General features: G+C 40.9%; 7 protein-coding genes, 2 long non-coding RNA genes and 1 other non-coding gene across 22 annotated transcripts; 2 read left to right on the forward strand and 8 right to left on the reverse strand.

Annotated features, from left to right (window-relative positions):
• Positions 1–992: 992 nt before the first annotated feature.
• On the reverse strand, positions 993–63,873 carry FNDC1 (fibronectin type III domain containing 1). Of its 2 annotated transcripts, XM_068184557.1 has the most exons (21): positions 63,721–63,873; positions 40,446–40,655; positions 39,958–40,056; positions 38,201–38,315; positions 36,895–37,082; positions 36,129–36,236; positions 33,747–33,935; positions 30,597–32,966; positions 28,921–29,042; positions 27,062–27,173; positions 25,690–26,076; positions 22,001–22,042; positions 20,920–20,985; positions 18,864–19,025; positions 16,665–16,895; positions 16,169–16,277; positions 8,506–8,585; positions 6,764–6,793; positions 4,962–5,123; positions 4,139–4,261; positions 993–2,713 (listed from the first exon to the last, which is right to left on the reverse strand). In XM_068184557.1, the coding sequence occupies exons 1-21, from the start codon at positions 63,788–63,790 to the stop codon at positions 2,598–2,600; spliced, it is 5,091 nt and encodes a 1,696-aa protein (XP_068040658.1). In that variant the 5' UTR covers positions 63,791–63,873; the 3' UTR covers positions 993–2,597. The 2 variants fall into 2 exon arrangements, with proteins under 2 accessions (XP_068040658.1, XP_068040659.1); XM_068184558.1 differs by lacking the exon at positions 22,001–22,042 and having other exon boundaries at positions 63,721–63,872.
• A 19,374-nt stretch (positions 63,874–83,247) lies between these two features.
• On the reverse strand, positions 83,248–85,339 carry LOC137470842 (uncharacterized). Its single transcript, XR_010997269.1, has 2 exons — positions 83,535–85,339; positions 83,248–83,333 (listed from the first exon to the last, which is right to left on the reverse strand). It is a non-coding gene; the product is annotated as an uncharacterized lncRNA (long non-coding RNA).
• Positions 85,340–85,616: 277 nt separating this feature from the next.
• GINM1 (glycosylated integral membrane protein 1) lies at positions 85,617–104,543 on the forward strand. 2 transcript variants are annotated; one of them, XM_068184576.1, is made up of 8 exons: positions 85,617–85,777; positions 94,504–94,563; positions 94,741–94,837; positions 97,585–97,736; positions 99,905–100,061; positions 100,787–100,917; positions 101,632–101,795; positions 103,606–104,543. In XM_068184576.1, exons 1-8 carry the CDS (start codon positions 85,673–85,675, stop codon positions 103,712–103,714), a joined length of 975 nt encoding a protein of 324 aa, XP_068040677.1. In that variant the 5' UTR covers positions 85,617–85,672; the 3' UTR covers positions 103,715–104,543. The 2 variants fall into 2 exon arrangements, with proteins under 2 accessions (XP_068040677.1, XP_068040676.1); XM_068184575.1 differs by lacking the exon at positions 85,617–85,777 and adding an exon at positions 90,419–90,575.
• On the reverse strand, positions 100,241–100,789 carry LOC137470843 (uncharacterized). The gene is made up of 2 exons (XR_010997270.1): positions 100,556–100,789; positions 100,241–100,382 (listed from the first exon to the last, which is right to left on the reverse strand). It is a non-coding gene; the product is annotated as an uncharacterized lncRNA (long non-coding RNA).
• Positions 104,544–107,839: 3,296 nt separating the features above from the next.
• On the reverse strand, positions 107,840–126,100 carry KATNA1 (katanin catalytic subunit A1). 2 transcript variants are annotated; one of them, XR_010997268.1, is made up of 12 exons: positions 125,962–126,100; positions 120,965–121,139; positions 120,104–120,261; positions 119,141–119,324; positions 117,111–117,232; positions 115,626–115,731; positions 115,149–115,307; positions 113,907–114,033; positions 112,253–112,387; positions 111,851–111,977; positions 110,683–110,880; positions 108,045–108,181 (listed from the first exon to the last, which is right to left on the reverse strand). XR_010997268.1 is itself a non-coding variant. In XM_068184572.1 (11 exons), exons 2-11 carry the CDS (start codon positions 121,133–121,135, stop codon positions 107,983–107,985), a joined length of 1,488 nt encoding a protein of 495 aa, XP_068040673.1. In that variant the 5' UTR covers positions 121,136–121,139; positions 125,962–126,100; the 3' UTR covers positions 107,840–107,982. The 2 variants fall into 2 exon arrangements, 1 of the variants encoding a protein (XP_068040673.1); XM_068184572.1 differs by lacking the exon at positions 110,683–110,880 and having other exon boundaries at positions 107,840–108,181.
• A 244-nt stretch (positions 126,101–126,344) lies between these two features.
• On the reverse strand, positions 126,345–126,415 carry TRNAG-GCC (transfer RNA glycine (anticodon GCC)). Its single transcript has one exon. It is a non-coding gene; the product is annotated as a tRNA-Gly (tRNA).
• Positions 126,416–128,288: 1,873 nt separating this feature from the next.
• LATS1 (large tumor suppressor kinase 1) lies at positions 128,289–150,019 on the reverse strand. Of its 5 annotated transcripts, none has more exons than XM_068184571.1 (8): positions 149,744–150,019; positions 145,378–145,883; positions 143,211–143,346; positions 139,847–141,372; positions 134,593–135,175; positions 133,677–133,859; positions 133,320–133,426; positions 128,289–132,381 (listed from the first exon to the last, which is right to left on the reverse strand). In XM_068184571.1, the coding sequence occupies exons 2-8, from the start codon at positions 145,726–145,728 to the stop codon at positions 131,866–131,868; spliced, it is 3,402 nt and encodes a 1,133-aa protein (XP_068040672.1). In that variant the 5' UTR covers positions 145,729–145,883; positions 149,744–150,019; the 3' UTR covers positions 128,289–131,865. The 5 variants fall into 5 exon arrangements, with proteins under 5 accessions (XP_068040672.1, XP_068040671.1, XP_068040670.1 ...); XM_068184570.1 differs by having other exon boundaries at positions 139,847–141,375; XM_068184569.1 differs by having other exon boundaries at positions 143,196–143,346.
• Positions 150,020–150,731: 712 nt separating this feature from the next.
• On the reverse strand, positions 150,732–159,932 carry NUP43 (nucleoporin 43). Its single transcript, XM_068184574.1, has 8 exons — positions 159,771–159,932; positions 159,264–159,386; positions 158,936–159,013; positions 157,778–157,955; positions 156,087–156,222; positions 155,044–155,195; positions 153,082–153,204; positions 150,732–151,813 (listed from the first exon to the last, which is right to left on the reverse strand). The coding sequence occupies exons 1-8, from the start codon at positions 159,888–159,890 to the stop codon at positions 151,599–151,601; spliced, it is 1,125 nt and encodes a 374-aa protein (XP_068040675.1). The 5' UTR covers positions 159,891–159,932; the 3' UTR covers positions 150,732–151,598.
• A 6,298-nt stretch (positions 159,933–166,230) lies between these two features.
• PCMT1 (protein-L-isoaspartate (D-aspartate) O-methyltransferase) lies at positions 166,231–202,413 on the forward strand. Of its 4 annotated transcripts, none has more exons than XM_068184581.1 (8): positions 166,231–166,521; positions 178,646–178,750; positions 179,884–179,915; positions 181,654–181,758; positions 185,129–185,249; positions 189,862–189,947; positions 191,538–191,707; positions 200,186–202,413. In XM_068184581.1, exons 1-8 carry the CDS (start codon positions 166,263–166,265, stop codon positions 200,196–200,198), a joined length of 891 nt encoding a protein of 296 aa, XP_068040682.1. In that variant the 5' UTR covers positions 166,231–166,262; the 3' UTR covers positions 200,199–202,413. The 4 variants fall into 4 exon arrangements, with proteins under 4 accessions (XP_068040682.1, XP_068040683.1, XP_068040684.1 ...); XM_068184582.1 differs by having other exon boundaries at positions 166,232–166,521; positions 191,538–191,754; XM_068184583.1 differs by lacking the exon at positions 200,186–202,413 and having other exon boundaries at positions 166,232–166,521; positions 190,361–191,624.
• A 3,684-nt stretch (positions 202,414–206,097) lies between these two features.
• LRP11 (LDL receptor related protein 11) lies at positions 206,098–226,529 on the reverse strand. Of its 3 annotated transcripts, XM_068184578.1 has the most exons (8): positions 225,812–226,529; positions 220,820–220,983; positions 218,173–218,314; positions 215,986–216,111; positions 215,076–215,285; positions 209,602–209,703; positions 209,161–209,328; positions 206,098–207,819 (listed from the first exon to the last, which is right to left on the reverse strand). In XM_068184578.1, exons 1-7 carry the CDS (start codon positions 226,512–226,514, stop codon positions 209,174–209,176), a joined length of 1,602 nt encoding a protein of 533 aa, XP_068040679.1. In that variant the 5' UTR covers positions 226,515–226,529; the 3' UTR covers positions 206,098–207,819; positions 209,161–209,173. The 3 variants fall into 3 exon arrangements, with proteins under 3 accessions (XP_068040679.1, XP_068040680.1, XP_068040678.1); XM_068184579.1 differs by lacking the exon at positions 206,098–207,819 and having other exon boundaries at positions 207,854–209,328; positions 220,820–220,980; XM_068184577.1 differs by lacking the exon at positions 206,098–207,819 and having other exon boundaries at positions 207,854–209,328.
• Between the last annotated feature and the right edge of the window lie 47,314 nt (positions 226,530–273,843).

Here is a 273,843-nt window from a genome sequence, read left to right on the forward strand (position 1 = left end):
TCCCTGCTGTGCCCTACTGCTGACTTTGCCCTGTCTGGTTTAGCCTCAGAGATGATTTACACTGGAGGGGAAGAGTGCACAGTGCCCTCCACCCCTACCTCAGCCCCACCCAGTTCCTCCTCAGCTGAGGCTGCAGAAAAAAAACACTGTCTCAGATCTTCACCCCTAGTAACATCTCTGAATGGGACTGCCTCACGCCAAAGGTACTTCCAGCAGGGAATGAAAGAACCATGTCTCTTCAGATGAATAAATCAGAATTTACCTGTGTTCTCTGAAGGTATAATGCAACTCTTCTGCAAAGCTGCTCTCTGGACAGTCATCCCAGCCTGTATTGCCACAGGACCAACATGTGGGGTATTTCACTTCCCTTTTCTGAACTTCATGAATTTTCTGACATCTCATTTCTCCAGCCCATAGAAGTCACTATTTTGAGCATCTCTCTACACATAAACCACTCTCCAGCCCCAGTTTAGTATCAGTGGCAAGCTTGATACTGCATGCACTCCATCCATGCACTCCATCCCAGTGTCCAGGTCACTAGGCCGTACTGGACCCAGTACTGGCCTCTGGGGGTGGCGCTTGCAACCACCTGTCATTTGGACTTTGCAATAATATTTTTGATTACACCTTTTGAGCCTCACAACAAGATGGATCACCAACTCTTTAAGCCATATTCCACCAGTTTTGCTACAAGCAGAGAGTGGGAGACCATGCCAAGTCTTTTATGGAAGCCAGTGACATTCCCTTTTTTCCCCTGTGCACGGCGGCAGTCATTTCATCGAGGACGATGATCAGGCTGGTCAGGCATGATTTGCCCTTGGTAACTCCACACGAGCTGCTAACCATCTTCTAAAGAGAACAACACATTTACATGCTCCCAGTCCCTTACAAAAAGTTGACACTTAGTCCTGTCCCAAGGAGGACTTTTTGAAAGCTAACAATTTATCACATATATTACTTGACACAGATGACCAGAAAGGATGAAATAGAAATTCAACAATGTATCATAGGTTTATTAGGGAAAAAAGTTATACTTCAAGACCATATATTTGGCACTGTACTGAAGCAAAAATATGTGAGCAAAATTAAAATGTTAAAACCCAAATCACCATGAAAAAGAAAATGCTCTTTTAATCACTTTAATTCCCTTTTTTGCCCCCATACAATTCAAAATAACTACAGGAAGCAACTCAAGAAGTGTTAAACCTACACTACATGTAAGCTGGAACAAGAGTGAAAGATGGACCAGAGACTGGATCTGTACCCCGGGTTACTGCTACTCTCCCAGGCTGCCAGAACAGGTGAGTCTTACTAACATGGGCAAAGGTTCTTGAGATGTTACTATGAAACATTATTGCAAGCTTCCAAACGCCTTCTAAAAAAATATTCATTACACCTTTAATTCATGTCACTTCCTGCTTTCTGGTCTGCTTGGAAGAGATGTTGGTAGTATTTAAAAAGAAGTGTATCACAATTTGTCCCCATGGTCAAATGAGCTTCCTGCTAGTTGACTCCTGTATTGGTGGCTTGGGCTTCTTTTTGGAGAGCAAATAAGTTAAAAGCAGTTTCTAATTTCCAAATAACTCATCCTATGCCTCTGCACAGTAATGTGAAAGATACTGACAAGGAATAAATAACATACAAATTAAGATGAGAATAGATTGAAGGAAAGTTGCACTAAAACTTTTAAATAGTAAAGGATAGAAAGCTTAACTGATGATGATGAAATGCTGTGTATGTGTTTTTGCTGGACTATACAGTGCCACTCTAACATGGATAGAGGAGTAGAAACCCATTGAATGTCCAGTCCAAAGGCTGCCAAGGAAATGGGATACAGGTCTTGATCAAGAATTCAAATGTTACATCAACAGTACTCACAAGAAGAATACAGCTCTTTCCTTGGTTAATATATTTTGCATAGCAATATTTCAAAGAATTAACAGCACCTTTTACATAAAAATTCCAAACATATTTATCTAGTGAACAAGAAGATCTCAGCATCTCTAAGAAGTATTTCTGCAGATGTACAGTACTGTATTTATATAGATACAGATATATCTCAAAGTGAATTTACACTGTGACCTGGTGATTAGTCCAGCAGTGGATGAACCCACAGGGTAAGTCTTCAGGAGAATATACTGCCTTTGGTGGGTGGCCAGTTACATGGCATGATTGCATAGAGGAGCCCCATCGGGCAGCAAAAGACAGTTTAGCATCCCATTAAGCAAGCACAGCATGCTTAGGTCGTTCCTGTAAGATATAATAAACTTCCAAATTTTCATGGCTAATACAGTTCTAATTTTCACAGGTTGCACACATTGCAACCTTCTCTTTGTGCCTTAAAGACACAGAAGAGGAAGGAAAGAAGGAAACTTATATCCTATCCCTGCTTCCAAGCAGAAATCAAGTAGCACCACAGATTAAGGCTGGTAAAGGGTGTCCATGTTTGTCTTCACAATGGCTTCTTGAGCAGCTGGTCTTCACTGGTTTGCCCCACTTATCTTTTTATTTTTTCCTTTTCCAAATCAGTTGCTCACAGTCCTCTAGTAGAAATCATTTGAAAAGCATGGTCTACCTAAGACAGGAAAGACAGACTGCTACCATTTCCCTGGGATGGGCACACCACACTCATACCAGCCCACGTAGTAGTAGGGTGTTGTGTATCCAATGCGTCCAAATGATACAGGCTCCTGGCGGTACTGGCGGTAATACCCTGTCAAGAGAAAAACACCCATTTGTATTCCAGAACACAGACACAGCAGTTTAACAAAAGTAGCAGATGCATTGAGAGTCAATCCCACAGTGCAAACGAAAATTTATAAACTGTCTGGCAGGGAGTTGTATCAAAAGGGTACTGGCTAGCCCAGGTATTTGGCCAAGATCTTTCTTGAATGATCTAACTCTGGTCCTTCATATTTCTTGTAGTTTTGATTGGTTTTACTGCTCAAAATCTCTTTAACTATTGTGTAATGCTGTGGTCTGCCAACGATCTTCTGCATTTCACTCAAAGAGGTGGGCATATTTCAGCTGTGTTTATGAAGTTTCTAAGTCAGTTTAAATATATGAAGGACTCTGAGGCAAAAAATACCATCAAATCACATTATTTCACAGTGCTTAAGAGACTATCAGCAAAAGTCAGCTTTTCACAAAACAAAAAAGTATCATTTCATTCAGTAAATACTGAGTTAAACCCTACCTTCCCTTTTTAATTCATCTGCAGAAAGAATGTGACTGCTTAAAGCATTAGAAGAGGTGCAGCATTCTTGTCCGCATAGCTCGTGCATTGGAACATCTGAAACACCCATGGCTTGTGCCAATAATAAAACTTCTGTGTGCTCACTATCTCTTAGAGCTAGTATATACACATCTGGATTAATCATCTGTCTTCTGAGCTAAGAATGCAGTACTTCACCATGATATATAAATATCGTTGACTATTTCAGTTTCTTCCTGGTAACGCCACCATGCAAAGAATATCAACACATAATTTAACATGGAAACCACTAAAGCTAACTGAATAATTTAAACCAACAGACTTACTGAAAAGATTGGCTGACTTCTATGAAGTCAGGTTGGGAAGCAACTTGTCTTCTACCTGGTGATGTGAGGTGAGCAATTTGCTCAGACGAACTCCTTCAAGGTAAGAATTTTCCCTCTGAGACAGGTGTCTACCAGGCCAGAATAAAAGTACTGACCTTAAGTCACTAGACATAATCCTTTGTGTTTTGCATTGAATGAACTAATAGAAATCATTCACAAAAGCTGTATTTGCAAAGATGTAGCTGGTCCCTTTAGGCATATGGAAGAGGTTTTGCATCTCGATTCAATGAACCAGGTCTTATCAACAAGAGAAAGATTTCACAGACCTATAAAATTATTTTTTGTTTCGTTTTGCATTTTATCGCTGCATAGTATTTGCATCATATGCTCCTTTCTTTCTGTCTCTGTCTCTCTCTCTGCATCCACAAGTCCTCTGGGACTTGCATAGTCTGTTCTCAGCTACTGCATCAGCTGGACTCCTCGGAGGACTGCCAGCAGCTGTGGACAGAGCTCCACTCTGCGCTCTGCTCCTTACCCCTTAATCCTACAGATAGGCTAACAGGCTCCTGGCCAGCATCCCACTTCCCCACTGCTGTACCTTGGATCGTGGGCAGGGCTTCAATGTATGACTGAGGTCCCGTTCTTCCATCCAGGTGTGAATCCACAAATTGGCAGTGGTCCTCACCCCTTCCCCAGCTATCCCCAATGCTGTAGAAGGTATCTGAAGAGTGATACAGACAGATAACTTAACTCAGCAATACTTATGTCTGGGATACTCTTTACCACCAGGAAAGTAGGTGTGGAAGAAAGCAGGAAGAATGTTGCAGTGACACACACAGTATTACCAATGAACAAACAGGGACTGGAAAGAGAGAGAACACTACCTTCACAGTATGGAAGCAGAAATTATGGAAAATAAATGGGTTACAGCTCAGTAAGGAGTAGTCCCCATTTTGCAAATCCATGGGCAGTGCACTACAGGTGACAGGTGGAGAGAATTTCAACTGGATTAGTTGAAATACATCATGTGAAAGTAAAAAAACTCTCAATATGTCAATACCATTAGTTTGACTTCAGTCTCAAACGAAAATTAAGAACTGTGGAGCTCTCTTTTTCAAACAGACAGGGCCCTTTATCTCTTATTATCCAAACAGTATATTGAAACTATACCAAGCCACTACAATAGTCATTAATATAGTCTGAAAGACCATTGAGATGATCCCATTACCCCAGCTCAATAATATGGAAAGTTTTTTTAATTATCTCTCAGGCAATGCACCTGTGTAAGATCTACTACTAATTCTTCTTGAGAGAAGGACTGTCACATAGTGGTCACACAATTCTGACACATATGAAATAAAGAAAACCAGAAGATGGAGAGACAAGTAATAGTGTAGCAGGAAATTAATCTTGGTGCCTACCTTTCAGGTCATCACTGAGGTAAATTTTGTACCTTAAGGAGTTGCAAAGAACCACTCCTACAAACTTGCGGTACCAAGTTCGTTTCACGTACTGCTTGCCAGTGCAGTCTGAGTAGGTGGGGTCATATTTAAAAGTGAATGGGATCCAGATAGGCTCGCCACCTCGGAGAAAAAAATAAATTCCACATTAGGGACAGACATTAACACTTCAGTCCGAGTTTTGCAGAGTTTAACATCTAATAATATGTTTCAGAAGACATATTGCAACAGATTAATTTTTTTATATTCAGAAATAGTACTTCAAGAAAAAATACTATTAAAAATAAAGTTAGAGACTTTATTAAATCTCTCCTAGGCAGTAGACAAAAATAACTGTTAAAATGATTAAAATATGATTTCATGTACTGAACCACAGCTTTAAGTAAACAGTCTTAATTGTTTCAGTAAGATTTCTTCTCTATCTAGTATTACACAGTTTCTCTTCTTAACACAGCCTGATCTTAGGTCTGACAGTGACTTGCCTTTTAAGACTTTAAAACATAACCCTTTTACAGAAGAACAGATGTTAAGAACTCTGTGGTGAGCAACAGTCTGTGCAGTCTCTTCTCACTATTTGGTTTAAAAGACCATATCAAAAATGTACTTTTCTGTTTTGTTTTAATCTAAACAGATTAGTTTCCAATAATAGACAAGTGAGACCTTTCCTGGGAAACTCTGTTCAGAGCATTGCTGCAGATAAGACTGCTTAATTGTATTGCAAAAGAATAAATACTCCTATTGGCTTGCCTAAATATTTGTTTTGTACTACCTAGACAATGTAATTTATTTTGAAATTGCTGTTGTATTAATGTATACAGAATGATACAAAAAGCTTCCAATGTGATAATTGGCCCCAAGCCATATTTTTACTCTGCTATTTCTAGGCGGTTTACAAATGAGATTGGAAGTTTCTTCTGTTAGTCATTCTTCCTCTCACTGGGCACATGGACCAAATCCTGCAAACCCTTGCATGTGAGAAGCAATCACTGATGGGCAATCCTCAGAGACTTCCGAGGACATAAAGAAACCAGACTAGCAAGCACAATAAAACAGAGAAGGATGGGATATACTGGACACTGTTTTCATGAAAAGTGTAGCAAAAAATCCAGAACCAACCATTTTAACACCTTAGGAAAGCTGATGGAGCATAGTAACCATGAGGTCTTTTTTCCTGCATCTCTTCTAAGAGCACATACTGCCTGGGGTTACACTACCAATGCTCATGTCAGCAAGGTTAGTCCCAGCACCAGGAAATCAGATCTTCTGATTATGGGCTGAACTGGCTTATTGCAAATTTGGAAATACAAAGCATTTGTGGCATCTTATTCAGGTCAGTAACAAATCCTTGATTTTTTTTGCATTTATAAGGGCATGATGATTTGTACAGATGAGCACCAGGACTAGAGAGAGAGAGAAACCTGATCCTGCTATTCAAGCTATGCTTAGGCAACTGAAGGACACAGATACGGAAGTAACATTGTTTACTGCTTTTTACCAAGCAATTAACTCTGTTGTACCAGGGAAAAATATGGACCAAAAGCAAGTACTTATTTGAACACATCTTTACAAGGTTTATCTTCAGAAAATACAATAGAGGGTCCTAAAACAAAAAATGTTTTAGGAATTAGTCCCATTTGTTACTACCTGTTCCCACTTGAAACTGTACCTAAAACTGCATGTTTAAATGTTTCTAATTCCCATATTTGAACTGTTTTGCACAGGCTTTATGCACTTCATGAATGAAACAACAGAGTAAGACTTACCAGGTGGCCTAACAATGAGGAGAGGGTTGTCTAGAAGAAAAAAAAAAAACACATAGACAATTTAGTATTTTGCTCCAAACCTTGTTTTATAACATGCAACATACAGAGTCACTGACTGAACATTTTCAATAAGGTACTTCATCCTATGATTGCATTCTTTATTGAATATTCTCATCAGCTCAAACCTTACACTTACATTAGAAGAGCACTCTGAATTAGCAATTTCTTTCTCTTATGATCTATTCCATCACTGTAACTATACCACCTGGTCTTGCATTTACCAACTGGTTTTTGTAGTTGTGACAGCTGCAAAGCCACCTTTGGCCATGACAGATGAAGGATTAGTGCTGCAAACAAAACTTTAAATTTGGTGTATGTAACGTGTTAAATAAAGCTCCCAAAGGAGCTGATTTTGGATGGGAAAACTAGGCATTCAGGCCCATATGCTGGCAGCAGGAAAATTATCTGCAAGATACAGCACAGAATTATGGAATTGTTTAGGTTGGAAAAAGGCCTTTAACATCAGTGAGTCCACTGTCAACCCAGCATTGCCAAGTCTTCCACTAAACCATGTCCCTCAGTGCCACATCTACATGTTTTTTAAACACCTTCAGAGATGGGGACTCCGCTACTTCCCTGAGCAGCCTGCTCCAAACCTTGACAGTCCTTCTCTGGACAGTCTCCAGCACCTCAAAGTCTTCCTTGTAGTAAGGGGCTCAAAACTGAACACAGGACATGAGGTGCAACCTCACCAGCGCCAAGTATGGGCACAATCACAGCCCTGGTTCTGCTGGCCACACTATTGCTGATACAGGCCAAGATGCCATTGGCCTTCTTGGCCAGCTGAGCAATGTCAAATATTATGCTTGGATTTATACTTGAGCCTCTTATTCATTTATTGAAAATCTGAATATATTATCCAGGACCACTGACTTACCTCACATTTCTGTCTCCCTTCTGTGATGATTTACTTCCACAGTTCTTAGTGGAGCTTCTGAAGTAAGCACTATAGAGTGAAGGCAAATGAGCAATGGCAGAGACTGTGTAAACCTCATGCCATTGAAAGGGCAAAATTTGCAAGAAACAAGACCTTTCACTCAAGTAAAGACTGAAAAATTTGTTCTTTATTATTCAGTGGAATCACTGGCCTCTGGCTCAATGGAAGTAGAAGAAGAAACAGACAAAAACTAGCTCATTTAGCCTACTATTTTTAGAAGGGGGTGTTGTTCTTGAATGTACTTCTTGAATGTACTATTAACCCTTTGAAAGAGCAGCATTCCTTGCCAAAAAAAAAAACAAAAAAAAAAAAAACAAAACCAAAAAACAGAGAACTTTGCCTGTCTGATGGAACTATTGCTTTCTGTATTTCTTCCAGAGACAACTGCTTCCAACTGTTTAGCTGTTCACAATTAGGAAACTAATTTACTGAATGTTTGGTCAATCTATCAAAGACCTTGAATTTCACATTGCTTCTGTATTGTTGAACATTAGTAGCCTTTTGTATTTGAAATTCAACTTCCTGTTCCCCTGCAGCTGACTTTAACACCATTTACATGTTCATAGTGGCATTAGGAGTGTGTATTATTTTCCTAGCTTAACTGAAAATAAATAATTAAAGTTAAAAAATAATATGAAAGCAGCAAGTCCAGAATAATCACTGTTATTGGTATGCTGGTTTCAGTCACTGCCCTACCACGTCTGTTATTACAAGTTTTGAGATGAAAATAAAAAGAAAACCATACCAGATTCTGTGATAAATGAGACTGAAGAGCTAACAGGCCCATAACCAAAGGGATTCTTTGCTTGGACTTTAAAATAATACCTGAAACAAAAAGAGAGGGGAAATAATACTGAAACAGGTTCCATTGCAATAGCTAAATTATAAATAATACTAAAACAGGGTAAGAATGAAAGCAGAAGAATTCCAGAGTATCCTTTGCATTGAATGGATTTGGATACTGAGCCAGAGTATGAGTTGGCTGTTACAGACAAATGTCTCCTTTTTGCAATTGCTCCCATGCATATTTTTGGAACACTTACTTACGAATCATCTCCCTTCCAAAAACCACATACAACGACATCCACTTTCTACGAAACAACTAATAGCAAAAGACTAAAAGTTTGAAGAAAATCAAATTCTGATCTCAGGAACAGTTTTAAACCAGAATAACTCCTAAGGAAACAGTGGTGTAAACTGCAAACAGAAACTGTATCAGATTTACATGAGATCAGAAGCCAAGCTTTTGACCTTTCTGTAAAAACTCTAGCAGCATCAAGATCACAATACTTGAGTAAAAGAAGAAAGCATCACATGATGTCTTACTGATTCCTTCAAAGTATTTAAATCACATGCTTAACTCAAAGCACATGAATCACCACTAGAACTCCATTCTTTGCTCAATAGAAGCAAATTTATCCTCACCCTTAGAGAAGAATACATGTAAGTATGTTTTTAGTACATTTCCAAATACAACGATTTTTAGTTGATGCCTACCCTGACATTTTCCCCCAGATTAATGTTTTCTTCTATCCCTTTTATATTTGGATCAGTCCAACAGAAACCAACTAGAATGGAAGATAACTTAAAAATTTCCAGCACAGCATTTTTTAAATTCCTGAGTTTAGGTTTTCCTTTCTTGCCTTCTTGCTCAATTTCATTCTTGTAAAGAAATTAATTTAAAAAATTAAAATTACTGTGCCTTTGTAGTATCCATATAGCATTTGGATCTTGATTTAGCCTCTCATCCAAAAGCAGACATGTCCAAAAGCTCTACACACATAACAGGGCAAGTGATTACTTGCATGGATGGTTGCCACCAAGCACTGGATTACCTCACATGAGAGTGTCCCACCTGAATGGCAGGCCTGATGTATCACAGCTGGTGAAAGGCAATCTACTCCATCAAAAACATCAGGCTGCTCTTCCTGGTGAAGATCTCTCAGACTTAACCACATAGCAGGGCCTGGAGGTCCCTCCTGAAAGGCCCCTCTCTGGCCTAAGCACGTATGAAATTATGCACAATGAAAAACCAGAGGAAACATGGTTGAACCAGCCCTTTGGCAAAACAGATTTTTTTTTTCATTAAAAGGAATATATTTTGTCAAGAAAGGTGAACTGCTTTGCCTTAAAATCAACCTGATCTTTACGAAAAGGTAGGAGGAGATGTGCAAATCCTTCTTCTTTGGCTGAAGGGTGGTAGTCACATGAACACTGGGTTTTGCCAAGAAGGAAGGTGGTTATCTCCAGGGTATGGGCCCGGGCATCTCGTTTATTCCTTAAAAATTGTAGGTACATTGTCTAGGTGAAATCAATGCGGAAGCTACCAGAATTGAAATATTCTGGACTTCATCCATGGCAACATATTTACCTTGTATCTTCATTGGACCTGGAGCACACGCATGGTCAGACCCTCTGTGGGACATGTTCCCATGTCTGCATGAGGGACGTGTCCCCTGTCCCTGCTATGCCCTGCAGCTGATACCAGAAAACTACTCCTCTATTGCTTTCTGCAGCTAGTTCTGCCTTCAGTTAACAGGTATATGATGCTCACAAACAATTCAAGTTTTTTTTTTTTTTAAGACACATATGCTGTGGCAAAAAGAAAATATGATAAATGCAGAATTAAGCAAGGCTGTGCTTTTTGCTCATGCCCAGCACAATCCTTTTGCTGGCAGAAAAAATTTGTGCCTCTTTTTAACTACTGATCTAGATTTTTTGTATAAAGGAGTGTTTAGCATGTCTGGGGAAAGAAGAGAGGAAAGGCAAAAAGCCTCCCATGTGCTTCTCTGCTTCTGGCCACGCAAGCAGAGCATGGCAGCTCAAGGGCTGCTTTAATCTCAAGTTGCCAATGCTCTCATGGGGCATCTGCATTCATCCACACCTCCTTCACCAGCACTTTTGTCACATGGATTGGGACAGGGGTGAGCAGCACAAGCCTGTCCATAGGGACAGGACACAAGGCAGCAATTCCTCACGATGGTTCTCGAAAGAGCTGCAACACAGCACCAAGCTTAACTGACTTAACTCAGTGTTTGCTGCTTCAAAAAAGCAGCAGAAAAATGTTTTGTCCAGCCCACACCTTTCCCAAAATGCTTCAAAGCATAGTGGAAAGTATGGATGCCTGACTTCCCACTGTCTCCAAAGTATAATCAGATACCACCTTTCAACACAGTGGCACTCTCTGAGTAACTCTTTAAATACACTTCATACATGTGTATTAATGGTAGCCTCAAAACATTCCCATCAGACACATGAGTGCCATAATTCCCCTTGAAACGGGAGCGAGAGCAGCCCAAGAACCTTGTGCACCTCTTTAAGTGGGGAAAAATGCACAGATTTGTAGCCAGTGCATAATGCAGGAACTGGTTACCTATGCAATCAGGACAACTGTGCATTCAGCTGTCCTATTACATACATAGAAGCCCATCTAGGGCATATGATGGTTCATGTTGCCTGCTTGACTCTCTAAAAAAAAACAAACAGTGATGAAGTCATGAGTACATTTTTCTTTGCTAAATTGCAAAATTGTTTCCTAAGCCTTTATATACAGAAGAAAGCTTTAGTTGTACCAGAAAGAGAGCCAGATCTCATGATTTGCTGACCTGTGATTTAAACATAGACAATGCTATGACTGCTGTATTAAGAAGGTCAATAAAATAATGCAGTTGGGATATATTTCTTTCTCAGACATGACAAATAAAAAAAGAAATTGCCAAAGCTATTCTAGGTCCAGGAATCTGACATTTTCATTAGTCAGAACCCTTCAGCTGATGAATTTGCCAGGAAATCACAAATCAGTATAACTTGACTGGTTTTCATCACATAGATACATGAACAAAATTTGCAATATGTAATTTGATTTACACTTTGCTTAGGCAGAACTGTAAGAATTGCCACCATTAGGCACAGAAGAATCACAACAGATGCAGTACCATTTGTTTTTCATTTTCAATACAGACAACAAAAAGGCTTTTCCTCCTACAAATAACCTTCCTTTGAGATTTTATGTACCAATTCTAGTGATACGTCAAGAAAGGACATAGTGGACTGTAACAGGGCATTGAATATATAACATGTTTTTTCATTTAGGCTACATGACTTATTGTTCAACATACCTGTCATTTAGAGCAAAATTATTTTTTTGCTTAATTCAAGGTGTCTCTATTCTGTTGGAATTAAATAGCTGACACAGCGCAAAGTGAGATAATCACTCAGCATGATAATTAGGGAAGCAGCTTTAAAATAAAATAGTTAGCCACAAATTCCTTTTTCCACAATTGCCGAAGGTATTCCTGCACTCTGCTCAGTGGCAGGCTGAGATGTCAGGATGAACCCCCACAGCGAGGGCTAAAATCCTCTGCCTACAACTACACCATTCTTCCATAAAAAATGTGTAAATCAGTGCCTGCAGGTTCACAGGCTAATGCAAAGTGTCTCCCTCCATCTGAAATGGCCCACCACTACATCTCTCATCAATATTTACAACTAATATTATAATAAGATATTAGTGCCAAGCTGGCAGAGGAGCTTCCTACAGAGCTGGTATGAGGTAGGTATGTGCCACACAGGTCTACCACTTGCACAGGGCAATGGTTTCATGGACATCTTAGCTCTTTTGTGTGGCCCTGGTGGTACAAAGCAGCCACCTGTGGTTGATGATGCTTGTTAGACATACCATGGCTTTGTTTTAATGGAGCTATAAAAAGGAAATAGAAATTTTTGGTGCATATGACCCCCTGAAACAGAAGATCCAGGCTCTGTTTGCCATTATAAGCTCTGAGTACATGTTTAGGAACCTCCTATGAAATACTATGTACAACACTGGATTGGTAGCAGGCATTGTTCAGCCCCAGGCTGAACAAAACCCAGTGAACAGAGAGAAAGATTTCAGAAGACATGGAGATATGGGGGTGAAGGACAATGTTTTAAATCATGAGACTATCTAGCTACTCCCATCAGGCACTGACACAGCATTCCTGAAAAAGGCAGAAAAAAGTCTAACCATGCTCAGGAAGGGGACTGAAATGTTTATGGCAAGGATTATAATGTTTCTGACTGCATAAGACTGATTTAGTGGTTGAGCAGATGCTGTCCAGCCCTTTGCATCATCTTCTTTGACAGCTGAGAATTAAAGTTAGGAAAGGGACCTTGTCAAAACTACTGGTTTAAAGATTTAATAAAGTTTAAAGAAATTTTAGTGTTTACAATCACAAATCACAAGGAAGCAGCTCCTGTACCCACTGAAGCTGACCAGAGTTTCACTAATGGAAAAACTTCCACTTCTCAAAGGGAGGTCAGACCAGGCCTCAGGAGAAAATTTATGACATGGATTAAACATAGATTTCTGTTTTGTTTGTAAAACCTAAATAACAGGCAGATGTTTTCCAGGATATGTTGACAGCTTGAAATCTTCTCTGGTGCTGACTTCAGCCAGGATGCCAACCTGCTTCTCATACACTGTGCATGCTGCAAAACTGCACCACCCATAGCCCCTTGTGGGATGCCCAGTAGCCAACAGGACCTGCTCACCGTAAATGACTGAATCAGACATTTCTCAAAAATGCACTAACAATGCAGACACAACATTTTTAGATTAACTTCAGCTTTCATGCCATATTTTCTTAGGCATGGTATCTTTTCCTTGTGGTTAAGGAGTTATTTTTAAGACAAAAGATATGCAATCAATTCAGTCTGTGGGTTTGGAGAATGTAAATGAGAATGGCTGATACATAAAATTTCTCTGTTATAAAGATCCTTCGTTATCCACCATAGACCCCACATGAAGCCTTTATTGCCTTCACAGAGCATACAATAGGGGCAAATGGATTATATCATCTTCCGAAAGATGCTGGTGAAACAATGTGCTTAAATAAATAGCACTTGCTTGAATCTCCCTATCATGAAACAGAACCTTAATTCGACAAGACAGTCACTAGGCTCATGGAGATGCATGAATCCATAACCTTGCTGTTCCTATAAAACTCCATTCAGATACAGACAAATTGTGACCTTCTGAAGCCTGGAATTAATGTACATCTCAGACATGTTGGCAGCTCAACTCCCACCAATTCCCCTGCACTGAGTGCATGGACAGCAGCTGCAGAACTCCTGTGAGCTTTCACTGCAACCACTCCTTCCGGTGTTCTGGAGCCCTTTAGGTGTTGGGAATGAGAAGCAGAGAGTTATGTCTGGCTTTCAACACTGTCCTTTGGGCATCAGGAGAGGGAGACATGACTGAAAGACTGAAGAGGTGAAGAGCTTCAGCTGGAAGGTAGAAATGGCACAGAAGCAAGAAATGGAGGGCTGCAGCCAGGAGAAGCTGGGATGTAAAGGCAATGCCTCCCTGGCCTGCATGGAAGGCAAAGAAAGAGTGGAGGAATGCATACTGGTGAAAAAGAAAAGGGCTGGGCATACAGAGGAGGCTGGGATGTGGAGGCAGAAACGGGTTCTAGCAGCAAGAGGAGAGCTGTTTAGGGAAAGGGAGTCCTCAAGTCACAAGGATATAGATGTACAAAGGCAAAATGGTCTGCATTCCATAGCACTTCCATCACATCTTGCTGTAACAGGTGAAACCCACAGAGAGCTGTGCCACATACTGCCCTATATACATTCGTAACAACAATGTTTTGTAAGGAGAGCGCTAGCAGATGCAGAGTATACCACTGACGCTCTCCACTGTGAAGTAATTTTGCTTTAACACACCATGAACCAGCCTCAAAGACTCTCACTATGGTCTAGATTACCAATCTTCTGAATAAGTGGCCTTTTTTAAGCTCTTGGATATGTAAGAAAATGCCTCATGAAGTGTGTGATTGACAGTACTTTAGACAGAACAGGAGAGGATAAGATGGACCATGTTTTCCTGTAACATCTTATCTCTCTACTTTTAACTCTTTGGGTGCTCTGAATGTGCTTATCCTGCTTCTCCATAATTAGCATTCCCCTGCTAATTTTCCAGGTCTTTGACACTGCAGGTGTCCTCTGCTGAATATGGCCCTTGTGCAACTGCGTAAAGAACTGCTGCTGAAGTTGCTCAGGCTCTGGCTCTCCCAAGGAGATTTCATGTCCTCAGAACTCTTTGGCTGGAGGGAAGTCTCTGTGGAGGAGAGATGGAAGTGCACCCCCTTCTTTAAACATACAGTGATTTCTTGGTGCTTGGATATTTCCCAGACAGCAGGAGCAGCTGCAGGGGCAAACCCGTGTGAGTCTATGCTGAAGTCTGGAGAAGTGTCATGATGTGATCAGAAAAATATGCCTCATCATTTGCCCCCCAATTGGCTACACTGCACTGGCTTTTCAAAATTTATTTATCTTATTTTATCATTTTGTCTATTAAGGTTTTAGATGAAGGCCATGCTCAAACAATTCTGTTTTGTATGTTGAGGTTCTCAATCAACTACTATTAATGCTCAGAACCTTCCCTTTGCCTATGAATTGTCTTGGAAAAAAAAGATACTTTGGCTGACACACTGTTTCTTTCTTCTGTGCTGTCCTAGCACAAACCCTATGTGCCTGTCCAAGCAGTCAGTCCTCAGATCTGCAGCTCACCAGCAAGTCAGGCATGCTAATTCCAGCCCACAATCCCAGTGCATCTCTCCACTGTGTGAGCAACACCTTCCACCAGTGCCTAAGAGACTGCAGACAGCAGCATGTGAAGGGCTGAGCCCAAGGGAGCACCAAAAGAATTTCAGGCTCAGAATTTGAGACACAAGTATGTGAGACACTGAGCATCTCTCTAAAGGAGTAGTTTGAATGGGATCCCTCCGTAACTGTTTACTTTGCCCCCGGTCACCACAAATTATTCCAGTATCATGTGAAGCATGCATTCTTGTTCCACCATTTCAGTCAGATTTTTTGTTAAGATCAAGACCTAAAGTCCCTGCTAAACTGACTTCTGAGCAATTGCCACAGCCTGACTTTATAGCACCAAGCCTTCTCTTCCAGCGCCATTTATGTGAACAGAAAGCAAAAACAGACCTGTGGGCAGCACTTCCCCAGCAGCCTTTAGGCATCAAATCTTGGCCACATATATGTTGGAATGGCCCACATCATATCAAGTCACATCATGGGTATATTTTAGTATACTTCCCCCCCTCAACATTTGATTCAGTTTTCCAAAAGATTAGAAAATGCATTTTTAAACAATATTTTCTTTGTTATGGATATGTGTTTTCATACACACAAACATATATACATGTACACACTGCCATCTGCTCCAGGGTTAATACGGTAAAGATATCAGGTTGTTGTTGTGCAGTTTATAGAACAATTTGCTGTCCAACAGAATTAGTAGAATCTAAACCAGATGTAAAACATTTATACTAAGACCAAGAAAAAACCTGACAATTCTCAAAATTTGTTTTATTTCCTTAACAGAACTGAAAATGAGTGGATCAAATCCTTACCGTGTGTTGGGCTTCAGGTTCTCAATTGGCAAGTGAGTAGACCCAGCAGTCCTGGTTGACCACTTATTCTTTAAAAAGTCATCATAGGATGCACTGTAAACCAGATAGCCTGTAAACAAGAAAGAGAAATAGTTGTGAGGATTGTAATTAAAATTTAAATAAATTATATCCCTGAGTGTCATGGTAAATTTTAAGGATTAAAAGAAATTGAAACATCTTTGAATATGAAAGTGATTCCATGCCTAACTCTCCTGGAAAATCCTGGCCTATGAGAATTTCCTATCATTAGCTAATAATCATGGAGCATTACATCAGAGGACAGCACCCAGTTGTGAATTCTGATTTAAAAAACAGTGAAGGCAAAAAGATGACAGAGGTAACGCATTCACTGTTTTAAGAGATACATTGACTGTGCAGACACTAGTACAAATGGTCATTTAGGAAAACCTTCCCCTTCTGTATTGTCCCATCAGGGGAGAAACCCTCAGGAGAATACCTGTTACCATGTCTCCTTGAGCAGGTTTGGCCCAGTCCACAATGACAAAGGAGTGACAGCCTTCAACTGCCACAACTGTGATGTTGTGAGGGGCTTTCAGGGGACGCTGATCTTTCTCTCTGAAGTCATTGGGAATGATTTCATCAAGGCTCTCCACTTGGAAATGCTCCAGGGCCTCTGTCAAGGAGCAGGGGGCTGCTGGATCCTTGTTGAGATAGGTCACATAAGGAGCTACAAGAGACAGGCAAGGGCAGCATTTAGTAAGGAGTTTGAGGTATCTCACAGTAGCACACAGGCTAACAATTTCCTAAAGAGAGTCAAGTTTTGTGGTGAATTTTAAAATTCCTCATCTTCCAGTCCAGAGACCGCTGCCAACAAAGCATGGCTTAAAGCCAAATTGATTGATGAGCGGAGGAATGGGATGCCAGCATTCAGGTTTACCTACCCCACACTCACAACTGTACCAAATTATGCAAAGATGGAAGGACTGTCTTTGCTACAAGAGGCAGAAGAGAGCAGTCTGAATCCAGCACCCTCTGCTTACTACCTCCAGCTTCTCTGGAAGGTGGGATGAAAATGTCCTCCAAATTCTGCCTTTCCAACATGGGAACAGGTCCCTGCCAGGGCCTTCAATCATCTAAGACTTTACAGGTCTAAGTGGTTGGTTCTTACACAAACATCCTGAAGCTGGAGCAAAACAACAAAAGAAACATGAAGAGTAATTCCAAGGTGAAGTCCAACCAGTTTAAAGGGATTCTTGTGGTCCCCTGGGTAATAAGGGACCAGGAGCCAGGAGTCCCTACCTTCCAGGCATGTGCTCCCAACTTCTAACTTCTATTTTTAAGAGCTTTGTACTGACTGGAATTGCACTTCAGTTCAGGAAAAGTTTAAAACATCTTTTTATTGCCTTAAAAGTCACTGTAACATTCAAAGTAAGGACTATAAAACTTGCTTTGGAAATGTTTATTCAGTTGCAATAATACAATTCATTGAAATGGTAATATTATTTCTCTAGTGCCTTGAAATGTTCATAAACCAACGTTTCTTGGTTTATCTTATTGGATTTCATGCCCTAAATGAATTTTTTCCAGATCTTGCAATGAAGTTAATTTTAGCCTCTCCAGCTAAATGAATCAAGAAGCACCGTCAGTGAGAGAGCTGAATAGAAACACCATGAAATTGTTTGGACAGGGAAACTGAAGATGCACTGGAAAAAAGTTTTGGCATATATAAAAACAGATCTTTTACTCCAGCAGCAGAGTTTCACTCTAAGCCACATGATGCTTGTGGACATTAGAAGGAAAGCTAAGATATGTCAAAGATGATTCTCCACCCCTGAACTATTTTCTGAAATGCCAGGTGAGTCAGCAGCTGACCTGACCTCTGTTCAAGTGCCGGAAATATGCAAAGGGCTGCAGGAGGTGTCACCAGCCTGGGGTGGAGGCTGTAGTGCAGTGCCCTACAATCTCCAAATCCCTCTCTTCTGGCCCCCAGCTGCTTCTCTGACATAGAAGCAGAGCAGCTCTGAAGTCAGTGCTGCAACACCAACCTACACACTTGAATGGCTCATGTACACAGGAGACATGGCTCATGTAATGGGGGTTCCTTCACCAAATGCCTTCTACTGAGAGCACATTAAAATACCAAAATCATCTTTATCTCTACTGGATTTATTTTTTGGAAAGTTCATATCCAAACTACCATTCATTCCTTTTGACATACATGCTTGTGCAATGTGGATGAAATCACTGGGATTGAACAGATCATTGGAAAAGAATCAGGCCCCCCGAAGGAAGACTCACACCTGCGTGGAGACTTCCCCTGCTGGAACTACTGGTGTGAAGTTAGATACAGCTAAGCCGAACTAAGCACTGGTGTAGACACTCTTGCTCTCTTAGTAACTTCAGCTAGACCAAATACAATGCAGAACACAGAACAGAGCACTTACACTGAAAGAGTACAAAGAGGTTTTTAGTGGTTCAATAAAATCATTGTAGGCCTATGCATAGACATGCAAGCGTTGAAGCAAAGAAAAAAGTACTGCTTTTTGGGTTTCCAAGGTGGCAATCCTTAAAAGGATCACACACATGTCTACTGGATGTGTTTGTGCAATGATCTCAGCTGAAGGGCTGGCCTAGCTGGAACAAGACTTCTTTGCAGGACAAGTAGCAAGCTACACAAGCCAAAGGGCATCCTTACCAGTGAAGCGTTTCTTCCCAGCAATATCATATTCTGACACAGGGCCAGTGCCACCAACACCAGTCTCTGGATAGACAACCTCCAATTCTGTCGTCGTAGAAGTAGTGGTAGTGGTGACAGTGGTGGTGGTTGGTGGCAAAGTGCTCTCAAAAAACTCGTAGTCTTCAGAGGAAACACAAGATGAAAATGTTAGCATGCTTCATCTAATTTTGGCTTAACAATGAGTAGGGAAACAATTCTGTCACTGGCCGCAGTCCCAAAGAAGTGCTACACACCCCGCCTGGTGGGGCCACTGCACACTCCTTACAGAACTCTGTGTCGAGATTGGTCAAACTTCAGCCTTGCAATGGTTTCTACCAAACTGAGGGACAGGGAGAACAGTCTTTGCCCCAGAATACGCATGTCACTGCTGATTTAGACCTCACTCACACAGTTAAACAGGACAAAAATTATCAAATGTATTTGTACAACATTATCCCAAATGTGCATCTGCCACATCCTCTCACAAACCCCAAGAGAAGATGGTACAGTAATTGAAACGCCGGTCAAAGCCCTCAAATGCCAGAGGAAGTAGAGAAGAGAGACAAAAATTGGCTTTCTAAGAAAACTCTGTGTTACAATTCTAAAGCCCTAGAGGTGGTCCATACTGCTCTCAAACCCTCCTGTGACAGGAGGTGCGGAGTTCAGTACTTTCCATTTGTGGTCCCCTCAGGGCCATGAAGGAAGTCAAACTCTCCCACATGGGTCTCATTATGTTCAGTCCTATTTAACTCAGTGCTCTTTGAAAAGCTACTGTGCTACCTGACTGGTACACAAAATGAAGGGAAAGCAGCATTTGGCATCTCTGCCATGACCTTGTGCAGGATGGGGAGCTCTGCTCATGTCTTTGAGTGTTTTGTGCTTAAACTGCTATAGCATAAGTTTTCTGCATGTGATCTGTACCTAAGGGGAGGCCTGGCAAAAGACCTATGCACTGAGGATATTCTGCATCCATGGACATGTAAGGGAAATGGGATGTAGGTCTTGTGCAGTTTCTAATTCATCCCCTCCTCCCCACATTCTAAATGTCAGTTTCAGTATGAAGTGATCAGAATTAAAAGTACAAATGTCTATAATATATTCTGCTCAGCTGCTGCACTCTCTTTTTAAATGTTTTTCTGTTGTTGGTTAGACTTACAATCCAGCACTACAACCACAAATAAAAAAAACTTTCATTGTTCTAGAGCCATAAATTCTACTAAAAAACTTTGTTTAACTGAGGTCTGTACTAATCCACTTCCATATGTGGGGGCAGGAGCAGGAATTTGAGGACTAAAAAGGATAGAACATTAGATGTCACTGATGGCAGAAAGTGAATTTCAGTCCCAGTAATTGAGAATTTGCATTCCCTATGCAAGCTTTCAATTAAATGCTGTGACTTGATGCTTCCTCTTCAGCTAAGTTTTGTATGTCCTTGTATGTCCTTGATTACAATATCAAGATGGCATGAATATAACTCTAAAAAAATATTTACCTCTTTTCCTTTCATCTGATTTCAAATCTCTTTGATATAAATTCTATATGAATTAAGCAGATTAGCTACTTTATATGTAGGTGATCTTATTCAGTATGAGCATGCTTAATTGTCTAAATGCAGACTACACATTAAAGAAATAACTTGCTAAGGTATTTCAGTTGTTCAGTGCTTGAAAGTTATTTGGATTTTGTATTTTAGAGGAGGTAATTGACTTTGACTGGGCTGGAGTTAGAAGTTGTACCAGAGAAAGTAAATGTAGGATGGAAGCAGTGTCTGTATGACATAGCTCTGAAAAGTAACATATCTCCTCAATAGGTTCCTGGTTAGATTGCAGGACTGATAGAAAGGGACTTTTATGTCCAGAAACAGATGGTTTTGGACCCTCTCTTTTCACATATGATACAGAACCGTTTTCCAGCTCACCATCACTTGCTTAAGCTCCTATTTACCAATCTGCCTCCTTGAACCCAGTTCCAAAGAAAGAAGACAGAGAAAAAAGCAACATGCCACTTGCAATGGATTTCTACAGTTAAAGCATACCATCATCGTATATCACATAAGCTTCCGGAGTTGTTGTCACATCTGAATCCAGTCCTGAGAATGTATCTATTGACACAGAAAGAAAAAAATGCTGTAAGAATTCACTAAAATAATTCTGGAATCAAGTTTAATATAAAAGTATTTAGCAGTGGAATTGTAAAGAAAAATATACCTTCCTCGTTTCCAAATAATGCAGTGACAGTCTGCCCTGCACATTGAGAATAACAGATGAGAAGCTAAGTGCAGTAGTCAGGAGTTTTGCTGGGGGAAAATGGGTTCAGGGCTGCTACATAAAATTAAGAGTAATCACCTTCCACAAGCTCTGCCCCAGGCCCCAGCTGCTCTGGAGCAAAGGTAGGCTGCCAGCAACGATATAATGATCACATCTGGATTTTAATAGTCTCGGAAGCAGCAAATGTGAAAACATTATATGCCAAAAAAACCAACCAAGGAATTAAGTATTTCTACCCAAATATTTTTGTGGAGGTATAAAAACAAACAGCCCACAGAGCCATGACATTTATAGACCATTTCAATGGTCTTGCAAGGAATGCAGCCCAAAAAGAATGGATTTGTAAAATGAAGTAATTAGTACTGGATTTTCTGAGGTTTTACTCTGCACTAGCTCTATTCTGATCCTATGGAATGGCTGACCATTACAGGTTAGGCCACATGGGTGTAATCCTGAAGCACTGCTCTGCATTAGTTTCAACCAGCATGAATTCAGTTCAGGAAATCAGAGTGACATTGCTCCAGAATGCAAATGAAAGCATAGCAAGGACAGATGATTATGAGGTGCATATCAAAAACACTCTACTGATCCACCCCAAAACCCAATGCAGATGCACCAATAGACTTCCCAGCTGACTATTCCTTGATATTATCTCATTATCTCTTCAGGACATGAATCCAGCACCAAATACATCAACCTTCAAGCACCTCATGTGTTGAATCCCAAAGGCTTTCCTGCACACTCTGAAGAAAGCATTTCTCCACGTTATTTGGGGAAGCCAAAGAGTACACAAAGCTCAGCACAGTCATAGAAAGCCATGCAAACAAAGCAAAAGCACTGTGCTGTAACCCGCTGCAGGTACCATCAGAAGTCTCCAATGCAATGCTGGGGCTGGGGAGTGGCCAGCATGTGAACAAAGACAAGAGAAAGACGGCTTTGACCCCCAGACACTTCACATACATCGGTCACGTTCCTGTAACACTCAATATGGAAGCAATAGTGTTATTTTTACTAAACCAGAACTGCAAACAGGGCAAAGTTTCAACTGCCAATGTTAAAAAGCTCACAAATATAATCTGAATGATACATTTTCATTTTGCTGATTTTTTTTTTAGAACCAACAATTACTGTATAACTGCTTTTTTTCTCCTAAAAAATTTATTTTAAATACACCGCAGGATTTCAATGCCAAAATAAGCTTTAAAACACAGGAAATGGATTTATTCTTGTCAGACTTTCATATATTAGAATCTAACATTTCCTCATGGTAGACTTCTGCAGCCACTCTTCAGGAGATGATCCCCTTGGAAGTCACTTGACTTCTCTGAGGCTAGTCAGTCCCAAAGTAGATTCTTTGCTGAATTCTGCAGATCTACCCACAACTGGCCAACATCAACCAACATCTATAATGTATGCACTTACCTTTGCCTGCCTACATCCAAGTAATCAAGAGGATCCGATATGCAGAAATCTGAAATTTTTCATGGGCAGATTTCAACACATCCATGCTTATTAGCTAGTAAGTCCTTGACCTACCTACAGTCCAGCAAAGCCAAACTTCATTTTCTATTTCTGTACCCAATTTCAATGTCTGTCTTGTTTAGCATTAGCTGTGTCATGGTAACAATAAGAGTACTTCCCAACGGACCTCTTATTTTATTATTTTCTGTACATATTCCAGCTGCAGTTCTTCACCTTGCTTCATCACCCTTTGCTGAATCTCTTGAGTAAACCCTGCCTGTAACAAATGGGGCCAAATCTTCCTATGACCACTTGCCGCAGACTTTTGGCATCTGTAAGGACAGTCTTGTTGTCTTACTCATCTTACAAATTCCATCACTTCATTTTATCACATGTAACACGTGGTTAAGTCTCCACCTGTTTTTTCCTTTGTGAGTTCATGAATAAAGTTTAGTTGATTTCACTGACAAATCACGCTTGTGTGGCCAAACTCCTCCTTGAAAGTTAAAGACTGATGAATCTAGTAAAAAGCTGACAATAAATTGTGCTGGATCAAGAAAAATTCCTGCCAGAGATAAAAGAATTTGCCAAAGCTTAAGTGGAACATTTGGAGCTGGGTTTTGGCACTTGCAGACCCTGTCTGTTTGTGAGTAAAGCACTTAGCAACAAATATCAAGCTTTGGCAGAAAAAGTACTTCACTAAACAATGTGGAGTAATTTCTAGATTCAGATTAAAGGGAAAGACAAGAAAAAAATATAACTTAACATAATTTGGAAATAGTTAAGTGAAAATTGCATTGTTTTGATAATTCAAGTAGTGATTTACCCCTCTTGAAATATACACTTCCCTTGTTAAACAATAACAGCCATCATTAAATAAATACCACAAAGATCTTTACTTTTCTAGCAAGTTCCTTTGTGGAACAGACACACTGTTTTCCTGTGTTTATCTAATCCTGAAGCAGGTCACTAGGATTTAAAAAAACTGAAAAAGACTCTTCAGAGAAGCTTTCAAAATTCCCAGGTAGGGACTAATATTGCAAAAGCTATAAGGTAGAAAGCCTTAAGAACCAGGTAAGAAGCAGAAATCCAGCACCATCCTTTCAGTCTTCCACTGTGAAGCATTTGCAGACATACTGTCAAAATGCCAGGCAGTTTATGAGTTACTTCAAGGCCATTCTCATTGAACACACAGCCTGAATAAAAACTTAATTTTCATTTGTGCCTCTATCACGTTCAAAGATTCAGCAAGCCCATCTGGTAGAAGACAAAAAGCCCAAACAGAATTTTTTAAAAGTTCAGAAAATCATATGAAAATTCTCCAGCCCACAACTCTGCTAAACGTGACACCACAAAGGATTTTGTTGTTCAGCTTCTGGAGCCTAACTTCAGTTTAACCCCAGATATATGTATGAACTTCTACTGTTGTTAAAATGTGTATTCTCAGAAGGGGTCCTCCAGGTACCAAACAGCACAGGCCAAAAAGGAGGAAACATTAAAGGATATAATCAATATTAAGATAAGCAAAAGCAGCTGGGGCGTGTGGGAGGGATTCTAACTACCAAAAATCATGGCTCCCTTTAGGCAACTTTGAAAGTATGAGAGTGACTATATATAACACTATTTATAGCACTTTTGTAAATACAATTAAGAACTATGAACTTTCCATAGGGAAAAGCAAAACTCTTCATATTAATATTTAATGATGATATGATTTTTACATGCATATATGTGTGTGTGTACACATCTGCGCATATCTACACAGTGCAAGCATGCTTCTATAACTGCACACTGTCAAACGTGGCTAATTGTTAATAAATACTAACACTGTAACTCATTGTAATTCCACCTGCACAAGGAACTGACATCTCTGACTCATTAACTGTCATGAGCTGCTGGTAAGGAAATTTTGTTTTCTACTTCTGAGATCTTCTCCCAAGATGCCATCCTTAGACTCACTGTGAGTTGCAGGAGCCACACCTTTCTATATCACTGCCCTTTTCAAAGTGATAGTTCAGCTTCCTAGGCCATGGTTTCGTGACATACTTGTAAATCTACATTGACTTAAGAGATACAGGTGTATGGAAGAAAGGTAAAGGAGCTTCACTACTCATTAAAACTGTCTGCTGCAGCTGTCAGATGTCTGACTGCCAACATGCTGGTAAAGTTACAGCTGTGCTGCTATTGCCCATTAGTAGACTGAGTTGAGGATTACCTACAAATGGGAAGGGTAAGGGGCTAACATGGTGCTCCCTGATCTGGTTTGGCAAAATAAGCAGCTAACTTACTTGCAATGCAACATCCAGGTGCTGAAAGCATAAAACATGATAGGGAACAGGCTCAACACCAAAGACTCTAGTGCATTTATATGTGCTTACTTTGGATTTCAGTTTGGCACCACAACCTAAGGTTGTATAACAGCAACAGGGGAAAATGACATGCGCTGACACTGGTTCATATCTTCAGGTATTAAAGAAATCAGTGTACAACTCTCTGCCTTATCTGTGCAGAACCCGGGCTGCCTTTCACCAGCTTCATCTGTGCTGTGCTGCATTCCTGCTAGACAATCTATCTCCAAGGGCTGGCAAGAGAACAAGAATCTCACTTTGCAAATGGCAAAGTGCATGGTTTCCACCATGGCTCAAAAGAGAGGCTTTCCAGAATTCATTGTGATAAGTGAACACAAAATAAACAAAATGTATAACTCCTCCAGCTCCTACCCAGGCTTGAAATGGAATGAGAAAAATTTATATGTAAGTGCTTTGACCACAAAGCTACTGCCTATACTTGTAGCCCCGTGAGTGAACATATGTGATAAAAGTGGATCCAACACAATGTAAGAAACTTGCTGAAAACAACACAAGTTCACAAAAAACCTCAGCTTTGGTGAAAGTTGGCATTTTCCAGTAAAAATCCATTTAACACCAAACCCTTCTTCACATACTCTAATCTCAGCTCCTATCTTATCAAACAGATCAAAATCTTCAGAAGCAGATTCTCCACCATTCCACATCTGTGTAACTGTGCTGCACAAACAGCACAGCCATGGAAATTCAAACAGCACAAAAGTAAATTACCTTCTGCATTGCACTCTGGGAGGCCATCAAACCCCAGGAGCAAGTTGCCTTCATCATCATACTGTCCATAGGTGCCTGGAGGACAGGTTGGTGCGGGTTTCTCGATGGGTGGTTCAGTGGTGGTCGGTTCAGGAGTGGTGGTGGTGGTGGTGGTTGTAGCAACAGTTGTTGTAGTGGTTGTGGTGGTTGTTGTGGTAGTTGTTGTAGGTATTGTTGTAGTAGTAGTTGAGGGAGTGGTTGTTTTCTTAATCATTTCAAGACCAATCAGAGGCTTTCCTCCAAGGCTTATTATTGGTTTATCTTGTGCACTCGCTACAGGTTTACTAAATCTGCTATGTCCAAACAAAGGCAATCCATCAGGACTCACCATTGGAGCACCCTTTTCATCTAAGAGAGAAGAACAAAACCAAAAAATCTCATCATTAATCCACTTCGAGCTTATAGCATTAAGCATTACTGTGTTTTATCACAGTAGATGCCACAAAAGGTCTGAATAGAGTGAATATAGCCTTCTGTAAGTAAATTGACAGAGAGGAGGTTGTTACTTAGGAAAGAGCCATGGCTAAGGAACCTGGAAAATGGTTCAGAAGAACCTCAAAGAAACCACAGTAGTGTTCACATTTTTCAGCTGTTTGATAAACACTCCAGGGAGGTTTCATTTCAGAATAACTATATGCAGACAACGACAGCATAAGTCACTCTCAGAACTGTTGATGAAATGTATGATGAATCCATATTCTGCTTCTTAATGTCAAACATGTGCAAGGAAGATCTGGGATGAGCTGGCAAGATGCTGTCTCTGCAGATAAACTTGTGTGCCAAATTCTGTGTCCCATAAATATTCATGGTAGCCAGGTTAACAATAGGCACTGAATTTGTATTCAAGAGATCTGTACAGATGGACTGACATGCAAACAGCAGTGTCTTCAGAGAACACAAACGGGGTTTCTTACTATTTGTGGTCAGTTTTAGAAGAAAAAAAATGAAATAAACACATCCATATGGCTGGTACAGTGCTAGCAGTTGGGAATAATTATTTCTATGTATACAAAGATACAAACAATCACCGATCTTTATTCTACTCATCAGTCCTGGAGAACTGGCTCAGTTCTCAAGACCTTTCTAATTCTGATACAAGTGGGGTGGACCTGAGTGATTCTTGCTGCCTCGTACTCTTGAGTCTCACAGGGTGACTCAAAGCCTCCCCAGGTCCTGCAGTGTGCTGACTGTCTGGTGGAGACTTCAGGACAAGTAGCTCCAAATGGCTTGCATGGGACTTGGGGATGCCTGAAGCATTCAACAGTTCAAACATTTGTACCATGTGTACAAAAACTACAGAGCATCTTTCTGTAAGAAGGAAGTTGTAACTTACCAACAATTGTACGTCCATCCCCTCCTAATTTCACTCGGAGAGGGTTGCCTTGGGAGTCTTGGAGGTATTTGCCTTCAGCATTTAACACTAGCCCTCGGTCAAGATCTACAATCTAAAAGCAATAGATGGACTCAAGTTTAGCTAACCCAAGAGGAGGTGAAATGAAATTTCACAGCAACAGAAATTCTGGGGAAATTCAGACACTAAGTGTGATGCTCAGGAATAGCTACAACACACTTGAACTTTTAAAACTAAGTGCATAGTAATCACTGAAATATCACTGCTGAAGAAAGCAGATTCCCAGGAACTGGGGTCCAGAGCTGCACGGCCATATTCATATCACCTACTGTAGCTCTTGAATGTAAATGAGCAAATCCCTTGATTTTCTTGGGCTGCACAACTCCTAAGGTGAATTCCTGTAATACTGATTTCAGTATGACGCTGAGCCATTTTGAAGATGGGATTTAGAATTATGCCTAACTAAAAAAAAAAAAAATATTAGACTACTTACTTTATATTGAAACAGCAATGAAAACAAAGTAGCTAAGATTTTAATTGGGGTAGGAGACTGAAGAAAAGCTTCTGTCTCATAAAGCAAATATGTCTGAGAGCTTGGACTGAATTCCAGAGCTAACTGCAGTTAAAATTCAGTCCTTTTTGCTATTTCAACCCAAAATAGCTGAACTGTATGCTGTTTTAACCTGAGGTAACAGACACTGAGCCACAGAACACAAAAATGCAAAAGGTGTTAAGTACTGTACAGAAACTGGGAAGGGGACAGGAGCAGCAATTGACAAGAGAGACTTACATCTGGGTCTGAGGAAAAGACTGCAGAAGGAAGGACAGCAGATGATGAAATCAGTCTCTGAAGCCCTCCAGGTCCCATATTTGGCATAGATCCTCTTGCTTTGCAAGGTGTTCATCCTGCTAGCAGCAATGCCTTCCCCCCAAGAGGCAGAGAAATGCCCTATGGCATTCCAAGGACCTTCCTAACCAACTTTCTGGGGCCCATTTGAAGGACTTTGGGCATGCTTCTCAAAATACCTCCCTTGAATGTGACGCTTTTTAATGTTCCTCTAATGAAAATGGTAAGATTGAAGTGGCCAAAAAATAAATGTCTTTATGTGTCATGCCATGTGCAAGCAGCTCTGCTGATACCAGGGAGGCTGATCACAGACTCCTACTGCTCAGCACTTGAGAAAACATGCAGGAAGCACCAGTTCCTTCCCTTGCTTTCCTTAATTAAAAACTCATTGTAAAGGATGTTAAAAGACAAGGTGTGGGCATGTATGCAGCTTGTGGGGCTTTCCTATCAATGGCATCTGAGCTCTTCTGCGTATACCTCTGTAAACACGGGGAAACAAAAATCTACATAAGTGAATTTAAAGCATTGTGATAGTTCTGGAGGCTCTTTTTATTTCAGAAGCCTTGCTCAGGAGCTTCTACCTGGAGTGAGAGTCTGGGAGAAACATTGCTGAACACATCTTTCACAGCAGCTATTCTGGGCAGTCTCCACTCACACTGCACAGCAGACAAGAGCCCGCTGTGTCAAGAGTCCCTGAGTCACTGGGGAGCACAAATCTCACTGATTTGACAAAAAAAATGGTTCTCTCCATTTTATAGGAGTAATGTTATAGTTTAAAATTCAACCCATCAGGCTTTAAATTTAAAATGTTAAAATAACAAAACCCAGAATTTGTCATTAGATTTCAATGGAACAGTGGAAACTAAACCACTAAGTATAGCTTCATTGTAAAGCTGCATTGACTGAGGACACTGCTTGCCTGTCTTTTCTTAATCAAAATACAAGTAAAATAGAATGCCAAAACATCTTGAATTTAGAGAGAAGGTCACCCTACCCACTTTGCTCCTTGAGGGCCATTGATTACTTTCTGTCCACTTGGTTTTCCATTATTACCAGGGATTACTTTTCCATTTCCATTTCCATTTTTCGTTGTAAGATTTGGTCTGCCATTATAACCTGAAACAGGGAAGAAAACACACTATTCTGAAGAAAGTTGTGCAACCTATAAGCCATATTTTAAATTGCAAGTAAACACATTTTCTGGCTGATCTGATTATAAACAGTCATTAAAATGTTTGTGATTTTTGTAAGTGATCTTTCAGAAGTGGGATGAAGGAAGAAACCATTATTAAACACAACCACTTTTTCAATCCTATCCTTATACAAAGCTGTAGTGGCAAACTGAAAGGAGAGGGCATCGGAATTATCTCTACACCTATCTTTTTTAATGTGGAAAATGAAGGAATCTCCTTCTCTAGCTGAAAAACCACTGCTAAACAGAAGTACACTCATGTCAGAAGTGGAGAAGCAGTAGTACTGAGCTGTAGGCCCCCTAGCTCTAAAAGGGCAGAAACTTTCACATCTTATCTCAGAGACTTGCCTCCAGAAAAATATAATGGGAAAAAAATATAGACTGGAAAAAAAATTAACTAAACACTTGTTGGTTATAACTTCACAATTGCATTGCTAGTAGTAACCTTAAATAACCTCCATATAGAAATCTGGTTTTTTTTTTCATGCCATACATCTCATCCCCCCATGGTATTATTCAAGGTCTACTCCCATCTTAAAACTCTTTAAGCTGATGAATCTCTACACAACACTGAGTCTGACTAAAGCATATCAAATGAGCAGTCCAGCTGCACAGTCCTCATTGTATAACAGGGAGGCCACTTCGAACCAAACATGACTACCTACAGATAACACAGAAGGTATTTACTAAAACACTCAGGTCATTAAATGCTACTTTGGATGCCCATGCACTGGAGGGAGAAAAGGTATTTCTACCTAGCAAAGTCACCAAGGCTATCAGGGATTTTCCACAGTTGACATGAGGAATAAATAACTTGATGTGTAGTGGACCCTCTATTCAGGGTCTATACCCAGGTCCACAGATATTCTGTCAGAAAGCAAGTCTCTAACTTTTGGGATAAATCACAGCCATAAAGGTATTAGATGGCCTGTCTGTGATGGGCACAGTCCTCAACAGGTATGGGGCAACCCTGAGCTGTCACTTAGAAAAAAGTGAAAAGTGGCTTAAAAATTCATCAAAGAACACATGGAAATGCCAGGGCACCATGAGGAAACACCTCACTGTCTAGGCATGAGCAACATGGCACTATGGAACCTGCAAAGGTCTTTTAGCAATCTATGATGAAGAGCTATGTACCTGAAAGGCTGGCATATTCTGAGTACAAATGGGCTTTTGATGAGCATTTGGTGAAGTCATTGCTCAATAAGGAACTTTTCCAATTTAGCACCTAACTCTGTCACCCTCTTTGTGGATCACAGGATCCTGTGCAGATCAGACCACAGGAGAAAGGGTCTGGGGCACCACATTACACCAAATAGGCAATGTCCTCAAGAACTGGGCTTCCCAGCAACCACCAAAATAAAAAGCATCACATTATACTAAATAACTGAACCTGTATCCTGCTGGAGGACTTTTCATCTAACTGCTGATCTTAGGAAAACACAATTAGTGACATTAGTACAACAAAGGCAGGATACCTGGTCTATAAGGAGGTCTAACAAACTGGCGCTGAGAAGGGCTCCCTAGCCTGGAGTTCAATAGTCGCTGACGAGGAGATGAAGTGGAAGAAACTGCTGGAGAAATGGTGTGTGTGGTGGTAGATGTAGAAGAACGTGGCCAGACAAAGCTTGGTTTAGATGGTGTATGTTTGTTGGAGGACTGAGTAATCTGTGATGCTATGGCAGAGCTCCTTGGTGATTCAGAAGACATTTTTAATATTGAAGGTTTTTCCATGTCTTCTTCTTCAGAACTTACTTTGTGAGGTAGAAGAGTGTCCATAGATTTTCTTTTATTGCTAGCAGTGTCTTCATATATGTTTTTGTTACCTCTAGAAACAGAAGGGGACCGTTTTGCTGCCAAAGATGTGGGTTTCTCTTCCATTTCTTTCTGATCATATTCACTGTAATAATCATCCTCTTCATTAGAAACTGACTGATGAGATTTAGATAAAGAGAGGGAAGGAACTTTTTGAGGATGTTCAGTGTTAGACATTTTTGAGGGAAACGGGCCCTTTTTTTTCTCTGTTTGGGACGCTGTTCTTGTAGCAACTCCTGAGCGAATAGGTAATGAAGGACGAGTTTGTCTCAAAGTGGATGACAACCTTTGATTATACTGGTTGTCTTTTGCTGTATCACTCGCAGAACTGGAGTCTGGCTGAGTGTGTTTTGCTTTGTAGGAAGGTACCTGAGAACCTGGCTGCTGTTGCTTTGATTGAGATGAACTTGAGCTTCCCTGAGAGAAAGAAGCAGATAATCCCCTAGAAGAGGACACCTCTTTAAGAAACACAGAGTGCCTGCTTGCTCTGTCACTGCCCTCTGTTTCATCCTCATCATCATCTTCCTGCAACTCTTCATTACCTTGGGATGAGACGGCGCGGTGAGATGGGAGGCGCCGGCCCCTTGAATGCAGTATGGAAGGACTGGTTTGTGCCCTCTGTGGATGCTCTGAGTGGGAGGTCTTCTCCACTGGAAGACGAGAAGAGAGTGTCTTTCTAGGCAAAGACTCGCTTGGTTTTGGTCGAGCAAGCGTTTCTTTTACCTCTCGATTGCCCTGCTCTTCAGGTTTGTATTTGGAAAGAGAAGACTGTAAAAGAGAATGCTTTTCTGGAGCAGCTGTTTGACTTTGTTGTTCTTCTGAGTCAGAGTGGGGTGGTTTTTCACCATGTGTCTTTCTGGAGCGAGAATCAGCATCAATCTGAAGATTTCTTCTCTTTGAGTAGATTGCTGAAGAAGACTGCCTGGAAGAAGGCAAAGTAGGAAATAAGGGGTTTTCATTTTGTGAGCCCTCCTTATAATTCTTATCAACATCCTTTCCCTTGGATTTGGCACTGGTGGAGGAGCGAGAGTGAGGTGAAGTGTAACCAGGAGCAGCAGACCTTGATGAGACTGCCACTGCAGCAGATTTTGAATCCTTCCATGTGCGGGAACTGGAGCCTGAGGATAACCTTGTTTGCTGTGACCTAGAGCTTGGCTGTCCTGCTCTGTCCTCTGCTTCTTCACTGTCAAACTCATTGTGGCTATTATGAGTGTGGGAATCTGCTGATTTGGAAGCAGGTTGATGTGAACGACCCAGAGAGCCAGACCTACTGTGATGGCCTAAGACACCCTCATGAGAGAGAGCAGACTGCCGATTTGATGGCAAGGCCTGGCCACCAGGCTCTGAATCTTTAGAAGACACTTTCACCAGCATGGGGTCAGGCTTCCCTTCCACATTACTCGCAAGACCATTACTTTTGGCGGGCAGAGGATGGGAAGAGGTCTTAGAAGGCACATTGTTGTTGCTTTGCCTCAATTGCTTTGTTTCATTATCTGTGTATCTGGGAACGGACGAGGCAGAAGGGTGTTGTGCTGATGACGGTAACAGTGCTGATGGCTCACGTTTCTCTGTGCTCATATGGCTTGACACCTCAGATGTGTGGGTACGAACAGACATCTTCCCTGAGGCGAGGACAGGGTGGATTGGCCGACTAGAGGACAGGGGTTTAACATTCCTCCTCTGGTCTTGGGCTTTTGGCGTTGACGTTGTAGCTTCCTGGGAGGAATTGAGATCATCTGTCACCTCAGTAGACTGGAGGTCAGGTTCCAGCTCTCCTGTCTTTCTAGAAGATAACTGAGATTTACTTAGGACCCCCCGAGTCAAGATTTTGTTCTTATATTCAGAAAGAAGACTCTTTTTATCACTAACGCTAGGTGAATGAACAGACAGCTGCTTAGAAGAAGGTGAGAGCTGGGCTTTTGAAGAAACAGAAGAACTTTGAGAAGAAGATGAGCCAGCATTCCCAGTCTTTTTAGCCTCTGAATTATCTTGAATATTTGTCTTTTGCTGACCAACTGAATCCTCATGAGCAGCTAGGGGCAAAAAGAAAAGTGTTTATTCACAACAATAGAAGATTCACTAAAACTGACCAAAAGCAGAAAACACTCAGGTAGCAAGAACAAAACTTATGAGAATATAAGACAATAACTATTTCTGTATTAACCAGGCTGTGGAGTCCAGCCAAGATAAATTTTGGGTTGTAGGAAGGCACCTATGTGGAATTACTGTAGCTTGGGTAAAACTTAGACTAATTAAAATCAAATATCTTAAATCAGGGACTGCAACACCGTTTTGGGGGAACCAAATCTTCAGCAGAATTTAGTCCTGTTGATGGCATGGCGCTGCATTATCCCATGTAAGGCTGTGGCCCACCTTTTTAGCTAACCCAGCAAATATTCTGTCCCTATAATAGTAACTTTTTGGCAAGAGCCAAACACAAGGAGTAGTATCTGAGTAAGACACTAAGTGACTTTCAAGAGTGGGATCTGTCAGGAACAGAGCAGCCAAAAACCCAGAGCATTGCATTCCTTTCACCTTTGGATAACAAGAACACATAGTGTTGTCATAGATTATGACATGCATTTATTCAAGAGGCTAAAATGTCCATAAAAATGACCTTTTGCATGCTGCAGAGTGACAAAGACTTATTTGGACAATATAATGATGAAAAGAGCAAGCAAAAACAATATCAAGGAAGTCAAATCCCACAGATCAGACAGAGTGCCAAGGAGCTGAGTCAGTAAGAAGTAACACAAATGGGACTAAGGCAAGAGTGGGTGAATTACAGCACTGGTTCATGGCTTGATGCTCACCTGCTGGGATGGCGACACTGAAGGCTTTTGACTGAGGACCCGGTCCCCTCCTGTTTGCTGCACGAATTTTGAAAATATAGCGCTCCCCAGCCTGCAGACCATCTATTATGGCTGATGTTGTAGCTCCAGAGTAGGTGATGGACTTTGCTCCAAATGGCTTGAGAGCCGGGGCGTATGAAAGAATGTATTCTGAAATGATTTGGCAGACGGTTGGAAGGAGGAAACTGAAAACAGTCCTGTTTCCAGCGGACAGACTGTATGGGTAGGATGAATTAGAACGTGCATTACTAAAATTAATACACTGGCAATGCACGCCGAGTCAACAGCTGGAGTATAAAGACATGAGAGAGAGATACACGTATATATGTAGGTTAAGTTGAATATTTGTTCTTATTCAGAAGAGATGCTTCTACCAGAAAATAATCAGCACTGCAGATTTGCCAAATGGTAGCAACATCACTTCTGTCCAACAAAATCTAAATATGACACACTGTGCTTAGCCAGAGCTAGGGTCAAACACCACGGCAGAGAGAGCAAAGCAAGGCCTGGTTGCCACTTTGAAACTCACCCTGCTCTTACCTTCGAGTTTTGAATTACTGTGATACCTGTGCTCTGTCTTAGCTTTCTGTATTGAGAGAAATTTCACCCCTATAGGAATTTTGGGCACAAAGAGGAATCTTCCCATTATACTCCCAAGAAGCGCAGGTGTGATCTCAGATATGTGCAAGCTCTGTTTTCTTTTCAAATCCTCTTTAACAGGCACAGGTATCAGACAAAACCAGGATTTTATACTAAATTTCATGGGCTGCCAGCTTTCTCTCTCTATACAAAAACCCACAATAACACCTGAGAAGCCATAGTGCCACAATGAGAAAACTCTAGAATATAATGGCATCTCTTTTTTTTTCTGAAAGTGAGCCTATATTCATTGTGTTAAGAAATAAGCCATGCACAGTTCATCAAAATCAAGGGAAAAAAATTGATATTTTATATGCAGATACATTTAATGCTTCACTGAAAAACAAATCAAGGTATCAGAATGCATGAATCTTTTTCTTTGAATCTTTTTTCTTTGAATATTTTTCTTTTCCTTCTTTTTACACAGGACTTGCTTTCATGGCAGAGACAGTGGTGTAGCTTCTGATAACTCTCAAATGACTACTGGAGAGTATTTTTTTCCTGTTATTTTAATATGTGGTATAAATACATAAAAGGACAGGGTTGAAAAACAAAAAAGATCAAAAGACAAAAATTCCTGATTACCACATGCTATCAAAATAACCATGAAATGTTAATTCAGTGATTTTAGTTAGCCAGTAAAAATATCTTGTCATTTATTTAGTTTAAAAATAAGACCTCTCCTATAACACTTCATACTCAAGCAACAATTAGATGTGTATAAGCATTCAGACCTTGAATATTAGGTATCTTTAAAATAATTGCCTTGGATGAATCATCTAAGAACAATGCAAACAAAACTGCACAAAGGGCTATAGATTGGTCAAAATTAGGAGCACACTTGAAATGTCAGATAATGTCCCTGCATGACCCTTCCTACAGAAATAATGATTCTTGGACATAACTGCAGCTCCATTGAAGTAATTGGCAAGACTTATACTGACTTGGAATTCCACCACTGTCCTGAAGAACACATAAAGTAGGTCTTGCAGACATGGTGTTCCTCCCTCCAGGCCAATGATTTTTCAAATCTTGAGATGCTGTAGCCCTGATAAGGGACCTCCAGAAACTTGTGTAATTTGAGAACACAATCTTGGTAACCACTGAAGAACAGGAGGCTAAAAAAATCAGCCTCATTTTCAGAGGGAAACAGGAAAAAAAATCCCAGAAAGAGCTTTTTCCTTTATTCTATGCAAAAACTTAGCCAACTGGCAAGCTATCTTTATGACTATGTCCAGTAACACTATAGTACACAAGATTTATGCATGAGATCTTCTGAAATCAGACTTGTGTTTGCTTCTTAAGCTGAGGATTTCCTTCCATGACAAACTAGAAATAAAACACAACATAAACCTACTCACTTTCTTGGCAACTACCCAACTTTTTCCCCTTCAACTAATTCTTTAAAATCTTTCTGGAAACTTCTTTCTTGAGCCTCATTTTAACCTGCTTATTAATGGAAGAAGAGGTAAAATGTGCATGCATGGTACCCCAGGAACCTCTGAGACATCCCAGGCAGACAGTGACAGCGGCTTCTCATTGGCACTGTGGAGACACCGGGCTGAAAACATGAAAATCTTGCTTGGGTTTAATCAAATGAAAGAATCCTGGCACAGCCAAGGTTCCAGCCTACTGCAGGGCAGCAGTCTGCCTTTGAGATCAACAGCTCCTTGAGGGAGTTAGGAACCAACAGTGAAGACTCACCTTTGACTTTTCCTTCGCTCTCTGGAAGAGCATCCCAGGATGCTGCTACAGAAGTTGGTTTCCCCTTTAATGGCCAAACATCCAAATTTTCAGGTGCGCTGGCAGGAGCTGGGAAACAGCCATACACAGAAGAGGCAAGTAAGAATCAACACAGCATACACCTTTTGCTCCATAGTAGAGATTCCTATACAGCTACTTCAAAGATAAATATGAAGAGTACACTTGGCTCAGGTCCATGCTTGCCTCTGTCATATCTCTCTCTCAGACTGCCATAGTGAAAATTTATTCCATAATTTTAAGAACAGGAAGTCTGCACCAGACTGCTATTGTGGCTTAGCCAGAATGACATAGTAATTTGTTTGTTATGGACCACTTCCCTGTACCAAAGGGGCCTGACAGCTTCTCCATGGTGGAGGGAGAATTTAAATTTGCTGTTCACAAAGAGGAATGGAAGCCAGGTTGCTCTTCTCAAAGGAAGAGGTACATCTAGCTGCAGGGGTCCAAGGTGCTGAACCATCCCACAAAAATACCTAAGCCACTTCCCCTTGTTCTCCTTGCTCCACAAGAGCAGCTGGGTATGCTCCCCTGGTGTGCTTCACTACCACAGGGCAGGAGCAGGCAGCAGCACTGAGGCCCTTCCCATCCTCTCAACCCTCTGCTGCCCCAAGCAATCACTTGGCTCATTCTGGCTTTCCCTCACGTCAGCCCTATTCCACAGCTCAAACCCTATGACTTGTGTTACAGCAAGGACCCTTTGAGTGCATACCTGCCTCTGGGGTCCGCTGGTAAACAGACACACTCCATTTGCCTTCCTTTTCTCCCTCCAAGATTTGGATGGCAAACTCATACATAGTGTCTGGCACTAGGTTCTCCACCAGTGCCCGCCGGTTGGACACCTGCTTGTAATCCCACCTTGCCGATTCCCCCTTTTCCCGATAGCGAACATTATACTGCCTGGCACCAGAAACACAGGAAAATAAAAGTTAGCATGTGCAAGTGTAGCATTAGCAGAACCAGAGTGGGACAGGGATGCTTTGCCCTCAAGTAGCTTGCTGGGGATTAGGGAGGAACCTACCAAAGTGCAAACAACAAAGTACCAACAACAAAACCCAGCGTATTTTTTCCTTCCTCTAATGGAGTGTGATTACTTTTACCCCAAAGGATGGACTCTCCAAGATGGCTCTTTCAAGACTCTTACTCAAAACACCCTCTTCCCTGGGAGAAAGCTGCAGGATTTCCTGAACTGGGCCAGGCATCCTGGGGGTGTCCACACCACTATCTCACTACCCCATGGCCATGAGCATGGCTGGACTGCTGGCAGGCCCTTGCTCCCAGAGCAGGACCAGTGGCTCAGTTCCCACCTGTATGCCTAGGTAACTGCTTCTACAGAGAAATAGAGAACATCTAAAATTACTAGTTTTCCTGCTGTGATGCTCAGGGCATTTCAGCACCAGTTTCCACAGCTCTTCAGTGTTCCCAGGCTGAGCAACACAATCCAGTGCTTTCAGACCTTGGCAGTTTCCAACCCATTTCCTTGTTTGTTTTGGTCTCCAACTGCTGCAGCATGCTGCCACAAGCCAAGCTCCCATTCACAAGAACCCCAGCCTGCTCAGCCTCAGCTGCATGAGGTTTCTGGAGGGTCAGAGGATGCAGGGTGCAATGATGGGTGTCTTTCCCACTGCAGTGATGTGTCTTTCCCACTCCACCCACAGCATGGTCATCTCGAAGCTGTAGTCTGTTTTGACAACTCAGCTCAACACCTCACCTCTGTGGGCTGTGCCTTGTCCCCCACTCCTTTGCCCATGCATCTTTGGGGATTTGCTGACTGTGATGATATACCAACACTTGTACAACCAAATACCAGAGCTGGTGCTGGCAACATTTCAGAAGGGATGTAAACCCCTGTGTGAGTACAACACTCACACAGATCTCTAAATGCTAACGAGCAGGGTGCTAGGAGGCAAGCTGAATTATTCTCATAACCAACAGCAATTAAATGAATGCAAAAGCATTCAGTAGAGCATTGGCAGCAGTTCCCCTTCAGTACCACTTAAAAACCCAAGGCTAAGTACCTATTTGCTGCAACCTTCCGCTTTTCATACAGTGGGTCTGTCCAAGTAACAAGCACAGACTGAGAGGACATAACTCGAACAGTTATGTCTTGTGCCACCTCCACCTCTTCCTCCTCTGAAATGGCAAAACAGAACAGCATATCCTTAACACCATTGGAGTTCTCGTAAAAAACAGCAAATGTCTTCAACTGACACTATAATATTCACACAGCACAGTTGATTTAGAAATACAGGTAGAAGACTAATTACATTGGTTACTGATGGTATTTCATGGAAAGATAATTTCTTTTGTTAGCTGTGTGTCTGCAAGATCACAGTACTAATACATTCTACAGTCCTTCAATATTCTACTCGTCCTCAAACTGTTACTCACAGCAAATGTTTTATTAACATACTGATATTCACCATCTCTGGCAAATGCACTGCTAGAGGTACCTGGAGAGCAGAGATTTTGTCTTAAAGAAAATTCTGAGATTTTAAAATCGGGTTTCATTTTGAAGGGCAATAAAACCTTCTTCAAAATTTTTTTCGCAAGGGAGAATTAGTGTATATTTTATGGCTGTGAGTGCTTCAAACAGGTTGTTTGAATTCAGCTTTAATTTTTTATGGTATACAAGAAAAAATGAAAAAAAATCATTGAAATGGGCTGTTTTGACATATCAGAGTATTTTTTGCAAATAATTTACACAATTTTAAAATGAAGTGAAACTAATTTGATATTTTGTGATTTTTCATTTTGATTAGGCTTCCTTTTCTATCTGTCCATCAGAGTTGTTTTAGTCTAGTCTACCTACTGGCCAATGAGAGATTTATTACTTTTCCTTATTAGTGTAATGGCAACTATTTCCAAATCTCCCAAAGGCATAGAACATACAAGGCACAACCTTCCAGACAGTGTTTTATAGACAAGTAACATTGGAAAAAATATAGATGTCTCAGGAAAGGAAAGGAGCCAGTAAACTCTGGAGTATGATCTCATTCTCTAGGGATCTTACTCATATATGACTGAAATTCAGGGAGAGATTGCCCTTCTCTTCAGCAAGAGAAGGGCATTAGCTCAAAACCCAGCACTGTCTGCATAAATGGCAGCAAGGAGGCATATTTCCCCTCTTCCAAACATGTTTTTAACGCAGAGCATTTTCAGACAGTTCCAGATTTTCCAAGCCAAACAGCTACTCTACAAAAATGGCCAAGAGGACCTATCTGCTACCCACAACTAGCCTAGGGGGCCTATTTACAAAGTTTTGCAATGAGAGCACCTGAAGAAAGAAAATGAGCATGAGAAAGAGGTGAGCATCACCTCTCCAGAAAAGGTGTGAGATGGGATTTGAATACAGTTCAACCACAATTCTCAGTTCTGGCATAGGTGTTGATCACCATCAAAATCTCCTAAACACTTTGCCATTTCCATGCCATTCACATCACAGTGTGAGGGGGTGAAAAAGCACACCGGCATGGAGATGACTCAGAATCTCAGTTATCCTTTTTAACCGTGGCAGCAGCATGCAATGACTTCTTTCCAATGAAAGTGAAAACTTTTGCCAGGTTGACACTTCTGGTAATCAACCCTTCAGAAAAGGGGTTATAGATCTGAGAAAAAGAAGGCATATCATTTTGAGGGGCCTGGCTTTGCTCTTTACCCAAAATAGAAAAACCTAGTAGCTCCAGCACCAAGACTTCCAGTGTAAAAATCACAGAGCTATCTCTTTGCATCCAATTGTCTCCACTCATTAACAGTAGATGTGAAAGAAACTTACCTGTGACTTTTCTTTTAGTTAAAGATGACCTATAGACAGGTTGGCTCCGTCCTTGTGAGCTCCTTGATGGCAGCGAAACCACATGAACTGATTCAGAGGCTGTGCATGCAGGGAAAAAGCAGAAAGTTTCCTGTAACCTTTTTAATTTAAAAGAAAGGATGGATTTCAGAGTGGTCCCACCACATGTAAGCAGAATCTGAGCTATGGCTCTTCACCCTTTCCTTCTGCTCTTAATAAGACAAACTTGCACATGGTGTCTCTTTAACTTAGCATCAAGTTAAGTTCTCCTACTATTTCTACCCTATTCTCTACATAATACCCTCCCTCTGCTAAGATACAGAACACAATTATAACAAGTGTTGTCATTTTTAGGAAGAAGGTTTTTTGATACCTAGGACAGCATGTGATGTGTGCTCAGCAGCAGGGGACTACAGAAGTGTGCTAGCTAAGCCATCTAGAAATTTTGAAATCAGGGAAATTTGACTCACCTAGTTTTCTTGCTTCCTGGTTTTGTCGTTCTTGTGGCATCGGAGCATAGCTCATCCTTCGGTTGCTCTCTCCATATCCACGAGGATAGCCTTGGGATCTGCTGTGTGGACCCCTGAAGCCTGCTCCATAAGGTGGTTTCCACCGAAAAGGTAACTTGCCATCTGGAGACTGGGCTCGCACTCTCAGAGGTCTGCTTGGCGTGCCTTTCTCTTCACAAAATAAGCAAACACACACACAAACCCCATGATAGTTACTATGGAGCACATGATATCAGCAGTCCACATATATCTGTTGGAAGCACATCTATTAAGATCAGAATAAAGGGCATAATTTTACAGCTTTTAAATTTTTTTCTGTAAAACCAAATTGGAGTAACAACAAGCTTTCCAAGTGGGATGTACAATACTCAACAGTGCCTTTTCCCAGGCCCTTCAGACAGACTGGTGCAAGACCTTGAAAGTGAAAACACATCATAATACAAGGACTACTGCCAGAAACTGGGGATGTCTTGTAGCTTTCCTGTTTAAATCTTTTCCTTTTCCTTTTTTTAAACCCCCTTTCCCTACTTCAGGCACACCGGTACATTATTTTTTTTTTTGGGAAGAGCTAAAGTTCAGTGTAAAATGAAGCACAGAACAGTTTTACTATTAAAAGCAGGTTCTTTTCTCCTAAACCCATCTCTAATTGTTCTGTTCTCCAACAGACACATACCTAAAATGTCTGTTCTGCACATGTCTCCATTCCTGACTGCCCAAACTCCTATTATATGATCCCTTGAGCACTGTAAAAGGTACCTCATGCAAGCTGGGTATTTTTTAATATTTGCTGACAAGTTGGTAGCATTCTTTTAAGAAGTCACACTGGTTCAAGGCTTGACAGCTCTTTCAGTGAAAAAATTTTTCCTAGTATCCAATATAAACCTCCTTTTTGGCAACTTGAGACCATTTCCTCTTGTTCTATCGCTTGCAGCTTGGGAGAAGAGATTGAGTCCCCCCATGCTACAACCTCCTTTCAAGCAGTTGTAGAGCTTAACAAGGTCTGACCTGAAACCTTTTCTCCTTTTCTCCAGCTGAACAACTCCAGCTCCCACAACATTCCTTTATAAGACCTGTGCTCCAGAACTGTCCCAGCCTTGTTGCCCTTCTCTGGACTTCCTCCAGCACCTCAATGTCTTTCTTGTATTGAGGCGCCCAAAACTGGACACAGAACTCAAAGTAGTTGAGTATCACCAGTCCAGGTACAGGGGTATGATCCCTTCCCTGGTCTTGCTGCCATGCTATTTCTCATACATTTTCCTCATGTCCAACCCAAACATCCCAAAGAGCTACCTGCAGCTGCTGCCCAGCGTTACAACGCTACATGTGCCTTGGTCCTACCAAGGAGTGACTTTCTTGCAGCCTCCCACCAAGGAGCAGCTGGCTGCTGAGACATGTTTTTCTGTCCTCCTGTTTGGGCCAGCCCCACTCCCTTAGGCTCTCACTGGAGCCCATGTGTCATTGGTAGTCACCACATGCCCAGATCTCAACATTTTTTTGAGCATCCCAGACCTGGCTGAGGGGAGCAACATCTCCCCTCAACCAGGTCTCCCAGGCTGCAGTGGAAGCACACTGTACTGGTTTTCTTTCAACAGCCCTGTATGTCCCCAGTCAAAGCTGCATCTTCCATCTGCAATTAAAATAGAGATGCAAAGGATGAAGGATACAAAAGGAACGAGCCCAGCCAGAGAGCCATATGAAAAGTATTCCATGTGAAACAAATGTGGTTTTAGGCAAAGGGAATTGTATCGACTGTAAGGCTGAATGCAGGGGATCAGCTGAGATTTTAAAACCAGGGCTTTCCAAGGCTTCAATTACTTGCCTCAGGGTAGCACTACAATCTACTATCACTGTTCCCATTTCACTAGTTAGCTCCAGTTTCTATTTATCATTCCTTGTCACAATTTGACCAGCAGGAGTCTGAAGGCACCCAAGATGGAGTTATCAGCAATGGTTAAAATGGCATTGCTGATAACTGCTGATCCATCAAAACCAGAGTTTTTGTGTGAAGTCTGTTCCAAGCTTTACAAGAAAGGAACTTCTCATTAAAAATGAAGGGCAGCAGCAGGAGCTTACCACAGCCCAGAAGCCATCAGTCTGGTCTGGAATATGGCTGAAGGCCCTGACCTCAGACACACAGGGGAAGATGAAGCTGGGTTCACACCTCCCCATAGAAGTACCGACAAAGTTGCTGTCCCGCCAGGTTTAGCCATACCAAAGGGTCAGCACTTCCCAGTCAAAAGGACATTTTACACTCCTTAAGTTCCCAACAGAGTCACTGTCTCCTGCAGTCACAGCCCCTAAACCTCAGCATCCCCCTATCCTGGTGTCCTGCTCTCATCTTGGCTCTGGGAAAAAAAAATCTGAATTTCCACAAGGAGGATAACCCTGGGACTGTAGACAGTGAGCAACAAGAAAAACTCATTATATCCTAAAGACCAGAGTTTTGTCCTCCTGGGCAGGCTCATTAATGTTCAAAAAAAGCCCTCAGAACCACCACCACCACCAACAATAACAACAACAAAAATCACACCAAAAAATTAGAACTATCCTAAACAAGCTATACTCACTAGACAAGGGATGGGAGGAGGAAGTAATAAATCCCATGCATCATTTAAGTAATTCAACTCCCAGTGTAGCCCCTTCCTGTGGGGATACTGAACCCCCCAGGAACAACAGTCTGGAACAGTCTTAAAAGAATTAGTTACCAAGTACATGACTGAACTGAAGGTTGAGTCTTCCTCATCTGTCCATTATTTACCCCTGTAACCATCTCTCTTTTGTTCCAAAACTGATTTAACAGCTTTCTGGACTTCCATTCTGATCAAACAAAATCAACTGGAAATCATCTTCAGAACTCATCTAAGGATCTACCTGCAATGAAATGCTTTTCTATAGTCTCGAAAATGAGAATGATTCACTCCCTTTCACTCTTCAGTCTCAAAATCCAACATTACTTTAAATTGCAGGAATCTGTGTACAGTATCTTGGCCCCAGAAATTCAGGGCTGGTTAAAGCCTTGATATTGACTTTTCAGAGATTAAATGTCCACTAGTATTGCCAAAATGTCTCTGTACTGTATGAAAGCATTTTACAAATTATGTAAACCCAAAGCACAAGGTCTAAGCTGAGGGTAAAACATCCTCTGAACAACCACACAAGGAGGCAGCTTGGACTTGCCAAATCATACAGATTCTTCAGAGGGTCTCATCAATTATCTAGCAAAGGAAAACACAAAATAGTTCCAGAAGAAAAGGGAAGTACTGACCCCTAGCAATCAATCTATAACTGCAGGGGAAAACAAATCAAACAACTCAAACCTATTAAGATACAAGTACAAAAAGTCATTGAAATTTGAGGTCACAAAAAATCTGGCACTTCAATTTACCACCACAAGTCTAGGTACAGATTTTTCCTTTTGCCTTCCATATTCAACAAAAACTTTTCTACACTTGGTGCACCATAACTTTAGGACTGGAAAACTGGGCCTATAAAATGTGTTCTGCTACAGAGATGACACATAACTTGGCACAGTCAGTAGACAACATCCATATAGTTCATAAACAACTATCAGTCTCCTTTTCACTTCAGGCAGAAGTCTGGGAGACTGAGTACAGTGACCCAGCCATGGCCAAAGTAACAGCTTGGAGCAGAAATTGTAGCTGCAAGAAGATAAAAATTATCATCAGAAAAGACCAAAAATGGTAGCTGGCAAATGAAATCCTGCAATGGGCAACAACCAAAAATCATCAGAATCTGCAGTGCAACAGCAAACTGGCAGGATTTTTGCAGATTTTTTTTAGGGGAAAGGTGGTGTTTCAGTTCTTCTTATGATTTTAAATTAAGTTCCAAGCATCAAATGGTTCTGATTATGAACCCTGTACTTGAGACTACTGCTGCTTTACCAGACAAAACAGTATGAAAGGTTAAAGAAAGTACTGAGCTGCTCAGTTCATTCATCCTTCTCAAAAAGCAGATTCCTGTCTTAAGAAGTCTTTAACTGCTCCCTAAGCTCAACTAATTGTCCTTTGAGGTAAGAACCTTGCACCACTGACAATCCACAATCCAATTTCAGAGCTGAGCAACTCAGTTTACAGACTCCTGCACCTTTCCACTCAAAACTGCCACCAGGACTAGAAAAGTACCTTGGCCAGATGTGGTTCCTAGATCTCTGAGCTATTTCTTTGGGAAACAACACTCTGCATACTATGCATTTCCGTAAGTGTCCAAGCCCTACCTCCATAAAGATGGCAGCTGTACTTATAGCAAAAAAGGATAGTTAATTAAAGAACAGGGAAAAAAGAGATACTATATTTAAATTCCTTAGCTAGCAATTCTAAATTTAATTCCATTTGTGAGGTAAGATTCTTTGTAATACATTCACACTCATAAAACCTATTGTACTGGCCACTCCTAGATGCAACTGCTTGAGTGGTGACACTCAATTTCAGGACACACATGGCAAACACATCCTAAGGCAGCTCTACAGGTGCCCTTTTTGGGCAGCTTGTGAAACCAAGACAGGATTCTGCCCAGGGGTACAGAAAGACTGAGGAATGCCAGCCCTGCAGAAAGCACCAGGAAAGTCAAAGAGTAAGGCCCCACACTCACGTGGCAGTGTTCATGTCCTGGCTGTATCATGGCCTGACCTTCACCAGGAAAAAGTTTATTGTTTTCAAAAATCCTTTGCAACATGATCAGTTCTTTTTACTTCATGCCCCAACATGTGCTGTTTTCCATATGGTGCTTTACCATCTTCCAGTAGGTAAATCACTTTGTATATTGGCTTTAAGGGTTGGGGCAATTCAGATATACCATCTTATTTTTTCACCCAATTTGAAATAGGTTATGAAACAGAGTGTATTTGACAAGGTGAAAGCAGAGCTTTACCAGTGAATCCAGGCATCTAAGCTCTGCAGTCCTTTCTGCAACTTAAGGCTTTCAACCTTTGTTGATTTTCATGAACTGGAAAAGGAAAATGTCATTTTACCATAAATGAAAAGCAAAGGGGAAAGAAAACATCTCACGATTCTCATCCAGCAATCCACACAGGGGTGGCTGCTCTCCTCCTCACCTTCACATACTCTGACTGCTACCTGTCACCATATAGCTATCCCCAAGCCACATCAGCAGAAAAGAAAAGAAGAAAGCAGACAAACACAATATCACAGGAAGATAGTTGTTTTCCAAGCAAAAATTAATGTCCCATGTCACTTTGGCTAAGTGTTACTGGATTTTTTTTAAGTTGATAGGTTTTTTCCTAAATTGATGACCCAAGCTCGGTTAAGAAAATGTGAGCAATTCACCAGCTTCAATGAGGGCTGGACTGGGGCCATCCCAAGAAGAGTTCACTCTGCAAAGATATTTCCTGCAGTGGGTGAGCCAGTTCAAACAGTGCTGATGTGGCCCTCCGAACTGAGATGTGCTGACTGATCTAAATGCACAAGACTCTGGCCTCAATGATTTCCTTCAGACCTGCCCTGGCACAGAGCAGAACAAGAGCTCTTGTGGGGATCTTCAGAGTAGTGCAGCAGTTAACATGTGTAAAAGCCTAAGTATATGACCAGAGAAAAGTAGAACTGAAATGGAAAAACAAATCCACCCTGAGGCTTACTGGGTCAGTGGGTCCCCTAGCATTTTAAAATGCACTGTTAAACTTGTCCATGTGTGGGCTGATCAACTCTTGTAATGCCACTAATTTATACACTCAACCTCAGATCTCCTCCTGGAAATAAGATAATCAGTTAAAGCAGTAGAGACAAACGACATAAAAATCCTTTGTTTCTTGCAGAAAAAAAAAGAAAAAAAGAAAAAATCATTTAAATCATTTAGCACATTTCCACACACTTCTGCTTGGCGCAGAAAGCAGGGACTGGAATGCTTTAGTTCCTGCAAAGCACAATGGAATCTGTGCCATAATTCACTGGGTTCTGGTCAGGAGTTTTGGGCAGAGGACCAGTATCCAGCAGTAATGTCTGATTTAAGGAAAGTGATTAATTATAGATCTGTAAAGGAGTTACCTGGCATCCGGAGGACATTCTTTAAATTGACAATGTCAACAGAAGTTTCCAGCACTCCCTTTGAAGAGCCCTCTGAATGATAAGCACAGTGGATCAGGGCACTTTTCAAAGTCAGGAATGTAATTCTACATGATTAACACGTGTATTACGACTGAGGAAAAACCAACAGTGAGTTATTGAAGGCTTCACGTTCTCCCATTGACATCAACGCACAGGCTTCCTTCTGCATCAGTGACCTTTGAAGGGAGCCCTCTGAGGCTGGGCTATGTCTGTCTCTCACACCCACTGGTTTTGGATGCCTCACATCTGGGCTTCTCCAGTGATCAAACCACTGTGCAAAGGCCCCCAGGAACCTCACAAAGGCTGTCAGAGCACACTGCAGCCATGGCCTTGATCCGCAAGTGCCCTTTCAGGGTGTTGTCCAACACCTGCTTGTTCACTGAGTTGAAGGAAAGGTGGTACTGGAGTGACAACAGCTTAGGGGATTCCTTGTGGGGACAGAGCAGGTGAAACCAGCTGGCAAAGGCACGGGGTTGCCCTCACCATTACTGGCTTCACCCACAGGCTGAGCTTGGGGGACTCCTTTCCATTAACTTATTGGGCTATAATTGTCTGTTCTCCCTGAAGACTGCACACTTGGTATCTTGCCCTAATCATGAAGTTGCTCATCTACATTTGCTAGTGTATTTATACAGTCAAAACCTTTAAAATGCACTACATCATCGGTGACCATGTTGCTCACCAGGCAGGTATGGGCACTACAAAGAACTCCAGCATCAGAACAGATGAAGTGCACAGTCACTGCACCCTCATGTGAGGTATGGACAACAGGTATGTGGTTGTGCACATTCCTTGGCAGGACATCCTCCTCTTGCCAGTCACCATGAGGACAGAGCTGCCTTCTAACCCTTCTGCCTTGTAGGTGTGACTGGTTGGCTTGAACAGGCATCACAGGTGATGGAAAAGCGTCATCTGTATCAGTGCAACCATCCATAGCACATACCCAGGCAAGGGTCTGTCAGTTGAGGCTTCCAGAGAAAACCAACAATGTACCACATAGAGAAATGCAGGGATGAATTAGGGCCCACCTCTGGTTCCCTCGAAAATGACAACTACAAAGATATGGATAATATCTCCAGCCAGCATGAAAAGGGGGTAAAATCATGACACTTAGCAAGGGAGAACTGAGACTCAGTAAGCTGTGCTTTGCTGCATGCATTAACCAAGCAACAAAAATTTATGGAAACAGTTCCTCCATCTGGGCCCAGAGCTGCAACAGCAAAAGCCATCTATTCTGAGCCATACAGCTCCCAGAACACCACTGTTATAATTTTAAAACTTTCATTTTCCATCTTTCTCTTTCCACATTCTTCTCAAGAGATTCTGTGGATATCTATGCCTTATAAACAGACCCCTTGCTTTATTTTACATAGCTGCGCCACTACAGCATATGTTTTTCACTTATAATTGTCACTTGGAGACTGATATCAGTCTCATGAGCACTTAAATATATCCCTCACCATATGCCTTTGAGTTCTTTGATTCAAGACTGCATTCAAAACTCTTCACTCTCTCACACCTTAAACCTTCCTAGCTCCCAGCTGAAGCCTTGGTAGCACACTTGGTCTCCAACTTAATTTGAAATCTACCCCTGCTCCAGAGGTAGAGGGACCAAGCCATTGCTCCTTTAGGTCCAATGAGAAGATAGAAACCCCTGACAGTCCAGAAGAACTGAGCAAGTGGTCTTCAAGCTCTCCTGGCTGCAGAGCTCTGGCCCTGGGGCTCCTTCTTGCCACCCACACTAATGTGCATGGCCTGGGCTCCAAAACACATGGTTTACATCAGGCCACTGTTTCAGCTCCTGGAGAAATACAGCCCACTGCTCAACTACGCAGCCACTTCTGGGAGTGCAAAACATGAAACCTATTCCAGCAGCAGGCTTCCTGAAAGCTTCCAAACATCAGGCAGTGAGATGGATATGGATGAATATAGCACACTCTGTAAATCGGGAACAGTATGTAGGGGTGTGACCCTTCTAAAATAAAATCCTCAATCACTAACAGAAAAGGGAGCAGCATTTATGAAGAATGTACTTTGTATGTCATAAAAAACTTTAATTATTCCCAATTCCCTAATAAGTAAAATACGGAAAAAGTTGAACATTTGGCAGACCCATTTGGGAAGTGTTTTTAAAGCCAGCTACTCCAAAACCAGCACTGAAAGGTGGCTTTTAAACCTGTCACTCAAACTATCCCTTTGTCTAGATACATTTCCTCCACCTGGCTGTCTAATAGTAACTCACATTGATATTAATCTATTTTTGTTTTGGATTCTCATCAATGCATCTTTCAAGGTCCTGATAATATTAGCTTCCTTACATTTGAGGTCTTTGAAGTTCTTCATCTGGTGAAAATAATTTTGTTTCTGCTGGATTGTTCTCTTTTACATGGTTTAACCGTATCAGCCAGAGATACTGCCAAATTGACTGACAACATGAGGACATTTTTTTCCTATGTAGGACAGAGTAATAATTCTGACTCCAGCTCTTCCTTGAGAGTCCAGAAAACAGTCTGAGGATTAGGTGGTACCATTAGCAGAATTAGGCTTACAGCCTTTAAGTTTTTGATAGCAAATAAAAATCATATCTATGCTATTTGACTACATTTCAAATGTTAATACAGGTATCCTTTCACTCTTTGTTTACTGACTTCAAGTCTAACCTTTTCTAAACTTAAAAATGGAAGACTGTAAGGAGGGACTGGATGCCCTGTGGTACTCCAGTTTGACCCGAAGCTCCCTGTCTTCAGTGGAAACCTCTACTTCATCAGGCCTGTCACCAGAAATTTGATTTGCAAGAAGGGGGACTCACTGATTTTACAGAAAAACAAGTTTATAGCAAAGCTCACCTATTTCTTTTACACCAACAAGGAAGGATAGCTTGAGGTGTCAATAGATCTGATAAAGCCGTTGACCCCAAATGATTCCATATACACCCCTTCAACTCCTCATCTGCAGGATAAAGGGAATATTAGTACTTCTCCACTGAAATGCACCTGAGGTTTCCCAGTGCTGACACCACACTGCCTCACGAGACTCCTGGCTGTCTCAACTGGCAGCTCCTGTGACACTCAGATTCTTCCTACTGTGCAAGAAACTCTAATCTCTTGGCTTCACTGGACATTCAATTGTAGAAATAGCACAAATATCAACTTATAACATCTTAAGCCCTGTTTCTGAGATAAATCAGAGTCTGAGGCTGCTTTAAATGGTGCAGCCTGAATTTAATCTGACTGCAATCACAAACATGACAAAAGCACAGGATAAAGTTAGAACCGAGCTTGTTTTCCCGCAGATAATCCTTGTACAGGCTGTCGTCTAGCCCTAGTCAGAAGTTCAGTGACAGGAAGGAAACCTGCCTGAGAAAATTAGAACATGAACCCCCACCAAGCAACTCATGCCATGGCAAGACATTGTCAGGAATAAAGCATCCCCCTTCAAAGTCTGTGTCTTTCCACACCGTGTTCATGACTGTAGTCACCACATTGTTTTCACCTACACTTTATTGTTGTTTTCATATTCATGTTCTTTATTTACTATAAACTGTGGTAACTTCTTTGTTTCTAACAGTCTAAGATGAAGCACATACTACATCAAAACTGTGTCAGGAAAGTTAAGAGCTAACATAACATCGCCACAAAGCTAACAGACTGACAATTTTGGTTAGTTTCCTATTTAAAATTAGGGACACTTGACTCATACTACTTTTTAATGTATATTTTTGCTGTCAAAGAAGGTATTGAAAACACACTGTTCATTTAAGAGAAGTGGACAGCACAGAAAAGAAACTCACAACGTGGTCCTGAATACGTGGAAGCCACATCTTCCCTGGGACATCCCTGACTTCCACCTGCACCATCCTCACACTCTCTTCACAGCCATCTCTACAAAGGCTGGGGCCTTTAACAGCACTGGCCTTGGAAACACAGCTTAGTCAGTGTTAAAGAAGCCCATTGGTATCACGAGTGGTAACACTCTCCTTAGTGGGGAGAAGTGAGTTTTAAGCAGTTCATATTTCTCTCTCTGACTGCAGGAGAAGGTAGAAGAAATCCCTGAGCGATTCCAAAGGCAGCAGGATACCCCCAAGCAACTCCACGGCTCCTGAGGGCAGACCCAAGGGCACTCATGCATCCATCTGTCAGTGGTGCTTGGGGCAAGCTTATGGGTTTCAACAGCCTCTTCCATGCAAGCTCCTGGAGAGCAGGGCTGCCCTTTGTTCACCACTACCCCAGTCCACTGTTTGTCCCTCAAACATTTCAAAGGCTGTCAGAGGTGTGGGGATACTCTAAGTGCCTCTTGGAACCCAGGCAGGATTTTGGCTGCACAACCCATGATGAACAAAAACACTCTTATTCTCCTCTAACAATCTGGCAATTTTGTCCATGGCAACAGCAGAAGGTGGCATGAGGACAACAAAAAGCTTGCACTAGAATGGATATTATCCTTCTTGTAAAGTATACTGACTCCCACACTGAGAGCTGCCACATCTGAGACACAATCTCTACATATGTTTCTAGGACAAAAAATTGACTGCTGGTACAAATGCACATGGTAAAATCCACCATGGCAGTAGGAAGAAATAACATCAGCTGCTAGCACTGCTCCATTTAACTGAAGTTTATGGTGGTTTCATGAAACCTGGAATAAGACAGAATATTTGCTCAGAGTGACTTAGTCTCAGTGGCTTTCTCACATTCTGTGAAGCTGCCACCGAGGAAATGTTTCATTTCCACATAAGGAAATATATGCAGAGCTTTCTTTAAGTTGAAGGTGAAACTGGAACCACAGCTGATGCCCACACAGGTATGGCTAGATGGGAAAGATGACAGGATTACAAGCTCACAAATGCCCTTCTCTCCAGCACTGACACCAGCACGGAGCTTGCACAATGCTGCTGTGCCCAGACTAGACATGGGTCCTGGGTGTGTGTTACTGCACTGCAGCTTACCCACATTTACTGTCACTCCCACACAGGCTTGCAGATGAGACAGCTTATTTCCCTCTAGCTGGACCTCAGAGGATGCCTGCAGGTGAGGTAGTAAAAAATGAGAGCATTGTTTCTAGGCTGTCAGGCATCCCCTCCACCACTGCTCCCTCCCCCTGTGCCCGCAGCCTGAAGAAGCTTTGAAGTGGGTTGGCAGGGGACACAAGTCAGAGCCAGAGCATGCACTTCTATGAGCCAACCTCTGTCCTGCTCCCCACAACTATGGCCATAGATCTCCAGTAAGGAAAACACACCCATTAAAATTGCACTGCTCATTAGGAGGCTAACTAAACCGTGGCAGCACCTTTTTGCTGTGCACCTGGATCATTTCTTATGAACCTCAGTCTGCTCTCCTTTCACATCCGCGCAATCTCATTAAAACCAGTGGCATGTTATAGAAGCACTCAAGTGAAGAATGAGGCCCTGCTCACTTAAAGGCTGAAGAAAACATTGTATGTAATTATCCTGATGGAGGATATGGACTAGGCTTATGGGAAGTCACAGGAGGAAGCACAGCTCTCTTTCTGCACCAGCTTTCACTCTAACCTCATCAGGCAGTGGTTACCAACATCCATAAAACACAAAGCTTCACATGCTTCGTTCATATTATTCACTTTATCTGAGAATTTTTTTATCAGTTAAATTCTTCTATCCAAATACCCACTTTCCTTTCAAATTTCCCTTAGCTATTAGTTGCTGGGATGTTTCATGGCCCATCCTCAAAGCGGTAGACAAATGGTAGCCTACAGCCTACTCTGTATTGGTTTGTGATGGGCTGTGGGAGGAAAGTGACAACTCTTAGTCACCTTCACATCCCCTGAAAAATCTGTTATCTCAGCCACTTTAACACCCAGCAAATGGATTACACCAGTCATTTGTGGACACAGCAACAACTGTTAACCAAGCCACAGCTAGTAAAAAAACCTTATGTCTTCAACTGTTATTCAGAAATCTAGGATTTTGAAAATTTCAGAAAATTTATTTTCACCTATTAAAAAAAAGAGGGAAAATATGATCAGTATGATATTTCTGAAATGAAGTTTGGGTTTGAATCCAAAGCACTGGCAATCTGAATGCTGTGGCTCTGTTTTTAGTTTATTCCTTTATGCATATTACAGACTTCACCAAATCATCCTCAAGCATCCTACTTACATTTGGGATGGTTGATTTACACTTCTTTCCAAAACCACTTCAATATAGATAAATTTGCTCCCTTACCCAGTGAAATAGCACAGATTTTTTAATCTACTGGAGATTCATATGCTTATGTAAAGTCTTTCCATTCCATCTTTAGTTGAAGTGCATGTTCAACTTTCCATTTGAAACTGCCAAAAATGCCTCAGACTCACAAAGTCAGAGAGTAGGAATTCAAGTTTCATCATGCATTGAAGGAAAATAAAATCTAAAACTCTCCATTTTTGTTTCACATTTCCAAGCCCTTTATAAATCACAAAAGTTAGTTTCCCAAGGTGCAGGTTTGCTAAGAACAAAACTCAGACTCAACATTAGTGTCTGCTCTTTCATTAGCAGCTCTCAGAGATTAAGTTACTTTACACAGACTGGAAAACATAGATCTTAAAATAACATAGCCTTTGCTGCTTCCTCTTAATGGAAAATGCAAATAAAAAACACTAAATAGTATTTATATATCTCTAATAAGAAATGGTTCACGATTCACGTCTTGAAGTAATACCCGCTCTGATTCTTCTAAGTAACTTTATTCCACATTATTTATTGCAAAAGTTTTTTTTCAAATCTACACATGTAGCTTTGTACTCTAAAAGGGAAGCTGGTGGCGCACCCTCCAGGGCTCCCAAAGTGCAAAACTCATAGATCCTAGATAAAGTGCATGCCAGGGAAATGGACAGAATACTACAATCACTATTCTTAGGAGCTCTGTATTAGGTTGGGCTCAGATAGGCACAGATCTTCACTGATAAATTACTTTCTCATTTCATTTCTTTTCTAAAGAGCAACTTTCCGTAGTCATATTCAACACAATGTCTCCATGCAAAGCCCTGAGCTGTTTCACACATTACAAGTACTTCTATCACAGCTGAGCAGACACAACTGAGACACACGGCAGCAGCCACTTGGATTCGCCTCATCACGATTTGCCAAGTACTGGGACAGTTGGCAAAGATTTTGCCCAATTAATAACCTTGAAAATCATCTGAACATATAAAAAAGATGCAGTGACAGCTCTGCAGGTTTGTAAAAGAGAATCTATGCCATCTTCCTTGGGTTAGTCCAGGGATATCTAGAACTGATAATATACATATCTACATTGGTTTGGTCGCCAATGTTGAGGTTCAAGACTTGCAGCTTCTCCCCACAGAGCACAGAATATCCCTGACCAGTGGGTTGTAAAGGAAGAGGAGCCGCGGGGGAAGAAGAAAATCAATCCTTCCTGTTAACAAAGCCTCTGCAAAAATCAGGAGAGCAAGTCTCAGGAAGGACTTCCAGAGTCTTTAACATGCCATAGCTAGCAGCCTGCTAGAGCTATGTATCAATGTACACGTCTGGTGTTTGAACACCCAAAGTAGGAGATTTGGAAGGAAGGATGCAGTGGAAGGGTATATTGATGCAGCCCAGTCTGACTGCTGCTTGGTGACCTGTGACATCAAGCTGGCTGTGGTACAGTTCAGAGGAATGAAGCTTTCTAATACCAAAACACCCGCCCAGCACTGCCCACTTTGCTCGTGAGCTCTGACCCATCCATCACCAATGCTGGTGACCTATAATGATGTTGTGATGAAAAATAATTCCCTCTCTTCAAACCTGAGCTTCTGATGAAAACCCGCCCTTACTTCTGTGGCAGTGGTATCCTCTACTGTCACAGGGCTTTGACTAGATCTGCATGGCAAGGACAGGTTACTCAACAGAGTAATGGGCAGCCTGAATCTGAGTGTTCTGTGTGGGCAGTGCTGGGGAAGCAGCCCTGCAGCAACAGCAGAGACAAGGTCTGAGCTTGCATCCCTCAAACCAAGGCTGGCTGCTAAGAGCAAGGCAAGGAATTTTGCACTATTTTACAAGTAACTTAAGCAACTTGCTAACATTTTGTGGGTTGGCCATCTGCTACCATTCAGTAGCATAAACATTTTGCTGAAGCTGCAAAGCTTCCTGAAACACAGTGATTTCCTTCCATACAAAGAGCCCCCAAATTACTCAAAAGCTCCTACAGGCATTTTGAAGTTTCACTATTTTCCTTCTCAGTTTTTATGGGGACTGCTTGCAAACATAACAAAGGTTTGGGGGTTTTAGAATATATTTATACAGCACAAGCAGAGAAAAAATATATTTGCAAAAGGTCTAACTGCTGAAAAAGCCAAAGGGTTCATTTCATATTGCCAAAAATCTTGCAAACTCTATGTCTAATTTTATGAGGCTCCTATGTTTGGATTCATAGGGTCTGTTTCTGCCACCCTCACTACAATTACTAGCAGCTTGTTCTGTAAGTGTCCAGTCCTAAGAAAAATCGTGCTTCTCCCAAAGGAAAGCAACAGATAGAACAGTAGGCATGTGCTAAAAATAACACACCCATCTTCAAACACACCACCTTCTTTCAGAGACATCCATACTAACTCATCAGATACTCTGATGCTTACATCCACCAGACCCCGAGGTCCATCAGTTATCTGAGCTCTCACTTCAGCTCTCTCCACTGGTCTGAATCCTTCCTCTCTCCCTGCTGGTGTTAGAAAAAAAAATCTTGTTTTTTCTTGTGTTTCCTTCTCCCTTCCCTCTGTTGACACACACATGACAGTTCCTTCCCTCCACTCCCAGTGGGAGTGTGGATACCATCCTCTCCCAGACACACTCCCACTGTGCTGCTGTGCAGGCACAGCTGTGGCCACACCACACTGCCTGTGACGACACTGTGCTAGCATAACATGGGACAGCTGGCTTGTCACCACCACAAGGGAAGACAAACCAGTTCCAAGCCATTTCTCTTTTAATTTCACTTAAGAAGTGATTTGAAATCAGTTTCCATCCGTCCAAGGTTTCACACTCTTTCCCGTTACCACGTCATGTCATCAGCTGCAGGTTTCCAGCCCAACCTGCACGATGTGATACCAAACACAACCAGAATCCCACAGTGTCTCATACCACTCATCATCCTTCCCTGAGGGTAATTTAAACAGGTGTTTTGCAGAGGAAAGAAAGTGTGTTAGCAGATGTGTCTGGCCCTCAGCAATCAGCACTTCCAAGGGGTATGGCACATCCTGCACTGGGGGCTGACTTGCTGGGAGGGCAGATGAGGAGCACATATGGTCTGAGACATCTTGTGGCAATAAATTTGTGCTCAGCAACTGAAACCCAGCAGCTCTGACTTGACTGGGAAGGGCTTTCATGAAAACACGTACAGCGCCCACTGAGCATTCAGTCCCCTGACTCTCATTTAAGCATGTAGTCAGGCTCTTGGAGGATCAGCTTGACTTACAGTAGCCATTACAAGTGAAGAAAAGGAGCTCAGTGCCCTGGCAGGGCAACCACCACATTGCAAACAAAATAATACATCACTGTAAACATCTAGCATGTTTCTTTGTAAGAACAGCAATTTTGCTTCTGCATATATTCAGCTTTGGGCTACTGGGCAATTCACAAGACATTAGTCATTACTTCTTGTTTGGAAAATTTCAAGTAGAAGAGAGTAGAGTCTTAGCTTGGGCAGTTCTTCAGCACTGCAGCATGGAAAAACATTCAACCCATTTTTAAAACAGGGCCAGTGGAGCTCAGGAAAGGTGAGATGTCACTTTTTCAAAGAAAAAAACATTCAACTCGTTTTTAAAACAGGGCCAGTGGAGCTCAGGAAAGGTGAGATGTCACTTTCAAAGTCTGTCTTAGACTTTTGAATGAAACTAGGCCTTGTGATCCCCACTCACCTCCCCAGTAACATAACCTTAAACACTTATCAAATACATGTAATACAAATACATGCAACGTGAAATCAGCCTGAAGTCTCAGACCAGCAAAGCCAAACGGAGCATTTCCATCACTGCCATTTAGTTTTAAATTGTTTATAGCACCTCTGCTTTGGAAGACCAGAAACAAGAGACGAATGGCACAGCTGGGACAGAGGCTGACACAAAGCTCAGCTGATGCAGCCAGGAAGGCTGCAAACACATAACCCAGAGTACCCACTCCTGCAAAGTGCAGTGAGCCCTCAGCCAAGTCACCGGATCGCTGTCGGCTTCATGCTGCTGCAGCCTCCTGGAGTGTAAGCTGAGGGCCATCTGCAATGCATCCCGGGCTAAAGACCACACAATTATGTCACTGAGCTCGGCATGGCTTCAAAAGGTGATGAAAGGGAAAGACATGCAGACTGTGCGAAAGTGCAGCTCAGTTACTCATGCAGGGGCAGATTCTGATGCTGTTAGGTGCTTCCATGGGGTTGCCACATGAAGCAAGACACTACCCAGCAGGAGTTACAGCATCTAAATCCAGCTCTCCATCCATCTGGCTACAGCCTGTATCCTCCAGTGCTCTCAGACCTGCCCCAAGATCTCAGCAGCAAAGGCAAAATTAAAGGCTGCCTTCCTGAGGCTGAAAACATGAAGCCTGGCTACTTCTCAGGTTGTGGGATGGGTGCTAGGCTTGGGAACTGGGTGCTGCTCCCACATTCCCCTCCCTCAGCAGCAGGAGCATCCAGGGGCTCTGAGAGAGCTGGTCAGACAGGTGGGAGGGCTTGGGCTGTTCTCTGGTACCACAAAACATGCATGGCAGCATGTTTTGCCAGTTATATTTGCTGCTTTCCATTGCAGGAATTTTAAGGCACACTCAGTAGTTATTTCCTGATTCCAGCTAAACCCTTCTGTACACCCTTCCAAAGACACCACTCTGAAAGAAGGGATTAAGCACTTCATAACAGAATATCAAAACAAATTATGTTGACTATTCAATTTCTCTTATTTCTGTCTTTGTCTTTAGAGACAAGGAAACACTAACATTCCAGCTCCAGCAGTCCTGCACTTTTTCCCAAAAAAAAGTTTCAGCCAAAATATTGCTGTCAGCTCTACAGTAAACATGACAAATAACCATTTGAATAGTGGCCTCTTATTTTACAGCAAATGTATATATTAAGAACAACCAACTCCTCCAATGGAAAAATAATCAGTTTAGTGCAGGAAGAATACAACAGTCGGAAAGATTTGCTGGAACCAGGATCATTGCAGGATGCCCAAGAGGACTTAATAACTATGTAATAGTGGAATAGCTGCACTGGAACTGTGAAATATGAATACACTCCACAGTCCTCAAAGAGTAATTTGCTCTGTTTAATGAAGAGATGATTTGATGACTGAGTTACTCACTGAAGAGGGTTGATTTAAAATGCACACTTCTCCAGACCACTTTTAAATGTGTACACAGTTAAATTTGGATGTACATTTCATGTGTTCTTCCAGGATGAGGACAAGCTTGGACAGCCTTCCTTACCACTGGATTTCAGTATTACATTTGATGTAACTAACAATTTCTCCTTGTTTAGGAAAAGGTCTCTGTTTAAAGCACACAATTGCTACACGTCTTGGGTCTTTCTTCCACTTTTCCTTGCTTCTCCACTCCTTAAGACTATGTGCTTTAAATACAGACCTGCCAAATGCAAGCACCTATACCTAAATGGAGACACGTGCAGGTTGATTTCGGAGGCACTGAAGAGTGCTCAGCTCTCACCACAGCACAGAGATGTGACACAGCCAGGGTACACAACCCAACCTGGCATGTGGGAAAAGCTGCAGTGTCCCACTGCACAGTTGTCAATTATGAAGAGCTAACAGTGGGCCAGAGGTTACAAGTTCAATGAGAGTGAGGTACAGTGACTGCTGATTGAGAAAGATACAATTTAACCCAGAGAGATTTTAACCATCCTGAAAGTGCTGTGAACAGTACAAAACACGCTGAAGTTTAAACACACGTTTGCAGAAACTCTGAGTAGGAGAAAAGACTCTATATGACATCCCAGACAGCATCTCCAGGGAACTGGGGAGGAGAATTTGCCATTTCCAGAGCTACATGACGCAGCAGCCATGTGCCTTAGGAGGGTGGGACACAGGACAAGCGGTCTGGAGAGAGGTGGGTACCAGGTCCCATCCAGCAGGCAGAGTGAGCTCAGCAGCCTGCACAGGTCTTGCTGGGGACCAGAAGCATGTGAGCTGTCAGCACAAGCTCTCATCTCCCCAGGCAAATCAAGACCAGGCAATAAAGGGGATGCTGTGTAAACACTGTTTGATGTTGCTCTTGTTAACTCTGCTACCAGTATTGCAGTTAAGCACTCAACCATGTGGTACATTGTGGAAAAAGTTATTTTTCATTACAAGCTTGTCTAAAGTTTAAAGAGGAACCAGGGAAAGCAGACACTTTCCAGGTGCTTGTACACCCCCAAAGGAAATTAATCCAACTACAGAGGTGCTGCAGGCAAAAGCTGCTGGTGTCTCAAGTAAGAATAAATGTGAGAGTTGGGATCAGAGTGTGCATAGTCAGTCTAGCCAGGTACAAGGGCAGTGCAAAATCCCGCTGGTCTAAATGCCTCTTTGGTAAGAGGCAAGCAGTGGAGACACAGGACTAAACCACACCACCCTTCTAAATCCCTAGACATCCAGGGTGTGGAGGAAAGTTAAGAAACGTGTGTCCCAAGACTCAGAGAACAGACAGCAAAGCAGATCTCAGCAGTTCTTTGGTTTTCCTTAAATCTTGTGCAATTTAAGCCACTGTCTTGATCTTGGCAGTGCTTATTTTGGCACTTCAGTTTGTGAACATTCAACACAGACTGTAGGTTTTGCAGCCAACAGTGCAGCAGAATAAGCAGTATAGCAAACACATATAAGAAAATGCAAACACGATTTCAAAGGCTTTCTATTGGGGCACGCACAACAAAGAATCTTTCAGACAACCTCACATTTCTTCAAGACACCCATCACTCCTCTACTGACCTGAAATGTAAGCCATACCACTCCTCAGGGGCTATGATGTTAGTGCAAACATAGCCAAAATGCAAGTTCTCAACCCACATGGAAGCAAAATAATTGGGTTTCTCATGAGACAGAGGGAAAGGATCTCCCCAGCTTCAGTATCTGCTGCTCTCCTCTGGATTTCACTGCCTCACAACCCAGCAGTTCATCCCTTCCTCTCATGCTGGTCAGGAGCGCTGGCTGCAGAGCTGAAGCCATCTTTCTCATCTTGGGGAATAATGAAAACACACATAGTTTCAAGTGAATTAAATTTCATGTGCATTCAGAGGAATAAAAACAATCCCGCAGTGCAGCACACCAGTGAAAGTGTTGCTGCTTTAGGGAGCTGTAAAAGACAAATGACACGTGGCAATTTCAGGGGTAGAAAAAGACAACAGGGAGTGCTGGCACCTGCCTGAAGGACCAGTAAAGAGTCTGCAGCCTCTCAAGACTGCACAAAAGTGTGGTACACCTGCAGCTCCGGGGAGAAAATAGCAGCATGGGGCTTCCCAAGAGGAAGGCACATCAATGTCCACACCATTTCCTCTGGGGGGAAAAGTGACTGCTTCTCCGGCTTAATGCATTAGCAGTCTGTGGGAGACATACCTATCATCCATGCTCCCTCCTCTTTCCCAGCAGAAAGCACAACAAAAGGTAAATGTTCCCATGATACATGCATGAACCTACCTATGGTTCACTTGGGCAGGTGAAGGGGGCAGTAAAGGAATACTAATTTATGAAGACAGTTAACTCAAGTTAAATAAGATAAGCAGATCCTGACACTTCAAAACTAAAGGGGGAAAAAAGTGTTGATTTGGCTGCAGTTTTTTGCATATTTGGGATCACACCCAGACTACTAAACACAGGTTCACTCTAGAGGTCTTTGGTTAGGAAGAGGTTCCAGTCCTGATTATGCTTGAGCTGCAGCAGCATAAATTTAAGAGACATATTGCCTGGTGCCACCACATCCCAATGCCAACTTAGCCACATTCCTGAGCACTTCCTCAGTGACAGACAGAGATGTGTTACATAACTCCCAGCTAGAAAAACCATGGGTCCTAGACATGCACCAGAAGCTGCACCTGGTGGAAATACTGCTATGCTTCCTTCATGTGAAGACAACAGCCCACCTGCAGACAGCTGCATACAATGTGAAGCAGATATAAAGTCCAACCTAAATTATCTTGAGAACTTAGATGTCACTTTTTAGTGTCCTGCATGGGAAATATGATCACTGAATGTGTCTGAGCTATATTTTTGTGCAATTGAATGCTCACTCAAAACACTGGATCACAGACACAAGATCCCATTCCCCCTGCTGGTGTGTCTTTGTCTCGCTGCATTACCTACTCAGGCCCCCCCCCCCCCCCCCTTCTAATTTCTTTCTGTATAGATCAGCTTCTGAAAGCATCTTCTTAACCACAGTCCAGCTATAATCAGTCCATGTGCTGTCTGAAGAGTTGGAATCACAGACTTGGACGGCACAGGAGCTTTCATACATCTGACACACCCAGAGGTTGGTACACAGCTATACAGTTAAGACCATTACAGCACTGTCCTAAGTAACTGAGAAGAAACATTCCTTAGAGCTAAATGAAGTGGAAAATTCCCTTGGAGACCCTTCTGCCTTCTCTGTTTGTGTCAGACAGTCTAGACAAGGAAGGAAAATGGGAGTTAGTGCTGCTGTCAGAAAGGCTCTTGCTCTGAGCATAGCCTCTTCTTAATGTTTCTCCCAAACTTCTCCCACTGGCTGCAGGTGGTTCTTGAATACTGCTTGTCTAAGCTAATAAGGTGGGTGGGTGACTACTGTTTTCTGTAGTCAGTATCCATTCTTCCACACATGGGATCTGGCAGCAAGCAGCAAATCTCTCTTGGCAACACACAAATGGGATCTGCCCCCTGAGTTGGCTCCAGCACAACAACCCTCTCTTAAGCTTTCTTGGCCAGAGGACTGCCACAACAATCCTGGGTACAGGCACCACACTGACTTTCTATTTTGATAAACAGAACACAGTCAATGACAGCACCAGCCCAATGCCAGACCCTTACAGGGGAAAAATCTTTCTTTTCTTTCCACAGACAAAAATTGAAGGGCTTTTTTCACTTGATTGGAGCCTGTCTGCTGAGCCAAGGCAGCCTCCCTGTCTCATAGACATGGTACTTGGACAAAGGCTCCAAAGTACAGAGTGGATTTGGGACAGGTTCCCTAGACAGAGCACATGCAGTAAAGGTGGTCAGCAGGACTGTTTCAAACACAGCTAGAGTGTGAGAAAGTAGGACCAAGGGCAGCAAAAATGCTCAGCAATGGCTTTTACCCCTTGAGAAAGAACTCCAGAACCCACCAGCCCTCCTGCCTGAGACTGCACTTGCTCAGGACACAGCTTAGCACTTATAAACTACTCTCTAGATGAGAGAAGGAATGTGGTGTCCACTCAGTGTGGCCAGCACACCAGCAAGGACAGGGAGTACACATGCAGCCCACACCCAGTCCTGTCCAGCCACTCTGGAGTTAACAGCGCAGTGTTCCCACTCCAGCAGGTTTTGGTGTGCTCCAGAGTTCCATAGCTGGGAAGCACGCAGAGCTCTGTGCAGCACTATGCCAACACATTTGGGTTTGTTCAGGAATTGGCCTAATTTTTATAGCACATTGGTGTGGGACTGCAAACAAAGAAAGACTATATGGATATTACATGCAAAATTTTTAGTGAAGTATCAGAATCTCCAAGAATCACTTTAGACATTACACAGTCAGGGAAGCAAGAGCCTGCATGCACTCAACAGCTAACACTTTTCCTCGGAGGCTATGACATTTCTCACGATGTTTCCCTCACTAGCAGAACAAAAATTCCCCTGCTCCCTTCCCTCCTCCTCTCACCTTCCAGCAGGCAGCCCCAGAAATCCAGTTCCCCCTCTATTTACCACTGCCACAAGGGAGCACTATTATAAAACCGCTTCCAGGACTGTGATCCCAAGCTTGACCTGGACAGGCACAGCAAATTGCAGAGAGACTACAGTTCCAGGTTAAGCAGATCATTCCTTTCTGGTTGTTTAACTGCACACTAAGACTCACCAGAAGCCACGAGTGACATGAAGTCCCAGGCTCTGCCGCACAGCCCAGAGCTGCAGGGAGAGCTGGGGAGAATGCTATCGCCCTTGGCTGGCTCCGTCCTCTGCGACTACAGCACGGGGCTGGAGATGGGACAGCCACCACATCCGGAGCCTGGGGGCGAGTGTCTTGTGCCGCTCAGGCTACTGTAACCCCAACAGCTACATTCTAGCGCTGAAATGCCTCTGTATGTGTGCCTATACTCTGTCTTTGCCCGTGCTCTGGTGCAGCCCTTGTGCTCACAAGCTGAGGAGACTCGGTTCAGCATGGCCTGCGGTGCATAAAGTGCCGCGGGGGATGCAGTGATCGTACACTGCTTCCACAAGGGAAAGGACAGGGCAGATCCGCCACTGCCTCCCACAACGCCACCTCCAGAACAGCTTAAACCTGAGCCTGCGGGCCCGGGGAACTGACAGCAGCGCCAGCCTCGACCAGGCAGATACACGGTTCGATCCACAGGACTCCGGCGGTGGGAACGAAGGGAAGAGGGATCTCTCCTGGCTTTCCGGAGAGATGCAGCGTTGGGCTGCCCGGTGGCAATGCCGCTAACCGCGCGAGCGGGGCTCCTCAGCAGAGCCCAGACGGGACGATGGAACCAGCACGAGGTTCCAGGGGCAAAAAGGCATCCACGGGCTGAAGGCAAGCAGGAGGCTGTCACCCTCCGGTGCCATCTGCTCAAGTCTGGCCACGAGCGTCCTTCTGGGCTGCAGCTCCGCGCTCCGGAGCTGCCCGAAACGCGGCAGAGCCGCAGCGGGCTAACACACGGAGGGTCCCGGCCGCTCTCCGACAGCCAGGTGACCCTCGGTGCCGAGGCTTGCCTGGCTCTGCAGCTCCCCTCCCCGCTCGGCGGGCACTGGCCGAGGGGCCCGCACACGCAGGGGGCAGCGGCAGGTGCCTGCGCCGGGCAGGGAGGCGGCCGGCTCGGCCGGGGCGTCCCCCAGGACGCCGCCGCGGCGCTTGTCCCCGTGCCGGGCGGGAGCAGAGAGCGGCGCCGCCGGGCACCCCCAAGCACCGTGTCGCCCCGAGCCCCCCGCCCCGCGGCGCCTCCCCGCCCCACGCCGCCGGGCAGCGACACGCGTGGGACGGCAGCCGCTCACCCCCGCGCGGGGCAGCTCCCGCGTACCTGGCAGGGCGGCGGGCAGCAGGGCGGCCAGGAGCAGCAGGGCGGCCCAGGGGGCGGCGGGCCCCGCCATGGGGCCGGGGGCGCGGGGCGCGGGCGGCGGGAGCGGCGGGGCGCGGAGCTGCCGCCCGCCCGGCGATCGTCTCGGCGGGGCTGCCCCGCTGCTGCCTGCGCGCCCCGCCGTCTCCTCCTCCCGGGCTGCCGGGACACTGCAGCGGGGCGGCCCCGCGGAGGCGGGAGCCGGCCCTCCGCCCCCCGCGCCCCGGCCCGCCCGGCGCCCCGGCCCGCCCGCCCCGGCGGCCGGTGCCCGCAGCATCCCCTCCCTTGGCGTGAGGGCACCTGGCTCCTTCGGGAAGCGTCTCCCCAAGGAGACGACGAGCTCCGAGCCTGCCCCTCGGCACCCAGGGGAATTTCAGCTGGCCCACGCGTGTTACCCGCACCCTCGTGCTGCCTTCTGTCTTCTCCCCTTGTGGCACTGTGCCCTCCCAGCTGGGGTGGGTGTTCAGTCCTGCGTGGGCACAGGTTCACTATACAGAACTTTCTATACCGGGCTGTCTTTCCTTCTTCACATCATCTTTTGTTCTTTCTGAATTTTCACCCCATATCTGGCCGGGGTTTTTGCTTCGGTAGCCTTGCACTGGAGAGATGCACTGTTAGCACTGTTAGATCTACAAGGCACTTTAGAGTCCGACTTGTCTGGCTCTTCCCACAACCCTCTAACCCATATCCCCCACCTACTTTTTGCTGTATTGCTGAAGGATATTTCTGTAACAATTAATAATGGGTCCTCTGCTGTGGAAACTAAACAAGATTAAAACCAAAACAAAACTAAATTGGCATAAAAGTTCTTGCCTGCTATGAAGGGTGAGGAAAGATACTGGGAAAAATAAACACCATATTAAAAAAAAAAAAAAAAAAAAAAAAAAAGAAAGAAACAAACAGACCAAACAAACACAATTACAAATCAAAGGAAGGCAAATAACAGGGGCAGGTTTTGCACAGGAATCTGGCTCCACACCTGCTTCTGTCCAGACACTGGCTTTGACGTGCTGCCACACAGCTGAGCAGCTGGAGGACTGGCACAGAGTGGCTCCGAAGTCTCAGGCTACATCTCTGCTGCTGGACCTAGCTGCTTCTGGGACTCTGGTCCTACTCACCACTCTGTCCCTCCTGGCCAAGCTGCCCAGGGTCCCACAGCCCACAGGAGCATACTGGCCACGTCCCCACTGGTATCAGTGAATACACAGTATCCTTTGTGTCCTGTGTGTTACATATGTGCATTTTCATAGCTTGCAGCATCCAAAATGAAGTGCAGTGTTAACTGATGAGCTGAATGTGTGTCTACAGCAGAACACTGTAGGTTGCATTCCCTGTGATGTTACAGTGGGATGGTGTTGGAGAGCTCTGTGGGTTATAGGGAGCCAAACCTGGCAGCTGCTTAACCATAGTGGGTATGGGGCAGCCAGCTGCAGAACTACACCTGGGTTTTGTTTCATTTCTAGGTGATCACTGCACTCTCTAAGGAAGCCTGGGAGCAAGCTGAGACTGGAGCAGCCATGCACAAGGTAGGGACTGTAGTCCAGAACTGAAGCAGGAAGCCAAACTGGAACAAGCAAAGGGAGTCCTGAGTTGTGGGTATCTCCAGAAGGCTGTCTTTCACCAGTCCTGGAATATTTCCTCCTATAACTTGACTGCTATAGCCTGGGAGAGGCTTTTAAAAACCAAGCAGCATAGCAAACAGGAGATTCTAGATGACAGGGTTTTAGGAAGCTCAAGTTAAGGCACATCTGTAATACCACATTTTTAGTAGATTGCTGTCCATTGCAGCCTCCTGGCTTTGCATCACACCAAGCATCACTGGTCACTGTACCCCTGATTGCTCTGTACACTGTACCCCTCCTGACTGAGCACCACAACTTCATTATCCTCTTTCAGCTTTGCTTCTCTCCTTCCTAAGTGGCATTCTCAAGGATGTAGTTCCCAATGCAATATCATCAGTCATATCGTGAAGAATGGAATGCCAAAGTGCAGCTTTGAAAGGCCTTTTCTGGATTATGAATCAAGGACTGACTTGAACACTGACTGGTTAAAGACATGCAATTCTCACATGGGACACCAGCTGTTTCTGAGAGAAAGTAAACTTCACTAGCAAAGCATGACAGCTAGAGAAAAAACGAAAAACAACCACACAGAGAGATCTGGATATTCGGGTCAAAAATTTCAGCAAGTAAACCTGGGTAAAGAGTACCTATTAGAGTCAGGGATCTCAGCATCACAGAAATCCAAATCCTGCCTGTTATCTGCACCAAGAGCTGCTCTGTGTGAGGAAGGTAACATTGTACATGGTGGACATTTGGGAATTTCAGTGGATATAGTTAGTGGAACAATGTGACTGTGCCAATACTCCCTGATAAGGATGTCTGAGCTTGCCCTAAGAGAAAATGGTACCTGGCAAGGCAGGAGGAATGGCCTCAGCATGACCCTCCAGCACTCACACAGCCCCTCTCACACCTCAGCTGGTCATAGGTGGCAGAGGGATCCCACATGGAAGCTGACATTACTTAGCAGGGTCAACCCTACTTGCTGCTTTTTAAAGCACAGCTCTGAAAAGGGAAGAACCATGGCACTTTCTAACTGGAGGCAAAATGGTATATAGGTGTATTGGAAAGGGTGAATCTTTGCACAGTACTCAAATCTGGAAGGGATTTTGTTTTCCTCAGTTGTTTCTTCATTGCTTGCTCCATGCAAGTGCATCCAGGAGAGACAGAGGGTTGAAAATGCAGGGGTGCAGCCATCTGTCTGGATGAAACTATCCACCATGCTCACCCATATAGGCTGTGCAGTCTTGGAGGTTTTTCACTTAAAAGACAGAATTCCATTGAGAATGTGGATTACTCAGGAAACAACCAAGATACCATACTGCAATGAGTATGGACTTGCTCCTATGGCAATGTGAAATTTGTTTTTTTTTTTTTTTTTTTTTTTTTTGCAGGAAAGGAATTTTCTGTAATTAGCCCAGCTAATATTGGTGTAACAGTTAAGATTAAATTATAGTTTAAACCAAGACAAGGGATATTTAGGACTGCTGATTCTTTCTCTCTTGTTTATGCAAATGCTTCTCTTGAAACCATATGAGGCCAGACAAATAATCACTATATGCTGCAAAATCCTGAGCAGAGAAGATGCAATGCATCAGCAGTTTGTTTTCAGAATTTCTAGAAAACTCATTGAAACAGGTCTTCAGCTGGCACAGTCTAGCAGAGCTTCTTGCCTCACCTCCTTTCATTCTCTGTGGAGCTCTTTTATTTATACCAGCGTGAACAAACTTACTGACTCTTGACTTCAAGAATGTTTGTCATTGATGCAAAGGAAAGATAGCTGCAGGCTGTGAGATAAAAATGGTACTCCCAACAGTTTGTAGGGGCAGGTTTACAAATGGAAGACACAGGCAGACAGAGACATATAAAGGAAGAATTTTAGTGAGCCAAATTGTCAGATACTTATAAGCAATTTCAAGGGCTCTGTACAGAGTTTCTCTCCTCTGTAATTCTCTACAGCACAGGCTGCAGCACACTTGGATGCAAGCAAGCAAGGTTCAGCCCCAGCATCAGCCCAGGTATGGCAGCATGGGCTCAAATACAGGCATGGCTCAGCACCCAACAGCTAAAGCCACATCTGCTGTGGAGTGTCTTCTACTCCATCTGCAGTCACGGTTTCAGATCCAAGTGAAAACATAGCAGCCTTGTACTAAATGCCTGTGACATTTGCTTTATTTATGCACAAGAAATGAGGAATGCCACATTAAACACCGCCAAGAAAGTTTCTGACCACTTACTCTAATGGCAACCACCATTCCACACAATTTTGTTTAAACGACCTGAGACCCTTCTTTTGTAAATATTTCCCATCTGTTTACCGCTAAGCCTGCACAAAATGCTAGGAATATTGAAATGCATAAGCCTAAGTATCTATTTTGCTCCAAAATGAACAGAAACAGTTTTAAGCATGTTACTCATGTTATTATTTTAAGTGTACAATTCTGTTGAAGACCACTAATGGAGAGACAAGAGACTGAAAGAGAGCCAGGAAATACCTTCCAGCAATGTAAAACTACGTGCACCTGGCAACCACTCCTTTCCTTGCAGGTTGCCTATTTCAGTTTGAGCTATAGGTTGGTAGAAGCACAAATAGCTTCATCATGTAAAATAAATGCTCATTTTAAAAAAAAAGACAGCATAGAAGATATACTCGTCATGAGCAAATCACAAGTAGCCAATAAGCTATTTGCTGATTTTTGCCTTTTGTTCTAGTTTACTTGTCTGGAAACAGTTTCTTTAATGTATTTGTTAATTATTTACATTTATATGTTTTGGTAACCCTCCCACTTAAACCAAAAGACAGATTTCTGGTTTTATAATAACAAAATGGTTTCGGCATGTGTTCTTGAAGATATGTGGGGTATTTACCCAGTCCAGCTTCTAGGTAGAGATTCCAAAAAAAAAAAAAAAAAACTGCCAGAAGAAAATTAAAACCTGCTTAAGTTAAATGAAATTGCCAGATGAGTGTCAGTGGAATCAGAATTCTTGTATGCCCATCTGGTAGACTCATTCAAACAAAAACTAAAGAAGAGGAGATTATGTCATTAAAGAATGCTGCAAACAAACAAGGAGTAACTGAAGTTTTTTAGGCAGCTGTAGAGCTGGAATGCCTTGTTTCTTGTGTTATGTCTGAAAACATGTATTTTCCATGCCATTCTTCTATAGCAATGTCAGTGTTCAGTATTAAGATCATCGGCTTTGGTTGAACTCCATGATTTTAAGGGTCTTTTCTAAACTAAATGATTCTGTGAGTCTATGACTTTTATGGACAAAGTGGCCAGCACCACTTCTGTTTAGCTCCATTTTAGCAGCTCCTCCTGGATGCCAGGTGCCCACTGGAGCCACTCTATCACTCCCCTCCTCAGCTGGACAGGGGAAAGAAGATATAGCAAAAGGCTCATGGATTGAGATGAGAGTAGGTAGAGATCACTCAACAGTTACAGTCATGGGCAAACAGGCTTGACTTGGGAAAATTAATTCATTTATTGCAAATCAAATCAGAGTAGGGTAATGAGAAATAAAACCAAAACACCTTCCCCCTACCCCTCTCTTCTTCACCAGCTTACTTTACTCAGATTTTCTCTACCTCCTCCCCCACTGCTGCACAGGGACACAGGGAATGAGGCTGTGGTCAGTTCAGCATGTTATCTATTCTGCTCTTTCCTTTTCAAAAGAAGGACTCCTTACACTCCTCCTCTGCTCCAGTGTGGGGTCTCTCCCCTGGGAGACACTCTCACATTAACTTCTCCAGTGTGAGTTCTTCCCACAGGCTGCATTAATTGTTCCAGTGTGGGTCCCCTCCACAGGATACAGTCCTTGAGGAACAGACTACTCCAGTGTTCTGGGGCTGGGTCACAAGTCCTGCCAGCAAACCTGCTCCACTGTGAACTTCTCTCTCTCCTCATGGGTCCACAGTTTCTTCCAGGAGCCTACTCCAGTGCGTGCTTCCCAAGGGGTCTTCACCAGGAGCTTCAGGGGAATCTCTGCTTGGGTACTTGGCACCTTCTCCTTCTGCTCCTTCACTGACCCAGGTGCCTGCAGAGCTGTTTCTGTCATATATTCTCATTTCTCTGGCTGAAATTGCTGTTGTGCAATTTTTTCCCCTTCTTAAACATGTCATCCCAGAGGTGCTGCCACTGTCACTCATGGGTTCAACCTTGACCACTGGCAGATCTGTTCTTGAGCTGGCTGGCATTGGCTCTATCAGACATGGGAAAGCTTCTAGGAGCTTCTCACAGAAGCCACGCCTGTAATTCTCCCACTCCTTGTCACATACCACAGTAGAGGGTAGCAGTAACGCTGCACCTCTCTATTAAACTGCTTCAGCTTCTGGAGCAAATTAATATTTTCCTTTGAGTGTTTATGCATATGGAGAGAGCTGTGTTATTCTACCATGCAGTTTTGTCAGAGTGAATGTAAAAATGCCATGTCATGATTCCTATTCCTCATCTCTTGGTGAGACTGAGTTGATATAACTCAGTCACTGCTACCTTGCCAAACACCTTTCAACACTGCAACCAATCAGCATTAAAATAGCAGAATATAAGTGCTACTTATGAAAGTCTCTGCAAAATTTGTATTTAAAGCTTCAAGAACAAGTTGCCTGTGTTCCTGCCTGGTGTCACAAAACCCAAGTCCAGAAGCACGTCAAACCTGGGTGCTGTTGACTGCCTGAAGCATGCAATCCCCTGTGGTACGGGATCTCTGCCAGTGTGATGCCTGGACATTAATGTTCACACCCTGGGAACTGTCAGGAGAGAGACTGATTGACACTGGCTTTGATGATGGGCGCCATCAGAGATGCAACACTGTCTGTCCAGGTTCAAGGCCATTTCAGCTGCTAAAGCTCAGTCAGCACAATGAAGTGTCGAGTCCTGAAAGCTTCATCATGGCAAGCAGCAGTCTAATAAAAGGTGTGTCAGTTTGGCCCCTCTTACCATGAGCTCTTCCAAATAAAACATGATTATGGCTGCTTCTAAAACAGGAAAAATGCCTCATCCCTCTGTACTGAGCCCTCCACAGTGGAAGAGCACTGAACTGGAAAGGCACATGGAGGGATTCTAAGCTGCTGTTCCCGTACGGTGCTTGTATCCCCCACGTTGCAGATGCTGGTAACTTTGAGACATGAGAAAAAGAAAGCTTCCGGTAGAGACTTGATGAGTTTGAGGCTTTATACAAAACCCTCACTTTTGCCATTTTGCCAAAATAAACAGATTTTCGTGAAAACTCCAGGGGGTAGAGGCCATCTGAGTTGCATGGACAAGCCCTGCAGCACAGCCTGTTTACATGATGAAGAGTTTAGGACTTCTAGACCTCCATTTTCACCCTCCTCTCCTTAACTCCTACAGCAGTCAGCTACTCTGACAGAAACTAGGAGCATTATAGACTAGTCCAGGAGGGGTTATCCTTACTGCTCCTCTTTGTCTGATGAGACCATGGCCAGCAGCTCAGAGCAGTGATTGCAGGGACACTTGAGTGCTACTGGCCCACAGAGGGTGACTGTGATGGGGACAGAGACAGAGATGGGGAGCTCTGGTCCTGTGAGGAAAGAGCTCTCACCAAGGACGGCAGTCACAGGATTCTGAGAAGATGTTTGTGAATTTAAGAGCCTCAGAGGATTCATGTGCCAACCAATAAATGTCTGCTGGGCCCAAACAAACTCCACTGATTTACAAAGTTGTCCCATCTTGTTTGCCCCAACACTCCCCTTGCCCCACCACTAGGAGCAAGTGACAGCCCATTCCTAATCGGCATCTCCATGAAACTCATGCTCCTGGAAACTTAGGAGTGAGAAGACAACTCTAATTTTACAGCAGTAGAGGATATTTGTTCTCTGAGTTCTTTCTGTTAAAAGAGGAGGCTATTGTTATGGCCTTATTTGGCAAGAAAAGAACTAGGATTGATCAACAGCTTAGGCTTACTGTTTCCTTAATGACTACAGTTGCTTTGCTCTCATGTGTTTTTTTAGGGATATTGTTTACTCCAGATTCAGCCCTTCTCAGGATACTTGGAAGTCAAATAAACTGCATTGCACTGCATTTTCTGGCAGGAACCCAGTGCAATGAATTTCAAACTAGTGTTTGATTTTGACAACTACAAGGCAGAGAGGCATCTCACGAGTCAAGACTAATTCTTCCAGTTGCTACACAGCATGACCCTATGAATTTACTGTCAGTCACATCACTGCGGTCACATTATCCTTCAGTAACAGTACCCCGAAAACATGGTAAAGTGCAGATGGTGATCTGCAGAGTGAGGTGACTTTGCATCTGTGGTATTTAAGACCTGAAATTAACCATGGGTGTATCTACTGATATTTGGAAGAAATATAAAGGATTTTCAACCTTTAGGGTGACTCGCATAGACTTAAAATATTTGTGGTTGCAGATCTTAAACAGATAATTGAAAAAGTGTGGGACAGACATGACTTTTCATTAATTAAATAGAAAAGAAGAATAAATTAACTTTCTGAGGTCAAGAAATCATCCCCAAAATATTATTCACCATCCCCCTTCCCCCCGGCCCCCTCTAATGTTATATATATTTTCAAGTCAGGGTTTCTCAAAGAGCTTTACAAAATGTTGCTTGATGAGCATAAAGGTAAAGTATCACTCAGACCTATTAAATACTCTGGGCCATGCACAGAGCTGGCTATTTAAGGCTATCTTTAAAGGGGAATCCTGGCCAAGGCACCCTCCCTCCTGCTCATTTTGCATACAGGAATTAGCCAAAGCCCCACAGGTTCCTCATATGCTCCAAGCAAGTCTCCAGCAGCAATGAGATGTTTCTGTTTCCTCTTCTTCAGAAAGGGCCCTCCTGCTGAGGAGCTTCATTGCCTAAATCTTCATGTCAGCCTGGTGACTGGAAACAATGCTGCCATTACACAAGCAGATCCTCAAAACATTGAAGGGTTGTGCCTAATTTCTTCATGAATGGTCTTCCTGTCACCAGGGCCATGAGGAAGGCCAGATCCATGTGCAGCCCTGGCTGTCACTGGCTGCTCCTGCTCCTGAGCTCAGCAGCAGGCGCCGTTGATATTTGGCTCTTAGGACTTGCTGCCTGAAGGTTTCCCTGAGATGCATGCCCCCAGAGTGGCCCAGTGTTGCCTGGCTGATCTCACAGGAGCAGCTCACAGGGCAGAATTGCCCCTGGGCACACCTGGGGCTGCCCAATTTGGCTGGAAGACACTACCAAGACAGGCCAGGTGTGCCTGTGCCCCAGGCACGGAGGATGCTCTGTTGAACATGACACTACCATGCTGTGAGAGGTGCAGCTCTCTTGCTGTTGCCTCAGAAGGAAGTTTTTTTCAATGCATGGTGGCTCTGCATACTTGAAGCACCAGTTTGGAAACACAGCACAGGGCAAAGCTCTTCTGGGATATTTGTGTCTTTCAGGGTGTTCTATCATTAAGCTTTGCATTGATGAAGTTCTCTCTCTACTTCAGGGACAAGGTACTTTTATTTGAGACATGACACATGGGACTGTGGATTATGGACTGTTGGGATTCAGGTACCACAAAGGGAGAGGGAGCTCAGCCTGTCCCGGGAAAAACTAGTAGTGGTTTGAACACACTGCAACTGCCAGAGTCACCTCTGAGTCACAGGGACCTGCATCTTCCGACCCTTCTGTTCAGAATTTTAAGAACCCTGAAGTCCAAGTAGCATATTCAAAAGGTCTTTTCCAAATGCACCTGCCTCCCTGTCCTCTTCAGCACTATTGTTTTGTCTTCCCTCAGTTTTCCTTTGCCTAATCATATTTCCTCCCTTTTTATTAACTTTTCCCTACTTATCCTCAAATAGCATCTCACCATTTCTTCATTCTTGTGGTTGCTGTACTCCTTCCTTTTCTTTCCCACATCTTTCTTAGCAATTAATTATTCCAGGGATAAAAAGTGGAAAGACGTTGCTGTGCTTTTGTTTTCATTATCAATAATTCCAGCACCTCCCTGCTCTTTCTCACCCTCTTCCCACCACCACCAATTCATCTAACTTCTCTACATGTCCCATCCTGACAATGCCGTATCATAATTCTTGGCTGACCTCTCTTGGAGGTCACAACTTGGAGGCCATCACCTTTCCCTCACATCACTACCTTTTAACCACAGCCTCACTAACTCTCACCTCCATGCTGGTGCCCATCTGATTACCTGGCATCTTTCTTTCAATGATTTGCCCCGCAGCTGTGGTCTATATTTCATACAGAAATGAATCCACTGGAATGGATCTCACCTCTGCCATGGAATACTCCCTCACTGGTCTGTTTTAGCACTGCCCTCTGTGTTTGACTGGTCAACACCAGATTCCTCTAAGTCCCCTACACCCTTTTCCTGCATAACATCTTTCACTTATGGATGACTGTTTCTATGTCTCAGCTTTCTTACCTTCCTCAGCCTCCCTAAATCTGTCATTTTGTCTCAAATCCTTTCACAGCCCTTCTCCTTTCCAGTTTTGTCCTCTCTTGCACCCACTCCCTTCAGAGCATTACTCCCAATCATTTTCTTAACTATTTATTTTTTTCCTCTTGCTTCCTAGCACTCACTGGCTATACCTCATCAAAGGCTTCTCTTTTACCTTTTAGACGTTCCCTAGGTGACCATTCTCAGCCTCTGTCGTCCTTCAGCCTTTGCTTTGTTTGCTTTGCTTTCTCCTGAGTAGATTTTCTTCAAGTGACAAATTGCTCTGAAGGGCTGATGTCTGTTCAAACCTCATCTCTTTAACAAGGTACCCAATTCTCTCATTTATGACCGTTAGAAGAATGGTTCCTCTTCCTTCTGTCCTTTCTTCTTCCAGCCCCAGCTTGGAAAAGACAACAGTACCATGATGTGTCTACCATGGAAAACTCAGAAAAAATCCAATGGAACTCATGAAAATTGTGAAGTGAACCTGGTTTAATGGCATCAACCTGGTCATCTTCACTTTGAACAAGAACACCTGTGCAGATGGAATTTAACTAATTCCCTTTGTATTTATACTTCTAGGTAATCTAGATTACCTCCACAGGCCTTTGAAAAACCCTCACCACATCATGGTCATTTCTCAGCAGTCTCTGGTGCCTTGCTTTTGTATGTCTTTCCTTTTTCTGCCTGTACTTCTTGGCAGGGTTAGTCTCTTTTCTCCTGCTGTATGAAACCTAGAAGAACCAGACCACCCCTGCTGGACTCTGGCAGCACCAGAACAAACAAGGTCTATAGCAGCTGTGCCTCAGAGCAAGGGCTAAGATGGGTGGCAGCACCCCATCCAAGCTGCCCTGCAAAAGGAACAGCCATCAATTTTCTGGGAGATGAGGCTGTCTGGAGCAAATCTACTGCTGCAAGTCAGATGCAGAATTCAGTATTTCCTCATACTTGGAATACTTGGCACAGTGATTATGAAAATAAATGACAATCAACTCTTTTTCTAAAGAAGTGGGTACAAAGATAATTTTGATGCAAATTCTTTTAAGAAACCAATTTTCCCCATGAGAATGCTGGCATTTAAATGCATTTTAAGAGCTAAGAAAAACACTTCATTTATTCTTTGTTGCCAGACAGGAACACTGTGTTTCAGATTTGTCTCAAAAACTTCCTGAGCAAGTGGGTTGACCTTGTTAACCTCATGCTTAGCTGTGGTTAGCTTCTGCTAGGTGCCAATAGTGCTTTGAGGCTATTGATTGTTTTTCAGGATAGGAAAGAGATTAATGTTTTGAACACACATCAGAACTTATCTTCACTGTTCAAAAAGGACATATAATTGAAACAGAGATAAGTCTATTGTTCCGAAATAAAATAGGTAGAAAACTATTTTTCATTTATTTTTCATTAGGACACTGAACCACTCATTTTGGTTCTATGGGTCAAAATTTTTGCCACCCTTCTTGGGTTTTGCTATCTTGAGCAAATGATTTTCCACCATTCATTGGAACGGTGTAAAATTGAAGGAACTGAATCTTCACTAATCAGTGTTGTCAGCACCTAGACAACTAACCAAGGGAAACTGTTACATTCAACACTGATTTCCAATGGGTACATTACAACTCCTCAGTTGAGGTGGTGGGAATTTAGCCTTAGGACTAACAGGGTCTGGGAAAACTGCCCACTAGAATTGTTCCAAGTCTCTAAAAGGGCAATTGAACATAAAGGCATCATCTCCAGTTTAATGAATCCATCAGCTGGAAATCATTGCTGGTCAGAGAAGTACTGTAGAGAACAATTGCTATACATTTGCTCTATTCTCCTCCTCTTCCCTAGGCATCAGCCTTTGGTCATTCCCAAAGACAGGACACTGACAAAGACAGGATCTAGGTGAAACTTTGGTTTCACCCAAAAAAGACATTACTGGCGCTGTGACATGAGTTGCCACTACAGAGAGCAGCTACTCTGGTCAGTTTCAGTAGAATGCTCACATAAGGGCAAGGGGTCAAAATCTTATCCCATCCACATAATCTAGGAAAAGGATCAACATGAACTTCCACCAAAGGTAACTGGACTCAAACTGTATCTTTCTGATCCAGAAAAGAGCATGAACAATGGCTGCTCTGAGTCAAACATTCCCTGCATCATGCAGAGAAGGCAGCTATCCTTCCTCCCAAGCTAGAGCTGAGGAAAACTATGGGAGATGCTACGTTTTTAGTCAAGTACTGTTCAGTATGCAGTTTTAATCCTGAGTACATCCATAAAGCAGATAGACAAGTCTGTCCAGCTTCCAGTTATCTTCTAAACATGACCTAGCATGATCCAGACTGGACTTTAGCAACTTGTGTATATAAGCAGAAAGCCATGAGAATGCTCTTTTCCATGCAGCCCATTGGTGTGCAGCATCCTAGTAACACAGGTCACTGCAGACACCCTTATGTACCCCTGCTGCTCTGTCGTGGCCTCACAGAGAATTGATTCAGGTTCAACATCTGAGACACTTGTCCCCGAGGCACCGTGGGGTTTGGGTCCCTGCTGTCCAAAAGGCTTCCTGCTACTGCAGTGCAATGATTGCAGATGAAAAATTAACTCCATGTCAAGGCAGCAGTGGTTTGGGTGCCAGAGAGAGTCTTCCCCAGGAGCTTGCATAAGCCTAAGATTGCCAAGAGGTGTGTGGGGCCGAGCATTGCAAGCCCCCACACAGGAATCAAGCTGAGCAGCTTCTGACCCATGGGGACACAAGTCAAGGCCAGGTTGAACAGGGCTTTGAGCAGCCTGGTCTAGTGGAAGGTGTCCCTGCCTATGACACGGGAGCTGGAACTAGGCGATCTTTAAGGACCTTTCCAAGCCAGCTGTTCTATCATTCTGTAACACCAGTGCCTGCGGGAACTGGGGCAGGAACATGAGGCAAACACTCCTCTCTCTTCCATTCATTAGTTTCCCAGTAATCCCAAAGAACATCACTAGCACCTTCAGGGGCACAGTGATACTCATTTTTGGCACAATGATTCTGTTTTTTGATGTGTCTTAGGTGATGATATTTTGGCTTAATTAGATTGTGCTGGTACCAGACAGTCTGGGACCACTAAAATTCCTCAGTGTGAGGTGCTACGGCCTGAGGAGCTGTAATGCTGATCCAGGATTTCCTCAGCAAAACAGGGAGGAGAGAATACACATTCCAAACTCTCCAATCCAAGGGACTTTGTGAAATTCCTTCAGTTCTAGTTCACTAACAATACCTTAAGCCCCACCTTCTGGTGAATGACTAAAGTGCAGGGAGAGACAACGCACCGAGTCAAGTTAAAACAAGAGTTTTGAAGAAAATACTATTAAAATAGAAAAAATACCTGATTCTTCAGGATAATCCACTTCAATAAAGTGTCGAAAAAATAGTTTTAAAAGGCATCATAGTGGTTTTTTTGAGAGGCATCAAGTAGTTTTATCATGTTCGATTCCATTTTCTTCACTTGATATAAACTGCCATGCTATAAAATAGACTTTTTATTTTAAGCAGTTTTCTCTCTCTTCTCAGTAGTGGCAGTGAGAACACACAAATCAAAACTAGTCTGATCATAACCACAGGATGAATCATGGGATGACTCTAGGAAGTTGTGAGAGAACAGGAAGAAACAGGGCGATGGCCCATGAAGGTGCTTTTCAGTTGAAAAGCGCCCTCTGAAAAGAGGCTTCTCTCTAACTTGTGCTAACCAACAGGACAAAGCATAAATTTCTGAAATCTCTTAGTTACTGAAGGACCTAAGGTACAGATTTTAAAACCTGATCTAGAGATACCAAATCAAGCCAAAATCACATCAATGTATTTTTTCCCATATAAATTACAGCAACTACTGTACAGTACAGTGAAGTACAGTGAAGTACAGTGAAGTGTCTCTGAAGTAAGGCAAGCTACAGAAACATAATCTGTAATTTATGTATGGCCATAAATAAAGATGAAAGAGAATTCCAGCTCCTTTTGGCACAATTTTTCAAAGTCTTTAATGCCTAGCAGCTCAAACTTAAGAAGACACTGTTCTAGACCTGATGGAACTAGAGATGAGAAATGTTCTTGAATAACCCCAGTGAAAGAGGTTGGAAGGAAGAACCAGATGGAAAGACAGCAAGATCCTGTTCTCTTATTGAAACGTCATATAACTATGTTTCAGAAATTTTAAAGTCACTCATCAATACCAAGAATTAGGATTATAAGACTGTGGTAATAGTTTCATCTATTAGTCCTATTGGAGAGAAACTGAACATTCTTCTCTTCAAGGGAAATGCTCTAATGGAGAGAAACTGAAAATTCTTCTCTTCAAGGGAAATGCTCTGTAACAGTCAGGCCTACTTTCCATGTGGAATGAGGCATGAAGATCTGTCAGCACAAATGGAAACAGCTGGCCACTATACCTTGCTTAGGAAGACCATGGTTTGGATCATTACATTTTACTTCTATCCATAATCTGACTTTCAAAGTTCCACATCCATTGCTGTCAAGCGAAGATGCTGTGAAACAGAACATAAAATGTATTGCACCCTGTGCTACCCTCACACAGCAAAAGAAAACATCAAATGAAACACACTTCTCTTCACACAGGATGACTGCCATCTCTCAGTCCACGAACTGCTCCCCTTTTAGTGGGAGAAGGCAGCAGGTAGTGATGATCAGGCGAGTGTCTATTTTTGGCCAGTAAATTACTTTTCTCTTAGATACAGCTGAACATAAAGTGCACTATTTAGAATATTTTTAACAGCAGAAGGGCTGTGAAAGATGAGTGACCTGGTTTTGTTCTCACTTGTGTGGGGAAACTAAACACAAACCCAGTGGATACAATCGTGGCAGAGGAAATCAAATTAAGGCTTGAAGGTTTATGAGACTTTACTGTTTACTGTTTACAATTAAATAATGATGTGGCACACATCCTCCTTCACTCATGCTTCCCCAGTCTGTCACCCCACCTCTACTCAAAAGAACTTAAGCTAGACCCAGCTACACAAGCAAACCCCTAGGCTTACCTGCTCTGATGCAGCGGTCTGCTCAGGAAGGATGAGCCATATCCAAATCATTCCAGCATAGGCTCAAGTACTTTCTCAAAGTTCAGAGCTCTTGCTTATGAATTCCTCAAAGCAAAGTGTGTTCCTTGCACAACAAAATTTGTGGCGCCACAGGGGGGAGCTTGGAGCTTGTGCTGTGGCTAAAGCTCACCATTTCCAGATCATGAGAAAAGGACAGCTCAGCAGCATTAACAACTGCAGCCACTGGAAACGCTGTTCTGGAAAGGCTGGTTGAAAATCATGACACATGCATACATGCTACACAAACACTTTAATAAAGACGTTCCTTTTCAACACAATCTTAGGAGACACTCATTGACTTTGCCTTGAAAAAGCAGGCCAAACCCATAACTTATAGCAGAACAAAAGTCTCACACAGTCTTTATCCACTATAGTTTGGGAGAAGACTATAAATGCAAAAAAAGGACCACATTTTCCCCCAAATGCACCTGTGGAAGTATCCGTTGATTTTCTTTGAACACTTGCACGAGAGGGAAGCTATTACATTCCTTACACCTTTATCTTCCTCCCCACCAAAGGAAGCAAGATGTCCCAGCACAGTGCTAGGAAATACCTACCTTTTTTACATATTATTTTCGAAATGGTGCTGCATTTTACTGCATGTTTATTCTTTTTTTTTGTGTTGGTACAAAGTGTGAGCAGGAAGGCACATAATTTTAATAACTTGCACAGCAGCCATTTGATTATTTTTTATTTATTTATTATTTTATAAAAACATATTCCTATATAAAGACTTTTAATTAGGCAAGAAATGTGCTTCCTTTGGACAATGGGCTTGGTTCACAGCCCATTACCTGTGTAATTAATGCTTATTTATTAGAAAAGCATCCCTGAATCAGTAAATGGGGCTATTGTCTCTGCTGCAAACCACTATGTCAGTCTGCTTCGGTAGCTTCAAAAATATAAATCATCTACATCTAATAGGAAAACAAATTACCTGAAAAACGTCATCTACATCTAATAGGAAAACAAATTCAAGCTGAAAAACATTGCTGTAATTGAAAAAGTCATATCCTGAGCAGCCATTGTGTTTGGTGTAGCAATCTTTTTTTTTCTTTAAACAATACTTTCTCATGACCTTAATACAACAAGTTCATACTACTTGATTGTGAACTAGGCCCAATATTTACAATATTACTATACATAACCAAAGGTCAATGTAATTAACAAAATGGATCAAATTCATTCTTTTGGAAGAAAAAAAAAAGAAGAGACTGATTTTGCTGGGGTTGTGGAGAGCTGGCTTGGTATAGAGTGTTATTTCTGTATCAATGCATTTTAAACATAAAGAAATCATTGGCTAAAGGACTGATCTGATGGCTAAGACAGCATTTTCAGTGGTGGTATCTTATACTGATGGAAACTAAGTTACCAGTGATATAACATAAACCAAGGCAGTAAGGCATTAGTTTAAAGATATGTAAATATTTATTTGATTTCTGCAGCATAATAGCTATACTTTTTCACTACTTTGATATCCAAGGATTCCTAGTACTACACAAATGTATTTTATCTGCTCAGTTTTTTTTAGTTTCAGTACTTTCATTCACAGCAAAGTATCTCCCACTTCTTTGTACTGCACTGAAATAAAACATCTTGTTTCAGTCCATAATGTTTTTCTTATTCTTTCTGGTCTGTCTCTGTCAGTGTTTGTTTTATGAGCACCAAACCCCAGATACTAGTCCCTAGTGTCCAGCTCCCAGTACCCTGGCTCCCAGTCCTCTGTACATACACACCCCAAAGGCACACCAGGCAACACTGACAGTGCACCTGGTACCTTCATCCAGGGCTCTGCAGAGTCTGAGCAGCACTGGCACTGCTACCAGACCACTGGGACTTCTGCAACATGATCCTATTTCTAATAGATTCCCATTAGGATTCTTGTTGGAACCTGGGAAAGCAGGCCCCACCCTGCATTTCCCATTTCTCAGGAGACTGCCAGAGTCATTGCAATTTTCTGTTGCTGGGACTGCTGTCACTTTCTGCTAAGACCACAGAAGTCCTAAAGAAATAAACACAAATCTCCCTCTGACTTCCATCTAAAAAGCGTCTAACCATGTCTACTGCTAAGTACTTTGCTCTATGGGGACTCATGCTCCCATCAGTTTGGAAATGAGAACATTCAGGAGCAGACAATATTCAAACAAAAAGGTAAAGACTGACAGGAGGTGGGAGAAAGCTGAATTTCCCAACATAAGTACTGGCCTCAGTAGTGTGTGCTTCTGTAAGAGCTGTTTTCTGTTGCACCAGAAAAGCAGCTTTTGACTGCACAGGTCACAGCGACGTGAGCAGTAACTGGCTGCTCTGTGACTCTGAACAGATTTCAGGTGCAGCAGGAGTGATGAGGTCAGAACAAGGAGAAACAATCAATTCCCATGCAGAGAAGCTTTACCTTAATTTCCAAACTACTCATGTCCCCCATTTTTTCCTAACAGCATTCAGAGCACCTCAGTTTCACATTTCATATGCTTTTTGTAAGACAATTTTTCTACTTTATTATTTTTGTGCTGATTGTCACAAAAAATTAAGTATACACTGAACAAAAGTCTGCATTTAGGAACTCCATATTCTTTTCACTTATGCCGCTTCAAAACTATCATATGAAATCGAAAACAAAATATCAGTTCTGCTTCCACACAATGAGCTTTAATTGCTTACCGTGCTCTGTATCACAAGTTTGCAAAATAAAAAAAATATAAATTTAGCTGCTGACATCCATGTAAATGTTAAATTTCCTTTACAAATATGCACCTTCTCTACATAGATATGCATGGAAATGTTCAGATGCATTCCATGAACACACAAAAACAAAAATTCAATGACACTAGCTGAAAAGAAATCAGCTGCAGTGTCACAGCTACACTGCAGGACACTGCCACTGGACTGATTCATAGAGAAGGAAAGGATTTTATCCTATTCCCTGCCTTTGATAGCATCCAACAGGATTTGCACTCCTGTGGAATGAGATGATGGTGATGGTGATATGGATGGCCCCCCTCTCCATTCAGGATCATATGCACTAGAATACAATGAATAACTGCTTTTTATGAGACTGCCTAGTCCTAAACTGGTCACCTCTCAAGTAAAACAGATGATGCTTACTTACAATACTACAGTGTTTTCAATAGGACACACCCTTTTCAGAGTTGATCTCCACCTCCTAGGCAGGACATACCCTTTATCAATTAAAGTAGGGCACCTCCTTTGAGTATGTAACTATAGGCTTGCTGTACATCAGGTAACGAATCCGACTTTGTGGACAATGCTGTGAGTAGGCCGCCAGGGAGCCTGTCCTGGAGGGGATGTGGAAAATGAAAGACACACACTCACACCACCCCAGGAGCAACCTCCTATGGGAGAGTACACATTTTGATGTGGATCACACAGCTTTTGAGTGTGGTGCACACTGAGGGGCTGTGTGCTTATTTTACCCAGTCTACCTCACAGATACTAATTAGAGGGTTTCAAAACAATTAACAGTCCAAATATTTATTATGAGTACATGGTCACAACATGACCTGTAGTACTGTGAGCACCTCTGAAAGGACAGACAAGCAAACAGAATTTATTCCCTTCCTGTAGTGGACATGCACCACATGTAGTGTAGCACATGTACTTGTACATGTAGCTACATGTACACATGTAGCATGTTCTTGGGCTTATGTGTCACAGCTGAAATCACCTAAGCAGGCTTGTTGCCTTCAAAATAAGGGATTCTGCTCCCCAGTGTAGAGAATTTCTACTCCAGGCCACTGTCTTCACTTCTTTCCACATCATGCTCTGGTACTCACCACATAATGAGTTTGTCCAAGTCACAAATCTGCTGCAAAACTATTTCTCTTTTTTTATCGCCGAATTTGTTTTCTGCCAGATTAGTGACCTGAATTGACTCACTGTGCAGTAAAATGGAACCAGCGAAGGGGAAAGGGGGGAGCAGGAGATGGGAGTGCAGAGGTTTGTGTAGGTTGGTGAGAGCAGGATCTCCTCTTGAAGTACCAGTAAAAGTAACAGCAGATCGAATAGCACCTTTTTAAACAGCCAAGCAGGGAAATTACTTTTCAATGCTATACTGCTGCAGGATGGTCCTGGAGACATAGTGGGCTGGTCCTGGGGCCAAGATCTGCACTGCAGAGCATTGTGCTCTGCCTCCACATTGTGCTAATTCTCAAAGCTGTTTGTGCTGTCATCGAGAGGTTGGCAGTGTTGTATTGCTCTCGTGAGCTTATTCCCAGCCTGTATGTCAATCCAGAATTGATTCAAGGCTGGTTTTAAGCCATCCATATGGCAGTTATCGACAGAAGAAAGCACTATAGCACACATTAAATTTATTATTCTGAAACTTTAGGAGGGATGTAAATGGTACATTAGTCTCATGCAAGCCTATGCTGCCTGAAATTTAACTATTTACTTGCTACTCTAAGTACTCTTACTTTGCACTTCAGTAAGAAAACATACTACTAACTAAGAGCAAGCTTTTATCACTCTTTTTAGTCATAAAAAAAACTAAATACCCATTTCCTTTTTCTTTACACTGGCTTCTGTCTCCTAATAACCCATGCCTGCAATGAAGGTTCAAAGAAAAAAATGGCTTTTCACAATTACTTAGAAAAGTCAAAGACATTACTTCCAACTTAAATAAAAACCCAATGAAATATACCACTTCTGGCACACAGCAGCTCAAGCAGTAGTCAGTCTCAATACCATATATTCAAAAATGTTACATATTCTAACAATAGTTTGAAATGTCAGGACATGTTCACTGGCGAACTGGAGGAGCCTAAGAGCCTTGCAGCTGAGACCAAAAGGAAAGCCCTGTTATGCTCCCAGCTTTTCCTAGCACTGAATAGCTCCACCTTCACCCAAGGACAGTTCATCTGTGAAACTGATCATAAGTTATTTAGTTATTTCAAGGAATTTTACCATTTACATTAAATAAAACTGTTACGACATATGTTATGCTGTGAGACTAACGAAAGCTTTGAAATTTGAAGAAAACAGAAATACTTGAAAGCACTATTAGTCCATGATTTTCAAAGTTTTTAATTAAGTTCCAGGAGAATAAAAAAGAGTAAGAGAGAGGATTGAAGAGAAGAGGGTGGAAAAGATGGAAAGAAAAAAGGAAAGAACAGTGGGGACAGAAACAGAAGGAAAGCCCTACTTGATAGGTAGTTTACCAGGCAACTTGCAAGCAGAGATAGTCAAAAATGAAAAGGCATTAATCTACTATTCAATTTCAGTGCGATGCTAAACTCCTCAAGGTCAGCTCAGAACCCAGCTTGAATTTTGCTGAATCTATAAATTCTGCAAATCAGGGATCTTTGCTTCCCTCCATTTTAATGTACCCGAATAACATTAATTATTATGCCTCTGGTACATTTTGTAAACATTTGAGGTAATGAATCTATTACAAAAAAAACACTACTATTCTCCTGCTGGAAGGCAACCCCCACTCTGAGTTCTAGAGAATGCAACTCATGGTTAGGAATTTCGGTAATTTAACCTTCCTCCCACCAGCACATGCAAACGACTGCAAGTACTGACAAGAGCTGCATTCTGACTGCCCTCATATCCCTGAACATGCTCCTGCAGCCGTCAGGACTGACAGCAAAACGCCGTGTTGGGGAGCTCACTTACCTCATAGCTCTCTGCCTTATGAGGCAGCACAGTGAACAGATCCTTTACCTATTGCTTTCAGGTTATCAAACACAACAGATTTAAAAAAAAAAAATCTTGAGGATGAGTATGAGAGAAATTACGCAAACTATGTGATAGTGAAGAGAGGTGGTGGAAATTGCCAGTTTTTATCCCTTCTTCTGTTACTAATATCTGTGCATATTACAAAGGCAATTAGCTCTGGTTTTTGTGATCTCTAAAACAGTAGGAACTGCTGATGATAAATGTGTTTAGGGATTACATATTTGAGGGTTTCATGGAAGTCTGTAAAACATACTTCACAATATATGACTCTCTTAGGCCTCATTTTCCAATGCCTTGTTCCTTGTACCACATGTTTGCATCAGTGTCTCATGAATGCAACTGCATACAAAGTAAGAAGTTTCTGTGGGTTTTATGATTCATGTTCATTATCAACCAAAAGGGAGTCATAAAATCAGGCTAAAGATTGCTTCAACAGGACAGCTAATTTACGGCAGTATTAAAACCTCTCTAGACAAGGTGTTCATATATTTACCATGCCGACCATGTTTTTGCTAATAGGTAATGGCAATCCTTCTTTTTCCAAATAAAACACTTGTTATCTTCAAATCCACTGAGAACTTGGTGGTCTAGCTTTTCTTTGTCTTTACCTGAGACTTCCACGGTTTTGACTGCCACTACTAAGTTTCCCTCTGCTTCCTCTTCTTTAGGATGATGACCTCTAGCTCTTGAAAACTTTATCTCGTGCTTTCTTCCTTCCCGATGACTCTCTCTGCTCCCTCCTGAAGTACTCTGCCCGCTCTTGCTTTCCAGAACCCTTTCCTGCAGCGTAGTGCTGAGGACTCAGGCGGTATTGCTCCGGCCCTACGACCCTCTCCGCGCAGAGCAGGTGACGACAGCAGGAGCCTCACGGGAGCCTCCCGACACACGCTGGCCGTTCCACAAGCAGCTGCAACCATCAACACTATCTACACGGGTTCTTCTCTTAGTGCTTTCAAAGGCTGCATTCGCCTATTAAGCGTGACGGGCTCCTGTAGGCGCAGCTCCGTATTCGCGCCTTATTCCGCAACGCCGAGCTCGGGATCTCCCGGCGCTGCCCGGCCAGGGGCAGGGACAGGGGCAGGGACAGTGACAGGGACAGAGGCAGGGCCAGGGCAGCGCCGGCCCCCTCCCACCGCCTCCCCCGCTTCCTCCCGGCCCCGCCTGTTGATGTTTCACTTGCTTTTAATTCCCGGGTCGCAAGATGGAGGCGGCGCTGGGACGTCGGGAGCTGCTGCTGCTGCCGCTGTCGCTGCTGCTGCCGCCTCTGGCCGCCGCTCTGTTGGGCCCGGCCGCGCCGCTGGGACAGGTACCGCCGGGGCCAGCCCTGCCCTGCCACTGCCACTTTCCCTGTCCCTCTCCCTGCCACTGCCACTTTCCCTGTCCCTCTCCCTGCCACTGCCACTTTCCCTGTCCCTCTCCCTGCCGCTGCCACTTTCCCTGTCCCTCTCCCAGCCCCTGCCACTGTCCCTGCCTCTCTCCCTGTTCTGCTCCTGGCCCGGCCCCGGCCCCGGCCCCGGCCCCTGCCCGTGCCCCGCTCCCTCACAGGGGTGAGCCGGACCCTGCCGCGGGCAGACAGGGTTTCCCCTCTCCCTTTGCTGGTTTGTCCGTGTAGGATTCGATGTGCCGTATCTGACAGGTCTGAGGGGGAAGGTAGTTACTTCTGTGCAATATAGATGTGTTTATATTGTATTTTCAGGCTTGGCCGCCTATATCTCCATGGTTCAGTGCCGTACAAGTGCGCGCTGCATTAGGTCCACACTTGAGCCTAGCCTACTCGTGATTCAAACCAAGGAAAGGGTTTTGATGTATTGGTGTATATCTGTAAATACACAGGGCATTGTGTTATCTGTTTTTCTATTCCAATATCTATGCTGTATCTTGGTGACATCAGTTTTAAATTTGGTGGCTTTTTAAAAGAGTGGGAGGAATGTTTTGGGTACTACTTAGGAGAACTTTCCAGTGGGAATAAAAAGATTTGCCACAGCACCAGGTGATCTCTGACCTCTAGAATTACAGAAAAGCTGGTACTTGTGCCTGAGCTTGAATCATGATCAGATACGTCATCTAAAATTGTTATAATTGTGAACCCAAAGTGTAAGATCACAGAGGGAGGAGTTGTGAGGGGTTTGTAGTCAACTTGTCTAGCCAATGTGAAGTTCTTGCTACCTGACCAAATTTATCATGTCTTTTTTCCCTCCAGAGTTATTTATTTATTAGTGTAACTTAAGTAAAACATTTCCAAGAAAGCCTGGCAGAGGCCCTGCACTGGCACATCCTGTGTTGCGAAGCAGGATTCATTCCTGGCCTTACTTCCTGGTTTCTGCTTCTCTTTATGAACTTTTGAAGAGAGACCTCCTTAGCTCTGATTTCAAAATGGGGATCTAGATCTTCAGACACCTACAAAAGTGCCTGAATGCCTGAAGTGAGGTGTGCTAAAGAGCAGAGGGAGCTCAGTATTTGGGTACTTTGCTTATCCCTCTGAGAAAGGGAGTGCAGGCTTGAATTTGCCAAAAGGCTCATGAAGTAACAATGTAATGCAGACTTAGGCTCTTGCTCACCTTCTACCCAGAAACTGTCACACTTCCACACTGAAACTACAGCTTGGTAGCATTAAAGTTGTCACTGCTGGCAGTTTTAAAGGACACGGAGGCACATTTGTGTCTGCTGTCTTTGGATGTGAAGGAATGAGCAGGGCACGGGGGTGCCGGGGCAGTGCCACTTAAGGCAGCTTGGGGTCAGGGATAGAACAGGTATGTTTTGGAGCGTGAGTAGGGCTTGACTTAGGAACTGTAGTGCTTTATGGGCACAGCTGTGCTGTTTGTGGGGTTGAGTTTGTCCAATTGTGCCGTACTGCTCAGGTGGTCTTGTGAGCTCATGATTTGCTAATTTGGAAGTGTCTGCACTCTTTTAGTTTTATACGGGTCTGGTGGCCTAAGTATATGCAGAAAATTTCTTCTAAGAGTCAAAAAGGGACATAAAAATTTTTACTTTAGTGTTTTTTTTTAATATGTTAAACTTAGCAAAATAAAAACTTGTGTTTTCTCCTGCACTATTTAGTTTTCTACATACAGGACCAGTTTTGATGCAAAAGGAACAGTGTGTCTGGAGAAAGCTCTGAGTAGAAGAATCAATGTTTCTTGACACTGAGCTGTTTTTTAGTGGCCTGTTAGGAACAGAAGTGCCTAGGCAGTGGGAATAGGCAGAGTGGGAATGCCATGCTGTCAAGTTGCCTTCAGAAGCTATGAGCTCAGTGGCAGTGGGCTACAGGGTCAGAATAACTATGTTGTTTCCTCAGGATGGCTTGGGACTGCAGACTGGTTGGGAGCAGGCAGCATCAACGTGGTCAGCTTTGCTTTGGCTGGACACTGCAGCTGTGCTTTACAACTCTGTGAGCCCGCTGGCTGTGCTCTACTAACAGCTTCACGTTTTGTTAACTCTTCCATGTGGGGTTTAAAGCTGGTGTCAAAGTTTACCTCCGTGCTGATGACAATGGTGTTACAAAAACCATAGCGGAAGGACTGAGGAAAAACCTTGATACTGGAATAGCATTTTGTAAGGTTGAAATGCTTTTGTTCAGCTCTGGAATGTGAACGCCTTAACTGTTCTGCAATACTTGTAATTTCTTAAAAAAGCTGTTTTGAAATCTGGACTTTTTTTTTTAACATTAGCATTTTTTTAACATTAACATTTTAACATTTTTATTTCTCCTCATAAAATTTGGATATGCAAAACTGGACTAAAAAATGATTGATTTTAGACAAAATTGGGGGTTTGTTGTTGTGGTTGTTTTGGTTTGTTTTTTTTTTTTCTTTCAAAAAATTTAAAGGGAATGATGCAATAAGACAACTAACCTTCACGTTAAAGTAATGTTTCTGGTGCAAGGTCAGGCATAAGGGTTTGTGCTTTAGAGTATTTTTTTAATGTGCTGATAGGAACTGGCTGAAAGCAGTACTAACACCATGTTATTTGCTTATTGTGTTTACCTCTTGATAATTGAGGCTAGCAGAGTTCTTTCTAAATAACATACTTGCCTACCAGACTTTTTTTTTTGTTAATTCAGTTGCTTAGAGAAAAAAATGCTTTTATATTATTGGTTGCCTGCAAGAAACCTCTGTGTGGATGGGTCGTTTCACAACAGCAGGAAATAATCTTCACTACATCAACCATTTGATGCAGTGAGTACAATTTATTTCAATAAAGGAAGAAACTTGTTAACAGCAATGTGCTGGAATGTTTCTTCCATTGCTTTATGCCAATTTCTCTATTAGCAGCCCAGCACATGTGAAATTCAGGCCTAAAAGAGCTGACATCATCTTCCAATGTATATCTGATTAAATTAAAGCAGTATTATGCAACTCTGTCTCCGTGATGTGAGACTGAGTATTCACCTTTAAAACTCATGATAAAATACCATAGTATAGGTTGTTTTAATAGGAAGGATACAAAGGCAATTAATTCTAGTAACACACATAGGAGAAAGGGAAGGATAAACCATGTGTAATAAGAGTCATTGTAAAACAAGGAAGGAGTGAAAGTAAGTGTGCTTGTTCAGAAAAGCAAAGTGAAGCAAAAGCATCATGTCAGATTATTATATTCAGAAAGAGTTCAGCTTTAGCTAGTTAAGAAAATACTGGATTTAGTTATCTTACCCTAAATACTGTCATGCAGTTTAATAATGCCAAATCTTAATGGAGAAAATTTTGTACAAAAATTTTCTGAAATGTGAGGGACAAATTATCGTCCTGCAAACTTGTGAAATACTATCTTGTCATGTCAAGCTTTTACCATGGTTACTTCTCAATTCAATTATGCCTGATTGCAGTTAAGACTCTACAACATAGTTCTGTTTTGATTCTTATGAAAGAATTATGTGAATCATGGATCATGGAGCCCTGGATTGCAATAGATACACAAATTTATATTGCAATATCCAAATATTGCACTATTTTGAGCCAGTTGTCCATGTGAGTGCCAGGACTCAAGTGGTATGAGTTTGTATGGTAGTTTTGTTTGTCTGTTCAGACACTTCTTTTCCTATCATCTCTTAAATTTAGAAACAGGTTATAGGTTTTGTCTAATTTTTACCTGTTTGGCAACCTGCCATTTTTCAGTCGCAAAACAGGATATCAGCATTGCCTGCGTAATGGCTGTGAGGGGATTGTCTGCCTTTCTAGTCTCTGTACAGCTGGCCATCTTGTAAGGCATTGTGCCATCTGTTCCTAGGGCTGCCCACTTGGCTTCCCACAGGCCTTGTAGCAGAAAGAGCCTTGTTTGGAGAGCCTCAATAGAGAACAGCTGTGCTTCAAGTGGGCCGGCTGCTAGCAGCAGAATCTTGATGGGGTTTGTGTGACTGATGCAGCTGTGTAGGACTGAACAGTTACCCGGTAATGGGAGAAACTGTACAGTGCACCCCATCAGGTATTCACTGCCTGTGGATAAAGTTTTTCCATGGTTCTTTAATCAGATCTGTTTGAAGTTCCTGTGTGATTGGACCCATCAGCTTTTTTTTTTTCTTTTCTGCAGCATTTTTTTAAAAAAGCAATATTAGGTGAAATGTTCTCTGTAGATTTGTGTGGTGTTAGTCTTTGACAATTAATGAATATTCCCTTTTAACTTATGCCTGATGCTTTATATTCTTTGCTGACATCTTTTCCCCTTTTTGTTCTTCTGCTGCTACTGTAAATATACTGCCCCAGTTAACAGTCCTGGATTCTGTTGCAGCCCACAGTGAAAGAGAAAAGGAATAGAAAATGATCACTACCTGCTTACCTCTGCTGATCCAAGCTCACAAAAATTCACTAGTTCACTGTAACCTATGCCACAACACAGTGCTGCTGCCTAGCTGTCTAGAACAGAATGACTTCTGTTTGTGGTAGGGATGCTGTCCTCTTTGCTGGTTCTGTGGCCATTACCATTGTAAATATCACTGTTGGAGTACTAAAACAGAGATGAGAAATCATAGGAAAACTCAGGAGAGACATTTACATCCTATAAGAGCATTAAGAATGATAGGGCCATTTTTAGTGCAGATTGGAGTTTTGTGTGAAGGCATTTACCAGCACAGGAGGGGGCAAGGGGCTGCAAAGTATAGAACGGGGTCAGTGGTAAGCTGAAAGCACACTTCAATTCTTAGGGACTTGAATTGCTTCTTGGGGCTGTCCTTTCATTCTGGCTCTGTCAAAGCACTGCTTTTTCAAATATCCCAGTGAATTCAGCGCCTTTTAAATTACAGGCCTGTCTGAAACTTGCATGATACTGTTAATGCTGAAAAGTGTATTATAAGTTATATAAGCAAGTTTTACACTCACAGTTGAGGTTTCTCCAGAAATTGACAGTGCAACAGTATGGACTACTGCAGATTTCCTGAGTTCTGCTTTCAGTGGCTTTGTTTACTGCAGGATTGGCGTACTATGCTTTTACAAAATAAGGGATGTGGGGTTATTTACCTTTCTTAGTACTGAAGTACATAACCACAAGACATATCTACAAAGCACTATAAAACACTTTATTCCCCTCCACCCTCAGGTTGTGAATTTTATTATGGTAACAAAAAAAAATCCTCTGTTGAAATTTTAGGGTGTTCTGTAAATGTGTTTCTTCAGCCCTAGGACTGGAAAGATTGGGATTTGAATTATCACTAGAGCACTTTCTAGCAGGTGTGGCTTGTCAGATCAGGCATTTCATCAAAGACTGGTACAAGAGCTGTTGACCTGCCACATCTGTTTCCCTCCCCTTTAGGAGGCATAAACAATGTATGGCTCTTGAGCACTTATCAACACGCAGATATTGAAGGGGTACCAATCAGGCCTGTGATAACAGGGGCAGTGCTATGCATCACTTCTTCCCTGCTGTGGGTGAAAGTGGGTTAGCTGGGATGGTACTCTGCTCTCCTGTGAGCTGCTGCTTCCTTTCCCCAGCACTCCTGCCCAGCTTTTCCTTGCAGTTGGCATGCATCTTGTTGTTTTTGCCATCCTGTAGATTTTGTTAGATGGGGTATGTGTAGGGTCAGGATGATTGGCCACAGCAGGACCCACTGAGTTTTGAGTGTGGCACTGCAGGAGACACCAGTGGGAAGCCATGGGAAGACAGCAGTGTGAAACCCACCTTCAAGGAAAGGTTAAGACTGAGCTGGAACACTGCTGTTTTCTGTGGGAAGAAGAGTAATGAACAACCTGTTCATAAATTGCAGAATGAGAGCCTTTGACAACTGAGTAGAATGGATGTACGGAATATGGGAAGAGAGCAGTAGAATTTGTTGGATCTGGATGTGAACAGACTAGTCCCAGGAATGGCAACAGTATGAGTTCTCTGTTGTGTGTGAACACAAAATTGCAAGGGTCATGATGGAGCTGCTGTAGGGGAATGCAGCTCCATTTGAGGAATGCTCTGAGTTACTGAGGAGCTTTATGAACCTGTACCATTAAGGAGATGCATCACCATCACCTGAGATGGTGGTGAGGACAGATGTCTCTCAAGGAGATGCTGCAAGGACAGACAGATCACGCAGCAGAGGCAGTCTGACAATCTCTGTGCATCAGAACAAGGAGCCCAGCTCATTCTTCCCAGCTGTGTTCTTGGATCTCTTGTGCTTGTCCAGCTCTTCCTTGCTTGTTCAACTAACAGAAAAATGGTCTGACAAAAAAGGGAAAGTTTTTGTGCCAGTTTAATGAACTAAATTACCTCACTGACTTGGGATGGATTGAGAGGGAAGGATGATGTGCAGGAGAGATCTGCACTGTCAGTGACAGAGGCAGCAAGTGGTTAAACTGTCTTACTATCTGATTTTTGAACCTTTGACAGCACAGAAGTGATCCACTGAAATATTTCATTTCTTAAACATGTCCATGTTCTTCAAGTGCAGGTTTTAAGTATGTTCCAGAATTCATAACAGTGCTTGTGGATACTGTGTCAACAGAGTTGACAGCTGTTTTGAAGGAAATTAATCATTGTATGTATGTAACTTTGTACATTTAACAGTCAATTGTTGAGCATATCTAGCTTCCTTCATGCCCTTCACTTTCAAATAAAGAATTTGATTAAAAAAAAAAAAAAAAAAGGCGGGGATTTTCCTACTTTTCATCAGTCATTTCCTTTTTCTTGTAATCTCAGTGAGTCTCTCTGTAGATGTTGAAAAAAGATTGTGAAATACTTTCTGTGTAAAAAAACCCCAGATGTAATTTGTGGCTTAAAAAATTAAGGACTATTAAGACTGCCTGGAAAACCCATCTTTCGTGCCCTTTGAATTCCCAGAAAACAGAAGAACTTAGGAACAAAGTTTTGGTAATCTGTTAAACATTTTGAGAGTGTAAAAGACTTACAGTTCTGAATGCTAAGAGCTAAAAGATCTAAATTTTTTTTTGATTTTTATTTCATTATTAATATACACAATTCTTAAAATATGAGAAGGAAATGAGTGTTTGAGGAAGTTACAGGAAGACAGGATGGAATGTATCCTATGTTTATACTGTTAATCCAGTTTATATTTTCAGTTACAGAGTTCACTTCTCTGACTAATTTGGTAATTTTAATTTTCTTTGAATAGAAGTTTTGAAGAAAAGTCAATATAAAAACCTGTTTCATAGAAAGGGCATTGAGGAAGAGATTTCTCTTTGGTCTCAGTGGCCAGAGAGTTTTCTTAATGATATGCCAAATGGGTCTGAAGTATTTCCAAGTCACTTCGAACCAAAAGGTTATCTGTGCTAGGTTTGAAACCATTCTTCTCATGATGCCAGATTCCAGCTGAATTGGACTTGGAGGTTGTTTTTTCAGTTTTTGGCAGTTCTGGCCACTTGAGTATGCTCATTAACAACCATTGTGTCAATGATTTTTTGACATTATAGTCATGCTTCAGTTTTCTATTTCTGAACTGGGGTTGTATTATGTTAGGTATTGTATATTTCACATATTTTCTGGCTGAAAATCTAGTGTTGTGTAAAAATACTAAATGAAAAGTCATTTTATGTATTTACATTTTTATTTATTTTAAATGCTGAGCATGTTCAACTTTTTATTGAGACATGACTCACTTTTTAACTGTTGGTTGTGAAACAATGACTCAACTACAGAGCTAAAGAAGATGTTGAAGGTATGGAGAAATTTTCCAGAGGAAAATGGATCCAGAGAATCACTGAATCATTTAGGTTTGGAAAGACCTCTAAGATCAAATCCAGCCTTTGACTGACCACCACCCAGCTAACTAGACCATAGCACTAAGTGCCATGTCCAGGTATTAATGAAATGAAGTTATATTTAAGGCTCCTACAGACCAAATATGGAGCTTAACATTATTTTTGAAGAGGTGTCTGAGGAAGGCAGTGTGGCAATCATTACTTTTGGCTATGTGCAAGCAAGATTTGATTTTTGTATGTAGCTTTTTTCAGGGACAGACCTGGGAGATTTAAGGTCTCATTTGCAAAGCAGCCCCTGAAATTACATGGGAGAAATGAGAGGAGAGAATGAGTGAATCAATAAATTACAGCAATTAGGGTTTGAAAGAAAGAAGCAAATCCCCATTTTCTGTGAGTTTGAGGTGTCCTGTGTGGCATAATTTGGGAGTCATAACCAAAGAAACATAATTTCTGCTGACAGAACTGAATGTTCTTTAGTATAGACTAGCTTCACTTTGAAGACTAACTGGAGTGCTTAAAAAAACATTTACAGAGAATCTGATTTTTACGGTTTGTGGTCTATAATTTTTCAGCTAATATGAGAGACTTCCATTATATCCTTGTGAAACAAGTGATTATTATTCTTATTTTATCTTTATTACAAAACCCCACAAACTATACATAGGGGGATGCAGATGTCATTCTATTTCATCAATCCTCTTTATTAAAAATAAGGGTGGAAAAGGCAGAGTAATCCTTACATGAAACAAGAAGGCATATTCCTTTTCCTTCTGTCTGTTGGACAGAAAGCCTGGGAATGCGCTCTGGGATTAGTACGAAGTCATTCTGCTAGGACAGTACAAGAAAGTTGCCTGCAGTGGCTCATGTGTTTTCTCAGACTAACATCTCTTCTGTTTTTCTCCAGGAAGCAATTAGAGTTGGTGTTATGATGCTGAACACCAGTGGAGAACTTCACAAAGTACAGGTTTGTCCGGTTTTTCTATTTATTCAGTGAATTAATATGCAGTGAAACAAAGTCTGCAGCAGCTGCAAGTATATCCTTTATTCTGCCATCAGTCAGTAAGGGAGTGTGTTCCTCTGAGAGCAGAATTGCAGCACAGGGGCAGGAAACGTACACTCATTCTGGCTGTCTTTCTTTCAGGTTCTTTTTAACATCACCTATGTTAATGGACAGGTATATCTAAATGACTTTCCTATGAAAAGCGGGGTTGCCCACATAACATGTCAAACAATGATATGTGAGTATTCTCTTTTCCTTTTATTTTTTTAAATTTTATTTTCCTCCCTCCCCTGGGGTATTTGGCTTCCTTGTTGTCTAGTTACCAAAGCTTACAATGGCTATGTGTTCTGTATTTGTAAACCAGAGCATTGTGGAAGCAAAACATTTCCCAAGGTAGGACAATTTTGGTATTAAAATGGATCAAAAAAATCTTACTGCCTTCATCTCAAGTCACCTTAATAGGCTTGTGTGTAAATGGTCTAATCTGAAATCCAGACTTTGCCCATCTTTACAAAAGAATGTTTTGCACTACAAGCTAGACAATGTAAACAGAAGGATGCAACTCCACCCTGCTAATGGCTGTGTCCCTAGGTTGGTTGGCCTATATCCAGAAGGAGATTCAATAACAAAAATATGAATTGTTGTTAGGATGATCTTTTAATGATATCACTTCTGTATCTGTTAGACAAACAAGTTTCTGCTGTATAGGATATTATAGCACAAATATTGCACTTTAATGACTGCAGTAGTTAGTGACTTCAAATTGTCTTGAACTTGCTGTTTTTCCCCTGATTCAATGCTACATTTTTTGGTGAAAAAACAGAAAGTACCGTGTGAGTTTTTTTTGAGATACACAGAGCATACTGTATGATTAATTAAAGAAGGACCATTAGGCTTATTTGATTTAGGCTTCTGTTGTATTGAGAACAATCTTCTGCTGCATGAGATGCAGTCAGTCTCTAGGTTGATATCTGAGGTCATCCTCATCAGGGAATTACAGAATACTAACACTTTTACAAATTGCTTCTCTGAGCTGTGACCTTGTTGCTTGAAGCCTTCTTTCCCAAGCATGATCAGTTATTGATTTGACAGTATTTCTTTCCTGGAGAGGGAAAGCAGTAATCAAATTCTCTTTTATCTGGTACGAAACTGTGGCAAAATGTCATTAACTTGCAAAATAACTCACTCCAGAAAAATAGATATGATTTTACTGAGTAATTCTGAGAGCTTCTGAGCACTCTTCTGTAGTTCCTATTAATTTCCCAAATCATAGTTGTAGTGCTTGCAATGACTAGTTTTGAATCTGAAACAGTGAGGAAAATACTGATTTGACCTGGGAGCTAGAAACCTGAAACTCTTTATCTCCTGTTTGGGTCTGAGTCCCCAGCACAGTACCTCTCTCTGTTACCTGTAATGTAATGTTTTTACTATTTACTTACTAAATTATTGACAACAGATTCAGATTCAGCATAGTGTTTGTAAAATGCTAAAAAAATATCAAGATACTTATTAATAGAGGGGGAAATACTCCTGAGTATATATAAAACCAAAACTTGACCTTAATAATCATGCTTTTGAATATTGGAGACCATGTACTCTAACATAGTTGTCAGTTGTGATAGTTATCATTCTTGGCACCTACATCCCCACTTGAAGTTCCTCCAAAAGTCAGTTTTGGAAGTGTATGTGTCACTCCTGTGAATGCAGTGGTGGTTGAACAGCCTGACACATGGTAAAAGCCGGGAACACAGGGAGCTTCAGCTGCTTGGCACGTTAGAGGCTTTGGGCCTTCAGTGCATGCTTGCTGCTCCAAGTCAGAAAACATTCAGCAACCAGGTTAGTGCCCTGGCTCACACCTATAGGGAACTGTCCTTCTGCCACTTATTTTGTCAATAGAAGACATTACTAAATTATGGCAGAAAGTATTTTTCTATATTTTAAATAAAAAAAATAGCTTTATGAGAACAGGGATCACAGCATAAAACTAGTGGACACACTGAGTAGTTACTGTGCGACTGAGACCCAAGTTGAGCTTTATCCCACATTACCTTACAGGCACAGCACTCCAAGTGACACACAAAGCACCAGTGGCTTAGCATCAGGAATGGTTTGGTCTCAGTTCATGTCCCTTGGTGTCTGCATACTGGAGAGATCCCTCACCTCTACTCTTGTGCTTCTCCAGGACTTCAGTTCTAGCATGCCCTCACCTGAAGCAGAGGTGTGGTAACCGGGAGAAGGATACTAAGACTGTGCAGAAACAGCCAGGGTAGAAAGGCAGTTCCGTGTGTACTTGTAGAATATTAAGCTGTGGAAATAGCTGAAAGCTTTTGGGTAGGAAGAGAGGTTGAGGTGTTGCCAGTCAAGTATGAAAACAGAGAGGAGGACAGAAAAATATGTAGGAGGGAACTGGCACTCATCTTGAGCAGGAGATGCAGTGTGCCTGGAAAAGACCATATTTGTTTCTGTATTCAGAGGAAGGGGAATGTTGTGCAAATGAAGATGTTTACACAGGTGGCTGGCTAGGCTGTGGCATTACTCTTACGAACTCCTTTGAACAACTGAAATAAGAATGCAACACTAACCAAGCCAAAGAGCTCTGCTTAGAGCACTTAAATGCAAACCTCAAAGGCAGAGATGTGACTTGTTTGCAGGCTTCACGAGTCAGGGGATTGTAGAGCTCTGCTATGTTATAGACCTGCTCTGAGCCTGATTTGGTGATATACTGATAAAAAAATCATGGCACCTGTTTTAGCTGTTGTCCAGATTACTACTGGCTGTAAAAGCAGTTACTGGAAGTGTTAAGATGTTCTGTACCGTTGCTCTGGCATCTCTGGCTTGATGCTAGTGGTACTCTGACTTCTCCATTCAGGTGCTGCATGTGCAAAGGCATCTGTGTCAGAGTTGCACCTGTTTTCTCTATGGCTGGGTGCTGCTTTCTGGTTGAGGTGGTTTCTCTTTGAAAATTATGGCATTGTGTGTTAACAGTGGAGAACAGAAGCTTGGGTAACTTACCGGATCAGCAGTACCTGGGAACCGTCAGTGTTCGAATCATGGTTCACGAGTGGCCTTTGGCATCCTCTTCTGATTTGCAGCTGATTGTCATTCAGGAAGAAGTGACAGAAATTGATGGAAAACAGGTAAAAAAAAAGCCCTGCTACAACATTCTGCTTGTTTTTAATTTAGGAGAGGCAAGTAGTTCCCAGGGATTACAAGGTTTACATGTATCTGGCTGGTGATTAGAACACAAAGTAATTAATGTTAACTAACATAGTACTGAGGGAGACAACAGCAGCTTTGGCAGCGTAATAGTGGGGGTGTCTCATGAGGAAACTTCAAGTTTTAATGCTTCTTTTCATATTTTAATAATTAACTATATCACATGCACTCTGAATAAGTGAACTTGTGCAAGCAAAGCCAGACTCACAAGCAAGAATTGATTTATAAAATAAAGTACAAAACGAACAAAAGGGGCATGGGCTCATTCTGCGTCTTGAGGTTTTCCCCACTGTTTATTCCAAGCTAACAAAAGGTTTCAAGCAGGTAGCATGGGGAACAGCTTGCAGCAGGAAGCTCTTATGGCAAGTGGGCTTATTGTGAAAACCCACCACACCTGAGAGCTTAGTCTTAGAAGACTTTGCATGTAAGATAATTTGAATCTTGATAACGAACATGGATTTTGAGATGAACAAGCACCTCCACCCCTCTGATTTCTAACTGTATTTGCACAAATAGCAGTCAATGTGAGGGATTGCAATTCTAGCTGAGGTTGAAATGTGCAGAACTAAGTTCTCAAAATCACTTGTATGGTGTAGTTGATTTACTAACAGAAAAAGATTCTGTAGAAAAGATCCAGCTGCTGAAGTCAGCAACTGGCTTATTTCTGTGTCATATTTCTGGTTTTGCACATCTGCATCTTAAATGTGGCCAGGCTTTTTTGAAGCTGACTTGTGTTCTGTTGCCTTTTTCTTTTTTTAAATCATAATGATCATAATACCATTCATCCTTGATTAATTGCATGGTCAGCATATAGAGGTTTTTACAGGGATCTGTATCATGTCAGAGTCTTAGTCTGTTAGTAAAAAGCCCCACTGAGAGGTCTGTAGCTTTTCCAATGAGGTCTTTTATTCCACTGATAATAGTCTAAGAATCGTGGTTTGATTCAGTTGTTACACAACAATGGCATTGTATTTCAGGCCTCAAACTAGGCATCACAATGCATTTCAGATTTTCATAGGGACCGAGCAAAAACAACCAGAAAGCTAATGCGGTTTCCTTGATTGTTCCTTTAAGTCAAAAGCACTCTCACATAAGCACAGTAGAGGAGCAGAATCACCTCTCTCAACCTTCTGGCCACACGGCTTTTGCTGCAGCCCCAGGACAAGAGTTTGCTTTCTGGAACCTGGGTGCACATTCCTAGGTCATGTTGAGCTTTTCATCCACCAACACTCCCAAGTCTTTTTATCTAAGGCTGCTCTTTATCTATTTGCTGCCGAGCCCGTACTTGTGCTTGAAACTGCCCCATCCCAGGTACAGCACCTTGCACTTGGCCTTGCTGAACTTGGTGTGGGGGTTCACCTCTCAAGCCTGTTCAACTAATTCTAGATGACGTCTCTTCCCTTCAGCAGGTTGACCACAGGGTGTCATCAGCAAACTTGCTGAGGGCGCACTCAGTCTCACTGTCCATAGTGCCAGCAAAGTTGTTAAACAGGAGCAGTGCAAATACCCATCCCTGGGGACACCACTTGTCACTGATCTCCATTTGGATATTGAACCACTGGCAGCAACTTTCTAGAGTGCAAGCATCCAGCCAATGCCATACATATCCAGTGCCTGGTCCCTCTGTCAAGTGCATGTCTCTTGGTTCGAGACAAGGGTTTCAAACACGACACTGTCGAATGCTGTGACATTTGGCTTTCAGTTGTTGAAAACAAGCAAGGTTCCTGCAAAAGCAGAAATTTCAGTCTTGCCTTAGCAAGTGTTTGCAAGTGCTTTCACTACATATCTGAGTTTTCCATGCCCTAAAATGCCTCCCTGCAAGAGGATAGTGATGTACTATGTAAGACTTTGTTGAAAGGCCATGGATTGACTACCATGTGCTTTTGCAGAGAGAGACCCAGCATATTTTCTGATGTGGTATGGTCTACAGAAGTGTGATATGTGAAAACAAAGAATACCAATTCATGTTGTAACAGCCCTATGTGTACGTCTTAGTGGCCTGTAGTTTTATGGGACGTACTGGTGTCGTCTGCCAGGCTCCTTCAGTCTTGATTTAAACTCAGTAATATCATGTTTGCATCTTTTGTAGGTTCAGCAGGAAGAAGTAACAGAAGTAGATATTTTAGTAAAGGACCTGAGAGTACTTAGACATTCCAACTACACTGTCACTTTGCAAGAGAGCATGCTGTACTCCATGCCAAGGGACAACGACGTGTTATTTACACTGCCCAACCTCTCAGGAAAAGGTATCTCTCAGCTGTTAAGTAGTATTTTCATCCATATTCAATGTATTGCTTTACAGGGTAAGAGAGCATAACTTATCCCTTGTTTTACATAGTGAAAGAGTTTCTTCATTAACAGGGATGGGTTTTATTTTATATGTCTTGTTTGGTTTTTTTTAAACACCTAAATTCAACTCTTCATATTAGGTATTTTATTTGTTTGTTTTCAAATCTATTCTCCTTTGAAGTACTTGATAGTTGGCAGTCTGCAATCCAGACATCTGACAGGAATAAGTTTCTCTCTTAGATCTGCGATGGAAGTTTCTCCAGAGCTCCCCCTTTTTCCTGAGAATGAAAGAGAAAACTGTAGAGGAAATACCTGTCTGGGTCAATTCCAAACCACAGAACAGTTTTCTGTTATTAAATTGAATAACTTAAAAACAGTAGAAGTTACTTGATGCCTTGATTTTATTTCTGTTTTGTTTAATTAAAATTTTAATTTTGATCTAGTCCATCACCTTTTAATTTGATGACAGCTGAAATTTACAGCTAAGGGCATAGCTAAAGGCTGCACTGTAACACTGTTTCTGCTTCTTATCAAGTTCACTGCTCAAGTCAAAAAAAAAGCCTTCTTGCTGTAAATGTGAGAACTGTACCCTCTGTAGAGAAACATTGCATGTCTTTATTTTCCTTCAGAGTGAGTCAAACAAAAAGAAAACTCTCCCCTAAATCTAGCTCTTCTTCTTCAGATATTCAAGATCCACTGCAGACTACCAGTCAGTACCTCATCCAGCAAGTAGAAACTACAGTGGATGAAGAGACATTACCTGGCAAGTTACCAGAGACCCCTCTTAGGACAGAACCTCCATCTTCTTACAAGGTGCTTTTGTTTGTTTGTTTGCTTGTTTTAATGATCAGTATAATAATTAGTATAGAAATACAATTATTTAAAGACAGACAACCACTAAGTCCAGTGGATTTTTGCAGATAAACCCCATATAAACCAAAAAATGTCTGCTCCTAAATTACCATTCAGCAGTGACAAGTCCAGTAGGAATCCACTGGGCTTCTAAATCTTGCCATGTTCTTACCACACAGATACTTCATGATAGTCAGTTGTGACATTTACATTATACCAAGCTAAGCATTTATGACAATTTCAAATATTGCTTAGCTTTAAATTCCACCATTTTCTCCTGACTCTGCTCAAGTGCTTACCCCTCTGAGAAATGGACCACTGGTCTCACCTGCTGTAGGAAACACGGTAACAGCTGGAGAAATTCAGTTCCAGCTTAGACAAGGATGGGTTTCATGGCCTCCTCTGTGGCCAGAACACTCACAGTTACAACCCACTGTCTACTCTGTTCAAGTGTCCTTTATTTTCCAAAAGGACCTTTCATGAACAGAGAAGTAAATCTTCACCTGTTTCAGACTTCGAACAATAAAGATATCTGAGCCACCGGTCAATTCCATCATGCTTTTATGTATAAGTAAAATTATCACCATATAATGTCATTTACCAGTAGCTAAAAAAAACCCTAAAACACAGCAGTTGATTTGTTTTGCAATCTTTGTACTTTTACCTGCTTTGTAGGTGATGTGCCAGTGGGTGGAAGACTTGAGAAAAGGGTTGTGCAGATTCTGGTTTCAGTCTCTACCTATCTTGTTTAGTTTCATGGAAGTTGTTGTTGTTGGAGTTGTTGGAGCAGCTCTTATTATCAAAGTCTTAAAGCTGATTCTCCCTTCCTGTGAAAATAAGTAAGTAATTTTTGTAATTTTTTTTTTTGCTTTGATGAAGGCAAAATATTGACTAAAATAATCTTCCAAGATGCAGGCCCATTCTGTAGGATAGTTGTAGCAAGAATTCACTGAGAAAGCTACTGGTAACTTTCCATTCCAAGTGCATTTCTGACACACAGGCATTTCAGAGAGACATGGGAAGGTATTTCATTGGAAATGTCTTTAGCTGAGCTGTCATACTGCCAATTTTTTATCAAGTCTTCTAAGGACTATATTGTGGGATGCTATTAACATAGTTCCAAGAAAGAAGGGTAGAAACTAAGTCTAAATTCCAACATCTCCCAGTCTTTTCATACTCCTACTGTGTTGGTGTTTTAGAGTAGTTCTGAAAGGCCTCAAATTTGGCTTTGCAAATCTGCAAGGGAATTCTCCAAGGGGGACCAACCTCTGTAGGCAGCTTCCAAGCCATAGTGACTGGTGCTGGCATAGGTGGAGAGAGGCCACAAATAAAGCTGATTGCCTGCAAGGGCTGTATCCATCCACTCCCTGTGTTACCAGCAACACATTTTTTGGGAAAGCAAGGTCTCAAAGCAAGGGGCAGAAAGATGAATTAGTAACTGCACGTCATAAATCAGTGTAGATTTAGTGCTACAATGGGCAAGCACGTGCACTTTAAAGCAACCTAAGTCAGCTCTGGAAGAGCTGTCCCTTGGAACGTCTTTGGGAAGTGACCGACAGCGCAGTGTGCTTCATCAGCCCCAAGCACAGCTGATGTCTTCAAGTGCAGCTGATCAGCTGTACCTCTGAATGGCCCTGCATGCAGTTAATTTATGTATCCACTCAGGGGTACAGGTGTTCTTGGCCTTTCTGACAAACCAGGAAGATCAGGAAGGTTGGAAACTGCAGTGACAAAAGAGGCAGTGCTTCCCCACACAGCGTGCTGTCAGATGGGAGAGCTCCCCTGGTTAGAGCAGGAAGAGTGGAGACACACTTTGTACTTTCCCCAGCAGTAAGCAGCTTACCACTGGCAGTAAGCAGCTTAACACTGCCATGTATGAAACTGAACTAAGTGGAACTGGGAAGAAAATTCTAATCCCAACAAACTGTTCAGCAAAGTGGATGATAACCTGTCCACAGCAGAGGTCGGTATGGAGCAGAGGAACCAGCTTTCAGTAATTTCTCTTCCAGTTGAGAACATGGGGCTTGCTCATGCCTTGTTAGAGTGTATAAAGAAATTGAACTGCCCTCTCCATTAAAAAAAAAAAAAACAACAAACCAAACCCCCAAAAAACAAGCCGTAAACCACACAGTTATTTTCTTGCTACCTGTGTAAAGTGGTTCCTGTGGTGAAGTGGTACCTGTGTAAAGAATGGTAAAGGTTTAACTCAGGATTGTAAACCAGTAAGAATGACCGGAACATCTCATCTGGTGAATGACAGTTGCAGATGTGAGCTGGGACCTCATTCCAAGTCTTTAATGCCATTCTTCGTTACACTGATGAAGCTGGAGGCTGTTGCTGAGTCCTGGAGAATCAGCTGTAGGTCCTGGCAGCAAACAGTTTTAGGCTACTATGAAACTGAGCAACTAGAGCCTACACTGCTGACACTTCAGATGTAGAAACTGGGCAAAGGGAGCCCTCAGAAATAACAGCCAGTACATTTTGGAAGCATTTTTCATTGCAACTTCATAGAAGAGATATTATGAGGCTAATACTGAGTTGATGCATTGATTTAAACTAAGTTTGGGGTGTTTAAGAATAAGTCCCATTTTTAGAACACAGAATCGTTTTGTGCATTGTTTTCTAATGCCAGGTAACCTTACCTTTCAGAGGCATCCTTCTCCTGGATCAAGTCAGCTTTGTACCTGTGACTACCATCAGCCTGCCTTCAGACCTTTCAGACCGGAAAAATAATTTAGATGAGAAAGCATGTACTTAATACTGTATTTACTTTAGAGTTACTGGTTTTTAAAAACACACTTTTAGTTGATCTGATATTTGGCACCTGATCTTAATACCTTGTCTTTTTCCTACTAAGAAAACTAAGTCAGTTGATTAATTGATAAAAGGCCACTCAGGCCAAGGCCCAAAGCTGACTTCCTTGTGCCTCTCTATAAACAAGCAGCCTTTTCAGAAGTTTCAAAGTAGAACAGCTGCCTTTTCATAAGTTTCAATATAGAGCAGCTTTCCACCCTGAGGGCTACCATTGGTTTTAACTTCTGTGAAGTCACTTTTCCACACCTCAGACAGGATGCTGGTTGCCTTCATGCACATAAACCAAGTCAGCTGTCCTGACTAACAAGATGATGAAATTCAGGGTGTCCTTAAGTCCAGAGATAGCATTCTTAAATTATGAGGAAATACTGCAAACATCAGCTGTGCCTGCAAACCTAAGCAAAGCTGCTCCACCTGGTTCCAGGTCTCATAGGATTAAGTGTGTCTTGCAAGGAAGATACCACTACCAAACATTTGTGTTATTCAAAAGATCTGACATTTTATATGTGCAAAACAAAAATTTGAACGGCAGATTTATATTTCAAGCACTTTACATTTTTATGGTCCCTTCCACTCATAAAAATTGTTAGCAGTTTTAACCAGCTTGCTTTTTTGTATATGTGACAGCAGTACTCTATGAAGTCCCAAAAGAAAAATGAAAATTCCATTAAATTATACAGAAATACTGGCTTACTATTGCTGAGTAGGCCCAGTCTGCTCATGCCAGTTCATACTGTTAACATTTTTCAAATAAACATTTAAATTGTTTATTAGACTGTGTTCATGTGTCATTTATAGTTAGGTAAAACAGCGGTTTGCCAAACATTTCAGACTTGGGGCACTATCTGTTTCTTAGTTTTTCATTGTTCTTACTTACAAAAATTGTTTGTCAAAAGAATGAATAGGAAAAAAACCTCAGAACTGTAACTACCTGACACTAGACTGAGCACAGTTGTTATCTGAGTGATCAGAATTACCTGTGTTCAGCTGGAGTTGTTAGAGTGAGGGAGAAAAAGCTGGGATTTCCCCCCCTACCCTCCCCACTCCTGCCCTAAGGAAACATCATGTGTTTAATGAGATCCAAGTCACTCAGATGCTGGTCTGTGACAGGAACAACTCTCATTGTCTCACTGAACTGATGGCACTGCAGTGATAAAAGGAACATTTCTATCACCAGCTTAGCTTTATAAAAAAACCAAACCAAACTTCACCACCCAACAGTGCAGTGTGGTACACACCGCACCAGCTCAAGGTAACAGGGACACTGCTCAAACTTCCCTTTTTTTTTTTGTTCTAGTACCTTGTGGGTGGCATAGGGATTGCCACCCATGGCTGAATAGGAAACTGCTAGGATTAGCACAGGAATGGTAACTGCACAGACAAGAGCAAGTATTCAAACAGGAATAGACAAACATGTCTGTATGTGGATATTGCCTGGCCCCTCCATTAGCATAGTTCAAGAAGTGATGTACAAGGCTGAAGTTAGCTTCTCCTGGGGAAAAAAATAGGATGGACAAGAAACACAATAGTTCTCCCTTAGTGCACACAGTAGGAATTATGCTGCAGATGGAAACCTGGCAGCTGTTTTCATGTGCTCTTTGCATCCCTTCTTATGAAACTGGAAACCAAGCACCTGCAACAGCTACAAGGAGATTTAGCTGTTCTAAACAGCTGCAACAAATGCATGGTTAAGCCTGAAAGTGTTGGTACTGCTTCAAAACTTGTCTGATTTCTGTAAAGTTACAAAGCAGCAGGAAAGAACTATCACCATCAGGTTAATGGAATTCTAAAATTAGTGCAAATCTTGAACACAGTAACTGCCAGACAGTTTCTGCTGCTTTATGGAGCTGGAATTACCAAGTCTTTAAAAAGTTAAAGCTTTTGTGTTTCTGCTTTGGCATGCACATGGTTTTCCCAAATCACAAATCTCAGGAGTGCTACTCTGAGCTGGCACGACTCTGAACTATTTTACAAATTGATTAAAAAACCACCTCACCCAACAAAGACAATAAGGATAGGGCAACTGTCCTGTATGCCAGTCATGGTAGGTCTCATTTTTCCAGGACATTAACTGATGTGCCCTCTAGGGGAAGGTATGTGGGGGGACTGGGAACTGGAAAAAAAAAAAAAAACAAAACAAAACAAAACAAAACAAAAAAAAACAAAAAAAAAAAAAAAAAAAACAAAAAAAAAAAAAAAAAAAAAAACAAAAAAACCACAACCCCAAAAAAAACCCCATATACCCAAAAAAATCCCTGGTGGGATAGTGGTAGGTTCCTAGAAACAGCAACACCATCTCCTCACAAGCACCTCACTGCAGCCCTTCCTGCCCTCAGAACTGTGTATCACCACACTGTGTGTTCCAAACCAAAATGAACCTCTGAGCTACAAAATCAGCCTCTGTCACCTTTTCTTTCCTGTACTGCGCATTACAGAGATGGTAATTTTGTTCAATCAGAGTGAAGAGGGCTGGCTGAGTACTAAATTACTGCTTTTAAGTTGAGGTTTACTTTAGGAGTTCTCAAAATATATAACACTTAGTCTAAGTGGCCCCTTAATGGACTGCTGCCAAGGTCCAAAGCATGCTTACTCTCCCTTCTTATGTGGGAGACAGATTAACTATTCTGGTTTGTTTGCAGTGAATTATGAGAAGAAATCTGCAACTATATCTGACAGCTACACTCTTATCCTTGCATACAAATAGAAAAATAAGTACTAAGAGTACCTACATCTTCAAAATATTGTGTATTTTTATTAACTCTGACACATAAGACTATCCAAAAATAGTAAATTTATTTTCCATTCTGGAAATGGACGTCTATAACGCACACCTGTATACTCACCTCCACTTTTTAATTTCATTTCTGGGTTCATCATGCCAGGTCCACCCAGGGATTCAGGAGCTCTCACAAAATCTTACTTGAGCCTCTTATTGCTGACACTGCTGAAGTCCCTTTACAGCATGTCCAGCTGTCACTGACAACATAGCGATGAATTTTAGGCACATGAACAAGATGCTCACAATAATGCCATTTACACAGCTGTCTGAGATGCACTTGCCTCCTACTCAGACTGCAGCTTTGCGTTACCATTACGAGCAGGAATTCCACAGCCAACTTTATACAGCATTTATCTACCAGCTGGAACTAGTCCAGACGTATTTGATTCATGAAAAATAATGAAGTTTACCCATAAGCAGAGCTACAGCTGGCTGCACTGGGAGGAGCTAGCAGGAAGAAAAGTTTCCCAAACAGTAGAAGATGGAAAGAAATTAAAGGTGGTTTAGTTACAATTACCACTGTTCAGCAAAATCTAAAATTATTACCTCGATGGTTACTGCAGACTCAGATAATAAGTGGCATGTAGAAGCAGTTAAATAATGAAAAACGAGAATTTAGATTTTATGTCAATTGTAAAGTCAGGGTTATGAACGGAACACAAACACAACACATGCTGCCTTACCAGAATAACCGTGTAAACCAGGACCCAACTCACCAGTCTAACGTTTTGCTGCTTGCAGTACCAGACAGTCAAGGAAGAAACACCTATTTCAGAATTAATGCCAGAAAGCTTTTGATTTCTCAGACTAACAAGGAAACTATACATGTACAGTATCACTGCTGGCTGCTCAGAATTAGTTTACACCGGCTGGACATATTTTAATATTATTTAGCAGCTGCTGTAAACCCATGATGATCTTAACCCCTTGCTCAAACTCCGCTAACTTCATTGACTGTTCCAGCATGAGGGTTGCTGTTCCACATCTAAGCCTTTGCACAGGTTCTTTAACAACAGTTTAATGGCAGAATTCTCCAAGATCAGCTAGGAAAACTATCTGTGTAACTGCATCTTGTTTGTCCAATTTTCAAGTTCTCAGCATCCCTGACTCACTTAGCAGGGCTAGCTTGGGGGGTTTATTGACACAAAAGCAATTTTTCAAGAGTAAATACTGATGAAAGGAGTTCTAGTATTGAAGTAATTTTAAAATCTTGAAAATCAAATCAGATACCATCAGCATCTGAGAAAAATGGGTGACTTCTGAGCTAGTTCAAAAAGAGCTAAGCAGAACTTGCATTTTAGAAAAAAATTTATTTAGACATCTGTTGCTCTTAAATTACAAGAGTTAAAAAGAGCACGCAGTGCACTGACATATCACTGATTACTTCTAAAGCTGTTTTAAGACATAAGGTGGTTTCTTTGAGAGAAGACAACTCAACATGATCCAAACTCAACTATCCATTTCTCGTATTTCTCAATGTCCGCAGCAGAAACAGATTTAGAAACTTTCTTCAAAGCTATTTCAAAGTCTTCCATAGTTGTTGGCATGTGCATTTCATCTCGGGGAAGATTTCTGATTTCTTCTGGTGTCAAGCCTTCAATACGCCTCCTCATAGCCATCAATGATGCATCTCTAGTCAGGAGGGTAAGAAAATAAAATCATTACTCAAATACTGGATGGTGAGTTCAGTTGTTTGAAAGGCTCAACACAGCATTCCAGTTAAGCTGCTGCATTCAAAAAGATTCAATAAAGAACTGTGAACTTTTATGGGAAGATCTCTAAGTGCTTGTAAAAGCTACAATACCACACTATCCATAGTTTTTAAACATGGCATTATCCTCACCAGGTATCTGATCAGCTACTGTTCACAGGCTAGTCAAAAGAGGCAAAGACAAACTGGTTTAGCTGATGTCACTGCATGCCTATGATGTAGCTGCTGTTTATAGTACTTTTAAACAGGAAGAAGGCAATAACAAATTCACTCCTAGATACAGAAGGAGTACCTGGAGTGTTTTGAATGTTTCCTGGTTTGAACAGAAATCCCACTTCAAAGATGGAGGAGTCAACAGTATCTACCTCCAACCTGTACACTCTAGAGCTAAATGTTAAATAACAAAATCTGTTCTGCCTGACTTTGGGCCTTAATGAGCACTGACTGCTTTTACAAGTGTGTCATTTTCTTTAGTGTTAGGTTTGACTGCATTTAGATTTCCAGCAGTAAATCTGGTAGCAGCAGATGATGAGCTAGTGAGGTGATAATTAGATAACACTGGAAGGCTGAAGTTCCTTCGTTCCTTCTAATTCATTGTTACAGATCTTATAATAACAAGAAAACACTGCTAATCTGCCTAGCAGTAAAAGAGATGTAAGCGTAATCTTGGTGATATCACTACAGTATATTGTGCCAAGTCAGAAGGTGAGAATTCAAAGAGAGAAAAACTTACACCTTGTCTTCCGGAAGGATTTAAAAAATGGTTTGAGTATGTTCTGTTTCAGTACCATCCCCTCCCGCTAAAGGAAACCATAACTATCAGACTTCAGGAATTTACTAAATAATTCACAGAATATTCCTGCTGGAAGCTGGAAGGGACCCACAAGGATCATCAAATCCAACTCTTAAATGAACGGCCTCTGTACAGGGATCAAACCCACAACCTTGATATTATTAGCACCATGCTCTGACCAACTGAGCTAATACTCAGTGTAAATTAATAAATTAAAATCTCTTAATACAGGAACTAAAATTTCAGGACAACCAAAAGGTTGCCTTGTTGAACTCCCATCTCAACCAAGTATCACTATGCTTTGCTGTTACAACATAATTTGTAAACCATAAGCTACTGTTACACAATGGGGTGAGGGGGCATTCTATGCATCTAATTTGCTTTCAGACAGCAGTTAAAAAAACCATAAAGGCCAGCAAAAACAATCCAGCCAACCAACCAACAAGCCCATCATACCTCAGCACACTGACAGAACTGAAGTGTGGCTGCCACCACTTCCTTTTGTGAAGTCATTTATGGACAGTCCAGTATTCCAAACTGAACTCCTGGTGCTTTCTCAAATGCACTCTTGGTGCCTGGAGAAGCACCAAAGCTGTATTGAAAACAAAGGCAGCCACCCACTGGAAGACACAGCAGGGGCCAGTTCTGTTTGAAAAGCCTTTCAACATTGACAGTCCACCCAAAACAACGATTCGTAGTTCATTCATACTCACATCTAATCTGCAATTTGGATGCATTTTGTATTTCTGGAATTTTAAAATGAAGGTTAATCTTCATTTCCCCCTGGTTATATGCTGACTGCTAGGAACTGTAGTGTTGCCTCTGACTGGTTTTCACTCTGGCTCAGCAAACTTTGGTCTTCACCTCAAATTCTTTAAGATAGGAGGGTAATTTCAGTAAACCACAACTCTTAGTCCACTTATGTTTTGCTTGTGTCACTAGCAAGGACTGTCACAGTATACAGGTGAACTTTACTCTGCTTACAGCCTGAGAACCTGAGCCATAAAAAAGCACTTTTAAATCATCCACATCTTTTTGTCTCAATGTAAATGAAACAGTAATATCCAAGAGCTATTTCTCCTGACACCATGAACAAAGTGCAAATACCCAGGCTAATATGAGTACTTTCTTAGTGATTTCAAACCATATACATCCAAATCTCAGTTCATCTGGATTTCTGCTTGCTGCCACCTCAGCCATCACTTCAGAGACTGCCACAAATAGAAGATTAAGATGTTTCTTTGTGTTTTTTTAAATCTGTTTGCCTTTTTTTTTAATAGTATTTGTACAAAGAGGCTTTGGTTAAAAAAATCAAAAGTAATTATGCACAACTACACAGGTAAAATTCACAGAAAAACATTACAAGTATTTTCATTTCTAAAATAAGTGTACTGATATTCAGTATAAAATTAATTACAAACAACAAACACTGAATAGACTGGAGGAGACAAACTGCAGGTAAAATGCACAAAAGCAGGTGACCAAATAAACTCTTTCATACAACATGAACCTATTAGCACAAACTCCTTTCAGAGCAGAACCAAAGATCAAAAGAACACTAGAAATTCATGTCACAAACCTAAAAATGAAACAAATCTCCACAACAGAGACTCAGAGCAACTAACATACCATTATTTTCCCAGACACTATGCGAGGTTTGTTCAGGAAACTACTGAGGCTCCAAACTTTTAGCTCAGCCTGCAGTGGCCCTGCTGACAGAGCCTTTGGTGGCAGCTTTGTGTACAGGCTGCTTGCTTTCATCCTTGTGGCACAGCACATTGTCCTCTCAGCTGTGCTGACATGTGTCTGCAGAGCCGTGTCAGGAATCTAGGCAAGAAACGGATCCGCGTTTGAGGGAGTAGCCAGGAGGTGCTTTTACTCCAGCTCTCTCATCCTGCTCAAAGCCCACAGAATGGGCTGGAACAACTAGGAGCTCAAGCCTCGCCCTGCCACGCTTCAGTGCCACCTCCAAAGCCTGAAAGCAGCGTTACGCAGGTGCTCATCAGATGACAACAGCATCTCCAGCAGCTTCAGCTCTCTGTCCCATACTGCAGGGCTCGGAGCTTGCCACTGCCACAGCTGTGCCAGTGCAAGTCTTTTGATGTAAACAGGACAACTGACACTTGTCTCTTAACAGATCAGTCCTCTCCTTCCCTTTCCCATTTTTCAAAGAAAATATAAGGGAAGAATTAGAAGACATTTTTAGTCAATTGTTTCAGGAATCTAGGCTAGAGACTAGGCCCACAAACAACTGTATGCCAACAGTACCGAGGAGACAGGGAAATGAAGGAGGTAGCAGAAAACTTTTGTCAGTCTCATCACAAAAACCAATGTGCTGAGTACACATCTCTTGTACCATCACACCAGACTCTACACCTTTGCCATGTCATGAAAGAAGAAAACTCCATGTTTTTACTGTAGTTATTCCAGCCTCCATCACTGTTGACTCTCACATATGGATTTCTGCAGAAGTCATACAGTCCAAGCAGAATGACTGCAACTCTGCAAGTTAAAGTTAACCATCCTCTGGATAATCCTCATGCATGGAATTTAGTCTATATGAAAGAAGGTGGAATTTTACCTAAATCACAGCTTATTAGATTACTAGGTTGCAACTACTCTTCAAATGGAAATTTAGGTAAATATTAATGTGATATTTCATCTTTTAGCCATACATAAAAGACAAGTTACAGTCCATTTTTATCCAATAACTTTAATCATGTAAATTGGCTACCTTACAAACAGTTTTCCCAAAGTTTGCAGCAGTAGTAACACAAATGATGCAATGTCAGCTTACCTGCATACATTGGTAATGTCTGCACCTGAATAACCTTCCATTTTCTCAGCTATGTTTGCAAGGTCAACATCATCAGCCAGTTCCAGCTCTCGCAGATTTATTTTTAGGAGTTCCTCTCTACCTTTAGCTAATCACAGAAAAGAAAATTGAGTCTGTACAATTTACTTTCTGAAGATAAATAACAAATTGAAGGAGGATAAGAGGGAAGAATGAGAAAAAGGACCCTCTACTCGCTACAAGAATAAATGTTCATGTTTAGATTTCAGCTGGTCCTGAATCCCTAAGTGAATTTGTATACACATATCAATTAGATTTTTAAACCAAGTGACCAAAACTGAAGGAATGTTGATAAAGTTTAGATTTTAGAACTTTTAAACCACTCCTCTCCCAAATTCTTCATACCTGATGGTAAAGGAATGTAAATTCTCTTTTCTAGTCTCCGTCTTAAGGCTTCATCAATATCCCAAGGAAAATTAGTAGCAGCAAGTACCATAACCATCTTAGAAGGATCATCATTTTCAGTAGCCCCCCCAACACCTGCAGTGGAGAAAAGAGGAGGTAAAATATAATTTTTTTTTTAATTTCATGTACAGAGAAAACACTTCTGCAGTATTAAAGCAGAACTGTATTCTACTGCACTTTAATGAGCCCAAGCATAACAGAATCACCTAGTGCAACAGAGTTCACTTTTTCATCTCTATGACAGCCTGCAAGCATAAATAGAAGCTTGGTTTAAAGAGCAGCAAGGGCACAGGGCACTGCTCAGACCAGGAAGTTCCTCTCTATCATGGCCAGAATGGTTCTACAGCCGAGTTATTTGTACTTCTGCCACAACAGTGGTTCAATTTTCACACCAACATCTTGTAGCAGCCTGTGAGGAAACAAAACAATGCCCAGCACCATCACCACACCAAAACCCAACATCCCCCACAGCATTCACCAACAGCCACACTAAAGCAGTACGACTCCCCTACAAGGTGTCTTCACTTTTGAAATCAGGCCAAAGGTTTCATATGTACAGCTGGACTGTGCAAACTGATGAAGTGAATATTTAAATTTGGTGGACTAAATCACAAGATCTTAGAGACAGATAGAACACCTCAGTTTCTAAACACTATGAATCTGCTACAACAGGAAGAAGGTAATTTTGTTAAAGTTGCTACTCTCTGTATCTACTGTTTTTGCTCCGAACAACAGGACTGGGCTGTGGGACAGCTGTTGTACCTAGTCTGCCTGAGAGTCTACATATAAAACACAATTTATTAATGCCCAAGTAAAAGGATTCAAATAGTTCTTACTAATAAAATCAGATTATGTACATACTTAATATGAGAACAGTATTAGAGCTCTGCTGCTCTTTAAATACAAAAATAAAAGGGTACAACATCAGAGAAGGAGAAATAAATACGCAAATCTTCTGACTCATGGAACTTTATCGCAAACCATAGATTAGCACTTCTCAGTAGTTCCTTTCCTTTTTTCTGCTCCTCAGAATAAAAAATGGATGCCTCTATAGCAACTCTGTGCTGTTACCTGCTTTTGAACTTCACTGATTTGTGAAATTTTAGCCATATATCTGCAGTGAACTCAGTGTTTTGAAATGAAAACTCTCCCAACCACTTCTATAAAACAGAAAATCTTCAATTGTTACTTATATTTTTAGGAGAAAAAGAGATCCCAAAGAAGTTAAGTGTAATACTGCCTTTGAAGTTTAAATAGAAACAGGTAACAGTTCTTTTGAAGCACTTTTTACTTAATTTTGAAGAAGTGAGTGATATGCCAGGCAAAGACTGAGAGAAGCAGTTTTTTTTTTCCCTGCTACTCTTGAAATACTGTATTTTCCACTGAATCTCCCTTATTCTGGGTCACTAATAGAAGATCATAGCTCAGATGCCAAAAGAATGTTAAATAATGTCACCTGTAGCTTTTAACCCTGATTTCATGTAAGGCTTTTGAAAAACTGCTTCTGAAGAATTAAGTTTTCCTTTTCTTTTTTTTTTTTTTTGGCCCTCAATTTTCCTCCAGTCCAGCAGTTCCCAGTGATCAGGTTATTTACCATCCATTTGAACTAGCAGTTCTGCCTTCACACGTCGGCTGGCTTCATGCTCCTCCGAAGTTCCCCTGCGGCTACAGATGGAGTCTATCTCATCAATAAATATGGTTGTTGGGGCATAAAATCGAGCCTGAAGAAAGCAAATAACAAAGCAGAAGCTGAAACAGCAGTTCACTCCCACTTAAGAAGTAGCAGCATATTCAGAGCAGACTAATGATGTATTTACCCCAGCTCCTAGGTATCAAAGGATCCCCACCCTTCCCTCACTTGGACCCCAGTACTCAGATGCAGAGCAGCTGTGCATTGTGCATTCATTCAGAGCCTTTGAGTAGAAGGGCTTTTGGCAAAGTCCTGCAGTTGTTAGGGCTATAAACAGATATTTCACGAGCTATAGGCAGTTTCCCACATTAGGAGAAACGTAAAACTGTGAAAGTCATCACAGAATGCTTGAATAATATTTCAGTTACAGACAGGATGAATGTTAAACTGGGACATCACGACATGGAACCTGTCCAAGAAATAGTTCAACTGCAAAATAACTGACATTTTTGAAAACAAGAGCATTTAAATACAAGGATTCAGGATAATAAAAGCTATTGTATTAGAGCAGTTGAGATGCTGTTCATTGTGTTATCTGCATTTTTGACCAATCACATTAAATGAGCTTGTATCCTGCCTAACAAACTATAATGTAAAAGATCTTTTATTTCCTGCCTTTTCTGATTACTGTAATTGTAACTCTGCTGTCCCCTTCAGTACTGGGCACCCTAGCAAACACTGCATGCACACCTGGCAACACATGGGAAAAAAGACAACTATTTTCTGAGCACTGTTTCAAGTATTATGTGCTCTGAAGCCAACTACAGTTTAGAAGGCCACTTCTTTTAACCATAAACAAAGACTACAAAACACACAGCCTAAATAGGGTTCTCACCCAGAAAGCAATTAATTCCATCCCTAGATTTCCATTCAAGTATGTTCTGCAGCACTCACCAGCTTATAGTGAGCTACCTATAATGTAGCAAGCTAACCCTGAAAATAAAAGGCAACCTCTTTTTCAGCTTTTATAAATCCATTTAGGAATAACCTCGAAATGCAAATGGACAAATGAGAAATACCCCAAGCATTTGAAGTTTGGAGCATTGTTTATGTATGCTATAAGTTTAAAACCTTGGTAAGGTTTCACTGTTCCAGAGGTGATTCTACTTCATTATCTCCCTGTTTGTGTTCAGAAACTTAAATTACCATTTCAAAGAGCAGACGAACAAGTTTCTCAGATTCTCCTCTGTATTTTGAGGTAAGTGTGGAAGAAGAAACATTGAAAAAAGTTGTCTTGCATTCAGTGGCTACAGCTTTCGCTAGGAGGGTCTTTCCAGTACCAGGAGGACCAACCATCAGCACACCCTACAAAAATGAAAAAGAGCCACTTTTAGGACAAGAATCAAAACAGAGAATTTTACAGTTTGTGTAGTATAATAGTAAACTACTGGAAATAAACTTTCCCTTGTAAAGTTATTCAAAGGTAAGTAATGAGTATCATGGCTTACTCACAAACCTAGCTGGAGACAGTGTGCAGGTATCTGGCTGACATATTTATTTTGTTGTTATTTACAATAAATCTTGTTAAATTTATTTAAACTATAAAACATTTGAAATTTCTTGTTCTGCCAAGATCCAATCTCAAAATCCTACTTATGATCGCAGGAGCAGATTTTTTCATACCTTCCAGGGTCTTCTAATCCCCTTGAAAAACTCTGGCATCCACATTGGTAAAACTACAGCTTCCTTAAGCAGCTTTTTGGCTTCTACTAAATCAGCAATGTCATCCCTGACAAGAAATATAAAGTTGTTTGACAGATTCAGACAGGAGGCAAAAGAATCACTCCACAGCTCAAAAAAAACTGCACAATTAAACTTATTGTTATTCATTGGTTCTCCAATAAATCTAATTCATTTTCCTGAATTATTTACGTTCTAATGGCAAAAGCCTGTATCAGCTACAATTGACATCTGCCTGGCAGACTCCAGATGGATGCAAAAGCAAAAAAGCCCCATGAACTATTTCACTAGAGCACCACTGTCAGTATTCAGAGAAAGACAAGGAGAAGAAAGCAGGTTGGTTAAACTTAGTCTAACTACCAATTATGCTTTCTTGTTTTGCTGAGAGGTTGGATGTCCCTGAAACTTTAAATACCATCTTTCATTATCACAAGAACAACTCACTGAAGACTAATAAATGGAGTGAAATTAAACAGAATGTTTAGAATTCTTTTTCAGAGTTATAAAAGTATTAATTCTTAGATACCTTATAGGCTGGTCTTATTTTCTTGAAAGTAACTTTCAGGGCATTCCTCTTATCAGCATGTGCCCAAGTAACATTTTCATTTCAAAACAAATCTATATGAAGAACTAGTTTAAAATCTGACGTCATAATTTAAGATTTGATATAAAAACTGAAACATGTATTTAAATATTAAACTTAAATTTGTGCACATGCAGTTGCATGCACACAAAGAGTTCTGGGGGACTGTTTGGTTTTTTTAAAGCCTACTTTATTTGCTCATTTAATCTTCACAAAACCACCTAAGCTTAGAAACATTTGGAACACAAAACAAGCTTTATATAAGGCTTAATATTTAACACGTTTATGTAAAGGTACTGGCACAGGGTTATATTTTATACTAATGGCCACATTACATGCAGCAACATTTCAAAGAGTTCCTACATTGACATAACTTCTTTGTTAATCAGTTTTCTGTCTTGATATGCCCCAGAGTAGCAACACAGATTTTCAAATGAAGAGACAATGACAGAAATTAGGAACTTTTACATTACAAAAGAGTATCTCAAAAATTGATATTAGGACTCTCAGAAAATTTTGAGAAGCTTTGTATGGCCAAGTTGGACGGGACTTTAGGCAACTTGATTTAGAGAAAGATGTGCCTGCCACAGCAGGGGAGAGATTTAGCTGATCTTTAAAAGTCCATCGAGCCCAAACTATTACATGAATTACGTGTGGAAAAAGAATATTTTGAGCTCTAGAAGTATTCAACTACATAAAAAGTTTAGTTGCCTATTTAAAAGCAGTAAGGAGAACCTGTATGTACTTTTTATATGTAAGTATCTGTTAAAATAATTAATTCTTGTCATATCATTTGAGAGGAAACAGAAACAACTGAAGAGACTAGCAGCAGTACTCAAACTTACCATCGGATGTTGGGATTCTGAGAAATTATATCTCTTTCCAAAGCTTCTACTAGATCTTTGTCATATCCAGTACTATCAAATTTCTTTGGTTCAGACTCTGAAATCTCAGATGTGGATTTGTTCTACATATAAAGGATACAACAATGTAAATACATAACAATGGTCATGCTACTAATGAATTTTTACAAGTCCACAACAGCATCATACTTTTAGAAGGTGGCAACATAAACCAGCATGAAAACTATGAAGCATCCATATTACAGCTGCACTGCAGGATGGATCTGCGAGTTTCACCCAGATTTCTGTACTGCCCCGGTTCCATTTCCTTCTCCCCAAAGCCAGCATATTGTACTGATGCAGTTTCTTTGTTTTGGTACCTAATCAAAACTGCAAACACCTATCCCAGTGCTAACAGTTTCTGCCTCTTCTCCCAAAGAAATCTGAAACTATCTGAGACACAATAGGGGAAAATTGTGTGTAAGACTGCACCACAAAGTGTCACATTGAGAGTATCTCAAATTCTCTAAGTGTCACAAATACGTCATGTATGTGGGACACAAAAAAAAAGTTAAGCATGATTTCCATATGTAGAATGAGCAATGGTGATCTGCAGGGAGACCACAGGGGTAAAACCAGAGCTAATTAACTGATACAGAAGCATGGACATGAACAGCAGAGAAGCAGCTCTGCAGCAGAGTCAAAGCAAAGAAGCTACATAGTTGAAAGGGCTCAAACAGCAGAGACCATGCAACTGAAAGGAAATAAAATGCACTAGACATACCCTGGTTTTATACATTTAACAGCAAGCACTGGTGATGACAGAACAACTGTAAAAGAGAAAAAGAGACCTATCCTGTCTCTCTGTGGGTATTTTCTGATGGAGAGAGGATTATCACTCAAAGACAATCTAATTTAGCTCCTAATAAAAGTAGTAGCTTACACAGCTAAACAATTCCACCCTTGTAGATTATACTACCTCCACAGGCCATGACATCTTATCACAACTTAAGGTTGCTGAAGCTAACAAACAATTGCATGGATTTTTGATTTATTTAGACACTAAAAAATATGAATCTGCTGTTTCCTGTATGGTCTCTTACCTTGGTCATCTGCTAAATTTATGGAGACCAGAGCACAAAGCAAAAATTAAAGCACTCTGATTGCCAAGAACTGATCATAGTTCAAGTATGCTGGGGTTTTGTTCATTTACAACTCAAGAAAGTATGGAGCTAGCAACATATCTCAAAAGAAAAAAAAAAACGAAACAAAAATAAGGCAAAGGTCTCATTTAAGGATTAAGTAAATCTTGATATGCTTTGGAAGAGGCAAGTCAATCTTGGTTTAAATTATACTCAAAGCAATTATACCACAAAGACGTTCCATGTGAATGAACTCCACCGGGCTCTACGTCAGAAATTCAGTGATATCACTTCAAACCACTTTAAATCACTTCAAGTTGCAGTAAACACGTCACAGAATCAGAGAATGAGTCAGGCTGGAAGAGACCGCAGTGGGTCATCTGGTCCGACCTCCCTGCTCAAGCAGGGTTGTCCCAGAGCACATGGCACAGGATTGTGTCCAGCAAGTTCTTGAGTATCCCCAGTGAGGGAGACTCCACAACCTCCCAGGACAATCTGTTCCAGTGCGTGGTTACCCACACAGTAAAAAAGTACATCCTCATGTTCAGGTGGAACTTCCTGTGCATCAGTTTCTGCCTGTTGCCTCTTGTCCTTTTGCTTGGAACCACCAAGAAGAGCCTGGAAACATCCACTTGGCAGACACCTTCAGATACATTACCAGATCCCAACTTCCCAGAGCGATTGTTTGTTTTTAATTAATCCATAACCAACACTATGCACAAAGAAAAGACACCTTACAAGATGAGATTCAAATCAGCACGCTGACATGAACAGAAGAAACATTTTATAGGCATGTAATTTTCTAATACACTCTATAATACATTTTATAATTTCAATAGTAAGAAAGCACAACTGAGCTTCTCAACACCATGAAGTTATTTTCAACTTTACCTTTTCCTCTTTTCCTTTATTTTGCTGATCCTTTTTTTCCCGGCTGCGGACTGCCTTCCCTTTGTCATTGGGGTTCCGAGAGGAGGGACGGTGAGAGCCTCTGACAGCTGCACTCACACGATTATTGTGGCCTCTGCAATCACTGCACGGAGCAGACTGACGCTTCCTGGGTCCTGGCGAAGGTCTAATTAGTTGTAACATATGCAAAAAGCCTCAGTGTAAAGCCACTGGTGAGCACCACACAACCAAATCAACTGGTTACAAACTGAAAAGCCATTTGGCTCAAGATAAAAATCTGTATATCAGAAACAAGACAGATATATTTAGATAGTGGCTAAAAATCCATTTTCCTTGTGCCACAAGCTCAGGGTCCACCTGCTTAAAACAATTGCCTTGCTTTGTATATTTCATCAGTAGAAGTAATATGGAGCTCAAAAAAATTAACAAACAAACAATAATTTGACAATACAGTTAAAGTAATCTAATAGTCACTTTCTGTCAAAATGCACAGTTCTGTGACTGCTTTGCACGTACTCCTGTCCCCTCCTTCATGCTACCCCTGGCATGTGTTAGAACCTCCAGTGAACCAGGTCAGATAGCTACTCACAAAAAAAGGCAAAAAAAACCAAACAAAAACCACTAGACACACAGAACAATGTCTTTAGCATCTTGAACCAGCTAATTAATGTCAACAGAGACAAAAGTGAAATAAAAACTCAAAACCAAAAACCAAAACTCAGGCAACAGTGTGTGGGGGTAAGAACCTTGACATTAGTCAGTACTGTGTAAGATAAAACCCCCAGAACGTTCACCTGACACCTCCTTCACCACAAATGGTGTCAAGCTGCTGGTGCGAGTGTTACACATCTAAGCTCAAGAACAAAAATTACACCACAAGAGGCTGAAGTCAAAGCACACTTTGTCCTGATAAATATTAATTTAGGTCTTCAGGTTTCCTCTTACCTACGTTCAGCAGGTACTGGCAAAGACCAGACTTCTGCATCGTGAGCTGGTAATTCTTGTTGTGAGGCTTTCAATGGAGTATTGTCTAGTTTAAAACTCTCCAGTGTTTTCATTATATCTTTCACATGCTTAGCTTCCACACTTATCTCCTGCCAAACCTGATTTTAAAAAAAGGTAGATTAGGCACACTGGAAATAAGTTTGTAACAGTCCTCTGTTCAAGCCCATGAAATGCCTGGATGGATTCCACAGGGTTTAATGAGCTACCTAATTCTACTTCAGTAAACAAGAATTACACACATTAGATATTAAGGAGGTTTTTCTGCCTTCCTCAGCACATTTAAAGAACAAACGAAGAGATTTTGGATTTAATATCAAAGAGAATTTTGACAAGTTTTGCAGATTAAACAGGTATGACAGAATCTAACAGACTAAATACCAATCAAAAGTATCAACCTAATAGGCAGAATGAAAAAAAAAAAGAGGGTCTTTGCTGAGGACAAATGATCAACTTGCTGTTAAGGACCTTAGTCCCACTAAAACATTGAGGGAAATAAGACCCTAAAGACACCAGGTGAAAAAACTTGAACCTAACAGGGGTACTCATCAGCACAGCTGTCAGGGCAGACATTGCACTTGCTCCTCAGAGCCGTGTTCCATTGACTGTTCTGCCACTGTCAGACAAAGATGTCATAAAGATGACTTAAACAAGTCTATATAACAAAAAAGAAGCCTATATATAACAACACTACTTTATGAGAGAATGGGATAAGTCTTTTTATATTTTTGTTTGCAATAAGATAGGCAATTCTTGCTACTTCAATGCTTTTCCCTCAACATGTCCCAGAAAAGTGCTATTTACCTGCTGCCATTTCTGCTGCAGGTAGGTATCTCTCACAGAGTACAGATACTTATTCATTTGGTCAAGAACTCCCTGGTAGTAGACCATTGCAGAGTCATAATTTCCCAGTAAGGCATATTCACGGGCCAACTTCACATTCTCAATGATCATAACAAGGCTCATGTTCAACATGAAGCTGAAAAAAAAATAGGAAATATTAAGGAAGTAAAAAACCAACCGAGAACTGAAACAATTTTTTGCAAGTATTTTCATATGCTTATTATCTCATTTGGCATATTAAAACATACAAGCTGAGAAAACACTGGTTTCAAAAAAAAGGCCTAAAATGAATGTCATACATATAAAAAGATAATTGATGTTCTATTAGTAGAAATTAAGCTTTTCACGTTACAGCTTTGTTTCTTGTCATGGAGATTCTGCCAAAAAGCCCATGCAAGATATGTAGATTTAAATGTGTTACTACAAGTCACAGTTGCATACTCTCCTTACCTCTTTATTCTACTGTAAGATAAATTAGTATTTTACTGTGCCTGGCCTGTCTTGTGTGGTTTAAAAAAAAAAAACCTCAAAAATACCAAACAAGCAATAAATCAAAGCCCTTCTTCCTAATGCATTATGTTTTCTTAATTTTTTTTTTCCTTAACTTTCCATGCATGACAGTTTTAATAGTCTGATTTTGCCTTGTGGAAAACACTATTCACCCATTAGCTTGATTTTACAATTCTTCAATGTTATTTAATGTTTCTTTGAAACAAATATCTACCTTCCATGCCCAGCTTGTACCTTCCTATCACCTTCATTCTTACACCTACAAAGAAACCCCTGAAAAACATCAAGGCTGTTTAAGTTATCACTGAAAGGTAAGCAAAAGCCACAATCAAACCTTTAGTATATAACCACCCATTTTATTTAATGCATTTTTCAAACCATGCTGTTTTTCCCTGTCAGTGGTGCTTGTTTGTGGTTTTTTGGAGCAAGCATCATAGACTGTGACTATTTCCACTTTGCAGCACTAACAGAATCTGCACTTTTAGATTAGAATAGCACAGAAGTATTACTTATACAAGTACAGTAGAAGTAGAAGAAGTAAAGTAGACTCATTCTTTACAGTGCTATTGTCCATGGTGCAGTTCTCCCACATTGTCAGTGTCTTATACACCCCAGCTACTTCTTCTCTAAGATAGTTGTGCTGTCTCTACTTTTCTTGTCTCTTACATACCAAGAATTTCCCCGCTCTCCTCAATTTCCTAACCAGGCACAGAAAACATTAAAATCAGCAAAAAAACACACCTGCAAGAGATCATCCTGCTCTCATTTTGGTACCTGTACCCAAGTGCCAGGAAGAAGCAACTGCAGACAAGCAACTCCAGCTAAGCCCTGGGATGAAGCATACTTGATACAGATCAACTATTTAAAGAATGTAAGCGGCACTAAATTCACACGTGCAATAAACAGACTTAGGGCAGAATATATTTCAAGACCAGGTCAGGGTCGAGCTTGGACACATTATCAGAGGTTTCAGAAGCCACCGTTTGCACACACCTGCCAACCTGTTGCTAAAATGTGAGCTTTCCATGGTAAAGAGGGGCTGTTAAGTACAAATCAAACATTTTAGGGCTTTTACTCGTTTTTCTGTCCCCTTCCCAAGTAGTTTCACACACAGAAAAACAGCTCAGGCATTCCTGAGCCAACATCCTCTTCTTTATTTGCTTCCTTCCTCTTCCTTCCCCAGCTTCCATTAGAGCAAAGAGCTGCTGTCAAAATTTTCAGTCAGAAGAGCAAAACTGGCAGCAGCAGAGCTGAAGACAGGCCTCCGAGAGCCCACACCCATCCCTGCAGAGGGGACCCGTGGGGTGAGCAGGGAACCTGCTATCACAGAACCTACACCGTGTAATCTCACTCCGGCCAGACACTCACTCGCCCAGCTGGCCATGATGTCTACAAGCTGATGCAGTTAATGTGACCACCAACTACAAAGATTAACATATCCCAAGCTAATTAGGCTTTGGAGACACTGTTTGGCTTGGGAGTTTTGTTGGTTTTAACCTCAGGAGAAAGAGCCTGAAGATGTTTGTCAACTGCTGTGTGGATCATCACACAGATGTTAACGAAGCTTTCCCTGCTGTATTTAGGAGTGAGCTTTTCCACTCCTACTCATCCTACCAGATACACCTGTTTGCCTGTCCTGAGAATTCAAACCGATGACTAACACTACTGAAATCACAAGTTGAGCAAGATGCTAATACACATTTTAAAAATCAAGAAATAGCAAGTTACTAAAACCAAACTAGACTTAAATACAGAGGGAAGTCATAGGAAACTTTTTCCACCGAATGCTGTAGAGCAATCCCAGCAGAACATCAACTTTATGTATACAGAAAATGAAAAAAAAAAGTTTATAGGAATAGTTTTCATCTGGAAATGTGAAAATAACTAGAATTAGGAAAAAAAACCCAACAACAAGACTAAAGAGGCTAAGTCAGAAACGTATAAAAGCTTGGGACCAAAAGGATAGCACTGCACATAATAAAAGAGTCAATGACATTTTCAGGTTAGAAAGGGCAGAGAATATAAGGGCAGAAAGTAGAAACAGACATGTAAGCAGAATAAGCCAGCAACTCGTGGGAAGAAAAAAAAAAAAAGAAGGTACTCACTCAAGCTTATAGTGCTATTGGAATCTACCTGTTTCATCAGTGCTATTGAAAATGCAAGATAATGTGGCTTAATTTAATTTGTTGCTTCATCTTGACTCATGAGAGCAAAAGAGCTTGAAGTGGCTTCCAAATACAAGGCTCTTGAGTACAAGTGAGGCAGAAAAAGCTGCTGGCTCGTCTTATGTCTGGACATGCCACTGCTGCTGCCGCGACTTCAGGCAGTGTCAGAGCTGATACACTAATAAGTCTATGGGTCTGCTACACTTTCAAGTGAAGATGGTAAAGCAGCTCTAAGGGGGAAAAAGAGTTAGAGTACTAATCTGAAAGTTGACTGAAGTTTGTGGCAGAAGGTGACAATATATTGGGGCAGCTCAGCAGGGTGGAAGACATGGCAGAGGCATGACTACACACAAATCCAGAGTTAAACCAGAACTGAAGGATTAAAACTCTCAAAAACAAATCCTGTGCTACTTAATAAATTTTAAAGTATTTACAAATACTTAGCAATATCACATGTGTTTACAAATACTTGGTGCTATCACGTAATAGGATGTCAAAGCAGCAGGTCTGCACTTATCAGCCACAACCTTTCCATGAATCATGACCAGTGAAGTTATCTATGTTCCAACAGCTGCTGAAACAGTGAAGAGTTCATAAAGTTTACTGTAAACAGGATATAAGGAAAATAACCTAAGCACTTTGTCTTCCAAGTTTAATTCTTCACTGTGTACAAACACACAGACTTCACAAGAATAAGCACTCTTCACACCAGCTGTGAGTATATACGGTTGTCTGAAATTAACCCATCTCTAGTTACAAAATACATTTTATCATTTGCTCCAAGGACCTAAAATATTTCTAGAGTATAGAACAGCCAAGTCCAGCAAGGGTTGAACCTAACAAAAGTTCAATATCCCTACAGCTTGTGAGAATGAGGTTTTGAACTTATTTTAGCCTAACCATTATCAAGAAAACCCTGGGGATACTTCATGTTTTCCATAATAATTTCATGAAATCATCAGTGGAAATGACTGTAAGTAATTTCTGCTCACAGTCATACGTTATAATCCAAGAACACCGCATCCATCCTGTAACACAAAGAACTCCCCCAAATTTTAAAAAATAAGACATTGCCTGATAGTGTGTCAATTACCGTGGTGGACCTGCTGACTGGAAGGCATGAACCATACTGGGAAAATACTTTCAAGGAGTTCTTCGCTCCAACCTTAATGTCTGAACTAAGCCAGAGCCTGAATTTTGGCAGAGTGCATATGTTTCCATTATTTCAGCCTGCTATACCGGCTCTGGCATCAAAGCAACCCTGTAATATTTGCAAAGTTTTCTTGGCAAGCCAGATGAGAAAAAAACACCCCATAGCAACAGCTTTCAGGAATCAGTTTTTACTGATCAGACAATGCCCTGCATCACCTCCGAGTTCCCTTCCACATTTAATACTCTTCTTCATAACATCCATGGCCAGCAACATTTGGTATCAACAAGTGACTGCTGATTACTTGGGAAGGAGAGCTGCCAGACTTACTGGATACTAAACAAGATGGTACTCATGCAGTTGCTGTATTTAACAGTAGCGGTTAGCAGAAGAACCACAAGCAGCCACAAATCTAAGTATGGCTAGCAGTTTGTGGAAAATAAAAAACATTAAAAAATCAATCACTAGGTAGAGATACGTGGGGGGCATGTGATTTTACGTTTTCCAGGCTAAGCCTTTCAGAAGGCTTTATTAAATAGGTTTCTCCCCACTTCATGGGGGCTGGCATTCTTTTTGACGACCAATGTTAAATTAACAAATTTCTCTGGAAGTTTAGAGAGGTCTGCGGCTGGATAGATATCTGAAATTGCTGCCTACAGCTTCTCTCTGTCTGGAGAGAAAACTTGCATCACCGCAGATTACTGCACATTAACAGAAAACCCCAAAAGAACAAAACAGGTGGAGGGTGAAGGGAGACTTAGGAAGCAGAGCTCCGTGCCTGGGCCAGGGCCAGCAGCGCCAGGAGCCCACCCGGGCGGGCTGCGGGGGCCGGGAGCGCCGGCCGCGCACCTGCGGGCAGCGGCAGCCCCCGACAGAGATGCCCCGTGCGGCGCCGAGCACGTGTGAGCCGCAGCCCTGACATAACGAGCTCCGCGGTCACAGCAGTGGCTGTGGTGACAGCAACCTCCGCGGCCCCTCGCCCTCGGGCCGCGGGGCACAACAGCCGGAGCCCGCCCGTGCCCGGGAGCCCTCGGGGGGGCCCCGCCGCGCGGGGCGCGGCCATCTCCCCCCGTCCTGGGCCCGCCTGTCCCTGCGGCCCGGGCCGGAGCCGCGGGCCCCTCCCGCTCACTTACTCCTCTCCGGAGCTCGCACCCGCGGCAGCAGCTCACGGCGACTCCAGCCACGACCCCTTCCCTTCTTCCGCCCCCTTCCTCCCGCAACGGCGCTGGCCCCGCCCCGGCCCTGCCCGCCGCCTCCTCCCGCCGCCGCCGCCGGCAATTTTTGAAGGCAAATCCGGCTGCGTCACTTCCAGCCTGGTAGGACGGGGGAGAAAGTCCGCCCAGCCGTACCGACAAGGAGTTGGTGTCCGTTTGAGCATTATTACTAAAAGCGAAGGGCTGTTTTGGTTTTAAATGTTAAAGAGGAGCAGAAGGAAAAAAAAAAAAAAAAAAAAAAAAAAAAAAAAAAAAAAAAAAACAAAACACCACAAACAAAAAAGGCAGCGAAAAACAGCAACTGCATTGGCCGGGAATCGAACCCGGGCCTCCCGCGTGGCAGGCGAGAATTCTACCACTGAACCACCAATGCTTGTGCGGTGAGCGGTGTCTGGCTTCGTGAGTCGAGGGTGACAAGCGCAAGTTTCCCTGCCACACTGCGCTTGGGAGCCCACCCTGGTGGCCGAGGGCCTTCCTTTGGCTATTTCTTTTCCATAACTCACAAATGTGAGTTTTGCCTTGTGACTTGTCTGCACCTCTTCAAACTTTCATAGATGGTGGTCTTCTGGGGAAGAAAACGCATCTGAGAGTGCTGAGGAAAACCTGCTGCCCAGCGAGTGGAGTCAGACCAGGAAACTGCTCTTAAGTATCCTGGATGGAGCAGTACCTCATCACCTGTCTAAATATACTCAGCTGCTTAGCAACAAAGAGGATCTAAAGGTTGAGCTCAATACAGGAGGTTTATGATAGTCCTTCAGCGTGAACTCCAAATCCCCACAGCAGTATGTCATCCTTTAATAAAGTATATCACATCCATTCTTACTTGTCTTGTTATTCTATTTCTACCCATTCTTAAACTGGCAGTTTTAGTCTTTCCCTTTAACAAATGTCTACGTTTAAAACAACCATTCCTACATTACTTCAGCTGCAAAGACACAGAAAGCTGCTGATGAGCTTCTGAAATTTTAAGTGTATCACATCACTTGGTTGATGAGAGCTGGAGGAATTTCCTTTCTCCCCTTTGTAGGTGGGCTAATGAATAAAGAATGGTACTGTACTTCCACAACCTCCTCCACAAGTGTAGAAGAATTAGGATATAACTCAGTCTCTCCAATAACACATTAGTTTCTGCATTAGCACTTTGGGATGCGCACTTCAAGAAGGGAATTTTCACAAAAACAAATACAGATGAAAGTTGTGATACACTGTCTTCTTAAGGAACAGCTTCATGGTACATAATGTATGCATAATAAATAAATAATAATAGTAATTCGTAAGATTTACTTATTTTGATGAAACAGGCAGCAGAGGACACAGAAAGAATACCAACAAATTGAACTCTTGAACATCAACATGTATACTTTTGAGAACAGGTTGCAAACATGAGGTGACAGCCAAGTACAACAGCATTCCTGCTGTTACACATGTGCCATTTTAAACAGTAGAACTGTTGCAGCATAAATGGGACTTACAGAAGAAGGATGTGAAGGAGAAGGACAGAAAAATAAATGTATTTGGGCAACTAATGTTTACATTTCATGTCTGAATAGCCAAAATAAGAATGTGATTTTCACTTCTTATAAATATCCAGTGTGGGGTTTATTATTCCATCAAGTGTTACACTACAAAAACTGATTCTGAGAACAGAGGAACAGTTTCTGTAACTCAGAATGTCACTGACTGCCAGTAGCCGATAATTCAGTTAGGCTGCTCACAAGAGCTGGAATTCTTTCTCTTATTCTAAAATAGCTTTTAAGAAGGTGCCAGTGCAACCACGCACTCACATCCCATCCCCCAGATCAACCACACAACGCTGTGTGTATTCAGTCAACAGGAGCAAGGAAGCCTCCACTGCTCAACTGCTGGACACGGACAAACTGGAAACCTGGCACTCCTGGACGGAGGGGATGGATGCTCCGGTGTACCTACTGGAAAAGTCAGCAAAGATGCACATTCTTTTCATATGAACATCAGGAGGCTTGGAGATCATGGCCCAAGTCACCACCCCATAAGCCCCAAAGACCCAAATGTGCCAGTGGGCATTCAGAGAACACGTGGCACACGTGTAGCTGGATTGCAGGAATGCAGAGACCTGGCCAAACGGGATGCCCAGGTCATGATCAAGACAAGTAAAGAATACTCAAAAAAAAAAAAAGGTGAATAACTTACTATGGCCATAAGATAATGCATAATTGTTAAGTTTACTAGCTAGACACAGAATAAATGAATGATCCGCTTAAGCAGAATTGTGGGATGGTCTATGTATTTAATAGGAGAATCCAAAAGAACTGACAGTCTTATAATACAAAAAGGACATTATATATACATATACACACAGAATATGTCTATATATATCTATATAGATATATATAAATCAGTAAACTTGAATAGTGCCTTTATCATGACCATCTTAAGGCATTCAAAACATTTTAGTATGACATTGACCCAATTCATTATCTTTTTTGCTTTGGCTGAAATAAAGCAAACAGATTTAAAGGTCTGATCTGAAACACCCACAACATCTGAAACAAAAGCCTAATAGTATCTTCAGTGACAGCAGCATAATTAAGAACCCACCCACTGCACTGCCATCCAGCTGAATAATATTAAAAGGAGTCTAAATAAATCATTCCCACTCACAGTTTTTGCAACAGCGGAAGATACATCAGTCTCAAAGAGACTCTCTAGCCATAAATTCTATAGATTCTATTACAAATTGAGGATAGAAAAGATACAGCAAAAGGGCCTGCCCGAAGATAGAATGCCACTGAATATCAAACAGTATTTACAGTACAAGTTATAGGATTATAGAACATTTTATAAATACAATTAATATGTATACAAGGGCACATAAAAGAGAAACATGTTTTCATGCTTTACAAAGTAAAGGTAACCTGAACTAAAACTTACTGCAGAATTCCACAGCTGCTGGCTAGGAGCCTCTCTTCTCCACTGCCTGTACAAGTGAAACACCCATGTTTTAAGCAGCAACCACGAAGAATCTCAACAGACTCTGAATCTATGTATGAAACGTCAAGTTTCAAAACACGGGTAAGGCAGAGCATGCTGGAGTGTTGTGACAACATGTGTAACTTTCTCAGAAAAGAACCTGGACTGTAACGGCACTTTTTGCAAGGAAATACATAACACTGCAGCATATAGGTGGTGAAATTCAAATAAGGAACATTACAACTTCTAACACATGATATTAGAAAATGCCAGAAGCATCTACCAAATTCTAAAGTTATGAGCACTTCCTGTACTTGTTTAAAAAAGGCAAGAGTATTTAGTATTTCAGTACTTGCACATGTCTTTAAAAGAATCAATAATTTCCTTTAATAAAAGCAATTGGTTTTTCTTTTTAGACCAATGGTGCCTTTACAGGACACTTATTTATTCTTTTTTAGAATTACTTTTAAATTGCCGAGGATCAGTAATAGTATTAAACAGGAATACCCCATAGTATAGTGCAGGCAGAGGAGAGATAGATGAAAAGGCAATTTTAAGAGTCAATTTAATGAATTGACACTATTCTCTCTGCACACTTCAAAAATGGTGAGGCAGGCTTGATTAAATTACCTTTTACCAGCAATATATTATACTTTGCTCCAAGACAAATAGACCAGTTTTACTGGGATACTTACTATGAAGGAGGATAATCTTTAAAGTTTATTTACATGAAAAGCAATCTTTTTTACATAATATATAAAATGGAGTAGTTATGCACTGCAGCCATTTTATAATAATTAAGCTAAATGAAATTAATCTTAAAAGCTACTCTATTTCAACAGCTGTGGGAAAGGCAGAACAGGATTGTTTTATTAAGCTGCAAACTCATTTTCACTATAGTAAGCAACTAACTACTTGTTTGAGAAAACAACTTCTCATAACCATCTTCTAACCATTATAAACACTTCACAGTAGAGGGGTGAACTTCCACAAACATTTTCTTCTGTGATAAAGTACGTTTAAGAAGCTTCCTCACCACCAACCTGCTGCAGTTTCCTCAGTTATGTCAATATAAATAATTTTTGGACCACACTAGAAACTGGATTGCTCAAATGACCACACTCACAAGAAAGGAAATTCCAAATGCTAACCAACAAGCACTTTCTTCAGTGATCCAGTATTTAGGACAGTACTAGAGACAGTTGCACTGGCACAAAGAGAGACACTGGACTGGAGCACAAAAAAAGAACAAATGGCCATAAGCAAACAAACCAGCTTGGTGAGAAAAGTAAACTGGTAACTGATGTTTGCTGCAAGAAGAGCTATGAACAGCAATTTCATGTTGTTTTGATAGTTGCAATGCCAGTGCAATGGCACAAATAATAATTTAGGAAAGCAGTAATGCTTACATGCATGTTATTATCCATTGGAATTCAATTCCAAGGAAGAAGAAATGTTGCAAAAGACATTAAGTTTACTAAAAATAGTGCGGTTTTTTAACCACTGTGTTTATTTTAGGGAAAAGGAGGATAGAGACAAAAACATAATTCTTTCTGCCTCTCAACACTTAACTCCTGGTCTTATCTCAGTGAAACTGCTTAGAGTGATGCTCCCATCCCTGCTCCACATAACCTCAATAGGCTCAGTACCCTCCATGAGACCCTAAGAGATACCTGAGCATCTGCTGCTGGAAGTTATGGAAACAGTAATGCAGAAGGCAGCAGGCACAGCTCTCAGTTCCTAATTCTGTTCTGAAAGAACATTGAAACTGTACTGCCAGCTGAGACAGATCCATGCAAAGCCCTTCTCCTCAGTGCCTGTGTAACCAGAAGGAAAACTGTTCCAGCCAAGGCAAATGGGTCTCCACAATAAGTCTCAAAAGTAATAATTTATAATAATTTTCCCATTACTATCTCAAATTTATCATAAAGATACTACTCTAAAATTTATTTTTCAAACTAAAAATTCCAACTAAAGCAGCCCTGTACACACTTTACAGTTTGGTTGTAGTCAGAAAATTGAACTAGATTTCAGAAAGTGGTGTTTCTAAGGCTTCCTTTCCTCTTACATTTATAGGAGAACTGATGGCAAGAGACAATCAAGTTGTTTCTGAGTAAGCAGTCCTGCTTTGAGAGGAGTACCAGTCACATGCTACAGTGTTACTAATATCAAATCCAATCACTATTTAAGAAAATACTAGTTCTAATGTTTTATCATCTTATGATCATACTATAGCCAAGACTGATACCTTTGTGTTTCAAAGCTGAGAACCAGGACACTCCCACAGCAGCTGGAAACATTTCACCAGAGAGGTGGCTGTTTTTCCAACACTGTGAATAATGAGGCTAATACAGTGAGAAGTGAGGGTATAGCAGCCTTTCTTTTTCTCTTCAGAAATGTATCAGAGAACTTTATTAGTGTAAAAGTAGGTTTTATATTTGATCAATGCATGGAAAAACTGTGATTAAAAATTATGAAGCAGAGATTTGTTCTCTAAAATTATTCACTATATGTATAAATAGATACCAGGCATTTTAGGGGAAAAAAAAAAATCACTATTTCCTATTTTGAGTACTTAAGAGTACAGAGGACCAATAACAATATTCAAGTGATTTTTTTAACCTAACATCAAATCTCTTCTAAATTAAACAATTAACATCACTGGAATAAATTAATTTTTAGAAGGATTTCCCTGTATTCTAAGAAAACAAAATGTACAGAGAGGGAAAGTAAAGAAATAACTTTTTTAGCATTTAAAAAGAAGTGTGCCCCTATTTACCCTAGCAAACTTCTTTCATTTCTCTTAAAGGAAGAGACTTTTCAAAAGCTACAACTGCAAAATTGATTATTTAATTTTTGACTTTTATTCCTCTACTAAACATAAACCAGATCACGATTCTGAACTCCTCTACTAGCCTGTTCATCATCATCATCATCATCTGACTGCTGTTCTGAGTTTTGGGAACTACCATACTCATACTCAATGGGCTTTGGATTGTTGTATGGGTAGCCATTGTCATCAAAAAACCTTCGGAAGGTGAACTCATAAAAAGCATGCTCAGGATGTTTTCCGTTTTTGTACCACCCATTAAGGGTATCATTTCTGTTCCCCTCCTTATCATCGTCACTCCACAATTTATCTGGATCAACTGGATCAAAGTTTGACGTGTCCGTAGGATGAGCAATTTTGGGAATGTAGAAAGCAGACTGTCGCCGTAGATCGCTTGAAAAATCGATTGTTTTGAAAAATGGATGAGCTTTTATTTCATCTGCACCGTTTTTGCCTAAACGATCTTCTGGCCCTCGGCAGAGTTTAATAATAAGATCAGAGGCCTCTGGAGTCAATTTAGCCTGAGGTGGAATATGAAGTGCAGTTTGCCAGTTGATAACCTTAAAAGCAAAAAGATGTGTTATTTATTTATAATTTCATAAAAAGAAAAAATACATTAAAACAACAAAAGAAAACAAATGACTACTAAGAAATAATTCAGTATGTCTAATGTTTTTCACAGTAGAGGGGAAAACACGAAGCTGCTCTTTCAGAAACACAAGGAATATTTTGTCTGGAAATATGGTAAAATGCGAGCAAAGTTTATCCACATTCCAAATCTAAACTAGAGTCTGGCATGGAAGACCTCTGCTATAAACTAACAAAGATACCATAAAATCCAGCACCTGGGACCTGAGATTAGGCACACGGCTTACAATCCTAAGAAGGTAAGGCAGATGAGTTTTGAGTTATATGATGTACTGTAAAGCCTAAGAGATTTCAAATTAAAAAAAAAAAATCAATACTGCACTACATTTGAGCCACCTGAATACAATTCTGCAAAAAATGACACCTGCAGAAGATGCCTTGATGCTTTCTCTGAAACAGCAGGGGCTCAGGAAGGAAAGGACCAAAAGCTCTGAGCTGTCAGTAGCCCTGAGCAGGCAGTCATCTACTGCTCCTCCACCTTCCCACCAAAGGAAATCCTCTGCAGGCAAACAGGCATGGAAGCCAAGAGGTGGGAAAAGAACAGATACTGGAAGAGGGAGGGGGAAAGGGAAAGGTAATAACAATTGGAAGAAATACAAAGAGTGAAAGGCTGAGATGTGATGTGATTTTTCGTTGGCATGTTTACTGTACGACCAGGTACATTACAAATGCGATTCTAGAAGTCTCTTTATAAATTAAGTGCACCTCCACAGTAACATAAATTTTTAAATTGCCATAGTTTATAACATGCTTGGATAGGCAGCGCTCTCAAACATCTCCTTTGTTTCCACTACAAATTAGCAAGACTATGTAAGTTTCAAACCTGTTAATACCAGACTTTTAAAGTTACCTTCATTTGTGTTTCCAGTGGTGTTTGTGCCAGGAATGGAGGCTGCCCCACTAGCATCTCAAAGAGAATTACTCCAACACTCCACCAGTCACACAACTGTGTGTAACCTGAAATGAAGTTCAAATAAGGTAGTCAAGCCTTTGTGTAGTTTTTATCTTTAATTTCTAAGAATATAAAAGTTCAGATGAGAATTCAATTCTATTCAATACTTATTTAAGATTTCCATATTAAAAATATTTATTTTTTTCTTAAAATATTATATCCTGGGGAGAAGTGGGAGTGTGGGAGAAGTGAAGCAGCACACCTAAGTACCAGTCACTTTGCAGTGAGACTGCAGTACAAAACCACATACATTACCTGTTCGTAACAACACTTCTGGTGCAATGTAGTTGGGTGTGCCCACCAGGGAATGGGCCAGGCAGCGCTGGTGCTGCCGTGCAGCCCTGCGCTCCAGCGGCTTCAGCCGATCCCCACACCTGCAGTTCGCTGGGTCACCCCACTCACTGCTGAAATCCATACTGTCCTGACGGGCGTGATCACCTGCCATGGAGTGACAAGGATGGCAAAATTGAGGATGATGGCTTTAGTTCTTATCTAACATGAAATTTTCTTTATCCATTAACATTCGGTGTTACAAGACAGAATCTGTTTCAGTTTCAATACTGAACCTGAGAGTTAAAACATAAATCAACATCAAGATGTTGATTTTTGTTTATGATATAAAATACCAACCTCTGAGGACACAATTTTTTAAGTTAATTTTTGACATAACTATGAAAAAATACCAATCTTGATACTTTTCAGATTTTTCTTAACATCACCACATTGGGTGTATAATGTGTATATTGTTTTTACACTTAATGCAAGCATAAACCTCTAACATTTAAATCACAAACAAAATAAAATTAGATTTTAAATCTTTATCTTCTCACCAGAGACTGTGTAACAGTCTGGCCTAAGATACGTGACATTTTGAGAAAAACTAACCAGAAGTAATTTAAACCTTGTTTTTGAAGATATGTTTTTATTTTTGGAAATTAAAAACAAGTTATCACATAATCTGTATCTCACCACTCTCAAAACCGTGAAATCTGTATTTCACCACTCTCAAAACCGTGACTTCTCTTTTGCTCCAACTTTTTCTTCAGCTGTTGTTTCAAGTAATCAAGTAGGATTTTGAAAAGCCTACTTAAACCTTCTCATAAAGGAAACAGTACAGTCCTCTTTCTACTATAATTTAATTCCTTGTAAAGAATACTTGAATTTCTCTTACCGCTCTGGTAGTATTTTGAATCATGGGTCCATCGAAAACCAGTACAGAGCCCGAAGTCAGTCAGTTTGATATGACCATCACGGTCTATCAAGATATTGTCAGGTTTAATATCTCTGTGGATGAAGCCCATTTTATGAACACTCTCAACTGCACACGTCAGTTCTGCTGTGTAGAACCGTGCCAGATTTTCTGGGAAGACGCCCATTCTAATTAGAAGACTCATCATATCACCTCCTGGAATGTAGTCCATTACAAAGTACAAATTGTCCTTATCTTGGAATGAATAGTACAGGCGAACTACCCATTCATTATCAGCTTCTGCAAGGATATCCCGCTCAGCTTTGACATGAGCAACTTGATTTCTAAGCAAGACATCTTTTTTCCTCAGAGTCTTTGTTGCATATAGAGCATTAGTATCCACCTTTCTTGCTAGGCAAACTTCTCCAAATGCACCAACTCCCAGGGTTTTAATTTTTACAAACATTGACTTGTCCATTTTAGCTCTTCTTAGCCGAATGTAATTTGACTCTTTCTGGCACAACATTTTCCTCATTTGATCCCGGGCTTCTGGTGACAATCCAACCTATGCAGGAAACAGAGTTAAATCTGAAGAGTGAACAGTATTCTTAATTCTGGATGATCTTCTCATAATTAATTACAAGGCTTAGGCAAAGCAAACCAAATACTTATACACAGCGCAGGAAATAATACTTAAAGGGACTCGGTTTTGTTTTCATTTACACATTAGGATTCTATGAAAACATATAGGAGTGATAAAAAACTTTAATGTGATCATTTTCAACAGCAAAATGCACAAGGTGCCATGCACCAGGAGGTTCTAGAGAAGGGACCACTACATTCTTAAGAAAGGTAATTTACAAATTACTAATAAAAACCACTGCAAATAATATTATCTGAGTAACAGTGTGCATCAGCTGCCTCCCTGATTATCTTTACCGGGTTAAAGAAAACCAAGACACGTCTAAGAGCTTTAAGTTGCTGAGAGCTAAGGAGCTGCCATGGGAAAGGCAGACTAACTGGAGCAGAAGTCACTGAACTTCCTGACCATGCTCTAGAATTTCAGCTGCAGGAGGGAGTATGCACTCCCTCTCACTCTCTCACGTGGAGCTACCCAAAACAGATACTACTGGCACTGCTTCCTCCTGCCCACCCACACCAAGGCCGTGCCTCTGCCACAAGCTGAGACCAACCAATATTCCTCTTATCACATAACACACCCCTTTCTAGCAGGACTTCACTCACCCTCACCACTGCTCTCCACTCTTCCTAGGAACCAGCTGAGCAGAGCACTTCCTTTTGAAGTGGCTCACTCGTCCTGACAGTATCTTTTCTTGGCTCCCATCTGTGTACATATCCCTATCTTGACTGAACATCCCTGGTGTTCCAGCCAATGCCACCAACATTCTGAGAGCTGAAACACTCACAGGCCACACACAGCTCATCACCTACGGTATGGAAACCCTTATCTACAAGAACCACATTGACCACTCTCATTGTACTCCAACCTGTATGCCCTCCTGATATATTTTTGCTGGTTTCAATTCCCATTCAATTTTGGTGCCATTTATCTTGGCAAATTTCAGGGTCTGGAATGCGAATAATCCTTCTTTTTTTTTAATATGCATAGAATTTGTCTTCATTTTTTTTTTAATTTTTCCTCTGTGACACTATCCTCACGCAGTTTAATGTTCATTCTTTCTTTTGTTTTCTGACAGCATTTTCACATTACTATATGCTACCTTTCTCACAGCATCTCCATTATTTTATCTGCCTACCTGGCTTGAAATCACCATCCCACACTAATGATTTCCAAGTTCAACCTACAGCATACTTCCTTATTTTTTAATGGACATGTTGATCATAAACTCAAACATGGCCAGACTGAACATTGCAAATGTCACAACTGTACTCAAGCACTATTCTAAAAGCTTTCCATTTCTTACTGTAACATCTTATCAATTCTTGATACCAAATCTTGATACCAAATCTGCTTCCACCTCTTTAAAGCCTCAAATATCTGAGATACTGCCTGCATAGCAGTATTCAGAACCATCAACAGGACTAAGTATAGACTGTATGTTAATAGATGACTTCGGCCTTGCCTGACTTCCAACATAACTTGAAACAAAATATAATAGATGTGACTGACACAAAAGGCAAAAGATAATCAATTTGATATTATTCAGTTTCTTAAAAATGCTTTCACAAGTTACTATATGTCACGTAATAAAGAAAATACTGTTAGAAAACAAAATTTCTTACAGGCATCATAGCAAAAAAGGATCCAAAGGAGATGCAATTAGGAAAATGCATACAATATGATCGTCTACTCAAATGAATTTCACAAGTTATACAAATTTGATAAGATTTAAATGGGGAAGGCTGTCTCAAATTTGAGATAAAATTTTTTGTAGACATCAGATAGGCAGTAGTTAGGACTGGTTAGATGTAGTTTCAAAACTGGTGTGGGAAATAGGTTCAACTACATGTTTTGAATCAAAAAATTGTCTTACTGCAGGAACAGCTGCATACTGTCTTCCAAGACAGAAGCATGCAAAGTTTTCCATTAATGAACAGGCTTAAGGCACACTTCAGCACAGAAGGAAGGATTTTTTTAAGACTTGCAAATGTCAAGAAGACAGCTGAAGACCTGAGCCTGGTAAACTTCAGACAATGGTGGGTCACCTTCTAAAGGCCCATCTGAATACTAACATTTGCTTCAGCACAGACCCACTTGACACAACTGAACACAAACTGAACCCCACCCATCACTGACAAAGCTGGAAGAGAAAAAAACCTAGATGGCAACAAACTCCTAGTTGTGAGACTCAATACAATAATTAATCACTGCAAGACATACAAAAAGTCTCCAAAACCCTGGTTTTGGAAAGCTTTGCTTTCTTCTACCTGCTCTCTAGCTCTTGCATCTGAACCATTTTATAATAAAAAACTAGCCCAAGTAGTGCAATTTATCATCTCTTCCCTCAACCCACCTTTATTTTTCCCTGTTATCCACTAAATCAACTGTTAATTACAAACTTTCTCTCTGAATTGCTGTACTTTCCCTAGAACTCTCCCCAGCTTCAGCATTTAAAAATTAACAATCTGTCAGCTGTGCAAACTTTTCTGCACATGTATCTCCAATTTTTTCAAGATGTCAGACATCAAAAATTTCCTGACTTGCTCTCTAGCATCACACAATTTGCTCTCATTTTGCTTCCTTCTCATCTTGCTGTGCCTTAAAGGATGACTGAAGTTTCTCTTTGCAGGAAAAACACCTATTGTAACTCTTGGCCAAACTCACACATCTAAATCAAACATTTTTGTGACCACTCAGCTCCTAGGAGACCTAACACCATAGAAATATGTCACATATGTTAGAAATACAGCATCCAGTAAAAGCAGGTATTTTCACAGGGACACATTCTGAGTTTTTTTCTTTCAAAATTCAAAGACAGAAAAGAAGGGATTCAAAACTTGCTTAGTCTTCTTAAAACTTTCTGAAAATAAATAATTTCTCTTTCTCCTTCTCATGAAGGCCCAAAATATACCTGACTGTTGTGGCATTCCTCTCCTGTATGCTTATGAAAAAGGAGAGATCTGCTGCAGTACAATAACCCATCTTCCACCCTCCAGCCTGTAATTAAATATCCCAGCTTTAAACCCAGCATAAACTATTAAAACTACAGCATTAATATTATAAATATTATATAATTAATATTAATAATTAAATTCTATATATTATGTAATACCCCTACTAACGTGCTTTAAAAGCACAAGAAAAATATCAAGAAAAGTTATATCAGTGCTTTCATATAAATAATACTTATTCTGAGATACTACAGAACACAACACAGTAAGAAGGGAATGTGAAGTTTGCAAATCAACATTAATTATAATCTTACATTTAAGTACTCAAAAACAGCCAAAATAAATTCATGCTTAATTTTGATGCAGGATTGCATGCAAAGCCCTCTAAAAAGGGATCATGCTATTCTTAAGAAACACTGTTGCTTCAGAATCTTACTTGTCTACACAGGGATGGAGGCTACAGAGGTCAGGAAAGCTTCCCACACCTTAACAGTTTAAATCAGCTGTTAGTGAAGTGAAAAAGGAAAGAGAGAAAACTAAGAATAAAGATCTAGTAAGAATTCCAGGATGAAATCTTGCTAACATTTACATATTTGTGATTAAGCAAACACAAAGGACTACAGCTTATAGTAAGAATTTTCAAAGAGTAAGAAAACACAGATTTAAAAAACAGCATGTCAAGAAAGCAGTATAAGCCAAATAGATACTCTCATAAAATAAATAAAAAAGAACATCATACTTATGTCAAACTTTAAAGTACAATTGTTAAGAAATATATTTGTGTGACACATCTCAATTTCACCTTTATGCAAATCTTAGTTTCACTACTTCTCACTGTTTTCTCTTTTGAAATGACATATGCTTGTCAGCTCCAGTTTTTACCCTTTTGATTTGGTTTAACAGAACACTGAAATACTAGAAACAGACCAATCACTCCATGCAGGCACAAAAAGGTTGATTTCACATGTATTTGTTTGATAATTATGCCCTTCAATTGCTCTTGTTTAAACAAATACATTTACAGTGCAGATTACAAAATAATTAGACAAAAGATAACATCTCTTTCATTCTAAAAAAGCCTCAACTAACCTTTAAATGGGTTTTTTTAAATTTGAACTTAAAAAAAACTACTGGTAACAAGCTTCAGAATGTAAAACATGTTACTGTTTGGGGGCCTATATAAGAGCACTAGCCAGCCTACCACTTGTCCCCAGTTTGCTTGTACCTTTAGCACTTATTTAAAAGAAACAAATATTTTTTAAAATCGTTAAAATATTGCCTGTAATTCAAAAATCAGGATTAAACAGAACCCATAACAAAAAGCTATGAGCCATGTAGCTACATTTCAGTTTATGTAACAATTATTTTGCTTCTGCTGCCTTACTGCATGTAGGCCATATGAATTACCTTTAGACATTCAAAAAACCTACATAAAAATCAATTTCTAGGAAGAAAATTAAATATATAAACAAGACACGGAAGAAACTTGCCACATCTCAAATACAAAGATTAAAAATAGACTTCAATGCCACAGTTCTAAATGCTCTACTTAACTGTACTATTTAATTCTACAATGAAGACTATCTCATAAAAGTAATACAAGAAGACTTTAGTAATAGACTTAGAAAGAAAAAGAGTTTACCCGCATCATTTCATTCTCTAGTTGTTTTTTCCGGTGCAAGCGTTGCTGGTGTGACTTGAGTATATTCTCCACATGCTGCTCCATGAAGAATTTAAAGGCTTGAGGGGAATAACTTTGAATGCGAGACTCTCTTCTTTCTTCATCTTTCTTGTTTTTTCTAACAGGAACAGGTGAGGTTGTAATTTGTTTCTTCTCTTTATCTGTTGAATCAACACATTCATAATTCTTTTCATTCTCATCCTCCCTGGACAAAGGAGGTGGCTCCTCCTTGTTAAGCTTGGGTCCTGCCTCATACAGATTGACAGAAGGATTCTGATGTATCAAGTGTTTAGGGTAAGGTGGTGGGGGACCCTGGTAATTTGGAGCCTCTGCAACAGGAGACATAACTGCCATAGTGGTAGAGGGGCTGTCGGAGTAGGGAATGGTCTGAACAGTTTGCACGGGCTGCGGCATCCAGGAAGGGTGAGTGGGTGCCAAGGCAGTCTGCAGCTCTGGTTTCAACACTCGCATGCTTTTCACTGGTTGCTGAATGGGAGCTGGCGTTATGGCTGTCACCGTGGTGGCCGAAGGCTGGGAGCTGCCAGAGTGACTCTGCCTGCTGCCGTGATGGTTGTTGAAGGAGTTTGACCGCACGGGAATACTGGACTGCCACGCAGGCATGTCGTGCCCATTGCCCGGCGACGACTGCGGCTGCACAGGGGAAGGCTGTGACCAGGATGCAGGTATTCCAGCTACATTTGTGTTGTAAAGTTCCAGGTTGTGACTATTTCTGTTTGGCACCATTATTGCCTGAGGAATATTCCCATTGGTGTATGCTGAAGGAGGAGCAGATCCTCCGGCCTGCATCTGTAGTGCTGTGGGACTCTGCCTGTTAGTTGGATTCATTGGGTACGGGGGTGGCTGGCGACTCACTGAATTTCCAGACACCACATTCTGGTGAACTATGAATTCTGCCTGACAATTGCCATTTTGCATTCCAGCTCTTCCGGAGGGAAAACTAAATTTACTGTTGGCAGAACTCTGCATGATTATCGGTTGCCTGCCAATGGGGACAGCACTCATGCCTCTCTGACCCTGTGTAGATGAATTCATAGGAGGAGGATTCATAGGTGGAGGTGGATAACCATCCTGCCATGCTCCTGGTGGCACTGGAGAAATACGGGAGATGACATATTCCATGTTTCCAGAGTACCGCTTTGTTTGAGAGTTTGGTTCCCAGGAAGGAGGTGGAGGAGTAGTTCCCCTTGGAGGGGGTGTCTGCCCCCGAGGAGGTGGAGGAGGAGGAGTGACACTCCTTATCTGTGGTAGAGGTGGGGGATTCACTCTTTGTCCATTGGCAGGATGAGCCTGAGCAAATGCCGCAATGCCAGATCCAGATAATGGCCTTCCTACATCAGGCTGCGAGCTGGGACTTTCTGAGCGATAAACGACACCCTCTGCCAGGGAAGGGCCATGCCGCTGAGGAACCAAGGACTCCTTCGAACCCTTCCAGCTCTGCTTGCGGTTAACTGACTGCTGGACAGCCCCTGCTTCCACGAGAAGAAAACACAGCATTTACATTATTGGAAATTATTCCTATTTACTGCTTTGAATATTTTGTTCTTCTGCGTTAATTACTACAGAAACAGGACTTGAGTTCTCTGACACAGTATGATCCACTGTACTTCATAAGAAAACTTTTTCTAGTAATATATAGCACAGCATGCTAATATGCTCAGTGTACATATAAGAGGAAAAAAAAACCACATTGAAACTATAAAACTATAACACCAGAAAGTGATTTTTAGAAATCACTTTTCAGAAAATGCATTTTGCTTCAGTAAAAATGTAAAAATAGAAAAAAATTGAAACGTGCAAAATTCTTAGTCATTATCAGTCAATGTATTTTTAATTACATGCACAAGAATGTTCAGCATAAATGCAAAAAAAGTAATAGCGTGGAAAAATGTTATGTTGCTATCCCTTCCAGTAAACACTTGTAAAACACTTAAATGTTCTTAAACTAAAATTTAACTGAATGCTGTAAAATCAAGGCTTGCACCCTTATATGCATACCCAGATCACCCAGACTTGCTATATTCCCATAATGCAGAATTTGGCTAAGTACTTTAATTTTAAAAGTTGTATCTTTTTGAGTACAAGTGTTGTAGATAGAGAGGCAAGAATTAAAACTGTATGAATGCAAAACTTACAGAGCAAAACCCCTCTATATATTTACTTTGAAGATGCTGTTTAGCATCATATAAACAAAATATACAAGGAACTGATAGCACAGGCAGTCTTACTGTGGTTTTTATAACGTTAACACTAAAATATGTGTAAACACATGCAGTACTTTAATTGCTGAAAATCACCCTGTCCTCACTTAAAGAACGTGTTAATTACTATATTTGTGCAGGTAACAATGAAAACTATGTCTAAATGGTGGAATTTACCTATGGACTTCATACAAGCACCAACTAATCCTGCTTAACAGACTAAAGGAAAATAACACTGTTCTCTGCAACTCCTGACTAATTTTTCCTCCTACCTATATTGTTGATTTAAAATCTAACTTCAGTGCTAGCAGCTCAGCACCCAACTTTAGTCAAATAAAAGTTCAGTATTTCTGCTGCAATTTAAAGTTACTCTTTTTTAGGTGTATGCCACTAAAAAGGCATCAAGTTGTATTAAAAATGTGCTACCATCTGCTTAGAAAGCAGTAATAGCAAGTGGTAAAATCCTGACTGTGCTAGTAAAGACACAGTTCGTTCTCTAACATCTCTAAGAACATGAAAAACTACACCTTAAAAACTACACAAACAAAAGCTAGAACCAAGCAAGAAATTGAGCAGAGAGGGATCCTGAAACATCGCATCCTAAAATACAAATAGCATCGTTATATGATATATAAATACACACACAGACAAATACATACACAGAAATACACATACAGAATGCTGTTGTGTGGGAGTGTGTGTGAAGAGAGGCAAAATAATTAAAAGAATTCTTCAATGCTCAGCACTTATTTCTAAGTGGCACCTGACACAGAACAAAACACAGGCACCACATCAGCAAGGTAACAGAAATTACCAAAATGAGATCTGAATGCCATTCCTTGTATGAAATCTTTACGCACAGTAATAAAACCATGCAGTTATAAAACAATGCTTAAGAAACTCAAGTCAAATGGACCTATCTTTCAGAAGGATTACATCAGATATGTAAAATGCTGTTTTTAAAAGCAAAATACTTCTATCTCAGCATTTCTGTTCTGCTGTGAGCACATGAAAGCAAATTTTACTATGTTCTATGTTTCACCTATAAGAATACATCCAGTGAGTTACTGAGTCACCATGGGTACACTTACCTGGTGGTTTCATACCTGCGTTCACAGGTCTTGCTGCTGCTGCAACCATCTGCTCCCGACGAGGATCCTGGTAGCTCATTTTACTTATAAATTCAATGGCAGCCTCTATACTACGGTTGTTAGTTTGTCTAAGAGCTTGTATAACCATATCCTAAAGAGAAAATTATATACAAAAAATTATTTACAAGAAATACCAAAAATCATGTTTTTTAGCCAAATACCCTCCACTAATTTTACCAAAGTAATTTTACAAAGTATCAATTTCTCTCAATTGTTTTAGAACTAATTTTAAAATGTCTTCTTCAAAAGAGATCATCCAAAATAGTACTGCAGTCTCCATGTTCAGAAGAAAAGTTAAGTTGTTGAAGCATTGTAGTTTGATGTAAATCATGTCATCTTGCTATTCATAAAAACCCTATACAATAAAGTTGCCACAATCGTTATGGACCAGCTGACATTAGAAAAAGCAGATACAACATCTTCAGCTCAAAAATTCGGCCACCTATGCAATATGAATTAGTTAATATCTTAAAGAATATCACTATACACAGAACACATGATGTTTGAACTTGAACCATAGTAAGCAAAATAGATTTTCTGTAAGCTATTTAGGATTAAAAAAACCCAAATACAATCAACAGCATTCTACCCTGATTATTATACATATACATACATATATAATTATCTATATACACACACCTGATACTTATTGATATCTATCTGTTCCACTCTACCCCTTAATGCTACCTACTACCTGAGAGGTGGGGAGAAATAACAAGAATGTTTGTGATATTTCATTTGGGGAAAAAACAAACAAACAAACAAAAAAAAACAATACATTTTGAAACTTCCTGACCAACAAAACTGCTTTCCTACTTCAGCTGTATCTGCTCCTAGTGACATATGCGGATCAGTGCCATATGGGCTATTGTGGCAACAAACCGTAAGTTAACACACGGCAGAAAGGGCTTATGCTGGCATTGTGCCTGAAAAAAGCCCCATATAATCACAAGTGTCATGGGAATTTGCAGTTGTATCCAAGAACAAAGGGTAGAAGCAAAAGGCTTCAAGATACAAAAGATCGAACAAAAACACCAACTTAAGATACCTTTCTAATTTATTGTCCAGCCACATACCACAACCTTCAGTTTGCAAAACCAGCTGCAGGTTCAAATCTGTAAAAATGGAGCTGAGAACCAATCTACTTTGAAAAAACAAATGCACACCCCTCCTTGCCCCAAAATCCCACACAACAACAACAACAAAAAAACCTGTCAACCTCAGCAATGAATCACAGAGCTAGAGCAAATTATTACAAAAATAATTTATCATTATAAAATCCTTCCATTCTTCCTGACACAAAGTCTGGACTCTGTATTTGATCAAGGGAAAGGAACATGAAAAGCCACTATCAGCACTTGACTTGACTGGGATGCTGTTGAAGAAAAACCAGTTGGTAGTTTTGGAGAAGCTCACTCTTGGTAGAGGTAGACCTCTCTGTAAATACCAAAGCATCACAGACAGCAGAACTCATGAGCTGGTCACTACTGCAAGTAGTGCACACCTGTAAAGTTAATCCCTGTTGTGGTACTGTCCCTTTTTCCTTTGGAAAGATGAGTGGTTTGCCAGCTCTTTTTAAACATGCTTTTGTACCGAGGTTTACAAAGAAGACATGAAAACAAGTGTGATTTATGTGACGTGCAGGTCCCAGTAAAAACACAGAAGCTGTAAGTGTATTAATTTTTCCTTTCTGGAAATCAGATTTCAGATTAATTTCCAAAATATTTGGTATTGCCTTTCAATTTAGAATGGCCACATTTTATAAACCTACTTTAATTGAGCACAATCCAAAATTACTTTGAGCATCAGAGGCAAAATCCACATTCTAGAGTCCAGTCCTCTCTGCCTAAAATTATATAAATAATTAAAACAACCTACCACGTAAGAAAGAACAATCTGGACAAGATGCTTAAAAAAACAAAGCCAAGACTCTCTAAATCCTTCTCGTCCTCTTCTACATCTCCCACTATTACCAGTTTCATGTCTTAATCAGAAACCTACCAGTTTTTGAAGCTTTTTGCTTATCGTGCTGTTCAAACATTCCCTGATCAGCACCCCCTCCAACATGCATTAATAGTTTATAGCTAGCAGAACACCAAATCTTGAAAATAAAACACTTCACCTCATCAAAGCCAGCAGCCTGCAAGTCTTGCAGCATTTGTCGATTAACTTCTGATGCTCCTTTGACAGCTGAGGTTGCTTCATTTGCAAAAGGCAGAAGTGAGTTTCTTATCTCCTGCAAAACCTTATGATATGTTACAAATTTGGGGGGATTTCGGCCTTGTCTAGGATCTTCAGGTAACATTTTGCCCATGCTGTGATCAGCTTTAGCAGCATCTGAGGGTTTAGGCAAATTCCTGAGGCTCTCTCGTATTTCCTGTAGCATCTGCTGGCTGCTGCCAGTATAATTACTGGCAGGAAAAGTTTTAGGCCTCATTTGTCTATAACCTTCTGGCTTCTCACTTCTCTTCATGAAAACATGTATATATGCAACCTCCACCAAGGACTCGCACACACCAGAATTCAAGGAAGACTGGCTGATGTCAGAACTTGTGAAAGCAGTGGCTCTTCACTGTGAAACCTTGGTTCCTGTAGTGCTGGAGCTTGTCACAACCCAAAACTGCTATTCTGTTAACAAAACAAAACAAAACAAATCACATTTAACAGAGCAGTAAAAAAATTCACGATGTAGCACTGGTGGCAGTGAAAAGTTCTCATGCAGCACTGCTTTCAGATATTAAAAGCACGCTAAGTCAATTCTTCAGGCAGTCTTTACTCAACCTAATTTACAAACCATGTTGAGTTTTTAACTGTTGGTTAACAACTAATGTTTTACGTGCCTCAAGTCTAAACAGTCCTGAATTGCAAAGGATGCAGACACAGTAAAGAGCTCTGTGTGGTGGACAAAGCTTTCAAGACCAGATATGAACCATTGGTGTGTGCTAACCCAGCACTGCTTCTTTGCCTCCCCTCTCTCCTGTGTGTGTCACTTATGTTCTCCCCATCAACACCGTTGTAGTTGGAAGACCCAACTCTACTACCCAGTCAGCCAGGATATGGGTCAAATAACGATGCTGTTCAAGGATTCTGACATCCAGCTCCAGCAAAAGATGGGAATGAGAAGTAAACCAGTAAGAGCATGTAATTACAGTGATTTTATCCATTCACTAGCAGTTACATTTGTTAAACTAAACACTTGCCTAGCTCATCACATGCAACTTTATGACTTCTTGTATCATCTGCCACTTGCATCTGTTTAAGGGTTCAGATTCTAAGGCTTTCACAGTCTCTTAGCTCAAGCCTCCTTGAACCAGTCTTCATCAATAGTTAAGTAATTTTAAAATTTATTTTACATAAGGGAAAATGATAGCAGGAAGAGAAACAAAGAAAATTTTAATCAGATTTTTTTTACTGTAAAATTGTTTAACAACTCAAGCATCAAATTCTTTGAGAGCATAGCTATGACATTTGGTAAGGGAAACAGAATTTTCTGCCAAAAGCCAAATAAAAAACGTTTGCATTTTGAAGGCGCTGACTCATCAGGGAAAGAGCCCTGTGTGTGCAGAGAACTCAAATCTCTGTGTTCAGGCTGGGCACTAATTATTACTGCAACTGCATGGCAAAGCATAAAGCAACCACAGTGAAACACTGCAGAAATTGCAGAACATTTGCCTCTTTAGTGTACCATGAAATGAAACTTTTTCAGTCTGTATTGCTTCACAGAGGAAGATCAGTTACTAAGACAGCGCAAGATAAACTAAATGCTTCATCGCTGTCTTTTCTTCACAGGCAAGAAAAATGTTGAAGCCCAATGCACAGTGTTCCTTTACTGCTGTGTTGCTTAGCATTTCTCATATTAGACATAAATTAAACAAGTATCAAAATTTTACACACTCTACAAAAAAGTCAGTGTTTCTTCATTCAGGTTTCACTTCTATAATACTTGCACTGTCACAAACCAATTAGTGATTCAGCAATTGAGGAAGAATATGACAAGTTAATAGGAAAAAGGACTCTCTGAAACACATGCAAATTATATAAATTAAATGCTCATGCTACCCATATATTAATAAAACCTGAAAACTAGGAAGTAATACATAAAAGAGGACTGCAAAAAGAAACACTTAAGTATATCCACTTAATCCCATTCTCTTTGGAAAACCATTTTAGAAATAACATAATTTCTCTTACGAAACTTTCTAAATCCTAAGGGGTATAACTGCATCCACAAGCCTTCTTTGCACTGTGATAGCTTTGAAGCCTTAAATGAGCGTAGTTGGGTAGTTACATTTTTCTGAATACAGTCTGAGAGCACAAAATTTTTCAGTGCTCACTGAATAAGGAAGAGATCATCAGACATGAGTGAATTTTAATAATTAACAGTGAAATTTTGCCCAAAGTATTAAGAACTCCAGAAATCAGCAGAAAGTACAGCATGAGAGCTATTAAAATGTAATTTAATTTTGGCCACTTTCAAAATAATTTTCCAAACATGCTGTATTTAAGACCACATTGAAAATACTTTTTCCAAAGAAAATGAAGTAAGAAGTTGACAAAATACCCATACATAAGCTTTTAACAAATTCCAAAGGCCAGGAATTCAGGAGAAAACAGGGGTTTGACACTGACATATTTTACAAATTTCATCTGGTATTTCAGTATTCACTTCATGGTTACACCTCGGGTAGCTGGAATAGATAAATCTAACACCCCCTAGGAGAAATCAAGGTTAAATTAACAGGAGACTAAAATCATAAATCAGGAGCAGTCTTGGAAAATAAAGCTGCACTCTAACTTAAATTTTTAGCAGCAGTTCAGGTTTAGGAGCGTAAACCAGCCGGTCCACTTATCTCCCACCACTTACCACAGACAGCGTAACTGTTTGTAAGGCCACACAGCATGAACCAAGCTAAGGAACTTAGCCAAATAAATAACTTTTTTTGGTGGGCTGTTCCTTTTGGCAGCACCGATGGGTACCAGCATGTACATGTGAAACTAAGTCTTAATTCTTAGAAAACACATTAAATTAGTCCTCCAGAAAACAGGAATTACTAGAGTTCACCTTGCTTTATATATGAATCTCAAAATTCGAAAGTCACCTCTGCTTATAGACATTGGCACATATTTTAAAGGAAGAGAGTGTTAAGTATCTCAAGTGAGTATCCCAACTTTGTACTTCTAAGTACCAAACACCAACTGTACCCAAGAGAAATGATGTCTATTCCCTCTTGTAGTTTTGTGTCCTTAAATAATCTGTTTGTTAATGCAGCTGTTTTTGCTGATTAAATTTTCTTCCCCAAAGGATATGAAAAAAATAATCTTTCACTTCTTTTCAAAATAGGGAATACAGTATTTTCTTCTACAGGTCAAACTGTAAGGGGAAACAAAGCCCATCTTGTTTTTCTACATTACAATCATAAAAGATTGGACTTATACAAGTGCTTGAATGAAAGCTCAGAAGTGTTCAGGGCCAGGCCTGATGAGGCTTGGAACAACCTGGTCTAGTGGCAAGGAGCTGGCACCAGATTATCTCTAAGGTCCCTTCCAACCCAAAACAGCCTGTGATGCTCTGAACGGCAACATGAAACTGTCAATGACTCCCATAATTTTCTGAGGGTAAAAATACACAGCTTTATAATCTAACTTTAAAATTCCTTATAAAAATACTTTCAATGCTCATATTTCCAACTGAGTACTGAACATCACATATTAATGTATCTAGGTACCCTCCCTCATGTACCTATTGTAACAGCTTATTTTATACATAATCACAATGCTTCATTGCTAGTGATAAACAAAGTAACAGAAACCTCACAAGTCATAAAATTCAGTTTGTAGGGACTTGGTTCAGACCGACTAAAGGAAGCTCTTCTTTCAGGTAACAAGTCATTGAGCTGCAACAGCAATTTCCCAAAGGATGCACTTCTAATGCTAAAAGTTTTCATAGGATGAGGAGAAAACTGCACCCCGAAATTAGCACATGACCACAACTGCATACGGTCAGAGAAACCAGAGCTGGGAAGAACCAGAAGCCAGCTGAACACTAGGAAAATTGTGCATTCGCTCGGTTTGTTTCCACTCTTACGCTCTGCTATCTCCTTTAGCAGGATGCAGCTTTTCTACGTACACACGTATCCCCGGGAGCAGCAGGAGTCATTCCAGGCGCACCTCGGAAAGATCTTCACGGCCAACACCTGCAGGGCAGCCAAAGCCCCGCTGCGCCGGCTCAGGCCGGCACGGATTGCTGCAGGACAGCAGCACCCGGCCTCCCCCGGACCACGCAGGCCAGGAGGGTTTCACCGCCGGGAGGAGTATCCCGAACGTGCCCCGCTGGGACACCTGCGCTTCTGTGGCCTCGCCGGCCCCAGGCCGTGACCTGAGGTCGCTCCTGCCACGGCTGCGTCCCGCAGAGGGCCCAGAACGCCAGGCCGAGCCGGAGCGGGCCCGTTACCGACCCCCGCTCCGGCCCCGCGCACGGCGGACTCTACCTGAAGCGAGAAGGCGGCGGCGGCGGCAGCGCCCCGGGCGCTCGGAGCTCGGCCCCGCCCGCGCGGCGCCGACCGGCCGCGGCCCTTCCCTTCCTTCCGCCCTTCCTCCGCCCCTCGGCGATGCCGGCAGCGCCCGCTCGGTCCCTCCGCCAGCGCCCGCCGCCGCCTCGGGCCGCTCAGTTCGGCGCCGCCATTTTGTCAGTGTCCCCGTCGCGGAGCCGCCCGGATATGGGCAGATCCCGGCCTGCCTCGCGCGGCTCCTGCCGCTCCCGGATGGAGCTGCGGCGGCTCCCGCCCGCCCCGGCGGGGAGCGGCGGCAGCAGCAGCAGCATGTAACCCCTGCGCGCCCGTGCGGGGCAGCCGCACGCACAGCACAGCACAGCACAGCCCCGCGCTGCCGGGCACGGCTGGCTTCTCCCGGGCCAGTGCCGAGCACCACGGACAAATTCCCATTTTCTAATTTTCCGATTTTCTTTTAACGGGGGGGGGGAGAGAAAGTGCCGCTGAGCCTCGTGTTTCAACTGATGCCCGAACGATGGACTCGTTACAGACCAACAGGAAGGAAAACCCACCGGTTAGCACTCGGAGTGATCAGTTTCATTTCCATCTTTTGCATTTCAAATAAATCGGGAAGCAAAAATTTAAGCTGCTCTAAGGAGCTCATTGGCAACTCAGTACACCTTGCCCCACAAAGGAAGGACTGCCCTGTCCCCAGCGCCCATCCAGCTCCTGCAGCCAGACACACACGGAATGTGCATCAGGTAAGGTGCTCCTGCCACAGCAGACCCAGGCCACTCGCGCCGACGTGAATTAAAGTGCCACTCTTGAGTGGTTATGGTGGAAATGCCCTTTAACACCTCATAACTAGCCTGTTCCTGCCCAAATACAGAGGTTTCTCCATCCTTCAGGCTCAATACCCAGGCTCACTCCAATTAAGTTCCTCCAAGCACATCTATTTGAATTATTTTAGTAAGTCCGACAACTACTCTTGTGCAAAACTTTTTAATAAAAAGAGAAAGAGCTCTCTGTAACAAAAAGCAGGTACAATGCTAATAACAAAATTTAAAACTTTACAAACATTTCAACAAACCAGATGTGAATTTGTGACAAAGACTATGTCTCAAGTTTAGAAAGTCTTATTCTTACACCTGAAAACACAGCCAACACATCTGTCAATTATTACTTCTTAATTATAAACCCCACTTTTCTGTTGGGAGATTTACTGGTGTGTTACCAAGTTTTAACATGTAGCATCCATGATGAAGCTGTGAATAATTCAAAATAATGTTGCTAGAATGCTTAGATTCCTATAGAACCTTTCACATTTCAGAGCTTTAACAGTTTTCCTTCCAACTCACGAACTAACATTAACAGTTATGTTCCCCTATATATATATAAAAACTCAGCTTAAAAAAAAACCCCATCTCTTTCAGGTGACATAAAAAGAATTTCCACAAAGCCCACAGTATCGCTTTAGAAATGATACTTGAAAAATATCTTTACAGGGAAAAATAAAAATTCAGGGTTTACCTTTTCTTCTGTTTTTATGTGCATGTGTATTATGGACATCACTTTACAGCAAAGACTTTGCCCTTACTGACTACTTTCCTGCTTGTCAAAACCAAGCAGGCAGCAGGGAAGAAATGGCATGTAAGCTTGCTCCGTTACCCATCCTGGAGAATCCAAGTGACAGCTGTCAGAATGTGAAGTACCTCACTTCTTCCACAGCACCAGGACCAAGCTGAGGCCTCTCCCACACACGCCAATAACAGACTAATGAGTAGCATTAAGAATGAACCTGACATTTCCCAGTAGTTCAAGCTGGTCAGTACTTCAAAGGGATACCACAGTCACTTCATGCAAAAAGTTGTCTGTTCACATAAATAGCCTCCGCGTCAGTACCGTATACCAGGCACGGTCCTAGAACGTCTAAACTATTCACAGACAAAGTCTGATTTGGAATCAGGTTGGTGATTTCCATGCGGTCTTTGGTCGGATCACTGCTTAGCCAGGCACTTACTACAGACTGGTTAATGGTACTGTGGGAAAGATAGGCAGTGCTTCTTCCTCCTGAAAGAAGGAAGACAAAGAAGTAAGTTTCAATTTTGTTTATATATTCTCAGAATTTGGAGAAACACAGTAGATATGTATCAGAAATAATGAAAATATAATTTTACATTTAAGTCAGTTTTCAGGGTAGTTGAGATGTCATTTCTTTGGTAAATTAAGGAAAAAAAAACTTTAAAAAATCAAGTACTTGAAATAATTACAAAAATTATCTACCAGCTGTATCCTCAGTTAAGACAAATATATCACAACAGCTATTAACTCATCTCACTGGAGAGAAACCTGCAAGTTTCTCTAGACAGATATTAAAGTAAGGGTACAAGAACACAAGTCTGTTTGTAGTGTCTTGCTCTATTTGGGGTTTTCAGCTTTGTGACAATAACACTTATTCCCTACTGCTCCTCCTCTCTACTTTGCAGTAAGTGATAAACCTGTATTTGACTTTGAATTTTTTCCACATAACACTTTACATTCAAATTGAAGTCTCACACTGTAAGAACCATCATTCGGCATAAGATTAGCAGGTGTCGGAAGTGATGCTAAAGGATTTATACTTCATATACTTGAAAACATGCAGAGTTCAACTTGAATTAGTAATCCTATAATTTCCATAGATAAAACTTAACTCTGAATGACAACTTTGAGGCCAAAGGCAGCAGCTGACATCTGGAAGTTTCCTCACTATTGTCTAATGTGGCAAGCACTTAGCAGTCTTTGTGATTAGAATGTGAAAATAAATGCTTATATTAAAAGTCAGTATCATAACTTTAAAATCCTTCCACCATGCAAAAGGATCCAGTTTCATTTATTGAAAGTTCCAATTATTACCCTGAATTGTAAATTCCTAATTCTACTATCTCATTAACCTATCAATTATTTTTGTATTCTAAGTTAGTGTAACTCCCTCAGAGACTCAATAATGTCAGTCAGGCTGCCTCTGTTTCTTTTCTACATACAGATGATTTTTAAGTGAATACAGTCTATCTTTGAAATCATAGATGTGTCCCTTCACACATTGGTCAGAGGGTAGCAGATTAATAAAACCCAAACCAGACCACAAAAAACTCTGCACAACTGTTTGCTGTATAAGTAGTTTTTCTCACGTGCTTATCCAAGAAAAGTGCTTATCTAAGTTTGATTTCTAAGAAAAGAAAGCTGCTTTTAATTTTCTGTATTGAGATTGTGTTATTAATTGGGTCATGTGAGAACACTGACTGTAATGATGTTACCAACTGACAAATTCAGTGCAGATGGACTTCAAACATCCTTACCTTGATGAAGAAAAGATGGTTTTTCAGATATGTTTGTGGAAGTATCCCAGTGCCAAAGAGATCCATCTTCAGAACACGTGAATAAATGATCAGGGTCAGAGGGATGGAAGTGAACTTCCCACACTGGAAGTATCGAACAAAACCACTTCAGAAAAAGTCTCAAGTACTTCGATCAAAGTATTTGTATAGTATGATATAGACATGTATTTACAAGAACCCATGCCTCCATCAAAACCTTTCATTTTTAATTGTGTGTGGGTAGAAAACCCAAAGCCCCATCCTGAGTTATATACTGCAGGTTTTCTCCCTGCTGGCAGGGGGAAATTGGTAAAGAAGAAAAACAAAGAAAAAGATCCTATTTTGTTGCATTTTCAGTACTGTGGAAATTGTTAAAGTCTTACCTGAATTCAGGCATTTTGCATACTATCATGTCATATTCCCTGCTGTTAAGTTTAAATCCGCACATAGCATGCATTCCTTCCCAGGACACACATTATTTTGTGTCTAAATACCACAACTGCAGACGACATTTAAGTCAGTAAAATTTAATATCAAGAAATATTTTTACTCCTTTAATTTAAATGTAGCATCAAATCACAAGATTTTCAGCATAAAATTAATTGCTGTCTTGTTCACATAGTTACCAGGAAAGTGAGCTGTTTCAGCACTGTGGAGACACCAAATGAATGCTGAGTCTCCCCTTCTTCCTCATGTTTTCAAGTTTGTTAGTATCTGCATTCTGCTTTACTCTATCTGCACTAGCTACCATGACTATTTATACACCTAACCTGCTAGAAACACAGCCATTCTGATCAAATGCATCTAACAGCTCATCAAAGAATTGCTTACTAAGTCTACTTTTAGTTTAGATAGAGTTCACTTTTAGATAAAAACAGTCTCCTATACAGCCAGAAGGAAGCCACATTTTCCAGATGAAAACATGGAGCAGTAGTAGGTATCCTGGGAAGAGTATAGAGATGAAGATTAGGGATACAGAGTGAGGAAGGCCAAGAAGTAGCTGGACCTGAACCTGGCAAGGGATGAAAATAACAGGAAGGGCTTCTACAGGTATGTCAGCCAGAAAAGGAAGGTCCAAGAAGGTGTACACCCCTGATAATCAATGCTAGAAAACTGGTGATACTGGACAGGGACAACGTTGAACTACTCAACAACTTCCTTACATCATTCTTCAATGGCAACCTCTCTTCCCATACCTCTCACGTGGGTGGGCTGCAAGACGTGGTCTGGGGGAGAAAAGTCCTTCCCATTGTACAAGAAGCTCAGGTTCCACCTAAGGAACCTGAATGTACATAAATCTATGAGATGCATCCCAGAGTTGTGAAGGAATTGGATGATGTCGTTGCCAAGCCACTCTCCATGTCTGAAAGGCTATGGCAGTCCGGTGAAGTACTAGGGGACTGGAAAAAGGGAAAGATGGGCACAAACCCATGTTTAAAAAGAACAGAAAAGAAGACCCTGAGAACTACCAACCTGTCAGCCTCAGCTCTGGTCCTGGGAAAAACATGGAACAAATCCTCCTAGAAGCTAGGCTAAAACACATGAAGGACAAGGGAACGTTGTCATAGGATAAAGGGGAATGGCTTTAAACTGACAGTAGGTTTAGATTAGGTTATTAGGAAGACATTCTTTACTGTGTGGGTTGTGAGGCACTGGAACAGGTTTCCCAGAGAGGTTGTGAATGTCTCACCCCTGGAAATGTTCAAGCCTAGGTTGGATGGACCTCTGAACAACCTAGTCAAGTGGAAGGTGCCCCTACCCTTGGCAGGGGAGGTTGGAAGTAAATGAGCTTTAAGGTTCCTTCTAACCCAAGCCATTCTATGATTCAATGAAATAGCAAATGTGTGATTGTTTTCTACCACAGTTACAGCAACTTTTTTTTACAGGAATCAGAAACTTCTCTAAAATGCCACTTTCTTCTCCCCCTCCATTTCAGATACTTACTTTCTGCTTCGTGAGCATTTAGCAGGGACACTGGCATAGTACCCTGCCTGATGTCCCATATACTCAGCATTCCATCCTGGCCCCCTGTGGCCACAATATGCTGCTGATTGGGATGCCTATCCACACAGTGCAGTGGAACTCTGTCACCTGCCCTGCAAAGAAGAAAAAACAAAACAACCAAATAACCCAAACACAATTTTTTTATTTAGCTTCTATTTTCCCCCTTCTTAATCCCTAATGTGGCATCAGGAGCATTGATAAGCAATAACCAGTATCGACAGGACTTCAGTTCCTCTAACATCTGACCACCCCAGGCTGAAGGCACATGACATCTACTGGAAACCAGAGGTATGGCAATAACATGAAGCTACAAACAGGTTTTGTGCTCTGTGGAACGTCTACACGGCATCTGACAGCTTTATAGGAGTGAGAAGCCTTGCAGGCAAATAATACTCTACATATACCTATAATAATATTGTTCTGATGCATGACATATTTATAATTTTAGTATATACTAAGAGTTAAAAAGGGAGACCAGGCACTAACAAAATCAGGTACCTAAACCACAGTCTAGGCACAGCAATGGGAATTATTATACAGACAACAACAGGATTGATATTTAGCCCATTTTCTTTTCTCACAGTACCTTGTAAGGCACAAAGTTACCATTCAAATACATTCCAAATGCCAGAAACCTTACATTAGGCCTGTGGAGAAAAGCATATATAAACAGGTAGAGTTTGGGATTAAGGATTGAAAGTTTTTTCCTCATAAAAAGAGAAGTGTACAGGTATTATAGTCCTTCAAAAGTTAAATCACAAAGCAGACCTGCTAAGCACAATGCTGAGTCACAACAGTGGTTCAGCCATCAAGCAGTCTGCCTTTTGCTTATTTAAGTACCAAAGAAGTTAAAATACTTTTAAAAACCCAGTAATTTACCATCCTATTGTTAGGAAGCTATTAGGAAACATTTGAATCAGATTATATGAAGTAGCACATGCTTTTCAGTAAATAAGTAAAACAAATGACTTAGGAGGTCTTACAAAGAAAATATTTGAGATGGCTCATTTCTTTGCTGTCTGAGGTCCCATATTTTCAGCTGTCCAATTGAGTTTACTGTCAAGATCTCAGTTGTGCGAAGGAAAGTCACTGCATGGAGTGTACTGCTGTCTGCGTTGTCTGCAAGAGATGAGAGCATTCAGGTATGGAATCATAGTCTCCATTTAATTGCAACAAAGTAAGTCTTAATAGCGACCAGAACAGAGTTTCTTAAACATGTGCATAACCTCTGCAGTTTCAGTTTTCTAGTATCAGCAAATACCCTGTGAAAAAGGAGCCCTTCCTTGCTTACTATATGAAACATTACTGAGACAAATCTGTAAAATGTATTAAATTTGCTCTGGTGATTACAAAACTACTCGTTGATTAGTAAGATTTCTTTTTGTAGTTCCTAGAAGAGGAATTAATTCAACCAAGTTTATGGCTCTCAAAAGTTTTCTTCATATGGCCAGCACCTACTGACAGGAAGTAGCTACGGAGCTTTTCATAATGGAGTTCTAAACACAAGGAACAGTAATGCTGGATGACAGCATTAAGCAGTTTTATATAGAAACACTTAATTCACCATCTTTTAGACCTTTTCTGAACTGCCAAATTAAACCCAAATTATGCTGTGCTTGTTAATAACTAAATAGCAAGGCCCTTTTTTCAGGTCTTTTTCTCCAGTGCCTCTTTTTGTCACAGTAATTTAAAATGTCAAGCAATTCACAGCTTTGAGGTGAAACTTTTGAGGTCTTCTGAAAAACAGACACTATTTTCTTGTATTTTATTTCTGCTACTATATATAAACTTTTCATCTTGATTATGACAGGGTAACTTTGTTAAGTTAGGGTACTTTCACCTCAAGTATTTTAAAGTTCTTTGTGTAAGCCAATATAGAAAATATAGGCAAATTATTATCTTTCTGCATAAGATGGAAATATTTTTGATACTGAGACAAAAAAAGTTACACTGATGCCTGGTTACAGATATTTGAATGACTTTTCTGCCTACTGTTTAAATGAAAGCAGAGGGGAAGAAAAAAACTCACTAAAACATCATTAAAAAGAAATGTTGGATTACTGAATGCTGAAGTTCTAGAGGATTTAAAGTTTTATGACAGACTAAGTGGTTTAGCAATGATACACCTTTATGGCTCCAAAAGATTTTTACATAATCTCTAACTTTAGAGATTTTTTTTCTTCCTACCTTAACTAACTACAAACCTGTGCACTTTGTACTGTACTCTTAAATCCACTAAACAATAAAAAAAATTCCAAGGCATTCCTTTGCAACTATTGAATGAGGTACAAGAGTTCTATCTTCAAGTTAAGGATTCAGCTTAGTGCCTGAGAAATGTCAAGGTGTCATTGAATTGGGAACCAGCAAAACAGATTGCTTACACCACAGAACTCCATTCTGAAGAACCTGAGAGCATCTTCCAAGATGTTCGCTCTCTTACCTCTCCAACTTTTACTGCAAAACCATGAATTTAAAAATACCTAGGTGAATATAGAAATACATCTGAAATATGCTTCAAGTATTTGAATTCTGGAGGGATACAGGAATAATCTGGAACAAACATGTTCAACCTGGAATACTGAAATCAATATTCAACTAATTTTTTGTTATAATAAGCTGAAAACCAAACCCCCTTCAAACTAGACTAATTTAAAAACCCAGGTATTTCACATACCTATAGCTCTTACTGCATCTTTTTGGTCAGCCCTGAAGAGATTTATTCTACCATCTTCTCCAACAGTGACAATTTCTGGGTTGTTGCAGACGACTCCTGTACAGGCTGCTCCACCACAAGCTGTGTCTTGATCCACATGATAATGGGCTTTCTCCCACCGGTGGTCAGCAGATAACGTCTAAGTAGTAACCAGACATGAAATTACGGTCTTAAATAATGAACCCAATAGAACAAATCTTCCAGAATACTCATGAAACCAGAAACAAGCTCCAGGAAAGCCACAGTATTTCATGGGAATCAGAGCCTCCTATACAAATACAAATCAAGAGATCCAAATTTTCATCAACTCTTAAGCACACAACTCTTTTAAAAAACGTTAATTATTTCTTCTCTGAACCACTGAACTAATGTTTCGTAAAAGGGTTGTGTGCTTAAGAGTTGATGAAAATTTCTTCTCTGAACCACTGTGTTCACATGATCTAGCAATCAGAAATAACACTATGGGCTGTAAAATGTCTTTCACTAGGCTGATGTCTTCAATATTTCCCCAGGACAGGGGAAAAAAACAGATGCCCTTAGAAAATAAAAGGTCTGATTCAGATCTTGATTGCAAGGAAGTTAGTTTATTTTAGGTACCACACCAAATTATTAACTGATATTCACCTTTACTGTGTCATTGTGAACATATATAAAAAGGTAATTATGCATTTATTTCCAGTGATTTATAACCAAAGCAAAAGGCTACAGAATTTACCTATCTTCCTTCACATGACACTCATGAGAATTCATTCATAATTTGTTAGAATTGAAAAAGAAGTCATTTAGTTCAAGAATTCAAAAACTCTGATAAGGCAGGTAGGAGTTCATTAATATCTACTGCCCCAAAACACTCTAATGTTTTAAAAGATGTTTTCAATGAATGGGCTGTTTGGTTACAGATACAGACAAGGAGACACCCCAGTCTGTCTCACTCTGGAATCTAGTTTATGTAGCATGTGTATAAAACGCTATTTTCTTTCCTCGTATGCGTCAAGTCAAAGCTATTTTAAACACACTTTAAAAAGAAATTCATTTTGGTAGCCAGATGTTTTTTATGCTAAGATCAAAGTAACCTGTATTACAGAGAATAGCATCTTAAAGCCAGTGCATGTCACATACCTGGTTATTTTGATGATGACGGAATATAGTTACAGTTCCTGTTGATGAGGCAACCACGATTCTCTCTTGATCCAAAAACTAGAGAGACGAGAATGCTATTAGCCGATATTAGTACCAAGGTGATAATTTTGATTTTAGAGTAACCTAAATTATTGGTAGGTGGAGGGGAAAAAACCAAACCCATGAAAAACACAGCAATATTGGTTGGCTTTGTCTTTTGTAAGAATTTTTTGGCCAATCTCAGCATTTTGACAGTTCACTCTCACTCAACTGCTCCAAAGTGACAAGCCCTTAAAAAATACGGATTTATTCAACACAGGTATTTTACCTGCATATCCATAACATCACCGTTGTGCTGGATGTCACACAGCAAATGAGGTTCTCCATGATATTCACCATTGAGGCCCGCATTTCCAAGGTCGCCAGCAGACCAAATGGAGATCCTGTTATCCTGAAGGGAAACGATACCACACTTACTCGAAAACGCTTTTGAAAGTACCTAGCAATAAGCCTCAGCCAGGGAAAGCAATAGGCTGCGGGCTGCGCACCGCTCCTATGGAAGCCGCCGCCGGCCGGAGGGAAGCGCTTGCCCAGGGGGATAACGCTGCCGTGCGCCGGGGCGGCCCCACAGCTTCCTTGGGGATACGAGCACGGCACGGCCAAGCGAAGCGCGGGACTGCCGAGCCAGGCAGTGCTCACGGCCCGCTCCGGCCCCGCTCTCCCGCACCAAGCGGCGGAGGCGCAGGGGACCGAGGCGGCGTGGGGTGCCGCCGCCACCCGCGCCGCGCCCCGGCGGGAAGGTCGCGCCGCGCCTCCGGGCCCGCCCGGGCGGTACCTCGTTGTCCCAGGAGCCGGTGGCGAAGAGGTCGGGCGGCTGGAGCGCGGCGGCGGGCAGTGGCCGCCAGCGCGTCCGGCTGATCTTCTGCGACACGAACTTGGCGCTCACGTCCTCCATGGCCGCGCCCGCCCCGCGCCCGCTCCCGCCCGCCCCGCGCCACGTGCGCTGATTGGCTGCGGCGCGACGGCGAGCGCGGAGGGACAGGCCGGGGGCGCGGCGGGGCGCGGGGGCGCGCCCGGGCCGGGCCGGGAGCGGCGCGGAGGCGGCGGCCGCGGCCCCTCTGTAGGAGGCGGCCGGCGGCCGCTGCCCGCCGTGACCGGGCCGGGGCGGCGCTGCGCTGCGCTCTGCCTGACCTCTGAGAGCAGCTGCACCGGCGCGTATCGGGTCGGTGTCGGTTGTAGGTCGGGGTCGGAGAGGAGGAAACGGAGGATGACGCGATCGTGCCGCTGTGTTACCTGTCTGCTCGGCCGGGCCGCGTCCACCGGAACGTCGTGTCCGTATGTCACCTTTGCCTTACATGCACCGACTCCTGTTTTCTCAAAATGAGTGACTTACACAACGACTAAGCATTTCTGGTCTAAAATCTGCTTTTAAGCATGTCCTGCTTTCAGCTGGGGCAGCGTTAATTTTCTTCCGAGTAGCAGCCTCAGCGCTATGTTTCGGATTTAATGTGAGAACAATGGTGACAACACACTGATGTGTTACGTGTTGCTGAGTGGCGCTTACCCCAAATCAAGACCTTTTCAGTCCTCGCTCTGCCGGTGAGCAGGTGGACGAGAAGACAGGAGGGAGCATGGCCAGGACAGCTGACCCAAACTGGCGAGAGGGATGTTCCATAACACAGAATATCACACGCACCGATCAAACTGGGGAACGTTGGCCAGGAGGGACCAATTACTGCCTAGGGACAGGATGTTTATATTTTTTTATTTGAATTATTAAAGTTATTAGGAGATAAGTTATTATTATCTCAACCCGTGGTTTTTTACATTGGTTTTATTCCAGTTATCCTCCCCATTCCCCCTGGGGTGGGCTGGGGGGGTTTTGTGAGGCTTATGTGACCAAATATTTGCCTGGTACTTGCTGGGGTTAAACCATGATAATGTACTTCCGAGTGGTACTGTCATTGCTCTGACCGATTCCTAGCTGTACAGAAATAAACAGAATATTTTTTTGTCCTAAATGGTATGTTAAATCAAAGAGGAGCACACAGGTACTTCCTTTCTAGCATTTCACTTGAGACCTAAACAACTATGCAATAAAAAGTTCAGAAGTTAGTTGTAAAATTAAAGGCTGACACAGTTGTGTAGTCAGTTGTCATTTCAGAGGATGAGACTATTGATCCAGTCACTGCAGTCCAGTAAGGGACTTCCTCACAAAGATTTTTACAACTTTGTTTTCTGCTGCATTTTTTTCCAAAGCTGATGCTGCCCGCTCTCAGAAGTTCTGTCAGATGGACATAACAGTGGCTTAGACAAATTTTCCACTGTGTTATTGCAGTTTTCCTGCTAAAGGCATCTGTCAGATTTTGTCTATACAGCAGTTTTGAGTTGCTCATTAAGTCTGCTATACTGTTTTGTAATCCCTGAGGTGTGATACCAAACCACTGATATTTTATGTGCTTCATGCATCTTTTGAACTTCATTTTTCTTCCATAATTACATTCGGCAGAATCCAACACTGAACGTATTCCAAAAGCTGGATGCTATAGTAGTCTACCATACTGCAAACATACCTTAAAAAACAGTTGTTGCATATGGCAGTAGCGTTGTTGTTCTACAGCAGCAAATGCTTCTGGCACCCTTATTAAGCTGCTCACAGCAGTTCTGCAAGTCACTCTTGACTCCAAGGGTATTTTCAGCTAATTCTTATAACACTTATGAAAAATATCAATAGGCGGCCTCAGAATACAGCTACAGACCAGACAGCTAAAAGCTGAATAGAAAACACTTTGGGATTATTGAAAAGTTTTATTAGGCAAATATTTTTGTAGGTTAGTTTGTGATTTCTGTGTGTATTATTTTATCTTGTGCTTTTGGATGATTTCTTTCTTTGCTCAGGATTGCTTGTTCAGAAGTATTTAGGAAGTATTAAGAGAAGTAAGTTGGACATAGAGGCTTATTTTCACTCAGAGGAAAATAAGAGTCACAGTTTTTCTTCCCTGTCCTACATTTTTTAAAGAAAATGTTGGCAGCATTTCATATGACGGAAGTGAGAGCTGTGACAGATTTAGGGCTGCTTTGTAAACCTTTAAATATATTCCCTGTGCTTAATCCCTATGAAAGATGTATAGTGTTAGTATATCATTAGTGTTAGTATATCATTTCAGTGTAATGGCAGATTTAAATAAACATATAAAAGGCGCAAATAAGCACAAAGAGAAAATACGCCTCATCTAGTATTTCTGTAGTTTTCAAGATGTTAAGTCTAGATTAAGCTGACTCTAAGCCTTGGGTCCAAGCGTACCAGCTAAGACAACAAGGAGCATCTATGGATTACCCTTAAATATGGCTAAAGCTGGGAGTGTGAGTGAAAGGGAAGAAAACTGAAAGCATGCCTGTCTCAGAGAAAGTAGGGGGCCTGAGAACAAAGGCACTTACTAGATCAGTGATTGTACCAGGGCAGGATAAAGCTAATTCTGAACTGGATTTGCTTATAATCTGCTTTTCTCCAATCATCATTGAACAATATTTAAAGAAAGTTATTTGGAGATGCCAAAACAATGTCTACAGCTGGTAAGAGTTCCTGGAGCTGTGCCCAGTTCATTCTCTTCAATGAATACAATTACAGTGCAGTGTCATGCAGAGCAGATGTAGCAGCAGAGGGCCCAGCCCTGAGTGCAGTCATAAACCTTGCCGTTGACTGGGGCTTCCATCTGGGCTGGGACACGATGCTCTTGGCCTGACCTGTGTTGTAGGAGGGCCTGTGCTCAGCTGTGTTGCCCAAACTTGGTGGCTAGCTTGACTTGGGGCCTGACTTGTCACTTCACTTGATGGCAAAACCATTTCTGTCCCCAGATCTGCTCTGCTTGCTTTGATTAGATGCTGTGGGATGGTGTGTTGTCTGGAAGGTCTCCTCTGGAAGGCTGATCTTCCTTCATGAAGGGGTACCAGTTCTGCTGCTCCCTAACGGGGAAAGTCACTGATGTTACTGAGTCCTTCTCACCTCATCTTTGAGTGCAGAGCTGGTGAAACATGGATGTGGAGTTCAAAATAATGTAAACTTCTGAAATGGTAACATAAAAGGAAGGTACACATCAAACTGGCTTGAGCTTATAGGAAAAGAACTGAGATGAAGAAGAGTGATTAAGTTAAAAAATAGAATGGAGTCAAGAAGAGGAGGGAGTGTAGGTGTAAAAGCCAATTAGTGTAGGGTTTGGGACATAACTGCGGAAATGTACAGCAGGAACATTTCACAAGGAAATTTCTGCTTGTGGTATGCAGAAGCAGATGGGAGCAGACAGTGATGAGCAATTTTTCAAATTCTTTCTAAATTCAAAGAATTAAAAAAAGTCTAATGGGCTTATGAGGTGGGAGGGAAGGAATCAAACAGAAATAGTATTTTGGAGGGGTTTATATATACATGTATGTAAGTACAGCTAGAGAGGATTGGGATGTGGGTGAATATGCAGCAAAGGAAGAAGAGACGATGTGCTTACAGTTAGTGGGATCTTCATGTCAGAACAATCATATGGTGGCCCACTGGCTGCTGGCATTCCTGTGCCTTTTCTCTAAGAGCTATCCATGCATCAGCTCCCTGGAGGGTCTAGGGAAATGGCTCTACATGTGGAAAATGGAGGTGCTTGCAATTGACAGTGAGCATCCAGGGACCAAGGTGCTCACAATGATTTGGACAAGTGAGTTGGAGTAGGATACAGAAATCCTGAGTATCAGAGCAAATGGATAGGTTTCACAGGAATGGTGATGGCCAGAAAACATTTTTTTATTATTATTTCTGCTCGTATTTTACACTAGTAAAGAATGTCTATGTTGCTTTTAGTTTAGTCTCAATGGATGTGCTTCTAATAGGTTTTTAAAATGTACTTATGGCATGGGATTGTGGAACTGATAGTTAGGGACTCCTCCATTTGTTTACTGCATAAATGGGTGCATCCTGCCACTATTGGTGCATGTTAGTTTCCCAGGGCCCTTCAAGGAAACTTGGCTTGTCTTAGAGCTCCTGGAAGCCTGCCAAGCCAAGTGCTGTTTCCTTCACACATGCCTGATATCCATCCAAGACACCCCAGATATTGTTAAGGAAGGCCCACACTTATTTTCATTCTCTGAATCCTCATGTCAAGAACATGGCAAATAGGTACACTAAGTCAGAAAGCGACCGGGCAAGACTGCAAACTCCTAAGAGAGAAATGCGTGTTTGCTCTCGGTGCTCTGTGACAAGCCTAAGCCTAATTCAAGCTGGTCCTGGTAAGCAGCATCAGCTTGTATGTAAATGGTTTCTGTTGTGGTTTTGGTCTCCCAAGGGGGTAAGTATCCCTGGAATGCTTTTAAACATGGGCCAGCTATTTTCTTGGCAGCAACCACTCTATGTGAGAGCGATGCAGTTTGCTTGCATCTGACAATAGAAAATGTCTTTTGCATTTAAAACAATTAAGTATTTCTGTGCTGTAGTTTTACAATGTCTGTCTGTTCTCTGTACTTGCTGCCCTCTGGGAATTCCTCTAACTCCATGGCTTCTTTCCTTCTCTCTCAGCCCACTGGGTGTATCAGGGAGATCTTTTATAATCTGGGACAGGCTGGGAGCCTCACTAGGACTGCAGTTGCCAGATCACGCTTAGAAGTTAGATGGAGAGCACAGAATGAAGCAGTAGATCTGTCTCCAGGATTAAAAGAACCAGATGGGAAGTATATGCATTAAGCAACTGTCAGATTTGCCCTGGACTGACTGCAAAGTAGAGAAGCAGATTCCCACCTTCACCTCTTCACCTGAACCAGCAATGATTGGATGAAATAGATGTGTTGTGTGGAGCTGGAACAGGTTCAACACTCATAGTCAAGATGGGCTCTCTCACAGAAGATAAAATCTGTGTAATCTCCCATGGTGGTATCTTAGGCTGTGTCCTTGTATCAGAAATACTTGAAATATCTGCTAGATGACACCTTATTTTCCCCAATGTCTATACAATATACAATTGTTAGGGCCAACCTATCCATAGTTATGTATCAGTGTTCTCACGTTTTAAAAGCTAAGAACTGAAAACCCTGCTGTCTGGTACCATGTGGATGAAATACCTGTGCCAGTGTGCCTGGTTAAGAAAGAAAGTGCTGCAAAACTATTCCCAGGTGTGTGAAGCCCATTTGCAAGGACCAGAAGGCAGCACAAATGCAGAAGTCACAGCACTGACAGTGGGTTCCTAAAATTGCAAAGATGATGTATGCTTTCCCTTTAAACAATAGAAACGTGTATAAATAACAGGTGGCAAATGAATACTGGCGGCAAAATTAATCATAAAGGAGTTTCAGAGGAGGGAGAAATACTACAGGACTGTAGGAAATGAATTCTCTGTTTTTCCTCGTTATGTTACAGCTGCGGGAGGATCCGGAGGTGCTACTTTTCCCTTAAGATTGCTACTTCATCATGGGCCTAATGCTGGGGCAGAATAAAGGCCCATCGGCATTTACTAAATTCTGAGCTATTGTCCTGGATACCTCTTAAAAGTAATTCTAATTTGTAACTGTGTCCTACGTCATCGGTATTGCACCGGTAGATGCTCCTGTGAAAACATCGGTACTTTCGCGGCCTTCAGCCAATGTACGGCTCTGCCACCTCTCCGTACCCTTCCGGCCCGCTCCCATTCCCGCGCTGTTTCCCGGGTGCAGGTCGCACCCGCCCAGCCCCGTCCCCACCGTGGCCTGCCGTGGACACACACGGGACACACACGGGCCACCTGACCAATGGCAGCCTCCAACACGTAGGCCTGGCCCGCGCGGGCTAGCCGCGGCCAATAGGCGCGCCCCATGCAAAACAGCGCGCCGGGAGACGCTGCTAATTGGTTCCGTCGCAAGGGCGGCGGGTCGCGCGCTGGGTCGGAGCCCGGAGCTGGCGGCGCAGGCACCGTTCGGCCGCCCCGACACCGCCTTCTCCGGTAGCCGGCGTGTACCGACTCGTGTCACTGGAGTGGCTAAGGCCGGGGCAGGGGGGAAAGTGCGTGCGCACCGAGGTGCCGTTTCGCTATCTCATTAAGTAACAGAGCTCCTAAGTTCACATACCCGCGTCCCCAGACCCGTGTCCCCAGACCCGTCCCGCCCCGCCGCACTTTCTGAGGCGAGGGAAGGACTAGGGTCCCGCCGCCAGCGCGGGATCCAGGGCCCCGGACCCAAAACGCGCGGGCCGGGAGCAGCCGCTGTGCATCTCCGCCTCGGCGCGAGGATCTCCCCACGCGCGCCCCTGGGCGCGGTGGGCGCGCATGCGCGGGGGGGGCGCGGGGGGCACGGCGCCGGCCGGCGGAGCGGCGGCGGCGGCGGCCGGGGCATGTCGGGCGCGCGGGGCGGTGGGCGCGTGGCCCCTCCCCTCAGCGAGCGCGCGGCAGCCGCAGCGGCGGCGGCCGCGGGAGGAGGCGGCGAGGAGGCGGCGCCTGTGTCGGCGCTGGAGGTTGTGTCCTTCCTGGGGAAGCTGCTGTGCGCAGTCGCGGCGCTGAAGGCGGCTCTGTACCTGCTCCGCAGAGTGTGCCTAGCGATGGCCTGGAAGTCGGGCGGCGCCAGCCACTCCGAGCTCATCCACAACCTCCGCAGTGAGTCCCGGGGCGCGGGCGCGGGCGGGACCCCTGGGCTGCGGGGCGGCCGCTAGCGACCGCGCGCTCCCGCGGCGCCCACCCGACCCGCCGCTAGCTGTCACGGGGAGCGACACCGGCGCCCGGGCGCGTGTGTCCGTGTTGTCCGTCCGTCCGTGTCTGTATTGCGTGTTTCTATGTCTGACCGGGGGTGTGTCCGTGCGTGCCCGGGTGCTCGGGCGGAGGGGTGTGCGTCCGGGCGGCGGCCGGTGTCGCAGGGCGGGCCGGGCCGTTGTTGCGGGAGGCAGTGCGGCGGGCGGGGTGGCGCCGATGGCGGTCCCGGAGGGGAAGCGCCGTGCGGCGGCCGTGACTGTTCCCTACTCGCCGCATCCCCCCCTCGCCGGCCCCGTTCCCGCCTGCCTTGTGCGAGCTGAGGCGGGGCCGCGGCGGCAGTGCCGGAGGGCCTGTGACCCCCGCACCGGGATCGGCGTCCATCTGGTTCGCTCCGGCCGGCGGGACTGGTGGTGTCGGCGGGCGCCCTCCGGTCTTTCAGGCCCGGGCTGAACAACGCAGCGGGAGCCGCCTGGGTTTGGGAATCGCGCCGAAGAGGCCGCGGCTGTTGGTGCTGGGTGAAAGGGGCGTGTGGCAGCAGTCCCTCCTCCCCCCTTCCCGGCGGGGTCCCGAGTGGCTCCGCTCGAAGGGGTGGGCTGGGACCGCGGGGAGAGGAGAGGAGCTGTCAGGGTTGCGGACTCGTGCTGTGACAGCCGAGCTTTGCGGTGGCTGCCCGGCACTGGGCGCTCCCTTGTGCTCGCCGAGGGTTTGTGCTGTCCCCGTGCTGAACGTGGAAGGTGTTGGGCGGGCACTTCTTCGCCGATGTACTTCAGTACATCCTGAAGTCTGCAGGTCCTGAGAGGACGGAGAGACAACACCTTATGCATTCGGAGCTTCCATTTTTCATATTAGAATAGAATTAACGTCTCTTAAATATACTTACAGTGTCTCTCGTCTCTGCTTCTGGCCTTTTGCCTTCCTCTTAAGTCCGTGTCCTAGATGTAAACGGATGTAGATCTGGAGCCTGTATTATGACATTTGTCTCCTATTTTAGTGATACTACAACACCACAGACAAGTTCATCTGTGTGGCCTCATTATTCTGGTGTCATAGGAGAATCACTCTTGTTGTTTCTCCTTTTCTCTGCTTATGTTAGATCATCTGATCCTGTGGTCTTTCTTAGTATTTTCTTTTGAAAACTATCACATTCAGCAGAATAATACATGCTGAAGTGACTTTCAGCTTCCCTGTAAAAGCTACTAATTATTGTAGAGTTTCGTTGTAAAAATTCGGTTTAATAAATTGATAATAACTTCTCTAGTTATAAGTGCTGCGATACATTTGTTTTGTTTTGTTTTGCAACTGAAAGAGCTAGAAATACTGTTTTAGTGAAATACTGTTCTCTTACACAGCAGGGAAAAACTTTCTGATGTAAAAATCAACGTTAAACACCAAAATACATCCAAAAAACAATTATTCCCAGAATAGTCTAGGGTGCTCAGAACATGAAGGCAAAACCAGTTTCTTTGTCGAAGAAGACAATGACAGTTTTTCAACACATGGAAACTGTTTAGGGCGTTGCAAATAACGATGACAAAGCTAAAAACTTTAAGCTAAAAAATTTTAAAGCTAAAAAATGTAGTTAGTATACAGCAGTAGTTGCATAGGAAGAGGAAAGTAAAATAGAAGTGCTCAATATTGTAATCTCAAAGCATGCACTAATGGTAATTTCCCCCTCTCTGTTTTGCATATGCATGCCAAAATGTTTTGAGGGGTGTAAAACAGGGAAAGAGTGGATTGGCAGTGAAATATTGTGGAAGCAAAGAGGCCTTTGATGTTGCAGGAAGATTGCGTTGTCAACTTCAGTGGGACTTCATGGTGTAGGGTTTTATCAGTGCAGAGCAGCTGCTGAATTAAGACCATAACTTTCAAGTAAGAGTTCCTCAGGTAGGATGATACCTTGTTGCTAAAGTTGGGAACAGATTTAGAAGAAAGTACTGTTTAATGTCATACAATTCCCCCAGATATGTTTCAACAAACTTAAAAATTATTGGTTAAAGAAAGACTCAAATGTTCCAGATAATCCTTTTGGAGTAGTTGATCCATCAGTGTATTTTCCCCTCTCTAAAAACAGCTACATAGCATTTACAGCATTTTATGCTAAAAGTGAGAATGCAAATTGGATGAGGTTAATTTGGTGTTGTCCAATGTTTGTCTTGTGTGTAACTTAGTAAATATGTGTGTAATGTAGTGTATATTTTGCATAACTTAAAGAAAATAAGGCAAGTTGTAGTGACACAGTATGTTTTCTTCTGCCACAAATCCTGGTGGAGAGGTTCTTGCCCCTGCCCTTATGCCACAATTCTTCTCTTGACTGTTCTTGTAGAATTGCCTGTGAGGGAGGCAGTGCTGTAAGACTAGGTCACTTTCTCATGACTTGTGAAACATCAAGATTTAAACTCCTCAATGTCTATAAGCTGTTGTACTATTTTGGTTAGAGAAGCAGTAAACTTGATTGTGGATTAATGAGGGCTGGGGAAAATGGGAACTTATTAAAGTGGTTTTGCTTCCAAATAAAAACATAATTGGAAGATTCCTGTACGCTGCATGTTCTTTTCCTTTAAAACAGCTATAAAGATTATTCTTAATTATAAGCTATTATTGACAGTTAGTAGTGCTTCTGTTTTGTGGCAATAAAATTCTCCATTTCATGACATTTGCTTTACTGCTCATTTCATTGTTGCCTTAAGTGTAGAACTAACTTTTCTGGAATGTAAAAATCATTGTGTCAGGGCAGTGACAAGTGATTCTGGGTATTTACAATGCAGATTTAGGCAGGTATTCTTTATAGGCTTTATCTTTGCTGCCCTGTCTTAAAAGGGACAAACTAATAAGGAGGGCCCCAGAACTTTGCATGTTTTTCAGCACATGTTTAGGGACAAGTGACTGAAGAATGTTGCAGTACATTGTTTTGTTGTTTTGATTTTTAATGTTGCATTGTAAACATCTTTTTGCGCTGTTAATTTGAGGCATCATAGATGCACAATTTGACATATGCAAAATAAACTTGTTTAAAACATGTTCTTCAGAACAAAAATGCTGTCCTTGAATGTGCTGTTGCTACGAGGTGTTCAGCTGCTTTGTTTCAGTGGTTCTTGAAAGTACTTATCATTTTTTAAAAATGCCTTTTTTTAATCTGAATGATAATTTGTTCGTTAAAGCCTTAAAACAAACATTTTTCACCTTCACTGAATAATTATTTAAATTTTTGCTTCTTCCTAACTGAAAATAGTTGAACATGTGCCTTCAAACTTGAGTGAACTTCTCCCAAAAATATATTTAAAGTAAGATCTTTTAGCAGACAACATTTCTAGGAAGCTGTCTAAGTGCAGGTTACAGTAGGGTTAGAAATCGTGCTAACACAGAAATAATTACCTATGTTTAAATAAGTAACTCTGACAGGAGATGTTTTAAAATTATGAATCTGTCATATAGAGGTGCTAAGGAAGAAGGAAAAGAATTGGTGAGTTATTTACTGTTGTCTTGCTTGGTTGGAAGTCTTTTGATTCTAAATCTGTAACTTTTTTCCCCTCTCTGTATCTTCAGCTATCCGCTGATAGGTTACTATTAGATCATTTCAGCTTCTTTCATACTTGGGCTTTTGCCAAGTCCTGCTACTTTACATGCCAACATCTTAGAAATCAGCTTTCCTTGCCCACGTGAAGGACAGAAAAATTGGTTCCCTGTCCAGTTCACAAGCAATCAAAGTTCATTAAGTTTCCTTATTGCGCCTTTTCCCTCCAGTCAATGTCATGCTGCCATAGGACAAACTTGCTTTGCTTATTTCCCTGATCATCTTACGTCAATGGTGTTTTCCTCATGTATACCTGCTCTTGAATCCACATTTTCCAGTGAAAGTGAAGGTGAGTTAACTTGTCTGTGGCAGAAGTTGTTCCTCACCTAATAAACTTGTGTGGCGAAAGAAAGTTAGCAACTGTAATTTACAAGATTCCACAAAATTTTGCACCTTACATAAGATCAGAGTCTTAATTTTTCAATGTGAATGATGCTTGAAATCAGTATATATTCAAATATTATCAGGGTCTGAGAATTCTATTTTTAAATGTGCTAAAGGTATTTCTCCAAGTGTTTTAATTATTTAAATGTTAAATAATTAAAAATGGGCTCTTGGCATGCTTCGTCATGATGAAGGCTTATCTGCAATGAATTTGCACTTTTGGTGCAAGTTTCTGGTTGCTGAGGACAAATGTCTTTGGGAACTGCCATGAATGGGAAAGCATTGCATATAGTAAACCTAAGCTAGGTTCAGCAAGTAGTAAACATTGGTTTGGTTTTGTTTATTTTCCTCTGTCATGTATTTTCCCTTGGTTTATCCAAATCTCTTCTACATCTGTCTAATTTTGCTCAAGGAAGAGTAATGTAACTTGGATGAACATGAAGAAGGGAAATAATAATGGAAAATTAGACCAAATTTAATGACTCCCCTGTACAAGTACTTATGCTGCCTGTTGTGTGCATTCAGTGACCACCTTTTCCTTCATCATGAATGTATTGAGGCTTCAGTGACTAAGCATTGTAACTTATGACCAGGTAGTGAAAGGGTTGGAAAGTGAGCTATTTTTTTTTTTCAATTAAAAATTAACACATCCACTGACAAGTTAATTTAAGAATATCTAAAATTTCTTAAATTTAGTTCATGTCTCAGGTGGCAGCCTTGAAATCTGTGATGCTATTTTTTGGAGCATTGAGATTTATAAAAAATTTTGTTAGCAAGTAATTTGAATAATTGCCTAAAGGAGTTGCTGTGAAACTTTTTTATTTTTAAGTAAGATTTAAGTATTTGCTAATGATTTGCCCATATCAGTGAAATGTTTTGAAGGAATTTCTATACCCTTGATCTTTTAAGAGGCAGGCCTTCGAGTAAATCAAGACAACTAGATATCCCAAATAATAGGAAATGATAACAGAAAAAAACTCAACCTAAATTTAATAACATTTATCACATTTTATTGGTGTGTAAATTAAGATTGTGTTCTTAACTGGGTCTTTGTTGTTGGCATGTTTATTTCCCTTAATGTTAGACAGGGTGTCAGGGTAATGTTAAAACCATAACCATACTTCCCCAGAAACTCCCAAAATTCAGTGCATCAAAATCCAAGTCCTTGATCATTCAAGCAAAAAAGAGGGCATATTTTGCTGATTATTTTCATCGCAAATCTTTATAACTCCTAATAAATAATTTTAATTTAAAATATTTAATTCTTTTGCTTGATTGAAGATATCTTTTTATTTTTGTATGTGAATATAATGCCATGATTTGATTTTTTTCTGGTGGTCTGAAGCTGCCTAGTAATCCATAGCAAAATGGAAATGATAATGCAAATGTGTCCAAAACAGGCCATTATTGCTGCATGTAGACATTTTAAAAAGAGGGAATCTTCTATGGTTTAGCTTCAGTACAACTCTAAGCTTTTATTTTAATGCTACTGTTTCTTTCATTCTGATGTAGCATCAGGAGATCACTAAGGGCTACTGGAAAGCCTAGAAAGAAATGTATAATGTTCATGTTCTTTTGAGTGAATGTTTATGTGACTGTTATCCCTTAACGCCTCAAAGTCATGTTCTTTAGTGCTACGTAACACTTCAAGTAAATAATTGTATTAAATTTTTGATTAGGCTAATTTTATTAATGTTTTAATTTTTAACTTAAATTGCCAACATTTGGCAAAAACTGAGTGAACTCTTTTAAAGTTTGAGATCAGTAAACTGGACTTTTGTACTGGCTGACTTATGAGTTACATTTTAAGACTTCAGAACCTGAATACTTCAGTAGTGGACTTGAGGACAAAATAGTTTTAAATGCTTGCACTGCTGAAATACAGCTTCAGAAATTCTTCCTAATTTCTGCTAATAGGACATTTCTTTGTAATTTTGTCCCAAGAGTCAGAGTTATGTTTTGCTGATCTTCCTCAACTTTCATGTAGTACTAGTGCCTTAATGAAACCACCGTCATAATGACAAACTCTTTGTGTGGTCTAGCTGCTGGTCTTAACAGCATTGGCTTTTCTGAAAACTGCAGAGTGGTTGCATGGAATCTGCTCAGTTAGGTGTGAGATGTGCACCATCTGCCTTCTTTACCGATCTACTAAAGCTGTAAGTAGTTTTGCCACAAGCCTTATTGTGAAGAGAGTTCCCTGTCTATCTGTCTGATCCAGCTAACTTTATCTTAACTTTTGCAACATTTTTTCATTATTATTGATGGTTGTTGTCAGTTTGTATTGAACTCTTTAGTTTTGACTTTCCATGTGATGTGTAAGTGAACCTCAGCCTTCTCAAATGTTGAGGGATTAAGGAGTGCTCAGATGTTGAAGTCTCCCTCATCCGCACATGGGTGTTAAAGTTCGTTGGAAAATGAGGTTCTATGTTTTTGCATGCTGAAACCAACCTAAAGTTACTTTTTTCTTTCATGTACTCCTCAAAGTTTCTTCATTCAGCTGCTGATACAGATTTAGATGAAATCAACATAATCATTATGATAAATGTGAGTACATTACAGAGAACCTCTGTATAAATCTGTGTGCTGGAAGGCTGTGTTTAGCAGGCCTTTCTCCTCCCCTGGAGGAAAAAATGGTTAATACCAACTTTGCAACACTGCCCTGTGGTAGGAGGGGGCAATACAGCTGTGGTTGAAATGTCTAAATTAGTTAACTGCAGACTTTCAGATCCATGAAAATGAATAGAAAACTCTTACCCATTACACCAGAGTGGATGGGTTGTTTTTGAAGGTGATCCTTATTAAATAGGGAGGGAATACTACCTTAAAATAAAAGTGAAATGTTGACAGGTAAGTTTGTATTTAATTGAAGCTTGAGGCTGTATACTAGTTTGTGTTGAGCCTAGCTTATGATTCCCATGTTTTACTTCTGCAGGTATTTGAGTAGCATTTAAATGGTAATTGAATATTTATTACTTTTATTATTATTATTATTACTGTTATTACTCCTATTTAAAAAAATTTCCATCACTTCAGAATTTTCATGGGACTTGATATTTGTGTTTCATTTCTGGGCTGTAAGATTAACTCTGATAGTTTTTTGCTTTCCTCAGTCTTTCTGTCGTTGTGTCTCTGAACAAGAGACACTAAAGTGATTCCTTCCAGTGAGCTGTATGCAACCTCCTTTGGATAATGTTTGGATATTGTGAATCCAAATCACAGTGAAAATAGATGGACAGCTGAATATTTCAGGCGAATAGCTCTTAAATTATCAGCAAAGCACAAGAAATTTGCATGTATGAATGGTATAAGAAACACTTGTTTACAAACACCTGCTTTCAATTTATGTAGCACAAAGAGCTTTGTATGGTTTGGGTCAGTGTCCGTTACTGGATTTTAGGGTGCTGATGCATCACTTCTTGTTCCAAGTGTTTTCTTTGTGTTCGTGCTTTACAGTGAAATCTTCCTATGCTCATTACTAAATAAAATTCTATTAACTGAACCACATTCTTTCCTATTTTTTTCTTCCTCTGCTCAAACAAAAAGACCTTGACTTTAAAAATGTCAGTTGATCAGGTGCTTAAAACAGTCTTCACATTGCTTGCAAATCAGGATGTGGTTCTGTTGCAGCCCATTCTCCTCTGGAAAGCTGCTAGCTGATTTTCATGGGTCAGGTGGAGACTGTCATTTGACACTGTCCTGCACTATATCCATATCTTTAAAAGTGAGAGGCATGGATTAGATGGATGGACCATTTGATAGATAAGGCTGGGTGGTAGGACTCAAAAGAGTTGTCATCGAGAGCTCTATGTTCAGTTGAAGACTGTGACGAGTGGTGTTCCTCAGGGGTTGGCACTTGGACTGGTATTGTTTAACATCGTTGTCATTGACATTGACAGTGGGATCAAGGGCACTCTCTGCAAGTTTGTGGAGAGCAAACAGTCCTGCATCAAAAGTGTTGTGACCAGCACGGCAGGGGAGGCAATTCTACTCTTCTGCTCTGCACTGGTGACGTCCCACCTGGAGTGCTGCATCTAGCTCTGGGGCTCCCAACATAAGAAGGAACTAGTTGACCTTGAAGGATTCTTCTGACCCAAACCATTCTATGATTTGTCACATCAGTAATTTCCGTCTACATGAATGAATATTTTGTAACATAAAGCTGTATATGTTTGCATCATGCCTTAAGATCTCTGTATGATTTCAAAATATCACTGTTTCACTGAAAATTTGTCTTCCTAAGTGAAGTATTCTGCAGTGGTTATGGAGAAGGTAACCTAAGAAGCTGAACTATGTGGATGCTGAAGTAGTTGTGCTACTTGTGGATGTTGAAGTAGTAAATGGTTTTAGGATCTGCATGAGGATTTTTTAAATACATAAAGTCAGCCACAGGAGGAGTTTGAGTAGGTGTTATGGTTTGTATAGTAAGCTTGTGTGCTGGATCATGTGGCAGTGACACATCCTCTTTTCTGATCTGGAAGCCAGTGTTGGTGTAAATGTTGACTGCTAGTATTTTATGGTTTGGTTGGAAAACGTGTTTGGTCAACAGTCAGGATACCATCAGTGAAGTAGGCAATTCTTTGAAACTCAAGCAGTTCAGTAGTGCATTTGTTGCTAAATAAAAGACAGAATAAAAAGATAGGTTGTTTATTTGTTGCAAGTCCATGGTGCCTTTTCAGAAATTTCTTTCCTTGCTCTCTGACAGCAAACTGCCCAGTTTCCCAGGTTATATTCAACAGTAGTATATTCCCACCTTCAAGTCCAAGGACTGCTCTGAGCTCTTTTCCTGTTTTCATGGTGTTATTTGTGGAAAAGAGGCAGACCAGAGAGAGTTTTCAAAACATGCTCCAATTATGTCAAGTTGTCATTGCCACAGCCTCTGCACAGAGTAACTCTTGAACTTGGCAGGCAGTGCTTCACTGTTAAGTACTTACTTTTCAGCTTCAGCCCTTTGAAGCTTTGAAGCTGTGCTGATATAACTCTGTTTTATTTGAGTTTACTTTTTATTTCAAGCCGTCACTGTGTTTGTGTATTATCCATTGCTTGTAAACACTTTAGTATCTGATTTGTTTACAGTACAAACTGATTATCATTCTTGAAACCCAGCAGTCTCCTCAAGGAGAGATTTCTGTGCACATTATAATTGGAAAGGATATTTTACTATGCATTTAATTATCAATTATTTTCTTGCAATATACCACTTTGTTTTAAGATTTAGAAAATGGTTTCAGTGAACATTTTATTAATAGTTAATTTTTTTGATTGTTTTGGTTTTTTGGTAAAGAGGTCATGAAATTAGAATGGCTTCTTTGCAATATAAGCTTCTATTATTGGCTTCTTCAGGGGATATGCTTGTTTTCTTGACTTAATTGAAAATTCGATAGAGACATGTTTCAGACAGAATTAAGATCCTGGCAGCTGGTCATCTTGGGACTGACTGTTGCAGGAAAGAAAGGACTTTTTTGGAGTTCGGTACTTACAGTTGCTATGTTTCTCTATATTCAGCCATGAGACTAAGAAAAAAAATCTTATTGTTATCAACACAACAAAAATGACAACTAAGTCAATATTGACCTTACTGTTTAGGGCTTGATTGTTTTTCTTAATTCCCACCTAAAATTTGATGATGTTTCCATTGTATAATAAGCAAATTTGAAAAGCAGACTTAATCTGTGGGGGGGTGGCTGAGAGGGTATTGGGTTTTTTTATGAGGATGGAGTGTTATTCAATAATTGAAATAAACAGTTGACAGCAGATTTAGCTTCTCCCACAGGTTCTGAGTATGGGTAACTTTCTTCAATTCTTATTTACTGATGAAAATATTACAATAATCAAAGACAGTGCAACAGTCAGCAAATCTCATGATTGTTTGCTGAATCAGAGCATCCTGAATGCTCCAAATCTAGAATATTAGTAGTTTCTGTTTTCAGGGTTTTTTTGTAATTTGCCTGTCAGTGTTAGCATCTTATTTGATAGTTCTATGTACTTTGACTGGAGATAAGTTTTGTGAAATTAGAGAAGGTTCTTGGCCTTTTCATAGGGCCCTGCAGTTGCACTTCCAAGCTGGAAGCTTCTTCTTTTTGTTCTCTGCATGTTTATTCCACAAGGCACAAAAGGAAAGAGCAGGTGGCTACCTATAGTTCTAGAATATATACACCTATCTGCATGTAAAGAAATAAATCACTATTTTAGACCTTTTGTGAGTGCTTCTTGGCTGCTGCTTTTTGACATCCCTTCAGCCCCCTAGAGCCTTTATCTCCTCACTTCTGTTATAATTAGACTTGCTTATTCTCCATTTTTTTAAAGTACATTTGTTTAGGAGATACTAACTTCTTAGTGATTCCTAATGAGACTCTAAGAGTAGAAGTTTGATTTTTTAGTTTCTATGCTTTGTTCACAGAACTGCTATACAACTAATCCAACTAATTTCTAGTGGTCAGGGAAAACTTTTTTTTTCCTTACTACCCTCTGTTGTTAGTGTCAATGTATTAATGGATTGATTTGTTTGTTTTCTTTTGGGTACAATTTTGCTCAGTAAGTAAACTTATGAACTGCTGCAAATGCCTGCTGGCTCAGATTTAAAATCTTGGATTGAAATGAGTTTCCTCTAACTGGAACTGCTATAGTATTCAGTTCAAAATGAAGTCAAAGAACAGGATATATCTAATGGGAGGGGACTGTGAGTGGAGTGTATGCTTTTTCTGGGAGTTAGAGATACTGAAAAAAATAATATATTTTAAAAAGGAAATGTTTTCCTTACAATTTCCCTTAGTAATAGTATATTTCTTTTGCAGTTCTATGTGATACTTTGTCTTCAGACCAAAAATGAATATGATCTGAGGAGTTATTTTCCTTTCTGAATTCATGCCTATGTTATATAGGATAATTAATTCTGGACACAGATAGTAGATAAGGAAAAAGGCAGGAAAATCCCATGATTAATAGGTGTAGTTGGGAGCATCCAGTAAACAGTCAGTAAAGTCTCTGCAGAAGTTAGCCCATTCATGGGCACAGGTGTGTTTTTTCAAAAAAAAAAAAAAATCCTGGTGCAACCTCAGGACAGTCTTACACAAGTTCCATAATCCGATTTTAATGTTTTGGGTTAGATATTAATAGTGCTTAAATGATCTTTTTTTTTTCCTTCTAAAGTATAATTTTGCAAATAAATCCTTATTTAAAGAAAGTAGTTAATGAAGCAATCCGTCATTGAAATGTCAGTTATTTGTAGTTTATATAATCTTTTAATGCAGATAATTAATTAATTTCTTCCATTTGTTTTCCAAAGTTTTCTGTTTTTCATTAATGGGCTCTTGGGAACTTCAAAAAAATAGAATTAACAATGTTAAAAAAACTTCAATAAAACAGCAAGGAAAAATGGCTGCTTCTGGCATTTTACATGCATGTGCATTTATATTTTATTTTGAAAAGTGAAAAAAGCTTCAGAGTGTTTTGTTATAAAAACTTTTTGGCCTCAGTCTGCCCCAGCATAAGAATTCAGATTCAGTGGGAGTTTCTTAACAAATGGATTTTTTTTCTTTGCTAACACAACACAAACAGATCTGGAAACTGAAGTACTGATCAGTGATGCTTCAACTTAACATTTCTAACTTGCTTTTGTTTATTTTTCAATAACTACTTGTATAGCTTCTTAGAAATATGAAGTGTATCTTGTTTGGTGTGTGTAGTAATACTAATTTCTAACTGACTATATTTTCAGGATTTATCAAAGGTGTGCATCAAGTTGAGTTTTCCTAGGGGGTAGATCTTTGTAAGTGGTTTCGGGAAAGCATTTGTAATCACTGTAATCACATTTGTAAAACAATCACTGGCTTAAGCATCATTTGATCTCTGGACTCCAGATTTAATTTTAGTATCACAGAAGGGTTTGGGCTGGAAGGGACCTTTAAGGATGAGGTAGTCCAATCCCTGCCATGGGCAGTATCATGAGGGTAAGAGTGTAAGATCTGTGTAAGGTACATGATTTCTCACAGTGCTGTGAGTATGTTAACACATTTCACAGACTCCTGCACTGCAGAAGAGAAAAAATGCCTTCATTTTTATCTATTTGTTTGTTTATAGAAAATGGAATAATCAAAACAGACAAGGTATTTGAAGTAATGCTGGCTACAGACCGTTGCCACTATGCAAAATACAACCCCTACATGGACTCTCCACAGTCTATAGGTAAGAGCATCCTGCAGAAGTGATTGAGATTGTTTTCGTTTGTGTAACTGTGACTGCTTTTGTCATTTATATGCTAAGAATGTGAAAATACTTTTTTTTAATTTGGAAGGTTGTTTAGTTCTTCATCAATTTATTGCATACCTTTTAACTAAGCTTCAGTTTCTTGTGGAATGCAGTTGGCATATTTGGATGCATCAGGTAGAGAGGTGTTTTTCAGCCAATATTGGTATGTGTAAATATGTGTTTATTTTTCAAACCACAGCAACTAATGATGGTGTCACTGATGTAAATACATAAAAATAATTTGCATCCAGTTTATGGTAGAAGCATTCCCTATCTTAACAGAAATTATTCATTTGGGACCAATGCAAAGTTTCTTAAACGATTATGTGAAATCTTCAAAAAATAGGCTTTGAATGGGCAGGTCTACTGATAGCACAGTAATTTTCCATCCAGGTCCCAGTTTTATCTTTCCAAGACAAGAGAATGAGCTATGTATAAGTACTAATTTCTTTTTTATTGATGTTCTCCCTGCCTTTAATTGTTTGTGGTAAGTGAAATTTATTAGGATTTTGTTAGTTATATAGGAAAATTAAAAAATATTTTAAGATACATACTCAAAGACTTATGTATCTTTACAAAAACAAATATAGGTGAGTGTTCCTCCCATTCTTATAGGTGTTTGTTCTCATTTGCTGTGTGCAAAACACACGAGGTTGTTCTCCAGATGTTCAGTGGTCTCCATTACATGAAACTCAAACTAACAAATTCAGGTTTTTACGTCGGGGCTGACTAAAAAGGAATTACATTATTTTGGTAGACACTACTCTTCTGAATTAAGCCTACTTGCTCAGTATGTGATATTCATTCAATGTATAGTGAAAAAAATGAGATTGTAACTGAGATCAAGGATGAAACCCTTTCTTTTCCAGTGCAGAGTTGACACAGCGTAGCTTTCAGCTGAGGTACTGTAACTCAGTTCTAATGTAGAGTACCTGTGTAACTACTGGGGTGTGGATGTTGTGCCCTGAATGAGGGTGACAGTGAAGGTGTTGCACTTTACAGTCAAGGTAATAAAGGTTGTAAGGTTACTCTCTGAACAACAGTGAACATCTCATTCTCTTGTTTTACAGGTTTCCAAGCAACAATCAGTGCTCCACACATGGTAAGCTTTAAACTAGGTGATTAGTATAGTGATTGTATAAACATCCAGAAGCTCTTGAAATAAAATATTTACACTAGTAAATTTGATGAGCAGTTGATTGCAGGGAGACTTTTGTGAACTGCTTACTGTGAAGAAGTAGAAAAGTTTGATCAAGATTTTTCTTGCGGATGTACAGTAATAGGATGAGGGGTAGTGGGCAAAAAAATGTAGCAGGAAATCCTGATTATTTTCTAGAGTTAAGAAAAACTATGAGGGTAGTTAAGCACTGAAAAAGGCTTTGCAGCTTGTGGAAATTCTGTTCTTCAATATACAAGGATGCGGACTGAACAGGGTTCTAAGCAGCCTAATTTGAAATGCCCATGTATTGAAATAGGACTAGACCAGAAGATTTCCAGAGATCTTTCCATTACAAATTACTTTGTAATATATAAAATCATAAGAATTCAGGAGTGAATGACAGTGGTTCCTATAGTATGGTACTATGGTAATGCCTTTAAATCTTTGGACAGGAAAAAAGATACATTGTACTGAGTTGCAGGGCTTTTTTGTGAGTGGTTTGAGACCAGGGTGAGTGTTCCAGTTGGGATTTCAGTGCATGCATCTAAACCAGATACCATTTTTCTTTGTTTCTTTATTTGAGATACAAGGTGAATAGAAGCAAGTATTTTGTCTTTGCGATGTTTGGAAGGTGTCAAAACACAGTAAAAGTCTGCTTCTCTTGACTAAAAACTGTATAGTTGGCTTAGAATTTTCCTAGTTATCAATATTAAAAAAATCAGGAATTTTGTATAGAGATGTTAACGATATTATTCAAGAAAAGACTGAAAAAAGTACTGTTGCTAAGGGGAAAAATAAGTATTAATTATGCTTCAAAATTTTGAGTCCCTTAAGTCATTATTTTTCCGATGCTTAGAACTAGTACTATGTGAAGTGTTAGAGCAAAAAGGTAATATATCCTCTAAGCAAATATTAACAAAGAATATTCTAACAGAGAATATTCTAATTGTTTATATTTTCTGAGTGGGATGGATAAAGCTGAAAGAGGGTGGTAATGGCTATCACTGAAACATGAAAGAACAAACTGTTTTTTTAGTGTGCAGCCTATGCGTAGTTTGTGTACTGGTGCACCACATAGCGAAGCAAAAGTTAAGTGTGTCTATAGACTACTGCATTTCATCCGTGAGCCTGGCTATTTGCCTTTGTAAGAGATGGCTTCTTTTTCCTATTCTTTGATTCAGCAAGTGTGCAGGTAATACAGGAGGTAGTTTTAATAGCCATTTTCCTTGATGCTCTGGAGCTGCCTTCTTCCTATCTAGCTTTTGTATCAGGTTTTTCCAATGCATATAGCATAATGATAAACTAAATTCTCTATTGGCCATATACTGCCAGAATAGTAAGAGTCACCAGAACTGAGGAGAAATAAACTGATTTATAGTGTCTTTCCTAATGTATTGTCTGTGCTAAAAGTGTGAATGGTCAGATGAGGCTTTGTATATGAATACTAACAAAAAAAAAAAAAAAAGACCTCATTAAATTTGTTGAAGCTAATGAAATAACAATGATAGTAACAATGCCATGTAGTTAACTCCTTCCCCTCCCATTTTTTGTAATATAAATGATTCTGAAATTTCTTACACAAATGCTCAGGGCATTTTCCAAAATCTCTGAAGAAATTAACATACGCTGAGTAAAACAGACACTTAAAATAATTTGAAATTTTCTCTCTGTGTTCTCTTAGCATGCATATGCACTTGAACTTCTATCTGATCAGCTACATGAAGGAGCCAAAGCACTCGATGTAGGATCTGGAAGTGGAATTCTTACAGCATGCTTTTCGCGAATGGTGAGTTGTTTAGTTCAATCACTTGATCATCAGAACTGCTTGGACTCGAGTGTAACTCTGAATTACAGGGCAAAGAAAAGCATCCTTCATAATGGACTGAAGTATATTGTGCAGAAAATAATTTACTCTCCTGGGTGTGATTGGTACCCATTTCTTATGGTAGCTGATAGCAGATGTTCAAGTTAAATAGTCCAATAAATGGTGTAATGATGAAGAAACCCCCTAGTGAGGAAGTTTAGGGGTTTTGGATTGTTTTGGGTTTTTAATGATTGAATTTTAGTTGTTGCTTTATATCTTGAAGGAAGAAGATGTTTGTCTTGAACATTCCAATTTTGTTATCTTGTGTGGCTGTGAATGTTCTCATTGTGATAAATTGTCATGGATTCCTGTTATAATGAGAGCTTAGTGAGGCATAAAAGAATCTTATTTCCACAGGAAGACATCTTGTGTATATAATAAATTGTCTTTGAATTTAATTGCTTTCTTGTTATATTGCACAAGCATTACTGTTAGTGTCCATTTAACCTTTTTAAAGTAAGATATTAATTTAAATTTTATGTCTTTGCCAAGTAACTTAATCTCAATTGTATTATTCAACCTGTACCTAAGGAATTTTTCTGTGTTCTTCCTTATCTTACATTGGGGAAAAAAAAGATGAAAAAATAAAAAATATTTAAAAATTTGGATTTTAGTGGCTGTAGCTATTGTATTGTTAGAATGATTAATGAAGAGGAATATAATCAGTTCTTTCTCTCTTCCAGGGCTTTATAATTGCTTTATGATTAGTAGAGACCTTCATTAAAATGCCAACTAGATTTTTTGTTTTGTCTTTCTGCAAAGTTAATTTGAAATGTGTTGATACATATGATAATTTCTCATTTAAGTTTCTTTGCTACATAGTTTTCTGTTTTCAAGCACCAATCTGAGTCTGCAATCAATTCTGTTTCCCGGTGTTTAAGAGTTAGCTGAGAGTGTTTAGGAGTGGGCAATGCACTTGCAAAAGTATTTAGATTTCTAAGTGTTAGCTGCAAAATCTGGGGAAAAAAAAGTAGTTGAAATAAGTTAACCAAACTGCAGTTTAGAGGAAGTCTTAAATGGCACTTAATTCAACTTGCTTGTTGTAGATGTTGCACTTGCTGCCTATTATTTTTGGTCTGTGAAGTCAGTAATCAAATGCTAGCATGGGAATCCCAATCCTACAAGAATTAAAAGTTTTGTCCAGGCTGTATGTATTTCTCACTAAAGTTATGAATGCATAAAGGAATAGCCATCTTCAATAGCACATGCTAAATTGTAGTTGTGCATTTTTTTTCCTACTAAAACAAGCTGTGGAGAAGTCAGAATCAGCACAAAAAGGAAATCCCTTTCCAATTTCCTGAAGTTAATCCCTCTATCTCTTTATTGCCATATGAATGTCATGTGTGTCTTATGAATCCTCCTTGGTTGTTTGCATTGGAATGGCTTATAGACGTGTGTAATGAAAAATTGAGTAAATGCTTTCATTCTGCTTGATAGCACTGCTAACTGTAACAAAAACTTGAAAGAAGTTACAGACAGTTGGGGATTCAAGCATCATAAAGTCACCCCAGGACACAGTATATTATGGGAATTAATGGTAGAGTGTTTTGCCACCAAAATTCACTTGGGGATGTGCTTTTTGTGACTATGCTGATGTTGCTTCTCAGTCTACTTGAGATCTAGAATTAGTAGCTCACATTTGTAGCACAAGTGCCTCAGTGCTCATAGATGACAATTTTACTCTTACAATGGTAATCTCATTTGTGGTACCTCTGGGACAGCTTTATGTTTACTTAGACTAGTAAACTTGAAGGCTTGTAAACTAGACTAGTAAACTAGTAGACTTGAAGATTGTTGTTTAGATTTTCATGTTAAACGTCTAGGGTAATTTTGCAATCTATGTAGGTAAGTTTAAGTTTATTTACTTTTGAAGGTTGCTGGCAAATTAAATTAATTACAGTTTTCATCCTGTCAGTACTGGATTTATGATAAAAGTGGTGTATATTTTTATTCCTAACATAGAGATCCAAAAATTGTGCCTCTTTGTTGTCTCAATTGCATGCGCTTCACAGTTCCAGGGTAATAGAGGCAATTGATGAGGACTCAGAAACAGCATAATGGGCTGTCACATGCAGCAGGAGGTTCTCTTACTTTATCAGGCTATTTCATGCTCTGAACATTTTGCTAAATTTTCCTTTCTGTGATGTTACTGTTTGGAATATACTGGATCTTTTGCCAGCTTATAATACAACTGACTGCCAGGCATTCCTCCGAACAGCAAGCCATGGCTGTCATAGTGAAAACTTGCTCTGTGTCTTGCTGTGTTTCAGAGGCTGGAATGGTCTCCCACTCAAACAAGAAAAGCTAACACTGCTTTTTAAATGTTTTTTACATAGGACTTGTTCATAATAAAACAAAAAAAAAATCCCCAGGATAACCAGTTACTAATTTTCCATGTCTTAATAATATTAAAACGTAAGATACAGAAACATAAACAATGCGTGTAGATGTGTCCAAAGACAGTTGTTAGGCAACGTGGGCCTTGCTAGGACATACTCTGCTATTGTGGTCTTTGAACTGAATCCTGTTAAAAGTGGTCAGGTTTTTTAAGATTTGGATTGGTTTTGAATGTTTTTTTCTGGACTAAAGACAAAATTCTGGAAGAAATGCTGGTAATGGAGACGTTTTTGTTAGTAGACCTTTTTTCCCCTCTCAGAATACAGAGATTTTGTGACCTTTTTTGAGTTGAGCTCTCAGAAGTTCCACTCTTCCTGTGGAGGAGAGCTATAAATCTGAAAGTAGATTCATGAATGCAAGGGTGAGTGGAAGGTAATTTGTCCCTGACTGGTAATTGCAGCATTTTCTTCTGAAAGAATAGAACGCTTGAGATGATTTTTGAATAAAAATCATTATTTAATCCTTGAAGTAAGGTCTTCTCTAGAACAACCTTAATCCTTAGTAAGTTTCATTCAGTATGAAAGGAGATCAGTTCTAATCTTTGTCCTTGACATTGTTACTTTTTATTGCAGGTAATGAAAACAAACATGATAAAATTTAACTTCTAAAAATTCAAAAAAGAAAACTCCACTTACAAATATAACACAACTGAATCACATCTCAAAAAGATCACTCTAACAAGTATTTATAAAACTGTGCAGACACACTTTAATTATCAGGTGCTTCTAGCAGTCAAAATTTGTCATTTCTAACAGTAGTCTTAATAACATTGGGAAAATATACTTCCACTTTCCTGTTTTTGTTTTTATTTTAGAGAAATGAGGTCAGGAAGTATAAGTACTCATTCTGTAAATAAAACTGGTAGAAATTGTTCAACTGTATATTTTTATTCCAGGTTGGTCCCAAAGGACAAGTTGTAGGAATTGATCATATCAAAGAACTAGTAGATGACTCAATAAATAATGTCAAAAAAGACGATCCCACATTGCTGTCTTCAGGAAGAGTGAAACTGATTGGTGAGCATCAGACTGATATACTTACTAATTAAATTGATATTCTTTCTAGCAGCTGTTTGAAAATGATTAATTGGATGTTATTAAAACTTTGAATTTAATAAGCTAAACCCAAGAAAGAGGAGCCAAATGAAAACTTTAAAATTTACATTGCCTTTGAAAATCAGTATCTTCCCCCAGTTTTCAGAGTATGACTTCTGGTGATCTCAAAGACTATATAATATAATCGTTCTACTAGAAAAGGTTAACTGGGTGGTGGTTTTTTGGTAAAAATACATGCTGAAGGTCTGTCGTGTTATATTTGCTATTTAAAATTGGGGTTAAATTCACAACTGTTCTTGAATAAATACCCTGTCATCTAAATTTGAGTGTTTTAAGAAATCCTTCACATTTCTGATAGAGTAGTTGAGAAAGCTGCATACAAAGATTCAAGTGGAAAAAGTACTAGATTGGCAGTATGCACCACTGATGTTTATTTCACTTGTTTTTAAAATTGACAGCTGGATATTAGGGAAGTGACTGACACCAAAGTACTTGAATTCAGTTAGAGTTACTGAGTGGAAATAATGCCCAAATGATAAAAGCACAGTGAATTGTTTTAAATATTGTTTTTTACTAAAAAAAAAATAGATTTGGGTTTTTGTTTGGTTTTTTCTTTGTTTGGGATTTTTTCGTTGGTTAATGTTTGTTTTTCTTAGAAGATGTAAGGCTGGCAAGAGGAAAGTGTCATTCTATTCACTATATTTGAAAAAGAAGTTGAAGGTCTGGAAATTTTATGAGGCTTCTTACAAGAACACTTGGAAAAATTATTATTATGTGGTGTTTGGCTCTTAGCTTAATTACCATTTTTATTCTTGGTCTTTTCTTATAAATGAGGGACTTTTCTAAATGTTTATTAAATAAGTTTATCAAGATGTACACATGTATAAAATGCAGTGTATCTCACTGAGAACACTTATGTCTCAGAACATTTTGGAAAAGAAGTTAGGCTTCCAGGGCTGTAGAGGAGGAATGAGGGAATAATTTCCATTGATGCTGTACAAAAGCAATTATGACTTATGCTTCTGGTCATTCCTTAAACAAACTCTGGTGGTCTTGCAAGTCTAGAATTCTAAGTAAACATAATTATCTACATTATTTTTGACTATGTAGCAGGGTGACTAAGAGACTTGTGGATAGTTTTGTTGTGAGGTACATTTTAAAAAAGTACAGATGGACAAGTAATACTTCTGTGAACTAGGTGGAGAAGAATGTTTCAACTGTGTTGGATTCCTGGGAACTCTCTGATATGGAGCAAGAATCCAGACAGCTGTTAATTTAAAACAAAAAGACAGCAACAGAAAATCCCACCCAAAACCCCCCATCCCAAATACACAAACAAAAAAGTTGTGAAAACCAGTTAATTGATGATGGGAGCTTTATGAAATAAGACCAGGTGTGTCAGTTGCTGGCTTTTCACAGTGTGCTTCAGGCATTCTACTCTGCTTTGTCATATCTCACATATATCATAACTGCATTTCAGGAACACCAAAATTATTTTGGGGTGTCTCATTAAAACTGCATTGAAAGTTGGGAGGAGGTATACTTGGACTAACATGTCTTTTGTTAGTTTGTGGATATTTTTTTTAAATTTTTTTAAACTTTATTTTGTTTCCTCTTAATATCAGGAGGAAGTGAGGTGAATCTCTCAAGTGCTTCTACTTACTGCTCTTTGGCTCACATGAGAGTACTCTGGGAAGGCAGAATATTTGATTCCTTTTGGGTGAAACTAGACAAGATGATGTGTTCCAAGAAGCGGCCAAATATGTTTGATATGTGCATATTAAGACAATAAGACTTAGATCTAGACTGCAGTGATTATCCTGAAATGTATATGTTGCATGGATGCCAGGTTCTCAGCAAAAACTTTGGCTGTACAGATCTGCTTCTATTGTACTGCACTATTTGCTGATGCAGCCATAGCCAGGGGGGATGAGGGATTCTAAATGACTGAGGGAAGTAATTTTCTTCTGTTTCTGTGCTCATGCTACAACTCCGTGTGAAACAGGTCTGCATAGAAGCACTGAAGGCCTGGGTACTGTGATCAGCAGATCAGGTTCAGATTTATAAGCAAGAACCCTTTTATATCAAAATGTCCAGACATTTTTTCCTCATCAACACCTACCACCCACCACCACAATTTCTTCACTTACAGGCTGCATGTAACTGGAGATATGAGTAGAATAGGTGACATTATTCAGGATTTAAACACAAGCTTAAAATTTGGGCTTCTCTTTCCCCTTGGACATTGAATAATATAGTAATTTGAATGACATTGAATATATGAATGCCAACTTAACTATTTTTTAAATGTTCTGGATATCTAAAACTGTGTTGCCATGGTGGGTGCAATTCTGCAATTATAAGAATTTTAGTGGATTTTAAAAGGGAAGAGCCATGCTGTGCGTGATGCATATGAAGGAGCGTGATTTTTTCCCCCCTTTGGTTGAGTGTGTGCTGTTTTTGAAGATGTTAGCTATTGATTCTGAGAGCAAAGGGATTAGTTGTTTTTGGGTCTGTTTTACTGCTCTCAGTAAAGTGATAAGATGTGCAGAAGTCACATTCCAACTTCTCTGGAGAGTGCACTAGGGACATTTATGTCTCAGAGTACATGTGTTCTTCTTCAGAAGCGACAGCAGTTTCTTTCACAGCGGCTTCTTCAACTTGGCAGTTGTTTCTTTTGCCAGCACTACTGGAGACGGCTGCTTCTAATGCCTGCTGTGCACCTTGGGGAATGAGGATCTGCCTCCTTGTGTAACTTGCATGATTTTTAGCAGTTATCTGGATGAATAAGCTAAAGAAGTCTTTCTCCATTGCCATCTCTGATGGAATAGCAGCTTGATTCAGTAACACATCATTGCTACTTCTTTAGAAGAGTTGTACAGTGCTACTAAGATACAAATTATATACTTGACTGCACTGAGGTGGTTGTTCCATTAGAACCCACTTTGGCAGTCAGAGGGATTACACCCTGGAAATACTGGAAATTTCATTACTGATGATCTCTGTTGCCATCTGACTTAGTGGAAATGGTGATCAATAGGGATGAGTTCTCTTGAAGCACTGGTAATTCTTGCTTGGCAGCTTTTGCTTGTGGCCCTTGGTTGGAGCTTGTGCTGGTGAGAATAGATGATATGAGTATTTATGTCACTGACCTCTAAAAGGCTTCTCAGCTTCTGAGGAAATGTGCTCTCCAAAAGAGCATGAATGCAGAAGGTCCTTGACAGGGTCATCTTTTAGGACCGCATAAGGAAAATGACAAACACTTCAGTTTTAATTGGTTTGAGGAGCTGTCCAGGTCTTCTTGTACTCTTGGATACCTAGGGATGCTCTTACTGTTCAGATGGCCCTCCTTACCATGCTGTGGTTACCGTGTTTTTTTCCTGCCATGTGAGTTTTTGGAAGGCAAAAAATTGAGATTTTTCAGCCTCTGACTGGGATGTAGCACTTCTTTTGACTCTTTCAGTTTTAATTAACCTGTGATAATGGTGTTTGCAAAGAAGTCAAAGCTCAGCCCGAAGATGGGAAACCCCAAATTACTTGTGTTGATCAGAGGACTAACCTCTATGTTTTTTCTTCTTGACTGATTATTGGAACTTCTGTAATCACATAGTATGGATTTATTGTTGCTTCAGCCTCATTTATTACACTTGTTCTAAATAACTCCAGAGAGAGCCTGCCTAACTTGCTCTGATTACCTGTTGCTTTCCTGTTAATTCTGTGGATGCCATATTCACATTGTCTTCTTTCAAAACTTAACCCAAGATTCAGTTTAGTTTGTCAGTTTTCATTGGCTTAAAAACCGCAAACTGTTACTCTTTCCTTCTGCATAACTGGAATGGTATGAGACATCTGTGATAGAGTGCTTCTTCATGAGTTCTCCACCAAAGCTCAAGCAGCACTGGTAACCTCTGAAAACCTTTATTGTTCCTAGCATCTTCCAAGCAGTCAGCTGGAGCTTTAGCCATGAATCTGACCTGGCTCTCTGTGTTAGCAGTGATTGTCTGCAGGAAGAATAATGAGGCCCATCTGCTGGAATGTGGGGTGTGCAGAGGTTGCTGCAGTACTGCATTAATGTATGCATATAGGTGTGGGCTTTTGTTCCAACTGGTAATGCAGTTGTAGGCATATAGTCCATGGGAACACTTCCTTTGTATTTTCCTCACCTTTGGAGTCTTCTGGTATGTGCTTCTGACATTTAATGCATTGGACTCAGGATTTGCATTATATTTAAGAATGGTGTGCATGAAGACAAGGCAAAGCAAAGTGTATGTTTTAAGAGGGTAATTGAGGGGGGAAACTCACCTGCACTGGAATTGGTAGGGAGCATAAATACTTTATTATCTTTTCTAGGTGGACCATGTGTTTTCAAGAACTTTAATTATAAATCCATGCCTTCTAATTTCAGATGCTTCCATAGTATTTAGTATATTCTGTAAGCATGTGTATGCACATATAAGGGTGTTTTGTTGCATTTATTTTACAAATGTGTTAATTTTTTATGTGTAGATATGGAAAACCAGCTCTTTTCTCCAATCCTTTTGAAAATATTTTAAAAAATAGTGTTTTCTTGCAGTGGGAGATGGACGAATGGGATATGCAGAAGAAGCTCCCTATGATGCGATTCATGTTGGAGCTGCAGCCCCGGTTGTGCCCCAAGCAGTAAGCCTTTATGTTCTGTGTGTGTGTTTCTGTACTATCTTAGCTGTAGAGAATGCTTTGCATACATCTGTATGTAAAATACTTGGTAGCTTGCACTGCTGGGAGTATCAGTGGACAATGTGGTATTACTGTATGGTGTGGGGTTTTTGTCTCTGTTACAATTGGGCTTCCTGTTGGTTTGATAAAGCTGTATGTTCTAATAACTCTGCTCTAAATAAACATATTTTAAAATGACATGTGTGCAACCCTCTATTATGACAATGAACTGGAGAATTTTATTTAATAAGATAATTAAATTTTAGCAAACAATGAATTACACTTCAATTTAAGTGTGTTTCCCAAGTTCCAAAGCACTGAGTCTGTTGAAAGTAAAATGCTCAGCTGGAAGTACAAACAGTGCCATTTGTTTGTAGCTTTCAGAATGGATACAGGGCAGTTCTTACTAGAGCAGCGGAAGAGTAACTGGAGCTTTAGAGTATGCATACATATAGTCCATTTTCACAGATAAGTTTTTTTTTTTCTCTTCCTTTCATCAGGCACATGATGGTAATACATAGCATGATTTTTATATGCTAGATGCCAGTTAAGGTTTTTAAATCTTAGTGATGGATAGTGAAGGACTGGGCTTTGAGGTGTTATAGACAGATGGGACATTTTCAAACAATGACCAGTGCAGGGGGGGGGGGTTTGCTTAATTTTTTTAAAGTAGGTTATGTTTTTAGTTTTTTGGTTTTTTTTTTTGAGGGGGATTTATTTGTTTGGGTTTTGTTGTTAGAGGTTTTTTGTTGGTTTTTTTTTTTTTTGTGGGGGTGTGTGGGAGGGTGTTCCCAGCAAAATGTTGACAGATGACAACTAAAATGTAACTGACAGCTTATTTGTGAATGAAACAGTTCTTAATTATAACTTTTGTTAGCAACAAGGATTAAGTGGTTTTTTTCATGACATCTGGGAAGTATGAAATTTTCCTTGAGACTACTGTGATTAGCTTCCTTTAACTATGGAAAAAAATGCAAGCATTTCTCACATACTGTGTTTACATGTCACTTATCTTAGTCATATTCATATATTTTAGGCTAGTTTCATAAAAGGCTGTTCCATTCACAAAATGAAAGAGGAGCTGTTGGGTAGTGAGTGTGTTGTAGATAAAAAATTTCCAGGAAGAGAAATTATGAAAAGTCACCAATCTCAAATCTTATTCTGAGGGCTTAAGGGGAGATCAGTTACCCCCAGAATTTTTGACAATGGGCCTGTACTGATGCACAATAACTATTGAACAGTTAAACAGTTTCAAAAGATTGAATCTGCTTAAAAATAATTTGTGATTTACATGTTTTCCTCACATATATAGAAAATACAACTGCAACCTACCTAGTTAATTAAATTATTTTACTGTAATACCAGTTGTTGTACCATGTTGCTGTAATACTCTAATTTTCAATGCACTTTTTATTTTTCCTAATGGAAGTAGTTATCTACTGCATAAAAGTAGATTGATACATAATAGCAAAGCTATTAATCTACTGTAACAAACTTTGGATCCAGCTTCTCTGAAGTGGCTGGTTACATTCTAATTTCTGTGTTGTGTTCTAGCTTATAGACCAGTTAAAACCTGGCGGAAGATTGATATTACCAGTTGGCCCTGCTGGGGGAAACCAGATGCTCGAACAGTATGACAAACTAGAAGATGGCAGTGTCAAAATGAAGCCTCTGATGGGAGTGATATATGTGCCTTTAACAGATAAAGAGAAGCAGTGGTCCAGGTGGAAGTGATTTTCTGTTCCACTTACTTCTTCCACACACATGCAAGGTGAAAGGGTGTGAATTTTAAGCAGATAGGCTGCAAGGCCTGCCTTTGCTGCTGTCATTGCTTTCTGCTCCTCCATACCATGAAAAGTGACTCAGTCTGCATTACTACATCACTCAAGGGAGGTTATGCTAAGTTTGAGTTAAATTAAAAGCAGAAGAAAAATATTGCATGGGTTGCACTTTGTCTTTTTGGACATGTTTTCTTTAGTCTTTGGTGTTTTGAAGATTCTTATTTGTTGTTTTAAACACAGTATTTTCTAAGGTTAAACTTCACTTTTAATGAACTTTTTATAACTATTTTACCCAGTAATTAGGGTGAAGTGTAAAATTTTACTTAATAAATACTGTTTTGTCCTTTAAGTTAGTGGTAACTGGGTGTTCATTTTTTACTTTTCTGAAACACTACAAATGAAGAAAAATCTTTGCAAAATCCTTTGTGGAAAATGTAGATGATCTTGCAAGTGCTTTTCCTTTAGCCTTCAAGTAGAAAAAAGTAGAGAAGATAATTCCTTCTTCCCTAAAGTATAAATGTAGTTGAGTAGTGTTTAGAAAATTTTCTCAGACATGTTATTAGAAGTCTGTCATCTGTCTCTGGGGCAGTATTTGTGTTTGCCAGTACAGCAAACTCTAAAGGCGTTTCTAGATGTAGGAAACCTCCCAGTTTGCTGAATTGAACAGCCAGTAATAAATGAATAAATAAATAGACTTAATGCAGCTGTCAGCTTAAGCCATGCTAGGCATTAGTATGTGAATGAGCAAAGCAGCAGTGCTGTTTTGCTTCCTGGCAGAAAGTGCTTGTGAATGTATTATTGGCATTAGTGAAGTGCAGAGATGTGCATTGAGCTCTGAAAACAACTCTTGAGCTTTATAACCTAAATTTAGATTTTTGGCTTTTTTCCCCTTGATATTTTGGAGTATAGCTTGTGATTTGAATACATGAATACTTAGTCTACCTACCAAAATACTCATAAAAAGTACAAATAAAGCAGTTTGCATACTGTTGCTTAGTGAAACCTCATTTCAGTGTTTCTTGAATTACTATATAGTCACCACGTACAAATTACTCTTAAAACAACTTCAGTGAGACACTGCTTAGTTCAAAGCATATATGAAGCATGCTTGTTATTCAGATGTTTTGTATTTGTTATGCAAATTAATGCTTTGGCCTCGAATATTGCCAGTATTCCCTCAGTGTGGTACTGGGGGGTTTCCTGCCTCTTGTAAGGCTTTGGAAGCTTTCCTTTGTGGTCAGTTTCCTCCTCCGGCAAATGTTTTATTTAAGTTTGGAGTCCTTGCTTTGCTTGCTCTAAAAAAGAGTAGTCGTCTTCTTAAGCCTTCCTTCTCTCAGAGAGTTTTCATAGATTTTGCTCTATTTCCACCTGATCTGATTATAGTAGCAATTGGGATTTTTTTGGTATCCCAAAAAAAGGATAGCAGTGTGTGTTCATAGAACACTTTAAGAAGGGTTTCTCAAGTGACCGTATTTATCCCTTGCTACAAGTGAAGGTAGGGTACTCTGTTAAGGACTAGAATTCTGAGTTTTTTTGCATCTCTTCTGTGCAGTTCGGTATTTCATTTTGTCTGCCAGCTTAGGAAGAGCTAATAGCTTGTCTTTGGGCCTTCTTCAGTCATGCATACTTTAGGGTTATTTCCCCCAGAAATTTGTGCCATTTTCTGTGCTTTTCTGAAACAATTCTTGTTTTTATTTATTTATTTTCAATTTAAGAATTTACAGTGGTGTTATCAGAAAATATAAGTGCTTAGCCTGAAGGGTTCATCTGCAGTGGCATAGAGGCTGTATCTTGCTATACACATTAAAATTTTGTTCAATCTTGGAACACTCTGTTAAAGAAAATCTCAGAAGTCTACTTCTTATAACATTTGCTATTTCTTTAATTGTCCTTTTTGTGATCTGAAGAAAATTCCCATTTCATTTTCTAGGATAACTGTCAGTGTACTGCTGACCTTATGGGAAGTCACATCTTTCTTTTTCTTTGTTTTTCCTTGTTGGTGACGATAAAGTGTATGGTCAGGCAGCTGCTGCTAAGGAAATTCCTAATTATAAGTCAGCATTTGTTATCTGTGCTAGCATCAAAGATGAAAGAGGTGTTTTTTCTTCACTTCCTAGATTTCAGTTTTTCTTTTCTAAATTGCTCAAGATCAGTGATCAGAGTTCGGTTAGAGACTCCTCTGAAAAAGCATCTCTTAAGAGTTTCTGTAATAATCTGTAATAATCTGTAGTGTATGGGAGACTAGTTGCTGTAAATCTCAAATTCATTAAACAATAATCATTTTAAGATTAGCTCAATTCTGTGTGTTTACTTTGTCATTATTTTAGTTTACATTATGTGATTTCATTCGTAATGCAGGTAACTCTTTCATCACATTGAACGAAGAACGGGTGTCCCTTCACAGAATACAATTGATAGGTCAGCAGCATTTTCCTAGGGTAGCAGACCCTCCAGTTGGCAGGAAAGAAGCTGTTTAAATTTTTGCTGAGCCATTCACATTTTGGAATGTTCTTTAATGGGGCTGTAAGGTGCTTTTGCAAAGCAGCACAACACTCTTAAGTGGTGTTTGAAGTCAACCCCATCTTCAGGTATTTTGTATAGTGCTTGCCTATGTAAAACTGGAACTTACAGCAAAAGGAAGTCTGGACTAGCTGGAAGGAGAAGATTCCTTGGATTTCAATACATTACTAAATAAAGCATCTTACTTGTGAATACTGTTAAATTTCTTTAGATTTAGGCCATGATTTTGAAGTTTTGGTTCAGTTGCAGTAGTATTTTTTTAAGCTCCCAGTATTAGTGGGAATCCTCTCAGCTGTGACTCACTGGGACACTTAGAAGTAGAATATACACAGGAACCCTATCTGGTACAAAACAATGCAGTGTGCCAGAGATCCAGCAGTCTATGCCCAGTTATGTGATTATACTGATAAGGGTATCCTTTCGCATAAAAGTTCAATTGTTTTGGGTTTTTTTACTGAAAAATAGGATGGAGAGAGAGCCTCTTGTGTTGCACAGTTGGGAACATGGCTTGATGGCTGCCTTCTTGGCACATCTTGTATAAATTAGGATCTCTCTGGTTTTATTTCTCTGTGAAATAAAACTTATTACTTCACTTACTACTTATATGGAAAGACAATTTTAAGTGTCACAGAATCATGGTATTATTTAGGATAGAAAACACGTTTAAGGTCATTGAGTCTGACTGTTAACCTAGTGCTGCCAAGTCCACTCTAAACCATGTTCCTAAGGGCCACTTCAAGACCTCTTTTAAACACTTTCAGGGGATAGATACCTTGTCCTGCTGGCCACACTACTGCTCATACAGAGGCATAAGAGAATAACAATGTAAATAACAGCAATGAGTCTCTGTTGCATTTCAGATTTGATTTCCAGACAGGCAGCTGTTTAAAAATGTTAACAACTGCTTTTGTCTTACATATTGTATTAGTAGAAATTATTTTTATATGTCATGCTAAATTCATATTTGCTGCTAAAATACAAAATTATAACAACAGTATGACCTTTCTGAAGAAAAACTTCAGTGACTAAACTGGGACTGTTACTATATCCCACTTATCTGTACAAAAAACATGATTAACACCCTTTTGGAAAATGTATTTATTAGGATACCTTTTAATATGTTTCTGCTTAGAAACTCTTATTCAATGTTTCAAGTGCCCTTGATGAGCTAGTTGACCAATTTAGTTTGAAATTAGCAGGTATTGTTTGCTGGAATTCCTCAGGCCATGCAGAGTAATGATTATGGTTTCAGTTTTTATTTTACTTTGGCAAAAAGAATCTCTGCATAAAATATTTTAGTTGAAATTTAGGAGTTATGTATTATGTATCAGGGTGGTTTGACCCTTACTTAATGCCAGGTGCTCACCAAAGCTGCTCCCTCCGCAACTGGACAGAGGAGAGAGAATATAATGGAAGGCTGGTGAGTTAAGGACAGGCAGAGATCACTCACCAGTTACCACCATGAGTACAACAGACTTGACTTGGGGATGTTAATTGAAATTTTTGCCAAGCAAAATCAAAGTAGGATAATGAAAGGTAAAACAAACCTTAAAAACACCTTTCTTGCACCCCTTGTCCTTCCTTCCTAGCTCTACATCCTGCCCCCTAGCAGTGCAAGGAGGCAAGGAATGGGGTTTCCAGTCAGTTAATCATATGTTCTTCTGCTGGTGCTCAGGGAAAGGAGTCCTTCCTCTGCTCCACTGTGGGGTCCCTCCCACAGGACACAATCCTTCATGAACTTCTCCAACATGAGTCCTTCCTATGGGCTACAGTTCTTCATTAACTGCTCCAAGGTGGGTCACTGTTCTTGGGATGCAGTGTAGGTTCCCCACAGGGTGACAAGTCCTACCAGAAAACCTGCTCCAGCATGGGCTCCTCTATCCATGGGCCTGCAGGCCCCTGCCTGGAGCCTGCTCCAGCACGTTTCCCAAGGGTCACAGTCTCCTCTCAGACACCCACCTGCTGCAGCATGGACTCCTCCAGGGGCTGCAGGTGGATCTCTGCATCCCTGTGATCCTCCATGGGCTGCAGGGGCACAGCTGCCTCACCATGGTCTGCGCCAGGGGCTGCTGCAGACTCTCAGCTCCAGTACATGGAGCAGCTCCTGCCCCTCCTCCCCCGATCTGGGTGTCTGCAGGGCTGTTCCTCTCACATGTTCTCACCCCACTCTTCTCTGTGCAATAACTTTTTTTCTTCCTTGAATGTGTTACCACAGAGGTGTTCCTTCCATTCCTCACTGGCTCAGTGTTGGCCAGTGAAAGGTCCATCTAGGAGCCAGCTGGTATTGGCTCTGTGGAACATGGAGGAAGCTTTGCTTCTGGCAGCTTCTCACAGAAGCCACCCCTGCAGCACACTCTCCCCCCACCATTTCCAAAACCATGCCAGGCAAACCCAATACAATTATGTAAAAGTGCATGTCATATATGATACAGCAGATTACAGAAAATATTCCTTTATAATTTCATTTTATTCTCAATTTTATGATTGATCACAGCAAACAATAAATATCTTATAATAGCACCTTTCCAGATTAAAATGCTGCAAGTCTAAATATTGCATCTTTAAAGTTATAAAGTGAGAAATAATGGGCTTCTGAAACATTGAGTAGATGCTGTGTTTCTAATTCATAAAAGGCTACACTCTGAATTTCACTTTCAGTAATGATACCATGTTTTTCATAGATTAATGATGTATTGAGAAGGAAAAGTCAAATGCTGCCTAATGACAAGAAAATTGAAGTGGACCTAAAAGAGTGAGACAGACTTCAGATAGATTTAGAAATGTTTGTTTAAATATTGAATTTGAATCCCTTCCACTAAAGAGGTGGTGAGGGATCACAAAGCTGCATGACTTACTTGTATCCCAGACTTATTGCTGATAAAATTATTGATTCTTTATAGTTTGTAATTTACCTGAAAAGATGCATATTAGATTTTTTTCTGAGACTGTTTCTTGGTTTTTTTGTTGGATATTCATAATGGAAAGTGTAGAATATTCATGTATATGTTTTCCTTAGTAGTAAGTGAAAATTTTTCAAACTTTCTTACATTTTTTTCAAGAATAATAATTTTGAGCTAATGACTTCTGAAATTTGCTTTAATTTGAGCTTACAAAATTGCTTTGATGCCTCACTTGATAGATGAATGGTTCTTTTGCTGAAATTACAAAAGCCTGAGAAGGACTACTGTGGTGACTTAAACCCTAAATATATGTATCGCTTGCTAAGCAGGAGCTGGTAAGCAGATTGGAAGGAGAGCATATAAGAAGGTGGAGAGAAATTACATGAGTAGTTTAAGAGTCACAGTAAATAGCCGAGGTCAGAAAGAATCCAAATTACTAGATCTTTCCTGTGGCTCTAGAGGACAACAGGATAGTTTTAACAAGGAAAGAGCAGTCTTTTGAGTCTCCTTTTAAGTTTTGTAGCAGGATAGATTTTGTTGTACCACTGGGAGGATAGGATAAAGTATCCTGATTCTTACCAGTTGCTGAAATCTGGTGGATTTCATAGCTTGACAGCTTCCAATCCATACAGGATCAGCTCAGGTCAGCTGATGCTTGTTTGCAGTATGTATTTATGTCTGCAAGCTGTGCTACATTAGGGAGAAAGCTGACAACTGTTACCTATCAGGTGATTTGAGACTTTTCTGGAACTTTCTAATACATATGATCCAAAAGTGCACATATAAATTCAACTTCTATCTGTAGAAAATAAATGCTGTATAATTTCAACACTTACATCGTGGGTTCGTTTGGCATGCTGGCATGCTGTTGTTAGATTAAGGAGTAGTGAAAAGCAAGTGAAAAAGCTCTTGAGGAAAGCTGATCCCCTTAATACAGTAAATGTTCTAAAAAATAAATTATGAAAAACCTTATTTTGAATGTCACATATAGGATGTAGTGGTCAGGAAGATGTTAAAGTAATGAAAAATACCAACAATTAAAACATTGCCATGCTAATATAATTTACTTTAAATTATATATTTATATAATACTTATATGTTTTAAGAAGAAATATAATTTTGGAAAAGAAAAAACAAACCCACACTTTAAATACTTTTAAGTGCATTAGCAACATTATGCAAAAGCCTTGCTTACATCTGCGGCTGGGTAAAATCATTGTGTTTAATAATTTCAAAGTAAATACAGAATGTTTCTTAGGCTTACAGCTTCTTGAGGATCTGCCTTGGGTTTGAAGGATTATGAATTGCTTGTCACAGTAAAAGACCAGGGTTTTATAAAGCTGTGAGTGTGTGGTAGAAATCAGGATAAAAATCACACCCACAATTAAGCATATGAGACTAAGCCAGCAACAGCAGTAGTCATAACTTATAAACACTTCTTGAGGTTGTAAAAATTAACTGATGATGCAGCTCCTGGAAGTGTTAGGGATGAATGAAGCACTTGTCCTGAATTCACTGGCACTGCATTTTAAACTGGGTATCAGATGTTCATGTCTTTTTATCTGTTTAAAATAAGCAAATACCCATTCTGTGAGATAGGCAAATATGGAGAGCTTCCAAACCTTTAGCTATAAACAGATTTTTCTTTATCCCTGGCAAGATGTGTTCTTTCGCCTCCTGCTTTTTTTCTGCTGTGTGTAATTACTGCAGTGCTGTAAAGCTGTGTGATTAGTACTTTACTATGAGGAGGCAGTGCAAAGTGCAAAGAATGCAAATATTTATCACTTACAAATCACAACGTTTGCATCCCAACTGCATTAGATAGAAAACTAGTCATTTAAGCACTAGTTTCTACAGCCTTTTCAGTTGCTTTTAAAATGTTTTGCATGCTGTCATTCCATGCTATATGATTCCTGGAGCATAATAATGTCTTTGGAATTTAAAGGTTTTGTATGTGTGCATACATATTTTTGTGGGTTAGTTTGCATGATAGCTGGAAATACTATTGTGTATTGAGCCAGCAATCACATTATTACTGAGTTTTTTTCTAACTCAGACACTGTTTGCTTTGGCTAATGAGGCTGATGCACCTACTAAAAGAAAAAATGCAGCAAATTCATTCTGAATTTATAGATTGTTTGTGCCTTGTCAAAAAAAAAGTGGCAAAACACGTCTCTGAGTTTTCCATTGCTCAGAGTGGCACAGTGCATAGGTTTCAGATTTGATGGGTGTTTTGCATTAAAATTAATGCTTCAGAAATATTTAAATCACTACTATATGATAACTTTATAGTTAGAATATAGGTTCTATGGCTTTCTTGTTTCAATGTGTTTTAAATGTCCTACAGGAAAAAAACTCTGCGTTTTCTAGATTCCTTTCAGTCATTGAGAGACTTCTCGATGCATCCTTTCTCCTAACTAGATCTCCTTTTAGCTCACACACACACACACACTGCCCTGCCCCCAACCTTTCCATAACCTACTCCTGAATTATCATAGCTCCTTCAGGAACTAATCGAGTTCCTCTGAGAAATAAATAAACTGAGTGGTACAAACTGCATAACAGGGATGCAAGACTCTGTTCCCACTTATTTGAGAGGCTGCAGCTGAAGCTAAACTTGCCTTTTTGGCAGCTACAGAGGATGGGTTTTGCCAATACTCTGTCTAGTAAGTTGGCTCATTTGCTCGCCAGTGCGTAGCCAGCAGAATTCGGATGGAAGGTATCTGTGTTACTAGCTGTTCAGTGTGGGAGGGTTTCCTTAAAGCAAGTGATCCATTAAATGTAAAATAGAGGGACCCATATTTCACAATAAGTCACATAGTAGTATGAGATGATATGGGATTGCTGTTGCCTTTGCTGTTTGTTTTTTTTTCTCAAATGCTTGAAGAAGTTTTGCTGATGTGCATGAGCACTTAAATGTAACCTGTTTCAATATCAAAACTTTTCAAATACCATTTCCAAAGGGAGAAGAAAAATAACTGCATGTGTTTTCTTTCTACAGGGATGAATTGTAAAAGCTACATCATCTTGACCCAAACATAGTGTTACAGTGGACTGCTCATCTCCAGTTCTAAAAGCTTTTTGAAAACCAACAGCATTGCAGCTTGTTTTGGACTTCGTTATACTATTGTTATCAGCATGGAAAAGCGTGGTGTTTGTTTTATTTTTTTAGATGCTCAAGGCAAATCTGATAAAGAAATGGTGGAAAGTTTTATGTGGGCACTGTTTTATTTAACATGCCTTTATTTCACTTTCATCTGTTCAAAGTGAATTTCTGCAAAACTGCAGATAAAGACCTAGAGCTTGTGAACTCTGATTTTGATGGGGGAACTTGAACACTCACTTCTCTCGGCTCCTGTGTCCCTTGGTAAAACTGCTTCTGTGCACCTTATGACACTACGTAGGTAATACCAGGTTTTCTGTGTTCCAATGTCTGCTAGATGCTACTAAGAGGAGATGAACTTCCTTCCTAAGCTTTTGACATGGTGTCATAGACTAGCATGTAGTAGATACAATCAGCTGCTTTTTTACCTTAAAGCCAGGCATTTGTATATATTAAATTTCAAGACATCAGAGGTAGGTAGCCACTCTTATCAAGCATTGCTGTTCAAGCTGGACATAACAGACATGGTTTTCCCTTTCCTTCTAAAATCGATTGATATAATATTGAAATTCTGTCGTGGTTTATAGCTCAGTGCTGGTGTGATACACATGGAGTTAACTCCATAACTGTGAGGTGATGTGTGTTCCAATCACATTGGAACAATTTATGCAATGCTGCTTTGCCAAATAAAGTTAAAAGCAAAAGGGGGTTTTGTGCTTGTGTGGAAGATGAGGATGGGTAGGTAGTCTGAGATACGGATTGCTAGGTTCTTTATTAAAACCCAAAACCCCCTTTGGTTCTAAAAGAAAGTTGTTTTTGGAAAAGCCATTTGCTGTATTAACGTTCTCATTTTTATAACTGTGGACACCCAGGAAAAATTCTGGATTTTTAGAAAGTGAATTCTAAATTCTGTAAAAGGAATGCATTGGAAAGAATTCTGGACTCCAAAGTACAAATAAATGCACTTGTTCAGTTTTCATATGGAAGAGTAGTTGGAAGGCTATAAACCTTTTCTTCTGCCCTAAGTTTTCTATTTTGGTACTATAAAATATCAACAGCAAATTGTGAAGCAGTACAGTAAAGTGGGCTGCTTTTAGAAAGGAGGGAACTGTGTCTTCAGTCACCTTGCTCATATTTGAGCAACAAGGAATTAAAGTAAACAGCATTTACTATCTTTCTTTTTTTAAAATAGGAAGGATTATAGATGAAAAGGAGGATTATAGTGATCACTGGAAAAAACCCAAACCAACTTTTTATGGTGGAAGAGAAATAATTTTGTGATAGGATTAATCCCTGGAAGCATAAAGGTTATAATTCAAAGGCCTCTGAATATGGAAAAGGAACATTTTAAATAATCTGCCTCTTGAAGGCCCATCCCATTTTGTTCCTCTGTGGAAGATACTATAGTAGTATCTTAATTTATTTAGATGTTTGGAAGTTAATGTACCACCTCCTGATCTGACTGCAGCCTGGGAGCACATGCACAAGATAATTCTTAAGAAGAAATTAATATAGTGCATATTCTAGAAAATACAATCCAGAAAAATCCACTTGCGTCTGACAAATTTGTACTAACCCACAATCAACTGTGACTCTAGTTCTTGGTGTTGAAGTGAAATATCTTAACTGATGCATGCTAACGTTCAACCTTTCGGTCGCTGTATCTTTCAGTTTGAGTTCAGCTTTATTTACATCTTCTCTCTAATTTATTCAGTTAAATGAAAGATATGAGCTCAACTGTATCCAAATTCCTGTCTCTGGACACAGTGTAATAAGCTAGCCTGACTTGGAAGTGGTGTTAAAGCTGAGACCCGATGACAGCTTCCTGGGGGAAATCCACTTCAGGAGGTGTAAGGCTTCAGGGACCAAGGCTGGTGGGAATAGTGCACCCATTCCACTGAAAGGGATTGATGACAGTCAAGGTACTAGGACAGAAAGGAGTATCCAGGCGTAGCATTTAGGTTTAGAAAATGGAAACTCCTCCATGATGGAGCAATGGTTCTGAAGTAAAAACTTGGAGACAAGGACAAGCTGAAATGCAGAAGACTTTAAGAGCTTGAATAAATGCTGTGTGAACTGTCTGAATTGCTACTTTGCCAAATAAAACAAATTGAGAGGAAGCTGTATCTAGGTGTCTGTCTGATTTTGTGATTGGTTTTGTTGTGTTTTAACCTTCAACAGGATTTCACATATCCAAAAGGAAACGTATAAAAATACTGGTTTCCTAACTGACCAGAACTATGTGTCCATTTTCAGTCAATTAATGTATTGCAGCAGTTACAAAGCCTGTTAATAGTAGCCTGTTAGTAGGTTTCACTACCTGGAATGTAAGTGGGGTTTTTGGTGTCTGTTTGGAATTTCTGAAACACACATCTGTGTTGTTTCTGAGATCCAGACAGTAGAAGACTTGGAAAGCCAATACCTGTATCTTGAAAACCCACCAAGAGTTGCGGGCTCCCTAGAGGAATTTGATGTGCTGTAGGGATGCTTTCTGTTTCTGTAGCAGGAACTTTTTCTGTTCAGACTGGTCAGAGCCCATAGCATGACTTTTTCTGGAGGGAAACCAGCACACAGCACGTGTGCACCAGCACTGCTGATGAAGCCACCTGGATGATTCCTGAAATGTTTTGTAGTCATCGAGTTTGAAACGGTCAATAATGCCTGGAGCCAGGGGTCTCTGCATGGTAGGCTCTGGAGCTTGCAGCTGGCAGCAGTTCTCTCCACATGTACAGCGTTTTTGTGACAGCGTGACAAGCTCCGGGATTTTTGAGTGTGAAGGGACTGTGTAATTAACCAATCAGCACAAAGAAGTAAAGTAAAATAGTCAGAGGAAAATTCTGAACTAGTACTCTCCTTCCTGCCAGGAAGAAAGGTGTTAAACATTCTTACAGTAGCAGTGTTTTCTTCCTTCTACTCATTAATAGGCCTAGGTTGTGCTGCTTTTGATTAAAATGCAGTTCACAGAAGGAAGACATGAGACAATTCCTTCTGAACCTTGACACGATACTAAAGATGGGTAACACAAACCATGCTCATGATTTGTAACTTTGGTCCTATTTAGCTGATTTTAAACATATTAGGATGCAATTCAAAAGATGAATAGTTACCTTTATGGAACCTTGATGCCTGTCCCAAGCAATGTGGAAGAGGTATTCTGCTGAAGTGGATAAGGGGTGGTCCTGGTTCAGAAAAAAGGCAGATGATGAGGTCACATATGCACATTGTGCAGAACAAAACAAAAAAATTCAGAGGGCAAGTTTTGCCTCACAGATGGCACAGGGAGACGCAGGAGATGATGAGGTCTGAAATTGGTCTTTTGCATTTCAGGATGTTCAGTCTTCATAGGAAGGGTAAATTAGAGCTTAAGTACCGTGGTATACAATAGATGGCTTCAAGCATGGGGTTTAAGTTGGTTTGTGTGTTCAGACATTTTGCCATTGTTGAGTCTATTTTGAGTTTTGTCCATCTGATTTTAACTGTGAAAAGTTGTGAACTGCAGACCAGTTGTGGTAAGTCACAGACACTTTTAAGATATCATAACCCCACTTTGCCTTTATTGTAAATAACACACACTTGTGTGCTCAGACCTCTCAGCTGGCAAGGTTTGGGGTTCCATGCCTCATCCAGGTCTGAGAAAATAAGCATGGACTAAAACTCAGCCTTATGCTGGCAGAGGTGATGTAAACGTCCCTCTACCTGGCCTATTTACTTCCCACACTTCATCCTCATCAAACAGAGCTGCTTTCTGTTCCAGGTAGTAGTTTTCTACACGGTACAAATTCATGCTGCAGTGGATGCACTCTGAATTTTCCTATGAAAAGCTGTTAGTGTTCTCTCGTGCTCTTGGCAGGGTGTTAATGAGATGCTCAGCAGGATGTGCTCGGGAACTAAAACTGTATTCCTTTAGATTATGAATTGAGTGGACATAGTTATTGCTGAAATATGTATGGAGGAGATTCAGCTGCCCATTAAGAATTGCCTGAAAGCTTCAGGAGAAATGAAAATAACTCACTTCATGTCTCATCATACCAAACTTAGAACTTGAGACAAGTCCGTGCCTTTTAGCAAAACATTTTTTGAAAAAACAGACTATTTTCATAAAGACTGATGATAAAGTTACTCTGAGATCTCATTTCTATTCTCTAAGGTTTCTTTGTAGTCCAGCCATTTTCATCATATGCTTCTGACCTGGTAGATACTGACCTGATAGATACTCTTGAGAACATTCCCTAATGCTTCTGAGAAGCTGAAGTACTTTTTTCAGCCATGTTTGGGCATATGTTTGCATTTTATGTGTTTGTACTATTAACAGGGCATGTGTCTTGTTTATCATGTTCTGCCAAATCCTTTTTCAGATATAACGGAGAAGTGGCATCTGAGATAAATCAGTAACTTTTATTGCAGGTGCCTTATGGACTGGGAGGACACTCTCAAAGGCCTCTGGTTAGGAAAATGGGTGATTTAGAGCACCTGCCAAGGCTACAGCTCTGATCAGAGCTCTAGAGAAGCTCCTCTGCTCTGGATATAGAGGCAGTCTTAGGACAGTCATCTCTTGGGCATGGAATTAGCCTTCAGGCATGCTTTCCCTATAGGCCCAATCTTCCAATGGGCTGCCTGCTTTCAAGCCCTTTACAGTCCTGCACTCATTCAAGTTCCCTGCTCTCTCTGTATCTGTGTTGTTCAGGCACTTTGCTTGAGTGTAGAAATCTTAAATTCATCTCTTTAATGCATTAGGATCTGGTAGTTTTAAGAACTACGTTAAAATGTCTTGCTCTGCCCTTTTTAGAACAGGATTATACATTTCTGTTGGACAAGGAAGTAGCGACTCTCAGTTGTTCACTGAACCTTTCTGCCTTGTCTGGTTTCTGCCAACTTGCTCAAAATACACTTTTCATTGATTTATGAGTGGTTTATAACTGTCAGCCAGGAGCCTTATAAGTGCAAAAATGAAAATTTTAGGAGGCGTATTTAAAAACTTGTTTCTGAAGTGTGCTGATCCAGTAATTCTAGATGTCTCTTTGTGTTTCAGGGCTCCAGTGCAGAGTGCAGCTCACTTTTTCAGTTGTCTTAAGTAACTATTACTTGAAAAATATAGAGCAGAGTTACTTTTACACAACTTTTTGCCCCTTTAAATATCCTTGTTTACAGCATGTTTCCCGGTCACTCACAATTGCGTCACGGACTATTTTTCATATTAATTACTGTGCATTTATTGCCTCTGTCTGGTCTCTGTGCCCATTAGCACTCTCTGAATCTTCTCTAGCTTTTCCCTTTGCTCTTACTCTTTTAGCTTTTGCCATTAGAAACTGAAAAATCCCAATTCCTGATGCACATGAAATCAGCCAGCACAGATCTCAGTGATGCATGACTGTGGATTCTGTTAGGGCTTACTAGAAAGGCTCTCCCTTTGTTTTGGGGTGGCATGTTTGTGTTGCTATTGGTTCATGCCTCTGGCTGGCTCTGTGCAGTTTGGGATTGAAACTCTTATGCTTTATCTAGGATTTGAAAAGCAAATGGAGCATCACACTGACCTTTTTCAGCCTTTTTGTTTTGTAAATGTGCTCTTGGAACTGTCCCTGCTATTATCCTATAGTGCTATTGAGTGAGATGTTCAGGCTCGAATCCCCTGCAAAAGTGGGCAGTAAGCAGCCCATATTATGGAAAAAAAACCTCCTTACTTCTAAATATGGATCAAACCTAGGTAAGTATTGTATTGTTTGCTACTCTGAAGTAATTTGTATCCTTAAGCTGTCTGAAGGGTAAAACAGTTAAAAAAAAAAGGCTAAATTAAATAAGAATCTTGATCAACATTAAAATACACTGACAAAATAAATTTTAATGACCTCTCCTAATACACAGAGGACAAACATCCACAGGGCTATGCAGTCAGGGTAGTCAATATTCCCTGCTTACCTAAGATGCTGGTAAGAATAGGTGGACTGAGCATATTCCCAGATATGTGGATAGACAAATGTCAGTGTTTAGGACAGGAAAAACAGATCTGAGACTTCAGATAGTGATGACATTCACACAGCATATCTCACTTCTGCTACAGGATACACACTTGCAGGTAGGTCCCTTTTGACACAGAAATATTGTGACCTCTGACTGTGTAAGAGTCCCCAGCTCTGGGGTCTGCATGAGGGGCCATGAATGCAGTTTTAGTAATGCAGCCATGAAGATGGACTAGAAGCACTGCCTGCTCTGAGCACTCCTTTGACATCAGAGGGAGAGCCCCAACCTTGGGAGCGGCTGGGAAGGGGCTATGGAAGTGGTGTCAGCAGGAGGCAGTGGCTGCCTGGGGAGAAGGGGAAAAGCATCCTGAGCATGTTTACAGTATTTTCTGCTACTCCCAGGTGTGCTCTAGCTCAGTAGTTCAGTATGACTTATTTAAAATCAAATAGCATGAAAGCCATTAAATGCAAACACATGATATTGAGACCAGTGTCTGTGTTAATTGCAGGAGCTTCCAAGCCAATCTGTTACTTTGTCAACTTTGTCTTGCTCTCCATCCAGCTGACAATGCCCCCAGGCTCTCTGCTAAGGTGAAAACGATTTTATTTCACTCCAGCCGTGGAGTCTGCTGTCACCTGGGAAGTAACAGGCCTCAAGCTGGTGGCCCACAGGGCAGCAACTGTCACCATCTCCCATCCCAGAAAGAAGACTCCCTGGGAAGATTGGCCACTCTAAGGCAGCACTAGCCAGACTTCTGTACCTTGCTTGCAGTCTGCTGCTCTCTGCTTGCAGGCGTTCATTCTCAGCTGTCATATGCAAAATTCATGAAAGTTTATTCCACTAGCAGCAGTACAGAAACAAAGCCTGCAGCCTCTTGCACCATGGCTGCACTGGCCAGCTTGTGCTTTGTGCCAGATCTTGCTGATGCCATGCCCAGCAGAACAAAACCAAACCTTTTGTTCTGCTGCTGGCTGTGTGCCAGGGTAATGGGTTTTGGTTAATAGGAGCACAGTGGGCACAGAGAGAAAAGACCACTTTTCTTGCTGCTTTGGTAAGGTGGTGAAGGACATTTAGGTATTTAATTAAAACCCAATACAAATTTCAATAATGGAAAATAAGACCCCAACCAAATGGGCAGTGAGTCTTCCCTAGAAGGCTGTATTTAAAATGTGGCCTTTTGGGCCTTGCGCTATTTGCCATGTCTGCTGGGGGCTGGGATGGAAGACAGGCTGTACTCCAAAGCTGGAAATGGGCAGCATCAGCAGATGGTCTCCTGGACCCACTGTAACACTGAAGTACAAACAACCAGACTTTGCCTCATGTGGCACGAGTAAGTAGCACTGACAACCAGATTCCCTGAGTGGCTGGCACAGCCAGCTCTACAACTGCTGTCCTGCTCAGCTCAAGTACTGCTCGAGAGACAGGTCACACAGGCAGATGGCCTGTCCTCTGTCTCCCTGAAACAAGTACCTCAACAACTCCCCCACCATACACATTCCACCTTCTTATAAGGCTGTTTCACAGAAAGGAGAAATTCTGTCTGCTCTCATGATGCAGTCTTGTAGCACAGACTTTAGCTGGCAATGGAAACGAAAGACAATGCAATAAATATAAGAATAGAATTGGTTTATTAGAGCTATTTTACATAAAGTAATCAAGAACAAATTACTTGAAGAACTATTTTTATACCATGGCAATATTCTTGCTGCTCAAAGTTACTGAAGTACAAAAGACGACATAAAAAACAATGCATGCCCCATTTGACTCTGGTTTTATTGAGACCCATGAGGAATGTGACATCCTTGGGACACCCAAACAAGACAGACAGCACAGTGTGTGGGTATATATATGTATATATAACATGTACTGTACACATTTTACTGGTAACACATCTGCAGTTCACTCACACATATCAATTGCTCTAATTCTATGAGAATTTTTCTGGGGTGAGGGCAGATCACTGAAGCTTTCAAGCTTTGCAGGGAGCTAAGGGATAACCAGCAGGAATCCTACACTCCGACATCTCGGGTAGAAACTGCTCTGTGCTGTTCTCACACTGTGTGAGGGTGGTGGGCTGGATGTGGGAAAGGCTGAACAAGCCCTGAGCTCCAGGGAGAGACACAGTTCCTGGGATTGTACACAGAATCATAGAGGGGTTTGGGTTGGAAAAGACCTTAAAGATCATTTAGCTCCAACCCCCCTGCCATGGCCAGGGACACCTTCCACTAGACCAGGTTGCTCAGGGCTCCATCCAGCTTGGCCTTGAACATTGCCAGCAATGGGGCTTCCACAGCTTCTTTAGGCAGCAGTACACGACTGCTGTTGAGCACTGGGAAGTCCAAGCCAGCGGAGCAGCTGCATTTTTTCATTTCAGCATTTAGCAAGCATGGATGTCTGCTAGCAGCGCAGAGGCTTAAACTGAGTGAAAATAACATGCTTTCTTCCTTAAATCCCAATTTTATTTGCAAAAGCTGATGCCTGGATACCAATTGCTTTTAATTACCAAAGCAAGACACATTCTTTAATGAAAATACTCCCAGTGCATCAGGTGGAAAGAACACAACTGGTCTCTGCTGGACGGTGAAGGAACATGTTGGCTGGAGCATCCAGGTCCCCACAGTGGTGGCAGCACTGAGAAGAGCAAGATGGCACAGGCTTCCCCCCAACATGCAGTTTGGGGTCTCCCCACCTTGCAGTGTCTTCTGCACAACAATCAACTAGAGCTACTCTCTGGAGCCTGAATGTTTCTTATTTTCTGAGCAAGGTCATCTACCCACTTTTTATATTATCACCAAAGGGGAAGAGTATGTTCTTCATCTCATAGGCTTCTTCTACACTTGAAAATAAACAAAGGATTTTGGTCCTTTTATAGAGGCAGAGATTCATGGACACAGGAGACAGAGGAGAAAACAACTGACCCAAATCCAGTTTTTAGAGATACATCCCATTGATGAGGTAATCGGACTCTTCAGATGTAATGGGTCGAGCTTTTTTGAGCTTCTGTTTCACTAAGCGCAGTCTGCAAGCGACCATAAGCAGCAGCAAAGCAGTGATTGCCAAGCCTAAGGCTAAGGGTAACACAGCACCTACAATGAGGTTAAGAGAAATTACATTTTATTTAACACAGTGAGATGCTGGTGGAGAAAACCTGAACTATTTCTTTAAAAATACAGCTAGTCTATCACTTAGATGTTAGTAATTGGAATAACTCATACTGTGAAACTAAACTGCACAATAATGTTAGGGACAGTACAGAATATGTAAGTACATTATTTAATTCTTGACCACTTTATCTGTATCTACAGAACCTGACTGAAAAACTGACATAATTAAAAATTAATTGACGTTGTTGGTCTTACCGGTTTCTGGGACTGGGCGACCACCTCCAAGCTGATCTCTCTTTGGCATCATTATGCCATCCCCATTTTTATCATCTGTTCTTTTCCCTGAGGAACTGTTATCTGCACAAAATCAAGCAAGATAAATGAATACTGCAGTTCAGTGACTCAGGAAATCTTATCCACAGGACACTAGGATTAAATAATGTGAAGTGCTTAAACTTAGGGGGAAAAACAAACAAAAGAACAGTTTAAGAACTTCTGACTTCGACTGTATAACTTGAATTTTTGAAATAATGTGAAACTAAAGCTAAAATTTAAATTAAATTTTACATCCCAAACCACAATGCATCTCAACCAAAAGCAAGGGCACTTTGACTGTGCTGTGATACATTTGCTGGCAGCCTTCAGAACTGTGACAGAGCTAGCAGAAACACACTATGCTACAAGATCTGTAAAATATGAATGTGAAATGTTGTAATTGGAATTACATGTAGTGGTGGGTGCTAAGGAAGTGTTTAAGTCAATTACCTTGGAACGTGCACTGTGTTTAAGTCCCACCCACCACCACCAGCTCTGAGGAGCTGCAGAAGGTGTCCTTGGCAGTAGCAGCAGCAAATGCACACGACTGCTAATTAAAGCTTAAATTGTTATACTGGTACTGTCATGGAAGTCCATGTTAATGTTCCCACTCCAAGGCAGAAGGCAGCCTTGCAGGCTGCAGCTTTATTGCCCTGCCATTTTGGCTGGGGTGCATAAACCCTGACTTCACCTGCAGGGAATGCTCTAGAAACATGCCACGTCCCTGTCCTTGTTGTGCTCCTGATGTTGTCCTGGCATGTAAAGTGGACTTGAAAAAATCCTAACAGTGAATGTACTGGCTTTAAAATACCCATATGGTATCAGAGATGTGCAAGACCACCTGAATGTAACTGACACTAAAAGCAGCAGCTGTTTTTCCTGAATTGAACTAAATGAATATTTGTCTTTGTTTTGGAAATACCCGAAAGACATCAGCTTTTTTTAAGAGCTGCTCCAGCCTGCATCTAAATGCCTGTTTTAGAAACTTGTTTCCCTGCCATTTAAGTAAAGGGAATATTTAAGTCAACTGTTTGTAAAGAGATTTGGCAAATATGGAGAAAAGTTTAGTGGGAAACTTTTGGAAGGGTAGAAGAACAGAATTCTTTCAATAAAGCTCGTAGGGTTTTGCTAGGACTTGTGGGTGTTCTTACACGACTGGAGAGACTAAGAGAGTCAATGCTGCTCAATATCTTCTCTGTTATCTCTAGAACACAAAGAGCAATTTCCTCAAAGAAGTTTAGGAGCCTGGCATAAAGCATTTTACACGGGTTTAATTTAGTCTTCACTTTCTCTTGATTTTCTAGTCTACTCCAAGGAAATTACCATTTACAGCCCTTTCCAATTACCCTAAATTACAGAGCTAGGTTATGGCTACTGCTGTGGGTGCCTCCACAGTAAAAACATGACTAAGGCTTGGGCACTCAGTCAAATGCTGTAATCCCAGCCCCGAACAGTGCTGCACAGGCAGCCTGGGAGAGGCAGAGGCCCTGTGCCAGGGGAATGCAAAGCTGTTATGGTGATTTATACACTTGGGTTGGCTGCTGGGGAGTGCAAATCTTCAGGCTGCTCGTGAATTCAACTCGTCTGCATGACCCTGTTGGCCACTGCTGCTTAGAAACCAGCCCCCTGCTCACTCCAGAGTGCTGTGCTGCTACTGAGTGTTTTCTATATTCATCTGCAAGTTCAGGAGTGCCAGAATATGCAGCTGGGCTTAAGAACTTCCCTGGAGAAGGACACTGGGGCTATTTGGAGGCAGCCATGCAGAAATGCTGCGCTGGCCTTTGCAGCAGATGCAGTCTGGGTAACTTTACTACCATGGAAACAAGTCTGCAGAGAGAGAAAGGACTCTTTCATTGACATCAAATGCCTCTTCCTCCATCCACTCTCGACTTTGAAAGAAAACGTTTGGCCTTTCAGCTTGGGCAAAAGTAGACCATGAGTCTGTTGCAGAAGACTCAGTGCCCTGAGTGTCTGAGGGGGTTATCTCAAAGTCAGACTTGGTATTCCCCTGGACTTGTCCTGCTGTAGAGGAATCCCATTGAAAAGGCAGGAGTGCAGAACAAGATTTACCCATTGTAAACAATCAATGATTTTTGGGTTTTGTATTGGTTGGCTGTGGTTTTTTTCACTTTACTTCTAATAGATCCCCTGTTAGGTCAGGCAGAAGTTTTAAACAGTCCTTAACTTGGACTTGCATATTTTCATACTTCGGTGTAAATCCTTAAAAAGTTTGTATGAAGTAGGAGCTAAGTATGAAGGGCCACTGTAAGGAAGGTTAAAGGAAATTTGGAACAGAGAATCAATGAAGAGAAAATGGACTCTGGAAGAAAGTTCCCTTAGTATCACCCTCATAGGTAGAAAGCTCATGTATCTGCTACCAGGAACTATCTCACAGTCCAAAACATTACAACTTAGCCCAGCTCCTTTGGAGAAAAGATAAATTTGGTCGTACTTGACAAGGACGATTAGACATCTTTATTGAATTCTCAGAGATGAAAATGGTTTTTGGAGAGGTAAGTAGCAGAAGGGACAGGCCTTTACTGGTACTTTAGCCACCACTAATAAAAAAACAAATGTAAAAAAGAAAACAAAAGAACTCCCAAGTCCTACAGTGTCTTGGGAAAAACTCTTCTTTAAATATCAACGCAAAGCTCCTGTATCAAGCATAGAGTCTAGCAGCCAGCTGGAATGTGCCACATGCTGTTTCCAGTAGGTAAAACCTTAATTTACTCTACCTGCAGTCACTTGATTAAAGAGCATCACGTTTTCCTTCCTGGATTGTATTCCATAATGATCTGAAACTGTCAGCTGATAATTAAGAAAAATGTGGCCCTGAATGGAGCACTTGCAAGTGAAAAGCCAAAACCTGTGCTGCCACTGTAAAGCCACATCCCCGTATGTGTAACTTATATAAATAGTGACATTAAAACCGCTAAAGCTTGTTTTCAAAATTTATGTAAAATATATATAAGAAGCCAGGATGTTTGCAATGTCAGCTCCAGGCCAACAAGGACACAATTGTCTTGGTCCAACAAAGACCTTTACAGTGATTCAGAGGCAGAGGTTCTACCTTGGCACCAGCAGCAGGAGACAATCCCTCCCAGAACAGGATTTCTGCCAGTGGTATTGCTGAACTTTTGAGGCTGCTGGTATGGTTTCTGCTCAGCGTTGCTTATCTATTTTCAAAAATGTATCTAGCATTATTGCCCTCCTGCACACGTTTCCAGATGAGCTTCATGGAGCTGCTCCAGCATTTCTGTGCCTCTCATTTTTGTATCACATAATTACTAGATTTGGTCTGTAACCTCCCTGAGATGGCAGTGGTGGAGAGATGTCTAATTAATGGATCTGGGTGGATTTTAAGGAATAGGTTAAATGTCTGTCTCTTCAACTCCATAAAGACTGTGTTGTTTCCCAGTGGGGCAGGACTTGAGCCTCTCTGGACCTCTGTGAATCATTAATGCACGGCATGGGACTCCATGAAGTTTCAGTATCTGCAGGAGAAGACAGCACCTCAGAGCAAGTTTTTGCAGAGCAGTTTTTGGCAGTTTCTGTTACCCATGTAACAGAATAACATGCTAGGTGCTAGCATGCACCTAGCAACTCTTCACGTCTCACCCCATGCACCCTAACTGAAATCGATCCATAGGGGATTTTAAACCTATTTTAAAGCTATTTTAAACAGCTGAGCTGTTTGCTGCTTTTTTTGATTAGACATATTGGGCTCCTGGGTCAGTAAAGACTGGATCCTTTTATTCCACAGGGAAATAATTAAGCAAGTAAAATTAAATTTTGACTGAGCCCTGTCAAAAGAACAACATTAAACCCATAAGAATTAAAACAGCTTGAAATCTTGCCTGTTGAAAATTAGAAGATTAGAACAGGTACTGGTAGTACACTAATCACGAAAGCCCCATCACACTTCTTTAGTTTTCTAAGAATCTTTTTCTTTGTTTGTGTACTGCTGTGCAAAAGCTACCTTTAGAGCAAAACTGGTGCAAGTAGGTTTTTGTGCAATGGGTGAACACAAAAAATTATTATGCAAAAATGCTTCTGCGTTGTACTTCCAGTTATAACCCCTGATTATCAGTTGCTGAAGATAGTGACCTCAGTTCTGGTTTTATGCCTGGATTCACAAGCCAAATGATTTTTGAGACCTACTTAGCAGCTGACTTCCCACTGGAGCCTGCAAAGCTCTTTGGAAGTCTGATGTTTAGTTTGGGTGGCCCCATATCAGGTGTCACTCAAGACTATGTGAATGATAAGGGTTTGAAGCAGACTGGAGTTGTCTAGAGGTCATCTATACTGCCAGAAAAGGGGAAAATATTTGGGACAGGATTTTGCTGTCAGTCCCCACACATTCACGGAGGCCATCGAATTCTTGAGAACATTGTTTTCAGTCCCTTTACAGAGATTTCACTCCTTCTGCACTCCACAGATGAAGTACAAGCACCTTGAAGGAACGTCCAGGTGCCAACCAGGTCAGTGCCCTTTTCTAGAGCCGACAGCAGAGGGCACTGAGCACTGCTTTGTTGTAACTGGAAAATAAAGCTGGTTATAAATAGCTGTGTCTTGGGGCACATGAATCAGTCTAAACCATGAAGAAATAAAAGTGGGGGGTTTGTACTGATTCTACGCTCTGTGCACACAGTTTTGCTTTCATTTAATTGCCATTTCAGATAATTTTAATTCATCAGCATGAACCTTACAAGACACATCAATTTCACTGCAGTTTCTGGAGCTTTACCAAGGCCAGGGTTGGGGCTCTGCCTGTAACATCACACAATGACTCACTACAGGCTTGCAGCCACTGTGCAGAACAATACTGGGGACCTGTACACAGACACCTGAGGTAGCTTGTTACCAAAGCCTGAGACTTTTCTACAGTGATGAAAGACTTCTCCTGCCATGGAGACAGAGTTCAGAAAAAAAAAAAAAAAAAGCCCATAATAGTAAAGATATTAACTCAGGGAAAAAAAAAAAAAAACAGAGAGAAAAGTAACACTTAGCACCAGGAGAAAAGAAATTACTCTCACCCAAGTTGAACAGTATTTTATTATGTGCTCCTGAAGTACTCCCTACAGATTTTAAAGAGCCTTAATACAGCAGCCTACACAGCTGAACCTGTGGCTGAATTTTTATTTAGTTCACTGCACATTTTGTTTCTTAGACTGTATTATTTCTCTACCATTCCTACACTTCAACTTTCTTTTTGCAGCTAGTATAAAACAGATTGACAATAATAAATCAAAACCTCCTTAGAACTTCATTATTACAGGTTTCTTTTGTATTTATTTACATTTGAATTTGTTTCCTGTTAGCCAGGCACCAAAAGACAATTAAATCATAATTAAGGTGCAAGACACTTCCTTTCTTTAAGGAGAAAGATTTATCGAAACTGATTCAATTCTCACCTGGCACAAATCCACTGATTTGTTTCTTTGGTCCCTGAGAAAGCGATTGGTTAGACATGTCTGCATCCACTGAGAGAAGTGGTTGATTTCTGGCAGTGCCTTTCAGGGTGTTCACGGCAGAGTTCTCCTCTATGTTTTCGGTCAGTCCTGCAGTCCTTTGCTGGGTAGTGCCAAGAGCTGCATGTGTCACCGTCTTCCGACCCGAGCTGACTATTAACAGAAACAAAAGTTTCTGTACAACGCTGAAGGGAATTGAAGTGTTCTTAAGGAAGACTGTCCAAGACGGGCCTTGAGGCAAACAACTTCCTCAGGTTCCCACATATGATGAAATGTGAGCCACAGATCGCTAACACTTGCTCACAAGAGTACACTCATGACCCCTTACAGTGAAATCCAATAACTAAACTACAAATGGTTAGCCACTGTGCCCATTCACCCACTGGTGGCTTTTGTACTCTTAGCTGAGCATGGCACATGCTGAGGCATGACTAATGAAAGTAAACAGCATGATGGTGAATCAACCAGTTCCCTTTTGTGTCCACAGTGTTTCAGATTCTTGCAAGGTGTCTAACAGCACTGTGAAGGGTACCTCTGAGACACCCTTTCACACAGAGACCACGGTTCTTGTTTCCAGAATCATCATGCAAGTGCAAAACTGATCTTTTAACTGCTGAACACAAAACCTGTCACTTAGGGACCCTTGATAGTTTTAATATGCTTTGAAGAAAATTTCTGAGCACCTGAGTATGCAAATATCAAACCTTCCCAAGTGCTAATTCCAATGAAAGGCTGGGAGCAAACTGCTTGCTCACAGGGAGAGAGGCCACAGAAGTGGCATCGTCCCCCTTTGGTCATTGAGGCTGTGGTTACTTTCACAGTCTACTGTGCCACTGTGGCCTGGCACACTTACGATTCTGGCAGAAAGTCTCATCTGATCCATCAGGGCACTGTCTCACACCATCACACGCAAACGTGATGTCAATGCAGCAGCCATCATCACAGATAAACTGGTAGCGAGAGCAAACCCCAACGCAGGCTGTTGAGAAACAATTCCCAAATTACCAAAAGAGAAATCCAAGTAGTAAATACTGAGTCAGTGACTGAATCAGTGGCTAAAATCTGCAGCACGGAGGAAAAAGCAAAACCACGCTATGTCAAGAAGCACCATGAACAAGGCAGAAAGTCCAGACTCAGCTGTGTGACATCAAATTGACTCAGAAGCAAATATAGGCAACAGCTGTTCCTGGCACCTTCATCACTAGACTGGTAATCTTTATATTACAGGAATACTCAACCTGGAGGCTGTTGCACCTTACACCTTGTGCAGCACCCTTACAGTGCTTTGAATTCTGCTGGCCTAAGCTGAAAGAAGATCTTCCTAGGCTTAAAAGATGCAGAACAGCCCTGGAAATAAAGAAATTAAATCTCTGTGGCTGTAACTGCATCCCTCCTCCTTTTAGTAGTAATTCCTACAAAATATTCACTCAACACCAATATGTTGCTTTACATGCACACATTTGGACCATATGGGATCTTTTATGGCATATTTCCTGCAACGTAATTAAAATACTCAAAGAATGCTTGTCATTTATTGACATCAGCAATCCAGTGACTTCAATACAGCACAGACCAAAATAGGACTAGGTCACATTCTCACAAATTACTTTCACCAGAAAGAACTGACTGCTGCCTGCTTTAACATTTAGATTCCCCTGGAAATGGAGAGTATCCCTGGATGCCCCATTTTGCATACTCAAAGCTTTCCTGAACCCGTTCTGATTCTGTAATTGCCAAGTGTTTACATCTGTGCTTTTGTCTTTCCAACAGCAGTGCAGTTCATCACTACAAAGCACTATCAAGTTCAGGGCTTGATTAGTGTCGTAAGAGCAAATCAATTTGCATAAGGGAGCACAGTCTTTGGTTGTTATCCTGCTGTGTACCAAACACTGCACCACGCTATGGGAAGGATGTCAGGAATGCAGACAACTGTTTAAAATCCCTAAAATCTGAAAATGCATCTCCTGAACTTCAGCACTAGTAATAGCACTGATCTTGCATATATTAGGGCATCAAGAAATGGTTTAGCTGCAGCAGTAGCACTTGAATTGGTAATGTAGCTGGGGAATTAGAAAAATAAAAAAGACAGCAAATCCTCTATGTACTCCATACGAAAGATATCCCAGATACCCACACCAGCAAATAAATACAGCAGCAAACCTCTCTGGCTGCTTTAGCTGAATTAAATATTAATGAACACAACTCTATCATCCATTACTGGAACACAGGCATTATTAAGCATTTTTTTTTTCTTAATAACAGCTTATTGCCAGAGGGACTACCCTCTCACATAGACATATTGTGCTGGTGCAGAGCAAGATTTTCACCGGTTCTGCTAAACATGGTGCTAATGCTATTGAACTTTGTGCCAGAGCAGTAAATCTGCACTAGCAACTTGTTAATTACAATGTAATTAGAAGTTATTACATGTAAAAGCAGGACTGACAGCCACTGAAATCTAACTTAGTTTCTACCTTTTATGCTTTTCACATGTTTCTGAAGCTCAGAGTTTAAAAATGATGGGTCAGTTCCAGTTTCAGCTTCCCCAGTAACATAAGACTTCAATAACAACCATTAGAAAGAAAAACTTAAATGCATTAAAATAAAAAACCACTTTCAGACTACAGATGCAGGTCAGTATTATTATTAGTCTGCCTCAAACATACTATTAAGTCATTTTAATTGGGTCTTCCCTACAGCACAAGCCCTGTTATGATGCCCACACCATCTGACTGTTACAATGCACCTGACACCTCTGTCAATATTTCACTCTTCCACTCCTGCATGCTTATTAGCAATAGAAGGACAAATACTCAGTGCCTGCAAGTATTATTACTCTAACAGGCAAGTGATGCTTGCTTGTTTCATCACTTTGAAAGAGTGATTCAAAGCTGAAAGAGATGTCATTATGTAATGGGCAAGGGCAAAATACAACACTGAAAATGGAGAATAACATTTTTACCTTTATCAAGACCCTTGCCCTGCTCTGAGTACCATACCCTGGGTGTCACAGAGGCAACAGCTCCAGCCATTTTCTCACCTGCTGCAGAGTGAACCATGGGCAGAATGGTCACAGAGACGTTGTCAGAGCTCCTCTGACCTGCAGTGTCTATCACTGTTAGCTGGAAAATATACCCGCCTTCCTGCATGTGGGACAGTTTCAGTGTTCCCGGCTGCAGTACCTGAGTAAAGACACACAGTAAAAAAACCATATTGGCACAATGGATTCATCTATGACCTTCCAGGAATAAGGAGCTCATCATGCAGATTAAATACTTCCTGTATTCCTACTCAAACATGTATCTCAGCATGTAACATTTGATCTCTTTTTTTTTTTTTTTTTTCATCCATTTGTAAAAAAACCCTCAACGTTCAGGTAGTGTTTTCATGATCTACTCAGTTACCTGGAGCTGTGGATCTCAGCACACAAATGGAGAACAAATTGTCACATACATTTAACTCAATTCTTGAGTAATTAAAAATGGAATTTTAGAGGATAAACAGTAAAATATTGGCCTTTTGCTCTTTATCAAGTTAGTCTGTAGATAATATAACATGGATCCACAGAAATAAATTTTCATGCCTAAAAGAGAACAATAATTTTTAATTAATATGGCCATAGAGTCCTAGAACTTCCATTATGGAAGAGTGTATTGATAAACACATTTTTTCTCTCAGTGAGAAAATTTCCTACCCGAAATTTTTTTCTTTCCTATTTACATGAATGCACTCAGTTATCTGATCAGACTGTTGAGTACCTCCTGCTGGAGCATATGATCCCTTACAATTTTATTCTTTAATACATTAAAGAAATTATTATCCTCTAAAAAACACCTGCTGTTGTTCACTGTGACTGTTGGGAGAGCAAATGTGGTATTTAAAACTCATGAGCCATGGAGCCCAAGTCTCTCCCCAGTGCAGAGACAGAGAAATGCCACTGACTTCTGAATACGTCACCACTCCTGGTGACCTCTGTGCTTTCCTTCTTATTTTCATGCTGCCCTCAATAATGCTGGCCTGTATCTGCTTACACAGAAACTTTGGCTCAAAACAGATAATCAGCATTAAAAAAAAAAGCCCAACACATTACTGTCCCCAAGTGTCCAGGAGCAGTGCAGCTGCAGAGGGGGGTAGCAATCAGAGAAGCAAATTACCTAAAAAAGCAATAATCAGTCATAACAGGAAAAAAAAAGGCTTCCTTCTACAATATGATAAGATCTCTTTCTAGCAGTCCCTCCCCCTCCTCTGCCTTCTATTTATTCTTTGCTACATAAGAGCAATGCAACAGCTGCCTTTTATCTTATTTATACACACTCCCCTTCTCCTTTGTAGCTATGGATTCATACATTATTCTCAAAGAATAAGTGACACGAAATCCAGTAACTTCAGGGCAGTAACCAAAGCACTAAAGACATCAACTGAAGAATGCATGAAAAAATCACTGCTATTAATTCAGCTCTGAAATTTAAATTATCATGGTTAATCACCAGGGTACATATCTGTAGGAGAAATCACTGCTCATTTGAACACAATGGAAAAGTATTTATTTAAGCATAAATGTGTGTCAAATTCATTTTCTGTTAACAAATACAAAAAAGCCACCAAGGTTAATGTGAATTTTACAAGTTTGAATGGATATAAGACTTGTCTCTATTTCATAAAGTGACTTTGAGTAATATTAAAAATAGAAACTTTAAATGTTTTATTAAATTCTAATTTTTGTTTTACTTTATGTTACTAAATCAAAGATTAATTTAAAAAGTACTTAATTGCTCTTTTAAGAAAATAATGCTGGAAGGGGTCAGATTAACAAGTCTTTGATAATGAAGCATTCCTTTTATCTAGATGATATCTAGCAACTATTCTTAAAGCTTCATTTTGCTTCACACTCTCTCACCTCTACATATCCTTCCTGTTCTAGGTGGAGTTCCCAGTGTGCCCTGGATGTTTTGGGCTGTGAACAGACTACGAGTAGAGTCTGTGGACTTGAGACAGTTTTTCTTTCTTTTTCTGCTGATCCTAGAGCATTCACAAAAAAAGACTGAAGTGAAGAATCCCTCTCTTCATGGGTAATTTTAACTTGAAATTAAAGTGCAGCAGAAAATGTATGGATAAAATATCTCATAAGGTTTTCATCATGTTTCTTTGTTGCTTCACCGTAAGCATTGACAGGAGACTGTTGGTGAAAATCCCTTATTATTTTTAGTAACTGAATTACTGAGGCGTCTCTAACTGGGGTGACAGAAGCTGAAAACCAAGTGCAGTGAGTATAAATAAAGCAGAGCTCAAATACAGTGGAGTATTATTATCTACTTGTTTGCTGCTGGCTGTCCCATGCCATCCAGGAAAGGGATTAACTGTGTAAGCCACTAGAAATAATCACTGGAACTACCCAGGGACACAGTGTAGTCTCCTTCACTGGAGGTCTTCAGGATGGGATTGGCCAGATAATATAATCTCATTGAAGTTCCTTGTCCCACAAACAGTTGGACCAGATGATATTTTGAGGTCCCTTCCAACCTGGGCTGCTCTACATTTGTGTGAAATTAATGTTCAAGTCGTACAGGCATCCTAATTCTGGTGCCTGGTAGACAGATTTGTATATATTTAATATTTTTAGCTGTACATTTAAAACTTGAACACAACAATCTGGAAGTAACTGGCCACACGTGGGGCTGCACATGTACCTGCATTTCAACTGATGAGTCGCCCTGCAGCAGTGCCCACTCATAGTGCACAATTCCGTGGTCATCGGAACTTTCCCGGCCATCCAAAAGCACCCAGTCCACAGGTGACTGCAGCACAATGTCTTGGCCTGCCCTACACTGTGGAGGCTCATCGTATTCTTCTTCTTGAACAAAAAAAAGAGAAGATCAGTTATTTATGAAGGAAGGCTGGGTGATTATTTATATAAAACACTTTTTTTCCTTGGTTAAGGTATTGTTTCACCTCTGTGCAACTTCCTGAAAGAGGAATATGTTCATTAGGGCACATTTTGTTAAGCCAAGTAGTATCTGCTTCAATTTTAGTTAATTGTCCTATGATGTCTTCAGGAATTAACATTAGAAGGACATAGCATAGAAAACCTCTATAGGTACCTGGATGTTTCAGCAATACAACAAACAGGATTATTAGCATCAGTGTACTTTTTTAATCTGAACTAAGGAAAATAGGTCTAAATATGACTTACATACAGATGGCAGTTACAGCACCTTTTTTATGCCTTTTATAGTACTCTGCATAATTCATTAGGCTTCTAGTCCCTATTTATAATACATCATTATAGGAATGAAAGACTGACTTAGCATTAAGGTGGCACCCTGATGAAGCAGTACACATGATGATTAAAAATCATCGGAGACCATTTTAAGTGCCTCATTTAAGATATCAAAAGCTCCATTTTCAGAATATTTAGGACACTGAGAATGTTTGTTTATGGCATTTTTCTATATTCAAAGTACAATCTTTACTGATTAAAATTGTGAGTACAAGTACTTTTGCTAATCAGACCACAAACTTTTGGGTTAGACTAACAAAGTCTAACCCAAAGACTGTATCTTTCTACAGTTCCCCACTCAAGTTTCATTCCTTCTCTAGGCACCCTGAAGTGCCAGGGTGCTCTCTGCTCTTCAACCTCCACAAAGGATACCCTGTAAAGGATATTGATGTTATGCTTAGAAGAGCAATTACTGAAATCAAGGTTGTAACTGCACTCCATGTGGACAGAGCTGCACAAGGAAAGATGATTTTTCATCAGTGTGGGGAATCTTCCTTGCACGTGCTCTTCAACAGTATCATGAACGTGCTTGAAGCCTTGGAGCTCATGGGAGCAGTGGGACAACTGTTTACCTCTGACTAAACAGAAAAATTCTTATTTCTTGTGTTTTTCAGTAGTAGGTCAGGCATAGAAAATTTCAAGGTAAATGTCTAAAGTTAGGAAAACATACAATAACTTGGTATAATAATAGAAAGGTATAATAATAGAAAGTATGAAACGGTTCTTGTTCATCTGATGACAAAGGCAGCTTTGCCTAATTTGTATACACTTGCTTCTCAAAACCAACTTTGTTTAAAAAGCAACATCCAGGTGCAAAAACCCCCCAAAACTCATTGTTAATAAAACCTCAAAACTAATTGTTAATAAACACCATCATTATATTGCCAGGGCAACTGTTATATGATATAAATGAGTTATGTACAGTCTTCACACAGTTACTTACTTTACAAATAACTGTTGAAAAGAAACTGACCTGGGTCTCAAACAGCACAGCCCAGTCTTCTGCTTCTACTTTGGAGAAGGGTTTTATGTCACCTGTCTGGTTTAAATGACTTGATCAATGCCCTGCAAGGGCAGAAACAAGCCCTAATTCCCCTAAGCAATGAGGATACTTTCTTCTTAGACTAACTTTAGACTCCAGCGGCAGGAGCTGCAAAGGAAAGACCACTTCACATTGAGTCAGTCACAGAAATTCATGCCAGCCCTTTGTTAAAGATGAGTGAGGGATGACACAGACCTCCGGTCACAAAGGATGGAGGCACCATCCTTTGCTTGTAAGCCACCAGATCATCTTTGGAAAGGTAAATCAATGGCAAAAAGGAAAATTTGGCTTGAGACATATGGCATGGGAGGAGACAACCTCTTGAGCTGAAGATTCTTTTTCCACAGCAAAGTTTTAAGCAATAGAATACATGATCCTTAGCAAAACACCTCCAAATCTGGGGAATAAGAAGTCAATACCAAAAATACCAAAGAGGCAAACTCATTGGAGCCACTTGCAACCACCACTCATGGGAATAAAGCACTATCAGCCACAGGTCAGCAGAAAAATCATCTCTTAACTTCTGCTTTCAACTTGCATTTAAGCTGAATGCAAATAAGCAGTATGGAACTGAAATACCAGGTCAACATTCTGAGATGCTGGAGCTGGCTGCTTTCTAGAATAAGGGGTGAAACACTTATTTATTTGGGAACCAACACAATAGGCTTTTTTTTATCATGCTTTTTATTTATTCTGTTCCCTCCATCCTTTATACAGACTTGACCTGTCAATAATGTTTTCTGAATGAAGGCTTTGTTTTAAAAGGTTATTTCACTGCCAGCTCCTGAATGTGTTTGGTATTACTTTACCTTGATGTTGAATCCTCCCATTGCTCACCACTAGTGATCTTAGAGATCACTGTATCCCAATGCACAAAAATATTTTGGAATTATGAGGGCACCACATCTGTGGGTAAGTGTTGGTTTGGTATTATCAGAAAGAAAACAGTGGAAGACTCAAGACAAAAGTACTCTGAAAGAAAAACAAAACAAAACAAAACAAAAAAGCAAGGAGCAGCTAAAATGTAATCCCCCTCATGGAAAAAATCTTGAAATAAAAAGTTCTTTCCTAAACTTCTTAAACTCATTCATGGGGTGACAGAAGGGAAAAGAGATGTGCCTTCATCATCCTGTTGTCCAGATTGTTTTTCAATGTAATTCAAGAATGCACTGGTAACAAAACATCAGAGGAAAATTATTCAATCTTAATTTTATCTCTCCTGGTCTATGTCACATCTGACAGATTCTTAAATAAAAGTTCATTCTCCTTTGTGGCTTTGTTTCAGCTCCAGTGTAATTGCATTAAGAAATCAGAATCCCTTGTTTCCAATACCACCATCATCCACAAGGCAGACTTTTAAATAAAACCAACAGGACACAGAGCAATTTGCAGATTAGGAACTGAAAGTGCCTTGCAAGTCCAGGGCTGATAGTCAGAAAAGCTGCCAAACAGGCAAAGCATTTAAGAACTCCAGAATTCAAGAACTCAAGGAATTGAAGAAATTCGAGATTTCTACGAGACAGAGCATCTTTTGTACAATATATTATTTCTATTATGCCGCAACTGCACCCTAAATTAGTTCCTCACAGGTTTTAATAGAATTAAGGCAGTTCAAAATGAAGCCTACTTCTGTATGACTTTGATGTAAAATCTCATCATAAGCCTTATATTGTGCAAGTGCATACAGGCTTTTGAAATACAGCTACAACGAAGCTACTACAAAAATAATACTGTGGAACTAATACTCCTCCTGTTGAAAATGTCAAAATCACACCTTGGGTTTTTCTGGTACCTTAAGCTTGCCTCATCTCTATTGCTGTAAGATCCTTCCTTACAGCTCTCTAATCTACCTGCCCATGCACATTGCAAAAAATATTTAGGAATCATTATGCCTCTACAAATCAAGCCCCTGCTCTCTTGTATTTCCAGGGGATTCCCACTGATATTCTCATGAAACGCGCAGGACTGAATGAACCTCAAGCCTGAGGTTTCCCCTCCCAAGACAGCAGTAACAGTAGGCACATCTGGGCACTGTTTTCACCCACACCAACACCAGGTCTTCTTCCTGTTGCATGCAGTGACTAATTTACTTCAGATGAGAGCTATCGCTGAGTAAGATACAGATGACTTTTGGGAAAGTATTGTGCACAGAGATAATGAAATTTAGTCAAAATTAGTTAAGTGGAGACTGTTTAACAACAGGAGGTGGGGGAAGGGAAATAAATTCTTTGAATGCTAGGAAACAGACTCCAAATTTAGAAATCCAGATTTGTTTTCATCTATAGCTGCTTGATCTGGATAATATTGTTCTTAAATATGCTTCAGAGTTAAACAAACAGCTGCTTTTGATGTGGCCTACTTTCCAGAGGTGCTTGTGGAGAATGTCCATGCTGCGTCTGGACTACTGGTGAGGTATCCCTGTCTTCTTCAGTCCAGGTCTCAAGTTCTTAAGCAAGAAAAATCTTGATTTAAATGAGTAAGAAGCTGTCTTAGGCAACGACATTTGGACAGCACCCCCAAGACTGCCATGTGCTTGCTCTCAGGCTATGCACCACGTTATGGCATACTTGAGACCAGCACTTCATGCTTTCGAAGGTGATCAACATGCACAGCTGCTGGGGAGCTGGGACTTCTCGGCTTCCCCAGAGAGTGCGGGGCCAGTGCACATGCACATCCCACTGTCTAGCTCCCAGACACCGGCTGGCTGGCACAATGCCCCGCCAAGGGCTCTGCAGAGGCAGAGATATTGAGGGACGGGTTTCCCCAAGCCCAAACACCCCCAAAGCCCTCACAGCAGCAGTCACGTCTGAAGGGACCGCAGCGGGTCATTTGGTTCAACCTCCCTGCTCAAGCAGGGGGGTCTCAAGTGCACATGGCCCAGGATCGTGTCCAGACGGGTTCTGAGCATCTCCAGTGAGAGAGACTCCACACACTGGGCAACCTGCTGCAGTGCGTGGTTACCCGCACAGTAAAGAAGTTCTTCCTTATGTTCAGCAGGAGCAGTTTCTGCCCGTTGCCTCTTGTCCTATTGCTGGGCACCACCAAGGAGAGCCCGGAGGAATCCTCTTGGAACCCCCTCCCCTTAAGGTATTTATACACGTTGTTAAGGTTCCCTTGGGCACAGTCGGGCCGCCTCTCCCGGCCCAGGGAACCCCGCCGAACGGCACGTCGCAGCCCGGCTCTCCTCGCCCCGTCCTCGCCCCGGCGACGCCCCACGACGCGGGAGCGGGTTCCCGGCGCCGGGAAAGCCGCACGGACGGCGCCCGCTCCCCGGCGGCGGCGGCGGCTCCGCGGCCCTGCCGCCCCCGCGCCGAGCGCCGCCATCTCCGCGCCGCCCTTCCCGCCGCGCAAGCCGCTTACCCGTGGGCGGCGGGGCGATGCCGGCGGTCCGGCGGCTGTAGGAGCTGTAGCCGCGGTGCGGGGCGAAGCGGCACACGGGCCGGCCGCGGTGCGTGCAGTTGAAGAGGTAGCAGCCCGGCTCGGCCGCCGTGCCCCGCGGGCGGGCGGGCCCCTGCACCACGGCCAGCGTGCAGCGCGGCTCGGCGCAGCAGGCGTCCAGGCACTGCCGCCAGCCCGACACGGCGCCGGGCGCCCGCAGGAAGGTGGCGCCGGCCGCGATGGAGTCCTTGGTGCGGATGATGGAGTCGGGCCTGGCGGAGAAGCCGCCGCTTCCGCCGCACCGCTCCCCGCCGCCCCCTCCGCCGCCCGCTGTCGCCGGCGGTCCCGGCTCCTCCTGCTGCAGCTGCCGGCGGAACTCCTCCAGCAGCGTCTCCACGCCCGAGATCTGCGAGCGCAGGTCGGCCAGCGGCGCCGCGCAGCGCCCGCCCGGCAGCACGGCCCGCCCGCCCAGCGCCGCCAGCAGCACCAGCACCAGCGCCGCCATGGCCCCGGGCGGCGGCGGCGGCGGCGGCGGCAGCGGCTCCCCCGGGGCACCCCCAGCGAGCGCGGCGCGGGGAGGCGCCGGCCCCGCCCGGCTGCACCAGGCGGAGCGGCCGCGCTCAGCACCCGCCGCCCCGAACAGCTCCGGCGGGCCCCGCCCCGGGACCGCCCCCCAGAGCGACATTCCTTCAGGAGCCGCAGGGGTAGGAGGAGGATCGAGGGGTTCAAACTGGAAGAGGGGAATTTTAAAATGTGTATTAGAAAGAAATTCTTTACTCTGAGTGTGGTGAGGCACTGGAACAGGTTGCCAAGAGAAGCTGTGGATGCCCCATCCCTGAAAGTGTTCAAGGCCAGATTGGATAAACCCTTGCACAATCTAGTTGAAGGTGTCCCTACCCATAGCAGAGGGATTGGGATTAGACCTTTAAGGTCCCTTCCGTTCTGTGGAAGCCCTTAACATCCTGTGATTCGACGCTTCTATGACTCCACATGGGGAGTTGACACCTGCAAATAATCAGGGTTGGGTGGGGGTCGCTGAAACTGCTGGTGGTTCTGTGAACCTGAGGAAACAAATGAAGAGATAAAAAAGAAATTGTAGAAGATCCATCCTGGGCATGGCATTTCTGTTCGGAAATTACAAAAAAGGAAAGGCAGTAGTCAAAAACATAATATGCAAAGCTGTGACTTCCTGACCTGCAAAAAAAAAAAAAAATCCCAGATAGGATCTTAACCACCCAAAACAATGGTGAAGAACTCCCTGTGCAAGTTTTTGAAGTCTTTGCTAAACGAGTTTCAGATAAATTCTTGCAATTAAATTAATCAGTTTTACATCTGTCACAACTTCTGTTTTATCATGAAATTATTGCTGATTCTCTAACACAATAACAGTATTATCCCTGAAAATCAGCAATCCTTCAAAGCAGCTGCTTTGTTATTTTTTATCAGATGCTTAGAGCCTCAAAGTGCTAGAATGGCACATTGAGACCTGTCTACGGGCACTGAAAAATATAAGCTTGCCTGTAAATGTAGAGAGGTGGTGGTGGGTTATGAGCTGTGTACTAAGGGATTTCATAACAGGTCAAGTGATAGCTCTGTGTTCTCATTTTCATTTGGTTCATTCTTCCAAGCATCTTTAAGCAGATTCATTAATTTCTTTAATTACTGGAAAAAGCTTAACAGCTGCATCAAAAATATCATTATGTCAGTATACACAATCCTTGCCCAAAGTTATTAATTTGAATGGTTTTTTTCAATTTGATCTGTCCAGTGTCTGAGACTCTCCTCATGTTTCACTCGATGATCAGTGAAGTGGGCTTTACAAAATAATTTTTTCAAAAGATTAAAATATACAAAATCTCCAACCTCATTCCAGCCTTATTTCAGGCACTTCACCCTTTTCTCCTTTTTTGAAACAGGAAGGTTGAAAAATATAAAACATAATATAAAATAAGACAAAAGACCTCAATGATAAAAGGTATAAAACTTATCAAAACCGACAACAATTCAAGAAGGTTCAAAAGAAAGAGATTCTAAATAACATATATAAAATTGAACAAAGCACAATTATTAGAAACATTATGCCAGCACTTCAGAGTCTGCAAACAGCTGAAACATTTGTTTCCAGTGAAAATCCTTGGCATCCCTTCCTGGGCAAGGCTGACAAATTTCCCCTCAAAGCTGTGTCAGCTGTTACATATTTAGGATCGAATCGGTAGGTCAAAATGAATAGTAGCAAAAAAAGTAAGACATATTAGGAATGGTTTTTAGACATCTTTGTACTGCTTTGTATTTTTGGCTTGTTTTAGGCCATGTCCCCAGCATAATTCAGAATTTACTCTAAAACAAATCCACTTTAATATTCCACCATCATGGAGCTTGGGTGTTGCCCAGGAAATTCACATGCAGCTTGTAGTTTGGATTACGATTTCTCCTCCTCCTCTCCCAAATCACAGAACTGTAGTTCAGTAATTCATTGAAGCATGTTGGCCTGTCAGCAGGGCAACTGTTGAAGATTGATTTTCTCTGGCTGTGTGCTCTATGGGCTTTCTAAATTTCTATAAATTATATTTTTGACACTTTCAATTTCCCATCAATTTTAGTTGAAACTGATCAATACATTCAAAGATAACAGGAAGATGGAGGAGCTAGACAGTCAGCTGATCTAATCCTCATTTGCTTTGAAAATCAGGCTAAAATGCCACAATTTTATTTTTAGGAATATTTTGGAGAGGTACTGACTGTAATGAACTGATTTGCTAGAGATGACACTGGTTTGTATGAACCAAAATAAAGCTCACATCAGCATGGTGCATATTGAAGCTGGCAGAGGAAAAAAATGCATCAAGTCGTCCCTTCTCAGAATGATCAAAGATTTGGAACTGCCCTGTTTGAGCAGAAGCTCCCTGTTCTAGATCAGCGCACAGCCAGCGTTGGTTAGTGGGGGCCCATTTACAGGGCACAGAGGGTCACTCCTCCCACCTTCCTTGTTGCATCCAGTTCTACCAGAAAGATGATCTCTGGTTGTCAGAGGTGGTGACACTGAAGGGGCAGGCTCTTGCAGAAAACACAAAGAAAAATGATCCCTTTCTAATGCTTTATAGTGAGGAAGCTGTGGTTGGAAGGTATCTCCAAGGGGAGTAGACTCTTGTTCAAGCAGGTGAACATTTAAAGGATAAAGAAGGATTTGGCTAAAGGGGGAGGTCACAGTCCTGTTGTCTTCTTAAGTGTCACATTTACCAGTTTGAAAGTTAGTAGGATCTTTATCCTAAGTTAGGATAAGGATGGCATGCTTACATTTTTGTGTGGAAGAGTTGACACCACTCTCTGATTAGCTTCTTGAGCGAGAATTTCTAAGTGCAGCAGTGCAGCAGTTTTTGTTTTTGTTTTTGTTTTTTTTTTAATTGATGCTGGAGGAGAACTTGTTTTGTTGCTCAATTTTCTTGGCTCAGAATGTGTATGTTGTTACCCTGACCTTATGAGAAAGATGGCATTTGTAGTCATGCTGAGCTTTTTTCAGAAGATGGCAGCAGCTTATTACATTTATAAAACAGATTGCTGCTAAACATCAATGTCTGCCTAAGGGAAATCAGAGATTCATAACTACTTATATTTAATTTCACATTTCTTTACTGGATCATTGTTGTGAGTGCCTCAGCTTTTCTTTGGGTTTTGGAGCTGCAGATCAAAACTCATAGTTAGCTTATAGTAACACAAAAAATATTTTATTCCCGTCTCTCATCAAATTTGCGATGGCCAATTTTCATGCAGAGTGCCTTAGAAATATTCATAAAGATATTTGTCAGGTTTTACCTTTTTTTATTTTTATTTTTTTGTTTTTGTTTTCGTTTTTTTGTTCCTTGTGCATTTTCAAAGGATACATGCATGTACCACAGTTTATTGTCCAAAATGTCCTTCAAGCATGGGACAGCTAAAAACACTGCAAGATTTCTTTTCCAAAAGCAGAGATTAGACTACACATATATTCTTTACATCCAAACAATACCTGGCAAAGTAATACAGGATTTCAGAATTCATGAATATTCATGTTTCCAACCATCTGTTGATTAGTTCCAATCTCTATTCATATTCAAAATTCATAAAATAGCTGAAACTATGGAAATAGAGTCTGAGTGCATCTGCTTTTCTCTTCCTTTAGTTTATTTTTTCCAAAGTAACAGAATAACAGGAGTTAAAAAAGCAGGGGACAGAAAGGCAATGGAGTAGGATGAAAAGAAATTGAATATATAGAAAGGGAGCAGGAAGAAAAGGCAAAGTTATATCTAGGCTTCCTCATCTGAAGTGCTTTCCGATGGAGTCATGATTTTTTTTTTGGTTGTTGTTGTTTTGGTTTTTTTTTTTTGTAGGAATATGTGCTCAGAAAAAGAAACATATCTTCCTTTTCATTTGATGTCTTTCAGATGCTCTGCAAACAGTAAACACATAATGCAAATGTTATCTGCAGAAAACATGTTGTTGGCATGATGTTATCATTAGACACATTTTCTCTGCTCCAGTTTGCTTGTGAGAATCTGTCAAGTAAACACCCGTGACAGATACAAATCAGCTCAGATGCTGGAGTGGACTGTTGATTGACAGCTAAGTTTGAGCAATTTGCCCACAAATGAATTGAAGTGATAACCTTTTCTTTGCAGCTTGACAATTCAGGTTTCTGACCATGAGCGTAAGAGGATTTCTGCATAAATAACAGAAGATAGGGTGTTAAATGTTAGAGGGGAGGCAAAGGCATTAACTCAGGTATTTAACTCAGGTTTTGTGCTTTGTCTTTTTTTTAATATTTCACATCCCTCTCAAGCAAAATTGTGTAATGCTGTGGTACCAGTGTTCTGAAAACAGGAGGAGGAATAATTTTTCAAATTTCAGAATGAAAAACATAAATGTGATCCTGAAAGTGCTTCATATCATATTGATTTTATGAACATCCCATTATGATGCAAATTAAAAAGGTATGACTGGTTCCACCTTGAGATGGTTTAAGTTCAAGTATGGTAAACCTGTTTTCCTTGCCCTTTTAAAGGAGAGAAAAATAGCCATGCCCTGTCTTTGGAATGTGTATGAGTTTGTATAATTGTGCTTGTCTTTCTATTGCTGTATTAAATATCAGTGTACTAAAAATGAGAGCTCTCCTGATGGATAAAGTGGAATATTATTAACAACCCCCCTCCTTTCTATATGCCTGACTGCATTTGTGTCTAACACAAAGCAAGTGTTTTACTACAAAACTGGGAAGGAGACAGAGAATGAAAAAAAAAAAAAAAAGCAGAAGATTGTGTTTTAGAGACCCTTCCCTACTGGCAGCAGAGGTAAGGATCAGGCTGAGAAATCAGGCGATTGCTTTAACGTTACGTTCATACGTGCTGCGATTGCTTCTCTGCCCAGATACTGCATAATTGACTGCACAGCATCAGCCGGGCACCACGTGGTATCAGCACAGATACTCTGGCAGCAAAAGCACTGAGGTTCTGCTACTGAGATAAATATTCCTAAAAAATAACAAAAAACCCTCCTTGTAAAGAACAAGGATGGGTAGGGGTGAGAAGAGGGGAGCCATTTCTGTAAAGTGAAGTTAGCAGTGCTTATTAACTGGTGTAAAGTGAAATTTCCTCTGAGGTCACATAATCATCATGCTCCTTGCTGCCTTCTCCTAAGTCATTACTAGGGTGAACTGACTATTTCACCAAAATCAAAATCAGGTAGGGTAAAAAGAGAGGTAGGGTAAAGCTAAGCAAATAAATCCTAGTATCGCTGACAGAAGAATACCACTCTTACCACCTATCTTTGCTGGATCTTGGAAAAACACATTTCTCTTCAGCTGGAATACACCAAATAGTCCTTCAGCATCCTTCTGGTCAGTGCAACTGCAGTGGCAGTTGCTTCTTGGGGCATTAAACCTGTAAAACCACAGTCTGAGGGATGAAGGACAGTTATTTAAAAAAAAATATAATGAAGTACTTCTCTGGAAATGCGTTAGCTAGGATTAGAGCTGGAGATTTTTACCCAGGATTCCAGCCAGTTCTGTAGAAATAGGTTACCAATGATTTACAAAAAGCAAAAACCTAATTTAACAGTCAGAGCCCAGGTTAAGCTAGGAGCAGAAAAAAATATTTGCCTTGTAAACAGCATCATTAGAGGGGAACAGTTGAGAGAAGGAAGATGAACCAATACTATGCATTTTTTTACAGTCAGCATATTATAACCTTTGAAGACATTGTCTGTATTTGTACTGTAGCAGAAAAACTTGTGCTCCAAAGTGTTAGCCAAAGATTTGTATAACCTGTGTCCCCAGTCGTTGAAGAAAATTCCTACTGCATATTGAAAGTGTGGAAAACTATTTCATGTACTGTCTGAACATACAGAACTGACAGCCCAAATCATTTATGCTTGCGTTTTTGGAGGTTTTTTTGAAATGCATGAAGTTTTAATATGCACAAATCTACAAAAGATCGCTTCCCAGAAGGAAAATATCTACCTGAAAAAATTATTCATGGCAATTTTAGTCATGGATTCTTCTGCATCACAGCATGGTAATAAAAATCAGTTGGGTAATATGCTCATGATTAGTGAGTCAATGGGAGCTGGTGGCAGCCCTGACATTGATCAGTAATGCCAAGATTTTGAAACAGGTTGCAAAATAATAGCGAGCTCTGCAGATGCCACTGAATTAGCAAATATATTGGATGTAACTACCAAAATAAGCTTTTCTGTAAGTGATCCCTCATGATTTTCATAGAAAGGACAAAAAGAAGCCAAAGAGGTGGTCACTGGGAGCAGTTTTATATGGAATTCTTCATTTATGCACTTTATCATTTAGTATGCCCCTCTTACATGAAGAGTTTTGAACTTCTCAGCACTTCTTCCTTTTTGGCAGTTTCCAAACTCTTCAGGAATGTTTTGCAATGGCAGCAGAGCCTTTGTATCCTGATCTTACAGGAAAACAGAAATATAATGATGATAATGTTTACTTTACTTGTGACAGTAAAAATCATGACCTGACTGGACAGCTTGATCAATACTGCCAGGAGTCAGCTTCCTCCACTCTATTCTTTTTAAGGCTTCTTTTTAACCTCCATTACAAAAGATGAAACTCCTTGTAAACTCAAATATACTTCCATTTTCTTCCAGACTCCTCTGTTTTCTGCTGTTTTCTTGGAGATGTTAAATAATGGTAATGAGTGTAGCAATCACTGCATATAATTTTAACCCATTGTGTTACAGCTAATAGGTCTTTCAGTGACATTTCTAAAGCAATTTCTTGGATACACCTTTGTTTCTTAATACTGAGAATGCATTGTCTGGTTTAATAAATCAGCTAGCACTGGGAAAATGTGCAGTTTGGTTCAGTCACCTGAGTTGATGCTTTCCTATCCTTCTGCTGTCTTAAGTGCACACAGCCATGATTAGGTGAAAAGATGATAAAATTCTTGTAAAGGAATTCTGAACCTTGTTGTTCAAAAATAGTAGAAGACTATTCTTAGGTTTTCACTTTATTTTTAAAAATTGAAGTGATAGCTTATGGCCTTGCCACGTTGGTTTGCCTATTTTTTTGTCAATTTTGTCAATTTTGTCAATATTTTGTCAAAGAAGTAGGACCCAATGTGTTTTTCTTTTGCAGGAATAAAAATTGAACCCATGATAGCTGGAAGCACAACGTTTCTTTCTTAGTCTGAAGGTGTACAAAAAAGATGGGTAGATCTTCTCTCTGTCTTGGAGAGCAGATCATGTAGCTTGTCCTCTCAGATCTGACAAAAGTCTTCTGCTGGCTTTAGTTGTCTTTGGGTCAGATTCAAAACCTGCATCTCTTATTTGCAAATTGGAAATGCTAACAGATATTTATAAATGGAGAGTTGCAATAGAAAAATTAATTAATATTAATAACACACTTTGAGGTCATTGCATTGAATCATTAAGTGATGCAATTAAAAATATTGTCTGCTTTCTCACTCAGTACAATTCAGTTCCTCTTTTGCTGTTGATCTGACTGTGTTTGCCTTTGATTTCTGTGTTTGGATATCTTAAGCACCCTGACTGTACAATTCTAGCAGTTGCATTGTAGGTCACACACACACAAATCTCTCCAGATGAAATCAGTTGTGTGTTGTAGTGGTGTTTCTGCTTTGCTACCGGTGGAGAAATGGGTTTTAGGTTTTTGTCATAACTGGCCTGTTAATTGGAACACTTATATGAGTTTCATCCCAAGCATTTTACTTCTATCCTCATTAAAAAAGTCTTTCTGGACTTCAAAGCAGGAGGGCTGTTAAATTAACTTAGACAGATAAGAGAGTGGGATTTTCTTTAAATTGAGCTGCAAATCACAGATTTTGTATTGAAGCTGGAGGCAAAATGACTCGAATGCAAATAATCCTCCAATGTTCTTCCTACTGTTCTCCAGTATGTGCCTTCACGGATGCATATGTTTCCTCACAGGTGACAAACTTGGCTAAGCAAATAACACACAGGGTGTCAGCATAAAAAAATCCCAGTCATTTTATCTCAGTCATCTGTAAAATTTAAGTGTTCTCACAGTATATACACTGTGGTGGGAGAATATCTACATTTTGTTACAGATTACCCAGGGTAATTGTGCAATGAAGATCACTGGTAGCATTAAACAAAAAAGGTCCTAAGTGTGATAAAGACTTTGTTTCAGGGAGTGTAAGTTTCAAAATTTTCCCAACACTTCAGATTTCATTATTATTTTATAAGTACCCATAGCTTGAATACATATGTGAGCTATTGCACGTTACAATTTCCAGAACTGGCTGGTAATATTATTGAAAAATACTTTTTAAATGCACATGAATACTTTTTATTACTTCAAATGTGGACTTTAAATATTGGGATAACAGCCATTTTCTCAGAGTTTCTGCACTTCTTATCTGAGCTAATCTGGAAACTGTTTATTTCAGACCCTCAGAAACAGCTCCACAGAAGTTCAGTTATGTCAGGACATGAAGGTTCCAGCAGGTTCATGGTTTGACCAAACCAATTTCTGCCATCTTGTGTTTCTTTTAGAGAGAAAAAAAGAAAATACTTGGACTTGAGCAATATTGACACACACACACATATATATGTATGTATGTATGTATATATCGTGGGCTGTATCAAAAGGAGTGTGGCCAGCAAGTCAAGGGAGATGATTTTCTCCCTTGACTGTGCTCTCATGAAACCTCGCCTGTAGCAGTGCATCCAGCTCCAGTGCCCCCAGCATAAAAAAGACATGGAACTGTTGGAGTGAATCCAGAGGAGGGCCACAGAGTTGATAAGGACACGAGTGCAACTCCTCTGTGATGACAGGCTGAGAAAGTTGGGGCTATTCAAGCTGGAGAAGAGAATGGAGACCTCATAGCAACCTTCCAGTATCTGAAGGGGGCTTACAAGGAAGCTGGAGAGGGACCCTCCATCAGGAATTGCAGTGATAGGATGAGGAGTAATGGGTTCACACTGAAAGGGGAAATTTAGGTTATATATTAGAAAGAAATTCCTTACTGTGAAGATGGTGAAGCATTGGAACAGGTTTCCCAGAGAACTGTTGCACCATCCCTGGCAATTTTCAAGGCCACGTTGAATGGGACTTTGAGCAGCCTGGTCTGTGGAAGTTGTCCCTACCCAGGGCAGGGAGTTTGGAACCAGATGAACTTCAGGGTCCTTTCCAACCCAAACCATTCTATGATTCTATGATTCTGTTTCATGAAGATACTACATTCCTACTTAAACAGGCAGTGCTTTAGCCAGTGTAAAGGGCTGTGACAGAACACAGTTTAAATGCATTACACAATATAATTTTCACTTAGGTGCTTTTCCCATTGCTGATATTGTACAGAAATTATTATACCTGAAACTGGGAAACTGTGATTAGAAGTAGTGCAAGTCACTGTAAGAATGTATTTGATTTTAATCATGAAGCCATTTTAAAAGGCTTTCCCTACACAGTCAAGTTATTGTGTAGTGCATATGTGCTTGGCATTTCTGGTGTTGAGAGCCTGCCCCTATTTTTACATCTCCAGCAGCTACAGAAAAGCCAAAGGACTAATCCTGAGGCCATGTCACTGGTGTAATCTTAGCTCTCTGAGTGAGATGTCATTTGCTGGTAACTCATACTCCTGACTGGAACTCATATCATATTCAGCAGAGTTACTGAGGCTTTGCTATAGAATATTCTGGAGCTACTTGACTGTAGAACATCCTGATTATTATTGTTTGATTGTAAAGCATGCACACACTGCAATAGACCATTTTGATAAAATTACTGAATTTATTTGTTCTTCTCATCTAAGTAACTGTTGTAGAATAGATCCTGCTGGATCTCTTCCAGCCGGGCCAGACTTCAACCTCTTGCTCTCTGCCAATATACAGTCTAGAAGTGTTCAGATTCCTAATACTTAGATAAATACTGGAATGCATACTTTTTCTTTTCCATTCGCCTTTCTCTATATAAAAAGTGAAAGTCTTCTCCAAGGGCTAAGAAATTTGGCTCTGTGTGGAACAATATTCAAATGTGTTGCTTAGTTAGATCAACCTCGCAAATCACACTGTTGGGTCCATCCAGATTGAAATCTGAGGAATTTTCTCAGGTTCTGTATAAACTTCCTGCCAGATGGTATGGAAAGTTTGGATAGTGTGTGGGATTGACAGTTTATCTGAGAGGTAGATTAAAGTGGTAATGGTATGTGCTATAGGGTTTTATGGTATTTTTGAACAGCTCTCAGGAAAGTTTATATGCTTAATTTAATGTAGTTAAAAAAGATCCTTCCTCTAATTCCTTAGCTTTTCCATTTTTATAATCAACTTTTTCAATCCAGAGGAGGCAACAATATGTTTACCCTCTTTTTTTTTCCAAAAAAGAGGCAGAAGCATAGTGTAATTTAATGCTCACATGAATTAGCAATTTAACCACAGTCATAATATTTTATTCCTGTAATTGTTACTCAACTCCTATTTTCAAGAAAAAACTAGGTGAAATATATTTGGGTAATTTCCATACTTCATAGAAAAAAAAAATTAAGCTCCTGCAGCAAAACTCTCCTCTTCTTAGTGGAAATACAATTTTTGTGAGTAAGCATCCTCCTCAAAAATAATAATAATCTAATATTTCTTCAAGAATATTGGCATTAGCCAGTTAATGTTTTAGTTACAGCATGCATGGTGAAGAGGGAAAGACTTTACTGTTGTTTTGTCTGCTATGGTGTTAATAGGACATTTCAGCTTTGCTTACTCACTTTCCATGAGCTGTTGTTGAAACTTCAAGTCTGAGGATCATTTCTTTGTGTTACTCCATGTTCAGTATGTCATAAAATGGAATATAATCTCAAGGTAAAGACTGTTTAAAATCTGGGATCTGACTCCATGATGTCCAGGTCTTCCATGGCCTCTGGATATTCTCTCTTTGTCCCTCCATAGGTCTGACACAGAAAAGAATGGCAGATGTGTAACACATTTAAAAATTGCTTAAGCACCTGTAGGCTGTTCAGTGACTACAACACACCTATCCATAGGCTGGCATTGCCTTTGGTCAGGATTCCACTTAGTCATGCACCTATTCGTAATGGAGTTTGGGATCCTGCCTAATTTTGCACCATGCGTCTCTTGACTACAGCAAATTTATCCTCCTGTTCCTTTAAGCTGCTTCAATTATTTATTAATCTGTGTATTGCTTTAAAGAGCTTAGCAATAGCCTGCATGAATACCCAGTGTAATTTTCTCCTGTAACAAAGCTGCCAAATCCTCGCAATATATTGCCCAACCATCACCCTGTTGTGTCCCAACTAGCTCATGGCCTTTCAACATCCAGGCAGCCACGCTAATCCGGGCGGCCTTTCCAAAGCCAGACACACCGGGATCATGCCTACACAACACTTTCAGCTTTAGAGTTTGAGAAACAGCATGTTGGTTTTTTTGTTTATTTATCTGAGGGGGTGTTATTATTTTGGTGTTATGGAATATAACACTTGTAAGACAACAAGAATAAAGGGAACATCTGCTTACAAAACTTCCACATTTGACAGTTTTGAAAAATGGCATGACTTTCTCTCTAAGTGAATTCCTTCCATACCTTTGACATCTTGAAGAAAATCATCAGTGCTGTTCTTGCAGTTATTTCCCTATGATATCCCAATTCTGGATCAGGACACTAAGTAAGTGGAGCTTGATCTGTTGGAAGAGTCTGACCCTGCACTTTGAGAAGTAGCTTTAATTTGTACTAGAAATAAATGTGCTTGACACAAATTTGCATTCCTTGCACCCCAAGTCTGTACAATGAATAGTCCTTGTGCCCTATCTCTCTTCAACAGGCCACAGCCCTTATGAGTTTTCTCTCCTTCCCTACACTAGACAGCATCACACCTCACTTCTCCCAAGCAGGACATAAACACTCTACACCCTTTTCCCCTGCCCTGCCTTCCACAATCATCTACAGCACATGCCACAAACAGGACAGACCCTTACAGCCCTTTTCCTTCCTCTCCACATTGGGACCAGCTCTCCCAACCAGACCTCCATGCTTGTGTCCCTCTATTCTCCCTTTCAGGCCCATAACTTTCTCCCAGCTAAATGTGATCTGGGTTTAATTCTATTAAAAAAAACCTCAACCCCTTATTTGATTTATTCTGGCTATGCAAAAAAGAGGACAGTTTTTCTGGGTGTAAAGCCTTTATTCTTTATTTCCACAGTATTGTGGAAAGTAAAGGAATATATTAACGTGCTCACCAAGGTCATGAAAAGTCTGTGTTTTGCCTCCTTCCCCCAGTAAGGTCCCAGGGTTGTTGCACTATTTCTTCTCTAGCTAAGACAAGAACTTCTGAACTTTGACTACATTAAAATAATGGGGTAAGAATTTAGAAATTTTGTTTGATAGTTTTCCATACCTTTTATTGAAAAAAAATCTTGTGATTAATTTGGGGAGCGACAACATGACACTTTTATCCTGGTCTGCTCCGGAAAGACATAGATGGAGACCAGAGTTTTGTGCATCCCTTTTCCTGAATTGTTTGTGGATCAAGCTTGCCATGGTGTGGAGAGTTGCTCAAGAAGACTTCAGTTAAGCAAGACCATCTCCAGCTGTCAAGCTGAAGGAAAGGACCTGAAGAAGCTTAGCCTGGTCTTGAGTCTTTGGGCTCCAAATTGTTTTCTGCCAATCCATTTGCACACCATGGGTTACCCCATATCTGCCCCTTAACCATGGCTTACAAACACAGCCCCACTCCCAAACTTTTACATGGAAACCTACATATTGTCCCCCAGATGCCACCTAGCACTACCTCCATACAAAGCCACTCAGTCCTCTAGGCAGCCAAAACATCCCAAGAGCTGGGGCAGCCTTGTGGTTGGCTGAACAGCCCAGTTGAGATGGCATGAGTTAAAGTAGAGGTGGGTTTGAAGGCTGGATGTCAGTGTGGCATTTACTAAGGTTCTCAATTGGAGAAGATACAGGACCTGATTAGAGACAGAGAGACCCTGCTTGGAATATGAGGAAAATGAGTGAACTCTCTCAGAATGGAAAATATTGTGGTCTCCATGCTTCCTCAATTTGAGTGATGCAAATAATCTACATGTTTGGGACATGGTGAAACACACTGTCATTGTCTCCCCAGCACATTGTTACCTGGAGCCTACAGGCAGCCTGCAAGTCTAGCTCAGGGTTGTGCCAACCTCTCCATTCTTACGAGGGTGTTCTCTCTTACACATTTGGTGATTCTGGCACGTGGACAGTGAGTGCTCCATTATGCTCCGTGTGGCTTTTCATTTTACTTTCTTCATAGCAATACCCAAGTACAAGTCTGCTATTTGCCACTAACAGCTCAGCCTCATGGCTCTCTTGGGGATAATTGTGCATTTGGAGCACTGCTTTGTTTTAATAGGTTTTGGTTTTCTTTTAATAGGATCTTGTTTCTGTTCTATATATAAACAAACCAAATATGTGTATATTTGTATGTATAAACCTATGTAAATGTAATTAAAGTTTTGGGGTTTTTTTCCAGAGAAGGCAAGGCTCAAGAGGAATGTATCTTTTGACAGGCAGGGAGGATAATATTTAAGGTGGCTCTCAATGGATAAAGAATTAATTCTTTAGCCTGAGGCTCTGTCCTGAAGATGATATTGATAGATGGGCTTTATCCTCACAGTGGAAACTGTCAGTTTATCTTAGGAATGGAGTTTTCATGGCATTCCTTATGTCTTATACAAATGCATGAGTAACTGTGCTATTCCTCATACCTCCCTTGCAACATCAAAAACCCCAGAATTACTGTTAAAAAGTCTAGGCCCTTGATAACCATCATCAGCTGGGATGCTGCCAGTGGTAAAAAAGTTATCAGCAAGCTCCATCAATAAGCTGAAACTGACTTCAATATCAGTTGAATGAATTCCTAAAAAAAAAAAAAAAAGCAGGTTTGCATTTGAGGCATAAACTACCTGGGAGTGAGAAAAGATAACTGTAATATATTAAAAGAATATTTTCCTATCTGACCTCATACATTGTAATTAACCTATATAATTAACCTATATGAGTCCAGAACTATGTATTATACATGAGCTGAGAGCATCCAAGCTCTCTGTAGACTAGGCAACTTACCTGCTTATGTTAGTACGGGGCTGTGTTTTGGATTTGTGCTGAACACAGGGTTGATAATACAGAGATGTTTTTGTTATTGCTGAGCAGGGCTCACACAGAGCCAAGGCCTTTGGATGCTGGGGGAGCAAGGGAGATTGGAAAGAGAAACAGCTAGGACAGGTGACTCAAACTGACCACAGGGATATTCCAGACCAGGTGATATCATGCTCAGAATATAAAGTGGGGGGAAGAAGGAGGAAGGAAGGGATATTTGGAGTGATGGTCTATCTTCCCAAGTAACTATTGCAGGTGATGGGGCTCTCCTGGAGACGGCTGAACACCTGCCTGCCCATGGGAAGCAGGGAATTAATGCCTTGTTTTGCTTTGCTTGTTTTCAGGGCTTTTGCTTTCCCTATTAACCTGTCTTAATCACAACCTATGAGTTTTCAAGCTTTTAACCTTCTGATTTTCTCCTGAATCCAGGTGGTGGGGGAGTAAATGAGCAGCTGCTGTGCCTTGGTTGCTGGCTGGGCTTAAACCACAACTCTGCTTTACAAGCAGTCATGTAGCACCTCTGAGTATGACTTAAAAGTCCTTAATTTTAAACAGTAGTTTCATAATCTGCAATTGCAATATACTGCTGTAAAATATCTTTGCCATGCTCTGTATTACCTCTGTGGCCACTCATTCCTCAGTAGGCTTGAAAGGATAATTCAAGCAAGTTTTGTTTAGTTGTGCTTCATACTTCTTCAGCACAATAATATGCCTTGTTAGCAGGCTATCAAGTACTCTCTGCTCTTCTGGTATTAATAACATTCCCTATTCAATTCCAGTTATCTCTGTCAATCTCCAACTTTTCGATCATACTCGGAGACCATTTCATAATTCCTGGCTGGGGCACTGCTTTCAAGTCCCTCCCCATGGAAGCTATACTGTGTGCATAGGATTCTGTGACACAAAATATAGATGTTAACACTTTTATCTGCACTGTAGATGAAGCTGCAGGTCTGACCCAGACTAGGTGCACTAACTATAATGCTAAAATTGCTTATCTTTGTCTACAAAAGTGTGTAATTACAGGATTCATAATTCACATTACATGGGAAGGACATACAAAGTGGATGCAGTGTGAAATAATCTGGTTTTATTCCTTTATGCTTAATAAATATGTTTTAGAAATACTTTGACTTTTAGGTAGGCCATTTTGTATACTGTGTTTGGGACAAGTGAATGACAATCAAAAGGTGGCATCTCTGCATCTCTGAAATTCTGAGGAGAAATGATACGGAGAACGCTCTTCTAGCTTGGGTAAGTTTCAATTACCTGTATACTCAGTCTTGATAGGAATTAAGATACAAACTGATGTGAAAGAAATATGGAGTGTGCCTTTGTATCTGCTTGTTTATCCTTCTGTAGAATCCCTTTTTCCTGACACTACCTCCCTTAAACCCCAAGCCATGTTCACAAGTTCCATGCAAATGTGTTGCCAGACTGTGCATTGCCCCATAGTTTATGGGGTGTGGGAAAGGAGGTTGCAGCCAGAGCTAGCCAGCCAGCTTACTCCTACAGTAGCACACAGGCAATTTCTGAAAAAGATTAATACATGCGCAGTTTTCTCTGATTCTTAGTGGAGTGCATGGAAGTGAACAAAGAAGGACTAAAGTCAAAGAGGTAGATGTAAAAAGGGAGTACATGAATGGTCAAGGCCTTTCATTCATAGAGATGATTCTCCTGAGACACACAAAATATAGACTATATTTAGTATTCAAGACTGAGCAGTGGCAGGCTGAGGTCTGAGGTCAACTTCAGCTCTCTGTTTTATTTAAAAAACTGTGATTGTGTGGTATCAGCTGGCACTGTCCCTTCTAGATGTGTGTATGCACAGGGGGAGAGGCCCTGAGCATGTAGAGATGGTTTAGGCTGCATCCCCCAAAGGTACTGCGCAGGCTCCTGTGTCAGCAGGTGTCAAAGGATCCTGATGTTTCTAGGGATGCATTTGGGGCCAGACAGGGGCCATGAAACCTCTGCTCAGCCCAGGGAAGAGCAGAGGGCTGCTGTGCCCTCTGTGGGGGGGACTGTGGGGGAGAGCAGAGCTTGCTGGAGGTGCTTTACAACTCTCCCAGGATGTTTCTGTGATTTCAACAAATCTAGCTGCCCTCAGCATAGCCCCACTGCATCCAGCTGCACGTTTGCATGCTGGCCCACAACAAAATGAACCACATTTTTATGTTTTCCTTGAGTTATACAGTGTTATGAAGCCCATTTGGATTTTGTAAGAGGCCATGGATTTCCTCGAGACCTGGAGTAAGGAAACAGCCCAATTATTCCTTAACCACAGATTTTTATACCTGCAAAACACTCAGGTATAGATCAAAGAGATTGAAGGAGAGGCATCAGACATGTGCCAGTGCCAAAAAAAAAAAAAAAAAGGGAAAAGCATTGCAGACAAAAACGGGAGGAAATTACCATTGCCTCTGTCAGTGCATCTCCTATCAGTACCTGCGTTCACAAGCTGGGCAGATCCTGCACTACAAACCACTCCAGGAAATTCATGTCTGGCTTTGAGGGTGTGTCCTTAGCACAGGCAGCCATTCCTCCACTGTCTGGGGTGCCAGGCAAAAACACTCTGGGCCTCTCCCATGGACACACAGCCTTCCTTCCAGGCAGCACCCAAAGAAAAGCACAGATGGGACAGGCAAGAGGGCCTGGTTTGCAAAAACCAATCAAGGAAATGATGAGCAGAAGACTCAGCATCTTCCACTGGTGAGTCCCAAAGTAAGGGTAAGCCAAAGTTAGGGCTTTGGGTACTTATTTGCACCTGCTTGATAAATGATGCCCTGGATATGAAGGACAAAGTCAGAGACCCTTCTGTTTTCTCCCCCTGGTTTGTGAAAGTGAGGAGTTCAGCACAGCATATCAAGTGGCTGAGTCATGAATCAGAAAACTTTAGCAGCAGAGTACAGCAATAAAACATAAAATCAAGCACTTGCCCTCTCTGGAACAGGGACTTTCCAGAGTGATTTGGAATCTTCATTATTTATGCTGCACAATTAAATATTCATAATTTCCTGCTAAATTTAGGTTTGTTGAAGTAAACTATGATGCATACGGGCAGAACTGGACAATTCCATTTTTAGGTATTAATAATTCAGAACCATATTTGAAAACAAGAGAGGGATATGTACAATACATCATAGAGGTTTTTATTATACCCACCCACTACTTACCCACCCACACAGAGCTCTGGATACCGTTTCTACTTGGAAACAATATAGCATCATCATCTCTTAGGCTTCTTTCAGTGTACAGATATACAGGATACATTTACAAGAATGCAGTGCTTTTTGTTCAGCTGGATGACTCATTCTTTTTTCCTGCAACCAAATCAGCCTCTTATTACTTAAAGTTGGTATTGACAAACATTCATGCTTAGGATAACAGAAACTATGTTTATCAGATTACATGAAAATAGAGAAAACTGTTTTCTGCAATGTGGAAAATATTATTCTGGGATAAAGCTCTGACAGGGAGCTCTCAGTTTTAGTTTAGTTTTACTTTTAAAATCTGAACTTTTTTGTTTATCACATTGTCATTATTTACCTTGCTGTCACTTTAGGGCATGTAAAAATTTTATTGCTTTGGGACATATCTCATAAATTGCTTATGCAACACTGGCTATTATCTGTGTGGTCTGCCTCTGACACCAGTACAGCCACAGCACAAAGAGCTATGTGGGGTGCATGGAAAGGGCAAGAGAAGAAAAGGAGAGACAGTGGATGCATTTCTTAGGGATGTGTTTTTACTGCAGGGTAGGGTTGTAGTTTTTGTTTAAGAACTGATCCTTTGCTGTCTTTCAACGACTTCAGGATTTATTTATCTTAACTTAAGGAGGTTTCAGACTTTCTGCTTGCCCATGATGCCAAGCAATCATATATAAGTATCACTCCTGCCTCATAAGCCTCAGGATCTCTTTATCCTAGCTGTCACCCCCAGGGTGCACAGGGCTGAAGAGAAATTAATGTAAGACTGATTTCAGCTTTCTGGTGGTCAGTCTACATGATGCTCCATAGACACTGTATAAGAGATTCAGCAAAAGATTTAATAACATAAGGACCCAAATTCAAACTGGAGAAAGAAGATGAATTTCGAGCAAGTAAATCCCAGCATGAGTCCAAATTAAGCAAAGACAAAAGATACACCTCAAGTGAAAGAGGTAAACAGCTGGGTCCTTTCAATGAAATTGTTTCAGGTTTATTTAGATGAAATGAAGATAAGAAGTTGCCTGGAAGAAGCTTGCTTTATTTTATAGCTATCTGGTTATTTTTTCTGCTGCCCAGACCATCTGTTCCATTGGTGGGTATGTCATCATTCGCACACCCACTGAATGCCAAATTAATCCAAGTCACACAGCTTACACCTCCCTTCTGACTTAGACCAAACTATATTTTATTCCAGCATAAAATAGGCATCAGAGCTAAGTTTGCCTCACTCACTTCCAAGAAGGAAACAGGGAGCTTTGGGACTTACTGTGATCCTTTAAGAGGACAATCATAAAACGCCAGAACTTTTACAGCGGCTCCACCACAGCTCATCAGCACTGGGCAATAATGGATGCACAGCAGAAAAAGGGATGGACAAATAGAGCAAGAACACAGCCATGCTGCCAGACCCCTCTCTCACACTCCCAGGGTCTGCGCCTTTGGGAAGCCCAGACCCCTCTCTCACACTCCCAGGATCTGCGCCTTTGGAAAGCTCTGAGTCTCCATATCCAGGAATTCTCAACAGATTCCCTTTTTGCTAGTATTTTAAGCCCACAGCCTCCTGTGGCAACGAGTTACACAGCTGAACTGTAGTTTGAAAACTTACCTCCTTTTGCTTGATTTGAAACTACCTCTGTTGATTCCATTTAACGCTATATTGGAAGACAGTGAACACGTCTTCTCCATCTGCTTCCTTCTAGGTACTTAAGATTATTTAGATACTTATCATGTGTCCTCTCTGGTTTTTTCTTCTTCTAGACAAAGGTTTCTGATCTTGTTGACCATTTCTCACACCAAAACTGTTCCAGATTTTGCAGCATCTTTGTTTTTTTTCCCCACACACTTCTTTGAGCTAGGAGGATGGGGACAGAACAACTCACACTATTTAAGTGCATTCACACAGTAAACCAGTACAGCAACTTCATGATATTTTCTGATTTGGTCTTAATTTCTTTCCTAATATTTGGGTTACTTTTTTAAATGCTACTGAGCACTGAGCTGACATTTTCATAGGCCTCTCTATAATAACCTTAAGATTGCTTTTCACAGTAGTAACAGCTACTTTGGTGACTATCACTGCATTTGTATAGTTGGGCTTTTCCTCCCATGTGCATTACTTTACATTTATCAATATTGAATTCAACTGCATTTTTATTTCCAAATCATTCTGCATTATGAAATCCCTCTGCAGCTCTTAGCAGTTGGCTCTACATTTACTTCTTTGAATAACTCATTATTATCAGCAAACTTTGTTTCTTTATCTCATCCCACTTTCCAGGTCACTTAGGACTAGATCAATCAGCACATTCCTGTGGGAATACACTGTATATAATGTATAATAATAACAACATGTAATACAGCCCACTGGTGATCTTCCTCCAAGGACTTTTATCCTTTGTGTCCTATCCTTTAACCATTTATTTCTCATTAAAATACATTATTTTTATCTCATTGCAGCATAAGTTCTTTACTTCCAGGTAAGCTGTGTCCCACTGAAAATGCAGCTTAATTATTTTGAAAGGAATTTTAAAACCTTGGTTGTATCCAAAAGCAACTGAGTGAGACTCTAGGGAGACAGAACCAAACTCCTTTTTGTCACAATTCAAAAAAAATTTATCTCTCCCAATGATCATGAAAGGGTGCCTGAGACAAACTTCTGCTGCACATGCAAGCCCCAAGGACATTCACACTCCAACTGAAGACATGCATAGACATCTACAGAAACAGATATTGCACCTGTTGGCAAAGATCGAGGTTTGTTCCACATTTGATTCACTAGGATGTACGAGTTCCTGGCAGTAGAGCAGTATAATTATCTGTGCTTTAGGGGCTGGATTTGTTGATCTGAGTTTATGTCAAGTGTGAGAGAGACTGTGGCCTGCAGAGATGAGGTCACTGAAATATGCGGTTGGGAGACAACTCTGGGAGCTGCTGGCAGATTTGCAGACCTGAGGGGCAAACAGTAATGATGGCCTTGGGAAGAAAGGGCAGTGGAGGCAATTGCTGAGTGAGACATTTCACACGGCACTTCTGCACTGAATGCCAGAGCAGCAGTGATTTAGTGTCAGAGGAGGTCAAACTAATAGCAACAAAATATATTTAAAAATAGGGAATTGTGAAATTAAAGGGCAAATACATAACTGCCACATAGGACTTCTTGTTACAATATATTGCCAAAATGACAGTTTCATTAGAATTCAGATTCAGCGTGGACTAAATCAACTGTGGAGTGGCAGGTCTGTCTTTTCAACTCTGCTACAGATGCCGTGAAACAGCTTTCTCTGGAGATTATTCCCATCCACCCGCCCCATGTCTACTTGCCTAGTCCTAACCACATTTTTCATATGCCTATTCATTTGCTGAAGTCTGTATTCCTTTCCAATGGCTTTTCCCCCCTTTTCTTGACAAAAAGATGTTATATATCTGATACTTTAAGAAATGGGGAGTATTTAATGCTTTCAATTCTTTGAGATCCTCAGCTGAACAGACTTCATCTCCTTGATCCCTGGGTGTATCAAAGTTGGCCTTTTAGCTGGGAAGAACCTTAACTTCTCCCCTCTTTCTGTCTAACTTAAAAGCAGGTCCTTCCACTCAAAATATTGATGCACTTAAAATAAAATGTCATCAGAGCCTGACAGGATTGAACTCCCTGAACTGGAGCACAAGTCAGGGAGTGTTAACAGTGAGTAAGTTTGGTGAAGGCTAACCCACTTCTTGTAAATGAGCCAGCATCTGGAAGAAGCTGTTGTAACCTGTAGGAGAAAATTTTGACTAAAACCTGATGGCTGAAAAGTGGGTTATAAAGCAGAGACAGCACAGTGCTGAGGCAGGGACCTGTGGCTCCTAGGCTCATGGCCTCTTAGGTCATGGCAGCTCAGGGGCAGCTGTAGCTGAGACCATAGCAAGCGGAAAGGGAGACACAGCAGTGGTCCCTCAGGTGCAGCACTGAAAGGGCAGTGACTACTGCTTCTGAACCCAGGGAATGGGGATTTTCTTGGTTCAGAGTCTGTGGTTCACAAGAGAGGTAGTCAGAAGGAAGCAGGGAGCCTGTGGGGGGAAAGGTGGGGAATTCCTGTTGCTGGAGTTGCAGATAGGCATGATGCAGTGCACCTCCCCACTGTGGCACCAGTCCCTCCAAAGGCCGGCTCAGGGGCTGCAATAAGGCTGCATGTGTGTCTTAAAGAGATGGCTGCTTTAGTGCCACTAGTGAGCAAGTGTGATCCACAGTGAGTTCCTACAGCCAAGCAAGGTCAGGGAGTGCTGAGGGAGAGGGAGCAAAAGACCATCAACATGTTCAGATGAGAGAAAAGTCTCTGAGAATAGAAATTTGACCAAAAAAAATCTAGTGGCAGGGCCCCAGGGGCACCCCGAGGCTTGACTGTCCCTGCCAGCCCCCCGGGGCTCCCCACAGCCCAGCACCCCATGTCAGCCCCCAGGGCTGTCGGCCTCTGCCCCAGCCCTGCTGCAGCAGGGCTGGTCTGCAGCTGCCCACAGCCCTGCCCAGCCATGGGCCCCACCAAAGCAGGCTCTGTGCCCATCCCCTGGGAGATGCCCAGGGTTGGGACGGCTGAAGCAGGATTCATTTCTGGTCAAGCAGCTGTCTCAGCACACCCCAAGCAGGGCTGGGAGAACAATTTTGTAGCATCTGGGCATTGTGACCGTGGCAGTGCTGATTCATTGCCTGTATGACATTTCTCAAGCAGAAGTGGTTTTTGCCAAGCCAAAAAACATCAGGTTGATTTCTGTGAGCATTAAAGCTTATGGCTGCACCCATGTACCTCATCTTCTTCTTGCTCCTGAGGAGAACCTTTCCTGCTCCTCATGCCACCACAGCTTGTGTCTGGTGAATGCTGGTGTCTCTCTCCATGCTTGGGAAATTTGATGGGTGCCTCTGGGGAGTTGTGGGGGATACACACACAGGTGTCATGTCACTCTACAGGAGCTGCAGGGATAAGCAGTCATCCCAGATAACCGATTTAGGGTGTAGGCAATACCACAGAACTCTCCTAGGGCTTTTGGAGGTGGGATAACAGTGTAAAAGTAGTGCTTCAGCCTGAAAAGCTGACTGCAAGGCACTAGAGTATAGTCACAGGATGATACTTCAGGAGCAATTCTGTCAGGAGCTGCCCGTCTCCACTCCCAGCATTAGACTGAACAGACTTTTTTGTCAATAAAACTCAGGTGTACAGATGTCTAGGCCTTTCATTTAAAAAAAAATTGCAATTATTTAATGCTTAAACTATTTGTGTTTAACTAGCAAGATGTATAAGACAGAGAAGTTTCTTAGGGTGGGCTTTTTGTCAGACCTTTCTGAACAAAACCAATATGAAATAATTTCCCACTGAAAATAGCCAGGAGTATTTTTTATCATCTTTGTTTCCACTCAGGTATCACCAGTGTTCTTTACTGGCTGAAAGATTTGAGAAGCAGATTGACAAAGTGGAAATTCAGTCAAGCCAGATGAACATGCCTGCAAGAGAGGTCATGAATTCTGTGTTACAAGGATAAATGAGGTCAGAATTCATAAAAGAGAGGTAAAGAGATCCATAAAAGGGGTAGCATTGAACCATGGACATGCTGGTCCTGTTGCCCTCTCCTTTAGCCTGAAGATGGTTGTGTGGTTTGCTCCAGCCTGGGCCAACTTCCATTGCACGTTTCTGGAGGCATGGAGAGATAGTCTGTATCTTAGATTTTGTAGTGGATACCTGTTGTTGGAAACCTGTTTGCATCTTCTATTTTTTTTTAATTTCAGTGAATTTGGATGCTACTTAAAGGTTAATAATCTCTATAGCTTCAGTGAGAAGCTAGACACTCTTTGTTGAAGAATACCTGCACTTCCTACAGAACAAAGCAGCAAGGATAACGAATATTTCTCCAAGATGATTTCTGTGGTTTGAGAGAGAAATTTAGAAACATATTCAAGAACAACATGCAAAAAGGGATCAAGACTTTTGTATGATCAGTGCAGTAATCTAAGTATTAGGCAGTCACTTCAGGGAGCTGCAGGCATTTGGGTTGTGTCTCCTTGAAAAAGTCATTTTTATATATCAGGGATTCCTTGCGGGGAGAAAAAAGAGAATATACTTCTGCACAGAGAACTCTAAGCCAGGAATCTTCAAGTTTTATTAAAGAAAGGCTTTCCATGGCCAGAGAATGTGGCAGCTGGACATATAACAGTGTCCAGTCCTTATGATCAATAGATGTAGCATTGAAAATGGACTTTGGGAAAGGTAGCATGTAAAGTCTCCCAAGGGCATATGGTCCTAAGGATTAGTAGTCTCTTTATTTTCTATTGATGTGTTTCAAAATGGCTAACTGTGGGTTCCATCCTTAGCAGTGCTGGACCACCGAAAGCAAGTAGTGCTTTTCTGAGTCTTATTTTATCAGAAATCTTGTGCTTTTGGACAGATTGAAAATGGAAAGAGAATTGCAAATCTTTTTTTGTAATAAATGTTTCGTGGCTCTCAAACTGATTCTCAGTGGGTGGAGGCAGGTAGCAGTGCAGAAAATAATCTCTTACTGGTAACTGAGCAAATGTAAATATAGATGTGGAGTGTAAAAGCTTTCTGGCAAATGTAGACCTGATTCTTATGATAGAAATGGCAGCACAGAGGAATAGAGCTCCATGCAGGTGTGCCATTTCTGGCAGAAGCCTGGTATCAGCAAATTCATCTGTAGAGAGCAAACAGAATGGCTTTCTGTCCCAGCTTCAGTGTGTGTGTGGGCTATTAAGACTGAAGGGGGAATTATGCGATTCAGGCACAATATGGAGCTGCCTGACAGATTGCAGACAGATGTAAGCTTGCTTTGCCTGAGCTCTGCACTGACTGAAGCTCAGCTAATATATTCTGTTTCTCCGTCAGACTTATTGCATCAAGCTCAGCATTATGCTGATAATGCAGTCACGTGGCCTCTGCATCCAAACTGGCTCGCTTCCCACCAGCTTGAAGCAAACTTGCATCTGTCTTCAAAATAGGATGTAGACGTAACCTTTTAACAGGCCAGCACTTCTCAGCCCACATACTGTGGAGCTGGGACATGCTCAAAGCAGAAGGGAAAGGATCAGAGGTTGTTCAAACTCTTTGAAGTAGAAGGGATTTGAAGATATATGGGAGTACATAGGAACCTGAAAGGGTTTACACAGAGTAGGAGCAGATGGTGGCTTGACTGACAAGTGGAGATGCAGAGCATCTAAGTATACCAAACTAAGGGGATCTCTGGAAGCAGGAAATCGAACAGAATATGTTTCACACGAGCTTGTTACTATGGCTATTCCCTCACTAGCAGATTCTACCTATGTGTGAATGTCCCTCTTTAGTTCTCTGACGTGTTCCCTACTTGTGGTACAGAGCAACCAAGCAATTTGATTACTGCCATGCTGATACAGATGCTTTGAGAGATTTCATTTGCACACAAGATGTCATTTTGTCATAAAAATGGAAATATTGATTGCTCCACAAATTATACTGATTATAAATGAGAGCATAGCAGGGATTAGTGAGATGGCTAGAGAATGTCAGAAAGAATGCACCTACTGCCTTCTGAGCAGTAAAAAAAATAACTCTTTTATTTAGAGTATTAATCAAGAATTCTATATGCACTCATGGTTAACTCTAAGTGCTTTTTGCTTTAAGTTTGAAACTTCAAGTAGGAGCTCCTTTTATTAAACTTTATTAAAAAAAAAACCCCAATGAAACAGAGCGTAAGACTCTAATGGGCTCTAAGTGCCCTATTGTGCTATAAGTCCCGTTTTGTTTATATTTGGAAGAACAGTACTTACCATAAAGACAAATATACTGTGTAGACTAAAATTTCCCATTTTCCTTAACAGTCTACATCAGTCTTTTAAAATGCAAATGGATGTAAAAAATATTATTATTATCCTAATATGGAAAATATATATTATTTCCTGTATAATGGAGATATTTTCTAAGCCTAGGCAAATTTTATTCAGTGGCAAAATGTGTGTGTCCATCATTTTCAGATAATTTTCCAGAGAAAAGGATGTAAAAAGTGAAAACATTTATAATCCTTGCAACGGATGGAAATGAAAACAGTAATTCCTACTACAATAAAAGCGTGTGTATGTAGAAACTGACCACCAGTGAAAATAATATATTATTCACTTGAATTTATACGATAAGACAGAATGACACAATTTAGCAATCATTTTATTTTTATAATGTTAATATAAAGTTGCAAATATAGTTATTTACAAGGCCCTATATTTAATCTTGTGTTTAGTTTGTCATTTACTGTTTAAAATGAATATCTTTCATGCCTCAAAAAGTTTGTACACAATTAAGCTTTCTCCAGGACCTTCACTTATTGACAAAATATCCCTGTCCTGCTTTCCACTGTAGCAGGACTGGCTCCTATGTCTTTTGCTATTCAGACAGTTCTAGTGTTGAGATGCTGAATGTTTTTACCTCCAGGTGACATCTGTACTCTCATGTATTGTTTAAACAAAGGACCTTTTCAATGAATAAAAGACTGTATGAGTCTTCTATGAAGTTAACACTGGTGGTTTGTGGCCAAGGAGAGCATTCGAATAACGTAACTCTTGGGTGCTCTACCCGATTGCTATTACATTAAATGTTTTTCTCATTTCAGTTTTTAGGAAAACCTTGAAGATGAAGATCTAATTTGAGACAACTTCTTTGAAAACACAGAAGGATTTCTGAATACTCTGATGGTTTTACATATGATTTATAAAGCAAAAACTTGCTTTTCATTTGTTTTAATTTCCTCAAGCTTCTGATGTGGTATCTCATGCCCAGCAGAGTGTGAATATATAGTTTCAAGACTTCAAAACCACAGAATAATTAGCAATGTTTACTAATCAGCTGAGCAAGCCACTTCCCACCTGAATATTGGAATAACTGTTTCTCCACTTAAGAAAAAGAGTGAAAGGTCCATAGTTTGGCCTCACAGAACCAGTAAATGGAAAGAGAGCCTGGCCTGCTTCAGCAGTGGTCGATTTGTTGTGCTGAAGACACCTTCTGCATCTGCCTCAGAAGGTCCCATCTGAAGGCAACTGCCTTTCTGAGTGGCAAGAGATGGATGTCATGGAGATACACCTTTAAACTGTTAATAATCTTACGTCAAGACCCCTATAAAAGCAGTGGATTTATCCCTTCTTACTTCAGTTAAGTACTTCACTACTTCCCCAGTGGATACTTCAGTCTTGAACTGCAATTTACCATTAGAAAGATTTTCCAGAAGGTCATCTGAAATCTCTCATGCTGTAGCATAAACTGTTGCTTTTTTCCCTGTCTTCAGTCACATAGGAATTTATTCATTCAGGTTATTTTGCAATAATGTTTTAAATATTGAAAGGCTCCTCACATCCCCCATTTTCTAGACTAAACAGTCCCATTTTTCTAACATCTCCTCTTCTTGCGTACCCTGGGCTTTTTGCAGTTGATCTGCATATTTCCTAAAGCATAGGATATAAACAACTCTATGCAGAACTCTCGTTGGGTGCTTATATACACCACCCCTGTCTCTAAGAGACTGTCTTTGTTCCTGAAATATTCAGCTCTGAAGCTACGTCAGTAAAATACATACCTACAGAGCATAATGTAGAATCCAGAACAAAATATATGTAGGAGAGTAAAGTAAGGTTGTGTAGGAATCTTCTTTGTAGGGTACACACTGGCTTTGGTGGAAAACTGATACTGAGCAAAATGTGGCAGCAGGTGTGAGGTGTTTTGTAAGACCCTGGAGCAGGTATAAGGAAGTAGAATATGAAGAAATGAAGCTAATTAAAGGACTTAGAGAATTAATATGCCTTCTTATTTAGTACTCAACCCTTCCCGAGCACTTTGGATGATTACCTTCCACTGCATGAAAAATTAAATCCGTTATTCTTAGCAAAACTTAAACAGGTATCAGTGAACTGACTGTATTTTCACTAGCTTCAAAGTGGGAATATCTAAATACTCAGGACCTCAACCGTGCTTGCTGACAAATAGCAGAGCTGAGGTGTAGACAATAAGCCTTACACTTGCCTTGCAGTGAGTGTTTACTCCTTGAGCCATGTTTTAGAGTAAGTGGAGATCCCTACAGGTTCAAAAGGTTCCTAGGACTTAATTTGGGTGTGTGTTAGGAGGTCCTAAACTTAAGCTTTTCTAAGTCCAAATCAGGAGGAAAGATTCCTGTCTCTGCCACTGAGCACTTGAAAAGAACCAGTAAATCTCAAGTACTTCTCATTTTCTTAGCTAATGAGGTGAAATTTGACCAATTGAACAAGTGACAGGAGAGAGAGAAAGGGATAATTGTGCTCAGAAATGGAAAAACAGTGGTGAAAACCAGGCACAGTCATTTCACTTTTTTTGATGCAAAGCTATTTGTGGAACAGGGAAACATAGTCTAGAGGGATAGACTCTGACTCAACAATAGCTTGCCTGAAAGGAACCCACTGCTTGCTTTCCCCAGTTCCCTTTTCTCATGCTTTCCTGACAGTTCACAGATTACTTCACTGCCATAAGAAAGGAGAAATCTCAGCAGTACTGCAGCAAATGCAGCAGAGCAGAGAGAAGGCTTCTGAGCCTTCCCAGCTCACTCTGGGAACCAAAGCTCAGTACACATCGCTTTGGGGGCAGTGGTGGTCAGCGTGGCAATTGCTAGCAATATTAATCCCTACCATGTTTAAGGGACTCACAGATCAGGAACCCTTGCTGACTTTACCCCAGCTGCCTCTCCTCCCCTTTCATTCACCCTGGAGTTAGACTTCTTTACGTCCCCAAAATGGAAGCTTTAATTGCCCTTGTGTTAAACCTCACTGCGGTTACAATACATGTAATTAGATGACCTCAGGCAAAAACTGAGTCTTTCAATAAATTGGCATTATTATTGGCTGCCAGGCTACTGACCTGCTGCTTCTCATCTCTTGCATTCACTCCAAAAACTGAGCAATGATCTAAGTTGATCTGGTTTTGTATTTCAAGGATGTGCCAAAGAAGTTTATGTAGGCTTCTACATACTGCCCTATAAAGTTTTTCTTTATTTCACATATCCAGTAGGCATATAGTAGAGTAGGCACTAAATAATGTTCAATACATTTGGCCAAAGGAAGTGTGTTTAGAAAGCATGGCTAATAGTGTAGGGACAAATTCCATTTTGTTTCCCATAGATATTAAGGCTGACAGACTGTTAGTTGCACGATCATTAGCTAAAGTGAGCTCCACAGCAATGCTTGAGGCAAAATAATAATAATATGGTGTCAGATGAAGCAGGAACAGCACAAGTCAGCAGCACCCAGCCAGCAGTTAGCAATTCTTTTGCTTATTAGCAGAATGTTTAGACAGAATTGTTAGATTGGGGTTTTTTATTAATTTGTCTTTCTGAATCCTTCCTATATTCATATCTTTTTTCAGATCTTTTCTTTAAGATCAATTTTTCAAAACAATACCTAGAGACTATGAATTTAATTTTCTTTGAACAAGCATATGGGTGAGGGAAGTTTTTTATGGCCTACAAGACATGTTTTATAGCAGCATGCATTATTCAGGTTCCTAATTTCTGTTGCATTTAAAAAATAATTTATGCATGTTTATTATTAGGACCCCAAAATGATGATGTAAAAATCTGTGTCCTGATGCCTATCTCTAGCATTGGAACACAAAATTGCACCAAAAATCTGTCCTTAAAAAACCCCCCTGCTTTTTGTTGTCATTTTATTTGAAATTCAGAAAAACCCAAGAGGATAGTAAGGACTTAAATACATTCTTCATGAACTGTGTTTCTTACACTGACTGTCATAACAGTTATAGATTTTAAAGGTTTGCTCAAAGTCAACCAAATGTGAAACAACCTATACAGAGTGGTGTTTGGTCCCTGAGGGACACATCCATGAAGAACCACAAAGTCATATTTCATAATGACATATCTGCAATGCATGGTTAAGCCTTTAAATTTCAGAGGCACAGCAAGTTATTGTAGTCTCATTTTATTTTTCACTTTGGTTTCCAACTGAAGTGAGCCAGTTCTCCACATTACTTAAAACTTCTTCAGACATTGTCTGGTCTCCAGCTGCCCTCTCAAGAGTGAGTCAGTTCAGCAGCACCACTCTGACCACCTCAGTGGTGTGCTGTGCTGGGAGGGACTCTAAGACACCCTTCAGAATGTGGTTGGAACAGGGCTACAGAGCCCAGAAAATTATTCCAGGAAGCATGTGCTCCTTATTCAGCCTGGAGAAGGGAAGGCTCTGGGAGAACCTCACTGCAGCCTTCCCATACTTACAGGGGGCTTATAAAAAAGGACAGAGAGTGACTTCTTGCATGGGCAGACAGTGACAGGACAATGGGGAAGGTTTTTAAACCAGAAGAGGAGTTATTTAGAAAAGATATCAGGAAGAAATTCTTTACTCAAAGGGGAGTGAGGCACTGGCACAGGTTGCCAAGAGTAGTTGTTCAAACAACCCTTCCTAGAAGGGTTCAAAGCCAGGTTGGATGGGGCCCTGAAAAACCTGGTCTAGTGGGTGGCACCCCTATCCATGGCAGGGTGGTTGGAACTAGATGTCCCTTCCAATCCTAACAATTCTATGATTTAAATCAGACATTTCCTTCAACACAGTGACTACTCCAGGCATTAGAGTTACCTAGTTATTTACTAATAGGTGTCTAGTCTCATAAATGTTGAGGAATTTTTTGCACTTTTCTCTTTTAGGAGCATGTCAGAAGTCCTTTATTTTCTGATATTAACCAGGGTGCCTGCAGTCTGGTCTAAAAAGAAAAAAAAAATAGTGCTAGACTGGATTGATTTTAAAGTAATATTTGACAGAAGTGACTAAGTAATGGATAATTATAGCACATTTACAAGCACTTGTGATTTCTCTCAAGATGTATTATTAGAAATTTTTTAACCACTTGTGTTTATGTTTTTATGAAGTTTCTGGGCAATAGCATGGTGTCAGCTATTTAAGCATACTAGTCAATATGTCATATTGCACCCAGTCTCCACCTCCCCCAGTCTCATTACAGTTTCAGTTATGGGGTCCCTCATGTCAACAGATGAACTTAAGCTGAGCCTGGAGGAAGGCTTTGAGATGGAAGCATACAGTTTGATACTGCCCACAATATGGAGGGATTTACCTGCTCTCCTAAACTCAGAAATGCGTGAGCATTTCTAGCAAGAGTAATTGCTCATGTTAATGCAAACTCATTAGCCATGAATAATTGCATATGCAGCTTTGTAAGAAATGAAGTGTAAATACTGCTGTCAATCAACATTTTAATCGACCAAATGTTTGTGGAAAACCAATTCAAGATAATGTGAACATGCTAAAAATGAATTCACTCTGAAATTTCAGCACTTCATTATGAAAGTATTTGCAGTACTGACCCATCTCCACCTGGAGCTTTATCATTGCTATGATTTCTTTTTCTAGTTCTAAAATTGGTCTTGTAATAATAGAAATGTGAAATTTGCTGACAGATTTCCCAGTGAGCTACAATGGGCTGGCGATGCTATTTTAAGCACCCTTGTGAGAAAAGTGATTGGTAGTATATACACTGAGCCCTGATTCAGCAAGAATTGGTGCAGGATCCCTGCTTCATGTTCAAGCTACAAGATACATTGACGAGGAACTCCACATAAATGAATAGATAGAAACACTGCAAGATGCTTGGAAAAGCAAATTACTAATTATGCTAGTAATAGAGAGCTGAAGATTACTCAGACATGTTCAGCTCTAGTCAGTCTCAGCTGATGAAAATGAGCAAAAATTCAATTAATTCAACAGGGTTATAATGATTTTACACTTACTCAGGATTTGATCTTACATCTAAATGTGAATTTATTTCATCACAATTTAATCACAACTTCTGTCAGTTGAATACCCTTACATCTTATTGTTCTGCAATGAAGACAAAACTTCTTTCCACCTCTGTATGCTCAGCTTGAGCAAACTGGGAAAGTGGTGGAAGAGGCAGATCATCTAAACCCTTTGGTAGAAGAGAGACTTCTGAAAGAGATATATTTTTTTAATTTAACATCATCTGTGCCTGGAAGTTGAAATTGATTTTACAAGTGATCATCGAGATCATTGCATGCCTGGGAAAAGACAAAGTTTTAAGAGTGGTTAGTAGTTTTAGTTACCTTGCAGTTGAGATCTAAAGCATAGTGAGCTGAATTAGTTGCATATTTCTTTTCAGTTGAGGCTGGATTTAGCTGGGGATTATCTCCTGGCATGGCATGAAGTTAAACGTGATTTAGAAAGTCACTCTCTATAATAACTTTAGTGGTTTTGCGCTTACTTAATTTTATTTTGTCAAGATCAAATTAAGCCAATTCTAGCGCATTAGAGAGGTGTGTGCACGATGAGCCTGGGGGTGTGGAAGGGAGAATGAGCCTTTGGCTGCGTGGATGCCAGCCCAGACAGATTTCATACTCTCTTCCCAGGGGGGATGGAAAGAATGATGGAGCACAGCCGATTTTATCTGCGTGTGATACTTACTGTTATTAAAGGAGAATTTCAGGGTGTGGAGTTAACCCTCAGAAGTCTCTGCAACTACCCGCACGTGTCACGCAATATGTGTCAGGTAAAATACATTTGGGGGTCCCTGGTGAGTCCTGCCCTTTGTTCTCTCTTATAATTGCCTCTGTCCACTTCTGTTCTCCCCAGTGCTATTGCAAATGGAGAAGTTTAGGCTTCTTCACACCCTCACACTTTTCTCTGTCACTCAAGGAGCATCTCCTACGACTTCTTTCTACTCTTGTCCTGTGTATAACTCTAGTTTTTCCCTCACCCTGATTTACATAAGAGCTGTATATCACTAACATCTCATTGTTTCATTACTTAAAAGAGAGAAGTGCTTTTGGGTATGCAGCTGGTATAGAAAGCAAGAATAATCTGGGATGGAAGAGTTTAAAATGAGCAACATCCACTCCAACATGAGGTTTAGGGTTTTTTTTGGTTTGGTGGATTTTAGGTTGGTTTTGAGGTTTTTGTTTGTTTTGGATTTTTTTCTCTTGTTTTTTTTTTTTTTTTTTTTTTTTTTTTTTTTTTTTTGTTTTGTTTTGTTTTTGTTTTTGGTTTTTTTTTTGGGGGGGGGTTTGTTTTGTTTTGTTTTTTTGGTTCAAAATGGTGTATTCTACACCTTGGGGTACCTCACATGAATTAAGTCTCCAGAGATTAAAAAGCCCAGAACAACTGTGTAGATAATACTCTGCAAATTTAATACAGATAAATGAGTTTAACCTGTAAGAGCATTTGGAGACAAGAGGAAGAGGCAGAGTTTAGTGCTTTTCCCCACTGAGTTTTTCTTGCTGTAAAACTGCCATACCCATTCTCTCATGTTGATTTATCACATGCCCCTTATTTGCTCCAAAGTAAAGAAAACATCTTTTCTTTTTCCTTAGGAAGTGTTACAGAAAAAGCCTCAGTCTCATTTTCCAAGCCTGCCTGCCTTTCTGGGCAGCCTGCCCACAGTACAGGATCCTTGTTTATCCCAAGGAGGGTAAAACAGAGCAAAGAGAGGAGCCCTGTCTAACATCTGCAGCTTTCCGGGCGCCAGAGGCCAGGCAGTGCCTGGGCCAGGGGGTGCTGGAGCCAGGGCACGGGGCTGCTGCCGAGCCCACCTGGCACAGCTGCCAACGCGGGCACCCGGGGCAGCTGCAGGCAGAGAAATCACACAGGACATGGAGAAGGTGAGGGAGCAGAGTGCATCCCTGCCCACCCATGGAAAATGGCAACGGTGGGAAAAACTCCAAAAAAGTTATGTCCTGCCTATAACAGCAGAGCAGAATCCTGGGTTTCCCTGCAGTCACACTGGGAAGAATTCCTCTCTGGGATTGCACTGGGCAGAACGTGGCCAAGCGGCTTCTCTTGAAGGCTGTGGCTTACCATTTCAGCTAGATCCTAACTATAAGTTTGATTCCACATGTTGCCTTGCCTGCCAAGAAGTAAAAATCAAACCTCCCCTTCTTTGTGGGTTGTTCTTTTTTTGATCTCTGTACCCCTGAACTGCATTTTCAGTAATTGCAAGATTCATTTTTGTGTTGCTGTACATTAGTCACATTGAAATATGAGGAAAGCAAAAATAGAGAAGTGAATAATTATTGAGCAGGAAGAATAAAATCAAATAATTCGTATCTAATTTTCTAAGACTCTTGAAAACAATGGTGTGGTTTGGGGGATTAAAAACAGTAGAAGGAGCAAGCTGCCAAAAAAGTACATAAAAGCAAGTCAAAACTGCACAAAAAGGCGTGATGTTCCCTTAGAAAGCTACATGTAATCACCAGCCTACCTGACTAACTGGTACATAACATGTTCTCCTAAGCACAGTAACTCTCCCACTGAGAGAAACAACGTGAGTCAAACAAGAATATACATGCTTTGGAAATACTTTTCCAGAATCATGACACTTGTTCCATTAGTCAATCTGGTACACTTTCAACAGGTAAAAAACTGTTGAGCCTTAAAGAAACAGTCACACAGAAAATAGAGAAGCCTATATAAAACAGAAAATAGAGAAATGGAGAAAATAGAAAATAGAGAAAATAGGAGCTAAGTTTCAGAAAATTAAACTTCTGCAGGAAAGAAAATATGAGGACAAGCTATGATCTTGTTGGGGTCAGGTCCTGTTAGAGGCCCTCAAAATGTTGCCGTAGCCCAAGCCACAGAAATTCCCACTATTTGTCAAGCAAAGATAAAGCTGCAATAATCATGTAAATAAATTAACCAAAAAGAATAAAGAAAAAACTGAAAACTGTAGTACTCAAGCAAAGAAATAAATTTTCATATCTTTCCAAATGTCTACAGGTCTGTTATGCCTGACATACTACTGCTTTTGTGTTTTCTGGAAATTAGGTTAATTTTTCTGGATAGTGTTTGGTTGTCCTTGAGGCAAAAAATAGACCATCAGCCTAAAAGCTAGCCCTGAGGAAAGGAGGGACTCCCAGTTAAGACTGAATTTTTGCTCCCCCAATAGTCAGTGCCATCTGTAAACAGGGTGATGGCAGAAGGGCAAGAATTTTGGTCCAAAGTCTCAGAGAGAGGCAAAAAATTGTCTGCTCCCTCCATATCAGCACCCTTTGCAACATTAAGTGTGGGAGACACAAATAATTCACGTGAAATCTCTTGCTCTGCAGTGCTCTGTGGTAACATGAATGGCATTCCACGTGGGTCTGCTGGGCTGGGTGGCAGCAAGGGGCAGGTGGAGCATCTGGCACTGTCACCCACTCAAGGTTTCAGTTCCACTGAACTGGGCTTGCTCTGTGTCAAAGCTGCAAAGTGAGCAAAATTTCCAATCCCTTTCCAAATATAATTGAATGTGTTGTTGATGGAGCCTGAAATATTGATGAACCTTCAAGATTTTTGTTTTCTGCACTCTGATTGATTTCTGGTGCCCAGTAAATGTAAGAACATCCTTACACGTGTGAAATGGTTCCCAGCTAAAATAATGGGGAAAAAAAATCTCACAACAATCAAGATCTGATACTTCTTCTACCTAGCTGGCTATAGAAGCCAAATTTGCTCCAAAACAAAACTGTTCCATTATTAATAAGAGTTAATGAAGTGCACCTGAGAAGTGAAAAATATTATGGAAATCAAAACATCTGCTTCTTGTGGTCATCAGAGATTGTGGCAAGGGAAGGATGAGTGAACAACTTGCTGAGAGGAAGTACTGCCGCAATAGAGTAGTTCTGATGAACTTCCCCTAAAGCTGTCTTTGAGCTGGGTTTTAGCTATAGATTTCAATAAGTCTTCAGTGTTCAGGAAAAAATGACGATTTCAAGGATTTTACTGGTGCTTGGTCTAGGTAGCTGCTTTGACTATACACAGTGCATGCTCCTGGCCAGGCCTCAAACATGCAGGATGTCCCCAGTGAAGCATGGGACAAAACTACAGCTATTGAAGCACATATTGCTGGCTTTAATGCTATCTTTGGCTGAGACACAAATTGCTATATTTGAATGCATTTGGCTTTTGAAATTGTATCAGAACACCTTGATGTTGTGTTTGGGTTCACAGATCTCAAAAATTGCGTATTTGCTCAGTCTTCTTCCTGCGGACACTAAGGCTGAACGAGGAGAGCCACTTTGTAGCTCCAGGCAGCAGCTGAATTTCTTCTGCACAGGTGGAGTTTTGCTGTTGACTTTGGTGGGGCTGCCTTTCATCCTGAGGCTTCACACTGGGCACAGAGAGGAGAAGCAGGGTTAGAATGGATAGCTGAAGAATGGGAAGACTTCTGCCATGCTGTGACCTGCCTGAGTCCCTGCATCCTCCAGGCATGCCAGAGTGCAGTGGGCATGAGTCTAGCATCCCAGAGAAGTAGCAGTGGTGTGCACATCCAAAGTTGCTACATGGCTCTACAGAAGGGACTGACATGACCTGCCCTAAACCTATCCCAAACCTGCCCCATCACAGCTCTGCTGTGAGCCTTCCTCCATCTGTGCTGGGAGAGCAAGACCTGTTGGATGTTGCAAAAAAAAAAAAAAAAGAGTCAGGAATTTGTTATAAACAGAACTGCTTTTGGATTAATTATTAAAATCCAGGGCCTATTTATACTTCTGGATTATCTGCTGTCACTTGGTTTTAGCTCAGACTTTTTGCCCTGTTCTCCCCACACCCAGCTTGAGGCAACCTCCAGGTCAAAGAGGTGATGATGCAGCCTTTCCCTTGTCACCAGGCAGGGTCCTTCTCTTACGTGAGTGCCATAAACCTACTTTTGTCTTTCTCCCTGCTATGCCCTCTGGGAAGCAAAACACAGCTCCAAAGCCCAAAATGTATTAATGAAAACTCTGCTTTTATAATGATCCTCAGGACTTTTCTGTCATTTTCTCAATTGAATGGCTACATTACCTCAGTATGGCAATTAATGACAATTAAATATAAATTGATAATCAGTATCTGCCAACTTGATATGATGTAGTCCTACCAGGCATTTCAGGCTGTTTCCTATGGAAATCATTATTCTTCAGTTACACTGTTCCATCTTTGTCACTATGTCTAGTGTATAACCTGTGTATGTTGCTTTTCAGATTAAAGAAAAGCTTGGCATTGTAACAGGGAAGAAGCATGGCATCTGCAATAAAAATGCCAAAATCCAGGAAGCTGCTCCACAAGCCTGAGTACTGAGTGTGCAAAGCAGATGGTAGGAAACTGAGCACATAAGAAAATTCATGACCTGTGTTACATGTAACTGCATTGCTACATTTTATTAAAGGTAAGTTTTCTTCAATGTGTGCAATATACTGAAATATATATTAAAGCTCTGGTAATTCTTTCTGGAACAAGTGCCATTCTTAGTATTTGTGCAATAAAATAAAGCAGTAGAGAGAGAAAGAAGATCATTGTGAACCATAAGGATGATTTGGAAAGAACATGAAAAATGCTGCCTGTTCAGCAATGGGGAAAAACTCCAACTACTTCACAGGATGCAGTTTCCAACTTTCATCCCGTGTAATGAACTGAGCCAGGTTACACATGGGCACAAATGCTTATTTAGTAAATGTTACCATAGATTTTCCAAGTGCAATAGTAATCCAGTAAAATAATTCCCATGCTTCAATTAGATATGTGTGTATTTTCCCCCTATCTAATCAGGACAAGCTGAATTACATCAGACAGGGCCATCATGCCTCCTTAGGCACGGGCTGGCAGTTGTAAGATAGCAGAGCACTGCATTCCTGGCGCAGACAGAGGATTATAACCTGTCGAGTCAAAGTCTTAATCTTTTCTCAGCGATGAGTCAGTGTTGAAATGACAGTCAGAACATGCACAGGCAGCAAGAAAAAGATTTGTTGTGGCTAATGGGAACAGTAAGGGAGAAAAAACTTCATCTGACTTTCTCAAAAATGTAGAGGGCTCTGCTAAGAACTGCATTTATTGACAGTACTCATAAGAAAATTAGAAATGAACAACCTAAACATGCTATGAGAGAGGCTTATTTTAAACCTTCTATTAATTTTATAAGTACACTGTAAATGTTTTCACATAAAAAGAAACATGTCATGTCATGTTAATCTATGAACTGAGAGGATTCAGGACTAACAAATCCCATAGCTAATACAGGAAAGAGGGAGATCAGCTGGGTAAAAAAATTAAACAAACACATGGTAATTTCTGAACTGCTTAATGGAAAAAATCATTACTGCCATTAATACCCTATCTCTTATAAAATATAAAAATAACAATATTGTACAGTAAAATATATCCATTCAGGCGTGGTGCATTAGAGAGGATTATCAATTCAGAGTAAATTCAGAAGTAATTTCTCCATTTCCCTTCAGCAAACAAGGAACACCTATTTTTTTTAACTTTCACCTATTTTAGAAAGAGATGCCTAAAAATATAACTTACACAAGCACTGTGCCACCTTCTTTTGAAGGATGCAGAGATGTGTGCAGCATCTGCTATCAGGTATATCAGACTGGAGATGAAGCCAGACACATGTCTTTTCATTGAAACATCTATTTTCTCTTTTTTTAATTATGATTTTTAGAATATTTTTTCTTCTTCACTAAGAGACAGTAGGCCAAAATCCTATGGCCCCAAATCTGAGGGACGAGAACTGAGAAAGCCTAGCAGGAGACATTCCATCCATGAAAGAGTGTAACACTTCACTTAAAAACTTGTAGAAAGGCTGTTTAATAGTATTTTTCATGATAATTGCTGGCAGACGTTTTTTAGGGTGTGACAGGTTTGCTAACTGCTAAGGAGAAGTATTTGTTTTCCACTGCCTAAAGACCAACTCCAGAGTCAAAAGACTCGCATAGAAAGATGGAGAAGTTGACTAAAGAATTGCTTCAGTCACCCTAAAAAAGCGCCTCTTCCCAGGAGGCTCCTCTGGTGCCTGCCAGGGCAGCCCCACAACCTCTGCTGAAGTCAGGCTCTGAGAAGTGAGCTAAATAAACTTGAATAAAGTGCTGCAACCACATTGTTAAGCTGCTCTTACCTCCCATTCACCATCAGTGGAGGCAATTCTGAACGAGGCTCACTGCTTCAAACTCAATTTGGGCAGCTTCTGCAAAAGCAAGAAGTATGTTTGGCTTCCTTTCTGAGATGCCTCCTGTACTGTGTGGAAAATGTAGCTGCCTAACCATGGGCTTGGGGTTCAGCTCTTAAAGGGGAAGGCAGTTAACTTTACCTATAACTGTCTCATTTCCTGGTGCTACAGAGCTAGACTATGTATCCTAGCAGGAATAATTTAGATGGATGAATACAAATGTATTGTTGCTAGAAAAAAATATCAGGGTGAAGTGCACTTATATATCAAAAAAATAGTCACAGGTAGATAATTCAACAACAGGCATCTGAGCTGAAGGACCATTTCACACAACAACTAACATTGGTTCAATCTTCTTTGTATGCTCTGCCTCTCTAGATTTTTCAGACTCACCTTCCATTTTTTGGAACAGCTGCTTTAGATACAGCCTCATCATCAGAAAGCACGTAACTTAGCAGGTGTATCTCATCAAATTCAATTTCTGACTGGTTTTTCTTTGATTCATTAAGCTTCCATTCTCAGGATGATCCATGGCAGATTGCAATCTTTTCCCATTTACAACATACCAGGGACATTTAATTGTCTGTTCTGTAGAGATGAATTACTAACTTACTCAGCCACAGAAGCTAGCACACATCTACATGTAATTTCTTCAAATGCCAAGAGTTTTTTTGGAGGTCAATCTAGCGAGTTTTTCAGAATCAATAGAGAGTGGCATAGGAATAATAATCATTAGAAATGTCCGAATTGATTAATGATTAATTTAACATTAGCTGGGATGCCATATTTAAAAGTAGAAACATAATACCATCTTTTAAGTGCAAAATATTACAAACATACCTCAATAGCATGCATTTTGCATAGGACCAAAATTTAAGTAGAATTAATAACTTTTTTTCTCATAACTCACATTTTATGTAGCAGTGTGTGATAGAGGGGCATTTGCAGGCTGTGGGGTAGACAAAGATTGAACTATGTAATAAAATTCATGCATAAATTACTAATGGTACCCTATCTAAGGCTAATATATTGACTAACCCTCCTGTGAACATCAAACAGGTCAGTGCACTAAGAGGTTACTAACTAGCTAATGCCTGTGGTGTTTTTCTTATGCGGGTTGAAAAGGAAAAGAAAATAACCCTGATTTTTTTCAGATGGTATTTTCACTACTGTGAGAAATATATGGGTTCATTTTGCAACACTTCTCTGAATTTCAGTTTAGGAATTAGTTTTATGAAGTGCTGATACCCAGACTCTCAGTGGTGCTTAGAAACATGCAAAGCCAGAATGATAAAATAGCTTTAAAGCTGACTACAGTTAAAAGAGAGTCAACTAGTTTTTGCAGAACTTGACAGCATTTCACTCTCCTCCCATTACAATTTGAAAGTTAAATATAGGAAAAAATAGGTAAAAGTCCCAAAGTCATCTCTGAGCTACCCAATTCTTTGAAGCTTGTTAAATGGCGACAATCTGGACAGACATTTAAGAGATTAACCAATATGTATATTTGTATAAGAAAAGGAAGTGGAGCAGTCATGTCATTGTATAAAGCTTACTAGCTGAACTTCCCAGAAAATTACTAAGTGTGTGTGGGGGAATGCTAAATTGTGCCTTATACTAAAAATTGCTTCAGACAATCTCATTTTTTCACTTAAGAAAACGTTCTCACATTACCGTGATTTTTTAACCTGTGCAGTATTTGGGACAGGGAGTGTCTCTTGCTACAGATTTGTGAAAGTATTTAGGATAATGGGACTTGCATCTTGGTAATAATGGAATGAATTATTATAACTATTTATGAACATCTTATGCATGCACATAGAATGTTTCTTTTCCTACGTTATTTATGCAGAGCTACTAAGTGAAGCAAAATTGCATGAATGCCCCAGAGCCTGTTGTTGTACACATAAAAGCTTATTCACTTAAATTGCATGTATTTAGAGAGGGCTTTTGGATTCTCCTTGTTAAAAATAGATTGCTATAGAAATACCCAGAGAAATTAGGACTGGAGGGCACTTTTAGGCTTGTCTTTACAAGAAATGGGGTCATGACCTCTTCTTTCTCCATAAGGGTAAATACCATGGTGCAGAGGAATACTTTTCCCCCATGTATGAAAGCCTTGTCCAAAGTGGATGTTGGGGACAGTCTTTGGAGATTATTTCCTCAGGTCAATGACCAGGGCAGGGCTGAGCTCTAATGGGGACAACCCTGGTGGCTTCGTGAATAGCTGGGTATCACAGCCTTCTCCTGACCCTTGAGAGCTTAGGGGGATAGGTGCAGCCTGAGAGATTCCTGGTTCATCTCATTACCTTCAGGCTGGATAAACTCTCCTTGTAGAGAAATAAGTAGACAATAAATATTTGCCTTTTTCTTTCTGAAAAACCTCTGAAGACGTGGATTACACAGTCTCCCTAGGCAGCATATTTTGTCATTTCTCTGACCTTAATGTTTGAAATTTTTTGAGCACATTTAATCAAAATCTCCTTCACTTCAGTTTAGGCTCATTATTCCCTGCACTCACCACATGAGATCCAGAGCACATTATTTCCCCCAGCTTAATTGACACATCTGCATTTTATAAACAAAATATTTCTGTTTCCTTTAGTCTTTCCCTGTAGGATATTACAAAAGGGGTATGTCTTTTAGATGTCCAGTCATTCCAATTGCTTCTCTTCAATTTCTACCAAACTGGTCCAATCTCTTCTGGAGTCTCACAGTCTTAACAAGTGAGAATTAAGAGCCCTTACCCACAGAATCTTGCACAGTAAAGTTACCTTATGTCTCATAAGCATGACATACTTTATACACTCCACAGCAATGTAGCTTTTTTCAGCACAGCGTGTTTTTGACTCACGTTCAGTCTGCAATTCAGATCCCTTTTTGGTCCTTGTTGGTAGAACTGTTGTCAAATTCACATTTTCCAATTGTGTGTTTGTGTAGGTGACTACTCCAGATGAATATGGAGTGTTTGCATTTCTTTTATTGAATTGCATCCCGTGATATACATATAAAACTGATGAACTGGTTTTGTTGCAGTTCTACCTATTGCTGATCTCCTATCTTCAATCCTGTGCCCTCCATGTTTTTCTTTTACTGGATTCTGAGTGGCATCTTGGTATACTCAACAACTTGAAAAGTGTGTTCAGCACTCTCCTAAAAATCTTTCAGAAAGGCACTTAAGTAGTATTGCTCTGCTTCTGCCCCTTGTTTTGTTCTCTGTTCAAACCCTAGCTGATAGCTTTCACCAGCAAGCCTTCTTGATTGTTTATGCCTCCTCCTTCAAAATGGCATTTAGCTTGAAAGAGCTTGTACTGGGATGGCATCCATCACCTCATGTTTTTAACGTGCTTTTGGCATCTCTTGTTGTAGCCAGGAGGGCATAGGCTCTTTCTATGCTAAACAGCCCAGTAGGGCTCCTGCTTTCCCAAAGGAGGTAACTAAGGATTTGGGAAGTTTAGCATGTCTATCTTGGTTGTACAACAAGCAGGAACAGCCAGGTTTTAGCTGCCAGTTTTCAGACAATCTTGGGCTCACTCTCATACATTCTTCTGCAGAATGCATTAAGAAGTAGGGGTGAGAGGACCTGAAGAAAAGCAGGACTATTGGCATCAAAATTTCTAAGTCATTAGTGTCAGTCTAGCTTTCTTTTTTTTTTTTCTTCCCAGATTCATTCCTAAATTCCGTACTCACCACTAATTGCCAAGCAAAATGGGCAAACCACATTATGTTCCTCCTTTACAGGCTGGCTAAGTTATGCAGAATAACATATTATCATTCTTCATTATTTCTTGAGTGCAAGTGAAATGGATTGTGTAACAGAGGTGACAGGTACCAGTCCAGGAGATCACTGATCCTGACAATTATCAGTCTAGATATTAATGTCTTACTTTCTAACCCATACTATCTTTTAATATTTTTGTTTATCTCTTTTTATGAACTAGTACAAACACTTTCACTCATTTTCTCCCTTTGCATTTTACCAAAGGGTTAATACTTCTATGTAAGCAGAGTGGGATTCAAGGGCAAAACAACAATCAATATTACTAGAGGCTGTGGGATGTTAATTGTCCAACCCTGCTTCCTGGTTTGTTTTGCTGTTGGCTTTTTTTTTCAAATCTTTGCCTTTATTGATTCCCTACCTCTCCACTAATCCCTTCCAGAAAAAAGGATGGCTGTCACATCTTTCAAAATAAAAGTGACGGCATGGATGGTAGTGCTCAGGTGAACAATCATAGGCTATTTGTACCAGGAATTGCTGATGTTACTGAGGGCAAGTGCAAGTAAACAGAGGTTACCCACTTCTTTAGTTGCCACCTATCCTCCACACAAAGTGCCATGACAGCACAGTCTGTGCATCCTAACATGTCTGAACAGCAGGCACCAGAGATGCTTGGAGGTGTTGTACCTGACACTTGAGAGCTCTCTAAATTTCTGACTGCGTTCTGAGACACAACAGTGGGCGCCCAGGCTGCCTGCCTTTGCACACTGGAGCCCTTCCACAGAGACCTCTTGCTCCAAAGGACTCTGTGTCCTTTCCCACCGCTGCTGCTGCAAAAGCAGCTGGGAGAGCCAGAGCTGAACATCCCAGATCCCATGTAAACTGCCAAGACAGGCAATCATAAGGAGCCTGAAGGGCAGGTTTCTGCCTTCTGAGGACACTGGCTGGGCAGCCATCAGCAGAACTGGGGGAAGGAGAGACTGCTCCTATGGACAGCTGGTATAGAGGGGTCCTAATGAGTCTTCTCGTCTGGGAGCAGCTACAGAGGTGTATCGTGTGGCCCTACACTATATGGGTAAGGTGAGAGTTTGGAGGAATTCTACCACAGAGATATGGCCACTGCTGGCAGATTCAGGGCATTGAGGTGTCTAGCCACTACTGGTGTAGGGAAGAAGTGAGGCTACAGTCACATTCCATGCTTGGATCTCTGCTCTGAGACAGGAAGAAATTGTCATTGTGCACATTTTGTAGGAAATAATGAGTGTATGTGCGGAAATTTATTTTTCCCTCTATTTTTTCTCTCTCATGTAGCATTTACCTTGTACCTGAGTGTATCTTTGCCAGTGTAACTTAAGCATATCAAACACTCTCCTCCTGGAATCCAAATCTTCCAAAGTTTCATTCAAGCTATAAACAGATAATAGTATAAGCAAAAGGCACCAGAGCAAACACTTCAATATAACAAATATTTACTTTGTGCCATTATTTTATCTTACTCATATTATTAGAGTTACTGTTTTTACCACAGGTAAAACAGCAGCAGGTTGAGCAATGAGCCACTATTCTCTTCACAAGGAAGAACAAAGGACAAAGCAGCCCTTGGTAACAAACATTTGTATGAGCCAGACTGTGATGAGCTTTGTAATAAAGGCAAAACAAGCCAAAAAAGTAGAGGTTTGGAGCATCAAAAGGATGATGAGCAAGAACAAAAGTCAGCAGTGCTGAGAGTGTTAGAGTGACACAAACACAGTGTCTCTGGAGTATGGAACATCAATATTACAAACAGATGAAAAGCAATTATAAATGAAAACAAAATCATAATATATCTGGAAAGACAAGAAGGTTATCAGTCAGAGGGAGGGGCATTAATTAGGGCATGCAAAGTAGGAAATCACATAGAGACACAGAGCCCATTAGCAGCTCATAGCCCCAAGCTAAATTCAAACGGTCTGACACACATGGAGTACTGCTATGATGAAAGCAAAACTTAGTTCTGCAGTGGTTTATGAAGTATGGTAGTATCCCCCTGAAGTGATGATGAGGCTTACTGATGAGGAGGATGGCAACACTGATCCAGACAAGGCAATGCTCAACTATGACCCCAGCACCCACACCACAGAGGTGAGACCTCCCAGCTGAGGGGATGTCAAGGCTCCTCACAGATGAAACACTTTTCTTAGACAAAAATACACTTTTCTTACATATCAATTAACTCAGGATGGTGTCTTCAGGCTCCTCAGATGTTGTCACCAGGCACAAGACAGACTATCTGGTTGATGGAAGTTTCCAATAATCATGCAAAAGAGAAGCCCTGCAACAGTGAATCTCACTGGTGACCGTGGAGTGAAGTCTCACAGCTCACCAACAAGATGCCACACAGAGCTTTTGAAAGGCAGGGTTAGCCAGTAGGCAAAAACTGTCTGGCCTTGCAAAAATAATGGAATCTATCATGACATACCTAGGAGATTCCCTGGCAACTCTTGAGTATTTTGTTAACAAGCCAAGGAATACAAGCATGAAACGACTCCTGTGATTCTGAGAACATGTAAAAGCAAATGTGCATTTCAATAAGGAAATAAAATCACCAACTGGTGTGTACTTTGCAGTTTTAAACAATTCTGGGTTGCTGACAATCTCCAGCTATGAGTCTTTCACTCATCTCTTAATTTCTTCATGAATACCTTATCATGTGAGGTAGAAAGCACCAGAACTAAACTTACATGAATCCCTGAAAGACAAATGCCTCAGGAAAATAACAAATGCTGAAAAAAAAAGAAATTTCACAACACATACTGGTTTATTTCAGAGTCCAGCAACTATTATTTCCAAAGTTGTTCAGAAAAAAGCATGGAAAAACATAAGAGAAGTTGCTATGAAACAATGGAAAGCCATGGAGAAGACACAAGTTACAGAGGTCCTTCCTTCAAGCAGCCTCTGGGGAAGGAAAACCTACGGAGAGCAGCATTACAAAAGAAGTCTTGGTTTTGGCCATTGTAGTATTTGACAGCATAGGAAAATGGGTATTCAGACTATCACTGGAGATAACAAATCTAAAGTTAATTTCCTAAACAGCAAGCTTGCCTGGAGAAGAACCTCTTAGGCATAGAAATGAGTCTATGCTGACATTTGTGGCCAGCACTGATGGGAAGTACCAGTTGTTTAGGAAGAGCATAAATGTAATGTCATAGAGGGTTACTAAAGGTGAAAAGGCAATTAATGCTCAGGGCCTTGAATCCCTAAGGGTCACTGCCTAAGCCTCCTGAAAAATTAGTCCGTATGTTCTGTATTATTTTCTTTGGCTGGAAAACAGATTAGGACTGTATGATATCTACATGGGAAGTGGATACAGCCTCATGCTGCTTACATTCACAAGAGATTCCCACATCCACTCTTTGGGAAAGAAACATAAGGAAGTGCAACTTATGAAAGTGCTCCTCTGCCTTTGGTGTTTACTATTTCGTGTTGTCTGTTCTTTACTTGTTCTGTCACCTGATACAATGCTATTGTGAGAGAGATCTAAACATGATCACACTGAAAGAGCACAGTATTTCAAAAGCGTAGTATTTTATCTCCCCTTTGGCTTTATTGATCAACCATTAGCTTTAGATTAAATGCTGCACTGTGATTTTGATTCAGCTGCTGAAAAAAACTCTTCTCTGAAGCCTATTTTCTTATGTCCTGAATTAATTCCTTAAGGTAGGTCTAAAACTAAGGCTGAAGTTTTGGGAAGGATTGTCTTTCCCCTGCCCCATTTACTCTTGTATTTGTTATGGGTGTAACCATTAATGGTTCCGCTGTGGTATGGAGAAGTATTTGTGAGGAAACTTCTCTCTCCAAGAAATGCTCTCATATGCCTCCAGCCACTCGGGAGTAAAGCAGAGCTTGTGCCCACACTGTACTGCATTGCTCATTCCCAGGATATTAACAGATCTAAACGTTTTTGCTCAACTTTGACTTTTAAACAACTAGTTCTTTCTTTCAAATGAAGCAAAATCACTGCAGGAAAGATTCTTGGCAGCAGTTTTTGCTCTGGCTTCCTGAGGAATGCGCTCACTTTAAAAACTGAATGAAAAACCAATGGCACATAAAACTGCCACATGACAATGCTGGCAGTTCTACCAGTTTCTCATCCACCCACATTTACCAAGCACTATGCATTATGTTAGAATTGTAACTTTGAAATTATAACCTCTGAGGACATGCTTTTTAATCACCAGTATCTCATTTTCTACTTTCAGAGTGTTGTGGAAATGTTATTTGAATAGCGGGTACCAGATTTTAAATGTCTGCAGTGATTACAATATCCTGTTAGTGATAGTATCAGAAAAGTCCTTCAGCTGAGACCTCTTGGATTCTCACACTCAAAGAAAATATTTTAGCCATCTGTTCACCTGATATTTGCTACAGCAGAGAAGAAAAAGCTCAGTATTTTCTAGTCAGTTTAGGTCCAGCGTGGAACACCTCAGTTTTCTTTTGGCTTCAGAAAACATCCTATTATGGTGAAAGTTTGTGTATTCCTACTTTATATCTCATAGAATATATCCCAAGTATGATGCTTAATATGACTTTTAAAAGCCTCTTAAGCAATATTGACCTTCTTTCACATTAATCAATTTTTTCTCAGCAACTGTAAGCATCAACCAGTCTATATAGATGAAAATGTTCCTGCTCTGAACAAGAAAGTTTCAAGTTTTGTGGCTGAGTACGTCAGCACCAGACTTCCAACATGACATGCAGAGCTGTACACCCAAATTATAGGCCACTCCAAACACAAAAGTTTAAAAAACAGCCACTCCCCTCTTTCAAAAACTCTTTTGTATTCTTTTTGGTTTCTCTAAGAACAAGTTGTTGATGATGGTATTTTCCTACTGCATTTACAAAAGCCTAGAGTTATAAAAGCCAGGCAGGCAGCACTACCCATCTGGAAGTTGATATTCACTTGCGTAATGGCTGCCCTGTGAACAGGGCAGACTTCTTGCATAAACTCAGATTTGTGGGATATGATTTTTCTCAAGCTCTGCTTGCAGCCCAAGCTTCAAGTGTGACCTACACTGGTACCTAGTTGCAATTGCTCAGTTTCTCTGGAAATCATGTGGTCCCTACACACCGATAAGGAGCTTAACTCCATATGCTTTGCCTTGAAAAACTAGTGCTTTTTTAGATGAAAATCTAAAAGCTATCATAGCATTTCAGACCAGTAATAAGATTTTATCAGATTATGATCCCTTTAAAGGTGGCACAATCTGTGTTTTACCTAAATAGCCTGATGAAGCTCAAATGCCTCATGCCAGCCTCTTTCTGAGTGGTGTATCAAATGCTGAGAGCAGAAGAACCTGAAATGTCACTGCTACCACATGGCCATGCCAAACAGCAGCAAGGATCTGACTGAAGCAGATATACCCAGGCAGATGTGGCCAGCAATCCATGCCTCCTTCCCTGCTGCTCCCTGCTGACTTAAGACATTCACCCCCACGGCAGTGTGGACAGTAGATAATTCCCACATCCATACCCAAATT

This window comes from Anomalospiza imberbis, chromosome 3, assembly GCF_031753505.1.
Source record: "Anomalospiza imberbis isolate Cuckoo-Finch-1a 21T00152 chromosome 3, ASM3175350v1, whole genome shotgun sequence".
NCBI classification, from domain to species: Eukaryota; Metazoa; Chordata; class Aves; order Passeriformes; family Viduidae; genus Anomalospiza; species Anomalospiza imberbis.

Coding starts and splice junctions, on each gene's coding strand:
- FNDC1 (XM_068184557.1), bottom strand. CDS start 63,790: ATGGCGGGGCCCGCCGCCCCCTGGGCCGCCCTGCTGCTCCTGGCCGCC. Junction 27,174..28,920: donor GCCCTCAAGGAGCAAAGTGG/GTAGGGTGACCT, acceptor TATTGCTTTTAG/ATTGTAGATCTTGACCGAGG. Junction 26,077..27,061: donor GGATGGACGTACAATTGTTG/GTAAGTTACAAC, acceptor CTTCTCTCTTAG/ATGAAAAGGGTGCTCCAATG.
- GINM1 (XM_068184575.1), top strand. CDS start 90,420: ATGAGAAATCATAGGAAAACTCAGGAGAGACATTTACATCCTATAAGA. Junction 97,737..99,904: donor CAGAAATTGATGGAAAACAG/GTAAAAAAAAAG, acceptor CATCTTTTGTAG/GTTCAGCAGGAAGAAGTAAC. Junction 101,796..103,605: donor CTCCCTTCCTGTGAAAATAA/GTAAGTAATTTT, acceptor CTTACCTTTCAG/AGGCATCCTTCTCCTGGATC.
- KATNA1 (XM_068184572.1), bottom strand. CDS start 121,135: ATGTTGAACATGAGCCTTGTTATGATCATTGAGAATGTGAAGTTGGCC. Junction 112,388..113,906: donor ACTGCTAGTTCAAATGGATG/GTAAATAACCTG, acceptor TCTCCACTGCAG/GTGTTGGGGGGGCTACTGAA. Junction 111,978..112,252: donor TTACATTCCTTTACCATCAG/GTATGAAGAATT, acceptor TTCTGTGATTAG/CTAAAGGTAGAGAGGAACTC.
- LATS1 (XM_068184567.1), bottom strand. CDS start 145,728: ATGAAGAGAAGTGAGAAGCCAGAAGGTTATAGACAAATGAGGCCTAAA. Junction 141,376..143,195: donor CGCAGGTATGAAACCACCAG/GTAAGTGTACCC, acceptor TTCTCGTGGAAG/CAGGGGCTGTCCAGCAGTCA. Junction 133,427..133,676: donor AGAAGTGTTGTTACGAACAG/GTAATGTATGTG, acceptor ACTTCATTTCAG/GTTACACACAGTTGTGTGAC.
- NUP43 (XM_068184574.1), bottom strand. CDS start 159,890: ATGGAGGACGTGAGCGCCAAGTTCGTGTCGCAGAAGATCAGCCGGACG. Junction 157,956..158,935: donor GTCATCATCAAAATAACCAG/GTATGTGACATG, acceptor GTTACTACTTAG/ACGTTATCTGCTGACCACCG. Junction 156,223..157,777: donor AGATGCAGTAAGAGCTATAG/GTATGTGAAATA, acceptor CATCTCTTGCAG/ACAACGCAGACAGCAGTACA.
- PCMT1 (XM_068184581.1), top strand. CDS start 166,263: ATGTCGGGCGCGCGGGGCGGTGGGCGCGTGGCCCCTCCCCTCAGCGAG. Junction 166,522..178,645: donor GCTCATCCACAACCTCCGCA/GTGAGTCCCGGG, acceptor GTTTGTTTATAG/AAAATGGAATAATCAAAACA. Junction 178,751..179,883: donor GGACTCTCCACAGTCTATAG/GTAAGAGCATCC, acceptor CTTGTTTTACAG/GTTTCCAAGCAACAATCAGT.
- LRP11 (XM_068184578.1), bottom strand. CDS start 226,514: ATGTCGCTCTGGGGGGCGGTCCCGGGGCGGGGCCCGCCGGAGCTGTTC. Junction 215,286..215,985: donor TGAGACTTTCTGCCAGAATC/GTAAGTGTGCCA, acceptor TTCTGTTAATAG/TCAGCTCGGGTCGGAAGACG. Junction 209,329..209,601: donor TCGCCCAGTCCCAGAAACCG/GTAAGACCAACA, acceptor ACCTCATTGTAG/GTGCTGTGTTACCCTTAGCC.